Raw genomic sequence first — 269583 nt, 5'->3', positions numbered from 1 at the left:
CAGAAACAAAAAAGTCTTATGGAGATTAACACTATGAGCCAGCATGGGGACCAAACAAAAACTAGAAAAAAGCAATTATGCTGCTGCTGCTATACATTCCTGTATAATGTTCAAATTGCAAGGCTGTCAGTGCTTCCTGCCACATTTTGATTTTTGTAAGCCACTTTTGCCTTCAGCTAAAAGCATTAGAGTATTTTGCAGCTATTCCATATTCTGTACTCTTGTAATTCAAATATTTTTTAATAAAACAGGTATTTTAATAAACCTCTTGACCATTGAAAGTACTATACAATATGAAATCATTACAGACATTATTTCTATATCCAGCAAAATTTTATAGCTACATGGATATATCCTACTGTGGATAACTCATGGAGTCCACCAGACACTGGATGAATGTCAGCATCACCAAAGCTATTCCCTCCACAACTCCGTAAGATTGCTGAGAGAAATTGTGGAGGCTCCATTCCTGTCAGAGTTCAAGGCCAAGCTGGATGGGGCTCTGAGTAACCTGGTCTGGTGGAAGATGTCCTAGACCATGTCAGGGGCTTGGAACAAATGATCCTTAAGGTCTCTCCCAACCCAAACAGTTCTATAAATCTGTGATAACATAGGAAAGTCCTTAAGATTGGTGCAGTCTGGTCAGTAAGCAGTTCACCAGAGAACTTGCATGGCACAAATTGTTTGTGATTAAGGTGTTGGGAGGCAACTGAGTGACCCTGCTCTGTGAGCCCAGATGTCCATCCAGTATTGTCCAGAAGACCCAGGTAGTCAACAAGGCCATAGTGGCCATTAATTGTGTCTCTTATCAGGAAGCTAAAAAAAGAATAAGAAAAAGCTGGGAGATGAGGAAGGGTTGTCTAGCAGAGTGTGGCTGTCCATCGATATGGTTGGAACCAATACAGGAAGAAATTACAGATTTTTCTGGAACACTGGAATACTCTTTCAGATACCTGAAGGAAGTTCTCTGAGTCTGATAAAACACCCATTATTGGTGTTCTTCCTTTGACCACATCAGTGTAGAGGTCACAGCCACTCACTCATTTCTATTGAGAATCCAGTCTTTCTTTTCTTTTAGGAGCACACAAGGAATTTTGTGAAGAGCTGAAAGGAATGTTTACAGTCAGGTGAACTTTTGGTTTATTTAAGTGAGAAGAAAATAAAAAGTTTGATCCAAGTAAAGGTAATCTATTTTCACAGTCCAAATCCTGCATTTTTTCAGCTGAATTAGTTTCCCTTTCTTCTCTCTACAATGTCTTCAGGACTTCCCCTACACATCCACCATAGGGAAAACTAAATTGGCATAGTGGCAGAAAAGTAAGGATGGCAATCCTCTCTGTGCTACAGAGTGAGAGCATCCACAGCCTCCTCTGCAGCCAGTCTCTCCATTTTCACAGGCGGAGTTTCAGGGAAGGAATTGAGAGGAAAAGAGTTGCTCCTGCTGTGGCAATGAAAAGTCAAGCAAGTCTCCAGGAAAGAATAGTAGTTCCAAGAGGGGATTTTCCAACAGAGTAAATTGTTTGTGGGAGTCCCAAAGTTTCATTGTAATTGTCCCCAAGGCAGCAGTCTTCCTGGTGGATTGCTGTTGTGAGTCAGCCTAGCAGGAAAGCAAGCTTTGCAAGGAGGCAAGCAATCATTAAACTCCCTGACTCTCGCTCATAATTCAGAACTATTCTGATTTAACAAGACTTTCTTCTGTAGCTGTCTAAATTCTCACCTTTAAGAGTTTATTGAAAGAAAATGTTCCTCCCTCCTCCTCCTCCTCACTAAGATCATTTTAAAGTAACCAAATATCAGAGAAAAAAGCCTTTATTCTGCTGTCATATAGCTGGCTTGTGCAGTGTCAATACTGATATTGACTCAGAAAGCACATTATGCAGGTGTTGCTAAAATATTTGAAATTATATGGATTATGTACATTTTGTTAGTGAGAAATTCAGTGTAAATTTTGACTTTCTCTCTGTTTTTAACTTTCATGTCAGATGCCAAAGTGAAAGAAGAAAAGCAAATTAACTAATCTCTTACATGAAATTAATTTACTTTACCTCCTTGTTACATATAGTTATAGTTACATATCTATCCCTTATAACCATATTGTTTATCTATTGGTGAGTCTGTCTGTCTGTCTGTCTATCTATCTGTCATGTACTTATATACCTACCAGTGCACCACCTCACTGGTGGAGCTCTGCAAAAATCAGTGCTGTTTCAGCTTGCTGTCAACAGGCAGCCTGCCTGGCTTACTATGGAAAAACAAATCTGACAGTAATTACATGAAAGCAACAATATGCAACAACTCTCTCCTTATCCAGAGACTTTGGTTACAAAAACATATACAGCAGAAATATAAATAATGAGACATGACTGATGAATTAAATCACCAGAAAGTGAGCTGTCTTCCATTTGACTAGATGGAAACACCTGAAAATTGCACTGAACTGAAAGAAGAATTAGTAAAGATTCTAAAACTTCTGAGGACAGCAAAGGGAGAAAATGCCTGTGAAGTAAGAGTGCAAGCGACAATTTGAAATTGATATTGTTACATCAAACACGATATTTCTTGTAACAGATGGCTTGCCAACTGTATTTGATGTGAATGTAGGGTTAATTACAGTATTTGAAAAAGTATTTGGACACCCATTTTTTTAGTATTTCAATATGATGGGCATCAACAAACACCAAGGATGAAAATAATTGAGCAAAGCTTGAAGAAATGAGAAAATTGCAACAAAACCAGTAAACTTCAATATCTCATGTGCACTGAGCAATCACAATTTCCAAATATGTTGGAAATAATAAATTTATTCTGATTGGTGAAGCATAACAATACATAGCTGTTTAGCTACTGGTGGGCAGCTAGATTTGTCATCTATATTTCGGAGGAGAGTTTGCACATGGCCTCCAAAGACCAGAATAATTCACAACTGATTCATGACAAAGGCTTGTGACATAATGGTTTTGTTTATTTTGGTTTGCATTTGAAACACATTCTAAATTTCTTGAGGAAATATGAATTTCTGGGTACTTTCCTATACCAAACTGCATTTAAGAAGCATGGAGTATTTCCGTGATAACACGGACAGTGTTATCATTAAAGAAAAAAAATCAAACTATAGTAGATTCTTTAACTGAACTTTTGCAATATATTTAATTATTTTTGAAAGCAAATAATCTCTCTTACTGCAAATATAAACACAATTGATTAAAAACATTTCTGAGCTCCTTTCTACTGAACACCTACAAGATATAGGTGTTCAGTAGAAGCCAGGATGCTGCAGAGAGCAGACATGGGGAAGTCAATGCCAATTCACCTATACTATACAGCTGAGCACAGTAATTACAGACATGGTGTGCAGCATGCTTGTTTATTTGCTGCTTTATATCACACACTGTGTAATAGCCTGCAGGAATTCATTCTGCCCCTAATTCAGTCTTAATTAAGATTATGCCTTTATCTGGGTAAACAGCCAAAAAAGTTGAGAAGGGTGGGTGGAATAAATAAGTAACAGAGTACATTAAGCCATTGCCTCAACTAGTATCAAACTCCGTTGTGCATCTAAAAGTTTTGAATGGCAGTGAGCGAAAATTGAATTTAGTAGGAGTTTGCTCTGGCTATGGTGTTGAATCAGTCTGACTCTCAGCCTAATTAAGTAAAGCTCATGACAAGAGAGCATGGGTAGGTAAAGGTGTGAGTGCATGGACTTCCCCATGTCTTATGACCAAGTCTCACTCCAAGCAATTGGCTATTTCTTACATCTTAAGGATGTTACTACTAATCTTTCAGATCATACAGAAAATGGATTTACAGAAAAAAATCAGAAAGTGAAGAAGAATTCACAGACATTAAACATAGCTGCTGATCTCTTCCTGGTAGGTGGCAATGAATAAATCAAGTAAGGCAGCCCAGATTTGGACTGACAAGATGGAGCAATCTCAAATGTCCCATTCATTCATGGCACTGAAGTCAACCAAGGCTTTATCTTGGATGGTGTTTCTGTTCTTAAATGATAAAATATATTCAAATTATATGATTGCTTAGAAAGTAAAATAGGATACGTATTTTATAGCCCCACCTCTTCCACATTAGGGAAAAGAATACCTAGTACATGATCAGGAAAATATTTTTATATCATTGGTGGTGCAGCATAGGCTACTTTGCATCTGAGCAGTGCTTTGGTTTCCATGCAAGGAAATAGAGGAAGCCAACACTTGTTTAACTTGGTGGGCAATGACAAAAAGACAACGTGGAAAGACACTTGGCTAGATTTTTTTTTTTCTGGAAAAGTAAGTGAATATAAAGTCTTTTTTATCCTGAATCCCTACTTTATTTGGTCTGTAGTTACAGGTAGAAAAAAGTGTTGTATCATGGAAAGAGCATTGTGCCCTGCACTCTGCTCTGCAGCTCTTGGGACAATAGTGTAGTCCCAGTCATAGCTATGGGACAGTGCAGCTTTGCTGTGACTGGTGGCCATGTGTATACTTGGTTTTATGACTCCAGTTAATGCTGGGGACAGAGGCAGCACTGGCCAGCTAAATAATTCTTACAGTGGAAGCCTACATGAAGCAAGATATCTTTGAAAATCTCTATCTCCATGTACTTTGCTTTTCCAGTGGTCTTTATCTTATTTCCTGTCTGTGACTGTGTTTTTTCCATTAACAGTGGCACACAACCTGTGTTTATGTTTTGAGGTCATTAAAGCATTTTCAGCAGTACTAGGTAAATCTACCTATGATCAGTGACTTTAATGATTAGAAAAATGGTTTCTAGGGAAACGTCTGCTCAAAGGAGAGAAGAAAAACATGGAGCTTATTAGAAACGTTCACAGCATACCTGCAGAAGGTGAGGTGCATTTCCCTTACCAATTTCCTCCACCTGGGGGTAAGAAGAAGCCTTTCCAAAGGCTGAGCATAGTTTGAGAGTCTAACCCCCCACAGAGTCATGCTTCATGATGGATGTTTAAAGAGATGCCATCATGAACATAATCCTCAATACAGGCCTTTTCAACAATTATGAAATAGAGAGAAAAAACAGATAGCACGTGCACCCCATTTACAAAGGATTTGACAGTGGATTCAATAACTAACTCCAGACTTTTTTACTGGTTCCTATTTGGAAGGGTAAGCAACTTTTCAAAGCAATAGGACAACATTTTTCCCCTCCTGCTTCCTTCTCAGATTACTCACCACCCTTTTCCCCAGTCAAATAGCTTTCACTGTGTATCACTGTGTCACCAAGGGAAGGCAACAGGACTCTGTCCAAAACTCTGCTGGCTAAAAGTAAGCAGAGCATTTTCTTCCCTCTGCAATCAATTTTTTGTAGCAGTGATGTAGCCTGTATGTGGGGCAAATAAATGTACAGCCCCTGTAATATCTCCTCCTGTCCACATGGTACCAGCAGCCTTCCTCAGGAGCTTTTACTCCCTAGTGGAAACAATAGATGAGGATGGACTTTGTGGCTGAGAAAGTGATGTCTACCAAGAAGCAGAGGTCAGTCCCTAGTAATGCCACTGCTTTTCTGATTATTTTTCACAAGTTCTAGTTGAAGTGCTCAGCTGAGCAGTACAGGAATTGCAGCAAATGCTGGGCTTCAGCACAGGGCTCTCCCCAGACCTGCCTCATCAGCAATGGAAAGGCAGCAGCCTCCCCAAGCAGAAGCATGATCATAACACCTCCTGGCTTCTGGATTTGAAGATCAAGGAGATCTTCAGCCATGTGAGCAGTGATGCTCCAGGACAGCCCCAGGCCCAGCAGGCCTGGATAAGGGCAGAGCTTGAACCCACTGAAAGCCAGAAGGGCTGCAGGTTTGCCAGAAGGCGGCAGAAATCAATGACCACAAGTCAGTGACCCACAGCATGTACTCCCACCCCATCCCAGAATGCTGAAAGCCCCAGGACTCTTCAGCCAAGTTTAGATGGCTGAGTTAAGGATTGCTAAGCAATCCTCACTCTAGCTTGAGAGAGATTAAATTATGTTCCTCACTTTATTTGAATATATTTAATGTTTATTTCTATATGTGCATGAGTACTTAATTTGGCATAATTATTGAGATGAATTGCAGCTAACATTACAAGAAAATTGTAACTTGTCATAAAACAAGTGGGCCATATTATAACAGAGCTGCTACCACACAGAAATACTCGGCTAGAATAGCTTAATAACACAAATAAATCCACACTCCCCAACATCATACTTCTTTGGGGAGTTGATTAATTATTAGGAAGTAAAATGGCTAACAAAATAGCATATATAAAAATATCTTCTCACATCAATAAGATTGTAAATTTTAACTCTATTTCATGACAGCAAGTGTAAGCAAGAATTACACACAATGTAATGAGCTGAATGAATTAATATGCCTAGGGCTTTTGTTGCTAGAAATAGTTTGCTCTGTATTATAATCAGTCATTGTAACTGATCTCAGCTGCTATTTAGCTTTCTTCTCACAGTTTATAGGTGACAGACAAGTGTTTGTGCCAAAGAGGCCTTCCAACAATGTTCATCTTCGTAGCCTTTCCTACCCTGTGAGGCCTGACCTTCAGCATGCTGGTCTTTTCAATACATTAGAAAGATAGAGTTGCTGCTTTCACCTCTTGTCCTTTTCTGCCTGCTGCAACCCAGTCCTTGCTGTCCTTAGCCCCTCTGGTCCTCCACAGTTTAGCCACCCAGGTACATCTTCTCATAAAGTTAAGAAACCAAGAATGTTGAAGACAGAGGCAAAGAATGTCTTAAGTATCTCTGCCTTGTTCATGTGAGGTGATCATCCTCATCCTGTACTGCCATATTTATACTGCCTATTGCCATTAATATATTTGGAAAAAATCTTTTATTGTCCCTCACAGTTCTGTTCAGCTTCTACCCTAGTTGGGCTTTGGCCATATTAATTTTCTCCCTACAATGGCAAGCAGCATTTCTGTATTCTTTTCATGTCACCTGACCTTGCTTCTACTGGGCATACACCTTCCTTTCTTACCTTTTTCCAAGAGAAGATTCCTGTTCAGCCAAGCCAGCCATTTGTCTCACCTGCTTGACTTCTGACATTTGGGAATTGTCTGCTCCTGTGCCCTTAGGAGGTAATGTTTAAAGAAGTGACCAGCACTGATGGTACCCAGCTCCCCCAGGAGAACTTACTAATTCCCTGAGCAGCCTGAAATCAGCTCTCCTCATGTCCAGAGTTGAGGGTTTGCTGGCACTTTTCCTCTTATCAACAGAGATTTTAAACTTCATCTCTTCCTGACTCTGAATACAAGTTTTGTCATCAAATGTTCAAAAAATAATTCTCAGCCACCAAAACTAATGTACTTGGCTTAAAAGCCATAAATTTAGAAACAAAGTATCTTTTGAGCTCTTGTATTTTCTTTCTGCTTGAAAAATGTGTGTTTAATTTACTCACAGCTTCAATCTTTTCTATGAAGAAAGGAGGGCAAAGGTTTACTTTTTTGTTTAAATAAATGTTTTGCAGTGCAGTAACATTAGGCTATTGTGATACCACATGAAGCAATTTTCTGTTGCGGAGTAAACTCTGAAATCCTCACAAAGACAACATGCAAATTAATGGAACACACACAAGTCACGTATTATAACTTTGCTGTCACCACTACAACTGGAGGCATACTGCTACTTTTGATTTTTGTTCTTTTGTGGGCTCACTTTCACCATCACTGAGAGGGTCAAGCACACCAAAACTCTGCTTTTTTCCAGAACACTTACAAAGTTTCCCACACTTTTACCAGAAAAACGGTTGCATGATATAGAGCAGCCACCCAAATTTGCCACCCAAAGCTTTACTGCTGGGTGCAGCTCTCTGTCTACTCTCTGTTTACCATGGCTGTGCCTCTGAACTCTCTGCAGACAGGGCTGCCATGGAGTCATTAGACCTGGACATTTGTCCAAGCTGTGAAGGATGCCAGCGCTCTGCTTTGGCACTCTATTGCATGGGCATCTGGTCCTAGTGCTGCTAAGTGGCTGATTTCAACAAGCCAGTCATGTGTCTCCACATCACTCATTTATTCCAGCAGTGGAGAAGGATAAAAAAAGCATTTTATGACAGAAAAAATACTATTATGGGAAACACAATCTCCTCATTCAGATGCCCTTGTGTTAATGTATGAGAGCCAGCAATGCTATTAAAAAGTTATTTTAAATTAGCTACATTTTATTTCCTGCACCTCCAATGTCAGCTTTTTTGTCTCCATATATATAGCCAAAGTTGCTGGAAATCCCATTTCATGGATGCATTTCCACCTTCATTCTGTTACTGCTTGAAAAATACATTGAGATCTGAACTTAATGTCACCTTTATGTTGTGGATGCACATACAAGCATAATGCTGTGTGTATCAATCTTTCTCACAGGTTTAAGGAAATGGCTGCTTCAGCTGACTGTTACTCCCACAACTGTGCTTGCTGTCCCAGCTAGCCTGGGGACACAGAGATGCCCAGTAGAGCAGGACTTGCCCCAAAGTGTTTTCAGGTTTAATAGACAACGCAGGGGGGTAGTAACATGGTCCCTGTTTTCAATGTTAGGGCTGATTTCTATCAGGCAAAACTGGAGCTTAAACCACACCTCCTACTTCTAAGGCTGGATCCCTGATTTTGTGCTACCATACTAATGAGATCTCTAAAATTATCAGTCCATTGTTGACAGGAAGAAAAACACATAGTGTCATAAAAGATCAACTCCACCAACCCTAGTGGGGATTTGATGCTTCCAAGGCAAACCAAAAGAGACATGAAACAACCCAGCCTAGGCAAATACACATTGATAAGGATTTCTTCTATATTTTGCCTTTTGGAATCTGAGAATTACTTCATCATGCATTTTACCCTCATGTAATGAGAAAGAAAGGAATCACAGATGACATCAGGATGAATTTGACTTTTTCTGTATTTATTTTTTTAAATTTTATTTTATTTTTTATTTATTTGTTTTCTTTTGCTTATACATTTTGGGGCCCACTGGATATTCAGGTACTCACACTGAAACAAAATATTAGTATATTAAAAGTCTTGCATTGTAAAACAAAGCTTCACTGATGCTTGTTTTCAAAACAGGGCTGACCTTTTTGACAACAAGTAAACAGTGATAATTCAGCAAAATTGAAACCAGATGACCTCATGGAAAAACACAGTCCTTCATCAGTTAGGGTAGTTCCTCTAGAGTACACAGCACTATACTGGCTACAGCAACAGATCCCAAAATATAGAGAGCCCTCTGCCACATTTTCCCTACATGAGAAAAAAAATTAAGAAAAGGCACTTTAAAAATAGGTGATCCTCAAGGCAGACAACTCAGTGATGCTGCCAGCTTGGCTGGAGCAGTGAATCGATCCATATGAAATGTTCCCCTAACAAAAAGGACTGCCAGCACCCCTTTGCCAACATCCTAAGTGCCTCTGCATCCTGCTGTTCTGAAGAGCTCTGCCCAAGTTGAATTCAAGGTCATAGAGTTTCATCTTCAAGGCACTTCTTATCCTGAATGTCACTCCAAAGGTCAGGACTCTCTCTGGCAACTCTTGAGAGCCAAATAACAGTTCTTCTATAAGGCTGAAGTTTGCAGAACAGAGAGTGGGACAAACCTTTCTCGGTCTCAGGTGTAAAATCATGTAAGGACCTCCTAAGGACCAACACAAAATGTTGAATTGTAAAGTTGTTGAGTTAGGTTTAAAAAGAACAAGTAAAGGCATATAACAGTCAATTGTCACACTGAGGTTTCAAACTTCATAGAAATGTCCTTGAGTAAGGGGTTCTTACAAAGGGGATCTTTGTAAGAACATGCAAACCACAGACTTTGGGCACTTGCATGGGCTGAAGCATCATGAAATTCACTGATCATATGTCTCAGATAAGTCATGCTGAAAGAAATGGATTATACTTTCTGGGACATTTGTGGACTTGCAGAAACTTCAGATAGAATTTAGGCCTGGTAAAATATTGAGTACGGTACAAGCTGCTGTATACCATCAGTCATAAAAAAGAATGTAAGTTAAATCCAGGCAACTGTACTGTGAGAGCATCCAAAGAAAATATTTTGGTCATATTCTCTGAGCTAGAAGGATATCAAATCACCTTCTGCTAAAGCAGCAGCTTTGGTTATAATAAGGGACACGGAACTGTCTAAAGCTAAAAGAAAATCTGTGGTAATGTGATGTGATTTGAGGAGTCTATGTTTGAGGAGTTATGCAATTTGTGGTAATATGATGTGATTTGAGGAGAATATACCATACCTATAAAATAGGTAAGCTTTTGCCAGAAAGATCCTGGTAAAAATCAGCAACTTATTTCTAATGCAAGAACGCTGATGTATACACATAACTATAGCTGGTGAGGTGAGATGAGGTGAGGTAACTGTGAATGTCCACAGCTTTTCTGGTGCAAGGAGAGAAGTTTCATATGCCAGAATTCCCATCCAAGCAAACAGTTTTGGTAATACAAGAGTATTTTCAAGCCAGTCCTGAACTAATGATTTTGTTGGACAAAACCAAACCCCAAACCTTCAGCTGGCCTTTTGCCTCTGGCTCTCTACACTACTGTTTTCTCCCTGCCATTACCCTGAGCTGCCTTTCCCTTGTATCACTACCCTGCTATGCATCAAAAAGATAAGCTGATCACCCTTCACTGAGTTTTCATAGCTCCAGGTGTCTGTCAGACCTGCTCTGGCTGCAGCTGAGCAGGGTAAAGAGGCCTGAGCTTAAGAAAAAAAGCCCAGGAGTCCTTTGAAGCCCTCTGCTCTCAGAAGCTGTTCAACTGAAACAGGATGTCTGGTCTCAGAACATGCCAGCAGTACTGATTGCTGTCTGGTTTTCAAAGCTTACTCTAAAACTGTGCTGAGAGGCTGAGCCAAAGGCAGGAGAAGACTCTGTCCCCAGTAATGAAGAGCTAAATGGCAGAAAAGTGAGAGATGTGCTTTCCATGGTGAGGAGAGAAGGATGAAAGAAAATTCTACCCTGATTTTAAAAGCCCTTCTGACTCCAAATGATTTTTATTCATGCTAACTAATGCATGCCTGACCTACACTTTTTATTCCTTTTAGTTGACAATAGCTTACTCATGGGTGCAGAAATGCTTATGATAACTTTAGGGAAATCCAGCCTAGGTTCAACCAGACCCATCAGCTTGTGTCTGAAACTGCTATGCAAATGCCACGGTGCTACTGCTGAAGCCAGTAGTCACCTGCAGCTGTGTGGCATCAAGCCCAAGGTAAGAAGCTTTGGCAGTGCCTGAGCCTGGCAGGGCAGCTCAATGTAGCCTCAGCACCAGCTGGGCTGAAGCCATATGTCTGTCACCAATCTGTCACCACTCTTCATTCCTGCTTCTGAGAGTGGCCTTTAGCCTGGGGTCAGTGCAGGGGGTATGCACCTCAGCAGGTCCTGGACTGGTGCTCATGCTGTGCCTCTACCTGAGCCAAAAAGCATGAGCTGTGTAGCAAAGGATGAGGGCATCACTCAAGCTGCCACCCTTTCCCAGAGAGGTAGCAGTATCTATACCCAAGCAAGCTGACATGCTGCTCTCTGGGATGCTTAGACTGATCCTGATCAGCCCCAGTCCTCCTACCATTCTTTTTCCTCCTTCTGCTCATTGGTTGCTCAAATAACCGAGTCTTTGCTGAAGCCAGGTTTGAAAAGTTAGTGCCAACCTGGTTTTGCTTTGAGCATCAATGAACAAATGTATAATGTAATTACTTAAGACTGGCTGGGTGCCATTAGTCACACACAGCAGCATGATTCTCTGGCACCCTGCAGAACTGGCAATGGTGACTGGAAAAAATAATAAAGACATTTATATTTTTATTAAGGAAAGATCAGCTGAATAACATCCTGGTGACAAAACACAATGCCTTGACTGCCAGAGAAACTCAGAAAGGTCTAGACTCTAAGGAAAAAGAGTTAAAGCACATTTGCATTCAGCAACTACAATGATACTGAAGCAAGGAAACAGAAGCTGTCTAGACCTTTATGATATGTTTTTTTTCTCTCCCTCTCCTTTTTCAATATTTCTTCCTTGCTTGTCTCAGCAAGAGTGCAATATTCCTGGTTTTCCTTTGGTCACTTACAGTGCTGAATTCTTTGTCACATTCCAATATCTAATGCAGTATATGACACACAAAGCACAAAGCTAAGGACTGTTCTGAGCCATGGTAATCTAACTGAAAGTATTCAGAGCATTCTGGATCAGGTTTTTTAAAAAATTCTAATTTGAGGTAAAATCAATCCAAAAAGCCACTCCAAGGCTTGTTGAAGTGGAATGAAGTGTAGTCTCAGATGAGCTGCAACTACCCTCAGCAGAGTCAAGAGTCAGATTTATGAATCCCTCATCAGAAAGAGTCCCCTGGGTTTTCCAGGCTGAAGGGTTGGGACTTCAGCTGCTGCTTTCCCCAGACAGGGCACTGCTTGCATCTGAACCCATGTTAGCTGTTGGTTACCTCATCTCTCCCTTCCTAGGGAAGAGAGGGATGGTGACACTGGTGGGTTCCACTTTATGCCACTGAAACTTCATCTTTTCCCCAAAGTGTGTGTGGTTGTGTGTGTGGGTTTGAGCTTCTCTGGCACCTCTGCCCAAGGAGATGCATCCTGCTTTGCACTTTCTTCCTAAAGGCCCCAGTCTTGTTGTACACCTTAGATTCAGAGATTCTGTGATTTTGGCAGTGTGTGGACTGGGGCGTCACCTTCCTCAATCCATCATTCCTCTTGACAAGGTGGCTGTAAGGCATGTGGTGAGATAAAAGGTCAGGCTGAAGGAATGAAATGAAGGGAAAGCAGGGAATGGTAACCAACAAGCTTTGTGTTTTTGTTATGTTGCACAGCTGTTCTCTTTGTCTTCCTAATGCTGTTGATCTTTTTAAACTGTAAATTCTTTAATAAGCAGGACTTATTTTCATTCTCTGTGTGTAAAGGGGATTCATATAATATCTAAATAGCACGTATGATAGAGGAACATGAAGAGTCTTTAGGAGTGTACAGTCTTCCCTGCCTTGACATTATCCACATTTACGTAAAACAGGATGATCTCCATTCCTTGTCTTAAACTGTAGATTTTCCAACACATTTTGTTCCAGCATTCACCTTAGACATCCCTGCATTTGCACGTACAAGCTTTTTGCAGATTACAAAATGACAACTTCTGGCTTTTAAAATCTCTCATGGAAAATAAAAGTTCCCTATGCTACCTATCAGTGTACAAAGCCCTATGCCTTGGACCTCAAAAAAGAAAATCATTCTTGATATTTAAAATCTGAAAAGTGCACGAGGAAAATCTAAATCAGAACAGATAGGAAGAAAGGGTTAATTGACATGAAGACCAGCACAATCCTGGCCATATTGATTGCAGTAAGGTTTTCATTAGCAAACAATTAGCAACACCCACACTAAATAAAAGGAATTTCTAAACAACAGGTAGTAATAACAAAATACATTCCTTAGCTGAAAGTCATTAGAAGGTAGAGAAAGATTATCCATAAAGAGAGGATTAGTAAAAAGAGAAACCCCTGATGTAGCAAAGGGAGCCTCAGCAGGCCAGCTGCCTAGATTGAGGTAATAATCCCACCTTTTCTTCATAGAAATAATAAGAGTAAAAAGAAAGATCAGAACCAATAAAAGAACCCCTTTGCCTGATGCAGTGTGCTATGGATAAATGCATGTGCCTTTTAAACAATCATTTCTAACAGGGAAACAAAGAAGAATCAGCAGTAGGGTTCGGTAATATTTAAAGAGACCCAGGAACTGATAATGCCACTTTTATACCTGTGTAACTCCACTGGCTTCTTGTTTTATATCAATCTAAGTAGGAGGAGAATCTGGATGCACACAGTACAGTACAGTGTGCTTACAGGACAAATTGTTGCTCACTGTTGTTTTTCTGACTGCTGGGGGGCAAACAGAATGAACTAATTGGTCTCTTCAGGGGGTTTTGGTTGTTTTGGGGTTTTTGGGTTTTTTGTTTTTATTTTTATTTTTGTTTTGTTTCTTTAGGAATGTTTTAGATCCCGGTTATTTTCTTGCCTTAGTATTAATCATTGTTCCACCTGGTTAGTGCAGGGAAGAGCAGAGTGAAAGTTTGCCTAGTTTCAGCATCCCGGGAAGGTTTCCCATCCTTTCTGGGCGGCATTGCTATGGCAACAGGTAACGGAGAGGGGGGAGAAGCGGTTCAGGGGCCAGAGCATAGGTACACCTTCTATCGGTCCCACTGGGATGGTTCAGCCAGGACTCCAGCCTGATGAATTACGCTCCAGCGGTTCGCTCTCCTCTCAGCTTCACAGGGCCCGTTCCAGCAAAGCGCGGGGAGCTGCACCAGCACGCCGCACAGGCGTCCCGATCCGTGTGCCTTTCACCTGGGCACCTCGGATCCCAGGCTGCCCCGTGGAAATTCCAGTGAAGATTCGGGCCGGGTTCTCACCCCTAGGCTGACATTTGCCCTGTGCCGCTGGCGGGCCGTGGCCGGGCCCCCGCAGGCCGGTCCCGCCGGCCGGGCGCTGCGGCGGCGGGGACATGGCGGCTCCCGCGTCGCTCTCCGGCCGCCTCCGTCAGGTGGCGCCATTGCCGCGGCCCCGGCCCGGCCCGGGCGGCCTCCGCTGAGGGCGGGCGGGGGAGCCGCCGTCAGTCTGCCTCGTCTCGTCCCTGCTCCCGGGACGTTTTGTCCAGGTGAGTCTGAGGACGTAAGCGGTGAAGCATAAACCAGCGGCAGCAGCCAAGAAACGGATGAGGGCACCTTTATTTAGGTGTACCGGAGAGGAAGGGTTTATAGGCAAAAGTAGTTGAGAATTGTGCCACGTGGCCTTGACCTGGAAGAGCAGGTTTGCATCTGACACAGGTCACTGGAAAAGGTGTGAGGAGGATTATCTCCAGCTCTTTGATATCTTCTAGATAACCCCCAGCTCTATCTGCTACCGATGTCAGCTTTCCATAGCGTCCTCCATCCATCCCGTGGTGGTGTCCGAGGGAGGCAGCAGCAGCTCAGCTGTCCCTGCCTGCTTGTGGCTGCCCCGCTGCTGGAGCTGTCATCCCTCAGCCACTGCCACCCAGCCTGTGTGTGATTCTGCCCAGGGCACAGCCATCCCCTCGGCTCTGGTGACTCTCAGGAGCTGTAAGGAGCCGTAGCTACTGCAGCCTCATCTGTGGGGAAACAACTTCTGGGCCAAAGGTGGGAAATGAAGAGCCACCAACAAAGCCTCTCAAAGCGCTCACCTGCGTGCCAGTGCTGCGCTGCACCCTGCGGCTTCTGCTCATAGCGCTAACGCTGCACAAGCATGTCGTCGGATTTAGGGAAACATCTGCCAGATTCCTTCAGTTTCTACCACACTGAAATTGCAGGAGACTTTTGAGTTTTAAATGCTCTCACAGCTCTAGTTTACAGTGAGGGACTAAATTAACAAAACAAAAGGTGCTAGTCAGGAAAAGTCACCTAGATGCACTTAGTCAATCCGTGGCATGCAGAACTGGAAAACTATGCTCTAGGAATGGGCAGCCACTAACAATGAAGTCAAAACCGGTCCAGGTCCTACCACAGAGCTTTGACCATGGCTCAAAAGAATGTACTGCACAGCCATCAACCCCCATAGCCCCCCTAAAGAGGAACAGATATTGCTGTGGTAGTGATGCTGTGTTTCAGGACTGTCCTTTTTGCACACCCAATGAACCACAAACCACAAAAAGAACCCAGGTCCAGGCCAGCCTGAGATGCTCACCAAAATTTCCTCCAGGTGGCTTTTACATCTCCATTCAAATGCACGGGAGGAGAGGGCATGAGCAACTCCACCCTCGACCAAAGCTTATGCACAAGGCAAAATCTCCTGGAGATTTCCTCCCACTCTGCTCCCTCCTGTGGTTCCTCCTGGAGGAGGGGGCAATGAGGCCCATTATTTATTTAACACCAGATTTCTCAAAAAGAGGTTTGAGCTGACTGTATAAAGAAAAGTAGGTTTCATTACCTATAGTGCTTCACATTTCAGAGGAGCTTGTATTGTTACACAGTTTGAATTGTTTGACAACATAATTATTATTATTAGTCCATAATGTACACTAACAGGTCTGGCGGTGAAAGGCTGTATATTAATGCACAGTAACTATGTGTCTCTGGAGGGGGTTAAACAAAACTGTAACTAGGGTCAAAGCTATGCCTTTGCCTCCATCTGCTAGAAACTAGGCATAGTTGCTTAAATTTTAATTACAAATTAATAAAACAAAAAAAATGGTACATTTTTCACTGGAGGGCTAAATGCTAATTTTGCACCTAATCATGAAATATCTAATATTGGAAGGCTCTAATGTTAAAGGTTACTGTAGTTTGCCTTTGAAAATATACCTGATAAGAACCTTGAACTGGAACTAAACTAATAATAAAAAAAGAATGGCATAGCCCAGTGAACTAATTTTTACACCTTCTCTCTTTCCACGGGTTCAGATAATTTCCTGACAAGGGCTGTTAAACCAGTATTTTTTTTCTTAGTAAAGACTGACAAGTTTCTGGAGCTCTTCTATAGCCACACTAATTTCTGGGAAGAAGAGATAAGCCCTTTCCTATTTGCCAAACAATGATGGCAAACAAAGCAGCATTCTACAGGAAGCAAAAGGCTTTTTTAAAAAAATGTAGTTTATTGGCTTGGCTGAAGGGTGCCTGCTAGACTGAACAAGCAAATACATTCTATTCATATTTCTCTATAAGTCATGTTTCAGTACAAAGTACAGACATTAAGGTGCAGGTACAGGACTGGTTTCAGGGTGACTGGTCTGTTGTTTTCACAGTAAAACATTTGTGTGGTTAAGTGCTGGAGATACGGCATGCTAATAAGTGCCCTGAAGGTATTCTTCCTACCTGGCCTCCAGTCAGGGAAGCAGCTTACAAAATATTTAACTCTTGAGATGCTAAACAACTGGTGGCTGTGACTGCAATGCACCATCCCTTCTTCTGGGTCTCAAAACCATATAAGCATCACTATTCCTGGAAATAAGTTGTACTCTTCAAAAAAGTAGTGAAACTCAGTGAGGAATGTGCAGGAGGAGAAGATAGTGGCTAGAATATAGGAACTCAAGAGACAGTGAGTCAGATGGACACTTGAAGGATCTCTGTCAAAATACTTGTGAAACTTCACTTTTGGCAACACATGGTTGTTTAGGGCAATTCAGATCTTAATTCCTCTTAGTCTGTTCAACATCCTGCTACAAATAATCTTTTGCTTCATTTATCAGGTACACACACAGAGCCCAGTTCCTCTGCTCTGGCAGAGCTGGAACCCATGCTACTTCAGACTGTGCCAAACATCTTAGGCAGCCATGACATTCTTTGCCATGTGAGACTACCTTGTACCCTCACTGCTCAACAAGTTTTGCTGTAAAAAGGTAGCAGGTTTAGTAGTAGTAGAACCTTAGCTCTGCAAAGGCCAGAGGGAAAATGTATGCAGTACAGCACCTGAGTTACCTTGAAGAAATCATCTTCCTTTCTGACAGGCTGTCCCATGAGCACTGACAACCTCAAATCACAGTTTTGTGGATGCCAAGGCATTTTGAGGAGATACACGGCTTCTGCTACGGCTGTCACCACCTTGTCTTTGCTGGGATGTGAGAACACTTCTCACCAAGTCCTACCTTCCCAGTCCAGCTGTTACATTTCAGATGGTGGAAGGAGAATTGCTGCCAAGAACCCATGAGAGAAGGGAAAGGGGCACTGGGCTGATGTGTTACTGCAGGAAAGAAGGTGATCAGTGAAGAGAGGAAGGTAAAAACAGCCAGCCACCACTTCCTTCACATTCTGCCAAGGGAGAGAGTTAGTGTCCTGCCAGGTGTGCAAAGAAAGCAAGCCAATCTGGAATCAGACCAAAACTGCATAAGGAAAGAAGGGTAAGGCAGAGAGTCACTGCTCATGCAAACCTGTCCCTACGCTTGCATTCTCTATGTGGCTACAGGGAAGTGGTCTTTCTTTGTGTTCCTGCCTGTTTCCAAGCCAGGTAGCATTTTAGAATAAATACTTAATGGCAGCCAAGAGTTTGAGTTCCACAAAGGCAGTTAAGTGTTTATTCCTCAGCTTGGGTCCTTGCTTTCTTGGAGCAGAGTAGGTACAGAGCCTGTCCTGGAGATCAGCAAAGCCAGGCATTACCACCCTTTTTGTGGCATGCTTCCCCATGGAAAAATTTCAGGCTCTCATTGCTGTTTGCTGTGGCATGCGAACAAAGGACTCGTCTGCTGTCCTGAGGGTTTTAGTGGATTTGGAGACTGATTTGCCACTTTGTAACAGGAGCTTCCTGAAAGAAATCCAAGAAAGAAATCCAAGCACAGCGATCCATCTCTCCACGGTTCTGTCATTTAAGCTGGATATATGGGTTTTAACAGTGTTGCCAGTTGCCCTGAGGCCTTACTTTGTGAAGTTCTGTTTAAACATGTAGGAGGTTTGTCACCATCAGGCAAAGCTCTGTAATCTGAAATATGTAATAAACATACCATCCACCAAGGGTACATAACTGTTCTCTTCTGGTTTTTGCTTGTGTTTTAATCTCTCTCAAACTGTTTGGACTTCCAGTCCATTCCTCTCTGTACTAGATTCCACCAGTACCTGCTGCCTTATGAATTGCTCAGAAATACAATCAGTTTAAAGTGTGTGCATACAGGGTAGTGATTACTAGGGACAGCTGAGCATTATTAATGTTGCAAAAGGATAGGCAGGATCAAAAGGCTTCTCCTGTTCTGGCCAACCAGCCTTTGTTCCTACACGGGGCAACTTTAGGAGCATAACAGAGGTCATGACCTGTCCTGAACCTGCAAATCTTGCAGATTGCAGCCTGTCTTCTGGAGAAGGGGATGTGTTCTTTTTGAAAACTGGGTGACAGCTACTTAGCAGGAGCCACAAGACAGGAAGGAGGCTAGAACATGGAAAGGGAGTCCTAGGACTGAGATTTTGTCCCTCAGGAGTATGCAGAAGATTCTGTATGTTTGTGGGAAATATGGTCTCTCCCTTACCAATTCTTTTGAGCTCTACTTTTGGTAAGGGCAGGCAGAAGTGTGTGCAATTCACTTAATTACTACCCTGCTCTCCTTGGAAGCATGGAGCAAGCTTTATTTATAATGAGTTCACTCCTGCAACAACAACAGCAACAGAAAAAAAGGAGATCTATCTTAACAAATGACAGAAAGACCTTAAATATAGACTACTTTCCTAATTGTATGGTAGCATAAACCTAACTCTCTCTAATAGATATGCCCATAAGTCTTTGGAGTAATAGATTACTTTTATTAAACGTAGGGTCTGATCTGGAGAGTCTTTGTACTGATACAATGGAGAGGATAGTTCTAGTTATCAATACCAAAAAATAAAAGGAAAGAAGAGGGGGTATTCCTACATTAGACTCTATTTTTACATTCTTGACTTCCTTGAGCCACAGTGCAACACAACTGACTAGGAAAATGTTTTTTTACAACAGAACTTATTACAGGGAGTTCAGTTTTGGGCTTTGTAAGACCAGGTGGAGAATTCTACTGTGCACCATTGTTTTGGTCAAAGAATGCACACACAAGTTTTTCAATAAGATTCTGCCTGACAGTAAAGTCAGCAGCATGAAGAGCAGCTGTGTCTCAGGTTAAGTACCTAAGGCTCAAGACTGAAAGAAAGTCAGATGCAGCATGATAGACTCATCACATGATTCCCTTTGGGCCACATAGCCTCTCCTTGCTCCAAAAAGGAAATCACGGTGGTTTGGGAGCACAGATGTAATCAGGACATCTCTTTAAACTGTGATTCTTCCTAGATTTCCCACTTAGTGAGTATTGCATCTACATATTCCCCTGGAATCCAGCACCAGGTACTGATAAGTTACCATGTAGGCTTTTGCAAGGGTTTGAGCTTATTGCACTCATTGCTGTTAGTACCTTTTAAAACTTAATCCTAAAACACTGTCCGGATCACAAAGAACTTTGATGTGTTTATAAAATAACTTTTTGATTTCACTTTAAATAGATTTGAAGCAATCACTGGAAGCATCAACAGCCCTGTGAACTGGATTTAAGCTGCATTTAAATTAATTTGCATAGTAGACAATATTTTCCAAGTTTTCTGTAGTAGAATATAAATTCTCTTGACTTGTACAACTTTTAAATGCGAAGGATAAAATTCTCTAGCATGCTTCTGGGAGGCAGGCAGTCCTTCTCATGAAAGCTGTGAGGTTTTGAAACTATTCTAGGAAGACAATATTGAAAATCCTTTTATACTAGAGTTCATTCAGCATATTACAAGGAGTATGACACAGTTGATTATAAAACAGGGAACAGAACACCTACTTCCCGAACACTGCATTTCCGATGAAATACAATTATTTCTTGATAACTTCTCCCATCCATTGTGAGAAGGGTTATCTTCTCCTTTAGAAGATAAAGAACAAATAAAGCCCAGGAGGAAAAGTTAATTCAAATAAGCTAACTCCACTGGGGCAATGTCCAGCTCCATATTTGCAATTTGTGCTCCAGCCAGTGACAAAACATAGACAGATCCAACACAGGCAGTCCTGTCCACTAGCCACTGAGCATTGGCACAAGTCTCATTCTCTCCAGACATAAGGCACAAAGATGGTGGCAAATACTTTTTCAGGGGTGTGCCTCCAGATAGCTCTTCCTGAGGAAGGGTGTACTTGCTGAGCTGGAGACCTTGGCAACACTCCTTGTTGATGGGGAACCCCATCACACCACAGTCACACACTGCACCCTCAACCAGACACAGGATGCCTGGCAATGACCTTAGATATTTTGCATAAGTATGTGGGACTTCTGGAGGAGGAGGTTGTTTTGGCACACACAGCTGGAAAGGGAAAGAAGTAAAAGATGCCTGGACAGATTGCTACAGGTCCTTGGCTATTCAGTTTGGAAGTGAAGCCACATCTGGCTGAAGGTTTTATGATGCCCTCAGCAGGTGGTGGTGATGGCAGATTATAATTTCACAATAATGGATAATTCTGTCCAATCTATGAGACAAAAAGAGGAAAGTGTTAGTGATACTGGTTTCTTCTAGACCAATGCCAGCAGGCTGTGAGTGCACCTCGAGATATTAGACTATGTCCAGAAGAACTGGAGAAACAAGGCTGTTACCACAAGACTGGGCTACAAGGAGACGTAACTATCACTTTGTGTTCTGTGTAAATTAATTCATGAGCTTTTTGAAAAGTGGGGTGAGGGACAGAAGTCCTTAATATTAAGGATAGCCATCTTATTCTCAGATGCTAGAATTGAATGTGAGCCAAAAATAAAACAATTTTTTTAAGAGACTATCTCTCACACACAGAGGCATTTGTCAAGGCATAGCCCAGCTACCAGAAAATAAAGCACAGGCAAATGGGCAAGAGCAAATGCAAAACCTAAATCATCTGAGACCTGAGATAGTAGAGTGCCATGGCTGTCAGTAGGCTGTCCCCTTTTCTCCTGCTGGCAGGGGAGCTGGGGGTCCTGGACACCTTTTGTCTCAGTCACCCTTTCTGGGACAGGGCAGTGCAGCCTCTACTGTGAGTTTCTGGCTGGTGGTCACAGCAAGGCAGAATGTTCAGGACTAGGCTTGAATACTATTTAGCTATCCCAAGAGATGTTTTATTTTTTCTACCAGAGAGGAAAAGAGGCAAAAGCAGAAGGAGCTTATTCTCTGCTTCTGTGGTTTTTTCTCCCAGTTCTCCCCACCTTCAGATCCATGCTGCTTTGGCTCAGTTGCTGGCTTCTGTTTGCATTTTATCCAGTCCACTCTAGCATGTTGTCTTGGCTCCTTCTCCTTCTGTTGCAAAGATTTAGTACTATTAACAAGTCCTGGTAATAAGTTAATTCCACTTTCAGTTTAATAGCTGTGGAAAGAAGTAAGACACATAATTTGGCTGGAAGAACCCAGATGGCACAACACTGGCTCACAGCAAGGCAAATCCTGACACTTTTACCTCATAGTGCACTGTGCTTTGTCTTTACATCCTCTACCATTGTGGCTCCACACATGAATGATACACCTGTTTGTGATGTTATTTAATCAATGTGCAGTGCCATTAATAATAGTACATTACTGCTTGCAGACTTTACATATTTTTTCTGTGTGAACTCTCAGGTGAAAGAAAGGGGTAGATTACAGAATAGAGACACAGCTCCCTTCACCAGAAATTGAAACTATGTAGACAGCAAATAAATTCTTCCTTTCTCCTTTCAGTACTATATTTATATAGAAACAATATTTTCAGTACTAGAGTAGAGATGGGGTATTCACAGTCAAACCCATATGGCAAGTGACACCATATGTGATGCTGAAATACACTGTTTGCTGCTAAGAAATGTGTATAATCCAGGTTGAAGCTGCTGGGTGCACTAGCCAGATTCTGGGCATGCTATGCAAAAGAAGTCATTAAGCCTTTTATGGATTAAATGACTTAACACAATAGAGGCCAAAGTGTTTGCCATATGAAACATCAGTGCAAAAATTATCTTAGAGGGAAAAAGAGAAGGGTTTCTCAGGAATTTGAACACAGGTTTCATAGTGGTTTCATAGGCAGGAAGCAGTGAGGACACATGGCCTGAATACAAGTTAAAAGAAAGTGAACTCTGGATAAAGAAATAGATGGGATGTATGAAGAAGCACCATGCAGAATCAAAGAGTCTGGTTTTTCTTTTTCCTGTTTTATTGCAGAAAAGGGTGTTTAAGTGCATACTAAGTAAACTGCACTGAACCGAAGAAATACGTAGCCCACTATTTTCATTTTCTGCTTCTAAATGATACAAGCTGTATTTTCCTGTGCTTTCAACTCACATTTTGAACCATGCAGGTGATTTCTAAAGGAGATCCAGAAGTCCAGGAGAAAAACCCATTGAGTCAGGTTGTAATTGAGTTGAAGAAATTCTTGCATAAGGTGATAGCAATACTTGCAAAACTCAATACTGATTAATACTGACTCAATATATTGAGTCAGTACTGAAATACTGACTAATATATTTGAAATTGAAACTGAACTTTGCAAAGGCAATGAAAATAGTAGCAATAAAGCAATAAAGAATGACCTTTCATGTAAAAGAATAGCTTTGATGCAAAGACTTTGTTGGGTATGAGAAATCAGAGCAGATTTCTCTCCCAGCCTCTGATGCCAGAGTGAATTGGCAATTGGACAATTTTTTGAGGAATTTTATGCTAGGCAAACTTTGGTGAGCCTGGAATTTCTTAATGATGATGATTACAGATCACAGAATGGTGATCTTCAGCAAGATTTATGGAACTGACAAATAAGCATCAGAAAGAAATTAAAAGGATGACAAAGGAGAAAAAAATTGGGAAGTGAATAACTAGAGAATGTGGATTAAATGGGGCTTTGTCATATGTTCCTAGCCTTTTTTTAAACCACAGAAAGCAAGAGGAGAAAGGTCAGATAATCCTAGCTCACAGGATATATAAAACCCCATTTCCTCTGAAGGAAAAATCCAAAGCTCATTTCTCTGAAACAATAAGACTCATTTGTCCCATGTGAATGGCTGGGAATGCAGGGGAGAGCAGGGCATTTCCCATGTCCAACTGAAATGTTCCAGCCCTGCTGATGCTGCAGAATTTACCCAAGGAGGAATTAGCTACAACTGACACAGCCCCTTCACTGGCAGTTTGGAAGCAGCCATCCATCAGAGAGGGCTGAAATACAACTAAGAATTAATAAAAACACATGACAGACATTTCCAATAATCAATGAAGAATTTTAGGATGAATTAGCCAAGGGCATGTCTGTTCACCTGGACCTATGATTTTCAGATCAAGAAAAGTATGTCAAAGATCTTATCAATTTGGAATCTGAATTTTTTGCTACAGTATAGTAATGGAAAGAAAAACACGTGGGAGGAAGCCTGAAGCTGATGTTCATCTACCTTGTGAGTATAGCTGGCTGCCAAATAAGTGAATGGAAAGGGGGAGTGGACTCTAATCCTGCTTCATCTACTTTGTGAATGGCTGGAAACAAAATATTGTTTTGCAATATGAAACCATAAAATTAAATTTTCAGCAATGCAAGCTTTATCGGCAAACTTCTCCCCACCCTTTTGCAGGAATTTTAAGTGAATGCTGGGAGAGCATGGGGAGGGCTCTCTTATACAGCATTCAGGTGACTACTGCAAAAGAATAACCTGTGGCTTCATTTTCAGTTGGTAGTGTAAGATCACCCAAGACCTCAGCCTCACCCACAAGCCAGTTTGTTGCAACAATCACCATGTCTTAGGAAAGGTTTTGAGATGACTGGGTGGAAATCAAGGTAGCAGGAACATTTGTGCTTTTGTTGTTCTGTCAGATACCACCCACAACCCACTGTTGGAGCACAAACCTTCACTACCAAAACAGTCCTCTGTGCCAGCTTTTGAAAATATTCTGCAAATTGACCTTAGTCAGTTTGAAAAAACAGTAGTTTTTGTAGATAAGTTAAAGTATGTTTCTGGGTTTTGTTAACAGAATACATAATATTATTGGGTTCAAGTTAAGGCAATTCTCTGGCTCTACCTTTTTCTAGACATCTTTGAGAGGAGTGTTTTGTCCTGAACACCATTCATGGTAGCAATTGTGTGTACATTCATACAGCTGTTAAAAACTAACCCAGAAAGTATCAAAGCACCAGAAATAGTGATGGAAGATGCCAATGAGTTAATAGTCAGGGACACAGCCCCTGGACAAGCGTGACCACAAGTAAATCTTAGATTTGTTGTTTTATTCTATACCTTCTGCGATGGTGATTTGCCCTGCACAGCAGAACAGATCTTGGCCTTTCTTTTTCACTTACTAGAGGATTTGCAGAGCAGGAAAAGAAGATTACAATTCCTCTCAGCAGAAAGTAATCCTTTTAAGTTAGGTATGTCAGCATTCATTGAGAAGTGTGGGAAAGTGCATGCTACTTAAAATGCTTGACAGGTCTCAGAGAAGCTTCGTGGCAGGAAGATGGGAGTAAAGCCCCCAGTTGTGATTACAATGGCCCCCAAATTAGAGACTGTTAGAGGGAGCAGTCAAAGCAGAGTTCAGGAGCAAGGATTCATTTTGGTGTTCATCCAGCTTGGTTAATTCACAGCGGTAAAGTCCAAAATTATAAACAAGAGTGGTATTTTTAATTTGAAACTTGAAATTTGTTTCATGGGAAACAAATTTTCTGTTTACATGGCCACTTTAGAGAGGTGGTGGTGCTGTCCTGTAATTTTACAGTGCATCATGTTGTTACTGAGCATCCCATAAACTCATGGATCTGCTATACCTGATACATATTTTGAGTAGCTCGTAATTCCTTCAGGACACATTTCTTCTGTTTGGAAATTTTAGTCTGATTATAATAGTCATACTGAGCCCAAGAGAGAGCTCATTGTTATGAGTTTCATTGTATAGTTTTGAGTCCAAAGAGTTGTACTGAGACATTATCAGCAATGCTCTCATGAGATGATAAGCAAGATCAGAAAGTATTCTGGATCCAGTCATTGCAAAATAACCCAGGCTTAGTATGTAAGGGTGAAGTTGAAGAGTACCAGGAATTCGGCTAAACCTCATCTGAGCAGATGATGATGAGATCCTACTGACAAGGCAATAAAACAAAAACTGTTGTGGGTTAGAAAAAAGAACTTTGAAATAATATGACAAGAGGTAAAGAAAATGGACAGGAATTTAGTGATGGAAAATCCACACTGAGAACTATTTGAGCTACAGCCACAGAAAAATTAAACTAAAAAAAAATTTAAAAACCCCACACTTATAATGAGGCAACATAAAGAACAATAACTGACAAGAAAGGCTTGAAGTGCTGAGAAGGAGAATGATTATGAAAATACAAAATGAAGTGGAAAGTTAGGGGGAAAAAAAGAGAAACAAAGCCAAAGCAACAAATTGCATAAAATAGCTGAAGATATCAGACAGTTCAGAATGTATTTGTAACAGCATAATAGTCGCACATCTCTATTGTAAGAGAATTCAATTTTATTCAGTCTAATTTAGCACAGGACAGTCAACACAGCCATTTCAAATCTGTTGTTCGCATTCCAAGATAGCATCTTGACAGCTTTTAACAAACTGAAGTGCCTCATAACATAGATTGTTGGGGACAAGGGAAAGAACCCAGCCCAGGATCACATAATATACAAGCTTTTCAGGAATGTATTGCACAAGAGATCTTTATTCTTTTGTATTTTAAGAAGTCTGCATTGCAATTTTGCTGATATTATACATAATTCCCACATTTTGTCTTCTACTGAATTCCCTCCTCCCCACCTCATGCCCAAAGCTTATTTCTGCACCCTGAGTGACAACTGCAGGTGCCTCAATAGTGGATATTGCAATGCAAACCAGTGTTTAAATGGCCTGCTTTGGCTAAATGCTTCTTTGTTTGCATGTAACGACTTCCCTCACATTCTCTCTTAACAAATACCTTCCATATGGTTGGAATATAAAGGCTTGGAAGTACTTAAATGGGTAGTCTGCCATGTGTTACACTGAGGATCAGATGCAACTGTACATGGAGAGGCTCTTGCCCTCAGAGAGAGGGGAAGAACTTATCTGTCCTTCACTTTCCAAAAAAATGTAATTTTCCTCTAACTTTTATTGTAAGTCAATATTTACAGTAGAGTGTTTAAAATATCTAGTCAGACCTGGGAACTCATCAGAGTAGGCAGACTGCACTGGGCATTTTGAAGTGCACCCCTAAATGAAAAAATACATAATGCTTTTACATCTCTGTCATCCAGAAGGTACTGAAATAGTCAAAACAATCTGAATTTATTTTTAGCATGGCAATTCACAATTGTGTTTGAAGGTAAGCTACAGAGCAACACACTTGGTTCCTCTGATTTGCTTTTATCAATTCAAAAACTATAAAGGTAGTTATTATGGGTTTATTTCAGCCAGATTACATGAGCAAGTCAATTTCTTGCTGTTCTATTTCAGCTATCCAGACTAGAGGGCTTGTGGAAGACACCAGACAGAAACCTGGGTGTGAAACATACCCTGAGACCTTATACTGAGATCCCCCAGTTCAGACATAGTCATCAATTACTCTCCTGTTTTCTCAAATCCCATAAGGAGGATGGCAAAGGCACACTTTTATTTTACAGTGCTGCAAACACTGAGGTACTTCACTGCTGATCCCAAGAGAGCTCTTTCCCTCTGAGCCACCTGCAGAGTCCATCCTTTTGAGATGGATGATGAACAGCTGGCAATAGCCCCATCAGAGAACTTGAGGGTGCCATGCTGGCAACATAGGGAATGCTTCTAAGGGAGTCCTTCAAGGGAGAAATACTCAGATGCAAGGATGGGAAAAGGAAGAGAACTTTATAAAATGTGCCCTGATCAGGGGAGTTAACATAATTTCAACCAGATTGGAAAGTGTACCCTTCTATTATCAAAGCTGCATCAGGAAAACACCATCTCAACAGTTTTCTGCTGGACCAGCTTCACATTACATTGGGCAAGGCAATATTCACAGTGCCAGTGGGACAGGGGGAGGTTGAGTACAGACTTCCACCCCACCCAGATAACTTTGGGAGCACCTCTCTGTTCAAAGGGTAGCTTTTCCCACTGAATTATTGGGTAATCACAACACAAAGCACCTAATCTAGTAATAATCCCCTTGATCAAAAAGGGACACATAAAACATTGTTAAGTTCTTAATAAAAATTAAAGTTCTTAATTGAGGAATACAGGTTATTCAGAGGAAACTATAAAAAATATTTTGCCTGGTTTTGTGTTCGTCTTTCTTTCTACTAGCTGCACAGTGGAAAATATGATTAAATGGGAGCTTGTGTGGAGGAAAAGTGCTTTAAAATTTGATATATTCCCTTTTTTTCCAATTACATTTTTCTGATTAGATGTATTTTCCTGCATTTGTGATATTTTGAAATTTGAACTGTTGACTTGCTGTTTCAAGGAACCAGTTCAGCTTCCCGTCCCTTAACAGTGAAGTTAAAGGCTCTTGACTTGGGAAGCTGGGGAATGCATTTAAAGTCTACCTGTACTTGGCACTGGTGAGGTCACACCTCTAGTTCTGTTTTCAGTTTTGGGCTTCTCACTACAAGAAAGACATTGAGGTGCTGGAGAATGTCCAGAGAAGGGCAGTTGAGTTGGTGAAGGGTCTAGTGAAGGTCCTGGAGCACAAGTCTGATGAGGAGTGGCTGAGGGAGCTGGTGTTTATCCTGGAGAAAAGATGGCTCGGGGGACACCTTATTATTCTCTACAACTGCCTGAAAGAAGATAGGGGTCAGTCTCTTCTCCCAAGGAACAAGCGATAGGAAAGAGCAAATGGCCTGAGATTCTGCCTGGGAATCTTCAGTTCTTAAGTTACTTCACTTAAAGGGTGGTCAGGCACTGGAACAGGCTACCCAGAGAAGTGGTGGAATCACCATCCCTCAAAATGCTTAGAAATCATATGGATGTGGCACTTGGGAACTTGGCTTAGTGATGAACGTGCAGTGCTGAACTAATGATTGGACTTTACGATTTTGATTCGAAAGTGGCATCATTCCCCCTCCACCCCCCCATTTTTTTTTCCAGAGGATTCAAGAGGCTTACACTTCCCGCTTGTATTGCGTAAATAAACATTTTAAGTTACTTGGAGGATAAAAGCCTATTTTCTTCCAAAGCCTGCCCCTTTCAGACGAACATTTGCCGCCCAGCGAAGAGCGTGCAGGAAAGATCGGACGATGCTGGGTGCCCGGAGGATCCGCAGCAGCATCCGAAGAGCCCTGGTCCATCCGGGGGCAGGCCACGCGGGGTGCCCCGTCCCTGTACCCGCTTTCCCGCCGCAGCCGGGCGGCTCCACCCCGCCACCGCCCCGCGCCCCTCCTCCCTGCCCCTTCCTCCTCCTCCTCCTCATTCCGCGGCAGCGCGGGCGGCCATGGCGCGGCGCGGCCGGCGGCGGCGGCGGGGGGCAGCGGCGGCGGGGACCCGCGGCAAGGTGAGGCGGCCCGCGGGCTGGCGGAGCGGGGCCGGGCGGCGGGGGCAGGGAGCCGGCCCGCAGCTCTCCGCCTGCCCGGGGCAGCGGCGGCCTTTGTCCGCCGCCCGCGGCGCGAGGGGTCGGAGGAGCTGCCCGCCAGCGGCGGCGAGTGACCGCCAGCGGCGGGGCGGCTCCCCCGGCCGCCCGCACCGCCCCCGGCGCAGCGCGCTGTCCGGGACACCGGGCGGCCCGCGGTCCCGCCGGGAGCCATCCACGTGGCGCGGCGGCTCCGCGGCTGTAAAAGGCCGGGAATGGGGTGGAAGCCGCCCTGAGGGCGGCCCTGGGACACTCAGCAGCGGCGTGGGGCAACTGCAGCTGTGCTGGGACTTGTGGCGGCTCTATTAAAGGCTGGAGTGGATCATTGACAATTAATCAGTTGTGAGCCTGGGGATACCGCTTTAGAAATAGCTAATGCATTTATTTATTTATTTTTAACTCTGGCCTTTTTTTTTTTCTCCCCCCTTTTCTTTTTTTTTCTTTTGGAAGGCCGCGATGCCAAGGCTGGCACATATTTGAGTGGCCTGAGAGGCATGCTTCCGTCGGCTGTGGTCTGGTCCAAGCCTGGGGGCGCATGCTTGGGTGCGTCAGGCTGATTGGGTGGTTCGAATCTTCGGAGGTGGTATCGTGATAGAATCGTAGAATTCTTTGGATTGGAAGGGACCTCATCTAGTCAACCTCCTTGAAGGAGTGTTGCCATCTTAAACTAGATCAGATTGCTCAGAGCCCCATCCAACCTGACCTTGAATGTTTTCAGGGGTGGAGCATCTACCAGCTCTTTAGACAAGCTGTTCCAGTGTTTTACCATTTTCCTTACATGTAGTGTAAATTGACTCTCTTCAAGTCAATTGACTCTCTTCAAGCTCATGCTGAGCTTCCCAGGTGGTGGGAAGGAGCAAGGAGAAGTTCAGCATCTCATTCAACTCTTGCTGATGGAAAGTTAGAGCTTTATAGGGGTTTCAGTGGAACTGGAGTGTAATAGAGCCACTGGAATATTTATTAGAACCTCTGTCCTTGCAAAGACCTTCCACCTCCGTATGAGGTCCTCAGGCTCTCCATTTGGCAGTGTGAAGATAAGGGCGCTATAAAACAGTTTGGGATAACCCTGTTTGACTATAGACACAAATGGCACTCAATTCTCACCTCTGGTGTTGTAACACAAGACTCTTGCTGTCTTCTAGTTCCCTTTCTGGTACACAGCTAAACGCTGCACATCATGTTTCTTTCAAGGCTCAGCTGTCTGTTCTTGGTGCTTTCCTGTTTCTCACAGGGGTTTATTTTTGTCTGAGCACAACCTTCTGCTGGCTCTGCCTTGTCTTTGTGATACATTGGTGAGCAGTGAGTTCAGTCCTGGCTGGGCCAGAATGATGTGGTGGTGAAGGTTTCTTTGCCTCTGAAGTCACAGATCGTCACTGCTGACGGGCAGATAGGCTTGTGAGTACATGCCCCAATTTGAAAACAATTGCTGAAGACAGTCAGCAGTACAAAACTGTTTTGAATTGCAAGACCTGCAGTTCCATTTCCTGTCCCGGGGTCTGATTTACCAGGTCCTGGCACAGCAGTTTCAGTAGACAGAGCTTGTTAAAGGAGCCCTGGCTGTGACTGTTTGCACCCACAAGGCCTGAACTCAAGTTCTAGACTTGAGCAGTCCAGGCACAAAGTGAGCGTGCGTCACGGTATTGTAGAAAAGTATTTTCCTTGAAATACCCGCGCTTGGACAGTAATTAGGCATCACCATGGGATGCTCTTGAATTATGCAGAATAAATTCAGAAATAGTTGTTACAACTGTTAGGGTTGGTGAGAGATTAGATGGTACAAAGTAAGAAATAGTAGCAGTTGATAGTGTTTGGATTGTGTTCATATGCTGGCATGCTGATACTCACAGTATTATCAGCATTTTTGAAGAGTAGGAAATAGTTTCCAGGAAGGTACTGCCTATGGAAGGTGACATTTTAAATGATTTGCCATGTGATTGCAATATTTGGGCGTTCCTATTTTAGGATAAAGTAGCTTTATGGACATTTGCTTATTATCAGTCTAGATAAGGCAGTATAGAGACTGTATTTGGCTGGCTGTTCTGAAAACAGCAGAATTTACCAAAATTTCATGGAGCAGTAGGTTTACTGGTGTGAAAATTGCCAGAACCTTTTGAGGGGGCACCCTCAAAGTCCCAGGAGTTGTTGCTGTGACAGATTAAAGCTTCAGGCATAATACATCTTTACTTTAGAATCAAATTATTCTTGCAAAGATCATAAAAGTGGGTGATGACTGCTCGTTTTATCAGTTGTTCCTTCTTCTTTCAGAACACTCACTTGCCTTTCCATCTCCTGCTGTGTATGCCAGGAATACATTTCACTGTCCAGGGGATTTCAGCTTCTTGTGCTTTAATGATGTTGAGAAATTCTGGAGGTCATCTGCGATCTTCCTCGCCTTCCTAGATTTTGTTGATGCCCAACGAGTCTTGGGCTGATTGTGTGGTTGACAGTCTTTCTGACCATGCATCCAATCTGTGTAATTCTTTTGCACTGCAGTATGGGACTAGGTATGTCTATGCTTTCCATGTCTTTCACACATTTGTATGATGCTTAAAATTAAGCTTTCAGAGTGCTGTTCGCCTTTGTGACTCCAGTGGAAAAATCAGGATCTTGACTTGTGCATAGTTCTGGTTTATTGGTCTGGCACCTACTGACATTCCGGGTGGGCCCCTCTATTCTTGTAGCGCTGCCCACAATTGTCAGTCTTGGAGTGCTTTCCTGTTCGGTTGCTCCTTTGAGGTTGTTCCTTTGAGGTAGGAGCCAAGTGCAGTGCCCTTGGGAGGTGTGCCTTAGGTTGGCTTCTGGACTGAACCTGGGACAAGTCAAGAGGCTTTCCAGCATGTGCTGAAGGTGTGACTTTGCACAGGTTTGGTTTGGTGAGTATCTGCTTGGAATTAAACTTAGGTTATTTCAGTCTGACTGAGTTTGAATGTGACTGAACTTGTGTGTCCTCTGCTTTGAGTAGGAATGCCCATACATTGTGCTAAATTGAATTAAGGGAACACAGCCCAATTGATTTTTTTTCCCCATGGCAGGAGCAAAAATAGAGAACTACATCTAGCCCTGCTTTCTCAGGCTGTAGGTTCTCCTGATACATCACATTCGAAAAGAATGTGCTAGTGTGACAATTGGCAGGGAAAGTGATGTGTGCAAATAAGTCTTAAAAAAATTAAACATGGTAGTCAGTGCTGTAGAAATAACATGCTTCCCACCAAATACATTGGTTTGCTTGCAGGCAAGTGTTCTCTCCTCACAGCCTACAGGGCAAGTTGCATCTTTTCTGGCTTTGGTGTTTTCAATTGAAACATGAAAATTCTTCCTGTTGATGTGGATGGCAAAACAGCTCACCTCGGGCTTTTCTTTTTCTCGTTGCCTAACAAGGTGGAATTCATGGGGATAGTGCTTGGAAAAATGTTCTTGTGACTGCTGGGGACCTTGGGTTCTTTACTTTTCAATAGCTCATGTGACTGAAACAGTTTTGACAACCCTACCAGCCTCTGTCACCCTCTGCCTTTGGTGACAGACCTGCCAGCCTCCACAGGCACATACCAGCTCCTCGCCCCTGGTTCTGTGGGAATGGGATCTCCATGCAGCCCAACACTTCCCAGTATGCTCCTAGGTGTACTGGTGGTATTTTGTCTAATTTAGAGAAGGAAAACCTGAGAGATGGGGATGTCTTGAGCTTTGGACTACTTCTGCAGAAACATAGGATTTCTTATTCTGGCAGTTGTTGGATTGTGTGCCATCTGTAGTAGGGAAGGTTGTCTGATACTTTGAATAGTACCTTGTAGGGGTTTTAAACAACTAAGTGTGTTTTATGTGCAAAAATAAATGAGTTCAATAGATATAAAACTTCCTGCCAGAAATAAGACTGACTTTTTCAGCAGCTGTGAATTATTTCCAGCTTTCACTAGACTTTTGGTATTTAGCCTTTGTAACAGGTGTATTTAAAAGACAGTATTTCTCACACCTGCAGCATTTCAGCAGTCCATTGTGGTCTATTCATATTGAAATATTTTCCCTGAGCAAGCTTGCAATGTTCATCACATCTCTGCCTTCATGACTTTTTTAGGGGTTTAGTGGTGTAAAGATCCTCTCCTGGAGTGCCTGTGTTTTACAGATGTTTTAAATAGATTATTTTGACATTTCTGTTTAGACAAATATGTATTTTATTTCTTGGTGTGTAATAATTTGTTGACAAGAGTGGAAATCCTAGGCTCTGATGCTGATTTAAATCAGTTTCAGAATGTATTTTAATTGAAAGTTGAAGATGGAAATGTCTGTGGCTTCCAGGACTACACAATGAGTGACAGTGGAGGAGCCCATCACGACAGAGATGTTTGCTGCAAGCTTGTCTTTTATGTCAGTGGACTTTTCTTGGAAATAAATTTGGCTTGCAATTTCAGGTGCAGAAATAGATTCTAATAATTCTGCTAATCAAGATTCACCATGAGGCTTTCCTTTCTAAACTTCTGGAGTATGTTCACCTTGTCAGTTGTCTGTTATTAATGTAAGCCCTTCTGGTAAAACAGGGACTCATCAGTGACCAAATTGAGATTCTTCCTACCCAGGCTATGGAGAGCAAGACACAAACTAAAAATCCTTGGAGCTCTACAGTAAGTTACTTAAATCAGTACCAGTACCACAGAATTTGGGAATGCAAAAAATTAAGTTCCTACTGAGAAAGAATTTTTTTGTTGTTGTTCAAAATCAATAATTATAGCCTCATAAATGACTCCTCTGGTGCAGATGAAGAAGCAATACATGAAGAAGAAGAAATCAGGCATACAGTAATCACAGCAGTGGCTAACTCAGCTGTGGATTAGCACAAGAACTAATGCAGTGGCTCCTGGAAGCAATTTATTCATAGCAGGGAGACTCAGCTCCTCGTATGTTTTTCCATTAAAATGCATAATCCTTCATTTTAGCACTGCTCTGTACTAAGTAAATGCTTACTTTCACAGCAGCAGAAGTGTATTCTGGATGTTCACTGTAGGAGGTAGGAGTGAGGGAATATCCAAAGGGGTTTGGATATGGACAGCATGACTTCAGCAACTGTACTTTGGATCATGCCATTATAGGCCTGAGAGGGTCAGTTTTTCAGAGGTGAAATCTACTCTTGCTCCAGGAACAGTAAGTTGGTTTTGCATCATCCTACATCAGCTTTATAAGATCAGAACTGGAATAAAATTTTTCACCCTTTACTGTAGCTTATTTCAGAGAGTGATGCTTTGGTGGAGGTACTGCTTGCTATTTTAATAGAAGTGGAGCTTTTGCAGCTATATAACTTTTGGAGAATGAGCCTCCTTTGGGTCGCTTGCCTTGCCACAAGTAAACTTTGAAAAAAAAAAATCATCATTATATGCCTTGGTTTTCTGTGATAGTGGAAAAGGGCAGTCTGCTCTCGGTTCTGAACCTCATTTCTGAGATGTACTTGTGGGTATTCAGGGCTGGAAAACAGCACTTTGAGATGAGGAATTGGCCTCTGACCAGGCAGTCATTGATCTCATGTTCCTGAGAGTTAATGAGAGTGCAGCTTTAGCAAAGAGCAGAGAGGCTTGTTTCAGGTTGGAGTGGTTTGTGTGAGGTGTGTATGTGGTCCAGGGGATGTAGGGGATGAGTGTCTGGATGCTGGTGAGGAATGCAGATGCTTTTCTCCCAGAGCATTTGTGTGACTGACAGAATGGTTTCGCAGGTGATACCTGAATGTGTGAAAATGTGTTCTGAAACTTGGCAAAATGCCTTCTTCCTTGGTTTTTAAGGCTTGGTCTGTTCATCCCATCCTTACACACACCAGATCCTAAAGCAGCCCACATGGGAACTGTCTGAAGGCTTTCTTACTATCCTGGCACACGCAGAGCCTTTTCCAAAGTGTTTGCTGTGAAGTATATGGCCCAGTGGAATGGTTGGAGGTGGTGTTGCGAGTCTCCTAGGCTGGGACTGGACTTTTTGAATGCCGAAGCTGTGACCTTGGTCACCTCAGGAAGGCTGCTGCCTGCCCTTGGCTGTGCTTCCCCCTCTCCTGGTGGGCTTCTAGCAAAGGAGAAATGTTCTTGGTTAGCACATTTTCACTCTCTTAACCAGTATCACAGGAGAAGCTCTGTGGCAGTACTGACCAAGGAGAAGGAGTTGCATTGGTTTTGTTTTTGGAGTTAGCCGAGTGTCTGCTAAAATCCATAATGGTACTGTGGGATCTGAAGGTCAGGTTCCTTTGTACTTTAGCATTGTGTTATGTCTGAGGTTGTGTCCCTCACCTCTGAGCCATCATTGCTCTGGAAGAGCTGGAGGGGTGGTGGGTTTCCCCATGGGTAAGAGTGCCCTGAGCTCCTACTTGCAAAGATGAGGCACACATGTATTTTTATGTCTCTGAAGTACTTTCCTGTGGAGCTGAACACCCTGTGTATTGCATCATAATCCCAATCCCAGATCCTGAGTCTGTATTCAGGGATTAAAACAGTCTATACAGAATTTTCCTGGAGTTTAGCTAAATAAGGTACAATTTACACATAGCATATTTTGTGCTACAGACTTGTGTTTGCATAGGAATATAAACATAAGTTGTATGGTTGCAAATTTGAGTTTTCCTGTTAAGTTGGTGTGTGTGATTCGTGTTTTCTGTCTTGTGTTGAATCAGAAACAGGTACCCAAGGATGTGGCCAACATTTTTAATACCCCCAGTGACAGTGAAGATTTTCCAGGATTCCAAGATGATACTTCTCAACAGAGCTTCTTGTCAGAGAACAACTGTGCTAGTTTTGATTCCCAGGAGTCTGGAAAAGAGGTAGGAACAGGTTGCCATAGTCCAGTTATGCTCTTGGGATGCAGTAATACTCCGAGCCTGTGTCAAAACTGTGTGAATTATAACTCTCACCTTAACCTGTAATTTACAGTGCCCATATTAAACTTTAATATAAACAAACTTAGTATTTAGGGTTTAGTGGTTGCTTTTGAAAACTCCTTTATAATATAAAAAAGAAAATGTGTTTCGTTGGAAGATGAGTTAAAGTGAAATAGGTAAGTGTTGCAAACAGGAAAAAGGGAATTACCATCCTGGAAAGATGTTGCTGGTTATTAGATGGGCGTTTGTGAGTATGTAGACTTCAAAATAGTTCTTCCAGAAATATCTCTGTGCTGTCTCTGCATTAAAATTGTGTTTTAATAGTGGTAATCCAGAGAAAGCATCAGCTCCTGCTGCAGTAGTGCAGTCTGCTGGTTCTTTGCTCTCTTGATGAAGTGGCTTGGATTAGCACAATGATTTGATATTTTTTCTTCTCTGGTAGCTGGAGATACCAGCTGAATTCACAAGAAAAGAATAGAACTGGTGTGCTGCCTTGGGTGGCAAAAAATTTAGTTTTTAGTCTTTTGGAAACATATAATTACATGCTTGGTAGCCATGGGCTAATGTATTATAAGATACCTTTGTCATTTGTGCTCTTGCAGAGGTCCCTCTGTTTCATTACTGAGATAATTGAATTATTTTTCTTTTATTTTCCTAGTTCATCAGGTCAGAGCGTGGTTAAGAGGTGCTGATGACAAGGAAGATGATTAGTCTTGGCCAAAGAAAGAGACAGAATAAGCCTTGTTACAAATGTGTACTATTTCTCAGCCTTTATAGGCAATTTACCCCAGGAGAGTGCAGAAACCTTTTGGGAGTAGAGCCACAGTCTGTGCTATGGAGAAAGATAGTGTCTAAGATGTAATTAAATTTTTGGGCTCTAAATTGGTTTCTAATCTTGTTGCTAGACAGCAGTACTGGCAGCTTCAGCAAACCAGGAGGTAGCTTGCTCTTGCGTTTGTGTTTTTGTGGGGAGCATCAAGAAGGGTCAGTGGGGAGAGGTATTGGTGGTGGAGGGGAAACCTTGTGTGGGAGCTTCTGCCTACCTGGGGGCTGCAGACACCTGGCTGTACTTTTCCCTCCCTTGATCTCCCAACTTGTGAAATAGAGTTTATGATAATGATCTCTTCTGCAAAGCATTTTAAAATCCTCTGATGAAAAGTGCTGTGGAAGAGATAGATAGTTAGTTCCAGATGCATTGCTGAGAATCCCAGTGAGACTTGTTCCAGATTTACAGCTTGCATTTGCAACCTTCCTTATCATTTCTGTGTTTCCCTTGGGATGAGAATTATTTTAAATCTTGATCAGTATTGAATTTAATTTCTTTACCACTAAATGGTACAATAAAGATATCCTGAGTTCCATCCAACTGCAGCATAATGTGCAGTCCTTGCACATCAGGGCCCTGCATCAGGATGAGCATCATCCTGTGTTCATGATGCCAAACACCACAATTGCTGCAAAAGGCCATTGGTACTTGTGCAGGAAACAAAAGGGTTTTGGTGCAAAGGGCAAAATGATGGGAAGTTCAGAAAAATTCAGCAGTTCTTGAGAAAGGAGGCAAGGTAGCTGCCCTGCTGGGGTGGTAAATGGGCTATTAGTGCATCAGGTGTTCCCTTGGATGCTGAGGTGCAAATGAGTTAGCAAGTAGTGACCTCTGTGTGCCTGCTTTTCCTCAGGGCTTTCTGCAGTCCTGCTCTGATCATCTCTGCGCTTCTGCCGAGTTCCCACAATTTCTCCCACAATAGGTATCCCTGGTGTGTATTTTACCTGATGTAGACTGTTCTTCATAGATGAGCAGCATAGCTGTAGGTGTGTTATTTTTAGTTACTGTGGCTAACAAATAGTATATTTCCCCCATCAACCTTCATTGTGGAATTTCATAAAAACACAGAATACATAAAATCTTCAGTTTCCTCCCAGAAATACAATTTAACTTTAAAGTAACTTCCCTATTGTGTTCGTTCCTTTCTCAAGCAGCTGCACTGCAGCTATCAACAAAAGAATAAAGTAATTTTCCTCAGAGAAAACTCATTACAATTACCCATAATAATTTGTAGATGTTTAAGTGTAAAGAAACAGCATATGCAGTGGCTCCCCCCTCCCATTCCCTTCTAAGTTTTTCCACTCATCTATTGTATCTTTTTTTCACCAGATATTATCTTAAAATAAAGAAATGTGTAATTAAAGTCAGGGAGGGGAGGGAATTGAAAGGAAGAATAAAGATATTTAGCAAATGCATTGTATTAAAGGTAATTTTTGTTTCTTGTGTGGGAGGAAGAAGTAACAGAGGAAAATTGGGGAAATAAACTTATATGTTGCTGACTTTCAAGAGGCAGGTGTGATGTGAACATGGATTATATTCCTACCAGGAACAAGTCTCTCAAGAGATTAGCAGGAACAGGTTGATTAAATGGTTTTCTACTAGTTCTTGTTGTAAGTATGGAAATACACTCCTATTTAGTAAAAGCCTTGTGTTTAATTGGGATGTAATGTACATACCATGAAGAGTGTTTTAATGAGGTCTTTCTACTACTTCCTGGTCTATAGGCTGAAATTGAGGAGCTGTCTACCCTAGAACACATGGGAATGATAAACTGCACCAAAAAACCAGCAAGTTGAGAAGTTGAAAGGTGGAAGGATATTGGTCAGGCTGTTCAAAGCTCTGATTATTTGTGTTGGTATCAGTCAGTTCAGTGATGGTGTAACAGCACAAGGAGCAGACCCTATCTCTCATTTGTATTTTCTTCTTTTCAAGGCCTGTTGAAGAAAATACATAAAACAGAAGAATATACATAAAACAACGTGATAATTTACATACAAGAAAACTGATAGTTTATTTCTATTGGGTAGTAATGAAGAAGGGAAGAAGTGAAGGAGAAAGTTTCCCCTGCAAGAAGTAGCTCAGTTAAAGCCCTGTCCTCAAAATGAAGAAAAAAAATCTTGCAAAGTTAAAACAACTCAATATTGAAACTGAATGTTGTCTTCTTGTTGTTTTTCTTTTGACAGGCTTTGCCTGCAAAGTGCTTTCACGGTATGCTATTTAGTTGGCACTGCTTTGACCCTCAAAGCCTGTTTATTGTGGCTGTGTGAATACTCTGTATCTGACTGCCTCTCACAGCTCCTGAGTGGTGTTTTTGCAGGGGCTCCAGTTTCAGTCCAGATACCTCACCGAAGAGCTGCGGAGGATTTTCACTGAGGACACTGACTCTGAAACAGAAGCGTTTGAGGGCTTCGCTTCAAACGAGGTGAATGTGAACAAGAAAGAAGTTCTGGTAAAGGCAGTCACACCTACATGTGAATGTATATGTTGACTTTTTTTTTTTCTGTCTCTTCTGTGTAAAGTTCATGTTCTTGTAGGACTTTTCTGATACACTATGATGCTCTTTTTTCATGCTGAATTAAAAAGTGTTGTCCTTAAAGAGGGAAAGAATGCTTTATTTAATGTAGCATCACATATTAGAAATGGGAACTACTTCCACTGCTTGTAGATTGTACTGGACAAGATTGTTCCTCGGGAGACAGCCATGTCTGTATCCCAGACAGTGCTAATATGTAGATGTTTTGTTGATCTCTGCACAGGCAGATGTTGTATACTGTGAACTTGTAAAAAGATGTTAATTTAGGTGAATTTATGGTGGTGCCTTTGGGTGGAAAGACTGCTGTCTAGAACTAGTGATTTAAAAATTAACTCTCTTATGTCAGAGGCAATAATGTAATGTGGGATTTTTCTTACTTCCAGATGGTGGAGTCAGACTTGAGTGATGAAGAACGCGATAATTTGTTGGGTAATGAGAAAGAAGAGGAGGAAGAGATGAAGAAGAAGGTTTCCCCCAAGAGAAGAAGCTTTGGCCTTCGTGTTGCTTTACAGTTTCCCACCAGGAAGTCATCTGAGAAAAAAGTGCCTGAACAGGCTTTGTCTGATTTACCTCTTAAGGACAGTGAATCCCTCACACCTCTTTCAAAAGAAATAAGCCTCAAGCGGTCGGACAAAGTAGAGGGCTCTGCTTCAGAGTCTGAAGAAGACATTAAAGAAACACAGGAGGAAAGTTCCAGTGCACTGCTTAAGAGAGCCATAAATATTAAAGAAAATAAAGCCATGGTAAGACTTAAGAGCAGTGTTTTTTTCTCTGACATTTACATCCAATTACTTAGCTTTAGCATACTTGAATTTTAGGGTCCCTGCTGGTGCTGTGCTGGAACTTTGGGGAAATATTATGGTGAATTTTTCTACCTGGAAAAACCCTGGAGGACCCTCAGCACTCAGACATTTACTCCTAAAATAATCTTAAGTAGGGACTAGCCTGGTCAAGTTTAAAACCAGAGTAGAATTAAGAATTTTTAATGTGGATATTAACAAAGTTATAAATGACCAAGTTTTGCAGCCTTCAAAACATGTCAGAAAACCAGCTGTCCTTTCAGGTGGTTTATGGTGTCGTTTGCACAATAGTGTTTCAACTTTTTGTTTGTGTGTGACAGATCTGCTGCAGTTACTGATTGGAAAGCCAGCTAAGAGCTGCTGAGGATGATAAATGTAATTTCTCAGCTGTGTGGGATGTGATTTTTTACAGTATGGCTTTACTATATAACTGCTGAACGTGTGTGTATGTGTGTGTAGGTGTGTGGAAAAGAGCAACTGATCATTTACTAATGCTTTTTCCTTTATTATCCAACATGCTACCAGCTCTCTTTAATTATCATGCTGCTATGTAATCCAAACTGATGTTCAGTCTTTAGTAGCTCCTTCAGTTTTACTGTGTTTCAGGGAAAGTTGCAGCTTCCAAGCAATCTTGGGGCTCAAGCAATACCTCTTGGTGTGGGCCTGCGGCTCCTGTATAAAAACTTGCTTCAGCTTTGTACCTGCACCTCTAATCTCTCTTGTGTTCCCACTGCTGTTGTGTTGGTCTTGCTGCTCCTTGGTCCTTCTCACCTTCCACTCTTCCTTGCAGTTCAACCACTGTGAAATTCACTGGCATCCTAGGAGCAGTACTGTAATGGCATTAAATAGCTCTTAATAAATGCCACACTGAAGTATTTACTGAGAAATACTGTATTCAGCTTTTAATGTCTTGATGGCTGTGGCAATCTCAGAGAGCTAGCAGCTTGGCTCATCCCCACTACCAGTGGCTTTTCAGAAGTTAGCCTCATTCTGGAATTCCAGAACAGGTCAGTGCTTTTTTTGTACCTATCAGCCACTGCTTATGTGGAAATGTACTTCCAAGACATCTTGTGCACGGTGCAAGAAATCATCATCCTGCTGAAGTGCTTCTGATGCTGTACATGATCAGAACATGCATGCATTGGGGGAACTGCCAGTGGGGCTTAGTTGCTCTCTAACTTTGTAATGAGTGTGTACCCAGTGTCTGCACTGCTTAAGGAGATGCAGAGCTCTCTGACAAAGCGCACAGATGTGTCTGCAGTCAGTAAAAGCTCAGTGGGAACATCTTGCTGTCCTCTGGCACCCTGTCTTTTTTTTCTCCCTCCTATCATATGAACTTAATTTCTTGTTATCAATCATTGCCATGTTGTAATGTGCTCCTTTGGTGCTGTTTTGACAAGATACTACGTAAATCTGGCTAGTTCTAATTCCCAGTAAGAATTAGTGAGAGCTATAAAGTTAGTATTGTTTGCTCATGGCAGAGTAAATAACCCCCTTTTATGAATTCCAGTTTATTTAAATGCTTCCATAAAGGCTCCTTGCACATGTTTACCTGTAAATTGAAGTGCATGTGAGGAATGGATGGTAGGTGGTGTTGCTTGTTTTGTAAGTTGCTGTGAGTTTTCAATGTGCCGTTACTTGATTCCAGCTTGCCCAGCTGCTGGCAGAACTGAATTCCATACCGGACCTGTTCCCAGTGAAAACACCCTCCTCGACCCCTGCAGTAAGTTCCCAGTACTGGTTGGTGGTGACAGTAATTTTTGTTAGACTTAGGTGTTGGACTTAATGTGTTTCATTAGAAACTTTCAGCAAGTTTGTTCTGGTTTTCTTAGGGTTTGGTCACTTCATTGGTATAAATTTGCTATGGTTTGCAAAGTGACAGAGATTACATGAGGAAATGGAATTTTTAAAGATAATTTTTGAAGAAAGACAAAGACCAAGATGAGATGCTACTTCATCATTTTTGCTCCAGAAATACTATTGGAGATCTTAGAGAAATGTCTGAGTATGTGGGAATAAGGAAAAGTGGTTGCTTTGCTTTGGATTTAGATTCTGTTAATTTCCCTCTTGTAGACCTTTCTTCTAAAATCCACCCTTCCCAGCAGAACTATGCTCGTGAAGTTGAGCCATTCAACACAAAAATTATACAGTAGTTATTTCAATTTATTTTCTTAGCTTTAGGCAGCTGAGAAAGCTTAGCTTAGCAGCTTTCTCTGTAGAGTAGCATTTTTCCATGTATATTATAAACTGAAAAGATTTGAAGAAACCTTGAAGGGCCATGTCTTTGGTAGATGTCCATGCAGGACTTCTGTTGCATGAATTCAGTCACACAATAATTGGGAGGTGTGACGGTGTGAAGAGGGTATCTTGTACCTCCCAACAATCTCCAAAACTAGAAATCTTGAACTAAAGGAAGCAGCTTCTTAATACACTTTCAGTTAAAAAAGTTTAAAAGAAAATTAAAGAGAATTCAGCTTGTTCCTCAAACTGTGTATTCCTCAATGTTCCTTGATTGTGTATTCAGATTGTGGAAAAATCAGAATATTTAGCTACCAAAGAGCAGTGAGAACTGGCTTCCACCCTAATATGCCATGTGTTAAATTTTGGTCTAGTTCTATGATGTTAATTGGAACAGAATTTGACGTTAAGGGGTGATTTTTGAAAGTAGCAAAAAAAATAGTGTGTAGGGAGTATATTTGGTGGTGGGGTTTGGCTTAACAAATAAGGAGTAGGAGAACAGTAGATCAATTCATGATAGTACAAGTGTACACTAAGTACAGACATTTTCAGGTTGTTTCTAGTGTTTAACACTACAAGTATAACTGAAAAGACAGTTACTGGAATTTTCTTCTCTTTCTAGAAACAGAAGAAAACCCCAAGGAGGACATTCTCTGAAGGCCAGATAACACGCCGAATGAACCCAACCAGAACTGCTCGTCCACCAGAAAAATTTGCCTTGGAAAAATTTACTGTGTCAGCTGTCAAATTTGCAGAACACATCTGTAGCTACAGACAGCAAAACCTCCTGAAGAGACTCAGTGTGGTATTTGCCAGATTTTGATATCTCCAGTAGTGAGGAACTTGGAAACATTTAAATTGTTGGCCAGCACTTAGACCAGACATCACATCCTATGCAGAGTTATTGAAAATCTTTGGTTGGGATTAGCAACAGAAGAAGTTATTTCCAGGCCTTTCTGTCTCATCTTTCACCTGTTAAGTGGGCTCTATTTGTGACCAGTGTTTTTCAGGCATAACAAGGCAGTTAACTTCTGGTCTGTTATTAATTCTTCATCAGAAAATTACTAGAGCCCATAATGTACAAAACCTTGGAGTGGCAAGGCAGTGGGGTGGTGGAGGTGGCAAAGCAGATCTTCTCTGTTACCAGACTCAGGAAAAAAAGGTCAAAAATCCTTCTCTGGAAATAGCAGAAGGAAGATGGGAGTTAAATGGCTGAACTGAGAACGAATTAAGGGAATCTGCACCAGCAAACTGTTAATGTACAGGCTAGTAATTGAAAAGTTGCAGATTTTACTCTTTCCTATTCTTAAAAATACAGTTTTTTCCTCCTCTAGCCTATGGTGGTCCTTTGTCTTGCTTATATTTTCTTTATAGCCCTTATGAGGAAGACCCTTTAAGTTTGAATCCTTACAGGCTGGATCCCAGTTCTGCTTGTAGGAGCAAGTGCTGGGCATAGTTAAAGCATTATAGAGGGAACTTGGCTATTAGAAGAAGAAGAGTAGCACCAAATGAGAACCTGGCCTGGTAGATGACTGTTTTGGACAGAACAGAACTGATCTAGAGTGAAGGACAAATGAGGTTTTCAGAGACAGGTATGGGAAGGCTAAGAATCTGATGAGATTTGGGGTGATGAATAGGGGTCAAAGAGAATGATTATTTAGAGGGAAAAAACATCACTTAATGGTGAGTGGAGTACTCTCTTCCAAATAACAGGTTAATAAAAAAGGGCTGGGATTGTCAGGACTAACCGAAAACTTCAGTAGAGTTTTTTTTTTTGCAGGAGATTAGAGATTGTCATTGGAGAAAGCAACTAGAGAAGGAGATTGAAGGATGAAAGCCTGGGAAGGCAGATGATCACAGTTCTTGATTTTGAGAGGGAAGAAATGGAGTATGAAGAGTTACAGTGGAGGAGGAGAGGGAATGCAAAGAAAAGTTAGCAGTAAAACATGTCAAGGATTTGTGCAAATAGAAGTAGTAATAAAGGAAAGGAATTAAATAAAATTAATAAAAAGTGTAGTAGAGAAAAGATTATGGAGGGAGAGGGAGAGAAAGAGGCAGGGATGATTTGGAAACTATTTCCTGTTCTTCCAGTGGTGCAGAGCCTGTAGTTTGCCATCTGTGGACTGCATACTCATTGTAAATGAAGGAATTTGTCACCAAGTGTGGTGACAGATGCTTCATGACATCAGACAAAAGGTATTGAGATGAGTTTGTTTAGCAGGGGGATTGTGGAGTTCGCAAAAGAAGGAGATCAACCAAGTACTCGTCTCATCGCCCGGTAGAAGACATAACTGAGGAGGACTTGGACAACATTGCACTCACTGTTAGAGACAAAATCTATGACAAAGTTCTTGTAAGTGGTTGCTGTATTCTTCAGTGTGTCTGTCACTTGAAAGTCTCTCACTATTTCACTGGTGTTTGCTAAAAGGTGTCCTTTCCTGAGACTCTGGGGCGTTCAGCTCATCATTATTATGTCACACAAGTACAGCTTTGAAAGCTTTGCCAGACTTCTCTGGGCTTGGCTGTGGTGGTTGATACTCCCCACTGGCTTTTTGCCCCTGAAAAGTGTTTTTGTGCCACAGAGCTATTAAGTCAAGTTTGCCATAGCTATTGCTTGCCACTGGTAAGAGTTGGCATCCTTTTTGTCCCTCTCACTAATAAAAATGTTGTGTTAAATAATAGTGATCCCTGCTGTTCTTCGTACCTCTGGAAATGACATTTCTGTACAGATTATGTAGTGTCCAGTATTCTTAATGGAAGTCCTCCTTCCTTGCTTTCACTGGACTTGGCTATTGATTATCATAAAGATCATCTTACCATGTATGTCAGGCTTCATGGTATTGGCAGGGATGAGTCACAAGATCATTTTCTCAATAGTTTTAGGTTTTTCCTAGAGAGAAGAAAGGACCAGAACTAAGATTATGAGGTTCATGTAATTTGAGACTTCTAATGCAACTGAAACTTGGCACTGACTCTGTAAAATTCCTAGCATCGTTATATGATTTATCATAGTAACAGGACTTCCTCTTCATTGTTTAATTTGACTTTGGTTTGAAGTTTGTGCTTATTATTATCAGGAAAGCTCATCAATGGGCATTTAAGATGTCCTTCATACAAATGTTTTTCTCTTCCATTCCACCTTTAGGGTAGTACTTGCCACCAGTGTCGACAGAAGACAACCGATACAAAGACAATCTGTCGCAAGCAGGGCTGTGGAGGGGTCAGGGGCCAGTTCTGTGGACCCTGTCTTCGAAATCGATATGGGGAAGATGTGAAATCAGCTCTGCTTGATCCAGTAAGTGTCATTCTTGAACCTGGAATGAAAGTGTAATGAATACAGCTTTGTTACTAATCTGTGATGTTAAGAATATGCTTATGGTAACGGGGTTCAAACCTTTTTGCCAAGAGCAGATCTGTAGTGCTAACTAATGGCCATGATGTGCTAGCCCAGTGTGGCAGTGGCTGCTCTATTAGCACCTGTGCTTTTATGTGCAGCTGCTGGGCAGCTGGGGGTGCCTGACTTTATGTGCCAGCTGGTTAATTCAGTCCCAGGAATTGTCCTGTACCAGCAGGCAGAGAGAGGCAAAGGAACTTGTCTCAGTGGGTGCCCATCTCTTTGTAGGGAGTTGACTACAGACATCCTAGCATGGAATGAGTGTTAGGCATTACAGATGACTTCAGTCTGTTTGAAAATTAATACTGAGCACATCAGAGAACCTGAGGCTTCAGAGTAAGAAGTATTCAAGCACTTAATAATTTCTTTAATCCTGCAGAATTTGGGAAATGTTAATAAGGTTGGCTGGCTGATAGAGGTTTGTAAAACGTTGTCCTGAACAATGACATGGTGGGGAAGCCATACTCACATTTCTCTGAGCGAGTATACTGAGGAAGTCCAGTATAACATTTTTCATAGCTTGCTTTTCCCCCCCTCCCATGCTCATGCCCCTGCAGTCCTGGATCTGTCCTCCTTGTCGCGGGGTGTGCAACTGCAGCTACTGCCGCCGGCGGGACGGGCGCTGTGCCACCGGCATGCTCATCCACCTGGCCAAGTTCTATGGCTACAACAATGTCAAGGAGTACCTGGAAAGGTGAGAGCTCTGCCCTCTGGTCATTCTTTTTTAAACTGTTACAGCCCTTTAAATAACATTTGACTTCTTGTGCCCTGGGGCAAATCCTGCACCTGTGCAAAAGAAGTTTCTTGGATTTCAGATTTTTAACTTGGCTGAAATCAGCTTATTTAAAATGATGTATATTGTCTGTGTAAACAACTAATTTGATTAAAAAATTGAAAGACTTCTGCCTATTTTGAAATCTCTGTTGGTTGGCTGAAGTGTATAGAAGTTTTTAACTTCCAACTGTTTTGGAAGTTATCATCTTCAGCAATGGAAATTTATTAGTTTCCTAAAAAGCACTAACACTGTTTTCTCATATCTTCTAGTTTACAAAAACAACTGGCAGATGACAATTGAGAGCGCTGAACTCAAGCCGTGCCTGAAACTGGTTAATATGTTAACAGTTTGACTTCAGAAGTTTATTACTATGTTTTACATAAAATAGAATTGTAGTACATAGCATATTCATTTCTTTATTGGAAACTTGTTGATTGATATGGTCTTATGCAAAAGATCTCTCAGGAAAATATTTTGGTAGAGAAATCTACATGCACAGACCTATATGTTAAGTGAAATGGCGCTCTTGAACCTTAAGTGGTTAATTTTTAGTAGAGCTACACAACCACAGGATGGAGAGCTTGGTCAAAATGAGCAATATTTTTATTTATATAATTGTGCAAGTTTGCAGAAAGGGTGTTTAAAACTACTTTCAAAGCATCCTGTCTTCAAAGAAACAAAACACCCTTGTCTACCAGCTTGATCATAAAGATCGATTTTTCCAGCTCTGCTTTCTGAACCTGTTTCACCACCTATAGTTTATAGAACTTGTCCTTGCAAAGAAGGAAAAGATACTTTCAGCTGAATGTCATTGTATTCCAGCCAAAGGTGATGCACTCGACCAATGCGAGGATGGTTTTTGAAAGTTTTATTCCAAAGTGCAATTATTCACCAAAACATGAAAGTAGAAGAGTGTTTTAAAAGAACTTAAAATATCCCAGTAAAAAAATCCAACAAAACTTCTCACCAGCAGTTTTTGCAGTGTAATGCACCTGCTGCCTGAAGCATCTACCCACCTGTTGTAACTGGTCTATATCAGAGTTCAGGATTAAATTTTTTTACTTACAGTTCATACTTAGATATTTTTCATTTGTACAACCAGGCTTTCAAACAACTTCATTTAAATGCAAGATATTTGTATTGCATGTTAAGTATGTTAAAATCTTGTAATATACACATTTCTTTTTATGTAGAGAGAATAAAGACTGATCTAAAGAAGAGTATTTTCTGATTCAAGCTACACCCTGATGCTGATGTTTCCCATTTACTTTCCCATAGCAAGTGTAATGGTACTTGGAGATCAATAATCGTTATGTGGAGAAACACATGAACACAACATTGATGAGTGAGGAAATAACAACATAGACCATGTAAGTGTTACATTAAGGATTGTGTTTTTGTGAGACAAAAAACACAATCCTTAATGTGACACTTTTGCTTTAGCTGACTGTGAAAAATCTCTCTTTTTACTATCAGGCAGACTGAGGAAGCAGCATGTTTTATTGTAAGCTTAGTATGAAACTGACAGGAGTGAAGCTATTCCTGCCAGAATCCATTTACTTGACTTCTTGATTTTCAGCTTGAAAGTCAAAACACAAGTTGTCCTCCTGCTTTTGCTTTTATAATCTGGACATTCATAAATATTCTTGTTTTCCCTTTGATCCACTGGAATAGCCTTTAAAAAATGTCTGGCATTGCTGAAGTCAGCTCCTGAACCATGTTTCTGCTCCTGGCCCCACTGTCCTGTTTGGTGCCTGGCTACTTCATGCCTTTACATGCTGTTCTGTAGTGCAAGACCAGAATAATTTGTGCTTAAACAGTTGCTAAATAGTTAAGGCTACATTTGAACATACAGATGTAGTGTGGACTTTAGATGTGGTTGATTTAGATTGAGATTTTGTTGGCCTGCTATGCATCCTCTCTTTGTTCGAATTCAGAGATGAGTCCATAGCATCTGTCTGGACTGTACTTGTGGATCCATTAACATGCCCTTTTACTGAAAGCAGAGACTGTAGTGATAGGAAATTTTATATAAGTAAACACCAACACAAGCCCAAACTGCACACAAAAGGTTCCTTGATGCTTTCCTCATCTCCAGAGGAGGAATGAACTGTACTGCCCTTGGACTGACAGATGTCTAAAAGAAAAAACACCTCTGAAAAGTTGATGCCCCCCATTCCAAAAAGCAACATTCAAATGGTATCCTTGCTATTGCTTCATTCCCCTACCCTAACTTTCCTCTTGGAGTTTGCCTGCTGTAGTAGCAACTCTCCAAAAGAGTGACTTTCTTTCAGGTCTGGTGAAGAGTATGAGTAACGATGGTGTTTCTCTAATTGCCACTGGGAGTCACTCACCTTTCTCTAATGAGCTGTAGCTTTGTTGACAGCTTTTCTCAGTTAAAACTACAGTCTCATGTTGACAGCAGGTCTGAACTTAATGCTTCAGTCTCAGGAAGATACAGATTCAAAAGAACAAAATATGGTGTTTATCATGTGAAGGTTGTTAAAAGAGGAGTTGCAGCTCAAAAAGTGAACATGGTTTCCATTCAGGGACAGCCTACAACCCTACAATACAGCTACTGCAATAACTGATTGCTTAAAAGTCCAGGTGAAAAAAAATCTTAATTCTTACACTTTGCCCACCTAATTATACCTCATGCTAATCACAGAATCACTGAGTATTCTGAATTGGAAGGGACCCACACTACAGGCGTTCTCAAGTACTTCCCTTTGTTCTTGGTATGTCTCCCTAAAAGCTTTATAAGCATTATGACCCAGCAAATAAAACATTCATAATTCTTTATATCTGTTTATTTAGAGTTGACAACTTTCAGTCGAGGTAGGAGAAAAAAAAACAGGATAGAGACGATTTTTGTGGGCTTTTATGTTTGTTGGTTTGTGGGTTTGGGGATTTTGTTGGTGGGTTGGTTGATGTTTTTTTTGTGGGGGTTAGGTTGTGTTTTTCTTTTTTAATTGCCGTTGTGTAGATTACTTGATCCAGGTTGCTAGCATGTGCTAACTACTAACCCTATTCTGCACCTCTGAGAGCTGCAAAAAATGTCTAGAAGTTCATTTTTGTGAAATTTATAGTTTCTGGAATAGTCTTTAAGCTCTGAACCTCAGTTGGATTAGAGCTGCTGCTTTACTACAATGCAGACCTTGTTCAGACATAACTTAAGTTATTTAAGTGCAGGAAGTAGATTTAATGATTAGAACACCAAGCTGGTATGAAATTTAAAGCCACAGTGACAAATGCCAGCAATCTAGCACCATGCCTAAGCTTCTTGGTGCTGTTCATAGGGTCACAATGCTTTAGTGCAACTCTTGAGGCAACTTCACTGCCTAATAGAGTGCCTGAAGTAGGAGATCAAGCAATTTAAGTTCATTTCTTACCTTGCATTGAAGGCATACAGATACAGGCTCCTTCCCTTGCTGGGTGGTCATACTCCTCCTTGGTCTTTTTGGTTACATCTGCAATTGAGCATACCTTATCCAAAGGCCAGTTGTTCTTGCTCTGGATTACAGCTTAGGAAAAAAAAAAAAAGTGCTTTCAGTAATTCTATATCCAGACAGTAATTTTAATTCAGAACTTTCAACCTCTTGGGCCATCATACTCAAGCCTGAGACTGTGTGAGGTCTGCCCTTCTCCAGAGAATTGTAGCAGCCCAGCCAGTGTCCTGTGAGGAGCTCCTGGCTACCTTTCTGCTAGCCAAGTGAGCATTTAGCTCAGTGCCATTGGTGACCATGCAGAATTTGAGTTACACTGTTACCAATCAGTCCTGTGGTGTTCAGAATAAATGCAAACATACATTCACAGATTCACAGAATATTCTGAGGGAAGGGACCAATGAGAATCATGGAGTCCAATTCCTAAATGAATAATCCATATGGAGATTGAACCCACAAACCTTGGTGCTACTAGCACCATGCTCTAAACAACTCAATTAATGTTTTGTGATTGTGACAAGAAATGAGATTACTGCTTTATTCACTACACTGGTGAAAGTTTTCCATCCCCTCCTCTGGCAACAACTACACAAAGAGGATTGGGACACTTGATTTATTTTTCTCCTTAGCCTCATAACTCTTTTATAGAAGAAAATAGAATAGTACCATGATATGTGCACTGAATTAGTTAAATAAGAATGGTAGAAAAACTTGCATTCTTAAACCTCTTTTAAGTTTACAGTCAAGCTCTTATTTCCTTAGCTGCTTTGTCCTCATACTTCTGAGTAGCCTGAAGACAAGTTTGGATTGTTCCCCTTGCTTTCAGGAAAGGATTATTCCAATGTTAAGGTGATTTTAATCTTTTTATTTAAGCTGTGATTAACTCTCCAAACAGCATCACAAACACAGCTAACACCAGTAGTTAAAGAGAAATGTCTGACATTGAAACCATATGCTTGGTGCCCTACACCCATCACTGCTGACCTGTCAGAAAGCACAGAGATGGAACAAGCCAGAAAGCCTCACCACTGCTGGCAGCACAAGGTCCTGTCTCCAGATGTCAGGTTCTTGGCACCTCATGAGAAAATCAGCAATGCTGAAAGAGAAGCATCCATAGCTCCTGCCTTAACTCTGTCTAAACTGCTTTTTTAGACAAAATAAATTACAGATTTCAAGTGTAGAGTCCTTTTGTCTATAGAGAAAGTACATTGCTGAAGTCACCAGAAAGTATAAGCTTATGTAAGTCTAAGGTGATTGTTTCAGTGGAATTTGTGGTTTCCCCCATGTAAGTATGTCTGGAATCAGTTGTAGAAGATGATGAGCATGGGATGGGTTGCTGGCAGCAGAGAATGTGAGTATGCTCAGTCCTGTTAAATCTGCTGTCTTGGGGAGAAACCTGAACATCACCATAAGAAGCTGCCAGAATTTGCTAACAGCTGATGCCTTCTTAAATTCAAACTGTCTGATACCATTTTCAATGGTATTTAAACTTCATATTTAAACTTCAATAAGCCAGAGCAAAGTGCAAAAATCAGGAACATAAGGGATTCTCACAGAGGTTCTGAATAATGGCATAATGCAGCATACATTGCCATGAGGTATCAGAAGAATTTCCAGAAACAATGCCTGTTTCATCCATGTCTAACCACTGCTGGTGGCAGGCTAACAGAAGGGAATCCCACAGGATGCTGAACATGCTTGGTACTTGGGACAAAGGGAGGTGACAGAGCCTTTGCTTTAGCAAAGTGTTTGGTGTTCCTACAAAACCCACTCAAGGGAAAGTGACTTTCATTAGGACAAAATTTGGAAGAAATAAGAATGGAACAAGGCTGCTGGGCTTAAATCACTGGAATAGCTCTGCATAGTAGCTAAACCCTGTCACTGTGGGGTACTTAGCAGTGGACAAAACTGTGTGTGGATGGATATGCTGGTTTAGTCCATCTGTCTGGCACAATATCACAGAAGAGTGTATAATGTGTATATTGTGGCACTTCCATGTGAGCAGAAAACATCAGGTCCTCTTTGGAGAAAAATAAAAGACAAACATAAAGAATAACTATACTTTCATTTCCAAAAGAGGCACAAAAAGCCCTGAAATAAGTAATTTGTCTACAGACCAAGGTCCAGCTGTTTAAAAGACCCGTGATTCTCTGAAAGGAAAAGGTTCATCACCTTACTCTTTGAGGCAAACAAGAGCATAGGGTCTCCAGGCAACAGTCTTCCTGCATGATTTCTGCTATGTTAAGCTTCTCAGGATGCATTTCCAGAATGCATCTCCAGGACATTCTTAACCTCTTCAGGACAATACAACAGATGCAATAGAAATCCCAGCAAATCAACTCTTTCTGACTCTTCTACTTTCAAGTGTCTGATTTCTTCAGAAGAGCACAAATATCTCATTTTCTTAGATAAAAAACAGAGATGCTCCCTCCATCACCTTTGCTGTCTTCTTGGCAACAGTATTGAGAGTAATGACTGCAAACCAATTAACACTTAGCAGCTTCTATTTAGCTTTACATTTTCAGGTAACACTGACCCTTGAAGCCTACTAATGGGTTGTCCTGAACTTGGGATGACTGCTGTTACTAGGATACACCCTGGAATTGTCTTGATTTTCAGTCAAGTGTGACTGGATTTTTCAGTCAGTAGTTTGTATTTCTTTAGTACCTAATAGCTTCCATCACCCCCTCCACCACCCACAGTCCTTGCTGTCTCAGGCATTGGGCAAAACACAGCATAGGCACAGGCATGCCTCACCCCCAAAAAGAGCCTCTCTCCCTGCAGGCTTGCTCTGGAACTGAAACAAAACATAAATGAAGAACAATTCATAACAGTGCTAATGAGCAGGAATTGAAATCACAGCATTAATGCAGCTCAGCCTCTGTTTCAGCCCTAGCTTTGGCAGACTTAATGATGAATGCCATATGTTATGGTCCAGACTCCCTAAAGTGGATGGGGACTGAGCATGAAAAGCACAAGCTCCCCCCAGGAGATGAAGCAATGTTTGGCTACTTGCATGCAGAGCTGTCACATTTCCTCCTGCAAAGCCTCCATGATCTGATAGTGATAAGAAAAAAAATAGAAAGATTTTTAAAAAAGAGTGCTCAGAGGAAAGGGAAGAAATAAAGAAAGGGATGGAGAAACCAGAGTGGCAGTCATAGGGGACTTCAATTAACTCTGGTAAGGAGAAGGAACTGAAGGCTCAGTGTCACATCATGTGCCAGGCTTTGGGGCATCTGGACATAGTTTCTTGGACCTACACTCAGGAGGATGCAGAAGATGGCAAAATCTTCTGAAAACAGAACTAGCTGAGATTTGTGATTACATTTTACTTCCCTGCTCCTTTATTAATTTAATCTCTTAAGCACCAGTGATGTTCCATGCTTAAAACCCATCCTTTTAAATTTTTTCTGGAAGGAGTTTGGCTATACTAATGTATCTGTGTGTCTGATATATCTTGACTATGAACAGAACTTCCATGTCCCAGCCAACTCCATATTAAGTGACAAAGCTTATCCTGGTATTAGGGTTGGTGCATTTAACACCAACCAGCATCTGATAGTTTATCAGTATTAATGTATATTGTTCTGCTAGACTTCAGGTTCTGTGGTGAGGTGCTGAGGCTAAGAGATGGTCAGACACCCTCTTTGGCCATGATTCACCTCTTCAGACTACCCAAAAACTAAAACTCCCTGAAAACCTCCTCTTCCTTTACTGCTTGCAAGGGAAGTCTTGGAGCAGACACAAGGCTCCTGCTCAGAACAAGTTTGCAGGAAGGGAAGCAGGGGGAGAGCCTGTGCTTGGGCTGCTCTTCCTGGCATGGAAAGCCTGCAAACCACTGCTAGGCTGTGCTGTGAATGCAGCAGAAAAAGTCAGGACTGCAGGCTAGGAGGGACTTCCTATGCTTGGCACAAGTGGGAAGGCATAGGAAAGCTACCCTGAGCAGTTTTATCATGCAGGAGATGGGAACAAAAGACAGAGGTCAAGACTTGACCCACCAATTCAACCAACCATGTCTTTTGTCTAGTGTTATTCTTACTGTACTTGTTTATAAAAAGTATACAAAACAAAACAAAAAAGGTGAGATAGATCCATACCTTGTTTCCCACCCTAAATAAATTCAATGTGAAAAAGAAAATGGTCCAAATGTCTTCCTAGTGCATTACCTCTTGGCCAGGCTGGTGCATTATCACAACCATTAATGCTCATATGATCTTTTCTAATTTGATGTCTTCCCTCCACCCCCAGACCCCAAAATCAAGTCTGTTGCTGAAATAGCACAGTAAAATATGTATTCCACCTGTCATTGAAAGCACTGACAATACACTGGATGAAGAACTTTACCTCTTCACTGCAGACTGGCCTGATCCCTCTCCCATGGACATATGGCTTGCTTTTCCAAAGGAGTTTTGAAGAGATTATCTGATGTTGACAAGAATCCCATCTCAGCATAGGGGTGCAGTCCATATAGTACAGGGCTTTCAGATGGAAGCATTTCATCTATGTATTTCTGGTATCCATCATAATCCAGATTTGGAGAGGCCAAGAAACATGGTGCCAAATTCCCTTTCAAGCTGTAGGAAAAGAATCAATAATGTTATTGGTAATGCTGACACCAGGAAATATTCTCCTGTAGCTACAAAATTTCAGAAATTTATTTGAAGCTTGTAGACATGATAGCTGCATGTTCTGATACAAGGGAACAGGGTTACCAAAGAAGTCCCAGCATAGTTACTATTTGCATAATTTCTGGACACTTCCATTTTCTGTGGGGTTGCTTCTTACTTCATGAGGATGCTTTGCACTTATTTTAATGTCACCACTCAGGCAAGTGTATTTTAAGTACTGCAAGTCTGCATCACCTCAGCAGCCAAGCAAGGATTCTTATGCCATTTTGCTACTCCACTCTATCTCTCCAAGTGCAGGAGTGTTGCTTGGGGTTTTGTACTGCTGCTTTGGCCTCAGTGAGATAGACAGTGGTGATAATTTTAACAGGATTAAAAATTAAGATCTTAATCAGCTCAGTATTGAGCCAAGTACTAATAACTGCACTGTTCCTATAGAGCAGGAAGACCCTAACTCTGTCAGGATATTTAAGATAAGACTTGTGGCTTTGGAGCAGATTAAGATTTATGTAGACAGGACTTGGGTGAAATATACTTTCAGTGGGCTAAATGAAATAAAAAGTAATAAATAAATTAAGAATAAAAGCTGTAGCTGTCAAATTTGTTTTTCTAGACTTCCCCATCTCCTGTGCTGTAAAAACTTCACTGAATTCAAATAATTTCTCTGAACTTATTGTCATAGAGCTGCCTGCAATTTAAAAGAGGCTTGAAGTTGTTTTTGCTGAAAAATATTTCTAGCTCTAAGTGGTACTTTTCACAAAAGCTATTTCTTCCTAATGCAGGGTCCACTTCACAAAATCACAATAACATTTAACAGCTTCTGGCATTTAGAACAGTCTACAACAAGCTACTGCTCAAAATAACACCAGTAAGCACTTATTTCTGAAGTCATTTTGGTTCTGCAACCAGCCATTTACCTGTGCCTGAACTTGCACCACTAACCTCACCCACAATAAGCTGTATCTTAAGATGCCACTTTGAAGTAGTGCTGAGGTTTTGAAAAAAGCCCTGTTATTTACCTCGAGTGGAAGATCAATTCTGTCAGACAATCTGCACTTACCAGTCTCTCTCTGCTGGCACTTAAATCAGGTTTTACTTCATCTGTGGGAGTCATGTGCACAGAGGGAGGCTGTGGGTTACTGGGGTATGAAGCAGGAGCTTGCTGCCCTTCTGTCTTTATGGCTGCTCCCAGGTGAGGTCTATCAAAGCTGATACACAGTGGGTTATTCTAATGGACCCTGTGGAATGAATTTGTAGCGAAAAGAACTCATCATAAAGCAAGAAGTTAAAAAGAGAAGGTAATCTCCTCAGTGGATACAAAGCCCCACTGCTGGTGAAGGACCATCCATTCATTTGGCTGCTAGTCACTGAATGATTTTCTGGTTTTGCTGGTAATTCTGGGCTTTAACTTCTTCCAATTACAGCAAGAAACTAAGAAAGAATCCTCACTGTTTAAAATACCAGTGGATCCACACTAAGGGTTGGGTCCCTAAACTTTCCAAAGGGCATACAAATAGCAGTGATTCTGTTCAGGTTTCACCACCTATACTTATTTTGCAATTATTTGAATGAAAGTTCAGGCTTTTGAAGGTTAATGGACTACCTAAAGTAGTAAAGCAGTAATTCTTTACTTATCCATAGGCTAGAGGCAGAGCTGGAGCCGGCAGGATGAGCTTCCCACCATGCCCCCACGACCTCAGCTGTCATGTGGAGAAATCAGCCTCTTTGGAGGTCAGGAGTACAGTAGTGTTTAGCCTTTCCATCTCCATGGCAACTTACTCTTGGGCATCTTCTTCTGAGCAGTTACTTCCAATTGCCTTCATCTGAGTGTGGCTCTTTGACATATGAAATTCTGCTTCTTCGGGACCAAGGAGACACCAGCCTGCTCCTCTTGCTCACAGCCAAAAGGCAGGCTTCAACCCACTGCCAGGGGTGAAAGGGGCACTTTGCCCAGCTCAGCCTGGCTCCACAAATGGCCTGTTCATACCTAACATGATAATTTTTATTTTTTTTTTCCCCTCATAAATGAGCTTTTTTACCTTTGGACAATGAAAAATAACAAGTCTGGAAAGGGCGCTTGAAAAATCTCTTGGCTGTTTTCAGCAAATTGTGTACAATCAGTTCTCCAAAGTGGCTTCCTCAGCAGCTGAGGAGAAGCAGGCAGGGTTTTTAAATATTTATATACATATTAAAAAGTACATACTATATAATACATATAGTATATATCTATATTATATATGTATGTACATATATACACACACCCCTGTATAAATATCCACATTTGTTATTTGTGTATATGAAAACAGATTAAGGCAGTTTCCATGCAAAACTTCTTAGAACTAAACTTAAAGCAACATTTTCTTTTTGTAGCCTCAAAAATTTCAGCATTTTCTGCTGATTAGAAGCAACTTTGGCAACGTGGCCCGTTGGAGTCATGGATGTTCCACATACACTGCTGTCCAGGATGAAAACTCAATAATGAAATTTGAATAATTCAGCTGGTGATAACCTGACAAAGCTACAGACACAGATGTGTGAGAGGGTAGTGGAAAATTAGAAACAGTCTTACAAGCTCTTTTTCGTATTTTAGAAAGAGTGAGATGCAAGGAAATGTACAACATTTCCATTATTTTTTTGAGGAAGAAAATGTGCAAAGAATAAATTCTGAGGATAGTGCCATTCTGGACTGCTGAAACTGGTGAGTTTATCAGTTACATTGGTTAAAGTGCAGTTCCATAAGAGATACTTTCCCATGCCTACCCAAAACTTTCTAAATGGAAGCACCTTAAAATAGTTTTCCTAGGAAAATGGAGACCTAAGTGTATCCAATGTCATTAAGCTCACTGTACAAGCAGTGTTAAAAAGTACTGAATTCAAGTTCCTAATTAATTGTACTTAGAAAAGTAGACAAGCAGTAGGACATCTCACAGACCCTTTCAGCCAAAATCTGCTCAGGATAAATCATCAACAAAATTGATTCCCTCACAGCCAGACAAGACCTTGCTGCAGGATGGATGAGAAAGTGTGTGGTCTTCTCTTTCCCTTAGGTTAAACAACATACTGTGTTTTCAGAGCTTTAGGTTACATATAAAGGTTCTCAGCAGGACTGGGCTGAGGAATTCTTGCAGACACATCCAGCAGAGCCTGCAGTCCCAGGCACCTGTGATGTGGCCACCTTACATGATCTCACCAAGGAGTTTTCCTGTGGAACCCACCTGAGGAGCAGAATGCATCACTGAATAAAACAAGTCAGCTGCTTAAAGGACAAACCAAAGCTGTTCTTAGGAGACATAAAAGAAGCCCAGCTACTTCCTTTCAGAAAGCTTCATGGTTATACATTTGCATTGCTGGGTTTAGGTTTTTCAGCAAATAATACTAAAACTAGATTTCTTTTATTTCAATCCAATGAGAGGTATCTGAGCAAAATAGAAAATTTGTGACTAAAACTCAGTAATGGTGTAAAATGCATTATCCAAGCTTTGTTTCCCACCTTAGCCCTTATATAAAAACTTTAGAGAAAACCACATTTTCAAAACACCACATTATATGAGAGAACATAACTTCATGAACAAATGCATGTATTTTCCCATACAGATCTTTAAAAACATAATCCTCATGAGTGACAGGAAGGTAACCTACTGTGCCTTTCTTGGAGGAGAAATAAAAACTTGTATCTGATTGCAGTCTTTTATATCTCCTCGCTAGGGAACGTTTAGTTACTGAAATTCTACATTATTTGAAATTGGGAAGTATTCAAGAACTTTGGTAAAAATTGAATTAATAATAATCCCATTACTGCACCATCATATAAGCATTAAGTTTACTGTAGAATTCTAGTCATAATGCCACAGAGAAAGCATGTGGTTAAGGGTAGTAAAACATTTAATTCAAGGAACCACTGTCTTTCTCTTTTATTTGGCTTCACAGCATTTGAAGCTTCTTTTTGCTCCCCTTTGGTTTGCAAAATATGCCAGTTTGTGATGAAACCTTTGCAGACAGGAACCTTTACGCCCTTGGGGGCAGTATTTGCCTCCCAACAGTTCGAGTAAAAACTTAATTATAGGCTTTAAATATTACATGATGTGACAGAACAGAACAAGTAAAATAGCTGCAGCTATTCGAGCCTGCTTGCTACATAAACTTGTATGCAGCAATTTGAGTATGTGAAATGCTAATCCATCTTTATTTTAAACTGGTTCAAAGAACAAATGAAAAAAAAAATTAAAAAAAAAGCCGCTAGAATATAATATGCAGTGCTGCATGCTTGTGATGAGAAGGCTGAACAGAGAATCCCTGTGAAAAATGCCAGCAACTTGGGTTTAGAACGGAACGTTCTTGCAGCCAGAATAAACCTGCTTTTCTCTTTGTCGGCAACAAAAACTCATTTAATGTTTTTCTAATTTCATATATATTTATCTCAAGAAATTGCTTTTTCCTTTGTCTTTTGGAAGAGTATATCAATATTCTAATGCAGTACAAGCTCATTCAGCTGCACACTTCTGGGACATTGATTATACTGGGATAATCAAAGCTGGTGATATAAAAGGGACATTTTTGTGAGTGTGAGAAAGCTGCGGAGTTTGCATTAGAAATATTTTGGGCTGTCAGGTTCACATAATTGCCATTGTACTCTATACAAAACTGGTCTGTTGTACCCAAAAAAACCCCAGAGCCATTGCTGGGTGGGTGGATAATGGGGAGGACAGAATCCACTTCCCCCCACAACAACATCCAGTGACAAGTCCTTGAACACATGTGGGGATCAGAAGGTGGAGGGCATGAGTGGGACAATGAGGCAGGACAAGGCATTCTGTATTTCACATGAAGAGACCTTATCTATTGCAGATTGTTGTGCTGGAGTTTGTCTTAGAAGCAGGAAAAACTGAGAAACAAGACTAAATATTTTCAGGAAAACACTATAAACTGGTGGAAGTTATAACAGAGTCATGGCAATTTCCACTGGCTGATGAGGTAGCTTGAGTTGCCCAGTTTATGCTTTCTGGTCAGTGCTTAATTGCCTTCAGGAAGTTCTTCCCAAAGGACAATAAATTATATACATATTTTATATATATATATATATATATATATATATATGCACAAGGTCATAGACATGCATATATACATAGGAACTGACATTTTAAAAAACCTGTTGTCTTATTTCTCACTCCAATATCCATATAAAAAAAAATCCTTATGAAACCACAGGGTAATGAATCACTAAGCAGTACAATGAGAAAGGCCAATAAGCAATATTACCAAGAGGAGAGAAATAATTCTTGCTCTTACAGACCTTTCTGGTATTCCCTGCCATCAGAATACTCCCTCTCATTAATTAGCAAAATGAATTATCCAGCTTATGAATTGTGGTTTGAAAAGAACAGCTTAAAGCAGCAAGATTTATTAGCAAAGAAAACTAAGGGTTGGAATAAGCTGATTTCATGGACTTGTTTTCTAAATGGGAAACATTATTAAACCATCATAATAAAATTAAGAAATTATTTCACTATGACACCAAGTACCACAAAAAGGAAAAACAGCTTGATGTCCTACTAACTAAATAAAGGCTAGTAGGGGTATGAAGACAAAAACAAAATTAATTTCTCAGAGTAAATACAAGCTGGGAGATATGGAGAAAACCATATCATCAAGGGGAGACATTTCTGTCTCCTTTATTTCTTTATAAATATCTCTGAAATGTATTTAAATTACTCAAATAGGAGGATCTATTCAATAATATTCTATATCATTCAGTAACAAATAATTACTGCCTTTTATTTAGACATTTCACATTTTCACATACAGAACTTACACAAATGACCTCAACTCGGTATTTAAACTATGCAAGTCTGAAATATTCTGTAGCTCAGAAAAAAAAACCACTCTCGTATCCTTAACTTTGACTCAAGGGGAACATTACAGAGAAAGTCACAACAAGGTGGCATCCTTAATACATAATAATGACACATTCAGGAAATGCACCATTATTTATACATGTGACGTGCTGTAAATTGCTTCCATCATCAGAACTAATTGTAGTGATTATTAATGCAGTGTTATGAACTGTCAGAATTGCTGTTTGTAATTACATTTGTGCAAATGCTTCATTACCTGCCTAATGAATTTGGCATATATGCACATGTAAACCCCTGTTTTTGTTAACATAATGAAGGGCATTTTTTTCCCCTTAGCTACTGATGTGGAACTGGTTTTACCTATATTACAAAGTTCAAGCATCCACTGCCAGAAAAAAAACCCACAACCCCCCTTTGATATGGTTTGTTTTCATACTCACCAACAGCATCACATAATGCCAGCTACTTAAATAACAGCTTCAGGGAAAGAACTGCATGCCCCTTATTCAGTATAAATATGTGATTGAGTGGAAATTACCTTGAAATGTGGTTACCTGACCACTTCCTACCTTCTTGTGGGCCTCTGAGCAGTTGCTGAGGACGCAATGCAGACGGAGCTCTTGGGTGCTGATCTGGAGCCTTCCATCCCAGCCCTGAGGGCCAAACCTCAGTCTCCCAGGAACAGAAGTGTGAAAATTGCACAGAGGAAAACAGATGCTTTTAAACTCCCCTTCTCTGGGATGCAGTTCAAGGGTCCCCTGTCAGAGACAAAGGGAGTAACTTCTGCACTGGCAACAGGGAGCGTTGCTGAGAGCTGTGCCAGCCTCGCCTGCCCAAAGGGAGCACTCACAAGGCTGGAGCTGGAAGCAGAGTGAGAAACAGGTTTCTAAAGAATCAGAGGCTATTAGACAGTATTTTTTTCAGTAATTCCCAGATGCAAAAGTTTTGATAATGACATTTTAGTTCCCAAATGTCCCTTAGGAAAGGAGAACTGTTTGGTTTGCTACTGAAACCAACAAAAACAGAGTCTTTACCTAGAAGTCTATAAATGTTACTCAGATAACCACTATAGCTTCTTAGCTAAGTCATCCACAGACTTTATCCCAAGCAGAAAATTTACTAGTTTAACATTTATCAAAAAGCCTTACAACTCCTTGAAATTTTACACCATTTATCAAAGAGTCATGTTTGAAGTTGAAGTTTAATATTTTTCATTTTGCCTCCATATTTATAGTGTTAATAGAGAATTTCAGCAAGATGATATTCAGCACAGGGATTCATCTGGTTTTTAAGTTATTTGGCATTTGCTGTTAAAACTGGCAGAAATTAATCCTTATGTCTCTGACATTTTTCTATATTTTATCCTTTAGTTTAAGAAGTAATGAACATAAAATTAATTTTGTTACCCTTGAAAATAACGATGTGTGGAGGGTACATCAGAGGGATCAACTCTTGTCTTTCAAAAGGAAATAGATCATCCTGAGCTGAACAACATGTAGCAGAATCTGGGCAAAGGTGAAGGATTTTATGTCTGACAAAAAAATCTCCTTAAATCAGAATGCTGAGTTCAACCATGAAAAAATACAACACAAGTTTCTACCCCGAATAAAACCACAAACCCATGAAATATATTCCATCTGGATTAGGCATTCTTTGATTTTTTATTGTAATTAAAAACAAAAAACACCTTAACCAGAAATATAGTAAAGACAGTGTCTGGACAGGAATTTATGGTAAGCCACAAACACCTATGGCTCAGAATAGTGGGTGAGAAAAGAAAGTTCTCTAAAGTATAAAGCTTAGAAATTGGTTAATTCAAATATATACATATATATTCTTTCACTAAACACAGACTGAAACAAGACAACAATGTATATGAACCACCTTTATTTAAAACTTAGTCTAAATTTTTCAGTTTTCCATTAAAAGTATTATAACAGTAAGTTATAAAAAAATTGAAAAAAGAACAAAATGCTCTATTAATAGTCAACTGCTCAGCCACAAAATAGCAGTTATCCTTCCTTTCTCACAAATATCTTTCCAAATCATCCCACACCATCAAAATCAATCCATTTGTAGCTCTGACCCAACTTTTTTTTTTTCTCTTTTTTTTTTCTGTTATTTTTCCCTGGCATTGGTTAGTATTCCTCTCTAAAGGAGCTCTTACCCTTTTCACATCCCAGCTCTGCCCTCATGTGTGCTGTGCTCCAGCAGCTCCATGAGAATACCCTGCTGGAAGGCAAAAGTGTGCAGTTAGGGCTGCCTTCATCATGGTCTGCTCTGCTGATGAGAACAAGCTGACTGCTCCAGCACTGCCACTGCTGCAGGGAAGCTGACTCACACTGGGCTTGAGGATCTTTCTGCAAGTTCCTGGGGTAGCACACAGGGATAACCAGGGATCTGGAGGGAAGGAGACTGCACACTACCTGTGACGTGCCTGTTCTCCACATTCTCATGTCCTCTTTCTCCTCCTTCTTCTTTCCACCCATCAAGCAGAACTTTACACTGGGAAGGAGCAAAAGACAAAACAAACAGCACATAACCCTTACTCTTTAATTCCTTTCTTTATGCCTGATTGCAGGAACCCATACAGAGGGCACTGAGCCATTTCCTGAACACCCAGGTTTGTAAATCCACTCTGTGGGAGAATGGTCATGACCATGCATTTAGGCAAATTTAGAGCAGAGCAAAATATGTGAGTACCATTGAATGAAAGAGCTCTGGCTTTAGAGCATGCATGGTTTTTTTGGTTTTTTGGGGTTTTTTTTGTGGTTTTTTTTTGGTTTTTTTTTTTTTTTTCCATAAGTGCACCACTGGCTAAAGCTGGTGCAATAAATGCTTTTTCTGTCTTTGCATGCATACCTGTGCATATCTATATTGAACAGTACAAATGTTTGTGTTATTGCCACACCTTTCCTCCTGCCCAACTCTTATGGGAAACACAGAGGTGGTGCAGGGCACAGAGGGATGGCACCCTGCAGCTGTTGGGTTGGTTTGGAATCACTGCAGTCCCAAGTCCTGGCCTCCCACAGAATGGTCATCAATGCTACCACTTGACCCCACAGGGGAAGGAGTAATTAAAGCAAACAAAAGGGAAAAATTTAGTTGACTTTTACCTGGTCAAAACCATAGAGAGCAGCATGGAAATTAGCCAGCATCCTTGTAGGGGGTAATTTTAATTGAATTTCTCGTATTCCTTGGGGAATTACGTGCTCTTCTGTGGTTGGAGCTGGCTTAGCGCTGATAAAGACACAGAAATCAGGATGACATAATGTATTGCTCAAGGAGTTTGTCCAAGGTTTTGAACCACTCAGCTACTTAGATGAATATTCCATTGAAAAACAGCCAATATGGTTATTTTACAAAACCAAATAAATTTGTTTTCCTTAAGGCATTGTCATTGTGACTTCTTAATGGGGTAACAGTTAAGTCATTGTCATTTCTTGGTATGTATCGAGGTTTCACCATTAGCTTCTAAAATTTGATTCTGAAGCTAATGAAAATATTATAAACTCAGGGTTAAGTGATCTGTGGTTGTGGGTGTTATCACATACAAAGAAAAGCATGGCTCAGAAGACATCTGGACTCTCATTAATTCTCTGTCGAACTGGGGCCTAGGACAAAACATTTTCAAGACATACCAGGAGCAAGACAGTAGTGCTAGACAGAAAAATGGTTCCAGCTATCCTGCTGCTTAGGAAATATGTCTTAGACTACTTCAGAGTGTAGCTGTCTTTAAAGTTCTAAATATATGAAGACAGTGGAAAGACACTGATAGGTCAGAGAAGAGCGTTATAATGGAAAAGTATCTGCCTCCAAAGCACCTCCTGGTGAAAAACAGGAATATCGGGAAAAGTTTAAAATGTGGCTGGGCTAAAGATGTTTTAAACACACTGTCAGCCCACACTGCACATTTCTTTGTTACAGTACTAACATTTCAACTCAAATTGCAGCTCATCCACGAGCTTTTCTTTGGCCCTTCACTGATGTGCCAGAACCTCCTGATTGTGCTGGCAATCTCCATGCAGTGCAGGAGGAATTACACCCAAAGAATACAACATGTCACTCACACCCTAACTGCTGCATCACTTTATTATGAGGTCTGCTGGGGGAATATTCCCAAACTGTCCCTCACCACATGGAAAAAGGAAGAGAGGAATGGAAAGAGAGGGAGACTTACATATCACATGACATGATTGCATTCTGGCAGCGCCTGAATTGTCATATAGGCTGCATCCATTGAATGCAAAGTGGAAGTGATTAAAGCCTTAATATAATAAAATAAACATTCAATGTATCAGATATCTGAATTTGAGATATTAACTATGAGTGACAGAATAGTGCAATCTGACACAAAAACCTGAAGTCAGTCTTTCTTCTGCCAGTTTGCCAACCACTGTGCCTACTGCCTTTGCAAGATCTGAAGCCAAAGTAATTTTTAAAGTATTTCCCAGGTCAGTCAGAATCACAGGTGTACGTTGGTTTGTCTTTTTCTTTTTAATATTTAATTATGTACTCTCTAGCCTCCAATAAAATCCATAGTAAAATACTTCATCTTTTTGCTCCAAAATTTTTTTGAAATATAAGCTTACAGGGTTTTTGGGCCCAAATGCAGAAGACTAAATCTTGAGAAACACTGAGTGTGTCCAAGTCCCAATAGTTCTAGCTAGCTTAGAGCCATCTGGGATTTGGCCCAACATCTTCATGAAGTTTCCTTTCAGACTTCCCAAAATCCTTCACTATCAAAAACCTTTACAACAAAATTGTTGCCTCTCTCCTCCCTCAAGAGCCAGGCATAACAGCCTGGAAAATGGAGCAGGTCTGTAACACCAGAAGCTCCTCAGAAGTTCCCCATCCTTCCCTGAAGCTTCAGGCACAACACTGCCCCCAGAGCAGCTGTGAACCCTGACATTCCCTGAAAACCAACTTGACTCTTCCCTTCACAACATTTCTATGCAGGGTTGTTTTCAGGCTGGCATGATTAGCTCACTTACATGAAATACGGTTAAGCACGCTTCCAATTTCATTTCTGACGAAGGGGGCAGTTTGTGCATGCTCCCACAGTGCCTAGCACACCAGGGCCCCTCATTAAACCCATGGTGGTTTTGTTTCATCTGGCAGAAAACACTGACTTTAACCCATCTCTTCATTTGTTGCAGGCAACCTGGCTGGCAGACAAAGCAGGCTGCTGAGGTTAAACCAGGAGAGGAGAGAGCCATCCCATTCCCATAACCACCTTAATGTCAAGGCCTGGAACATGCACTTTCATTTGGCTTCAGGGCTGACAGTTTGTCACATACAAACATTGGCTATTGAGCACAAAACACTGGGGAGGGAGCATCTTTTTTCAGTGGCATTTATGGTTGCTGTGCTCCTGTTCACTCTGTTACTGTGCTGGGAAACCACGGCTTGCCAGGGCATCCCACGGATCTCTTTATCTCTTTGTCCACGGCAGAGCGGGTTCTTGGTCCATACAAAGCTGGCCAAAGCCGTGGCTGCTATCTCAGAAAAGCAGCACTCCAGGACTAATTATACAGCTTCCCCAGGGACAGCCAGACCCATTTCATTAAAGTCTCCATTATGGCTGGCTAAATGGAATAGGAGCTCTTAATTAGGTGGGGGAAGGGTGTGCCTGAGGGCAGGCCTACCCACCCACCAGGGCCTTCTGTGTTATCTCTCCTGCTCCTCCTGGGAGAGTGCACTGTTCAGCAAAGAGTGACATAAACCCTGTTAATACGATGTTTATCCTGTTACAACCAAAAGCAAAAGCAAACAGAACAAGATTATTTGCTTAGAACTATTAATGTTTAGAACTTTTGATGTAATCCACCGTGTATTTTGTGTTCTGGGAACATCTCCCCATTTGAGGAGGTATTCCCCATGAGAAAGGCAGTTTGACACTCACTTGGAAAAGAACCCAATGGCCATGTGGGGCAGCTTTCTTGAATGCCTCCTTTGCAACCATGTCCTGCTTTTGTCCTAGAGACATGTTATGAAATCTTCCAAATCTTCTATAGTGAACCCAAGCTTCTTGCCTGCAATAGAAATAATTGGGGAAGGGTGAGTGATAGAGGGGGAGGAGATGGGAAAATTAGCAGAGCAGAAAGGAAAAAGAATGATAATGCCCCCATTAATTTCACTATCACTTGTGCAATGCATATTACTTCCTCTGAAGCACTTCACTAAACCCTTACAATTTCAACAAGCAAAATTGCAAGCTCTCAACAGTGGCCTTATTGCTGGTATTAGAAAAAGCCTGCAGAAATCTGTTCCCTTGGTTTTAAGATAATGAACCTTTTGACATTTTGATAGATGCTCAGCATTGTTACTGAGCTTTAGAAACTCTTATGGGGGGTACAGAGCAATTCCCTCATGAAAAAGGGAGCAACATGTGGTAGATATCACATCAGTTTTTTAACTGATTGGTTCAGTGGGTAAATGCACAAGCCTCTCACCTTGTGGGGCCTGAGCTTAAATTGAGCACAGTGAGGTCACAGCTGTATTAACCTGGTATTCTCACTATTGTCTGTGGGGAATAGTAATCCTACGTATAAAGCCACAGAGCCCTATACAATTGAATATAGTTTGTATAATGACCATTATTTAGTCACAGGGGGCACAAGATTACATGAGCATGGAGAAAATTGCCCTCTGGCCCTCATCTAGTCAAAAGGTAGAAAACAGTACAAAGGAAACCTGCATTATGCCAAGCAGAGGAATGCTCTAAAAATTTCTTCATACCGTAGTGCTTATGGCCTTACACTTTTCATCCTCCCCATTCCCATGAATATGGTGGGGGTGGAAAAAACTTTGGAACTTGAATCTTCTGCTGAAAACAAACTGTGCCCAATTTCCCTACAGTAATGCATATCCCATCCCAGTGACAGATGAATCCACAAGGCTTTGTTCTGTTCAGTAAAGAAAATATAACTACACATACATTCTATAAGCACATACACACAAGCATATAACCATACACCAGTTTATACACATTTATAGCCCTGCATGCCCCCATTTCACTTTCGAGCTCAATTGTTCTTTCTTTAATGGGAGACAGTTAAGTGGTCCTTGAACCAGAAGCAAATAAGAGGCTTATGTAGGGTCTCATGATCTTCAAGTGGGCTTAGCCCTGATGACAGGATGAAAAACACAGGAGTGGCTGGACTGCTCTCTTCTTAGCATTTTGCTAATTCCGTCATTGTGCTTTTCGTGTACCTTGAAACAAGATTTTTCTCCACACAATTCCTATACGTGACAAAACATCTGCTAACACAAAAGGTGTGCCTTGATAAGTACTTCAGGTCTGCACCATTCTCAGACTTGAGTGTATCTGAGACTGATGGTCATTTCATCAGAGAAATCATCAGGAGAGAGAACTGAAGACAAGAAAGGAAGCAGGTGGGGAAGCAAGAGAGAAGATGATTTTTCCCATTTCCCTGCAGGATAGTGACCATATGACAAAAGAGAGAAACTTCTGAATAAAAAGGACCTCATTACATGCAAGCAATACTGTCACATAAACTGGGGCAGGTGGGCAAAATAAATACCTAAGACTAAGCTTGCCTTCTCAGAAGTCATGTAAAAATGGTGACTGTGGGATGTGGAGCAACAGGCCCATAGGACCATCACTTGGGACTGAAAGACAAAACCAGCACAACTGGAAAACAAATGTGTCAGTATTCACAGCTGAAGACATACAGAGTCCTTCTTGGTATCATACAACTTTCAAAAGGGAGACCCTGAAAAATTGTCATCCTGTGGGGTTATCTACCTGCTGTAATACCATAATGAGAACTAACACTGAAAAATACAATTATAGTTGTTAAGAGGATAGCTTACTGTATGTCTGTTTATCAATGACTGTTCTCCTCAGGCATCTATATTCAATCTAAAAGAAATCAGAATCACAGCTCTCCAAATATGCTGTGACTCGTGTTTTACCACACTACCTTTTCATAAACTTTTCATCAGGAGAACAGGCTGTGAAGGAACACAGTAATGGATCTCAAATTCTGGTTGACCACCCAGTTCTAGAAGTTATTTACTTGCTTCTCAAGATCTGAATTTGTCATGCAAGGCATTACTCTCACACACACTTGCCCTGAAAAATGAACCCTCAGATTTCCTACCTCAGAGCAATACAACATTCTGTCCTGGACAGTATAACTAGTTTCTGAAAAGAGCTTTTTTTCTCCTTTTCTGGATATGTGGAGTCCACTCACTTCTTCCATTTCTTGGTGGATCTTTAAATATCTTTATCTACCCCTCTGAACACATCCATCACTGCCATAGCCTGGAAGCATGCCAAATACAGATGTTGTACCTTTTGCATGATGACTGAAACAGGATCACACTGATAATTTTTGAGTATGTAAAAACCCCTAGTGCAACCAAGGAACTCAGGACTTGCCTTAAAATACTAAATTACATAAATAATACACAATTACATAAATAAAACACTAAATATATATGCACAACCACGCATACATAAAAATAGTATTGGTAAGAGCTTACTTTGGTTGGTATTGCCATTGTCTGCTTACTGTTAAACATCTAGATATGACAAACTGGAAACCCTCTATGGGACATTTACTAAAGTAAGGAGTGGCAGGGAGTTAAAATTCTAGTTTTAGGGGAGTGGACAAATCATGGTAGAACAGAATTTCCTCACAAGATACAGTATATGATGTTTAAGGGAAAAGGCACTCAAATAGTGAAGAAAACTCCACTTTGAAAACACCACTATTGCTACTAAAAAAATTATGAGAGAATGCATGACTTTATCTGAAAGTGTTTAGGTGAGGCACGTGTCCAGAAATAATAACAGAAAAGATATAGAACTCAAAAGCAATTTTCCCAAACTACTCTAATGATACACCATGGCTGTGTAGTTAAAATGTCAACAGGATTCTTTTGTGTTCAACTCTGAACTGAAAAAGGAAATGCAGTTCAAGGAGTCCTATCTCTTTACTACTTAGAAGAACCATGACAGCACACAAAATTGAAAAAGGTCATCAGAGTTGCTTCAGAGACACCTCTGACTCCCAGTCCAGTACACCTGAGCCCTGACTTTTTCTAGGGCATACAGTTACTAAAATAAAAAGGAAAAGCAATGGCTTGAATGTTATTTGGATATGTATTATTTACTTCTTACTTATATAGCAGATCAATTTCAACCCTAATTATCAAAATGCAAGCAGCTAAGTCATGCTATTTATCCTGAACCTAGCTTTATGAAGATATTGCAGCATTTAAATGAAAATAATTACATTATAGCATCTCTGGAACTTCTGCAATTTTTGTTGATACTGAAGTAGCAGTCACTCTGTATAAGAAACTACACAACCACAGGGTTTGGGCACAGTCATGAGCTTCCAGAGGAGAAACAGTAAATCCAGTTAATGTCATCATCACCAATATGAAAATTTCTCCTCACCTGAAAAGCCATTTGGGCCAGGAAAATGAGCTTATAATTTTCAAAAATCCTTGGCTTGTGAAAAGAAAGGTCCAATATGTGACAGCTTCTTTTAGGTTAGAGATACAACACTGAATATCTCCTGATTTTTCAACTTGTTTTATTGCTTTGTGGAAGATGCATTGAAGGCCTGAGAGTTAGTATGATTATTTTTATCTATTTGAATTTTGCTTTTTTTGCTTTACTACCCATAAGATAATTGGTTTCCTACTGTAGGCTCCTATAAAGAGCTGACCCAAGCAGTGTAAAATGCAAGAGGCTGAAAAGAGGCTTTTAAAGGAAATTTTCAGCAAACCAGGGGTGAGGGCTGCAAACAGCAATACTCTCCTGCTTCCTTATTTATCTCAGCATGGAGACTCTCTCACTTGAACAAGCTGGTAATTTTAGAGTGGGTGATCTCCCTTACTCACTGCATTTGATCACTTGGTAGGTTTACAACGGGGAATTGTTTACACAGAATTCCTCCAAAGTCTTCCTTCCTGGCCCTGTGGGATGGCTTAACAGAAGGAAGGTAAACTTTTGCAAGCACAGTCAGAAAGCACTGTCAGAATGGAGGCAGCCAACAAAGAGACCCATGGGGACTCACTGTGGTACAGACCAGCAGGAGATCACATCGTGTTCTCTTCCCTCCGACACGCAGCCCTGCCAATGTAAACATCTGGTACAAGCAATAACTAATGTATCAGGCATCACTGCTGGAGGCAGAATTCTGTTTCTTGCACTTTGAAAAAAAAAGAAGTTGAGAGACATTTTTGCCTTCAGTGGGAGCTGGTAGATGGGGTTGACGCTGCCCAGGCTGACACTCCCGGAGTAAGGGGCGGATGCTCTTCCAGCTGTCAGTCTGTAATGCTCTCTTGTCCTGTCACCCTGAGCTTTATTTTCTTTGGCTTCAGCTACCTGAATGGTGACAGCTGTCCTGTTTATTTTTAATGTCTCATAATTATCCTGCACAATTACCAAAATATTCCTATCCATATGGAAAAGAATATGGATATACTCTAGAAAACTGACTTTATTTCAGGCAGTAGCAAATATTTGAAGTAGGTAAAGTTCTTATCTTAGAGAAGCATTAGGGAATAACTGTCCTCTGCAGAAATATGCCTGTTTACCTGGGAAAACATGGCAATCATATATTAATACATTTGTTGAAATTTCATGTTGGTATTTATTAATTTTGTGAGTACTAATTCAAATACCTAAAAAATAAAAGTCAAACATGTGACAACTACATATTATAGATATGAAAATATGAATATGGGGAGGACAGCCCTTTCTGGAAAAGCAGCAATTTGACTATTCCTATTCTAGCTCATAGAAATGCTACACTTAAAATAATATTAATAGAATAATAAGAAGAGACATTTTACAGGTGACTTTAAGTTGTTAGAAACAGTTCAATTGTTACTGCCTTGTGTTGTATTTCTGCTGCAGTTGACTTTGCTGATTTGATTTTCTTTATAAGTTCACTGTGGTCTAGGAGACTGCCCTGGGCAGCTGACAGGCTGAGCAGCATGTCATCCTCCAGCTCCCTAAGCTCAGTCATGAAACCCTTCTGGCTTCTTGGTGAGGACTGACTAGCAGAGCAAACAAAAACACTGTGTTTAAACAACCACAGCAAGAAATAATGTTCTATAGAGTTGTGAGTTATATTTTCTGTTTAATTACATCAGTTGATTTGATTTAATTTCTGAAAGGCCAGTTTGCTTTCTGTCCCAGTGTACTAGATCTGAAGTTCTGCACACCCAAAGTGAGAATGTTTAGGTCGTCATGCACCAGAACTTTATCCCTCTCCTAGTGCCCTTCCTCCTGACGCTACACAAAAGGACTGTGATCTTGCCAGGGAGGGCAACTTGTGATCTATGTGGCAGCTAAGAAAACCAGAGAATAGCACAAGGCTGAAGAACCTCACTTTGGCAGCAGAGTGGGAAAATATTGTCATAGTCTGCTCTGCTGGACTGACCTTCTGACTGTGCAAGAGCTTGACTAGTCTTGTGGGGAGCTCTCAGCCAGACTCTGACTCACACCAAAACCCTGGGTGACACAGGCCTTGTAAGCATGCAGTCCCAGGTGGAACAATGTGCAGATGCAGAGGTAAATGGACAGCTGTTTTCAGATCTCATTCCCAAGTATATGGCTTTCATTCTTCAAAGGGTGATTAAACTCCCTGACCCAGTTTGCCCTTGCATGAAGCAGGAGTACCTCAAACAGGTGGAGCAAATCTTTGTGGACAAAGTTAGTTACTTACATGAGATAACTGGAAAGACACACTAGAGAAGTAGGAGGTATTCTTGCTATTAATTTCACACCCCTAAGTACTTTCTTTTCATGTTTTATCTCATAGATTACATCCTGTCCAAAGTCCTTCCTCTAGCCACATAAAAGCATTTCTCCTCATGCTATATATTGGTATGACTGCAGCAGCCACTGAACTGCATCCCTGCAGGAATAAATTGTGATTTATTAACCAAATGCCCTAGCTCCTAACAGTGCCATTATATCCTTGTACAGACTGGCATGGAATTTTATTTACACTTATTGGCTCAAGATCACTGAAGCACAAAGCACTGCAGAGGGCTTTAAACCTCCTCTGTAAATTAAATGCAATGCACAGAGCAAACCAAGCAGTAGAGAGAAGTGTGGGAATAATATCACAATGAATTTAATTTCTAGCAGAGCTTTAGGTCAAGACAAGCCCTTTGGGAGCGCAGATTTGAACGAATCAGTGAAAGAACCTTCTACACTTTCCAGACTCCTAAAATCTTTCTAATATGGGCTTCTAACATTTACAGTACAGTGGATTCAAACAGACATATTAATTCTCGACTTAAAATTTCAGAGCAGGCAAGAGACAAATCAAAATATAGTCCTTACCTTATGTTTTTTGTGAGTCTTGCATTAACAACCTCCGCCAACAGCTGGTCTTCCAGCCTGTCCCTGCTGGCAGTGAAATTAATGAACGTGGTCTGAGCCCACAGTTGTGGCTTGTAAGTGAGGGTTAGCCAGTTTAGTGTGAAGGATGAGATGAAAATTCTTTTTGAATTCACATTTTTTGTCTTCAATCTTGGTGCGTCTGGGAAAGAATAAAAGGCACAAGAATGGGGATCTCACTAAATTAAAACCTCATAGGTATCTCAGATTGCAAACAGTGTGTACTGTATGATCTTAGCAGCATAACAAATGCACACAAGCCAAACTGTATGTGCCTGCAACTTAAGAAACAAAATGAGGATGATTGAACAGACCAAAAGTATAAGACAAATACACAGAGTATTTCTTAATTTTTGTAGTTTCATTTGTATATACAGCAGACACAGGGAGATTATTCACTGCTGTACTGAAGAGTCTGTGGCTTAGGCATAAATGTCTATCATCATAGCTTACCAGAAACTTAGGAAAATTTTCAAACAATTGCCAATGAAATAGTTGTCAGTTTTACTATAATTTCCTTAAATATACAGCCTAAAACACTAAGCAGGGACGTGTATTTATTACAAATGGATAGCCTAGAGTAGAGAGAATGGCTGGCAACTGAAACAACAAAAATAAAGATTTTTAAGGTAATTTATTAAATGTTTCATTCCAAATTAATTATTTGTTGGATGAAAGAATGAGTTATCCTAGGTTCACCTTTTATTTACTGAAATTCATTACTGAAGAGCTGTCATTTCCTGATCCCTTATCTTCAGTGATAAGGGATCACTGTCCTATACTCTGTGCCATTTTGAGGCCCAGCAGGGAGGCAACATGAAGTTCACCTTTCTATTTCTGTGGCATAGCACAAAAAAAAATTGAAAATAACTTGTAGACTACAGTGTGTGCCATGTGTCTAGTCTGGTGTGACCCAGTGACACAACTGTTTGTCATTGACTTGCCCAGTGAACAGTGTGTCAATTTTCAGGATTTGCTTGCCACACAAGCCTAAAACCAGTATTTTCTGTACAGCAATGGTTTTGAATGTTCTCTGCCAAGAAAGGAGATTCAAATATTAGTAATAAAACTCTGTTTAAAAAAGGACCAATGGAACATTTATAACATGGAACATTTATAACATGAACTCTTCATAAAATTCAAATTGGCATTTGCTAACTCAATTTTCAAAGTGATTGCATTAACATAGACACTAAACACTTAAAATGCGATTTATGAAAGTCACATCAGGACATGAATAAAGCAAGTACTTTCTGTAGAAATTTTAACATTGCTTTGTTTCTAGGCTATCACAGGGCATTTCCAGAGCCAGGAACACAGATTTCAGCTCTTAAGACCCTTCCTTGCCTGCTTCTGACATGCCCTTAGCTACAAAACATAGCTAAACATAATGGTGTGCTGAGACCTTTCTGCATTTCACCAGGGAGAAGGAAGAAAAGAGAGCTGCTTATGATATATTTTAAGCAAATTCCTTAAGGAAACTACTATGTCTAGTGCTGGGAAACCCATGATTCTACAAAACTCAACATCAGACACGTATATTGTACAATACTGCCATGCAAACTGCTAGAGATGGGTTTTCCAGGCTTGTGCTCATATAATACTGCAATAATTCAGCCATATGACCTTCAGATTATACAGCCTCTCTCAGGTGGACATGTATTCACTGTCCAGTTCTGCAACACAGTCTCTCCACAGCCTTCAAAACTGACTGCAGCTGGAGGGAACAAAACTGTAGAGATTGATATGGAGAACACAATATTGCTTTGCTTTCAAGACACACACACACACTGATGAAACAAGAGATCTGACAAAAGACACATTCTTCAGTTTGCTTTATCAGAATAAAAACCTTTGCTAAGGGAGTCACGCTCTGTTTCAGAACATCTATGAGGATATATAACAAGTTTTAGAGTTCTGGATTAAAACATTTCCTTTAGGAGTTCTCACTTCACAGAAGCAATAAATAACCAATTTCAGTGATTATCACCTATGAAAGGCAAAACCTACATAATGACTTGGTGGGTTTTATTACTGCAGCTGTTGTAGGTTTTCTGTTAATTACAGATTTGGGAAAAAGAAATGTTTTGTTATTGCTCTTGCACTGTTCAAGAGTATAAGCAACAACGATAAACAGAGAGGTGGGGAACCCAGTAGGATGACTTAATTTTTTTTCAGTAAAATGTTTAGAGTTTAATTTTGGATTATGAAGAAATGCAGAAAAATAGGCATGAATAATGGAAGTCCATGATAGAAGGAATATAAAAAAAATAGTCACCAAAGAAATTTCTAAAGACAAGTTCTATTTTTGGCAATGTTTTCTTCATAATGTCCTATTCCCTCACCTGCAGCAGATAGAACAGATGGAACTAAAGCACCACTCTACCCAGAAACAGACACAGCATCTTTCATGCAAGTCCCAGCTCCCTGATATTTAAGAACAAAGTAAATTAAAATGAGATTGTTCCCCACTAGGGTTTTTTTTTTTTCCTGTCGAAATCCTCATAGATTTTGAAATAAAGGAGATTAAGGGATTCAAAAAGGATTTAAAAAGCTTTAAAAAACCTGTATATGCCTTGACTGTAAACTATATTTAGCCAAAGCAAATACAAAACCAAATAAATTCCAGGAGGTAATGTAAGCACTCAGCTATGAGAAGACTGGGATGTGTGTAACATCTTGTCTGATCTGTCAATCTGTCTGATTGACACAAAGATCTGCTATTCCCTTGTGTATGTTCTGCCTTAGGTAACAATGCCTAGGTCTTTCAAAGAGAGGAACTCATGAAGGTGAGAAATTTTGAATATAGGAACATGACTTCATATAATGAAATGGCTTGAGAGTTTATGCAACATCTTTTCTTATGGGACACTTTAATGCAACACAAAATTAAAGCATTTTTTTTGCCCTTTCAGGGCAGATGTTCTCCAAAACAGACCATAACTCTACATGGCATAATGGTGGGATAGCTTCCTGTAGCGAGATGTTTTGGATCAGCTCAGCAAAAATGAAATAAGTGATAAATTTTTGGACAGGAAAGTACAGGGAAACAATATTTTTCAGTGGGAAGAAAAAGGGATAAACACATTTTCCAGAGAAGCTTTCATTCAGCTCCTGCTGCTTAAAATTAAAAGCTTCTGGAACTGACTTGCAAACCCCAACAAGTAATGCAGAGAACGAAGCTGAATAAATCAGGTGAAAACAAGTGCAGAACAGAGCTGTTACCAGGCAATCTCAGTAGGCAAACTGTGCAAGTTGGCCAAACTAGTTCAGTGGGAAAAGCACTGCCTTGAAGCTGCACAGCTGACAAGATTGTTCAAGGCAAGGAAAGCTTCTCCCTGTGGAGAAACGGAGCGAATTTTCTTGCTGTTTCATGAATAATAGTCATGCCTCATAAGAATGGAAACTTGTTCATACAAGCTATATTTGCACATAAATCAAACTTCAAGACAGCTTAAAAAAACTCTTAATAACCTAATCTTGCAGCTGAAGAGACATGACTACCTCTTTGTGACTGTGCAAAGGAGTTCAGCAAGGGTAACACCTCGTGCAAATGCAAAGAGGAGCCTTATGAACAATGAATTTATTCCTCTGTCTTCTCTCCTATGAGCCAAAATAACATTGATCTGCTATAGGTAATGCTCCTAGACAGTGATTTCCAAAAGAGACATGCTGGGGAAGCAGGATAGGACACACACAGGTAAAAATTCAAATATTAATGGCCATCCATACCAAACCTATTCAATGCACAGTTTCTTTTATAGCAGGTGAAGGCCAAAACCCAACACCACATAGAGTTGGTACCTGTTTACTTTTATGCCTTGGTTTATCTGCTCCAAAAAAATCTAAGTATTTGCATCTTGAATAATTTTTGCATACATTGCTAATTTGTTGCACCCAAATTTTACTTATTTTTTGTCTTGTGGCTGTCCTGCTTACATAAAGCTATGTACTACAACTGGTATTTTCTTAAATTGTTTTATTATTTTTTTCCTTTTCTCCTCCTTCTCAAAGCAAATATCTTGAAATATTTTAACAAAAATCCGAGCTTTTTGAAGCAATTTTGAACATACAGGCAAAGTCTAAAGCTCATTAGAAACAACTGAGCAGTTTTGCAGTTCCAAAATTGAAAATAAAGATGTATCCAAATATGAACACCCAAAATTTGTTAGGCTTCTAAATACGTACTAAGGCACTTAAGCATGAAGTCTGCTTTTCAGAGATAACAAGTACCTTTAGTTCACCCTATTGTGATCTGGTTTTGAGGAAAATATAAATTTATTCATTTGAAGTTCTCCAAGGCTGAGAATTTCTTTTGCAGGCTTCATTCAGAAACCAAGAGCTGCTGTTGCAGAATATCCAGGAGTGCAAAATGAGAACCTTCTTGCAAAGAAGGAAGAGGAGAGGTACTCTTCTGATGTGGTTCACAGATCAGCAAGTTCTCTAATAAACAGGCTAGTAAATTTGCTTTGCAAGGAATACAAGTTGATAAATCTCCTTAGCTATGCTTTCTGTCGATTGATATGATAAGATATATTTTACTTAAAATTAGGATTGTCTGAAGCTCAGTGGATTTAATTATTTGTAATTATCCAGTTGTTGTCAGTATGTGGCCATTTTATGACAGTGGTATCTACTCTGTGGGTCAGGTTCAACTGTACATCTTTTCAAACACAGAATTAATGTACTATTGATGAAACCATTACTAGAACCAAATTAAAGTCTGGGCTGATGTATTGGTCCATGGGGTGCTGTCAGACATGAAAGGAGTAATTAGTATTCATTACTTCATACTCTGCAACATTCCAATTATTAATGAACTTCAACTGCTGGACTGCACCATATCTATCACAAATACCTTTCTAGTCTTTCTTTATTAGGAAGAAAAAATTCAAAGTACCTGACAGAATACTAAAATGAAAAAAATAACAGAAATTAATCAAGAATGAGGCAAAATCTGCTTATTTGGAAATAAATGGGGTATATATTGTGTGGGTACATATATATATAGTGGTATATATATATATATACATATATATATATGTATCTATATTTATACACACACAGGCACATGTACCCCTCCCAGGTGACTTGTGCATCTTCAATCAGGCACAGAATACCACGTAAATATTCAGCAGAATAATCTATTTTTTGATAGTTTCATATGTTTGCTTTTGTGTCCACACACACAGCTTCATTGTGCTATGCGGAAACCTTTGCTAAATAAATGCAAAGCTATGTTGCTGTGACCCTTGTCCTTTTCAATCCAGCTTCTTTCTGTTGTTTCACATCCCTTCACATCCTCCCATTCCTTAAAAGTCTGTTACCTTGTGCAGATTCTGATCTCTCTTTTGGAGCAGTATAACACTAATTTTCAGTAAAGATCCTTCACTATGGATTCTGGAAAGCAAACTGTATGCTCTAACTCTGAAGCACTTCAAATACAGCTGCAGAGAAATGCAACAAAGGGGGATCATTTCAAGGTCTCACAGTGTAGGGCAAGAGTGCATCTTCCAGGAGCTCCATGTATACAAGGAGATTTGAGCTGGTTTTTACTGCTTGGATTTACTGTGCAGGAACCAATGCCTGAAATATAGGGTGAAAAGGAAGGAGAAAAATCTAGAGTAATCTGTGCAAAATAAGATAACTTCTTTATTTATATTTTTTTTTTATATTTTCACTTTCAACAATGTGAAGCTGTGCAAGCACTCTAACCACTCTTTGACTAACATGTGAGATCCATCCAGAAATGCCCCAGGAGTATGTCTGGCTTTGTATCAGAATAAACATCACATTCTACAACATGAAAAATCTACCTTGTTGATGTGTTGCTTGCAAACAAAAATATAAGAGAGGAACACTTTCAGACTTAAATTCATATTTGAGCAGAAACATGGCATTTCAGTTCATCAGATGAAATATTCAATGAGGTTTAATAAGTTTACTCTCCAGCAACCACAAATCAACATTATTCTTTAGGCTGTCATCTGCATTAAGGACTCAACAATTTAATCCAAAGTTTTTGTGAGAAGAGAGTTTTTGTTACGGAAGACATTAGAGACTGAAATTCTCTTGCACCTAGTACAATCTCCTTTATTTTCCTTATTATCACCCTGAAAATGTGTATCTAAAAGGTACCTAATTAAGATCTTAAGAAGTATTTTAATGGTATTTTTTAAGTTTAGGGGGAAAACTGAGCAGGCATTAACACCTCTGTGACACATGAATTTGTAACCAGGATCAGCTGCACTGGTTTGATGCGTGGGAGGTTGGCAGCAATAATAACAGAAACAGTCCCCACCTCTGGCTTCTTTATTTCTACCCTGTGTCCTACCACATCAGTTCTTCCTCATTTGTCTTACTTTCCAGGGTTCTTGTTTGTTTGTTTGGGGTTTTTTTGTTTGGTTTTTTTTTGGGTTTTTTGTTTGTTTGTTTGTTTTTGTTTTTTGTTTTTCTTTCTTTTCTTTTTTTTTTAAACTGCTTCATGAGATGGTCAAAAAACCAATTATGGCACAGTTTTCTTAGGCTGATATTGCATCTGGAAAACCCTTTACTGTTAAATCCAAATCTACCCCTTAATTTCCAATGCCTTCTCCCTCGCTGTAGATGCCTAACATGGAAAGGAAATACTTTCCTTTCTTTTAAGCTGAATTATAATATATGCTACTCCTTGTTTTACTAAGTTTTTTGAAGTAATAAAGTAAAGAATTCCACTCAAGTTTGAGAGACGCACATCTATATAGTATTTTGAGTCCAGTTTGGAAACTGAGAACATAATTTTGCTATCTAATCAGATGCAGATACTAACATTTTAATATCCACTCATCTTCAGATTTTAGCCATTGCTATTTAAAAATAAATAATTTGTTACATGAGGAGTTGAAGCACTAAGCAAAATGTGGCAATTAAGGCAATATAGATCCAGTTGTCATGGAAAAATTCTGATTACTCAAGCATACATACCTTCCCTTTTTAATTGTATGTCTTCCAAGCAGAGGATCAAGTATGGGATCAATAGAGTCACACATGTTTTCAATTTTTACAGTCTTATCAAAAGCCAAAGCTCTTTCAATGGTCTTCAGAAAACTTTACCTGAAAAATATAATTTCCCCCCCTCCAATATTAGATAAATGCTGGTTGTAGAAAGATTTCCTTTATATAATATAAATGGTGAAGTTTTTCTAAAAGCATGTGGTTAAACTGTTTACAAAGAATTTCCCAGTGTTTAAGAGTTTGACAGTTTTGAGTTCAACATCTTTCTACCTATGCTCTTGCTATTCCTCATATTAAAAATTATATATATATGTATTTTTATATATATATATATATATATATATATATATAGCGTGGTTTTTCTTATAAGCAAATATGGAAGTATGGAATTGACATAGAAATGTTGGGGGAGCATATATCTATATCTATATTTTTATCTGTATCAATCTATATCTATATATTCATACATATTATTGTGTTACAGTTTTTGGTATAAACTGATTTAAATTATAAACAATTCCTTGAAGGACTTCAAGCACAATTAGCATCTGAATGACTTGGGAGAAATCTATTTCAACGGGCATGGAAAAAGGAGTAAATAAAAGTGGCAAGATAAGTAATCAGACAATATAACTTGACAGAGCAGGGTACCCCTGAGTGTGAATGAAAAATCATGATTATTTGTAAGAGTTGGAAAAAAGAATGAAAAACAAACCAGGACAGATAATGGAAAAGAGCTGAATCAAATGAGCAGACAGGCTAGATGATTAAGACTTATTTTAAAACTCGGGCATTACTATGACTATTTTGTGTGTTGTGCAATTGTGTGTTATATCTGGAATTTAGTAGAAAATACTCTGAACACCCTTTGAAATGGAGCATTATCACCCTAAATCTAAGTGAAGATAAGAAAACACATGAGGAGATCAGTTACTTGCCAGTGCTATCAGTTAACATATAATTCAGTCATAAGTATAAGAACTAAAAATATGTTTGTTTACCAGGAAATGACCCAATATTGGCTTTTGCCTTGAGTGCTGCACATGCATGTGAGGTGCACATGCTGTGATCTGCTGACCAAACTGTAGAGTATAAGTAAGGTTTTACCATCAGGCTTTTCACCCTACCTGTTGAAAAAGTAGTTTGACCCACACAAGAAGTACACATCAACCTTCACTTAATTTCTTTCTCATGACTTGAAAACAGCATAAGAAGGGCACCTTTTCAAGCACAATTTTAAGAGGAAAATGATGCTATGAATAGATGAGCAGAATTGTTGTAATATTTCAATTCTTTAAGTAAGTGCATTTCAACAAAAATCTCTGATGAAAATTAGGGTAACTTGAAGGCAGTAAATGCAAAAGCCAATTCTTCAGCATGCACATATCCTTTCTGTCCTAGACATACGACTTTAAGGTCAGCTCCATATTTATTCTTTACCCATTTAATTCCCTGTTGCTGGGGATCTATCATCAGAGGTCAGCACTCACAGTTTGTTAGAACAGTGGTGTTTTCTGTTGACATCCTATCACCCCTTTTACTCCATGCCACAGCTGTAGCATCAACCCTCAACGTGGCAGTTGGGTCCAGGCCTTCTGTCTCAGGAAAAGGAGCCTTAGAATCAGAGTGGAATATTATCATCCAACAAGGTTACCAAGCAGCAAGACATGACTCAGTGCAATGCACAAGACAACTGGGGGGATATAAATTAAAGTAAGGCAGAAAAGTAAGGAGGATCCCTGTGGAGTTTCAGATGAAAGAAAAGTGACAAGAAGCAGTTTATCATATTTATAACAGACTTTACAAAAGTGTTTTCTCTCAAGACATTTACTTCATAAAAATATTTATAGTTCAATAAAGTTAAAAATGCATCATATATTATAAAAGTCATTGTATTCTGATATTGCAAATTCAATGCTTCTGTATGCTCTGAGCACCTATTTCTGGAACATAAATCAGTATTCATCCACAAAAAAAAAATTATTAAAGCAGGATTCCCATGGCATCTTATTAATATAGTTCAGCTACCCTCAAAAGGCAGAGAATGGGGCCATCTCCAGGGGCAGAGGCAGCCACAGAGCTCCCTGTGGGGCAGCAGCTGCAGCAAAGCTCTCGTGTGAGCGCCCCTTCACTAAGTGGGGTCTGTCACAGAGCAGCCATCTCACAGCCACACCTCCTGGGTACCAGCCCCTCACAGGCACTTGCCAGGAGATGGAATAAAATAGAAATGGAAAGCCTGAAATCACTGCTTACCAAACAGGTTTGGGTGGGAAGAGAAATGCCTAATGCAGCACAACAGAATGAGAGTGAATAAATAAGTTGTTTGGAACAAACAAGAGGGGCTGGTGGAAGTGTGATAGAGGAGCTATACCAGATGCTTGGAATTATTTTTTTTCCTTACTGAAGTAAAGGGCAAACCCCCACCAAGTCCTTCATGGTGTTATTGCAGGCTTCCTTATTAGTGATTTTTGGATTGAATTCAAAAGCCATAAATAAAGGAAAGCACTGCATCATCAGTATTAAACCTGAACTACCTCCTGCCCCCATTCAGCAGTATCTTAAAAAGTCTTCCATCAAAATTTCCTTTCTCTCTGGACATGTCTAGTCCTCACTGCTGGCTTTTAGACTGAAGCTTCTTTTAAAAGTACACACTGAAACAAAAAACAACCCCCATGTATATCTGACAGTTATTCATAATGAAAAAGATTACATATATTTAAGGTGAGCTAAATTTGCACAATTATTAGTAATAAGAGTAGCACCGTACCTCTAGTGCAGTTTCTGTGGCACAGTGTCATAGTTACCATAGTATTACAGAACACATGCCACCTTAAATTGTCTAACTCTTGGTTCTAATCTCTGACCCCAAAATAAACCTAACTTTTGATGAATGTGCTGAAAATACAAGCACAGAGGTCCCAGCAGGCATACACTCCCTTCTGCAAGCATGCAATATATTTATCTCCCATGTGTAACACGTTCATCTAAATACATCAAAAGACTGAATACATGATTTGCTTTATCTCTGGACTGTAAGACAACCAATACAATAATATCCACAAGCTGAAATACTTCCTTGTGAAAAACAATAGCACTGGGGTATTGTCAGAGTTCCTAATATTAATTTTCACACAATGCATGAAAAATATCTGAATATATAGGTACATCTATTGTCACCATCTCTGCACAAAGCTGATACTTAATGACATAAAACTACTTGCTGTTCCTTCTGTAGAGAACTATTAATAAACATCTATTTTAACATAACTAGGGTATTTGTTTTTTCAAGGGTATTTGTCTCTTATTTTTTCAAGGGTATTTGTCTCTTATTTTCCATTCTTCCTCACTTGCAGGCAATCAAAACTGAAATGTGGTATTTTATCTCACTGCTGTTCAGTGAAAGCATCTTTAGAAGTAAAACGTCACAGTATGGTTTACTTTTATTCATAAAAATGTTCAACCCATTTCAGAAGAGTCTTAAAAGATTTAAGAATGACATTTATTTCCAGAGTCCTACTATTGAAAATATACAGGGCAGTTTTTTCTACCTAGGTTGCAAGATAGAAAGAGGTTTCTGAGAAAGGTTTTTATCTGCAAGCAAATTTTTGCTGGAGAAGGACAGGGAGAGGTTCCAGGTAAAGCAAAGCTCTAGACAAATTAGCAACTGTTAAACTCTAGCACAAAGAAAATGTCTACAAAGAGATGTCTGTTCCGAGTGCTGACCTTGGAAACTTGAATTTGGCTTTAACTCTATTTTCAGAGGGTCCTCATAACTCAGCTCACCTGCTGTGTCATAGATCTGTGATTGAAAATGAGGTGAGTGCTGCCCATTTCACACATTTCTGAGAATAAACGACATTCATCATGATATAATGAACATAAGAAATAGGAAACAAGTATGAAAAGGGGGAGGAGAATTTGCACTAAGAAAGAAAAGAATGGTCCAAAGCTTAAAAAGTAAGGAGAGAGAAAGCTTTGCAGAGACAAAGGATTGGAACTTTTATGTATTTACAGAGTACTATCGTGATTTCCTCCATGTGCAGAAAAATGGGGATTATCATAACTACATGCTCTTCCTGGAGCTGAGAAGCTGAACAGAATAGGTCTTTCTGTATCATTTTTACAGCATTTGCTGTTACAAAGGTGTCACAAAGAGCAGACTTTGGCATTGAGAATTGAAAAGGGAAGGGATATTCTTCTGCCAGAGAATCTCTCTCTTTCATTTTCCTTAAAAGATACCTGTAATCTGAGGAAAGTATGCCTCTGTGCACACACACTACATATATATATACATATATATATAAAAATATACTATATATATAATATATATATGTATATATGCGTGTATATATATATATATACATGTAAGTGTACAATATGGACATATCCTGGAAAACAAACACCTTCAATTAGGCCCTTGCATATACAGATCTGTACTTCAAATTTTACTTTTTGTACCTTTAGAGGAGGAATCCAGAAATGTCCCTTTGGGTCCTGGTGATGTTTTATGAAGGTTCCAAAGTGAGACACAGATCTTGCCGTCAATAAGATGTCACCCCATGAAAGTTTTCTTCTGTGCTTTGAGGTTTTCAATGGACTGGCTCCAATGCGTTTTTTGGACTGCAAAGCAAAATTAGAAGATGTTATCTCCTGAGCACCATGGAAGGGACAGAATGTTTAATCTCCATATTATTAACCAGAAGCACACAAAAGTACAACAGGAGAAGTACTCCATCAGCAAGATACACTTCCAAAGACTGCAAAGGCTGGAAACAATCCAGAATTTCTGGTGGTGACTTGAAACCTTTGAGGCTGAAAACAATGGTATAGAACTCTTTGTCAAACGTTCTCTCTACTGATTTTTTCAGTAACTGGTGCTTTTGTCTAGATGAGATAAAACATGGTAGACACATTTCAATATTGGCAGCACCTGCTGCCAGTGCAGGCAGTTCCAGCAACATGCAGAAAAGGTTAGGAAACCAGAATATTAGAAGACAGAAAAGAGGAAGAAAAAGCTGTTTCAACCTGAATAAAGATGTCACTTCTACTTTTTTTTTTTTTTTCACTTTTTTTCCAAGGGGAGGAGAAAGGCAGCAGAGTAGGTATCCCTGCCCATGGCACTGGGGGATTTAGAACTTAGATGGTCTTTAAGGTCCTTTCAAACCCCACATGTTCTATGATTCTGTGAAGACCTGCAGGGATTTATTTATCTTTCTTCTTTTACCCACTAACTACAAACATCTTACTCAGCTAAGGCTGCAATAATTTGGAATTTTGACAGGAGAAAATGTGAGGGTGGCCAAACACACAGGCTTGCCCAGAGAGGTTGTGGAATTTCCATGGTCCTGGACAATCTGGTCTAATCAATCCTGTTTGATCAATGAGGATGGATTGGAATATCTCAGAAGGTTCCTTCCAGCTGCAATGATTCTGTAAAAGTTTAACTCTAGAATAATTTTCTTAACTTTTTTTTTTTTTTTTTTTTTTTTTTTGCTACAGAGAGCCCTGGTTTCCCTTGATCTTTTGCAGAGTTCATTTAAACCATGTTAACCCTGGGATATTTAGGATGAGTAGTCAGGAATGGTCTCAGATCTTGATGTTTATTATAAGCAGCTATGTGGAAATCTGTTATTTTATTCCAGTTGTGTGATAAAGACAGCCCACCATCTATTTGAAATTTAAGATGGTTACTAAAGAATTTCAGAAAATGGAAGTATCTTCTTTAAGCAAATTGACATTTAAGATATGGATCCTCTCTTTTTCAATCAGGATTTGTGACAAGGCATAAATCCCAAACTAGCAGTTTTGGCACATTATGCTTTGATTGTTCTCTGTGTACAATTCCCAGCAAAGGAATGAACCTATGCATGAATGCATGCTCAAATAACTTTGACATGGAGAGGAAAGTAAAAGTTGACTGCCCATTAGAGTAATCTTCAAATGGATAAAATTCTTGGTGTAAAATAGGAATAAACTGTCATAACCTTTCTTCTTTGTTTGTACTGTTTGAAATGCTGCAGATAAAATTGTCTCATAGTTTGTTCACTTGCTTTAGGGAAGCCTCAGGAAATCATTCTCCAGTGACTGAAGCAGAGAAAGGGCCAGGATGAAAGAAGGAAAGGACCCAGGAACTACTTTTAGGATGGCCATTTCTGCTCTGCCCATACAGACGTTTGCTTTTCCAGAGCAATAATAGTAATCAAGTAATATTTTTCCAGGATGTAATCTAAATCAATGAAAATCTCTGAATGGAAAATATCCTCTATACTTCATGTAATTTGATACTAAATGCTTGTTTTTTGCTGGTGTCATCTGCTTCAGGGCTTAAAAGAAAACTTTTACACATGCTCATTTCTGAAAGCTGTACAGATTATAAAATCAATCTCAAATAATAACTCATTCTCATCTAAAACACAATTTTCTACATGTACAAAATGAAAGTAATAAAATAATTGTTAAATTTTATATTCATGAAGTATTTTCCACTTATGTTTTTCAGAAAAATCAGAAATACTTACTGAAATGGTTAAACATTCGGTGTTGGGAAGACAGACAGAATTCAATGATAACAGAGGACTCAAAGTCTTTTGTTATAAAAGAGGAATATAGAAGGTCCTATAAGAAGATAGAAGAAAATAGAAGTGTCTTTAATCTCATCTTTAGTACTAAGAAAATAGAAGTATCTTTAATCAAAGTATGCTGCTTTAAAGAGCTAACATGTATGTGCTTCACAGTGTAAACACAGGAATTTGGTGTGTCAAGGCCTCCTAAACCCCAGTTCCATCTATAAGAGATGCCCAATGGGTGGCAAGTAAAGACCATTCCTGATAAAGGTTCTAACAGCAATCTTTGCAATGTAGCAGTTTTGCTTTGAGGTATTTTAGACATGCATTTTTGCCTACAGAAGTCATTGGATTTTTCTTTAAATCATTAACTGAGGGCAACAAGACAATAAATCCATTAATTTACAAGAGGGCTTTTTGATTTATCCGTTCTTTATTCTTGTTGTCACTGATGGGTAAGTCATAAACAATAAAGAATACCCACCTCATTCTCCAAAATAGCTTTGAAATTTGAAGATTTGCTAAACATAGAATGATTGTCTATTTAAATCTTCAGTAATTTTACCATACCAGCCAAGCACCATAAATCACTAGTGACATTGGCTAACAAGGGTTTAAGAGTTGGAACATGCAGTGTAATAAATTTCCAGACAGTTAAAAATCACTATAATTTTATTCTAATGCATTATAGATTGCCTGTAATGTCATCCTGGCCGGGGTGACCCATTTCTAATTTTGAACAGCTGTTCAGCTCGGGAGTTAGTTAATGATTAAATATAAATTGCCTGATTTATTAGTCTGAATGGCTGAGCTTCCAGGTCAATGCTATATAGACAAAATCATCAGTCTTGATGCTTTTCAGAAGTTAACTGTCTCCTGTTCTAGTCAAAAAGAATTTATTCTCAGAGGAAAAGGCTTGACATTCTCAATTAATCCTTTCCAATATTTTCCACGTTAACTTACACAATAAGATCCCTCAAATTTTGGAGATAAACTTCTTTTAATTATGTGTAAATCTTCAAGACCTGGAGCCTAACCATGGGCTAAGGCCTTTGACTTGCACAGAGCTTCCAAAGGCTTTGGAGGGCTGCAAGGCCAGGCCAATAGGGACTATCTCAGGTGTCTTGGGACAAACAAAATTTTCATATGCAGATAGTAACATCAACTTCACAGTGTTTCTACCAAAGAAAAGATTATTTACATATTTTACATTTCTAGCATAGTAACTACAGAATCAGAAAAAAACCCATATATTCTATTTTAATTGTGCTGGGGTATTTTGATTAGTTTTATGCTCTTACAATAACTTTTTTCCAAACTGATTTAATAGTGATTGCTAGCCTCTGCTATATTTGCAGAAACAAAAGTATCCACACTGTGATCTTCGAAAGTGAGGTCACAGGGATTTTAAGAAATCCAACTGAAAATATTTATTCAGATTGCCTTGGGAAGTCCTGTCATAAATATTCCTTGTACCTTCTATTTCCTGTCATAAACATGTATTTGTCAAAAAAAGGAATTGTTAAAATTCTAGATGATGAATGGAGACAGAACAATTTCAGTAAAGATCAAGGAGAGATTGCTCAGCAATGCTGTGGCTGACTCCAGTGGTTCTGTTAAATAGGCATGCAGTAGCTTTAATGATGTTTGTCTGCAAATAAAGCTAATAATCACACTGAAATACATATAATTTTAACATAAATACATTTCATTCTTATTTAAAAATTATTAGTTTCTGTAAAAACCCAAAAGCAAATAGCAAATATCTGATGGGTGCCTTCTATTTATTTGCAATCTAAAGTGCAACAAGGGCAGATGCAGGGCGGCTCCATCCTGACCTAGAGGATTATTCAGTCTTTCTGCTCATTAACCAGAGGCTGCCCAGGCTGTCACAATGTGTTCACAGTTGTGTATAAATGTGGTGACTTCGTTATTGAGATTTCTCTCTAGCAATCATGCCAATATTAGTTTCTCAGCAATATTTGATTTTTAGGAAATAAAATTGTGGTGGAGCACATTTTACTTCATGCAATTTTATTGAGTTTATTTGTGGTTTGAGGTTGTTTGGTTGGGTCCTTTTTTTAGTTTAAAGGATTTTTAATAACTGTTATCTTGTCACCTTAGTCTTCCCCTGCACTTCCCCCACCTATTTTCCCCACACAATCTTCAAAAATGTCGGCTTAGCCTCCTGATCAACAAAAAATTTCAACTATTTAAAAACTCACACTAAGATGAATATTCAGGCAAAATCTTCTTCCCTCAGGTCACTTAACCAACCAGTTGGCTAGCCCAGTAATATTGTTTATTCTGTTAATCATCTTGACATAGGACTGTTTCTTCAGTTGCTTTCTCAAGTGAAGACATGAGCTTGTACAGAAAAGGCATGGGTAAATAGTGTAGCTGAGGTTTGCTATTTGGGGGCTTTGTTTTTTTAAAAGTATTATTACTTTTATTTCAAATAATATATTTTAATGGCAATAATTTTAGGCAGTACCTTTAACTTTGAGGGACACAAAACTTCAGAGGAAATGTTTTGCTAAATTCTGTGGTTTTTTTTCTTGCAGCTCCTGGACCACCAAAAGTACATTAATGAACAACAGTTTAAATCAAAAAATGCGAGACACAATTTTAATTTTGCATATGAGCCTGGAGACACAAAACCATTCAGTAATTTGCTCATGGGCAGCTTTGCATGCTGATCTGCACCTTTAACCACAATTCTCTGCACTCTGCTCAGAAGACAGCAACATCCCTGGCTTTGCTTTCAGGGGTTTCATACTGCACGTGCCTCAAAACAAGCTACCTCAAACCAATTTGTTTCTCTAGAGTAACATACAGAGCTAACAACTGTGAGTTCCACTTGAGGGCAAAATTTTCCTCTGTGGGGTTTAATGAAAAAACAGCAGCAGGAACACATTGTGCATACCTCCACAAAAGCTGTTTTTACCATTATTGCAGGATCAGAGATTTGGCTCTCTTCTGTCAGGTTTGATGCTTGAATTGGTGGTGTGCAACCAGGAAATTTAGAAATTATTTATAAATTTAAAATAAGAAGTTTATTGGCAAAGGGGGAAAGATGCATCTTATAGATTAATAAAGAACATTGACTTTATTTCTTTAGGGATAATGAGGCAGCCAATACACTTTTTATGGTGATGAATCTTAAATTGAGAGACTACTGAGACTACTACACTCAATGAGGACTCACCCTCAGTAAGGGCATCTAACAGAAATAAGTAAAACTTCATCAATCTAGCATTCAAGGCACAAGAAGAAGGAGCACAGTAACAATTCTCTACTCTTTTTTAGGTGAGACTTATTTCTAGACACCTCAAGTTTGCCTGCATGATAACACAGAGCTGGCTATAGCTCAAGTACATTCATCCATCAAAGGCTCAGGTAGTAAAGATGAGAGAGTGAGACAAACAGTAAGCAATGCCTCAATATCTGTGGGATTTGATTTTTTTTGATACATAATAGTCTCCTTTATCACAGCAGTTCTTATCCTATGATTTCTGAATAGGAAAGTTGTCACTACAAAACACACCATTCCCTTTTGTCATCTTTTCATAGCATGCAACATAAATAAAGCCTAGTATCAGCAGAAATACATATTGCATTTTATACCCCAGCACCCTAAATTCAACACCCTATGGGATAAACCATGTATTTTAAATACACTTGTTTTCAAGGAAGCTAGTGACAGGAAACTCTGCTCCACAAATCACAGCAGAGAACAATTACTCTCCATAGCAAGCCTGCTGGACTGTGCCCTTGGATAATCCTTGTCAGGCACAGAGTATATTTTAAGTGCTCTCATATATTAATAACAGTGATTGTAATGATAAATAATACAAATTGTACCACTTCTGCAAAAAGGATCAGCTTGGCCCAACTTTTTAGCCTTAGCACAACTAAACTTTACTTCTTTTTTTTTCTTTTCTTGCATAGTATAGGCATACTTATTGTGAAATATATATGAATGTAAAAATCCTAATTTTCACAAATATTTTTAGCAGATAACTAGTCTCATGAATGATTGAAATCTGATTTATTTCCACTCAAAATACTTATAAAATAATTTTGCTTGTGAAGAAACGATCCTTTTTGATATTTCCTAACTACCTTTTCATTCAATTTACTGTAATCAATTTACTATATAGAAATTGTTGGACTTGATGGGATATTAAAAATTTAACATCCAAGAAAGGATTCATAGGCATCATCCTCCCCAGAATATTTTTTAATCATCTTCAGAACATTTAAAATATTTGAATTACACAGTGTATTTCTATTATTAGTACCAGCCTGTGTATATTCACCATCAAAAAAGATTACTGTAACAATATTTCTAACAATGTTGCCCATAGATCATAAAATAATTTTGATCAGCAATTACCTTTAAGATCATTGACTCCAACTGTTAACCCAGCTCTGCCTTCCAAGCCCACCACTAAACCATGTCCCCAAATGCCACAACTGCAAATCTTTGAAGTACCTTCAAGGATGGTGACTCTACCAGGCAACCATTCTGGTGAAGAAGTTTTTCCTAATATGCAATATAATAATTCTGTGACACAACCTGGGGCTATTTTCTCTTGTCCTTGGTGCCTGGGAGGAGAGCCTGTCAAGCTGGCTCTGCAGAGCCTCCCTACCCTCCAGCAGATCAACACTCCTGCCCAACTTGGTGTTGTCTGTGAACTGACTGTGGGGGCAGCCCATCCCTTCATCATTTCTCATTTAAAGATGTATTCTGGAGCCCATGGAAAGTGACAGGAGGTCAGTAACTGTGCTGCCTAGACTGAAGGTGTGTTATTGATTACTAACAGCTGCACTGGTTATCATTGCTGAGAATTGCTGGCCACAAAAACTTCCATATGAAAAATACATACAACTCTCCCTGCGCCTCTCTCTCTGCCAACAGAAAGAAGCTGAATTATGAGTCAGGGAGCACAGAATATCCATGAGTGCAGAAGCAGAGATCACTAGCATCTGATGCTCTGCCTTCAAGTTTATTCTTCAGAAAATTGATAGAGGAAGATGGAAAAGAGACAGGCAAATAAATGACTGAAAGGGAAAAGGGCAAGAAATGAACTGAAGAATAGGGGGCAATCCTGCTGACTGGATACAGCTGACTGATAGCCCAGAGAGACAGGCACAGAAAAATGTCCATATATAGAGAGTGATCTTCCTTTAATATCAGAAAAATTCTTGTTTTTATGGGCACAACTCTGAGTTGTTTACTCAACTCAGTCAAGCACTAAGAGCTTTTTACAGGCTGATGGGCTACACAGGTTTATCAGCTGCTAAGGTAAATAAAATCTAAGTACCTGTTGCTAAGAAGTGCCTGCATGGTTCATTTTTTCTTCTCCCAGAAAAAAAATATAAATTTGCCTTCCCTTTATACTAATTTCACAGACTTCCTTCCACAGTGAATCTTACCTTTAAAAAGCCTGACATGAACCAGCTGGAACAGGTTGCATAGGCCAGGGATCCACATTGCATAATACTGGATGAAGAATGAAATCAAGCAAATCAAGTACCATGGCTGGAAAAATGGAACTGTTGAAACTTTGCTATAGGTAAAACTCTCTAGAGAAGACAAAGAAAACTGCCTGATATATCTACAGCATTTTATTCGAACTCTAAAGATGGATGACAGTAAAATGTCAATGTTTCATGCTGAATTTGCATCTTTTCATCAGGTAATTCTGGTTAATGTTACTGCTGTACGTTACAGTCATCCCCATGAACAGCACCTTGCACACCATGTCCTTTAGCATATTTAATGCAAGTTTCCAGCTGAGGAAGCCAAGCTGATTTTAAATGTAACATTGAACAGTGCAGTTCAGGATCATTGAATAAAGATGAAACTCTACAGAAATTTATTCACTGTTGACCACATTGTACATGTTTACGTGGAGAAAAAGGATGAGCCCAGAGAGCAAGGTGCAAAGACAAGAAGGGATTGTACTCACCAGTCTGCAGACTTCATTCCATCTGCTGAATTTTTCTAATGAACTCAGTCTCTCATCATCCTCTAACACTTCACAGGCAGGAAACCAGGCACTAACCATCAGAAGAAATACATCTCTCAATCATATAATTTTCTATAGGTGAAACTTTTTGAATTAACATTCTATAAAGTGGGTGTCACAATCCCAACTTGTCATAATTCTGGAAAAAATTTCCTTCTAAGCTTCATTGATTGTTTGAAGTTCTGGTGTATGTTAACTTACATTTTTTTTTCCTTCTACTTTTCCTTCTAGTTTCCTCAGGAAGCTATCAATATCATTTATCTGTGTTTTAATGTTATACACTGCTTACAGACATTGTGATAACTTCCAGTCTGCCACACAACTATTAGATAAAATTAGACATGTAATTAAAACTAGGTTACTTCAATCACTTTCAATTTTCTTTAAATAACATTTTAACATTTTCTCTCCATTAATGAGAAATTATGTGGCTTGAGTACAATAGATAGAGAAATCATTGCTAGTGCAATTGTATGGAAGCTGTTTGCCATATACAGTTAAGCAGTTTGTAGAATTCAGTAACTTCAATCACCTCACAAGTGGAAAAAAGGATGATACATTAGATGAGACTCCTACTCCTATCTGGAATTTGCAAGACATTTGAATGCACAATATTTTGCACTGGCCTGTGCAAAGGATAGCGCTGTAATGGAGCTTTTGAAGTGAAGGGATTGGAGGCTGTATAGGAGAGCACCTGAAAACAGTGACTGGACATTCTTCCTGAGATAAATGCAACATGTGGACCACAAGAAGCAAATACAGAAATGCCCAAGAAGAATAATTTGCCTTAGAAAAAAGAAAAAAAATTGCAAATAATCCGCAGTACAGAAGTGGTAGATTAAGACATGAATTATGTAAGGGTACATTTTTTAAGGTTTTTCATAAAACTGAATTTCTTCTTGGCATCTTCAAATTTCTGGAGTAATTACAAGTCAGTTATGAGAAACAAGTCAAAACCAAGTTTTCCTGAGTGATGTGTGCAGGAATTTTTACTATATAATACTTACTTAAATGTTAGAAATATATCTTAGCATATATAGGAGACACATTGGCTAGACAGGTATTTCGTATTCATTCTTCTGCTGAATTTAATCTTATAAAATATTACTGGATGAACTAAATTTCAATTTTATTTTGGAATCATAAAATGATAAAGTTTAGAAGGATCTTTGGGGGTAACCTACTCCTACTCTGAACTCAATACAGGAATAACTTCAAAGTTGTCTTTGAATTCTTCATTATCAGCTCCCATGTCTTCTTTCCTAAATTATGAATCAATGAACAGCAATCAAGAAGTACTCATAAAAAGTTCAAATATGTTATTTTGCATTTGTTAACAATGAATTTGTCCAACTGTAGAGTTATCCATTCAACAACCCCATGAGCTCTGGAACTTATTATCATTATGAGTAATACCTGCTAGAAAATTAAAAATTAAAGCTACAATTCCTCAGAAAAGTTCATCAGGTGGATCAGCAAGGGTATGAATCAGTTATAAAAATAAGAGCTTTAATAGGATCCTCCCACCATGTAAAGGGAATCCTGGTTGAATATGCAGTATGGATTTTAAGAAGTGGTTAGTAAAAATATTCACAGTAAATGACAGTATGACAAGTGTTGACCTAACACAGGAAACAGACAAATGCAAAGGAATTGCAACTTCCCCTGTAGTGCAGAATTCTCCCTATTAGGAACTAAGCACAGCTGAGAGAAATACTGCTGCTAACAACCCCCAGAAAAATGCATGAGGTGAGGAAAGGGGAAGTAAATAAACGTAAAAAAAGGTAAAGTAAACAAATGTAAAAAAAATTGGGAAGTAAAAAAATGCAAAAAAAGGGATGATTTTGATTTGGAGGCTGATTGAATGCAAGGTCACCTAAGCCAGGAAAAGGTTATTTGAGATACTGTCAGGCAAGGAAAAAGAGATGCATTAGTGGTTTTTTCAGAGGAACACATTAAAAAAATAAAAGATTCTATGAGTTTCAGGGGGGACTGCTGTGTATTTAAAAAAAAGCAAAAAATATAAAATCTCCCAAAAACAACACTAGACGGCTATTTTTGTCCAAAAGTGTTTGTGCTTTATGGACATACATCAGTATAGGTGTGTGAAATAAAAAACATGATGCTTCCATAAAGCTGTCTTTTAGTGCAGATAGAGGCTTCATTAGGGTAGATTTTGATCTAAATGGGCAACTCCGAGGTCATAAGGCTAAGGCTTTTTCACATGGAAGAAAAATACCTGCTGTAACAGCTGATGGGATTTTTGGGGTGGGGGTCAGAGGGATCAGAAGATAAAGTCAGACAGTATAATCTGTTTTGTTTAGCCATTAAAACTGTATCTCCTTCACAACAAGAAAAAAAAAAAGGATATTAAAATAGCAGGAAGAAAACCAGGAAATTCCTGAAATAAAGAATTAAATTCTAAAATACCATAACTCACAGGCTTGCAAGAGTCTCCATAAAAGTGAATGTTTGTCATTCTTTTAAAATGCCAGTTCAAGAGAAAGCAATGAGAATAAATGCCACATTACAGATTTGTTCAGCCTTTATTGCTTGATATCTTAAATTGTGAGGTTACAGATCTAAATATTACCAACAAAAAGATCTGAGGCAAAGTCAAGGTCTTTTAAACCTAATTAATGTCAGAGCTTTCAAAGCATTTGAAGATTTCTTTGCTTAGTAAGGTTGATTAGCTTGCAGCAGAAACTCCTTCCACCCACCATCTCCCAAGATACCATGAGATGTCTTTGTATCAAGAGTGCTTTGTGCTGCAGTTACTCCATTAAATGCGTGCTTACACAACAAATAATCCCTCTCAAAAGTTCAATAGATACTTGATGACAAGTGTGGTCCTCAATTACATCATTAACCCACAAGACACTTGTCAGTAAAAGATTAAACAAAGTTTCCTCTTCTATGTGCATGTGAGCACACACATGTACCCATGTTTGTGGGTCTCAGAAAATCAGAGGATTTGATGCTGCTTTTATCGGATGTTTAATGACAAATGTTAACACAAATGAGCATCAGCATCTAAAGCCCTTTCTGGATGTTATTGCTATACTGCAGTAGGTCATTACTGGTATAAAAACTTGGCATATATTCCTTGGAAAACTCACAGCCAGTTACTTCTATCAACCACCATTCCAAATATTAGCCTATTGTTATAATGTGCCTAGATGGCTTTGAGGAAATTCAGTCATTTTGGGTAAATGCTTCATGGGCTGCCACCCAAACTGCAAAATGTTTTTCAGTACACTTGTGGGGAAAATAGTGATAATCCCTAATGAGAGCATGCCTTTAATGTTTGAACTAGGTAGTAATAAAATCAATAAAAATAAAACACATTAAAATAAATAAATAAATAAATAAATAAATAAAAGTTAAGGAAATTAAGGGGGCTCAAGGTGTTTGAGAATGAAATTTATTAATCAAGCCATACTTACAAGAAGCTTTTCCCTGATGACTTCTAGTTTTTCTGTAGCTGCTGCTAATTCAGTGTTAGCCTGAGCCAGTTCACAATATTTTGGTTCTTTCTCACAATACACCTAGAAAAAAAGACATATTGCATTAGTACATTAGAGAAGAAATTGATCTCACTTTATCACAAAAATTATGAACTACTGCTGATGAAAGACTTTAAGATAATCTCAGTAGTCTTTAATTACATATCTTTGCTTTAGGCCCATTTTTCTACACAACAGTGAGTCAGGCAAAGATTTCTTTCATTACTGACTACAGCAGATTTTATGATAATCTTATAGAAGGACATTTGTGGCAAACTAAATGCAACCTTAGTGGGTCTACTCTCCAACTAGAATTAATTTATAAGCATCACTTTCATGATTTTAGAATACAGGTGGAAATGAGACAGGCATTACACTAGAGTAGATTTCATCTACAATTGATAAGTTTTTTACTGTTCAGTAATTAAATGAGCATGCTCTAATGCTAGGATGAATGGAGAAATCCTGCTGCCAGGTGCTCCAGGGAATCACAAGTGATAAGCCCTGTCTCATACTCCAGACAGCCAGAGCCGGGATGGATGTTTCAAATGAAACATGCACATCTGGAGAATATTTCCCAACTGTTGCATTGTAATGACAGCTGAAAAGTCCTGGACAGCTACACCTTTTTTACCACTTCCTAATAAAAGGAAATACATGCATACATACTGCCAAGTATAGAACGCTTCCCACTTGGTCTCTGGTGGTTGTTACATGCTCCCCAGAACACTAAGATGAACCTAATAAAATAATAAAAAAATCATTAACCAAAATTCCCCCATCAGGGCTAGTTCAAGAGCTGATATATACATACTGATTTTTACTGTATTGATGGCCCAGGAACAGAGACCAGCTGCTGCAAAGGATTCTGTATGAACATAATTTGGGTTGAAGTCTGGATCCTTCAAGTAATGTTCCTTGGCGACCTTCAGACAATGCTGAGAAATATGCTCCTTATCATAGTTGATTAAATCTTGCAAAGAGTCATCAACCTATGAGAAGTTCCAGTGTATATAATGTGCAATTTTTTTGAGAAGCAGAAGCTAAATCCTACTTTCACTTCAAAGGTAAAACTGGAACCCTGCACTAGCTAATTGATTTAGATACAAGGCAAAAATACAGAAGTATTCACTGTCACAAATACAATCTGTGATTTATGTCTTGCTTGGGAAACTAGAGGAAAATTGGATAAATATAACGAAATGTTCTCCCTTTCATTTTCTCCTGGTTTGGCATTCAGTAAATCCCAGTGGTGCTCAGGCTGGCTTGAGTTTGGTCACCAAAGGTGCACAGAAAAGAGCGATGCAGGGTCAAATCTTCTCCCCCTAAATTCAAGCTGCAAGAAAATGAAGATGTGATTTATTTTCTTTTTCTCTGACTCTCTTTTTTTTAACTGTTAGTTTCTTCTTTCATCTCAGATATTATCTGATGTCCATTTGATATTTACCTTTCCCATAAAGAGTTTTGTGGCTTTCCACCTTCTCTGCTTAGGCCCTTTCCCTCAATGTGACAGGACGTTGGTTTTGGCTGGGGTAGAGTTAATTTTCTTCAGAGTGGCTGGTTTGGAGATGTGTTTTGGATTTGTGCTGAACACAGGGTTGATAATGCAGACATGTTTTTGTTATTGCTAAGCAGGGCTTACACAGAGCCAAGGCCTTTTCTGCTTTTTGTACTGCCACGCTGGTGAGGCTGGATGTGCATGGGAGGCTGGGAGGAGACACAGAAGAGTTTCAAATCTTAATCAGTGACACAGACAGTGGGATCAAGCTCACCCTCAGCAAATTTGCAGGTGATACCAGAGTGGTGTGACTGCCATGCCTGAGGGATAGGGTGTTACCTAGTGATGCAGGGCAGGAGAGCAGGTATCTGTACAAAAAAGCTGGGGGATATTAGGGCAGTGTGTTACTCCTGAGGAGTTACTGAACACAGGGGGGAACTCAGTAGCCCATGCCATTGCAGTAGGAAGCTGCAAGCCTTTCATTATCTAGGTTCAAATGCAAAGTCTGGAGCTAAGCAAGAGAGTGAAGACTTTTTGCTAAGATTTTGAGACACATGAACTTTTTTCCCTTACTGCCCTTTCTTCCCCTTCAAAGGGTTTTCTTTCAGGTAATTAGAGGATATACCAAAAAGGCAATGACTGGTCCAGTGTTGCACTGGAGCTTTCCCTAAATAGCAAAATATTCACTCCAGTTTTGAGGTATAGGAAAACATTAAAAATTTGTCAAATCAGCCTACAGCTTTTGCCAAATTTGCCTTCTTTTTATTCCTCGAGTCTGAAACCATAGGTCACAACTAGGGAGGGAATGGGAGAAATGGAAATATCCTATATGGAAACGCTGTACTTAATTTCAGGTTTGGAAATTGAATAATCATCAGTTCAAGCAGCTTTGTCAAGACACTTATTTTGGCTTAACAGTGGCTTAGATCAGTGACTTTACATCAGTTAGCATCAGTCTTACATGAAATCTGAGTGCCTCCACCACTTTCTGCAACAATTTAATTACCTGTTTAAAAGCAGATTATGATTTCTTTGGTGCAAATTTATGTGGGAGAGTAAACCTGGGGGGCATTCTGTATCATCAGCAATTGTGTATTTGGAAGATTACCATACACACTTCTAAAGATACATTGCCTGAGGCTGAAGTCAGTTATACTTGGTTCATCCTTATCCTTGTACCTCATGCTCATCTCACAGACTCATTTCCTGTCAGGTCTTGCTTAAACCTAGTTTAATTACAGAGAAAGAAGATATTACAGTGATCAAGATGTTAATACTTGGATCAAGAACTCTGCATTGGCAGTAACAAGCCTCTGTAAGAATTTAATACCCTTACAAAACCTGTTTCTGCAATTGTTGGGGACATTTTCCATGTACACATTTATTAGATAGGACACACACAACTACTGTCTGTGGGAATAACAAATATTAAAAATCAATTTGCATTACATTATAAATGACATGTTACTAATCAAGTTAAATATGTCTCTCATCTTCTGTGATGCAGCTTTTATGATTTGTTCCTAATTCTCAGCTAGTGTCACTGAGACACATATACCTACACCATGATCTGCATGTTTTTTGACTATAAAAGAGTAGGTCCTATTTTAAAAGGCAATGGCATAAGCACCTTCCCGTGTAAGCTGCTCTGGCTGACAACATTCAGAGCACAGTAATGGCCACCAAAATGACAGCAGTGTTACTGCCCACTATTTTAAAACCTTGCCAGTGTCATTTTCATGGTAAAACCCTTGTTTATTACTATACAGGTGTGCAGCCCTGCCACAGTTATGTGGAATGCAGACTGACCTCAATTTCCTAATAAGTTGGATCTAAAGTGATTTCCATTCTTCACCTACTCTTTCTTAAGTAATACTTCACTCCAAGTCAATACCTCCAAGGTATTTATTTGCTTAAGGTTGTAAAACTCAAAAAGCTCTTGTAAACTCCAATTTAAAATCTATAGAACAGGAGAGCAAAAATAATTTTTTAAAGGGTGACATATTTTAATCAATTAGGAAGAGTCTTCACAAATTACTTAGCTAGAGATGTATTCTCATTTGCTGGGCTTTTTTTTGGTAACAAAAAATGAGAGAAGATTAGTGTTTAGAAACTATCGTTAGCCTTATGAAACAGTTTTAGATTAATGTAGCACAAAATGACACTTTCATTTCCAATGAAAACATTTCAGAAATGCAATAAAGCAATGAACAGTGGAGTACAGTAATCATTAGTGTCAGGCGCTGAACTTCATCCCTGAAACAAAGTGGCCCAAAGATGTGATTATCTCACAATAATCACTCTATGTGTTTCACCTAGCTGCTTAATGAAGTAATTAAAATTGTGTTAAGGGTGTATTTTGAACATCCAAATTTATCAGAAGCATATGGAACCAATAAAGAAAAAGCATCACATGAAAAGTGTTTGGTAGGATGTTGAGCTGTTGGATCCCGTTTGTACAAGTTTAATTAATTGCACCATTTGGACTTGAAACTTCATGGCCATTTTTAAGTTCTGTGTGAGATATGGATCAGCAAAAGGCTGAAGTTAGCATAATCCAGAGAAATATAAAGGTCCTGATCATGTCTTCATTTATCTCAGTATCAAAAATTAGGATGAGACACAAAGTTTTTGGAAAGGTATTAAATATCATCTGGTGGTAAGTATTTAAAGAACAGAATAGAAGAAAATGAGAGGCCGTTTTGAATGTTTAGACAGGACAGTCTTCCCTGCTAGTGAATATCAGGAAATTCAAAATCTTTGGAAACTTGAAGTTTCCATATCTCAAAATTAGGCTATTAACAGCTATTACAAGTCAATTAAGAACTCCTTTCTGCACTATTGGTCAATGACACAACGTACATGAGATTTTGTAGCAAAGTGCCGACTTGAATGAGCCTTCCAGACTCTAAAGGCAGAGGAACTTCACTTTACAGCACTCCATACTACTGGTGCTTTATTTCAAAAGCCATGCTGGCAACTGTAGATGGAAATTTCAGACTCCTGATGAAACTATGCATTTCTATTCATTCTGTGGTGAGCAGTAAAGCATGTGAGCCTCTGTGTTTCCAACACAGATGTTGATAACTTAGTGCTAAAAGGCTGAACTGAGAGCAAAAAGAAGGACAGTCAACGCTGAAGACATATATTGTCAGGAATGCTATTATAATCTTAAGATTCAAGGTTTATACCTTGTAAAATGGTGGAATGAACTGTATCAATTGAGTTGTTCAATTTACCTAGAGCCTCAAAGCCTTTAGAAACCTGAAGTGTTAAGATATGACTCTTTGACCTTTACTGTATTACAAATAGGTCTGATTCCCAAGATCCACATCCATTAAATGCTTGAATGAGTTCAGTATTTATTGTTCTTTCATCTCATTAAAACAGCTAAAAGGTTAGCAAAAGGCATAATGTAAAGAAAGGTCAAGTGGTAATCATGGTGTGAAATGCTGTTACACATGTAAGTGTAATAATTCTGTAGACTATAGGCTCCCTGGAGAGGAAGTTGTTCAAAACTGTTCACCTAAAAAAGGTTTATTTTGTGTTAAATATAGCTCAACATCAGTAAATAGGAGAAATAGACTGACCTTTAGCTCCTCTGCATCTGCAATGGCCTTTTCTTGGCTCAGTTTCTCAGTCTGAAACCCTACCTTAGCAATCCAAACTTCAGTACCTTGATTTTTTCAGTTGCAGTTCTGCCTCTTAAGTAGCAAGTTTGGATTTTAGATCTTCTACCTGCAGGGAAAAAGGTAATGCATTATTCAGAACATTAGGCATGGTTCTGAGATCCAAAAGCTGAACTGAAAACAAAACTCATGTTTCTAACAAGCAGCATTGTCTTTTCATTTTTTTATCTTTTTTTCGGTTTATACCTGACAGAATTTTGTGGACATAAATAATTTAATAATGGCAGCCTAAGTGCACCCACCACAGACCCCAGAGCTCACCTGAGATGCTCAGATGTCTGTCCTGCTGCTGAGGCTTTTGCAGAGGTGCAAAAGAGGCGCAGCTGCTGCACGCGGCCAAGGCGCCAACGCAAGGGCAGAAGGATGCCCTGAGAAGTGCTTGGTATTCACTCTGAGCAGATAACTCCAGCAGAGCCTTGCTGAACGGTTCAGAGACTGCCAAACAAAAACTACCTGGTATTGTGCTGAAATAGCAATTCATTGCCTGCCAGTTGAGAAACTCATATAAAAATATCCAGCAACAATATCTCCTCACATATAAAGAAATTTTTTCAAATAACTGTGTGTTTGGCATGGTTTGGGGTTTTTTTTTGTTTTTCTGCTACCCTACCAATAATTTTGTCTGGCAGCTAACCAAGATATATTTTAACCAGAGGGGTCTTGGTAATCTGATCTGGATAGGGTTGATAAAACAAAGTGGAAGACAAATGTTAGGGTTTAAACTATAATCATACAGAAGGTGTTGAGGACTCTCCTGATTTGGTGGGCTCCTGAAATCTTACAAAATGAACTGAATTTACCTTTTCAAAATTTGACCATTTGATTTGACAGAGCTGTAATACTGAGTTTTACCAGATGACTGTAGAGATCCCAAATCTCCCCGCTCATTTATTTTTCAATTTGTTTGAGCTGAGTTTATGTCTTTTTCTTTAAGAAAAATACTAAACAGTACTTCATTTGATATTCTTCTGTAAAGCTACAGAGTGCAGGGTAAAAATGGCTCAATGTTCAAGTGCCTGGCTAGAGATAGTGCCTGGAGCTGTGGGTCTGTCAGCCAGCACAGCATGCAGCACATGAAATTGTCCAATTACCATTTGGTCCTCATCAAATTAGAAATCAGAGAAAAAAAGAGCATGTTAATAATTTACTACCAGGGGTTACTTTATTAAAAACAGCCTTTAAAAACTCAGCCACTCTTTTCTGTTGACCATTTTTTGGAAGACCTTCAGCTGACAAAGTGGGAATAAACCAGCCAGTTCCCATTATTAACCTCATGCAGCAGCATCAAGATGCAATGTTATGCAAAGCCTGCAGCTGAGCATTTCATTTGCATAAAAGCCCACAGAATTTTAGTTTTTAATAAAGAAATCACTAGATTATGGTTTGTCTTCAGAATTTGCAAAGGGGATTACAGAACATGTGTGTGGGTGGGATGAGTTAAAGGTTTCTAAGCAGTTTCCCCTCCTCTCTGTCTTTGTGGGCTGGTCAACCAGCAGTGAACTGTAAGCCAAGCACTGACTGGGGCTAAGTGGCAGTAGCCTCACAAGCAGGTGACAGCACCTCATGGAAAGGTTTCACACATGTTCCTCCTGCTTTCATTACCCCTCAAAATTCACATGTATGGAGCTGCTTCTTCTCTTTCCCTGGATTTAGCTTTTACTGAGGCACTTGTTTCCCTCCCACCATTTTACAGTAGCCCCACACACTCCCCCTCCCTCCAGACTTTGTCCTTGCTTAAATGGATTGTCTCCTCTCTCCAAAGGCAGCTAAAGAGCTCAAAGAGCTTCTATTAAAAAAAAAAAAATATCTATATATATATAAACCCCAGCTTCAAAAATCAGGTAGTGTCAACGAAACACAAAAATGCCACTCCACAACCAATCAGTCCAATGAAAAGGTGATGATGATTTGCAATAAAACAAAGATTATAAAATAAAGATTATTTACAAAGGATGAAAGGAAAGGAAATGAAAGTTTTCACAGTTTACCTGGAAGGCTGCTGGCTTCCTTCTTTCTGAAGAAAGCTTCTGCATGCCATTTACCATTTCCATGTGCCATGTTTGTTGACAACAACAGCCTCTTGTTTTGTTTTTTTGTCCAGGAGGACATTATAAAGCATGATTTACTCCAGAAAACTATTTGGAGCGGTGTAGTTGTACTGCCTATTGTACTTGGCACTCAGGACATTCACACTGGTGTGGGCAGAAGCCATAAAATCCCCATACACCGTGGAGTTCTGGGTGAGTGGCTGTACATACCCAAGGAAAAAGAACAAATGGAAACACAGGAACAAAGAAATGTTTCCAAAATTAAGTATATCTATATAAGTTAAGTATGTCCATGTATGTTTCTAAGGATGGCTCATTGACAAAACTCTCCTTCAATCTACCCTAAATATAATGCTGTCAGCACGTAAAAAACATTAAAGCAAAATGAGCCTTCCCCAGCTGTTTTGCATATAAATTAATTAATTTTGCACTGGCATTCATCAAATCATCGCCACAGAAGCTCAGTGCTTCAACATACTTTATTATTTTTTTACTAAACACTCCTAAAAACTAGGAACAGAGATTAAACCAGTTCACTATACTGCTACATGCAGAGTTAATACTCTATGGATTTTCTACTTCACCTCTGGAACTCCTGTCGAAGAGAAATCCTCTGTAGGTTAAAGAAATACAGTAGAGTGGTTGCTCTTATCACACTGGTCCTCATACACTTCATATATCATGAAATTCCTGTTTGGAGTGAAGTGCATTTTTGCCATCCACTTCAGTTTGAACAGAACTGGACACCACAATTTATATTTCCAAAGTTGTGCCACCCCTGCTTATCTGTGCTTCTGAAAGACAGACGAACAAATTCCAATGAGGGCGGGATTTAGACCACTGTGGAGTTCTCCCCCTAAAGCTGAGCCTAGAGACACCATAAAATGTCAGAAAATCAGCAACATTTCTGTGCTAAAATTACCTTGTATCAGCTTCAAGGGGTATTAAGAAGAAAAGTTGCTATCTCTCATGGAGTTCAGATTCACTCCCAGCTGTGACAGTGGAGGGTCTTCCCTGTGTGCCAGCCAAGGCATCAAACCACCAACCAAAACTCCAGCTGCAAGCAAATCTCAGCACACTGAAGAAGGGAGCCCAGAGCTCGGGGGTGTCCCTGTGGTGGGTCCCACACAGAACCACATGGGGTTTCTCTCTCATCACAGAGACCAAAATGCATCTGGAGGCCAGAAATTTCTCTTCACATACTATGTAAAAATCAAAACAGGCCAGGCACATTTAAAACAACTCCAGATGGCCATTAAGTCATGTGTTTCTGAGGAAAATGAAGAGATAAAATGCCTGTCTTTATTCACCTCTGACAACAAGAGGAGTTCAGGATCAAAGTTCAAAGGTCCATTTCCTAAATTTGTTGAAAACTGAACAAGAAAATACAAGATATCACTCCAGTCCTTTGAATTAGAGTATACTTTCCCAGGATAAACAATATATAGAAAATCTCCAGATTTAATTTTTGTTTGTTTCAGAGGACCCTATCCACATATACTAATAGTATAAATTCACATACATGTCTAAACAAGAGTACTGAATGCAAAATTAAAAGGGAAATACTAAGAAAACCCATTTAACTTCATCACTGTAACTAACTTTCATTTTGTCCTCTATGACTTCTAGCACACTTAAACTTTATCATTTGTGGAGTCACATCTCCCTCATTTTAATGATTATTTATTGCATTCTCTACAAGACGAACCCAGTTCAATTAATCAAGGGAAGCCTAAAAATCAATTAATATGAATTAAATGAGCTACACCAACTCTTAGGAAAGTCACACATAATTTACCAAAGCATTGTCAATAATGCTTAGGGAACTTTGGGAAAATTGCTCATGAGTGGCTGTTGATGCAGTCAAATGTTTTAAGCCTACATCATTAATATTACAATCAGGTTGATGCAGAAAGGCTTGCCATTTTTCTCAGTAAGAAAACTCATTATTTCCTTGTGCCTTTTCAGAGCTAGTTTAGAAGAATACTTATTTCACCTGTGATCAGAAAAACAGAAATTAAAGCAAGAACTAAATAAAGAATAATTTGCATTTTGGGAGAGCAGAGGCAAATTGCTCTACAAATAGGAAAAAACCAGAACATCATTAGTGGAAGCAATGTAGTACAAATTCATCTTTTAAAAAATCGTTTGTAGAAGCAAGGGTAGTCAGCAGGAATAGGCATTTTATGCAGATTTGAGCAGCATTTAGCTTCCAACTGAAATGCATTTCAGCCCTTTTCTCCTTTTTTCATTGTTTGCGACACACACGCACCCTGCAGTACAGCTCTTCCCAATGAAAGACAACCTCCTCACACATGATCCTTATGAGGGGTCTCTACTCAGCAGCCCTGAAAAGCCCTCTAACAACAGTTTCATTTGTAAATCAGTGAGGGACGGAGTGGGTTCCGGTAGAGCTGGAAGTGGCCCGAGACAACTCGTCTCAATGGGGCAAAATAACTATTGTTATGGAGCTTAACAAAATGGCACAGCATGGGAGCCACGCCGAGCCAGAGAGCAGCTGGTTGTAATTCACACTGGTTTTCAGAAAACACTAATCGTTCCCGAACAGACCTCTTTGAGGATTGGTCTTCCCTGCATTTTCAATTTGTCACTTTCTCTTATGATAAGGTCAGCGGTGACAGCACTTCCTGACATTAACAGCTGTGGCTTTTAAAAGGGTCATTGTGGAACTACTAATTGCAGTAATTTCATTAGCATAAATTATTTATTCTGCCATTCATTTATCTCCAGGATTTTTTTTTTATAATACTACATTGTACTTTTCAATATATGCCCATTCAGGGTTGTAGGCAAAGGAAATTATTATTGCTAATTTAGCCTTCTTTACAGGGGGGGAAAAAAAGCAAACAAAAAAGAGTTGATACAGTAACAAAATCTGATTTAACAGCAGTTCACTAGAAAACATAAAGTAGCTTGAAGCCAAAAATGAAGATTAGGCTGGTACAAATCAAAACCATTCATTAGTGCTAAAGACAACTGAGCATTAAACCTATATACATTTTGAAAGAAAATATGAGGGTGAAGTAGGCTCATTCTTCTACAATCTCTCTACTCTAGGCCTTGGCTGATTGACTTTAAACATAAAAAAAACCTCAAGGCAAGTTACAAATAGTTTATACAGGAATTTTGCCTGCCTCCTCCCTCCACCTTTTCTCAGGATGTAAAATAGTCATTACTATCAAATATATATATCTTAACTCTTTGCAGTTAGGTTGAGCTAGCTGAAACATGCCAAGTGAAGAACAAAAAAGACCAAAATCACTGAAAATGAACACATGTTGCAGGCAATTATCAAAACTGAGGAAAAAAAGCCAAGTCAATGTTTGCTAGAAGGAAAAGGTAACTGGGAAGTGTGAGTGGGTGGACAGGGAGGAGTTTCAGAGGCAAAGAGAGGAAACTAAATTTTACTCCAGGTGGCCTCTTTGCCACACTGAACGTTGTAAAATACCTTGGAGTATGATGAGCTAAGAGCATAAGGAATTTATCCTTGGTATGTTTAATGGTGGGTGCTAAGCAGCAGAAAAGCAGCATAAAAGACAGCAACAATAAAATACTCAAAGATCATAGAGATGTACACGGCTGTTATTTTCAAAGAGGTGAATTAAAGAATCCTGATCCTTTTATTCTGCACTGAGTGATATGTGACACCGGATGAAAGTAAGAAAGGGAGGGTGCCTGTCATGATGAATTTGGACACAGATTATTTTAAAGTACTGTAGACCATATCTTATATCAAATGAGGTATAAAAGCACCTTTGTAATCTCATGAAACTCAGTACATGGATTTCAGAACTGCTACACCCTGTTCTTTTCTTGTGCTCTTTTAAAATGAAGCTTAGCAATTCCAGTGCTGAAACAGAAGAGGGCTCTTTTCCTCTCCTCTCCCCCAAGAAATCAAAGACATCAGAATTGATTAAATTTCTGATACTTTCCATTTCCCTTCAAATACCTCTGAACTCACTGTTTCTTGTCCTTGGCCCACACATTGACCCCTATCCTTCCAGGTGAAAAGGGTCTTGCAATGCCTGCTTTCAACAGGCACCACGATTAGGGGGGATCACTGCTGCTTCTGTTCAGACACTTTCACCCAGGGTAAAAAGGATGTTCACAGCAGCATGTTCAAGCATGTTCTTCATAGAACATACTGACCATGCTGCTCACCATCTCCCTGCTGAGCTCAACCTAAACCACTTTCCCTGGATAAACTGTATCTTCCAGAAGGGCAATTGTTTTTTGGAAATAAAGAGCTAGAGGAAAAGAAAAACCCAAACTGAACCCCCCAAAACTTCCTTCTCATAATCACTGGGAGTTTTTTATGGTTTTCCTTCACCATTTGAACTCAGAAATTGTCCATGTTTTATTAAACCAATATAAACATGATGCCATATTTGTATTGAACTTTTAAGAGAAGAAAATACATTAGCTTAATTTCAAGCGACCCTAAATAAAATTAATCTGTAATATTGTTATATAGCATTAAACAAAAAATCCTTTATCAACTACTATTGCTCAATTTTTTTGGAAGTGTGAAAAAGACAATTAGAAGCTAAGTGTCAATTATGCCAAAATAATCACTCGGTAGCAGACCTCACATTGCTGATCAATGATAAGGAACAGCACCATCCAGGCGCAGGTGAGCACTAGCTAACAAGAGTTCTGTGCTGAGAACGAACAAAGGACTTTCCTGAAGTATCTAAAATGGAGCAAGCAAAATGAAACATGAACACAGCAGCACTAGAGAGAAGGAGGGGACACCACCTCCTATAAATCTTTGATGGAGAGGGAATAGCACACTCTTAAGATTCCCTCTTCTTCAGGGTGGTCTTTTCCACCCAGCCCCTCTCATTCTTTTGATACCCTAATGCATCTCTGCAATTGTCCTGTTGCCCCTCCCTTTACTAACTTGGTCACTCTCCCTTGACTTTCCTTTTGCTCCTCCTCAGACCCTTTGCTTTACACCTCTCCTACCATTCTAGTTTGGTTTTGCTTTTTCTTCCTGTCTCCCCTTCTCTCTCCACCCATAACAATGACACACCTTCTCTGTTATCTCAAAGGGTTCTGAGGACCCTTTCCCCATCACTTTAAAACCTTTGCCCTGCCTCATCCTATTATTTTTTGCATTCTGCTCTTTGGTTTTTGGTCTTCCCATCGGCTGCACATGACTCATGCACCCAGTACTGCTTTACGTACATTGATGACACAAACCCCTTAATTCCCTGTCAATAAAGCATCATGTTACTCTGTTAGTTGACATTTATTTCTCTTGCTGGGAACGAAACAAGGCAGATACTTACCAGGAGCAGTTAATACCAATAGGAAAGAATAAACTCGCTAACAGTTGCTAAGATCAGAGAAATCTTTATAAATTGTCTAAAAAGAAAAGAAGTGTTGAGGAACATAATGCTTAAATTAAAAAAAAAACCAAACAACCAAAAACCTCTTTTCTCCATGCAATCATATCTGTTTCTTTCAAATAAGAAGTTGGTATCACATCAAAAATAAATGCACTTGGATATCCCCCCCGAGCTCACCAGACAACAAATAACTATCCCGATGACACTAGAAGTCTGTTAAAATAAAGCAGGCGCAGCTGATGGAACATACAAGCGCCAGGTTTATTTGCAAGCATCTCTCGCAGTCCTACAGGCGGCATCCGTGTGCCGCGGGAGCGCCGCAGGAGCGCAGCCCGGGAGCCTGGAGCGGGCGGGCCCCGCATCCCCGCTCCCCGCACGGCCCCGGGCAGCGGCAGCGCCCGCCCGCTCCCTGCAAGCAGCACCAGACATCCCTTCCCTCCCCTTCACCTTCGCTTCACGACTCTTGCTGCATTTTGTATGGGTCTGAAAGCAGGGTGAACACTGCAAATGCAGCTGGCTGGTGCAGCACTCAACAGGCCCTTCCTTGGGAATTCCTGAAATCCTCAGTCTTACCTGATTAAAACCCCCCAATAAAAATAAATGGTCTCAAATATAAGAGCACTCCAGAATGAAACTTCTGCAATGGCAGTCTCTGAAGGAGAGAAAGCATTTTCCAGGTCTATGTGAATAACTCCAGCAGTCTCACTGCCAGCATGGAGGTTGCTACAGGTTTTCCCGTGCTGGGAAGGACATCAGAGGCAGCTTGCTAAAACTCATAGAAGAATCTGAGAATATTCCTTTCCCCTGAAGAGAAACTCATTAATGCATGTGGTTTGTTTGGGGTTTTTTTCTGAAAACAAACATGTCACACTCTGCATCAATCAGTGGCAAGAACAGAATAATTGCCCAGATATTAAAGTGCTAAATGCATTTGCCATGTGGTGCCATGGATTGCCCTTCCAGGGGAAACTTCTACCTGTCTAATTGCTGAATAGATGGAGAAGTCTTTGGTTCACCTGGACTGTGCAGAGCAACATTTCAGCCTTAATTGCTACAGCTCTAGTGAGTATATTTAACTGCATTGGAAAGGGTTAAATGAACTCTGTGTCTGTAAGATCTTATAGATTCCTTCCAATCCTTCTTGAATGGAACGATTCTGCAAAGACAGTGTTATGAATTATGTGCTTCTCTTTTCCTCACTTCTCTGCCTGTGCTAGACAGCTCCCTGAAATCTGAAGGAATCAGGCAGTAACATACCATTGAAATTCAACTTTTAGCAGGGATGAAGTTGAACAACACCAAAGGCAATAAGTATGCAGCAAGGAGTAAAAAGAGTGTTGTTTTTTCCCAGCTTATTCAGTTATCGATCTTTCAGTGATCTCCACTGCTTTCTTAGGAAACTGATGAGATTGAAACTGTAACTCGACCCCCTCAGCTTCCTCAATGAACCTCCTGCTGCTTCCCATGGCTACTCAGGAAGGGCTTCCCATGGCTACTCAGGAAGCCAGTCAATAGCAGGGCACTTAACTAGGGCTGGGAAGTTCCCAGCTCATGCTCGCAGCATGGCAGTGCCAGGACAGGAACACGGGACAATCTGCAGAGAGGAGGGAGGGAACAGGGAGAGAAAAGAATCACAGGGCAAGTTGAGGCCATCAGAGAGAGGCGTGCAATGAACTGTGGTTCAGCACCAGCCAGTACACAGCTGAGGCTCCAAGCCAAATTTGGCAGCTAATAAACTTTGTCAGCAACCTTGGGCAAATAGGTTTTGCTCCTTTTCTCTTATACAAACATGGCACTTTTGCAGCTTCCTTTTGCTGTCTCCACGTTGGTATCAGTTTCTCAGTTTGGTAGGTATAGATGATAAGGCGGGCACAGGGACTGGCTGGCATGCAGACAGACAGAAGGTGCACATTCAGCTGGTCATGGTGACAGAAACCCCGTTAATGAGTAATTGAGTACCTAAATCTATTCAAGCCTCTTTTTGTGCTGTGCGACCCCTCTAAAAGAGCAGGAAGAAAAGGAGATTTGGATCTTAGCTTGCATGGGAATTTTAAGGGATCATTCTTAATAAAAGTGGAAAGAGATGTACGAAAAGGGTAGGCCAAAATATTCAAGGGAAAATAAAACTGTGACTGGGTCTTGATATCACCAGGTCTACACAAAGCAGCTCACATTTGAGAAGGAAGATTTATTCTAGTCCTCAGCAGATCCTGTGAACCTGCTTATTGCAGTTAGCACATGCTTTGGCCATTGTACATGCTCTTGGTTAATTGGTAAAATGACAGACATCAGGTTATTAAGACAGGAATGGAATCTCTCCTCTATGCTTCTTACAAAAGGAACTATTTTTATTGTGCAGGGTCTCTCAAACCATATGTCACTGATGTTGTTGATTCCAATAGAAAACATCCAAAAGGTTTCATAAGAGTTTATAACTTGTCCAACAGCCACAAGAGCCAGGAGAGCCATCAGGCATGACAGGGAAGTGAGAAGCTTATTTTACCTTTAGGCTAATTGGGAACTGACATTCCTATAAGAGAAAACTGGACAAAAAAAGGAAGAAGAGCAGAGAATTGAAAGAAAAGAAGTAAAAAAAAAGAAGCAATGAAAGTAAGAGGTTGACCTGGCTCAATAATTCACTGAGTTTTAAAGCATTCAGAAGACATAAAGTGATGCAAAGATACCAACAATGGAAAATGGTTCAGTGGTATCTGGAAAGAAGATAAAATAGCAAATGGAAAAGAATTGCCACTGTCTCATAGTTTCTAAAAATACATATCTGCACTAGAAAACATAAGACAGGAATTTATGCAAATAACCTAGATAGTAGAACCAAGTCAAACAAAAAATACCCAGGTTGTCCAGGAATGTTAAAAATTCTTAAGGTACTTAAGGTACAGAAGAAATCATCTATTTTGACTGTTTGAAGAGGCAAGTGGCAGAAATGCCCATGTAGAATTCTAGTCAAGTGGTGAAAATTATGCTGAAACTGTACAAAGGCACAGAAAGATCTTGGGATTTACTGTTGATGATAAAGATGGGCACACACAGAAGAAAAAAAATCAAAAAGATATGAGAATAAATGGTCTCTACCACAAATCTCTGAATCAGAGAAGAAGAGAAAATGTAGGGGAAGAATCTGCTAGATCTTTTTCACGACTCTTGAACATTGTTGAGTTTTCTGAATTTGGTTCTTGGTTACACTATGTATCCTTCAGTTAGATGTTTCTCCCCCATGACACCTCATTTTCTGAAAAAATTCTATGCTCAGTTGTAATACCAAGACTCAAGGTGAGCGGTGTTGAAGCCCAGGGAATCCAATTTTCTCTTCTTCATTGCCCTAGTGGCCACCTTCTCAGGCCTGCACACCATCCCTGCTATGGCAGCAGCAGCAGCAGTGGAGAGCTTGGAGAGATCTGTCCCTGCTTTGATGTGCTGGTCCAAGTGCCCTTGCTGTAGTAGTGGTGCCAAACTGAATCTATCACACTTCCAAAGCTGCAAACCATACACAGACTTGCTTGAAGTTTCATCTGCTATACCCTCCTACGCTCCTCACACTGCTCATATTTGGACTTAACTCTCTAAGTACTGGACTGCAAGAAGAGTTCAAATCAAAGCCTTGGGCCATTTGCCAAAAAAAAATAAAAATCAGAATTTAGTATTTTCTTTAGTCTTATATCCTAAGTAATATTCTAATCTCCCTGACTATTGAAAAATTGTTTATATGGAATGATTACATCAATCTTACACTGAACTTTAGGGGAGAAGATGCTTTCCCTATCCACTGTAATTTGTTAGAAGTGATTTAGAAGAATTACTTCTACATATAAGGAGCTGCATTAGTTTATATGAACTGCAGACCCCTGAAAAGGCAATACAGGGCTTTTAGGATTGTTTACGTTAAACCTTACTCTAGCATCTAAATTCTAGATATACTAAGTGATACCCAGAACTCCTCTGTTCTCTGCTTGCCCTTGGCAGATGTGTTCAGATGTGTAAATACAATCTTACAAGTACAGGTTTACAAAGTAGTAGGTAATAATTGCATTAAACTGTTACAAAGGCTAAGAGAAGAGAAGGTAAATGAATTCTGCAAAACTGGATTCTAGGAACCTTACAGCGAATGAAGAGAAATTATCAAATCAAATAAAAATGTAGTAAGAGGTAAAATGAATTACTTACACAAAAACTTTGTAGTTTATTGTGACAGAATGAAGTGTAGAACAATTTCTCAATCATTTAATAAATTACTTCTTGGAATATCTGGCCCTAGAGCTCAAACTGTGACATACTATTCAAAATTTCCATTATTTTTCTTTAAAACACATAGCTAAGAGATTTTTACTATACTGTATTGTTAGGCAGGAAATTCCAGCACAGCCCTGGATATAATATAATACCCTGATTAGATAACTATTTGTTAATTGCTTTTTTGTGAACAAAAATATAGGATACAGCATATACTTGAAAAGGTAGTCATAAAAAGCATGTAACTAGATCCTGACCACATCATAACCCTTCTTTCTCCTTTAGCTTTAGTGAAGTTTGGTAAATTCACACCAGGCATAGATTTGATATGGCATGTTTTCAGGGTTCATTTGCATTCTCCCCAGTGAATTCCCTATACTACAAAGGACCTTGTGCACTGCTTGCTTTGCACGCAGAATAATGAAGATGCCATGTGATCTGCTAGCAAGAGAGCTGTGAGGAAAATTGAGTAATTATTACTGACTACATTTTGTACAATCTTTGAATAAGCAAGAAGGTCTTATTTTGAAAACATTTATCTTTTGTCCAAGCCATACATTACAGTTTAATTTGACAGAGGGAAAAAACCCCAGAGAAAAGGAAATTCTCCATGTAAAAACTGGAGAATGTCTTGCAAGACAACCAGGATATAAATATCACAATGAAGGTATTTCATCTAGAAATAGAAAGATGTAGTACGTTTTCAAATATAGATACATCCTTTTCTTTGAGGATTTTTGAGATTTAAACACACAATGAAGTAATGAAGATGATCATTGAGGAAAAAAGCACCATTATCTTGTGAAATCAGCATCAACTTCCATGTAGAATTCACTGCTCCTAAGAACACCATCCCCCTGTTTTCTCAAGTGTCCATTTGAGCCTCACACAGGTCACTCTCACTACAGATTTGCATCTTACACTTCATTTTTTTGGCTCAGCCTCCTCCTGCTCATCTCAAATATGCAGACCCTCTAGGTTCACTAAGTGCTTCGAACAGACCAATACAGAAAACTAAACAGCACCTTGGCACATACTTGGCCACTGGTCTGATGGGGCTCATCCTATTTAACTGTTAGTGCATTCTCATGGCTTTCCCATATGAAACTAAGCAGTGCTGGGGCAGGAATCAGGAGCTGCACAGATCAGCAATTAGTCCTGACCAGCTCTATACCACCACCATCATTTTATGAGCAGAGCATGGGAGAACCTAAGCCATATGGATACCAGCCTTTTCATGCTACTAGTCCTCAGGACCACAAAATGCCCTTCATAATTTTACTAATACAGATGTATCCTTAAAAGTCAGTTCTCTGAGTGCTCAAGAAGAGATGGCTGACATCCAAATCAGAAAAGCCTGGAGCTATTCATACAGAAACAGGAACTCTGTAAGAGCCTGCCAACAGAAGAAACAGATGTTTTCTGTGCTACAGAACTTAGAAATCCTTGATAGCTACTCCCTACTAAATCAAACAAAACAAACAACAAAAAATAAACCCAAACCAAAATCCAAAACAAATCTGGGGTCAGTATTAGTTTAACATAGAACCATAAACCCTAAAGACATAGTTCTCCTTGGCTGAGATTTAAGCACTCGAGCAGAGAGATGTGTATTTATGCCCTTGAAGGAAAAACCATGACAGCTGGCCAAAACTGAGCTCTGATGGGGCTTCACAAGTTCCTCTCAGATTCACAGATAAAAATAGATGTTCTGTCAGTAGCAAGACAAGCCACAAGGAAAAGGCTAATGCGTCCTAATGAAAGAGGATTTGGAAATGAAAGACAATACTTTAAAAGAAAAGTAATCATAAAAATATGGACAAGATTGCCTGTGGCAACGCCCACTCTGCCTATGTTTGACTTTAATTCTGGTTGAAGCATGAAATTACTGTACTACTAAATGCCATAGAAAATGGGGAGCCAGCTAAATCCTGACAGGACTATAGAAGGAGGAGACATAATAAGGATGTGATGACTAAAGTAGTGATGCCAAACTGGAAGGAAATTGGAGAAATGACATTTCTCTAAAACTAGAAAATTTAGTTCTTAATGCTGGGACTTCACAACAACCACTGAGGGACTGTAAACATTACATGAGGAAAATACACTATGAAGAAACTTGCTCAAGGATGGAGGAGCAAGGACTGGAAGTACCCATCAGCAGCTCATGAAGAAAACTGGCTGCACATGGACTGAATAACAGAGATTCAATTCAAAAGAAAAATGATTTAACATGTCTGATTTTGGAATCTATAGTAATGTTTAAGAGCACTGAGGAGACTGAAGTGAGAACCTGGGAAACATGCAAAGATGAAATGCTGCAAAGAGTGTACTTACTGGAAAGAGTTCATTAAAGTATGTTTGTGTAGGGCATGACAGCTGTGAGGCATTCAGGCATGGTGTTCACATCTTTGGGGAAAAGCTGAAGGGTTACCATGACCAATAAAGTAGTGTAAAGAAAAGTACAATCAGATGCAGCTCCAGAGACAGCAAGACTGACTGATCTCATCATATTCATGCTTTTAAAAATAATTGCTTCTTCTGGCCTTTACTTTTCCAAGAAATTTTGGCGATGTGCAGAGTATTTAAGACTGATTACTGCACAGAGATTTGGGATATTAAAAAAATCTATAACTCAAGTAAATCACTGAGCTTCAGAAATGCCTCATCTTGTGTGTGCCTTAGACTCATCAGCACATTACCTTTACTTTTTTTGCTTGAGCATCATTCTTCCTTTATAATTTATTTCATCAATTGCTATGAAAGTTTTTGAATTTCTTAGGTGCTTATCAGTCCTCAGATACACTTCAGTTGTGGACCCATATTTTATAATGGTGCAACCCATTGTCTTCACCTGCCATACTTTCAACTCAAATTTGCACCTACAAGATGTGTTCTCAGCACATGGACAGCAGAACTGATTGCAATGTCCAGTTTGAATACAAGCAAAACAAAACCAACACAAAACCAAGGAGATTCAAAGAACAGCACTGTGTAGTTTTGATTCTTGAGCTACAGATTCTTCAGGATGTAAGATTATAAGTGAGATCAAGGGAAAATGTGGCTCAATGTAGGATGTTGATTTTTCTAAAATGAAATGGAAAAATCAGACTATATCACTTCACTGAGCTCTAACATTAGGAAACTGTCTGAATTCACCCTTTTGTTCTCTTTCTCATTATATTAGTCTTTTATTCTTCAAATCTAGGGAAATAAGGAGGTGATAGGTCACCCTGCACTAACTAAAATTTCATATGGATATCTAGCAGTGTGTTAACTCATGAAATTTATGTCTCCTTCACTACTATAATGTCACTACTTTGCTCCCCTGCAACATGAATAGGTATCTCTTGTTCTTGCCTCCAGAAGTGCTAATTTGCACAGTAGGGTACTGATGAAATTGTTGCAAGGTAAAAGGAGTTTGAAAGCTGGCTTTCAAAAAGCCCTTAAAAAGAAAAGGAAACAAAAGGACAGAAAAGAAAATAAAATAAGAAATTACTGTGGGAATAAGGAAAACATAAAGGGTAAAATTGTGAAAGAAAATGAAGAGAGATATTAGGAATAATTTTTCCCCGTCCTTTCTTAAAAAAATATACAAACTCAAGAGTAAATGAAACAGAGACAAATAGCACTGTCAGAAAGAAAAATGCAGAAGGTAAGCACCACTACTGAACATGTCACTGAAGTCTGTAAAATAGAAAATGATACAGAATATGTCACACTAGATTGTATGGAAGTCTCCATTGGCCTTTAAGTTGCAAAATAAATTTGTGTAATGAAGAAGTAATGGTAACAAAATTAGAGTTAGGAGGGAACCTTGAACAGGATTGGAAAAGGAGAAGAGGAAGGGGGAAAAAAAGAGAAAGTGGTATGTTATAAAGTATAAGAACTTGGTAAAAACTCATAGTCAAATCAGAATGCTCTTTAGAACAGTGGTGGTTAAACAGCTCAGAAAATTGAGAAACAGATCCTGCATAGAAGTTCATTGTGGAATAATCTGCTAGGGGAAGGCTCTTCTAATCCCCAGTCAAGGAGATCATTTAAATACAAAAGGTATGAGGCAGATATCCCTTCCAAAGCATTCTCATTCTTAAGGGTTAATGGTTTTCAGACTTCTCACTTTCTTATCAGCTACACAGGTATTTCAGATGATGAGGGAATTGAAGCCTACACAACCTGAAAGTTCCTAAAGATGCCACTGCAAAACCAGTTTTCCCAGCTACTGCTCTCCAGCTCTCAGGAGAGAGCTACATTTCCCTCCAAAACAATGTCTCTAAAAGAGAGTTTAGGTGAGACACTTGTTGCAATTATGATATCATGTCGTGTATTGCTAAAAAGTTTTACAGATGTACTTTAATTTTTCCAGTTTTATACGACATTGGAAAAGTAGAAAGAATTAACATTTTCCATGAAATTCCAATCATTTGTGCAAAAGTTTGAGAGTTGAGTACATGTACAGAATTACTATGTGCAAAAGTAGAAAGAGTATTTACAATTGCATTACAGCACTACAAACTCCTCATGAGCACCTTCTCTCTCATTATGTCCAAGACTGAAACTGAGACACAGAGCAGCTGTGTGACTTTCCTATGAACAGGAAGGAAGTCAACAGCAGATCTAGGAGCAAGATTGGTGTACACCAACCTCCACACAGGCAGGTTATTACAGGGGTGACAGAGGAGACACAAATTTGGTGCCACACGTCAGTAAGTAAGCTTTCAAGAGAAGTATGCCAACATATGCTGGGTTATGAGATAACTGAAATATGTTGCTATTTTGATCAGCTCATCACTGTTTCTTGCCCCTGAAATATGCCTTACTTTTTGCTGCAGCCACAGCCTCAAAATCACCTCCACGAGTGTTTGCTGATGTACATCAGGCCCAAGGCTCAGACTTCTTTTCTAACTGCCGCAGTTGTGACCTTCATGTCTTCATCACAGAACAGATCTGGAGCCTCTCCTGTGAAAAGACAAAAGACAAAGGGGTAGGTAACATGTGACAAATAATTTTCTACATGGTATTTAGCCCAATGTGGTTTAAGCACATAGCAGTATGATGCTACATATATCTAGTAAAAAACCAGTCTTCTCCTTCTCCTTATGTCTTTTTGCTAAAAGGATTTTTTAAATTTTTTTTTTTTTTTTAAGGAATAGAAAACAACTTTGTTTTGAATTTTCCCTGATAGGGAGTTCACTTCTAAATTATGTTCCCCTCAGAATGGTGGTTGTTTTTGTCACAGGCTGTTTAAATTGTTTACTAGTCTGGTTGCAAAAGTAAATATAACTTTACAAAAAATCTTTCAAGATGCACTCCAGCTGTCCAGAGGTGTGGTTTTTTCTTCCATTTTATCCCCACACTCAGAGTCCAGATTCTCTAATTTTCCAAACATGGGTGAAGCTTCATTGCTACATGCTACACTTGTACAGTCATGGCAGCATTGCTTGAAGTTAGTGAAATCACACCAAAGCAAAAATGACATCAAGTCAAAGGAACATTCTCATTTTCCCCTAGATCAATACACTTTTGCATGGTAAGCCTAAGCAATTTGTCTCCTCAACAGGTCATGCTTTCTTAACCAAGTTTGACTCAATGCTCAGGTTGGATGGCTTGACATGGCCTCCCTAAAATCTCCCCCTACAAATATCTGAAAGAGAAATAATCTCTTTAAAGTTCAATGAAAACACAGATCATTTGTCATTGGAAAAGATCTTTCAAGAAATTTGTTGGTTTAATCACCTGATGCCAACAAGTCATTAATCAGCACAAGAAAGCATTCATCTGGAACTTGGGCATCTGTCAGCAAAAACACTGTGGGCATGTTCTTGGCACCTGTCTTGGCAAGATCTACCTGTAAGGAAAGGAGGCAATCACTCATATTCTGTTAAAATGTTGATACAGAAAAAGTGTGAAATACATGTTTGTGGGGGCAACACATTGCTGACTTCTCTTTACTTTTTTTTTTGTTTATTTACATGTCACTAATTTGCTGTATAACCTCCAAATGCAGTTTGCCATTTTTTGCCCTGTATCAGTCACTGAAGTTTTGACATTATCTAGTGGTAAAGACTGAAGAACTCTCCCCACGAATGCACTAAAAAGGGATATTGCAGCCATGAGAGCTCCCATCAAGAATAGCCATTACCATACCAAAAAATGTGTGGGAATGGCATTGAAGAATCGGGTCCATTTTAAATTCTATTTTTTTCTGAAAGACCTTTTTTTTAAGTGAATTTATTTAGGAAAACTTTCTTATCTGCAAAAAAACCCAACAAAACCCACTGCTGCCCTGAGGGAAACATGGTGTGGGACCATGTGGTATAAACATGGAATGCTTTTTTGGTTTGGGTTTCCAGAAAGAAACCAACTCACATCAGTTGCATTCAAGAGTGACCACATTTGAAATACAGAATAAGGTCAGTGCTGGCTGTTATGACCAAGCTGTCACAAAACCTAGCAAAGCAAATCTTCAGGCTCGTTAACAGAGGCTTAGAAATTTTCCTGCTTGGAAACAGCAGGGAGGAAATGACCACTTAAGTCCACATCTTACACTGCACCTCATTTGACCAGGGAAGGAGGGCACAAGAAGTTGGACACCATGAACACACTGAAGAGCACACTGCCTTTTTCAAAGCAGAACAGCATCTACTTTCCTCTGAAAACCAGAGGCTGAGAAAGCCTTGAGCTACATACTCAGTGGTAGTTTGGCCCTGGACCAAGGAAACAGAAGGGCTTTTTGGGGACTGGCATCCACCAAATTTGGCCACAATCAGATCCTCCTTCAGCCACATCTGAGATTCAGAAATGTTGCTTGTCCACACAGAAAAAAAACCAAAAATGTTCCCTCCTTTTCTGTTTGCTCACACAGGGCTCAGCCTTGCATGGTCTGTAAACCTAATAAGAGCATCTCAATCAATTACATTCCTAATCATTGCATATGGACTGTTTATGTGACTAAGGGAATCACATGCAACAAGGACAACATTTTTTCCTATGTTCACCCACTTTAACTTTACACCCCTAAACCAATACATGTTCAATGGCACACAAAAATTTATACTAAATCACTAACTATAAACACCAAAACTTCAACCACATCTTTGTAAAATGTGAAGCAGCTGCCTTGGAAAAAGTGGAGAAACTACTAAAATTCTGTGAAGCATATAAGGGGAGAGACACTAAAATATATTTTGACCATCCAGTTTTCAAAAATAAAGAAAAGAGGTACAGCTGGAAACCACAGGAACCATAGGAGTTGTTAGTGTAAATTCCACTGTTTTGCCTGTGATTTTATCGAGCTTGTGCAACAACAAAACACATTCTTGAAGTGGTGAACTCAACAGACTAAAATAATATCTATTAGTTTACCCTGAGGCCCTGCTTTCTTCTGCATAATTTGGAAAACCTCCAGGGAACAGATGTATCCTGCCAGTCCAGACAAGCTCTGTTTACCACCTACTCCAATCAGAAGTTCATAACCCCTAGAAGCTTATAGGATAGGATTGATTCAGTGCCTGATGACAAAACATCAATAAAGTAAAAGTAACATAAAGTAACTTCAATAACTTTCTCAGCGAAGTTCCTAAATTCCTTTTAATTGTACCAAGCCTTCTACCCCTCCCCTCTTTCCTTTTTTTTTGTCTGTTTTTGAGATAATCTCCTGACACCTAAAGGTACATTATCTTCACCTCAGTATTCTCTATTGCTTGCAATATTTGAGGAAGTGGAAAGAAACATTCTTTTCCTTTATCAAATATTGAAAGTCTGCCAAGGAGCAGAGCTGTCTGGTTACACATTCTTTACATTGAGTTGCTCCAAAGCATCCCACCAGGAATCTGATGGGCCCTGACTGAACACAGAAGAGAGACCCAGTGAACTTGAAGGGAGGTTGACTGGGCTGTAGGAGCACATGAGAATTTCACATCTGGCAGTTTGCACCACAAAGGCCAAAGGACAATAAACCACTTAACAACAAATTTGCATCAAACTTTATTAATTCTTGGAATATCTCTCCCAGACTAATTAAAGCATGCTGTTATTTGCTGATCATAGAACACCATAGGAGGAATGAGGCCAGATGAAGACTTGGCCCAAAATTAGATGAGATCCAATTGCTAAAATTTTGAAATGTGTCTGTTGAGGTTATTCCTTCCACAGAAAACTATGTTTGAGACATTGAAAGAAATCTCTTGCACTTTATATTCTAATAATTTATATAAGCATCTAAAATTATTTCCACAATTTATTTTTTTTTTTAACATCAGATACAGATTCTAAGGGAAGAAAGACCAGAGATTAAAGACAGTAGGTTGGACCTTTTTGCTTAATTTTTGCTACATGCGTCATTGAGATATCCCCTTCATTGTCTTTATGTCCCACGTCACTGAAAAAAATTATTGAAAAAAGCCTTGAAAAAAACATTGATGAGAACCTTCTCAAATAAAGAGATAATGTGTCTAATCTGGTTGCATCTAATAAAGACCTAAAAACCTGTCCAACCAAATCATTACTGGAAGCAAATTCTCTTTGACTTCACTGTAGAACTTTGTCAGCCTTATTCATCATTTCACAATGGATCCATCAAAAGACCCCATAAAAACTTACAGGATTTAATTTCACAATCACTTTTCCAGGACTGCCAAACTGTAAGCCTAAGACGCCCTGCCACTTTGTTTGCCAAACTGAGATACCACTCTCAGTCACCAGACTTTAGAGAGAAGATAATAGCTTACCAACATTTTCAAACAAAGCTAGTGATACCTGAGAAGGCTTCTTTCTGCAGGTCTGATGATTATCACATCAACCTCCAAATCAGGCTAAGAAAAAAAAATCTATAATCCCTATAAAAGGTCCCCATGATTATCTTTGAAATTCAAGCATTTCTTTAATCCTCTTGGAGGGAAGCTCCTACAATAGATTGCTTTGTCAAGGGTGCCTTCTCTTATATACCTCCTGTCTGATAATGTGCAAAGTGAAAGCCAATGACACTGAAATCCTAGTACAGCTCACTGAGAAGAAAAGTTTGTGTGTTAAACCATTTGACACTGCAAATAGTACAAACTGCTTCAACAAAGCTAATCTCTGCCAGCAGGGGCTCTGTCTCTTTCTGGAAATCACTGATATTACACATGACCACAGTGATGGTATCTGTTGAAGAAAGATTACAAATAATGACAAGGAACAACAATGAAGTCTGTCCCTCACTTACTCAGCAAAATCCTCATCTTCTGAAAACTGGCTGGTTTTCTTCTGGGCAGGAAAACAAAGCAAATGTAGTAAATCAGATTTTAGAAACAGAAGCTGAGATTTGGAGCCATGATGGGTACTAATATATTACTAAGATATACACAAAAAACACAAATTACATTGAACTGAGGTAAGGTAAGCATATGTATGAAAAAAAGTTATGGGTAAATAAAATAAATCTATGATGACACTTAGAAGTCCTGGTTTGTTTAGATTTAAAAGGTACAGCAGCTGGGCAGCAAAGCAACTCCAGGTCTGCTATGTAGTGGCGTTATTTATTGTATGCTTAAGGTACTGTCCTTGCTTTGAACTAATCTAATTTTAAAAACATTTTCCCTTTCTTGGAAACAAAAGACAAATATTGCTTTTCTTATAAAGGCCTGCTACATCATTAACTCATTAAAAGATAAGGCAAACTATCTACAGCATTATAGATTATCTTTCCAGCCTCAGAAAATAAGTGGTGTTAATTTCTGTGGAGTGCAAAAAAACCCAGTGAATCTCTGATCAAACAAAAAAAATTGAGGTTGTTTTTAACACTGAGCCACAGTCTGCTCTTCCATAAGGGCACCAACAAAGTCCATTTATCAGCTCTGTTGCTGCATGGTGCCCTGCATAAACCTTCCATCAAGAGTGTTACGAGTGTGCACTGCAACAAGCCCTGAACAGCAGAAAGCAATGACTTCATGCAAGCACAGCATCATGATGGATTACGTGTTCCCTTTGTAGATATTCCAGTTACACCCACTGCATGGCAGCCTCAGACAAGGCTGGGCTCACAGAAGCAGGCATGTCAATGTAGCTCCCTAGGAACTCCTCAAGTAGCTCCCCACAGCTATGTAGAGCTCCAAGAAACAAGACCTGTCACCACTCAGTTTTTAACTTGCTGGCACAAGGCAAAATACTTTCCAGCTACCAACATACTTCAAAATACTTGTCTATAGTGTCCATCACCATTTTATAACAGAAATGACAGTCTTTGCTTTCCACTAGTTTATCCCCATAGACATGTGCTGACTCATATCCAGAGATAATGAATATCATTTGGTTGCTGTAAGCACTTGGGTGAAGCAAACAAAATACCCTAAAGATAAAAAAAATATTTGCTTTTGCAATGTTGTCATCCGGCATCAAAATAGGATGTCTTAAGGAAGACTAACTGATATATTCTGCAAAGACATTAGTTATCCTTAGTAAATATCCAGTAGACATTGTGCTTGAATCTATATATTCTTGAACATGAACCAGGATGTCTCTAAAATTAGCAAGTTCTCCAGCCAGTTGAACATGAAAATATAGTTAAAACAAATGTCTGCTCTCCACTGACTGGCACACTTAAGTGGGCCATTATGGCTTGAGGCTCCAGGGCAGTACAGGACACACGGAAACATCAGCACTGCCAGGACCTTCCATGGTCACTAGTCCTGTTTTTCAATACTGCTCTAGAAAACAGGACAGAGATCATCATGAAAATTAGCACTTTCTCAGTTGTCACCTCAAACTTCCTTCTTTCCCAACTTCCATGACAGTAGGGATGCAAACATAGGTGATGAGATAGTGCAACCCCACCAAAACAAGGTATGTGGTGTACAAGAGGACCTGACAAGCCCTTGCCTCCTTGCCTTCACAGTGATCCATGGGGTGAGCAGACAAAAAAGATATTCTGTAAAAGAACAGAGCTGCACTCCAAGGAACAGGAAAGCAGATAAAAACAAACCAGGATCAGACTCACCTGTTTTTACAAGCAAGGGCAGGATTTGCTGACCCTATTATGTCCTTCCCTCTGTCTTGAATCTCTGCTCTGGTGTTCAGCTACCCTTTGAAAACCCTAATTCATGGAAAGGGTTGTCAAGCACCAGAACAGAATAACCAAGGATGTGGTTGACTCACCATCCCTGGAGGTATTTAAAAGATGTGTAGATGTGGCACTTAGGTACGTGGTTTAAGGGTGGACATGGCAGTGCTAGACTAATGGCTGGTCCTGTTAATCTTAGAAGTCTTTTGCTACTTAAATGATTGGTGATTTTATGATTATTGTTTCAGAGCTTCTTCAATCTCTGTTTTGTTCTACCTAGTCTTCCAAAAGTTGTTTGACCCTTGAAATGTTGACCTTTTCTTGTCAAAAAACAACCAACTGAAAAAGTAAGCACAGCAAACTTTGCAAATCATTGGTCTATTTAAACTAAATACATTTTCTGTCTCAGCTTCCTACCCACCTGATCTTTAGGTCACTTTAGGAAAGGGACTGTCTTCTATTTTGAACACAAAGCGTCTGTTCTTCACTAATCCACAATCCAATGTCCATCATTAGATTGTAAAGATCAGCAATAATAGAGTGTTGTCAGGTACATTAGCCCATGATATAGACCTGAAAGCCATTGGAGAGGTCTCTCGTATTTAGGATGCATTGGAACCTCATATCAGTTGCTGGGAAGTTTTGAATCCTTGCCTGGTGAAGATATGTGTCTGCTTGTACTGTGGCTCAAATATTCTTGATTATTGGTGGAACAAAAGCTTGTTGCTGGAAGTGGAAGCCAGCTATCTTTCTGTAGATGGTAATCAGGGAACCTGAAGAAAGGAAGTTGGAGGCAAATACTGCACGACATCTCTGAAAATAAAAAGGGAAAAAGAGATGAAGACTCTCAGCAGATAAGAGTCAATGAAGTGTTAAATGGTGAGACAGCCTGGTGAGCTTACATCTACTTGTGTGTCACAGAAAATACTTCATTTCTAGCCTCATCCATGATGCAGTCCCACAGCAGTTGCACGTCTGGTTATGAGCCCCAAGGGCACATCTGACAGGTGGATGACCACATGAGCCTGCAATTCAGGGAACTCTCAATGTCATAATAAATCTAGTGTGTCTCTTTCCATTTAGCTATAAGAACAGCAAGATTTTCAACCTGCACTAAATTTCAAACACTATATTTTCTCCTATTCCCTTTCATCTGCTACCTATTGTAGTGGAAAGCTAAATAGTAATTATTTCATGTATTAAATACAGGATTGCTATAATATGACACTTCAAACCCTAGATGGAGCTTAGGCTTAATAATGAAGCTGCCAGCAGCTGGATTCATAAAGGCAACATACTAAAAATTATGAATTTCTTTAATAGTTACCTTCTGCCTATCATAACTGAGAAAGAAAATATAACTTCATTAATATTAATGACAAAACACTGAAGCACTGTGCATTTCCCGGCTTAACCTCAGTTGAATAATCAACAGTTCTGTCCTACAGGAAATCTGGAATGCAAACGTCCACGGAAGTATCGAATTGGGATTGACATTTTAAAATTAAAAATAATCACACATTTTCTATCACATAATATTTTGTTCAGAATTTCTGTTGCAATTAAGATACCACATTTTTACAAAGTTTCTGATGATAAAGGGTTTTTGGTAATGAACCTGGCTCCAAACGCACTTGGAGCAAAGCATGGTCAAAATAAGTACAAATCATTTTGAGAATGCACAAAACCATCACTCATCACAGATTAGAGGAAAATTAGCTGATCTCAATAAGAAAAATACCAGCAAATACCATCATGGAGTATGAGGGGGCATGCTCCTCTCTTTACTGTGTTATCCAATACTTTTTCTGTCTCTCCAGAAGACACAGGTCCAGGTGAATTAAAAGGAGGCCACCTAAAAAGTGGATAGAGATTAAAATAAAATAAAATAAAATAAAATAATTAAAAATAGAATTAAAACCAAATAAAAATAAAATAAAAATATAAAATAAAATAAATAAAAATAAAACAATAAATAAAAAATTAAAATAAAAATAAATCAAATCAAATCAAATATAAATTTTAAAAGGGCTCTGAGTTGCTGGAAATTTGCATTCTTTTTGTCCAAATAGGAAGAGAATCTTGTTTCTTTAGATGTTAGTGGACATGTCAACTACGACAAGCAGGTCTTTAAAAGAAATACTGTAAAAGAAAATTCATTAATAATGCAGTTATTCCCTCCTCAAATCAACAAATCCTTCCTTCCCAGAACTTCATAAAATAATGCATTCTCCTTCTTTCCTTGTGTTTGCAATGAATTTTACTCTATTTTAGAATTCTTAAGTAGTTATATTAAATTCCTGAAATTCATGGTCAGCACTTTTTTTGATTTTATCTGTTTTATAAAAATGGAAATTTAAAATTTTTGGCTAGATTTTGTTTTAAAAGAATTCAAAACCATTCAAAATAAAGAAGAAACAGCCCTTTTAAGCACTATGGATTTTGAGATCTTAACTCTGAAATCTTTGTGAAAGAATAAAAGGTTTCCTACCTCAAAAAGAATATAGTTCTGGGAAGTAAACAGGAGAGTATTGAGACGTTAGCTTTGCATGTCACCAAGTTAGACCTGACCAATTTTTCCAAGCCAGAGATGTTTCAGATTTGAGTAGTCACTTCCTTTTTTTATATCTTTACAGCTTGTTCCTTAACAAGATATTTAGTTGATGCCTGGTGCATTCCTTCATGGGATGAAGTCTGACCTAGTGAAAAAATTTATACAATTCATCTGCATTAAAAGATGCAAGAACAGTACAGATAATTCAAAATGTTTTCTTTGTAAGTCACATATTTTCTTCGTGTGAGATGACATGAAGACATGACATCTGAACAAGAATCTAATATGTATTTATGATAACAGTGAAGTATTTACACAGAATATTGGTCTTCCTGTAACAAAATTAAAAACACTAAAACACTTATCTGTTGATTTTGGACTGGAAACTTTATAGTTACACAGGTTCTGGTGAAGGAATACAATATATTTTAATTGCCAAAAAAATTAAATTGTCATTTGGAAAGTAAGAAGGTTGTCACCTACTCTAGGTGGCACTGCCTTGATGTCTTGGACTAGATGATCTCCAGAGGTCCCTTCCAACCCCAACAGTTCTGAGATTCTGAGATTCTGTAATTACCTTAATCTCCCAAATCAATTGAATTATTTTCAGTGGCCATCTTCTATGCTTTTATTCTCGTGGTAGAAAAAGACTGTTCATTTGAAGCAGCATCATAAAGTTTCTATGGATTTTGTCTGATATCTTTACTGGCGAAGAAATTGTTGTTTTTACAGGTGAAGAAAACATAGAGGGTTAGAGGCTAAGCACCTGCAATTTAGGGTTTCAGTTTCTGTGTCTCAGCCATCTCTAAAGTCAATCAGTGGGGCCAACATCCAGCATCTCCATCAAAAGCAGCTGAAGGATTTTCCTTCCAAAACTCCATAGCCCCTTCACTTTCTGCTTCTCTCTTCTAAAACAGTTTATAACTTCCCAGGAACATATGCTTTCCTCTTTAATCAATTAATTTTTAAGCTTTCTGTTTTTTTCTGTGGTTTATGGTTGCCATCATGGACTACAGCACAACAATTATAATATTAGGTAAGAAGCAAATGCTCACCAGTGTCCATAATCAATATGCTGCTGAATCAATGCATGAGGCTGAACAATTCCATATCTATCCACTTCAGGCATATTCAAATCATTAATAAAATAGAAGAGTTTGTTATTCTTTTACTGGAACATAGGTATGACCATGTTCTTCTGTTTTTTCCAAATATCCCTGAAATGTAACACAAAGGCATAAAAATTACTACCAAATGAAGCAACACTGAAATTTAACAAAATCAAGAATTCAAAATCACGGTGGCTAAAATTTCTGAAACATTTCACCATGTACAAGGTTGGGGTTTTTTTAACTATTGAAGTCTGTAGCATTGAGTGAAACTCACAGATAGTCTTTGAGAATATATCATCTTGGGATTCTGAATTCCAGAAAAGTCTTGCTGATTTACTTGATTGACTACTTCACAGCTTCTGAAAATTTCACAGCACATCCAATCTGCATCCTTTGAAACTGAAATGCTTTGAATGTGAAATCCCCAGGTATCTGACACTCAGAAAATTAATCAGTGAGTAGATTATTTTCTCCTTCTCTTGGGAAGGATTAAAGAAGATCTCTACGCAAATATGTAAAGTGCAAAAATATGAAGGATAGATCTCATTTAATCAGGACATTTAATCACAAATCTAATGCAATATCATCTCCCAGAAAAAGGAATACTAAAGTGATTGTGCTAAATTTCAGCCTATTCCCCAAAATGAGGTGCTTACACGATGGTCAGTGGAGACCATCGGGTTACAAATTTACTGCAGCAGTGAACAAATTAACTCAAAGACCCTTACGTATTCATCAGAACTGCAAAATATTGAGACATAAACTTTGTGTTTATATCATTTTTATCCAACTGCACTGCTTTCCTTAGATGTGTAAGGGAAAAAATAGCTACAGAAAACTGCTAAGTCATGTTGAAAACACAGAATAAAACAACTTTTATTGAGCATTATTATAATGCTGAACTCTGGTACGATGTGATCCTCAATTTTGCCACTTAGTGAAGTATTTCACAGATACATATGACCGGATTCATCATCCACAGAAGTTTGATTTCTAATTGCACTCTTTCAATTTTGTGCATGGAAATAAAAACCTGCAGAAATCACTAGGAATTTATTAAACCAGGACTGGAAAACAAATAATCTTCCATCCTAGGTCATATATTTTTGTTTTTCAAATTCTCACAGAGAGTATTCTGCACAAAATGAACCACAGTAACAGGTGGATTTCAAGGAAAACTTCATTATTGTCACAGTGACTGAGGCTCTCATCTTCAACAAGCAGCCTAAATTCTCTGTCTCAGAGCTGGAATTTGAACCAAAGGGTTCAAAAACATTTGAAACATTTAGGGAATACAGTGGTGAAAATCCTTACAGCACAGCAGAGAATTTGCTGCAAACTCAATACTGTTCAGCAAGAGGAAAAAGATTTCTCAAAAGTTTTGTTCATCTAACCCAGATTTTTTTTGTCCAGTCAATAATGTAATGCATTTGGGATACACCTGCTATTGATTTTGAGATGATGAAAGCCAGAATTTAATAAGACTTGAATATTTGTCAATAAGAAATGCCTATATGTATTTAAAAAAAAAGAAAAAATAATTATGAGTTCCATGTATAATAAGTAGAAGAGGAAAAAGTGTAAACTGCAGATTTAATTTTTTTTCCAATTGCACAGTGTATTAAAATACTTTGGGTTGGGCAAAATAGAAGAATGAAACGTAAGTATATGGTTTTGAACTTGTCTTGCTTATTTAAAAACTGAGCAACATGTTCACGAGAGCCTGTAGGAAATGGAAAGTGCACTTGCACAGGGACAGCTGGAGGTGGGACATCACAGCACTGCCACAGTCCTGACTCACAGCAGACTTATGAGTGCCTTGGGCAAAGCAGAATAAGCAAATACGAAATGGCAAGCAGTTTCCAGTAGGACTGTGGAAGTATTGTCATAGATTTTTCAGTGAAATGAATCATCTGCAAACCTCAGCGGTGATTTTGACTGGTGAGCTCAACAAAGGTAACAAATGCTTCCAAGGCATTTTGTTCTTTTAGCTCAATGTGTACCCCTAATTTTAAATCCAGGTTTTCTTGATCTAAATTTTAAATAATGCCCACAAGTATAAACACTTGCACATTTTTGTTCTTTGTGGCAATGTTCCAGACTTAAATACTATTGAGGACCCCAAAATTATGGTACCAATATTAGTTTGCATCAGAACGTGCCTCCATCAAGCAACATTTTCAAATTTTCTGCTGTTCTAGAGGCAGAGTGGGTGAGTCATATGCCTTGGGGAATGCTAAATAAAACCCTACACTACATGCTAATCTCACCCACTCTAGCAGATACCTCAAAAAATGTTATGTGGCTACAGATAAGATGAGAACTGACAGAAAATACTGCAGATTAAAAGCAATATGATCTGTAAGAAAAATATCTTAACCTCTGAACTATGGAAAGAACTTAGCAATGAACAGTAGTGAATCACTGCACTTTAACAAGTTCATCTCTTAAGCTCTTTTTTATGAACTAAGACTTAATTTAAATTGCTCATTTGTGCAGTTTGCTGTGAATGATTCTTTCCATTATGAAAACAATCCACAATTTGACTGTTCCAGATAATTGCTTGGAGTGATGGCTTAAGACACATGAAGGCACTTCAGTGTAGCACTTGAATGCATTTACCAGGAAGAAATATTGGTACACAAAAATCATGTAAGAAGCTATCATTTTGATCTACACATGACAGTACAAAATCATTCCATCACAGCTCACTGAGACAATGCTGTAAATGCAATAGAAAGGGAACACAATTTACTTTTTCTGGGTTGTCATGCAGTTCACCTGCTGGGATTACCTAGTGGAGGGACTTGGTAGAAGAGCATTTAACAAGAGGAACTTGGCTGAAGAGCAGTGGAGAGACAGAAGAGGTATAGACAATGAGTCCACTGCCTTGTACGTGCCTTAATTTTTCTTAGAAGGAGCAGTGAATGGTTTACAACGCTGACTTAAAATGTGAAGAATTCTACCAAAATTTCACAGCAAATCCTTAAAGGTTCAAAAACTCTCAAATTTTATGCCACAAGACTGTTGGGGGTGTAACATGCTTGGAGAACAAGATCCTGTGATGTTGACTTCACATCCTTGGTTTATTTAACAAGTTTCCTGTGAGAAGAATACACAGCCTTTGCTGCCCAGGAGCTCCTTTCATCAGCTTCCCTTTGCAATGGGAAGTGTTATGCTTTTGTAATCTAGAACCACGGCTGTGGTTGCTATTGGAATGACAGTCATTAGCTGAAAAATCCCTCCTTGATCAGAGGAATTTCTGAAAGCCTTTTAAGGCTGATTCCCCATTAAAGGAGCTATGACAGTTTACAACAGCTCATGAGCTCACTCTGACGCACAGCAAATTTCTTTTCTCCTAAACTTTCCATTCATTTTGATGGGCAAAAAGGAGATTAAGTTCTGTTAATGCAAGATTCTATGTTAACATGAATTTGGAAACACTTCAAAAAATGAACTAAGGTATAAAGAAGACAAAATGGTCTTTGCTTCTCTGATGTGAATATAGAAGAAATTAACACAAGACATGAAAGAGAAAACAGGGTAAAAGCTTATTCAATTAAGATTCATGGATTTATGCCTACTTTTTTAAACCTGGTGAAAATGTAATCCATTAGCAGCAATGTAGATTGGCTGGAAAATGAGACAACTGATTGCAAAAGCAGTTAAATTACACATCAAACACTTAAATGCTTCTAAAGATTTTATCTCAATACTTCTAAAATCATAGAAAGTTTTTAAAACTGAAAAATCTTTTTTGCTATCTTCTTCCAGACATGTAAAAGGACAAGCCAGTGTATTACCTTATAGTGCTTTTCACGGCATGAAAAAAGAAGGCACAGTTTTTTCTGTAGAGTTGTTTCCTGTTCAAATTACAGGAAGGATAAAAAAAAGGAATGGCAAAGAGGGCATATCCACTGACAGCTAGACTCTCCCTTGATCTTGTTCTTCACGAAGAGCAAAACAGACAGTTTATACGAGCCTATTTTGCATTGACTGCCTGACTCCTCTTGTAGCAAAATCTAACACCAGTATAACAGTTTTGGCCAACATACAGCCCGCTCCATTTGAGTGTTATATTAACATTTCCTTTGATCTGCATCCATCTCACCTACAGAGACTCCAAACTCCACCAGACAGGGACTGACCCTCCTTGGATGTTTTGTGGTACCTAGCAAAAGTAAACTCAACTTCTGACGTCCATTTCAGTACACCTACAGGCACCATGCTGAGACACCCAGGCTAGGACAAAGTGGGCTCAAGGCTTCTTGTGAACAGAGGTAAAGCCAAATTTTATCATCTGCAATCAGACAGCAACTTGTGGGAGCGCAGTGTCAGTTCCAGTTTGCACCAAGCAGTTTCACCCTCCTCCTTTCCCCTTGCCTGCCACAACTTTTAAAATTTTCCAGTTTGCAAAGGAATGAACTTTGCCAAGGCCCAGACAAGCTGTAGCCAATGGTTGTGATAACACTGTAATAACTGTGGAATTGATTTTATCACTGCTGTTGAGGGAAGATAAGTTTCTCACATCTGTATGGAACTTATTCTGGAGCACTGCTGATGTTGCAGTGGTAGTTGAATGAATTGTTGGTCTGGAGCTTGTCTTCAGAGACAGCACCAAGCCTATTACCTATAAACACTGCTTTTCCTACTCCAGCATGTCCAACAAGCAAGACTACTTTGCCTTTTATTATGAGTAAATCAATGTAGTACTGGAGATATACAGTCTAAAATGTGTGAACAAAGACTGACTAAAATTGAAAAGAAAAAACCCCATCAAACACTTGCACATCACAGTCTACTTTTAAAAGCAAATTGTAATTTCTGTTTTTCTCTCTGGCTAGGACTAAATTCTAAAAAGCGATGAAGCAGGATACACCATACTTTTATTCTCAAAGAATTGCTAAAATAAATTGTTTTACTTTTTACACAGTATTTCTACATGAAAATTTTTATTCAACTTCTTCTAATAGGAAGCTTTTGAAATCTGGTTGTATCTGAAGTGCATTCATTCCACCTCAGGCATCACAGAACCAGTCTCCCTATAACTGTTAGAGAAGCAAAGACTGGTGAAAGATGAAGGTGGTTTAATTTATCAATTATTTCAATTAATTTTTGACCTGGCTTTCAACTTACCTAAAACCATTTGGACAAAGAGTTGGCAATAAACAGCTTTACTTACTGTGAGCACCTAAAAGCTTCCTTGCCTGATAAATCTTTCTTTTCTGAGCTCTTCAATTGCCTGATAAATATTTATTTTCCAAGCTCTGCATTTTCCTATCAAATATTAACCCTCAAAGACAACAACAGAGTTGATAATGGATTATATCTTTTGATCATCAAATCCATGTTTCTATGTCCATAGTCTTCTAATCTCCCCAGGAAAATTCCTACTCATCTAAGTATTAAAAAGTTGTACAATACAAGTTAATGCAATCAAAACACCATGAATCACTTGAGAATATCCTATGCAGAACACACTGAAAAAAGTGAAAAAAAACCTACCTTCAAACTGAGGCAATTACAACTAACAGCTCATGCTTTCCATCCTTCACTGACAGGTATATATCATACTATCACACCTTCTACAAGTTGTCTTCCAAAAATACAACTCTGACTTTATAAATTGTTCAAAAGCCTAGTGGAAAGGTGATGAAGTGATTTGCTTCCTCTAGATCTCATACACTTTGTGTGAAGCTAATTTAACTGGCAAAAAAAATTATCTGTGCATAAGTGTGGCCATAAGAAAATGTTAAGTCTTCAATTTGGTGCACAGTTGCCGTAAGCATTATTTTCAATTCTTTAAATGGACTTGGAGCCCGAATTTCTCTTACTAGGGATAAAAGGTATCCCACAGAGAAGTTGGTAGATGGCCCAGAAAGGCTGGAATCCTGTGCTGGAAGCCTGTGCTAGGGCAGGTTTCTGGGAGGACCTGTGAACCTGCATAGAGAGGAGCCCATGCTGGAGCAGGCTTGCTGGCACAGCTTGTAGCCCCATGGGGGACCCACACTGGAGCAGTTTGTGAAGAACTGCAGCCTGAGGAAAGGACTCAAGCTGGAGAAGTTCATGGAGGCCTGTCTGCCATGGGAAAGACCCTGTGATGGAGCAGGGGCAGAGTGTGAGGAGTACCTCCCCCGAGAGGGAAGGAGGAGCAGAGACAATGATGAGCTGACTGCAACCACATTTTCTATGCCCCTGTGCTAATGGGGTGAAGAGGGAGAGAAAATTGGGAGTGAAGTTGAATTGGGAAGAAGGGAGGAGTGGAAGGAAGGTATTTTTAAGATTTTGGGGGTTTTTTTGATACTACCCTACTCTGATCTGATTGGTAATAAATAAAACTAATTTCCCCAAGTTGAGTCTGTTGTGCCTATGACAGTGTGCTGAGTATTTGATTCCCCTGTCTTTATCTTGGCCCAAGAATTGGATTTTTTTTCTCCACTGTCCAGCTGATGAAGGAGAGTAATAGTGGCTTGGTGGGCTTCTGGCATATAACCAGGGTCAGCCCTCCACACTACTGCTCTGATTAAGCAGTACACATAAGAGAGATAAAAAACGCCACTTAACTGATGACAAAATTCTCTGAAATGCCTATTTGAGGATATATGTGGCCACCAAATGAATAATAAATTAACAGAATAAAAATTAGAAGGAAGATTTAAATAAATAATGGAGTTTGATCCAATTAATCTTCAAACTGGATGTTAAAAATGCCAACTAATACCATCAGATACTCAGACGTTCTACTCCAGGTGCTGGGGTTTCAGGTGATGAATACTAGCTCTGGATATTGTAGCTGGGGCAGCAGCTCTTAAACTTGTACCTCAAACAGCAGCCACATTTACAAGCAATGAATGTGTGCCTATGACTCTGTCAGGATCACAACCTAGAAATCATCAGTAAAATTTTCAGGGAAAGAAAGTTAAGATATGTTATTTAACAAGAACATGATCAAGGCAATTAAGTTTATTACAGTCCCACAGAGAATTATCTGCAACACAATGCATACACTATTCCTTGAACAAGCTAAACAAACTCTGATTGAACATACCTTAGAGTTTTTTTACCAGAATCACAGAGGGTGATAAATTCAAAATGCTTAACTTGACTTTGTATGAGTTTATTAGAGTTTAATTCATTTAAAAGGTGATTAGTCTACTTTGCCAATGTGAGTTCTCCTGAAAGCAGACAAATGCAGAGGAGGGGAAAATCTCTCTCAAGGTCAATGGAAATAATCACAAGATGATTCAGAGCAGGAGTCTAAATTTAGGTGCTCCAAAATATTTCTTGAAAAAGCCACTTCCTGTTTCTCAGATAAAGCTAGATTATATGGCTCACCCCACCAGGCACCTTGCTGAGTAACCTGAGGATTACTACGGTTTAAGTTTCTAAGACAGGAAAGCATAAAATTCCAATCACTTTCCAAGATTACATTCAGATCTTAGATTTGGATTTCATTACATTCCAGCATTTCAGAGAGCCCACAAAATTGGTTTGGCTGTATAATTAATAAGAAGGAAAGAAGTCTTATCTTACTGTGCTTAGACTGACTGATTTAGATTTCCTACACTAATCTTCCATCAATGCCTTGAGATGGCTGACCTAGAACAGAGACCAGATAGAGTTAAAGAATAAAGTAGGTATTTATTAAAAGGCCTCAATGGACACATCTTGGGCAGTACAAGAGTCCAGCCAGGGCTACGCCCAAGATGGACTCAAAATGGTCACAAAATGGACAACTGGTCACGGGTTGTCACACTTCTATAGGTTTTGGTCCATTAGCATATTGGAAATAATTGTTCAGTTATAACTTTAGGTTATGAAGTCCCATCCTTCTTGTTTTACTCTCTTCATTCCACCATTGTTTATGCTCTTGGTCCTGAAATTTGTATTGATTGTCCTTGGTCCCAAGCTAGAAAAGGAATTGTTTTGTCTAGCTACTCTGTGAAGAAAGCTTACCATCACTTAATATGAAGATCAGAACCACACACTAAAGCAGCACTGAATCTGAAAAATATAAAAGCTAAAACTTAAGGCATCACCATAGTACAGTGATGCAAGGACTTTAATAATGGAATCTTAAGGTTATTTTACTGAGAGACTTCCCAAATACCAGTTTCAATAATCCCATCATTGATATCCTGAGTTACATCAGCTCACATCTAGGAGGCACAATCAGCATTACAGTATTCATAGGCTAATTTAAGGCTCTTTTCTGTGCCAAATAGGCAAGACAAAGTGTAAATTAGGTATTAAATATTACTTAGCAATAGTGAAAACCAAAGAAATTATAAGAATAAAAGAAAAAGGAATTTACACTGCAAAACTGTCTCCAGAAAAATAGAGGAAGAAGAAAATGGGAAAACTGGTAAAGGGAAAGCCACTGTAATTGTGTCTCAATGGCTCACCTTGTTAGCATCCATAATGATGGTGAGGCACTCAGTCTACATAAGATCTATGTAGATCTATGTAAAACAAAGCTTTTTTATCCCTCATGGGTAATATTGGCTTTTCCTCTCAGAGAAGATGACAGGAGAGCTGCAAATTATATTTCAATAGAATCTTATCACTTAAGTGCTTAAACAACAACATTGTACTGCAATTAAAACTTCAGAAGATAACACATCACTGAAACAAGAAGCTTTTGTAACATCAAACCCATGTTTTCTTCCTTTGCTTTTTTATTAGGTAGTTGTTTAAAATAACAAAAAATTCAGTGAACACTCAATCCAGCAAAATGACTGCATTTTATGTAATAATGATCTGTTTTGATTACAGGAGAGTTGGTCATTAGTCTTCATGATATGGGAGATATAAAGGAGGTGCTGTGAGTCAGGAGAGAAAATAACAGGCCCTTCAAGGCAGCTGGACTAAAACTGTGCAGGGTAATACTTTCTGTCTACCAGCATCCTGCCCTGCCCTCCAGCCTTTCCATAACCACCAGTGCTCGGAACCCACGTCTCGCTACATCAAAACCTCAGAAAAATGGAAGAATTCTATCTCTTACATATTCTCTGAATTCTGGTATTGTCCATTTTGGATGGAGAATGACATTCTAGCAAGAACACCTGTTCCTTGCCATCTTTCCACTCTCAGGTTTCCTGGTGTATAAAACCACACAGTTCATCAGCTGTCAGAACTTCTGCATTAAAAGTTAATTCCAAATGGGCATTTGTATTCACATACATGTGATGAAGAACTTTCAGAACCTGAAGGGAAGGAGCAGGGTGAATGTTAGTAACACCATTTTCATATGATAGGAATTTTTCACTTTTTCCTGAACTGGATCTTGGACTGAATCCCTGTACTCAGCCAACAGTTTACATTAATTTATTCTTGTCTCTGAGCTAGTTTAGCCCCAAATTTCCATTAAGCCTAAGGATAGGAAAGGAGACTCCCAGTCTGAAATAGCCATATTCTGCACTCAATTCTAATAGAAAGTGTTAAATGGAGAAGAAAATCTATGCAGCTGCCAACATTTAGTAGCATAAATAAGCAAGCATTATGTATTAGAATTATTTGTCTAGTGTTTTGGCAGGACATCCCATGATGTCTCTCTAGAAGTCTAATTAAAACATCCTGCTTCTCCTTCCAGAACAAAGTATTACTTAGTCTATCTGTCAAATTAATGTTCATTACTTCATGCCATGATTAACTGTCCTTTGGGACATGCAAACAGCACATAAAATGTAGAATTTGCTTGCAACATTTGCGCTTTCTATTGCTCATCATGCGGCTGACCGAGTGGCCTCAGCAGTGCGTTATTACCCTGCAGCCTCAGGCAAAGGCAGCATGAAGAATTTGTTATGCAAGAGCCGTGGCAGTTTCTTTACAATGTGAGATGGAAAACATGCTGCATAGGCAGGAGGGTACCTTACCCTTCCCATTCCCTGCAATTCCACCAACAAACACAGAGTGACACACTGCTGGCTGCTCCTCCAGCTGAACATCCTTCCACACAGAAAGGACACACAGGGAGCACCTCTCCTCTCCTGTTGTAGTTCTTATCACAGAGACACAATTATTCACAAGATTTTTTCCCCCCTCCACATCCTTATTCCCTTTAATAGGAAAAAGTAAGCTTGCTCTTTCTTGGCAGATTTGCCTCAGCAAAGCTAATGTTGCATCAAGCAATACAGTCCCTTAGAAAATGGTAAGAGTTAGTGCAAAGAAATTAAAGCAGTTACCTCAGCGAGTGAGAACAAATCCTATTCTGACAGACAGCCATACAGTCCAGCAGGACCGTGAAAACCCAAGGATACAGAACAGTTATCAGAATTTTGCCGCTCCTTTGGCAGAGTGGATTCTGCAATCAGTTGTACAGCTGGAATTCAGAAAAATACAAAGTCAGTCTCCTAAAGTAATACATTGCTTCCAAAGAAATAGTTTTATGAGTCAGAGAATAGAAATAGCTTGGCTGCTTGTGGATTTCTGTTTTAGTGAAGAGTATTCATTCTGATTTTCCTAAGTCTAACAGGAACAAGTTCATGATCCTCAGTGCTTGTCTTCTGATTTACCCAGTTAGCAGGAAACAAACTACTCTGTAGAAGGCTGATTGTGAAGCTCATAATACCTCAAGGCATACCTTGCTGTTTTTCACCCTTCTGTCAGGATAATGGAACAAGAGAGAAGAGCACAAAATCCTTTATAAATCTTCTGATCAGTCACATTCAACCAGCTTTGTTATTTCCAATATACTCCAATAAAGGTAAGGATGTGCTGCCTTACATACAGCAGATGTGGATGTTCCTTGAAGAAAGGAGGGAATAAATACACTTTTCATTTGGTCTGTGTACTAACCAGCGTTTCTATGTTTCAATTTTTCACACTGTCTGGAATTAAAATAAATTAGTGATTAAATTTAGCTTATGGGCAACCAATTGTTGTGAGTATACATGCATGCATACATGTACCTGCATGCATTTAATGTGTATAGCACAACTTGCACTATACTATACATAAAAGCCAGAGCACACAAAAGTCACATGTAGCCATGCACATTCCAAATCCACACCTTCTTATTTATGTGCTTTTGTTCCCTTACTCTTCTTACCTTACTATAAATATCTGACCAACAATGAATTTGCTACCAAATGCAAATTCTTCTTACTGTGCACAAACAAACGCTTTTGTCACTCTAGATTGTCACTGTGCACACCTTTTCCAAACAGGACACACATTTCCTTATGGACATATTTATCATACTGAGGAACATTACTGCCATGATGAAATGCCTTTGAACTACTGAGTCATTGAGAGCACTTTATCAATGCTTTAACATATTCAAAAATAATCTTCCTGTCTGATACAAACAATCCATTGGCAATTATCTTGATAAAAAAAATCTTAAGGGGAGTGATTAAAGACAATGCATTTGTTTACTTTGAGAATGAAGTTCTCTTCTGTCTGCAAGTACAGCTCCAGGGTAGATTGTTTAACCATCTGCTCAGACTGTAGGTTCCCCATCCTCAGAACATCCAGAGATGGAAACAGGTCACTGATCACGCCTGTGAAAATTGGGATATCATCTGTCACTATTTTATGCAAATTGAAGTCTCTTAAGACACACATAAGCACATGGAAAAAGAGGGTAAACAATGCATCACAAGAACATTAAATAATTTTTTTAGGAGTCTGTTTTTATTCAAAGGAAAAACACCAGAAACATGTTTTACCCAGTCCTCAGGGATGTTCTTATCTCCTTGTTTCAGAAATTACCAAAACTGACTTGATAGCATGAAGTCCCCAGTCATAACAGCCCTACAAAGACATTTTAACTGATCATGTTAGCATATGAAATAAAACTAAGTGGTAATGTTCATTAAGAAAACAATCGTTTTACACACAGAGTAAAAAAAGACATTTTTATTCACTTGTAGTCTTTCAGTGGCTTTTGGTCAGCATTAGACGTTGACTAAAAAATATAAAAGGCTGAAATATATATATCTGTATATCTATTTAATTTTCAGTATTTCACCATTTGATTCCCTATTCTTAACTGGCTACCAGCTGAGTAAAGTTTGAAAACATATTCTGCAGCCACACCTGGGAATTCAATATAAATACAGCCTATTGGTAGTAACAATTCCCTCCTCCCCCCCAAAAAAAACCACCAACCCCAAAATAAGCAACAAAACTGGAAGCAAATTCACAACTTAAAAATACACCATTTTAAGTTGACAGATGTTATGCATCTATCCTCTTCCATGACAGTGGTAACTCTAAGTGCGAATCAAATACAGCACAAAAAATAATTTTGGAAAAAAGTAATTTTCAAACTCAGGACAGGTCATGATCAGTAAGAAAAAATTTCTGAAGTAAATTATTATTTATCTATTATCTGCATTGAAAAGGAATCTCCACATTTTAGAAATTGTACATCTGGGCAAATAAGTTAAAACAGAATTGATAATGAAACCAGGAAATTTAGGAATAGACTGCACTTAATAAGATTTTTTTTAGATTTAGGCAAGGATTTTTTTGTGTGTTTTGGTGGGGTTTTTTTTGTTTTGTTTTTTTGTTTTGTTTTTTGGGTTTTTTTATCTCTTTGTTTGCAGGATATGCATCTTAAAAGCAGTGGTTTGTCCAGTGTACAAAGTCTTCATTTGCCATGGTGTCACAGGACCAGAAGTCCCTTCACAACCTAAGCCCTGAAAGCCCTGACTGATAACCCTTTTCTGCAGCAGGCTGAGGATCCCTTCCATAGGCTAGGATCCTAGTACCCCAAAGGTACATTTAAAGTTCTAAAAGTCCCAACACTGGAGCAATACTCTTAGAACTCTCTGAACTGCTGTATATTTTACGCAGAAGCCCAGAATTTTTTCTCAGAGTTATTTGATTTCTCCCATTTCTTTACAATGTGAGATGGAAAACATGCTGCATAGGCAGGAAGGTACCTTACCCTTCCCATTCCCTGCAATTCCACCAACAAACACAGAGTGAAAAGTAAACCAAATGAGACTTAAAAAGTAAATAAAGAACATTCTAGATTTTGCTTCATACATTATTGTTAATATTATTATTGTAACTATGATTAATACTGAAGCAGCAAACAATGGTGTAAATTACTTTGCTCAATTCAGAACGTGCCTCCAGGGCAAAGTAATCATTAGACTCAAGGAATCCTTGTTCTAGTGAAGCAAACAATATTAATTATCTTTAGATATGCACAGTTTAATTTCATTATCTCTAGAAAATTGCAAGAAGTCTCTCAAGAAATCTTCAGGATATTTAGACATAATTTTGAAATTATGCAGGCATGAAAATAAAGTTGTTTTTTATTTCATAAAGGCCCTGCCTGCTATTTGAGTTTATGGCTTAAGTTTGAAGGGTTCTTCAAGTTCTAATTCCATTGAGAAAAATGAATATTAGAAATATCTTGCAAAAAAATATACAGCTGGAGATTATTAAAACAGCATCCATACAAGAAAGAGATCATACATTTTCTAGGGTTTGAATTTTTAAGATAATATTTCTGAATACAGATTCTTTCCAGTATAATAATTAAATTATTTAGAAATGCTTTTCCAGCCCCCTTTTTTCAAACAGCTTTTTTTCCACTGCTTTTACTGGGGAAAGTTTAAAGACATGTTCATTCAATTACAATATGCTATGTGTTTTTCAAAATAATTTATACTCTGTTACTCTCTTCTCCAAAAGATAGTTGTTTACATGGGTGTTACACAGCAGCACAATGTAGTCAGTCATCCCAGGTATGAAGATATACAATTGGTGATATACAATTGTTTAATGCAAAATGAGCACATTACTAACATCCAAAGGTAAGAAGAAAGGACAATTTTTTCCAAATTCATGTCTGACAATTTATTAAGGATGGAAATGTGATTTAGAGTGTCTTTAAAATACAAGATAAAACAACATGCATAAATCCCTCCTATTATGCAATATTCAGCTGCACTGGTATGGAGTGTGTGCTAATACATATGTGTTAAATCCAGAAGCCCAAAGAATCCTCACCTGTTCAGGGAGCAGCTCCCTGCAGAGAGGTTGGAAGGTGATGAACTTCCTGGCAAACAGACAGGCATCAATAAACCCTACAGCAGCCAACATCATTTCAGAGACCAGTTCAATGTCAGGGACAACCATGGCACAGGTTCTAGGGAAGGAAAAAACCCATAATCCAAATGCACAGATTAGTATTTAAACATGGTGAGAATAAGTCAGCTAAATCAAATATCTGATGTGTGCAAACATTTTTAGAAACAGAGCTCAAGAGAGTCACAATTAAGAGTGTCAATCAAAGCTGACAAGGACCCCAGTTCAAAGCAAAATGAGTTAATTAGGCACTGGTGATTGTTAATATTCCATAACATTGCTGCACAAAAGAGGCATCTGAGAAACACAGACAGGTACTGCCCAAACTCAGAGCAGGCACAGGCTGCAGTGGTGGCACTTGCCACTGATCAAGGGGGCACAGTCAGCAGCTGTGCAGGGTCTGGAGGCCAAGTGCAGCACAACCATTGCTAAAAATGCCAGCCTTCTTTAAAGTTTTTTTTTTTTTTGAGAGCTTTAGTGCTTTTATATGAAGGCTTGGTTCCCTTTAGAGGTTTTGCTGTTCCTTTATAACTGCTCAAACTTTTAGAACTAACACCCAGAAATTTTAATGACATGAATGAAAAATATCTCATTAAATCTCATTTTTAAATGAACATGAAGTAATAATGTTATTGCTAAACAATTTTGCAATTTTCTCATTAAAAATCATTACTTAATTTACATATGAGCAAAAAGGAGATCTTGAATTTCGTGTTCAAGCCAGCTACAAACCAGCATATTTGTACCTCAGAACTCTTTCTTATTACCGAAAAAAGCCCAAATATTTCTTCTTTTTCCCCATCCAGAAATATACTGCTGAACTAAATGAGACCAGTTTTAATTTTGTCATATTTGAGTGGGGAACTTCTCATGTAGTTTTGTCTGACCTGTATATCCAGGGATCATAGTAATAAATATTCCAACTCTGGATTTCAGTGTCATGTTTTCACCAAGAAATACAAATCTGTTAAAAAAAATAACACAAAGAAGCGTTAAAAGAAAGATAGTACTTACAAAAGAAGAAAACTCACTAGACCTCAGCAAGCAGAGGTATTTTAGCTTTTAGTAATCTGTCTGGCATTGAATTCAGAAGGAAAGCACTGGACTATTAGAGCCACAGAGAGAGCATGTGGATGAAGCATGTCTATAGGAAGAATCACCTTTGGAAACACAGAATAAAGGAGACTAGTAGGGATGCAGAGGCTTCGAAAAGGCCAGGAGACAATATTGAGTGAAAAAACCCAAAATGGAGAACATAGGATAGTGGAAAAACAAGGTATGTCTCAAAAGCACTGGAAAGTCCTGGAATCACTGAGACTTCTTGCAAAGTTGAATCCCTCCAAACTTCTCACCCACAGGATTGCCATGATCTCACATGGTAGGACTTGAACTGGTTTCAATAACAAAATTTCAATTGTAATCTGGTAGGACCAGAATTCACTCACATTTATTCCTACAGTTTGAAGAGAAAGTTATTTTTGGGTAGTACATAACACAGATGATTTTGTGTTACCATCTAGTCTTTCATTTACAAATACTTTCAGAGGAACTTTGGAGGAAGATATTACTGGTTCAGTATTTATAGCCTGCAAAGGACAAGGAAACACTCCTAGCACACTCACTTCTTTTTCTTCCCAATTTTATTGTGGATAGGCTTTAATTGTTCTGCCAGTACTGACTAGACTTCCACCAACAGATGACTGAATTTCTCAAAGCTCCTGTATGGACCAAACCTTTATAGATATTCCCTACAGAGTAAAATTAAAATATTTAACTTCTTTTTCTTGAAAGCAGCAGTTTCCAGTATAATTCACATGAAAAAGAAGCTAAACAACAATCTCCATACTGCTTAACAGAACATCTCACCTCATCATCCATGTATGCTGAATAGTCGAAAATTTTCACCATCATACCAAGGGTACAGCCTAAATCTTCCATGGTCTCTGTCTTCTCTGTGCCAGCTGCTCCTGCAGGGGCACCACTCACTGCTAGGTGGAGAGCCTGGGTTGGAGTAATAGAACACCTTAACATATGAAAAAAGATCTTTTGGGTTGCAATGAACTTCCACAATATTGGAAACTTTTTTATAACTCTTATGTTTCATGGATGATTTATTCCAAGTCCACTTTCTCATTACAATGTAATGTCCTAAACCACCAATGTATTTTTTCCATATTCATGTAAAATCATGGTGTGGTACTACTTGGAAAGTGCTTATTTTAGAAAAGAAAACTAACTACATCAACATTTTTTATCAAGAAGGGAGATCCTATCAGTGATCACAGAGGACGGGAAATAGGAGGCTGTAGTTGCTGCTTTGCTTATTTCAAAGACTTGAATTTGACCTCCCAGCTGAGGGTTGAAAGCATTAAGCTAGCCAAGATGCTTGAGTGCATCTTTTTTGATCACTTATTTTAACAAGAAATTGGAGCCAAAACATGCCCAGAAGAAAAAGTTTCACTGTACGTGGTATAAAAAAAATAGTAGCTTGGACTTTCACAAATGAAAAAAAAAATTGCTGAAAAATCCTGATTAACCTTGGCAAAGATCTGCTCATATTCCCCTTGAGACTAGACAATGAATATGTTAGCTTAAGTTGTGCAAAAAATATTTCAGTTTTTATAAATGTAGTGGCCATTAAAATCATACCATTTCTTAAGTATGTGCACCTACATGCACATAGATTCTGAAATATATTGTGTCTTGATAACCTCATAATATACCTATGAGGTAGGAAAGAACTCTAAACTTCTAAGAAACATTTAACTTTTAATTCCTGAAACAGATAAAGCAGGCACTGTTATTTATAGCAGTCATTACCTGTCAGTCAAAGGTGTAATAACTTGCCAAGGGGTATTTCCCAAGTACTCATAAAAGTACTGAAACTGAACATCACAAATGTTGGCAAAACTGTTTCTGGACATCATCCCATCTGTGGCATACCTGTGACAGCAAGCAAAAGCTCTGGAACTGGAGACCTAAGAGCCATCAAAGAGCCATGATGCCACGTAGGAGCTATTCAGGTGGTACAAATGCCACCCATCACAAAGCTGCAGCTGTAATCAGCAGGTCTCACAACTCATTCCTAGCCACTTATGACTCATAACTACCTCAATCTATTATAAAGGATTAGATGCACCTCGAGGCATTTGTGCTTTTATACAGATGCAAGTTTAATAGAAGATAATTTTAATAGAGCTATTACAGCAGAACACAAGGGCTCTCCATACAAACAATGCAGTCTTTGCAAGGGAGCTATATTACTTTGACCACAATGAGTTTCATTTTACTCCTCAAGCCTTGTTTCCTCTTATCTGAATACCACTTTAAAAGCCAATTTTATTTCTGAGGCTTAGGGGGAAAATAAGAATTCTTTCCTATTTCAATTCCAATCCAGTGAACCATTTTGGACATTCAAACCAACAGCATTAGTTTTACCTGATTTAAAGTTGTACGTAGAGTAAGCACTTTGGTTTAAATAAACATGCAATATTTCAGTTGTCTGCACATACAAAAAGTCACCACAGGAAGAGGAGATGCTGTGGAAGTGCACATGCCTCTGAAAGGAGAGCAAAACCCTGTGAGTTGCTGAAGGCAGAACAAACTGTGAATGCAAAATACAGCTGATTCAAACATGCATCCTCTGGGCTTGAAGGCTTGCTGATACCTCTCTGCCATGAACATCTTTGGTACAAATGGCCATGATTTCTTCATGATCACCCGAGGAAAATTCTCCAAGCAGCATGGTAATAAAGAGCATTTAGCTCAGTGACCTGAAAAGATTTAGGCAACCCTCTAAAACCAGATGGCTTCCAGTACTGCTACCATTATTATTACTAGAAATTAGTTCTGCCTACATTATGAACTAATTCACCATAAAAACTGGCTTGTACATACGTATTTTCTGATATTCAACATGAGATGCCAGAAGAAATTCTGGTTTAAACAGAAATTTGAACCATCTCCAAAACAACAACAATCCAGGTGAGCACAAATGCTGCAGATGGCCAGCTAGGCAGGGTGGGAGGAATGGATGGATAAGAAGTTGTACATGAAATGGAATTGAAAATTCTGTGGTTATAATCTCCATAGAGATATGTACCAGACTTTATGAAATTGTACTAATTGTACAAGAACATTTATTGGCAAACCAAAAATAGTCCTTAGGAAAGATCAGAGACATTTTAAAAATAGACAAAGCAATAAGGGGATGAATACAAAATACGATATAAATGACTATACAGAGTTATGTAATACAAAGTGACTATGGAGTTATTCAGGTTTCATATTAAAAGGGGAAGAAACCGCAACGTCAGCTAATGCATGTAATTCAAAGGAGGTAAATGTAAAAATACATGGAAATATCAATAGAAAGATGTAATGCATTTTCTATTACAGGGAAAATTTAGACAGTTCTGTCAGATATTCACCTTTAAAGTCTCTTTCCTATTTTGTATTTCCCTTCAGCAGATATTCTAAGTCAGAAAACAAAACCAAAACTACTGAAAGTTTTCACAAAGAGAAAGAGTACTCACACCAGGAGAAAAACACTTAGGAGAAATTTGAGGTAAAAACGGGTAAAGCAAAAAATCAAATGGCACAAGGTATCCATCAGAAATGGGACTAAAACCAAACATAGATGTAAACTGCTTGGTTAGACATAAACAAACTCTATAGTTTTGGCTTCTTTACATTAATATATGGGTATATATGTATTGAATTGTACATATACATACTGAATGTGTACTCTGTTCTTAGCACACCATTGTGGCACTATGTTCACTTTTAGCTTTTGTCTCAGTTCAGAATAATCCTACAAAACCCCAGTAATTAAGATGTGATGCCCTTGAGGTAGCAGAAATTGAAGAAAAAGCCATGTTTCTTTTTTCAGTAGATGCTGTATTGTTTAATATGTTATAGTAATATGTTCATATGTTTAACATTTAATATGTAAACTATACTAATATGACTATTTTCATGCTATATTTACTTTCTGTGAATTAAACAAAAAGGAGATGTCCAAACCTGCTTCTTGTGGCAGCCCTTCAGGGCTGTTGCCAAGCTCTCCTTCAGCCTACCAGATGCCATTTCTACATCTAAAACCCATCAGGTTTGTGAAGTACTAAGCTCAGCCTGGGCTGGGTGGTCAAAAACTCACTGTTCTCTCTGCCTCTTTTCATGGGCCAGTGTGGCCTCCATGGAGCAGAGATGTACTGCACTGTATACAGTTTCCTCAAGGTGTAGCTACCAAGACTCCACCTTTTGAAGCAAAAACACCCCCAAGCATGCATAAATGTATGCACATAACATTAAGGGTATATTTTGTACTAAAAATAAAGGAAGTTCATCTCCTTAATCTTCACAAAGGATTTTTGTTACACCAGTAATTTTTACAAACTTGAAATGAGAGTGGATTTTCCCTCCATTTTCTCTGTCACTGTACCTTCAGGAGGATTTAGATGAGACACCAGATACTGGGGGTTTTTTTACATATCCACTTGATTTGAACACAGACATACTGTCTTAAAGCTCCAAACAAGAAAGTCTTGAGTTTTTGTGTTCACAGCCCCAGAGTAGGCACAGACAATACAGCATTTTCTGTCTCCATGTGCTCAAACATAGTTTTTCCAAGATACAGCTATCTCCCAGAAGCAAGCTGCATATACTTGTCCATTCAGTCTGGGGCCTCCCTGCTGCAACAATCAATCATTAGAAGGACAGGCAACATTGATTTTATGCAATGTGAATGCTTATGCATTCAGCACTGTTCTGAGAACAATAAGTTATTGTCTCAGAAGTTGCTGATCTGCTCTCCCTGACCTACCACTACCCAGTTAGCACACATGCTAGTGGGCCAGTTGGCAAATATGAGGCTCAGAACCAGCAGAAAGGTTCAGCTGATAGGAGATGTGTGAGACCACTGGAGGTTTGGAGAGGTATGTGCTAAAAGATAAGACAGGAGGGGATCTGAAACTATAACAGAAGATGAAGTAAAAAGAGCAGCAGGAGAGAGAAAGTATGAGAAATGCAATATTCAACCTTGATCAGTTCTGTGACTTTTAGTACTCATATTTTCATTTTCATTACTTCCAAACAGTAAACTGTCTACACTTCTTTTAAAAACATTTTATGCACAAGAGAAAGATAGACAATTTATTAAATTATAGTAAATGACACAGTGTTGGGTAGCGAAATGTTCTGGGTTTATTATTATTTATTATTTTTTCCAAATTTATATAACTCAAAGTAACAGTTCATGCAATTGAAAGTGTCTATTTAATCTACATCCCAAAGAGGACAAAATTCATGAAGGAGATTTCACATAACTCAACATATCTGATCATTAGATCTACATTTGTCATGGAACAGAACATGCTCCTTTTCTGGTCTGTATTTCCCAAGGGCAATATTTATATATATCCCTGTATTCTCTTGAAATTTAAGATCAGCAGCATTGTCAAAAAGTTTGGTAAGATGATGGGCTATTTGCATCCAAAAATACCAGATATATAAGGAAACCATTTACATTAGATTTGTGTCAATCACACTAATGCATGCCTCTGTTAAAATGGATGACTCTCTGACTGCTGCATGATTACTACACACAAGGTTTTTATGGGGAAAAGCTGGGCCAAAATGACAAATCAGTGACTGGAGTTAATTACACTTCTGTCAGTTGTCAGAAGAGTCTGAAGGACAGAGCTCAATATAAAACTGAGAAGTCTTGAAATTGTTATTATTTATGGCTAATGCTTATACTACAAATTGCCTTTAAGGTCTAAATGCCTTTTGTAGCTACACATCTCTCCAAAGACCGTGGAATTTGAAAATCACTGTCTACACACCAGCATGCTCTAGGCCTGACACCTAAGACAGAAGACTTGTTTGCTGGCCTTATGTGTGGATGAAACAAATCACTGAGATTTAGTTATGTGGAGAATCTATGAGGGCCTACCATCATGTTTGAAAAGGCTCCACGTTCAAGCCTTCATCACCTCTGAAAGCATCAGTTCTTCTGAGTTACAACTCACAGCCCTTCAAAAAAAAGGTTTTGCCTGAGACACACTCAAAGCTGTAGCACTCAGAAAATTGATGGCTGTGGCTGGATAGTAACCAGGCCAGGAGGCCAGGAGTATCATCTGGCATGTAGATAACATAGTATGCTTCTGCATACTATGCATAGAAGCTTCTGAAATACATCAAAGTGCCTGTGCCTTCATACAGCTGGGTGTCACAAAACCTAGGAGATCATTGTTCAATTGAGGAACACAGAAGGATGGCTACAAAACATTCCTCGTGCAAGGGGCAGCAGCTCAGTCAGTAACTGCCTACCACACACCAGAGATCTTCCAGTCTTACTTATCATCACTATGCATTGCTTGCCTGAAATTTGATCAATCCATGCTAGAACAACAGATTTGATGATCTCATTGACCTATAACCCAAAAACCCAAAATAAATGCATCTTCCATTTCCAGCAAAAACAGATCAGGATTTGTATCATGTCTCTCATCTCTTGCTGAACACCTCGTACTCGTCTTAGCTGGGAGGAAAAAAAAATGTTTCCTACCTTCCTTAGGCAAAATATTCCTGTTTTCAAAGTAAATCAGAAAGTTGCTCAGAACAAAGGTGCAATTCAATGATATTATCAGCTCACAAGGTTAGCTGGAAAACTTCCCTTTCTGTAGAGAAAATGAAGTATATTAATACACAAAGAGGCTCAGCTGTTTTGGCTGCGTTCCTCTTTAAAGGATGTCTAGCAAGTCTGCTGAAAAACCAAAATAGAAGAAAGGAAAAAGGGAGAACTTATGTGCTTGCTTTCTAAGTATACAGCCAAAGCTTCTTCACAAAAAGAGAGTCTTAAAAAGAGACAGAGATTTTAATGATCACCTTAAAGCCAGGAATTCCCTCCCAGTTAAGGTAAAAGTCAGAGCAAGCATTAGAACAGAACGATATAATCCACTATTGATTTAAAATAATAACAATGAACACAGCTGTAAGGAACAGAGAAGGTGGCAAGCCTTTTATGTTTCCTTTCCAGAAAATGAAAGGGCACATAATTTAATTCAGACTAAGGAAATCAGGGGAATGGAACTGTGCCAGAAAAGTCTCCCCAAAAGGTAAGTCTAGGCAGGGGAAACTCCTCTTCAACCTTCCAAAGAGTCCAGCCTTAGCAAGTAAAGGATTAGGAAAAAAATTTCTAACTCAACAGGGCAGTAATGTGCAGATAAATTTTAAAAAAAGAAACCATCAAAACAACAAGTAACAAAGTAGATAAGAATCAGTTGAGTGGAGGAGGAAAGAAACCACTTTTTAAAAAGATACATGTATTATTTTTGATGTACAAAGAGTTAAAAACATGAAAACACATGTTGGTATTGACACAAGAGCAATTAAGGATCAAAATATTAAATTATTTATATTTGACTGATTCACTCCAGCTTTTAGCTTGGTATCTCTCAGAACAAAAGTGACGTCTCAAGAAACAGGTTTGTGTTGTTTTTGTTGGTTTTTTTTTAACTTCCTATTGCAACATTTTCCTGCAAGAAGAAAGACTGTGACTCTAAACATGGCTGCCTCTAAAGCCAGGAAGAGTGAATGCAGGTGGGAAGTTCAAGGCATTCCCGGGTGGAAAGAGGACTTTGGCTGCACAAATCCACCACATCCTGTTGCAGGTGTGAAAGAAGGACTTCCAGAGTATGGATAGGGACAAAGTGAATTTGATATACTTCGAAGACATTTGACAATTTTGACATCATGCCATCCCTAAATAATGAGCCAGTGTCTCAAGTAGAGCTGGTCATGGAAAAAGCAGTAGAAACCCAGTATGTCAGATAGGAAAAATGACAAAAAAATCATCGGAACATCTCACACCTGCACAAAAAGGAAACAATCTGACAGCTCTCATTTCCTGCTTGTTGCAGAACTACACTTTGGAACAGTTTGTAATCATACTGGAAATTTTACCTCTGCTGCAGAGCTTCAGAACTTTCAAACACCTTTGGCTCTTTCTTGTAGCTTCCATCACATTTTCATTATTTGTTATGTCAATCATCAACTGCTGTACAGAAAGAAAGGGAGCTATTTCAACTCTCAAATTTATTTTTTCTACTTCATATAGTTTACTAAACTGAGACAATAAAAACATGGGGAAAAGAGCTGTAAGAATACACCTCATCAGCTTGTTTTAAGTTCTATTTCTTAGATGGAAAAAGAAAAATTATTAAAGCCATAAACACCTATTTTGACAGTGTTTAGACTGAATATGAGGGAAAAGTAAAATGAACAGAGAGAACTGCAAATACCACTGATGATAACTTAAAACTCTTCAACAAGATAAAAATTACAGGTTTTAGCAGAATTATTAACATAGAATATTTCTGTTCATGCAAGCTTAATGCCTTTTTCAATATGCACCATGAAGAAACTTATGCATGTTAAACACCACAAATCATTTCATTGCTCTTAACAGGGTTCTCAACTTGTACAAAAAATACTTTTTTAGCATATAGTGAAACATCTGCTGTCAATGTTTCTAAATTGCAGATTTAAACAATTAGAAATACATTTGAAATTTCAAGCACAGAAGCTCACTATGGAATATTATCCTATACCAGATTTTCAGAATTGTACATGATGAGGACTTGCCCTAGATCTGTGGATTGAATTACAGGTTTATTGGCAACACAAAATTATCATCTTTACTATGCAAGGACTCAGTGACTTTTTTCGGTCAGAATGAAGAATTAATATAATGCCTTGTGTCAGTTCATGTGTTTATGTTGATTGTTGTGGTTACATTTAGTCATTGATAAATAACAGACCTTAAACTTGTATTTCTACCATCACTTTCCTAACTAATAGGGACTTTGCAGAAAAGATTTCTGCACCTCTGCAGTATCATATCTCTTCACTTTCCTAACTAATAGGGACTTTGCAGAAAAGATTTCTGCACCTCTGCAGTATCATATCTCTATGTGCCTCCAGGAGGTTAAAAAGCTAACAAAGAGTAAGTAAAAGAAGATATTAAAGACATGTGAAGGAATGATCTGCAGATCTTTGTCTCAAATTGTGACACCAGCAGCTTCCAGTCCATGTGAAAGGAAAACAAGGCAGATAATGACTCTGATGAAGATACCACATGTGCTGAAATTCTATCCAAATGGAAATGACAGAATCTGCCATGTTTAATTTACTTTGCCAGCCTTTCATTTATTCAATGAAATATACCACATATTTACTTTTCAGAATCCCTGGCATCTGAAACTAAAAAAGCAAACAAACAAAACAAAACCAAAAAAACCCCAGAAAAAACGGCACTAATCAAAATTATTTATCAAACAGAGGAACTAAAGCTGACAGGAACTTAACAAATTCTCCTGTAATTGTTATTATTGTATATCATAAGATAAGACATCTTTAAACACTGAAAATGGACAGCATATTATTAAAGGATTTTTAAAAAATTGAAGTAATTACAAGCTTAGAAAGTTGTTATTTTTTTTAGAGTCCTACATGGAGACAGGAATATTTTTAGAATATGTATAGTTACACAGCACACATGTAAATTCTCAGTACTAACATCTGGAGAAAATATAAATGTGCAATAAAGATTCAGGAAGAAAAAGTTTTACTTGCCGAGTATACCAAGGGAGTTAATACTATTGATACAATAATAATATTTCTAATGATTAAATTCTTATTTGATTATTACCTATAGTTTCAAGCAGGTGTTCACTGGACTTCAGTAAAGGATTGTCTATTGTTTTATGCTTTTGGTAAGAAAATTCCATAGCAGTCCACATTTGGCTGATTTCTTCCAAAGTCTGGGAATAATAAGAGCAGTAATAACATCTGTCTATATATATGTCACATTTCATATTGGGAATTGAGGAATTTAATTAAATTATATGTAATTCACAGTGATGGTAAACAATACCATAGACAAGAAGTTCATTTTGTTAGGCTGTGAATTTTGATACCTAGAGAAGTCACATGAAAATATTCAGTTCTATGATTAATTTCTTGAAATAAGGCCTAAACAAACAAATAGTTTGTTACATACTATTTTGCAAAAACAGAAGAGAAAAAAAAGTACATCTCTCACCTTTTCAGTACTCAACTCTTGCACAGCATTGACAACTACAGTTTGGACTTCATCTTCTACTTTTATGAAAACTGGAGTCCCAGAAGGTCTGAGAAGGTCTTCTGCTACTGAAAGCCTGACCTGTAAAGAAAAGAGACAGCAGGGAGCAAATCGAGTCAATGAAAAGTCCAACATAAGCATATAACAAAGTGTTCAAACAGAATCTAACTCAAAAACACAATTAAATAAGTTAAATGCCTCTAGATACCAGTTACATGTTCAGATTTGCCACCAAAGTGTAGACTTAATCAGCTTAGCAGAAATATTTCTTGATGTTGTTACATACAGGTTTAGGGTTCTTTTGCTTTGTTTTGTCTTGTACTCTGGTGTTCTGTACTTCATAACACTAAAGGTAAGTTTATTTGCACAGCTGCCATTGAAGCTGATGCAAGATACAGACTCAGTATCTGAAACTGGAAACCCTGGGGAGTGATGGAGATATTTGCAGTATTTTATTGCTACCTGGTAGGATTCATGAAATTAAATTTAAAAAACCTTAAAATTTTTATCAATTATTTGAAAAGATAACAGTCAATTATTTTTTCATTTTCTTTTTGTTAAAATAAATCACAATTTTGTGCTAATACTGTTAGGAGCTTCCTGCATTAAAAATAGGTTTAAATGTGCTTTTATTAAAACTGTATGTGATTAATCATTGGTATACTGAAGAAAAACAGAAAAATTCTGTTACACTCTCTGCTACACTTTCAGATTCACAGTTTTTTAACCTTAAAAATGAAAAAAAAAAGGAAATTGGTCTTCAATTTTTTTTTTCAAAATGGTTCAAAAGAATTTTATTAAAATTTTGAAAACCAACAATTTCTCCATGTTATAGCCTATGAACCAAAACCACTGGGATTTTTTTGATTTAAAAAAAAAAGTATCAGAACTGGGTAGGTGGAGTTCACACTTTTGAAGCAATTTAGGAGAAGACATCTAGGATGAAATTTGATTTTTCTCTTAAAAGACTAATAAATAGGCATGCAATAGAGATAATTTCTTTCTGAATGAAACAAATACAAAACAAAAAGAAACTTATACCTGTAAGGTTCAATACTTTGTATTCAACCACTGTGCTGTCTGTGAGGCACAGCTGTAGCGTCCTGCAAATGGTCTGGGGAGTCTTTGTTGTTATTTTCACTTTGCACTTCTCTTGTCCCTTTGGAATTTTCTTCTGCAGGGCTACTGTCAACAAAACATTGAAATACTTCAAGCAAAAGAAGTGTCCTCCCTTTAAAAATGAGCACCTTTCCTGCAGCTCCCAAGCCTCTGGAGCTAAGCCTATGAGCAGAGCAGATGAACCTCTGCAAATTCCTCCTGTAAAAGTGATTGCTGTCTGGAGGGGTCTACCATAAACCCCCATCCTCTTTTCTTATTTCCCATACTGCCTCAACTCAGAGAAGGGACAGCATGATTTTACATACAACTTCACAGGGGCTGCAAACCCATTCAGAAAAATAGTTTTATAGGAAAGCCCCCAAAGCAAAGCATGTTCCAGAACATTCAGCTTGGACATGAGTAATAAACTCACTGAAACATCCAAGTGGGTGGGAAGAGTGAGGAAGGGGTGGCACTGAGACAGACAAATTGCAGAAATAGATGGCTGTGGAACCTGCCTTGGCAAACCTTCTGAGCTGCACATCCATCTGTTTCACATTAATCTCTCTTCACTGGGTTTCAGTCCAATCATCAATGCTGCTCTGAAACAGAAAGTACAGATAAAAGCATCAACAACATTTGGTGAAGACAAGCTTCTGCCACAAACCAGATAAATGGATGCAGGGGCAAGCCCATCCTACAGCAAGAGTTCATGGGCCTAAATTTTTTCCTATACCACCATTACTTTTCAAACACACAAAATAATCCATCTTCTCTAAATTCAACTCAAAGACCAAGCATTTTAACAGCTTAATGTTTCAGTATCTGATAAAAACATACCTGCACAACTTTCTTGTGCTATTAGACACACATCCATACACACAGGCAACATACAAGTCCACCTGGGAGATTTTGGGAAGATGCCCTGCAACTCCTCCTGGGGGTGCTACCAACAAAATTACAGAAAGAAGATCTAGTACATGTATTTTTAACCTTGCCTATGAAAAGCAGGATCTTGAGGGAAACAGAACTTTGCAAGCCTGATTCCCCATACAGATCTGTACACTGACTTTTCTGGACTCTTGCTTCTGGATTTGTAGAGCTTTCTAATGTACAGTTCTGAGTTCTGAATTGGATTTTATGGATTTCTGAATTTTTACTCAGTTACTTAAACTAATCAAGCAAGTTCTGGGTATTAAGAAAGCCCTAAAGGAAACTACAAAGTTTGTTTTGCTTTGGGATTATCTTGAAATTGGTTGACTTGGAAACAGAGATATTTTCACTCTGGGTATCCTAAAACATAGTAACTATTATTTAAAAAACAAAAGGAGTACTAAAATCTTCAGTATTTAACTTTTTAAAATCAAAACTATAACACTTCTATAATCAAATTAAAAAGATAACATTCAAATATAGTCTAAATTTATAAGTAATTTGTAAGTAATTTTAAGAAAAAACTTACATTAATATAAACATGAGTATCCCACACTTTCTTGAGCAATTGCACTTTTCAACATTGTTTCATGTGCTTGTAGCCTGGAATAGATACTTAAAATAGCTCTGTAGATAGATTCCCACATTAGAAACATTTCTTTTTCCAGCATCTCAAGCTCTTGATTTGCTGGAAGAGGAAAGGAGCACTCAAAGTACAGTTGTAGGGTATATTGAGCATACTTAACCTGACAGTGAAATCTATGGATCCTGCATATATGATTCAAGGTAAGAAAAGCTGAGAGAATTATGACAAAGAGGCTACAAAGCTGCATTTGCATTGCCTCTAAAAGCACCCAAAAGCCTACAAATGACTCTGCATTGATACCACAAAAGAAAAGCTGCATATAAAGAAGTTAATTTATATTCTTGCATTCTTTAACTTATTAAACCACTTCTTCTTAAAGTTGTATAAATGTTAACAAAGTGCCCTCATGAGGTTTTAAAAAAGAGACACTTGATGGCCTACTTTAGGCTATTTTACTGAAGAGCACATTAAGCTGTGTAAAGGAACATGAGAAAGTATTCAGAATTTTAATTTTTTTTTTGGTAAGCATATGCAACACTGGAAGAGAAACAAGAAACCTGAATTTGGTGGCACTAGAATTATAACAGCATCTTGAAAAAAAAATCCCCAAACCAACCAATAAAATTCCCCAAAACAACAGTAAAACAAAAAACTCTTCAAAACAATCCCTCAAAAAACCCAAAAGCAAACAAAAAGAGCCCAGCAAAAACCCAAAAGTTCCAACTCACAACTATTTTAATGTGTACATTGAAATATCATTAACTTTTGTACTGAAATATTACAATCAAATATGTTTTTCTGAGAATCTCAGACCTCATAACCTTATTGAGATGAACATATGGATTTTCTACAGCAAATGGAAAGGGTGCATCCATTTTAAATCTTTCTCTGAATCCCATCTGCTTACCCATGAAGAACAGGTAGTGACATTTGTCACTGATTATGCTCGTTCTTATTAAGAAAAACAGAGACAAAAAGGGCTGATCCCAGAATTCAATATATGTCAAGTAAAGTGCATTTTCTTCTGATTAACTGCAATGTCACATGCCTGAAGAGGAATTAGTTTGTGCTAAACTGACAAAGCTGTATTCTTAACAGCATTCTATTCTTTGGGCAATTCCTATTTAACAGAGTAACATTTTTTTTAAACAAACAAAAAAAATCACACATGGTAGAAATGCACCAGTAAGATCTGTATATTAACAGTGAGAATATTCCTGCATCTACTCATAAATAAGAAATTAGAGTGGATGAATTATTTAACCAAAACTATACTCTATGTCATAGCTTTTACTAGATTTTTTTAGAATTCATTTCATGGATCACTGGTAATTATAAACTATTTGAACTTAATACACTCAGTTATTTTAGGTATAATCACATAAGACTTCATTTTAATTATGTTAGGAATCTTCCACACAGTATAACAGAGTTCTACTCCTGCTGCTATACCCACTTTCAAATATGTAAAGATGATCTGGAAGTAGTTTTCTCATTCCACAAATCTCCCCACAAAAAAAAAAATTCAGTAAACCATGTCAAAAAAAAATCCACCAGGATAAAAAATATACCTTGACATGTGGTTTTTGTCTGTATCAAAAGTACAAGAAAGGGAAGCTCAAATCTGAATCACTTCAGAGTAACTAGAAAATCAGCTAAAGGTACACATCAAAAATCCTACCAAAAATATTAGACCAGATGTGCACAGAAATAGAAATTTCACCATGGACTGGCGGTGCATATCCCAAAACAGATAAAATAAAGGTTTCTAATTTCTCATATGCAGATGCTGCTCTTAAAACAATGGTTTAATAAGTTCTTCTTCTAGTGTCAGTAGGAAACACAACACTACAGCTGTAGTGTTTTCCCATCTATTCCTCTCACCAGATTTTTTTTCATTCAGAAAAATTACACTTGCCACTCACAAAAATTATAACTGGTAGGGGTGTGGGGCAGAATATATAGAGAAAAAGACTGCTGAGGGTGTCTGTAAGACAGCACCACCTGACAGCCATCAAATTCTACCTTTTGAAAACATATTTGAACAGTCCCAAACTACTGCTGCCTGTGATGTGAAAGGCAAGAGAGGTTTAGATTGGGTATTAGGAAAACATTTATTCACTGAAAGGGCTGTCAAGCATCAGAACAGGCTGTCCAGGGAAGCGGTAGAGTCACCATCCCTGGAATATTTAAAAGGCACATAGATGTGGCAGTTAGGGACATGGTTTAGTGGTGGACCTGGAAGTGCTGGGTTTAAGGTTGTGTTTGATGTTGGGGGACCTTTTCCAAGCTGAATGACTGCGTGATTCAATAAAAATATGTGAGGTTTAAGATTCTAAAACTCTTTCATACCCTAGAAGATTACTGTCATTTTTTGACTGTGAAATCAAAGACAAACATCAGTTACATATTTAGTTACAGTTCTAAGTACACACCTTAGGATCAAAATTCATCATCAGGAGTTGGTTTTGAGGATTATGCCTAATTTGGTTTACATTAAACTGACAAATTTAATCCCCATGAACATTCCACTTACTGTAGGTCTGATCTTCATACTGCTCAACAGATTTCAACTTCTCCACATATTTCTAAGAAATAAAGGTATTTTCTGGACTTTCTAAGTGGACTTTCTGCAAGGTAAAAACCCACACCTAATCAGTTTTTTTTCCTTTTACTGATGAACAAATGCTGGTGGAAAGTTTTAGTTTCCCCCTCTTTGCATGCTATTAGCTATGTCAGTTTTCAATATTGGACTTGGTACTACACAGTAATTTAATTCATGTGTGTCTAAAGCTCTCACAGGATCTTCCATCCTCTGTGCTCCCACCTGAAAACATGTTTCCTTAGGTTCAGGACAAGAGGAAGGGACAGAGCACAATTTTCAAATAACTTGGATATCTAGGTCCCCCATAAGTATCTTTGAAAGTCTTGTCCCCATAAAACAATAAAACTCTTTATGGACTCCAAGGAAAAGTAGAACCAAAATGTCTGTACTTGTTCCTTCAGTTCTTTAGAACATTTCAACTTTCCCAAAGTAACCAGCATATTTTTGTTAATGATTTAATTATAACCTCCTCCTCCTTCCCCCTACTTATTAGAATATAAATTAAGGTATTATGAACCAGCAGGAAAATGCACTTTTATTTTTTGCATTGTTCAATACCTTTTTAATGTGTTCATCGTGTTCATTTGCAGTTATCTAGTCCGTCACTAAACAATTGCAATGAAATATTGCAATTTGGGCTAATTATCTTCTCAGACAGGGTTTTTTTTAGAAAGCTTCCAAGATGGTTGAAGGCTTGAAATGAAAATAAAAAGAGAAAAAACCCAAACAGCAGAGAAGGCAGTAGAGTTCTCTTTCTGTAATAATCTCAACATGAAATCTCATCCAAAATATTTCTGTAGTACAGAGACTGGCACTGAACCAAGCTGTACTGTTGGTATGTGTCATGTGCTTACCAACAAACAACATATTTCTAAATATACTCCTAAATTGTCCCCAACAGATGAATTCTAGAATGCTAAAGAATTACAGATTAGCTCAGATCCTTAAAAGTATGGAACTAGGCTTTCCAGATCTAGACATATACTCCACACTCTTGATACTTTCTAAATCACAGAATGACAGAATATTCTGAGTTGGAAGGACACAAGGATTGAGTCCACCTTCTAAGTGAAATTCTATCCTGTACTTTTCTCACTTGTTTGTTTTCCCCCCTTTTTTCCCTCTCTCATAAGTCACTGGGCTCTTCCTCCTGAGTCTCATAAAAATTCCTTACTTGGAATTAGTAAGCTAATGTTTTCTAGAGAAGAAAAAAGTGCCTAGTCCTGTAAAAGCTTACCAAACAAGTGGCAAGCAGAAGTGATTTCTTTAAGTTGCCTTCCACTCTCATTGGTATGTGTAAAGTGAAGACAAGTTATCAGCCTCTTGAAAGGGTAGATGTAATAATGTATGTATTGTCTGAAATCAGTGAGAAAACAAGTTTGGAAAGAAACAGAGTAAACATTAAATGCAAGACACTCATTTAATTGCTAACAATGCCAGAAGTGTCTACCTAAGGAAAATTCATTTATTCAAAACTAGTAGCTAAATATTTATTATTATTGCCTTATACCCACAACTAATTTGCAATACTCTGCCACAGTTTGAGTGTAATACAGTGCCACAGCAATGTACGTCTAAAAGTGATTTCCATGTTCCTGCTCCAAGAAGAGGTTTGCTATACCTATGCAATTTGCAAAAAGGTTTTTCTAGCTCTCCCTGGAAGATTTTTCAGTAATGAAGAGCCTGTCACCTCCTCTGGCAATCTGTTCTAGCAATTCATTATGCTTGGCATAAAGTGGTGTTCTCAGTCATCATATGTCGTAGACATCTTTTTGTGAAAATCCTTTCTTAGGGTTTTTTCCCTTCTGAGAAGCTGAAGCCTCAGAAACAAAATGTAAACAATGGTTATCTGCTGCTGTGGAATGCAACAGGTGCATCTGTGATTGGCTCATCTTAGATGTTTACAATTAATAGCTAACTACAGCCCAGTTAGCTTCGACTCTCTGTCCAAGACACAAACTTTTTTTATTCATTCTTTTCTATTCTTAGCTTAGCTAGCCTTCTGAAATGAAACTTTTTCCTTCTATTCTTTTTAGTATAGTTTTAATGTAATATATATCATAAAATAATAAATCAAACGTTCTGAAATATAGATCAGCTCTACGTCTCTTCCCTCATCTTGAAAACCCCTGTGAACACTGTCACAATCATACTTGAACCTTATAAACTTTAAATTAAGTACAGTATGTTCTGGGTGTAGAGAACAGACTACTTCCTTCCTGTATGCAGAAATCTCTATTGTATTTAAAGATTTATGCCTGTTCTCTCTCTTCTTCTTCAGCCTCAATGACTATCAACAGATCCTTTTTCCTGAAGTGCAATGCCTGGGCACAATACTCCACTAGAGGCTTTGTCAAGGCTGATTGAAATGTGAGATTTCACATCCTTGTGCCTTTCAGGACAACCACTCATTTGAACACTTACATACTTACCTCTTTAAACATAAAGTGGTAACATGATAACATGTTACCTCTTAATAACATGACTTCACTTTCTCATGTTCAACATATGACAATACCTAAATCATATTAAAGAACTGTTTCTAGTAAGTTCCTTCCTATCTTAAGTTTTCATTATTCCTGTGTAAGAATAACACATGCTCCAACTACCCAGGTTACCTATGTGCTACACTGGATGGAGAGCCTGGACATGCCTGCCATCCATGGATTCTCTGTGCCTCATGCAGACAAATGCAAAATACAGTATGTTAGTGAGCTGAAAATCTCCCTGTTTCTTTGAATTGCATTTTAGATCTGGCTTTAGCTACAGGTTAACTTCTGGAAGGAACCTGCAGTCAGAACATCACTAAAGCAAGAACAGAACCATAGAACATGGTTTGATTTCCACCTGCAATATAGATGTCAGTATTTTAAGGCATTCAAATCACAAATAGCTTAACTAAAGGTGCAATTTAAGCAATGCACAAAACTATCTTCCTAATTATAAATCAACAGTTTCATGTATATGGGTACTAGCTTTGAACACAGATTTTAAACTAGAACAGTCATGAAATCCTACAGAAAACTGAGGCAACACATCTGTCAAGATCCAGTGTTTTGGCTTTAAAATCGGTATAATAGTCTTCAAACTCATGTAATGTTAAAAAAAGGAGAAGAAAAAAGTATAAAATGCATGTTTTTCCAATGGCAGAAAAATCTGATGGATGGCATATGGTAGTGTTAAACACATAGCTCACCTCTGCCACTGAACACGCTTCTGAGATTTTTCAGTGCTGTTTTAACCAACAAGCAATGATTGATACCATTAACACTGATAGTTGTTTTGGGGTTTTTTTAAACAGAAACCGAGTTAGCAGCTGAAGCATTTTCTGAGAAATACAGATTGATTTTGAATAACAGTTTAAGATATAATGCAAGTGTACCACTGCAAAATCAATGCATGGGTGTACTAGGGACACCTTTCTTTAAGAAGCATAGTAGGAGGGATAGCCATCTATATTGGCCCTTACTTTGATACTGTTTCATCCTTTTAACCCTCCTGTTAAATAAAGATCTTCTCAACAGGTTTTTACAAGACCAAATTATGCCTATCTAGTATCATTAAGAAGGTTATTATGCACATCAGACTTCAGCTACTCAAATACTTGAAGTCAACTCACTAAGTAAACAGTATCTTTTGACTCTGAATCATTGTTACATTTAATTAGGAAATCTTATTCCATGGCTACCATGTATCAGGCAACAGAACAAGTCGTTTTCTACAGCACAGATGTACTCTATTAATACTCAAGGTAATTAACCATGTTCACAGATGAGGACTTTTGGAAAAATAATAGCAGGGCAGAAAATAGAGGTGCATACTAATGCAAGCTCATGTTGGCTCTAAAGGGAGAGCTCCAGCATCTTCTCCTTTTTTCCATTAGCAACATAAACAACAACATGTACACGTAAAGCTACACTTATTACTTTACTAAATATATTAAACATTAATCACCTCTGAGAATTTTTTTTCTTTGCAGCTTGTCTGCATCTCTTTTTGGTTGCAAGCCACTTGAAAAATAAATAAACAAACAAATAAAAGTATTAGTAACCACAGTGGACATTTAAATAAAACCCCAGCATCTCTGAATAGGCATATCAAATTAACTTGTTTATTTAAGAATCTTCTTCCTTTCTAACTCCACCCATCCCTCAACTAACATCGATTTTGTTTGAGGTTTTTTTAAATACACAGCACAAGCCTACTCATATACACAAAACAACATGACAGGATGAACTACTGCACTTCTCCAAGGCAAATAAAGGAATTTAGGTATAGTTCTGCAGCTAAATTAGAATATATTCTCTTTTAGGGGTGCACATATTTAACTCATCAAGAACCCATTTAAGACAGTAAGTCTGAGAAGACCACATTTATATCCTGAAACCTAAGCATCCTTTGATCCTCTTTGGGATCAGACTCCCCCAGTCACACCACAAACCAGATCATTGCTCTGTTCAGGTTTTCAGGCAATTCCACTCACATTTTAGCCAAACACATTCCTGCCTGTCCAGAAGCATGCAAGGCTTGTTCTGGAAATATGCGGACCCTATTCATATATCATGCACTTAACAGCATGAACCTTCAAGCTTCTGACAAATAAATTAACTGTAAGATGACAGCTATTGTCTGAAAAAGATCTGGATTAGGATTGTAAAACCCAAAGGCAAATAGTTTCTGAAGAACCTGGAAAATAAATATTTTAGTGGTGACATGAAAACAGTGCAGTAATTGGTGCTTGGTATTTCACCTGTACCTCTTCTGTCAACACTAAGACTGCATGCATGAGGAAGAATGGCTCAAACTTGAAAACTAATATTCATTGACTGGGCTTTACCTGGCACTAATCTGGAAAGTCAGCAAATTTACAATGTAGAATGCTCATTCAGAACTGTGCTAAAGGGCTGCTTTTGTCCTGAGTCACTAAGGAAGCACTTATCACCTCAAAAACTGATCAATTCAAACCCTCTTACAGTCTACATCTGGCTAAATTGCTGTACCCTACAGAGCAGCTTAAAACTGATTTTCAGGCATGTCACCAAACTTGTGTTTATATACTGAGCATGCAGGGAATCCTCAGGAGGTAAAGGAAAGACCGGGTAAGCTGCACACAGACCTCAGGAGGGGTGTCTTAAATCCACATCTGCCACAGACAAGGCTGGTTCAGAGACTCCTGGTGCTTCAGAAGGGAGAAAAAAAGGCAGCAGTAGGTCACTGCTGCCATTCACTTCTCCTTTCTGAGGCAGCTTTTTGTGGGGATCAGCAGGCATTTACTGTGAATCATAAGGGATTTTATCAGGAGCAATGAAATTCAGAAGTACAGTAGAGTGAGTCCTGGCCCTGAGACATGGAAAGCCCTGCCATGGATTAGAAAGAAGTACCAGGATTTTAGTCCAAAGACATTAACAACTTTACAAGGCTTCTGCATGAACTAAGCATATGCCATTCATTTAGTTTAGATCTCATTTATAACCATTTCTCTGGGTTTTTAATAACCTAGATTAAGATATATACTTGCAAAAAAGATCAGTGTATGCACACAGAGAATATACTTCCTACCCAATCTAATGGAACACTAAATCTATATTCTGCTAATCCTTTTCTTATAAGTATCACTATTATATGTTTTATCAAATTATTTTTATTTGTTATTTATCATTTTAACAACTTTAATATTTGTGTCTGCTCCCAAATTTTGCCTGTTTAAATAATACCTTACCAAAAAAAAGCATTCCTCACACATGCAGCAATCTCTCTCCTTAGCACACTGCCAAAATTGCCACAGAGCAGATCCAAGCTCCTGGAGACCAGCAGAGCTCACAGCCCACCTTCTAATGGTCTGCATCTGGGCAAACCCAGCAGCCTTGTGGGTACACAGGTGCCAGGAGCACAGGGAAATGGCAGGGACACAGCTAGGAGAATCCCCTTCTGGATCAGGGTAGTGAGGAAGGGAGTCATCCCAGGGCACCCATTACATCTGCACCTGGAGCTGGACACACCTGGGCTTCACCAGCCCCCCCTCTTCAAGGGGAATTTAATCAATATCTCCCTGCTCCACAAAGCTGCAGGGTAAAAATGAAGGAGACAGAATTTGGCTGCCCTTCTGCCAGCTAAGTGCTCTAGACAGCAGACAGTAAAGCCAACTACATATTATGATAGAGTACTTCTTTGTTTGAATTTATGTTAGAAGAGGATTAAATCCTTCCAAAAACCCAATTTTACAAGTTCACAGGTATTTATACAATGAACTAACACTAAAATTTTGAAGATTACAATAAAAGGTGTCTAAAAAAGTACAGTAATAAATATTCTGTTTTATTTTAAAGATATACTATGACTACTGCTGAGTATAGTGTTAGGAATTATTTTAGCTTTTATTCAAGACTCTTCTATAAACCAATATTTTAAAAACATTCTCTATCTTTTGAGTAGAATCAACTGATTTTGTATCTTCACCAGAACTGCATGTAAATTGCATCCTAACACTCAAAAAAAAAAAAGCTTACAGAATTGACAGTTCTGAATATTATATGTGAAAAATTGACCTTTTTTTTTTTTTTAGATTTTGGGCAATGTTGCACTTTATCCAAATTTATTTTATTCACTAAAGTTTCATTTATCCACTAAAAATCTTTGGCGAAAGCCATCTGAATGCGTCTCTACATGTGACACTTCTAAATAATTTACCTGATCAGGAAAATGCATCCAGAAATCTAACCTTAAGAAAATTAATTTCTGTTTTAAAGAACAAATGCTAGACACTGTACCCAGCTGTGATGGAAGCCTACCTCATGCCTCTCTAGTTCAATTCAGCACTATAACATTCCCAGAGTCACAACTCCAAGTTTACAGATGCTTTTGAATTAACAAGGAAATAATAATACCCTGTGTACAGGCTACAAGGTTAACATATTACTGTAACCTAAAGGATTGTATATTCTCTTTCTGAAGAGCTTTCCAGAAACTATTCAGTAATTCTGTTCACTTTAACTATGCCCCTTGAGTCCACCAAAAACCAGTTTTTTCAGCTTTTGAAATTGCAACATAGTGATGGAAATTTCCCCGATCAAATTAATAAAAATTAATTAACCTCTACAAAAAAGTCAATAACAAGCCTATGCTTGAGATAGTCTTTGCAATTTGATCTTTACCCTTCTGGTTTGGCAGAATGAGCAGTTAAGCCTGTGCAATCCCAAATAATTTCTATGAAGGAAAAGGTGAAGGAGCAACAGATATTTCCAGCAAGGCTTCATCCTGGTTGATTCACTTCCAGGATTAAAACACAAGTGGAAATGAATTGTCCCATGGAGCATACACATTTAACTCCATTTCAGCTTCAGCAGATTGAGTTAAAAAAGACCTAGATGAAAAAGAGCAAGCACTCCTGAACACGTATTTTCAAGCATAAACACATGGTTTATTATAGTAACAGAAAATGTTGCTATGAAAATTAAACTTAAATCTTTCCCAGAGGAATAAAATTGAACACACTTTAGCCTCTTTAGTAACATGTGCCAAATTAATTTCTATGGTCTCTGATTTCACTCAAATGAAGTAATTGTTTTATGCCCCAAAGGGATGAAAATAATTTTTCCCCTGTATGTTTAGAAATCAGAACAGCTCTTCTCCCTAGGAGCAAACCAGTCATGAGTTCCCCAAGCACCCCTGGTCACTGCAGACACCTTGTCTCACCACTGTCATCTACAGACCTCCCTCAGCCCTGGCACAGGGCCGGGCTCTCTGTGGCTCCCCTGACTGTGGAGAACCAGCAAGAGCTCCTTCACGTGCAATGGCTGTGCACGATGTCTCTGATGGGCACAAGCTGCCACCTTTGTAAAGCTGCTGGCACAGGATGCCCTTCCCAAGTATCTACAGCTCCCCCCACCAAAAGAACCCCAACCTGTTCTCATGACAGTCAGCCAAGATCCAACACATTCACCCCAAAGCCCTTTTGCAGATCGTGCTGGTGGGCACTGTCAGGCACTGTAAGATTGGGTTTCTTGCTCTCAGATAATAATTTAAGGGGTGGGATGGAGCAGCACACTGTCTCAATAATTGCAGAGCTGAAGTACATAATTTTCTAACTCAGATTCCAAAAGTGAGCCTCACATTTTCTGGAAAGGCATGGGTCCAGAGGAGGGCCACAAAGATGTTTAGAGGGATGGAGCACCTCTCCTCTGAGAAGAGGCTGTGAGAATTGGGATTGTTCAGGCTGGAGAAGACAAGACTCTGAGGACACATTATCAGAGCCTTTCAGTACTTAATAGGGACTTAAAGACATGGACTAACTTTTTAGCAGGGCTTGTTGCTACAGTACAAAGGATAATAGTTTTACACTAAAAGAGAGTAGACTTAGACTGAGTATTAGGAAGAAGGTTTGCTTAGTATAAGGGTGGTGAGACACTAGAACAGATTGCCCAAAGAAGGTGGGGATGCCCTATCCCTGGAAATGCTCAAGACCAGGTTGCATGGGGCTCTGAGCAACCTGATCTAGTTGAAGATTTCCCTGCTCATCACAGGAGAATTGGACTAAGTGACCTTCAAAATTCCATTCAAACTCAAATATTCTATGATTCTGTAATTTTAATCAGCTGCCAGTCCTGTCTCCTACTACAGCTGCTTCCAGTTTCAGTAAAGAACAATAAAAAAGCCCCAGGAGCAGGAACCAAAAACTATGGCTGCTCCCATCCTACACAGCTGACTAACCACAATAATAGATAAATATTCTGCACTTCTTTCCTGACCTCAGATTTTTTATTTTCCCTTGCTTAAAAGCAGACATTTAAAAAGAGAAATGAAGGGAGTTCTGTCTCATCCAAGGACTAGCCTAAAACACTACATTTTTTATAGCTATAAATAGATGAGTCCTTAGTCCTTAGAGGCAGGTGCCATGCTCAGGAGAAAGTTCAAGCCATGGGCTGCGTGTGGAGACCAGTACTGTACTAAGGCAGCTTCCAACACCCTAAGAAGCAGTGGATTTAGGAATCACCTTTGCAATTCCCCATAATGCTATTACTAGTCTGCTTCTTGCACAGCATGTAACATTCTCTTCCTGTTCAACACTCTTAACTCTCCTCAGTGCACTGTGATTGTTGTGTTCTGGATATTAGAAACCTGACCCTTGCTGTCTGCATGGCTGAGAATAGCCCGTATTTCTCAGATACTGTATTCATCCAACAGCAGAGATAATAAGCAATACCTCAGTCTTCAGTGAGCTTTTAGAGAACATATCAAATCTGGAAAACAACATCTCAGATGTGAAATCCCATGGTTTAAATTCCTTGGCACAGGTGACGTAACTCTCCAACATGTTTCTGTGATTAAAGAATAAATCCTTAAAGCTTTTTAAGGTAGTCTTAGCTGTTTTCACATGCTCTAATGCTTCCTCAGTTTCTTCTTGAAAAGATCTAATCTAGATTGTATCTTGAAAAGATACAATCTAGACTAGAATGTAAATAAATGAACCACAAAAAAAAATTTTAAGTTACTTTTCAAAATGTAGTCATGGCATCAGTCATAAAGTTACTTTTAAATTTATATATAAACACAAATCCCAACATGTATTATATTTCAAAATTTTTATGTCCAATGTTTCTAGTTTTCATAATTATCTCATAATGTAATGCTCACTTTTGAAGTGCTCTCAGAGCATCCTCAACCTGCCCAGCTAGACTGACTCTTAGGTATCACCTTCTGTATGTACAGTGAACATTCAGAAAATAACACAGTAAAGACAGTTCCTTCCTCTCAGTAAAAGTGATATTGGAAATTGATTCACCTGTTTGACATAACACTGCCATGGATACTAATATCCACAGCTTTTGGATACTAATTCTCCTGTGGCATATATTGCGCCAACAAATACAGAAATGGCAAATGAGTCCTCTTAGATTTTATCATTTAGTAAACTTGCAGAAGAGGGCTTCCCCAACCCAGAATCAAATGTAGCACACATGCATATATAATGTGTAATTCTCCTACTTCCTGACCAACAAAATACTCTAGAACAGTGAACCCTACATGATGTCTTTTCTTGCCAGCATCTAAAAGTGCTCACGCCCCCAGCAGTCCACTTGGTTTCAGTGGAAGCATGGGGAAAGCTTATTGACCACAAAACATGCCTCAAGGCAGGTCATTCACAGCTTGTTTGCAAAGCCCATATTTTCTTGGCTTGTGCAGCTCTTACCAGCACTTTGAAATTCACAAACAGAAATACCTATTAAGATATCTGATAAGAAAAGAGGCAGCAAACTTATACCAACAAAGCAAAGTAAGGAGCAGCAACCTATCCTGGAAAGGTTATATGGCTTCTAGAGAATTTGTTTCTATACAAGAAGCATATTTTTTATTTAACTGCACAGTGCCTGTATGTCTGATGGCTATCTGACAACTAATTATTCATCTTATCTTCGATTTAATAATCTAAAACTGGTTGGAAGTATCTGTAATGTAATTTTAGTGTTTATTAAGCAGGTAAAAGACAGACTACATCCATGTCTTTTTTAATAGCATCCTGTGTACCAAGTAACATTTATTTATTAGGTAATTAGGTGATTTACAGCCTTTACTTGAAGCTACATGAGCAACAAGTAGGTTGTGATTTACAACACACATAAACACAAAGTATACGTCTCACTCACTCAACCCCTACCATCTTCTATTTCCTTGAGAACATCCTGAAAAGCTGGGTAACAGCTGCTTTCTTTGGCTTTTAAGATATTAACAATTTTTTTTAAATCCAGACAACACTGAAACTATAATTTTACAAATGATAAAGAAAACATTTGAAGATCATGGCTGCCTGTCAAAAATATACAGCTTAGAAGTACACTCAGAGAATTGATGAATAAATATGTCCCAAGCCTACTACCAAATAAAGACTGATAAATGCTGGCTGAAATCCTTAGAAAGGTTTAAAAAGTGGGGAATGAACTGGATTCTTCACAATTCTCACTCACCTGACATCATGGCATCAAAACACTGAATAACAAGCATGGAAAAAGAAGAGGATTAAACACAGCTCCCAACAATTTGGAAAGTAAGTAACCTTGCTTATTATTTTAAATTAAAAAGAGCTATTTTGCTTGTAACAAGCTATGATTGTTATCATTAATTAACATTGTCTGATTCATGCCAAATTTGGCAATAATTTCCTGAATATAAACTTCGTTCTCAAACTCATTTTCTCCAGAGTGTGAGAAAAGTCATGGGAAGAAATTTAGAAGAGATGGACAAGAACAACAGAACCCCTTACAGCTGTTTACCCCTTAACATTAACTTCCTCTTATATTTAACTCAGTCCTTCTTTTGTAATTTATGCAAGTCCTGCTTACTTTGGGAAACCACTATAAACTATCCGCAAAAACAAAACAACATAAAGTTGTTTTGGTGCCTCATTTTGCAAAGTGCATGGCGAAAGGCAGTACAAAAGAAATCTCTCCTTGATGTTTGCAGAAATATCTGAAATCTCTTACTTGTTTATTTTTAAATAAAATGTTGTCTTTTCTTGCTTCCCAGAAGTTCAGCTCAGTTTGGAGGTCCGTATGAAGGCCATGCAGCAGAAGAAGAGCAGAATCCTTTCTCACAGTGTCAGGAATCTGCTGTGACCACCAGTGATTCAACGGCATGCAGCAGTGTCCTGGAATTAGAACCTTGTCTGCAAAATACAAAAACAGCCCCTGAATTTCAAAGTGAATACTAACTCATGACAGCACAGAGCCCTTCATCCCCATTCCTATATGCACTTTAAGGATGAACACCCCTGAAATTCAGAATTTCTTTCTGACTAGAATAAGATTTAAAAAAAATCCTGAAGACAGAGCTAAATGACTGTTTATAAAGACACAGATCATATTTCAGCTGTATTTATTAATCAACACCATGACCAAACACCCTCTCAAAAATCATTGACTGAAGATCCTTTGAGTGGTTCCTTGCAGTTATTCCAGAAGTGAAAAAATCTGCATTTTACTATTTAATTTCTTAATGTTATGTGGTAATTTGTTTTTCTGAATAAACATGAGAGTTAGCATAAACATAAAATACTAAATTGATCTTATTTACTATATTTTATTACACTTTGGCAGTGTTTACAAATCGAGAAATTAATAATACACAGCAAAGCATTTTAATAAAATATTTATGGAGCATTAAAGTTTACATTCTGTTCCACACATTATTTTTTTCCCTTTCACTTAAGCCAATTCATCAGTTCTGCCTCAGTTTTAGCTGAGTTTTTAGTACTTACACTACTCTGCCTGGCACATCTGCTTCACTGCCATGACACAGAGCAGGGAGCTGACCCTGGCCAGAGCCTTCAGATCATTTTTTATTGTGACAGGATTATAAACCTCAGTTATCCAACAACTGATTATCAATCATCTCTGTACACAGTCACTCCCAAACTGAAATCAAATCTTAGGTTTGCTTAAGCTGTGAGCACTCTGGAACACAGCCCATATTAGGTAGGAAAGAAAGTAAGGTAAGAAAGTCACAGGTAAGAAAGTCACATCTGAATAATTAGTGTCACTCTTCTTTTTGATGCCATCCTTTGATATTGGTGTCAGACTCATCAAAAACAATAAGATGCCTTTTATGATATGAGCTTAGTTCACATTAAATGCTCAAGGCAACACAGAAGGGCAATCTATTGAAAATACATTTAAATGATAATTCAAGAGAAAAACCCTATTTTGTACCCTGGAAGCATAGCTTCAACTGATTTCAAATTCTGATGACTCTAAAGAATGCTTAAGTCTTACCTTTGAAATTAATAATGAAAATTCATATTTCAATATGACAAAATAATTACACTTTAAAAAACACTTATTGTACCAAAACCATTTAAAACATTTTTCAGTGTCAAACATCAAAATTGATAAGTAACCTTTGAGTTACAGAATTCAGGGAGATGAACCCTTGCTATGAGCTCAGTTTTAGAGTACTGTGCAGCTAAAGATGTGCTGCTACATCCATAATGTGTCTCTCTGATTCCTTTGTGTGCAAGTGACTTACAAAGAAAAAACTGGAAAATAACACAAAAGGAAGCAAGAAGGAAAATAGTGGTGCAAGTCTGCTTTTGCATTAGTTACAAACTCATGGTGCAATTTAGCTTGTTTTGACAGTGAAGACATGAACAGCACAAGAACAATCTCAGCATAAATGAGTAAAAATTGCAAAGCAACAGGTAAGAAAGTGGGCAAAAAAAATACAACTGGAGAAGCTAGGATGAAAACCACAGCACTTCTATTTGTCTGTTTTACCCATCATCCTTCTCCCAAAATCTAATTTATTAGGGCCTGTTAGAGCAACAAACAGCTTCTCCAGCACCTTGAAGCTTAGTTTCCGTCCTAGCCTGTCCCTGAGCACCAGCAGCTGCTCCAGGGCAGCAGAAGTCTGCTCTCCCAGAGCCCATCCTCCCCTCCTAAAAGCCTCCTGACATCTGTCATGCTGGTCAGTTCCCATCTCATCCATGAGGAGGGCATGCCTTACCCTGCTTGTGTGCTCCCTGGAGACTCATAAGGCAGACATTAATTTAACGAGTTCATTTGTGGCTTTATGAAGTAATTTATGCTTCCTTAACACAATAAACTCCTTAACCTTCACGGCCTTCATAAATCTGATAGGGTTTGGATTTGCTCCAGTATGGAAAAAAGGAGAAAAAATGTCATTGGAAGGGGTTATTTTTCTGGTTTTGAACACTAAAGCCATGTTATGACATGGAACTACTGGATTTAAATACCAAAATGAATTATTATATATATATAATGAAATGAAATGAATTATTATATATATATTATAATACCAGTTATGAATTAAACACCTTTTGTATATACTGAGCGACCAGTAAATTCATGTCAAAACCTTTTATTTCTCTTTCAGTTTCTCCTTTGCAAAAGGTTGTAAAATATTTTAAAATAAATTTTTAAGCACTTTGAGATTACAAATATTTTGCTTTGGCTTGTCTTTTAAAATAACACAAACATATCGAAATTGAAAGTTATAAGATACAAACTTTAGTGGGTTATCTGGGAAATTCTGTCTTCCATTTGCAGAATATGCTAGTTAAGTAAACAGCCACAATAGTGCTACAGATACCACTTGTGACACCCAAATCTTATATATTCGTGTCCCTAACATCAAACCAAGGAAAAAAGTAATCCCATTCTCATTTGAAGAGAAACACCTAAGCCAGCTGAATGCCTGTATCAGTTGTCACAAAAATCATCTTCCTTAATAAGTACAGATTTAGCAATGAACTGTGAACTTAGTCGTCAACTTCCTCTTCTCTTTATGCTTGTCATGATTTGCTCTGGGTCTTTTTCTTTTTCCTACTAATCTTTGGAAAAAACCTTGACCTTTCCAAGCTGCCCAACAGTGGATTTCAGATGCATTCAGGTTGCTGTGCTTGGAATCTTTCTGCTTTGATGTTGATGGGAGTTTTGTCATGGGCTTCAATCAGGAGGAGATTTTGTCTCGGCGGGGGAGTTGTGGTTCTATCCCTGCCCCTATTCATAACCGCTGCCTCTCAGGATCAAACTGAAAAGATAATGACCAGCCTGAAATCTGAACACTGCTAACAAAGTGCCAGCAGACAAAAAGACTACTTTTCATCTTCCTGTCATTGCCATTGGTACTTATACAAAATATCTGTAATACTGCAGCATAAATGGCACACATTTATTCCCTCTTTGAAACTTCATTTTCTTCCATAAAAATGCAGGAGTGATAATTAAAAAACTCTGTGAAAACTGTTTGGCTTCCCTGGTCTAAATTTGTGTTTCCCCAAGTCTGAGGTATGGACATGAATCACTACATTCTTCTCCCTCCAGCCAAAATTTGGACCTTCATCTGTACATCAGAAAATTTTCCACAGAACTGCAGTCTTTATATTTAAAAACATGTTATTTTGATGAGTCAAAACTCCTCAAAATTTTGGAAAAGAGACCCAAAAAGTCAAGATCAGGATCGGAGGCATGACTCGGGGGCAAGAAAGAACAGTACAAAACCTTTAATCCATGATGTTGCCTTTTTGTACCGAGTGTAAATCCACTGTTGCTATAATGCAGAGTTTCCAAAGCCATTTTAAGGGAAATTTTTTTGCAAAGGTAGGAGTCTGGTCTGGTTTGCAGTCTCTCTCCCCTTATTCTTCAAAGTGTTCATATAGACTCAGTTGAAAAGTTGAAAACTAAATACTTCATGTTAGTCCCAGAACATTTACAACACAAAAAATACCATGAACATTTTGTACCTAGTCCTAATTCTAAGTGTCTTCTACATATTGTTAATAAACCAAGAGATTTCTAAAGAGCTTTATGACATGTACACTAAAAGAAGGTGCTTTTCTTTAAGAAAATCTTATACAAGAAATTGTTTTTATAGTTTAATCCTAATAACTCTTACATGACACATTGTGAAATCTTGTACACAAATCTCTTCCAATTTACACTTCAGAAGCAGCACAATTCTAGGCAGACTCATGCAAAATTAAATATTCCTTCTCTTATTACCTTCTTATGAGCTTTCCTCCTTTATAGGCTGTAAAAGTCTTTCATCTTGCAGCTTAATAAACTGCTTTTACATCATGTCGTCATCAGAGAGCTGATTGGAGGTGATGATTCCTCGTGTGGCCAGCTCTGGTGTGGCAGCTCCACAGGCAGGAGAGGCAGTTTTGTCATCACTGCCCACAGGGGAAGTGACTCATGCCTCATCTCTCACCATGACGTGCACTGGACAAGAAGTACCTCACCTTGCACTCTGGTGGGGATGGCTCTGGAGACTTGAGCACAAAGAAGAATGTATCTTTCACACAGTAAGCAATTCAGATGATGGCAGTCACATCCATTATACAAAAGGCAACAGAAAGAAAGGAAGAGTGACATGCTAGACAGAACTAAGCCTTCAGCAACAAGTCACTTCTGATGATTATATTAGAAATGGGATAGCTACTTTTTTTAAAAGAGGCACTTTCATAAGAGCTATTTTGCATCAGTTGTCTCTGATACCAGTTAAAATATAATTCTCTTTTTATTTTCTTTTTTTTTCTGCTTTATCATAAGTATTCAGATATAAAAACCTCTTCTAAGAAAGCCGCTGTGTGCTGGGAATTGTTTGAGCCAGCTCCCCAAACTGAAGGTCTTTTCTGCTGTTCCCCAGCCCAAGGCACTCTGTGGTGTTCCTCATAGCACAGACAGCTTTCAGCATCACCTCATGTGGCACCCAAATCAAGTGAGATGCAGGTTATTGGTTTGACAATACCACTGCTGCATTTCTGTTTAGACAGACAAAAGATGAAGAGGGTTCAGCTGCCCATCAGAGCTCTCCAACAACGGATGCATAATAGAAGCCAGAACCTCAGCATGTGTTTTTTGAACAGAGTGAGGAAAACATGATATGTAAATAGGGAAGTTTCAAATCCAGAAAATTTTTCTAGAACACCTATACTACACAAACATACATATTCCTTGTTCTTCCTCTTAAACTTGCTTTTCCAGCTTTCCTATGGATATTCACTGACTTTTCCCAAGCCTCTGGGCTTGGAAATATGATCATACACACCATCTTTTGAAAACAATCCCTGGATATGCCATAACACCTTTCATCAGTGCCATATTTTAATATACATAATTGCATTTAGTCATCTCTGCTCTGCCAAAAATCCATGTAGTTTTATCTTCCAGAGAGCCTTATTGGTAGGTAACAGATACAGAATCAGGGTCCTCCTTCCAGACACCAGCAAGCTGCATTTAGGAGATGAGACAAGATTCTCACAGACCTAACTCTGTTCAACTGTATATACTTGATTCCTTAAGTTAGTGGGAAGTAGAAAAATATTTGGCAGCATAATTTTTATCACAAATTGTGTCTTCATGACCAAAAATAAACTAACTCTTCAGAATCTTTGCCAGGGCTCTGTATTTCATGGCTTGGCAGCTCTGCAAGTTACTGAGAATTTCTCTGCTTGCTCAGAAATACAGAACTGAAATTTTCATTGAATCAAAATGCTTTTAACCTACCTGAAAGAGTTAACAGACTTTACTGAGTACAGGCTAAACTGAGTGCTGTCTGGGGTGATACCAACAAGAAATTGGTTGATTCTGTGACACCAACAAGCATATAAAGCACTAAGTGACTCCTAAAATGAGGTGGTAGCCCACTGAATGGTATAGGGCAGAGGGCTGAGAGGGACAGAGACAGCTCTCCAGCAGAGGAGTAATCCCTTAGAGAAGGTCAGCCTGCTTGTGGCAAAGGTCAGCAACGGGAGGTAAGAAATAGCAGCAATTGCTGCCATTAGCATAAGCATGACTCCATCAGTAGAAGGATGGGAGGGAGAAGGGGAGCTGTGCTTTGCACAACTGAAGTGTTCACAGACTTTCCTGTTGGACACTACAGTCATGAAAACAACTCATTTGCTACAAATATTTTAACTGGGAAAGTTTTATACAATTCTTGTAGTTTTAGTTCTCAACACAGATGTCACAGAGGCAGTACAGCAGAGAAATCAGTGACCTTTGTCAAAGTAAATGACAAGAAGATCTTCAAAACCATTCACAGTCAAGGGAGAAGAGGTCAGGAAAAAGACTGACACTATTCTTAAACTATTAAGACTTTATTAACTATTAACTTAACTATTCTTAAAATGCATCCAACTTACTGGATAAAAGATACACTTGGAGCCTCACGGTGATGCAAAGAAAAGATGCACCAAGAATTAATTTTTGAACCTGTTCTGTTGGTCAAACCAAGGCTATGGAATCAGTCTGAGGTTTTGTCCAACTCTTGTTCCCTCAAAAAAACCAATCAGACAACTTTTTTGTTTCAGACTGACACTATATTCCATCGAGAGACGACACTCTCACTGCCTTGGTTGCTGGTCGCTCTTCAGGTTTCAAAATAACAAACCCTTCGGAACTGAAAAGAAGAAGCACAAACCCGCTGCATTTCCCCACTACCCACCCCAGGAGAGCGGGGAAGAACACCCTGAAATTCCCTGCGAAAAGCCCCGATGGGCCGGCAGGAGGCACCCGCGGCGGCCGCCGGCGCTGCCCGGCCGCTGCCTCCCGCAGGACCGCGGCGCAGGGACAGAGGGCTCGGCTGGGGGAAGGGGGCTCGGCCGGGGAAAGGGGACTCGGATGGGGAAAGGGGGCTCGGCCAGGAAAAGGGAGCTAGGCCAGGGAAAGGGGGCTCGGCTGGGGAAAGGGGGATCGGCCGGGAAAAGGGGGATCGGCCGGGAAAAGGGAGCTCGGCCAGGGAAAGGGGGCTCGGCTGCGGAAAGGGAGCTCGGCCAGGGAAAGGGGGCTCGGCCAGGGAAAGGAGGCCCAGCCGGGACAGGGGGCTCGGGGCCGGCCCCGCTCACCTGCCGCTTCCGGGGCCGCCTCGGGAGCCAGGCTGGGGCCCGGGACGCGGCTCCGCTGCCGCTGGCTCGAGCATTTATTGCCCCACGCACACACCCCTCGCCGCCCCGTCCCGTCTCTCCGCTCACCGCGTTCCCGTCTCCCTGGGGGTGGCTTCCCGGGCCCTTCCCTCAGCCGCAGCCGGGGCACGGCGCTGCTCGCTCGGCCGGCGGAGCGGAGCGGAGCGGAGGCGGCCCGGTGTCTCCGCCTGGACGGAGCCCGTGCGGGAGGGGCCGGGGCGCAGGGCACGGCAGCGCGGCCGGGTTTGAGGGAATTCGGGACCGTTCGCAGCGCCGAGTCCCTACGGAGCAGCGCTGGTGCATCCTCCCCCGCGCCGCCGGGAACGTGTGAAATACGAATCCCCGTTTCAGCATCTCTCTCTCCGCAAATGTGTAGAAAAGTGCCAAAAATTAACTGTTTGTTGCCTGCCCGTACCTGCTCCCCGGCGCGCCCTGAGGACGACAGGACAGCGCGTCCGGTGGGAGTTGTTAGACACAAACCAGACCACAAATGACCGGCTCCCACTCCAGAACAACCACTGGGACAGGTCCCACTGGATCCCGCTCCCGCTGCTGCGGGGACACAAGGACAAGGGGCTCAGGAGGAAGCAATGCGCCGACAGCGGTTTTATTCGGGCAGCTCTTAGTTAAACTTCAGGCCATGAGAGCAGCAACCGCCTCTTCCACGGAGGTGGGAGGACAGCTGCTTTCTGAAGTTACGCTCATGTGCAACAAACATTTCCTACCGGGATTTAAAACTGCTCCTCAGCTTGCTTTTTGCAGAAAAAAATCCTCCAGGTCACTAGTGTTTGCCTTCACAGCTGCTAAAGCTGCCTAACTGTATCTGACTAAGCACAAACAAAACACAGATATTTTCATAATACATGTTTTCAACCCAGTGAAAGCAAAATATCTGTGGTTGTCTGAGAAAAACACGCATTACGCCAGCTGCAAAGAAAGTCAGCTTCACTTGGTGTGTGACAGGTTTCCCTCTGAGGTTTTTTCAGTTTGGCACTTAGAGGCTGCTCATGTCTCTACTAGCTCATGCTGGTCTGCCAAGCTGTAGAGCATCTCTATAGACAGCCACTCATCCCAGAAAAAGTTGATTTCTGTCATATGACTAATGCAAAAGCGCCCTTTTAAAATATGTGCCTGCTCTTCGCGTGGGCATCTGGATACCTCTGTGATCATGGCATTATTTTCAAGAAAATATCTAGAATGGAATTGTGAGTTGAGTCTACTACCAATGTACCTTAGAGACCAGTACCTCTGAGTGCACAGAGCCCTGTGCTGCTGCATGGGAGCTCTCTCAGGAGCTGAGCACTAATAGTGAGGCAATGCCCAGCAACCCACCTTGTGCGAGGCTGCTGCCCCACAGACCTCTGGAGCTGGCTTGCTTCCTTTGTGCAGAAAACTGTAGTGCTGTTTGACGAATTTTACTCTCCTTATTTTGCAGCACACAGGACATTACATTTCTTCCCCTGGTTTCTTTTCTATGAGCACCTTTGTTCTTATGTTCTAAGAGAAGGCGATTACTTTCCCCTCTGCAGGGGTCAGCCAGAATTCAGCAGTGTTGCTAGGGCTTGGAGCTTGGCTTTCTCACCAGTGCCATCCATTTGCTTTTCATGCTTCACTTGGTCAACATTCAGCATGTAACCAACTTTCAGAGCACTTTTCACCTTTCTCAAGGAAACAGAAACTTTTTTTTTTTACTTCTCTTGCTCTTTGGAGACATCGATCTGTGTGATACAGCTCCTCACAGCTAAGCTTGAGCTACATCTCTTTTCTGGAATCACAGAGTGGCAGAGAAAACACCTGTCTTGGTGTAAGTGCAGGGGTTTTTCCAGGCTTCTCCAGACAAACCTGCCTCTTGGGTCAGAGGAGTCTACAAACTTAAATGGGCACTGATGAAAAAAAATAATCTATGTATGTATGTATGTATGTATGTATGTATGCATCTCTCTCTCTCTCTCTACCTATCAACCTACCTACCTACTGAAGGCATGTAATTTCCCCATTTCCTGTGGTGAAATAAAAGAAAACATGCTTTAAAGAAAACTTAAAATATCTATAATTAAAAAAAGGATGAAAAATCTTTAAAGTTGACCCAAAGTCTCTTTCTGACTTCTGTAACCTCAGTGACTGTCCTCATAATTTGTCCTCAAGATTTACTTGCCTTATTCTTTTCTGATAATCCTTTTGTTTCTTTAAATCTTATCTCAAATATTCAGCAGAAAATCTTCTAGGAGTGCACTTCAGCAAGAGTATGGGTAAAAGCTTTGATGCAAATTTTCTAGCCAGCTACTGCAGTTGTAGCACAATGAATACATATATTCAACCCAATATATAGAGTAGATATTTGAATTTCTTAGTTGGCCAGTCAGATGGACAATTAACAGATTGTTAACGGACAAATTCAACAGTAACTTGAGATCATAATAATACATTTTGAGGGATATAAGGTGACAGTTGACTAGATCTAAGTGAAAAAGATATTGATCTCTAAGATCTCAGTGAAGTAGTATAATAGATGCTTTTGTTCTCTGAAATTAAAAAAGGTTGGCACCTTCAAAAAGTAATTTTCTGATCCTTATTAAAAAACTGCTTGTAGAATTTTCATGGAAAGCTTTGTTTAGTTCAGCTGAGGGATCACATGGTACATTCTGTCAAGTCATTCAAATGAAGGGGTACACACAGATTATTGTGGTACATGTATTTTTATTTCTTCAATATGACAAAAAGGTAATCTCCAAATTCTTTTTCTGAACCTGTTTGAAATCTGTTATTATCTTCCACGATAACTTTCACTTTTGATTTTCCTCCATGTATCATTGCTGTCCAACTGGTAGGGGTTTGTTGCAATAAGTATTTGTCTCAGTCAGCTTCTTTTCACTGCATGTGTTCCTGTGTGTTTGCTAGATTGCTACTCAAGACCACAGACGATGATTTCTTTTTGGTTGGTTTTTTTTTTTTTTTTTTCTGCAGGGCACAAGCAGAACTTGAAAGAATGGAAGAGATCAAATAGAGACAGGATTAAATTTAGCATTTTTGTGGGTAATGCCTCTTTACGTATTGGCTTGTTACATACTCCATTGTTCTCTAACTCTACTCTTCACATGCATATTAACATGTCAGATACCACAATTAATTAGATAACAATCTAATATAGACTAGAGTTCTTAAGAGTGAGAAATTTTATTCTAACAGTGTGGTAACAGACTACTCTGCTAAAACAAGCAGAACATAGAGGCTATTGAACAGTTACAACTAAAGGAGGAACAAGGGTGCAATCACTAATTATTGCTGGCTAAATAGCAATAATAAGTAGCAAGGTGATTTTCAATGCCAAGCTAATTTTGAAATCTACAAGTTTAAAAATAGAAGACTACCCAAAGGTTTCAATCTTAGTTTCAGAAAAAGTCTTCAGGCACTTATTTCAACAGAAGTGAAACTTAGATAGGCGAATGTAGAAGTGTGGATTGTGTTTAATGTAAAAGTCACATTTACTACAATACATTTGAATTACACCACTTGAATGTTTTCAGTAACTTGACATTGGATGCCAGTGAAACCAGTTCCGCTCATATTTAAGAGCAGGAGCTTAAATGTATGATTATTTCACATCTTAAGCTCTTACCACTTAAACCAGAGTATTTTTATTCCATCAAGGCTACAAACTTTATTTCTGTGTAGTTTCATGCTGTTATAAAAGAGGAAGAGAAAAAAAAGCTGAGGGAAATTGAATTTTTTCTGGGTACATAGAAATATCTCTCTGGTTTATGACAATCTGTAAAAATTGATTGCTTCTCTTAATGTAAACAGATGGTAACATCCAGGATGATTGACATTTACTGTGTCCATGCACGGCTCCCAGGGGAATCTACTTGTAACCATATTCTACTCTGTCTGCAAGTCCAGCAGTTAGAAAAATAAACACTATCAAGAATTTCCACTTTCAAAGACCTTTCAATAGTGACTCTACTGAGTACACTGTGACTTCTGCTCAAGATAGAAAGAAGCTGCCAGCACCATGTGCAAGACCAGTGTTGTGCCAAAAGTCAAAAGCATTAAAAAAATGTATATTTGCAAAGGGAATATCCTACCTATTCTCCACCTTCTTCTATGGCTCCATATGGTAACTACTAATGGTAACCACTGCTTTTCATGTTTGTGTACTATCATTTTAGACTCCATTCAGATTTCTTTTAGTACTTCAGTCTCCTATTTTGTAATGTACTCTTTTTTTTTCCCTACTTAAGTATTTTATGACCCTTCTCAGCCCACTCTCAGGTAATTCTTGGCTGCCTCAATGATCTTGACTTCTTTTCCCTTTATGAGCGGCAGTAAACTTTAGTGACTGCTGTCAATAAAAATGGAACTTTAGGGGAAAAAGGTAAACCAACCAGCATCCTGTTTAGCTACCTCTTTTTCTCCTTTAAGTAAACACTTCTTCCACATCTAGTTATGGAAGTGTCCAGCTAGAAATTGACATAAAATGATGAAAAAACTGGCATGCCTAAGCAAAAATTGCAACAGTACAAAAGTAAAATGTGTGACTGGAAAAAATTGGTTCACTTGGTTTGGCTTTCACTTTCTTGGCTGTTTTCCACTTACCTGTTTAATTTTGCATATTAATCCCTTGGATTTTTAAAACTGTAAACAGAGAATCTGTATCTGCAAGACTGAAGTAGAACTGACAAAAATGATATAGCAAGTGGATAGTGTTTTATATACTTGTTGATGTACAAACTCAAGAACCTTTAAGTCCTGAAAGATGTACATGTCCACTCAGCAGACACACATATCAGCATCAGTTTAAGTTAGGAAACTGAGCTGTGAAAGTAAATCAATACCTTGTTAATTCACTTACTTAAAAAAAAAATCTGGATGTGTCTGGGTCTATGCAGAGAATGCTTCTCTTGCTACTTGCTTTCAGTAGTTTTAAGAATCTTTCAGAACTTTGACAAATGTGTCAACACCAAAAGGTCAGCCAGCTTTAAGATTGGGTTCTTCCTTGAATTTGGTCCAAGACTTTCCTTTAAAATACATACAAGTGACACAAACCTATGCATTCAACTAAAAACAACATAAAAATAAAGGCTTAACAGAATTTTAGATCAGCAGCACAAACATTTTTTGATAAACGTTCCCTGCCCTGCAAACTTTTATTTTAAACTGTAGCTTGGACTAAACTTCCATAATATGTGGGGATAGAACAGAGATCTCATTCAACTGAAATACTTTCCAAAGGAGTTTGCCAATATAAATATTTAGGAAAGAGTACTTCTTTTGTCTGTCTATATGTTTCTGCAATGTGTTTAGTAAGAAGCAAAAGGTTATTCAAATAAAAAGCTATAGCATTTGAAAAGGCAGTGAGAGAGGTCTTAATGGCAACCTAGGCTAGGATACAGCACAGATGCATGAGGGAACAGATGCAAGAGAGAAAGTGAAAAATTCCAGAAATGGTGTAAATTATGTACCTGATAAAGAAATCTCTGAATATTTATGGTCTCCAATGCACTTCAGTTAAGAACAGTTTCTCATTCCCAGGACAAATTATAAAGGTTTAAACATTTTTTTATTTTTACAGGTTGTGCTAAAATATTGTTGTAAGAAATTATTAAATGCTCAAGGCTAGGCATTTTCCATACACAGAAGTAGAAATTTTTGATAGAAGTTTGAATTTGTATATTATGAATCTTATATTGCACACTGCTGCTCATGTAAGTCAAAGAAATGCCTATGTTCCTTGACCTGGAAATTTCGAAGTTGGCAATTTTGGGTACTTGCTATGGAAACCATCCAACAAACCATACTAAACTGAATAGAACAATGCCCATCACTATATCAACAGTAGTTGGGCACAGCACCAATCCACCTGCTTGTGATAGCTTCTGGTCATTTTTAGTGAGGCTGTTCTAGAAAAGGAATCTCGCTGCCTCTCTCCATGGAAGGTATTCTAGCAAGCAAAGATAGCACATGCTAGCTCTAGGTCCCCACAGCACTTCCATTTTCATTGTCAAATCTCAGGATATCAGGAATGATGCAAGTAGCTTTGGGAAAAGGAAAAGGAATGGGAAGCAGGGACACAGAAACCATTAGGAAGTTCAATATGAATTAATCCTGATATTTGCTACCTAGCTGTACAGAAAATAAAGCTAATGGAAAAAATATAAAATGTGACTTTAGATAATTTTAGCAATGGTAGGGAATTTACAGTTGTGGACAGAAATACTCAGTTTGGTGTCACACCTCATGATTCCCAGAGTAGAACGATCACATTTGAAGGACTAAAAGGGTAAAATGTAACATGCACATTCATCCTTATGTCCTTATGTAAGAGTTTGTTATTTTCTGATACTGTATATTTGAAATGGTGTAAGCAGAGGACTACTCTCACCAGTAATGGAGAATTTGCTTCAAAACATACCACTGCCACAATACTAAAAAATTGGTCAATAAAGACATATTAGTTGGTCAGATGTCCATTTACTTTGAATTACAACATAGATTGACTTCAGAAGTTTGACATTCCAATAGAAGTCACTGAGACTTTAACAGATATTTAATCAAACATATAATAAAGATAATATATTTTATATCTCAGGAAAGATTATTCTGTTTTGCAGTACAAGGTTAGAAGTCTCAAATTATAAATTCATCTTTTGGAAAATGGAAGGAAGTGGCCCTCTTTTGTGTATATGTAGTGGTCAGGGACATGTTTTAGTGGTGGGATTTGCAGTGTTAGCTTTTCATTTGAGCTCAGTGATGTTAAAGGTCTTTTCCAACCTAAATGATCCCGTGATTCTCTATGTATTTCTTCCTTTGTGAAACAACATTACTTATTTACTGCAAAAGTACAGTAAAGTACATTAAAATTTTTAGCATTAAAAAAAATAAGTATAACATTATCATTAGCAATTTGGCATACCATGAAAGTTATTTTAGTATAACACAATGCAGGAGCCTGTCGACATTTCACTAAGAAAAGTTCAATATATTTTCTATGAGTTGAAGTCTGTACTTTCAGGTTTCCACCTATTTGTTATATTCATTCCCTGTGTGCAACACAGCGACACTTTGATTATTTATCTCTATCAAACTGAATTATCTTCCATTTTCTAAATTTGTATTTTAGCTCTGTGTGTGTGTGTATGCACATATTCCTTACCTTAGGAAATTTTTCCCTGTGGTTATTCCTTTGGTGTGTTCAGGAACAACCGTAGCTTCCATTCGCAAGAGCTGAACAAACCCCACAGAATTCATGCTGAGCTAGAATCTGCTGGTTTAATTCCCTGCTGGGAGTCTGCCAGTTGGGAAACGCTGACCAGCAAGTACAGGTCTTAATTACACAAATCCAGAAGCTGCTGCCAACCTTTCCCCATTGAGAAGCATTTGTTTTCTAGTGTTCTTCTTGATGAACAGATTATCATACAAACATTATTTATTGCTGCTTTATATTGTAAGCAATTAAATGAAGAAACCTTTTAAACTCAAGGGAATTTTAATAGGTTACTTGCAAAATGTTATTGCAGGCAACAACTTGTACATGATTTTAGTTCCAAACCCACCAAAAAATTATACAAATCAGTATTGTAAAAGTGTCAGATTAATGCCTTACAGGCTTTGCTGGCAGAATTAATTTCTAAATTCTAGATGTGGGGAAACATTACTCTCATTTTTTTCCTTTTCCATTTTTTTTAGAAAAATTTACAAGTGAAATATTACTACAAAACTTTTTTTTATAAGGAATTTTTGCAAAACATTTACATTTTTACCATCAACTATTTTTCTGTTTCAAAATCATTATGTAGATTTAATACCCTATGCTGCACATCAATTCTTGCGGGATGACAATTCAGTGACATGCATAAAAAAACACCACAAGGCATTAAAATGAAGACTTAAATACAAATATTGTTGCAATAAAACAGTTATAAAATTGAAAAATAGGACCTAAACATCATGCTTACTTAACTTTGACAAATTAACTTTTTCTCCTAGATTACACACTTTTATTACTGCTCTCGTGAAAGAATGTGATAAATAATGACTTAACACCAATTGCTAATGTAATCGGCAACACATACACAAACCTAACCAAAGAAAGTATATTGTAAGAAAAAAACTATTCTAACACTGGAGTTCTACCATGGTAAATACACTTTGCACTGATAATTACAATAAAGCAAAATTTTTAATGGTGGCAAAGGGAATGAACAGTGAAATGCCATTAAACAAGATACTACTGCACATCTGTGCCCTATTACTTACAACAGCTATATCCCACTGAGTCAAATAAAGGACATTGAAATTTACGATCCTTTTAAGACAGAAAAGTGGATTCAGAATGGTATGCAGAACAGACTGGCAGAATGTTTCTAATTCCAGCGGTAAAATGTGCACCTGCTAACACAAGTTAATGTACTTGAGATGCTATGAAGCCAACCAGATTTAGATTTGGATACATCTATAACAGGGATTCATTGCAGATTAAAAATTACTTCAGTTTCCTATCTGCATACATAAGTATGCATGAAAAAATTACATATGAAATGGTTGTGCAGAATGCTTGTAACTTCAGTTTACAAAACTGTTAACTTTAGGAAATATGATATTAACATTAGGAAAGTTCTTCTTTGCATAAAGTAATGTAGAGCACTGATTGTGAAGCATAATGATAAAATAGATCTTTGACGTTTCATTTCCTTTATAATAAAATTAACAGTTAATACTACCTAATGTTCATCTGTATTAAATGTAACACCTAATTGCTTCTGATGTTTTAAATCCAGATACATCAGTTAAGAGTACTTTAAATAAAATATACAAAATAATGTACAAAACCCAACTAAAATTTAAAGACTCTGTTACAAGTCTAAAAAAGCTTTAAGAAACTTGAAATTTATAACCACAGTGTAAAATTGTTTTTCTTTAATCTCAAAGCTTTTTATGTAAACTGAAAGTATAAAATACCCTCAGCTTAGTATTTTGCTACAAAGGGCTGGCCTAAAGTGTACACAGTGTAAACAATGGCATTTCTTTTGCTTCAAAAATACAGAAAACACCACAAGATTGATAAATTGTTCAGATGAGAAGTATATGATCTTTAGGGAATGCACAGGGTACCTGTTACGTCTTACAAACCAACAGCTACCACATACATTCTTCCTTTCATAATTTGTTGGGGAAAGAAAAACATCTTATTCGTCTTGCACTGTACTTCCTTCAGTTACATTAAAATATTTTGGTGTATAAATCTTCTTAAAAACTGGTCATGAGAATTTATTAACAAGTGACTGTAGATGTAAAAGGTTGTATTTATGCCTAGGGGAAGTAATTAAAAATCCTGAGTATGAAATATTTGGCCATCTTTCCTCCTTGTACCTACTACTAATTTTCACATAGAAAATGCAATTTTTGTTGTTGTTTTTTCTTTTACTTTTTAATATTTCCTCTATATTCACTGTCACATCTGAAAATTTAACCAAACCTTTGAAACCAAAAGTCATATCCCAAAAAGATGATAATATTTCTCTTTTCCCAGTTTGTTTTTTGGTTGGAGGATCAATATAAGACTTCACAGGTAACAGATATTTATTACCAGCCTACATACTATCCTTGAAAAGTGGTGGTAATATTTGAAGGGAAAGAGAAAATGTTTACTTACTTCTTTCCTTATTAAAATGTGATAATTAATTTTTTTTCTTTGGCTATTAAGTCAAAGCACAAAGAACTCAGCACATTAACCACAACATAATAAACTAGTATTTACAGAGAGGAGATACTGGACAACACTCAGTTGTCAGATTGATTTCCATGAATTCTAACAAAATTAAAACAATCAAACACCTAAGCTCGAGTTTTTAAGATTCAAGTTATCTATGAGTTAGAAATGGGCCACAGATGTTTTAAAATACAGAATCATAGAACCACAGAATGGTTTGGGTTGGAACGGACCTTAAAGATCATGTAGGTCCAACCTCCTTGTCATGGGCACACGGGCAGGGAAATATAAAATGAAACTAATTACCAAAAATTGACACAATTTTTTTTTGTTCTACATAAAGGTACCATTACTTTTGTAAATCATATGTTAATATTTTTCTATGGTTTTATCCTTCCTACTGTTTACACTAATTCTACATAGCCTAGCTCTCCACATGAAGAGAGGAATTAGAACTCACTGATTGTCATTTATACACACTACTATAATGTAGTAGCCAAAATTAATCTGAGGCCCACCTCAGAATCACTTTGCAGCATGCATAATTCAGCTGCAATTTGAGTAATTCCAACATTTGAGAAAAGATGGCCAAAATTAACCGATGTGTTGTATGGACTGAGCAAAACCCCAAAATATATCCACTGTTCATCCTGTGTTCTGTTTTGCGGCGGGAAAAGGATGCTCTCATTAAAATTCTACAAATTTATGTTAAAAACAAAGTGCCTTCATCAAATGGTATTAATCCTAGTCAAGGTCCACCCAGTTTTACATTGATACTATCAGATTTTATAAACACATTAACATACAGTGGTAAAATAGGGGGTAAAGTTCACTTAAAATCATTACAGAATATACAGATATATAACTAAAAAAGTACAGTATGGAAATATTATTCCTCTATCTGTTTATCCAGTCATCAATTTGCGCTGTTTGTATTTTTGAAATTTTTGTCTTGTTGCACCGGTGTACACTTCCCTTGCTGACCCTCCAACCTGGAACACTTACAGAAGTCATGACTGAAAAAAAGATTTCCTGCTCTGTAATCCACTTTACCAGCCCACTTCCATATCCTGAAAGGTATGTAAACTTAAGTGCAGCACTAGGTGTCCATATAAATGATCCTTTCAGAATTCTTCCATGTTTGTTGAAACATTAGGGGTTGCTGGGTTTGAATCTTGAGAAATGGCAGCAACAGTGACAATTCTTGGAGAACCAAGAACCTCAGTAACTGAAGAGTCCAGTTCTCCTGAGGTAACAATAGCAAGGGCTGTTCCACCACCCTTCTTGTTTTGATGAGTTTTGACATGTTTCGAGAGATGGTCACTTCGCATAAACCTTTTAGAACATTCTGGGCATTCAAATCTCTTTTCACCTTTTTAAAAAGAAAAAGAAAACCAACATGTTACTGAAAGAGAGCACTGAACACTGCTTATCATCTGAATCTCACCCTATTCTATTCAACACTCAAAGTGTCTTTATAAGGACACCTTTTCCATCTGTCTCATTTCTAGGTGTGTTCTGTTCAGTCACAGGCTTTTGGCCACCTACTCCCCACTACTGAAATGTTCTCAACAAGTATTTGCTACACTGTGATCATTTGATGAGAAGTTTGAATTTCAGGACACCAGAGAATTTTCATAAACTTCCATAAACCTACCAGAGCAAGGGAGGTAAAAGCACTCAAAGAACAACTTTTTAAGAAGGCTTTTTAAATTTAGATTACACCAGTGGGAAACAAATTCAGAAACACGAATTCCAATGTTCCACAAAGATGTATGAAATCTACACCAAGAGAGACAAATTCAATTTACCAAAAGGTCCTGTTACTGTTCAAATGTAATTAGTGCTTAGACATCAGGTGCTCTAAGTTAAGGGAGAAGGGACAGGGAGGAGGAGATACTCTCCTGGGGATAAAAACATGAAGGCTGATAAAATTTTTCAGCTTTTAAAACACCAGCTCTTCCATTCTGAACTGTTAAGAGACTTTGCTTAGTCAGTTCCCACTTGAAACCAGGAAATTTCCCAAGAAGACAAAATCTAGTGTATGGACTAGGTTAATAAATTTCTTGAGGACTGAGCTAATTCAAGTGAGGAAACAATAACCCTGGTCCATGGCCAAATCTATGTGCCTGACCTAAATTTGTTACATTTAGACCAGGCACTAGCTAATGTACATGAGCTATCTATGATGAAATGGTCATCTCTTTCTAGCCTATATACAAAAGAACAGTTGGAATAGATCCCTTTATATTTATATGATTTCACAGTCAGCCTAAATTAATGAAAACTGGAATCTACCACTTCCTTATTTTAAAATTACTTTTTTCACATTTAAGGGTAATTTTCAGCTAACTTAGTAAGTGAGAACCTTGACACCATTGTTTAACTATGGCCACTATAAATCAGACTTGCTTTACTATGGCTACAGAGAGGGATGACCAACCTGTGTGGGTTCTTCTATGCCTTTGTAACTCATCACTCCTTGTGAATCGCTTGCCACAAAAGATCCAGTTGCACACAAATGGTCTTTCACCGGTGTGCCAGCGCAGATGTGCCCGAAGATGAGATGTCTTGCCATAAACTTTTCCACAACCTTCAATATGGCAGATATGCTGTTTCTTTTTTCCTGGCTCATTGCTGCCTCTAAAAAAAATCATATTTAAACAGCTAAGTAGTTATATTCTAAAACATTACCAGCTATTAGGAGAAACATTTCATGCTAATAGAGGCAATTTTAATCCCCGTCTAAAAAAGCCCACACAAATGTACTTTCTAATAGAAAGCATTCAAGATCTAGGCAATATAGGACAATCTCATTCTCGAATGAGGCAAGCTGTGATAAGATGCTTAAATATATACTGATAAAAGTTACATTTACCTTCCTTCTCCCTCTCTGCAATTAGGACATGAGCAGGCAACTCTTCTCAGTCTCTTGCCAGGCTGCACTTCCTGGTCAGAAGCTTGTTGAGCTTGTTGAAGCTGCACTTGTGTTATCTGATCGGGACTAACAGCACCAATTGCTGCATTAGCAATGCCACCTACTGCTACGGTTACAGGAGCTATTGTGGCTTGCTGTACTTTTACTCCATCCTGTCCTTGCTGTTGACCTGTAAAACAAAAATTGTTTGTACCTTTTATTAGTCATTTCAATAAGTGAAATGCACAAATAAACTTTACACATTTACATTAGGTGGACAAAAATCCACCTAATGTTAAGGGAAGCCACAAACAAAATATTAAAACCAGTAATTTTTCTGAAGTTCACCTACCTGCTAGTTTAATGTAATTTGTTATTTAAACAGCACAAGACTCCAAATTACTGACTGATACTAAGAAAAATTAACTAGTTTAACAAATGTATTCTTTTTCTTAAAAGCTGAGATAGGCAAAATCTTACACAGAAATATAGTTTAGTCAATTGCCAATTAATGTCTCCCTAAGAACATTTGAACTGTATCTGCATTCAGAAAACTACAATTAGTTAATTAAGAAGTTGTTTTATGGCACTTACAGAATTTTCACTTCTCTTACAATCTGACTTGAATCAACATTGAGCCAGAAAGGAACTTTTGAATGAAAAAGAAACTTAGGACTAGACTTGAACAAACTAACATACCAAAGCTTTTTTGAGACTGTTGTTTTGCAGGACTCTCTACGCAGGATGGTGTAATCCTGGTTAGATGTATAAATGGGGGGACAAGAAGCAAGAGCAGCCTTGGGGAAAGAGATCTGGTGTTTGGGTTGATGGCAGGCTGAAGATAAGTCAACAGTGTGCCCTGGCAGCCGAAAGGGCCAGCTGTACCCTGGGGTGCATCCAGCAGAGCACAGTGAGCCAGGTGAGGGAAGTGACTGGGAAGTGACTGCTCTGCTCTGCTCTGCACTGGCGCAGCCTCACCTCGAGCACTCTGAGCTGGTTTGGGTGCCTTAGTGGAAGAAGCACATTGAACTGTTAGAGTGAGTCCAGAGGAGGGGACCAAGATGGTGAAAGGTCTCAAGGGCAAGATGTACAAGAACAGCTGAGGTCACTTGGTTTGCTCAGCTGGGAGAAGAGAAGGGGTGACCTCCACAAAGTCTACACCTTCCTCAAGGGAGGCAGTGGAGGGAGAGGTGCTGATCTCCTCTCTCCTCTTTCTGGTGACTGCTAATAGGACATGAGGGAATGGCATGAATCTGCACCAGGGAAAGTTCAGGTAGGACATTAAGAAAAGACTCTTCACTGAGAGGGTAGTTGATCACCAGAACAGCCTCCCTAGGGAAGGGATCAAACATAATTCCAAGACTGAATCAATGAACAAAGAATTCAGCTTGATAGCATAAGTCCATTATCTCATTGGCTTTCTTGATCTAAGGAAATCTGGATTATTGGCTTGATATTAAAGCAAAAGAAACTATTCCAATATAGGTAAGAAGTGTAGTTTCTTGAACAACAAAGCAATACTATGTTTGTTTTAAAAATTAGTAGTATCCAGACTTAGAAAATACATATAATAAATAAACTGAACCTGACACAGAGATGATTTCCAGCCACAATATGACAATATGACTGAATGCCAGCCCTCTTAGTAACAGGAATGGGACAAAATATAATTAGATGCTGCCATTTTCAAAAATTCACTGTCTTCATACAACTGTGAAATTAAAGGAAATACCCTTTTTTTTCACCTTATTTAGAGAGTGTAACAGTCAACCAGAATTCTTTAGAGCAGAATACAATATTTAAGATTGTATAAATACTAGTCCTCAGTATTGAAGCATTCATTTAAAATTTAGAAATGCCTCAGGGATAACATGGTTCAGAGATGTTTGAATGGGTTTTAATGATTTCTGTAGCATCCATAACATAACAGGCACCACCAATGGGGATAGGAAGAACACTCTCTCTGAAGCCTCAAGTACCCAGCCACTGAGTGAGTTGTCACACAGCCCAGCATGGGACAATGACTGCTTGGTTCACATGACTACTGAGGGGCAAGAGATGCTTGCACAGACTATCTTGTGTAACAGCCAGAGGTGAAATCTAACACACACCACCTAACACCACCACATACATGCACATAGGTTAGTACTGAAGAACATGATATACAGAGAACCTCCCAAAGTGACTTGATTTGTCATCTAAAGGCTACTGCTGGTTACAGGAAATAGAATAAATCTGGTTTCTGCCTAGGTCAGTACCAGGTTATTTTCACCTGAAGCACTGATCAAATTTACACAGTTATTTCCCTTAGTTTATGACTGGAAGTTGCATCTGACCTGCCTAGATATGAATAAACATGAACTCCTTAGCTTCTTAAGAAGGCCACAAATACTGACAGACACTGAATGCTTTCAGTTCTCTGAAAAGAACAAGGACAAGCCCCTAAGAGATAGCATTTGAACCCCACTTGCTATTGGACATATAGTTCAAACAAACAAACAAACAAAAAATCTAAAAGGATTCTGGTATCAGCAGCAAAGGAAAAATAATTACAGGCTTAACCTTGAGTGCAGTCCCCATATGTTTAGGATAGAACCAAGTCTTTATTTTCAGAATAGCAATGTAGTGGAAATATATTTATTTCCCATACTTTAATTGGAAAGAAAAGCACTCATGATAATCCTTGAGGGAGAATATGATAGGGTATGAAGAACATCATGATATAAATGCAAATAGTAATATCAAGTAATTTGGTCTAACAGTGGCTGAAGAGGATACTAGATCTTCCAAAGAAAGTGCTAGTCCTGGGGCAACTCCTTGTCAGGATGTTAAGCTGTTGGAACACTGAGTGCTATAAACAGCCAGAGTCAAAAAAAGGCTATTTTTTTAATATCTAATGCTTATCCTAATATGATAATGTGACTGCTTGTGATAAAAACCAGGCAAACTTTCTGGTGAGCCAAAGGTAAATGAAAAGGAAGAACTTGGTCAATGTGCAGTCTTCTACAGAGCACAATCCATTCCCCATCTGTTAAATATACCCAAGGTGCAAGCTCCTTTAATCCACAGAGCAGCACTAAAAATGAAGCATCTGTGAATGGTCACTACAAAAGTTAAAGATATAACAGATATTGTGACCTATTGCAGCCTCCTATTCTATTTTCATTATCAGTCACATTTTTGAGTACATTGTTAAAAATTCTACTTTTTTATTACAGTCTGTTAGAAGGATTACTCCATTTATGCCACAAAGTCCTATTGGAGCAAAGAAGTCCTGAGACCTAATCAGTCTGTGGTCAGAACTCAGTTGAAGAGGATATTTGTCTCTTTCTCTCTGATTTTCTTGAATTGGTATTAAAGTTTTGATGCAACCTTTCCCCGGGCTGTCCTGAGGTGATTTTATGATGCGGTATCCTCATAGTCTGTATTTTTGCTCAGAAATGGGCCCTGTAGCTCTAAACTAGGCCCAGAGAGACAGAGAGAGCAAAGGGTAGAGGGAAAAGATGCACCCATTTATCTGCAGAAACTTCATTCTTACTCCCCTGAAATTCCTTTTCTCACTGACTGCGCTGCCTAGCACGGACAGCAAGAGAAAGGTAAAGCTCTCAAAGGGCTCTCGGAGTTTGCAGCAGTGTAGCCAGGAAGAGAGCACGGAGAGTCTTTCTTTACTTTTAAATGATAGCTTCCAGTTCATTAGCTGGGACAAAAGGTTTTTCTCTAGACTGTGGCTTCTTCAGAGGAACTCTTCAACTCTGCTGCTCCTGTCCAGAAGACCAACACTGCCACATCATGTCCCCCTTGGACGCTGCCTTGGCAGCTCCTAACCCGAAAAAAGCCATGCCTACAAAACAAACTGTAGACTCTGAATCTGAATCTACCATCTTTTCAGAGCAAAGAGAGGTTTTATCGCTTAATGTTATTCATTCTTTTCATGTTTGTGAGTACTTTGCTCATTAAATAATGGTTTCTTCCACTTCTCTCAGAGAAAATTTACCTCCTGAACCAGCTGGGGAAAGGATCACTTAAATCTGCTTTCTAAAGAGACCCCTTCAAAAAATTCCTTCCTAAATTTACCCTAAACCAAGACAGCTGTCAAACCAAGGCTTTTCAAGTAAGATGTGAATTGCGACACTTGAACCCTGAGAAGGATGACTCCTTTTCTCATCCCATGATTACTGGTTAATATTCAGGATATAATTCTAGGATATGACAAATAGACATTTACAGAGAGGCCTGTTCAGTATTTCTAAAAATCCAATATATTTTGCTGATTCCATACGAACCAACTTTCACTGTCCAAGTAATGAGACGACCAACTCCACAAGGGTCTTCTGATACTTCTTCAGAATATTAAATACCACTGCTGACACACACTTTACCTTTCTGAACTTTCCTTCACCCACGTAAGGACAGGGCATATCTTGGAATACTACTGAGCTACAACAATTAATCTATTTATTAAACAAAATACAGTGACACATTTGAGTAGAAATGATTCACAATAACCAGAAAAATAAAAATACAAAGGGGACAATGCCAAGTAAGATTACTGAGGCAGACAATTACACTCCCCACATGGTTTCAGTTAAACAGTAATAAGTTACCTGCTCTTTAGCTAGCATGAATTAGTTATAACATTTTTTATTATGCATACTGATTTTTCTTCTTTAAATTAATCTCATGGAGTCACTATTTTAAACTCCCTTCCCTTGAATTCCACTTACTAAATTCAGAACAGAAGGTTCTGAAGCTCTCAAAATATCATGCAAATTGCCTTATTTGAAAAACCAAGCCACAACATTCAATAAGCAAATCTAGTTTTTTGAGATAAAAACTATGAAGAAAGCACACATAGATGATTAATATTCTTTGTCAGAGCTTTACACAGCTATGAAAAAACACTGGGAAGTTCAGTAATGTAATTACTGGACTTAATTTTTGTTTTGAACTCCTGAGAGAGCACCCCAACAAGCTAGCACACTAGTAATGCACAGGGTAGAAATGCATCTATTCTCATTTTAAAGCTGTTAAACATAAAAGTCTTTGTTCTTTGAGAATAACAGGAGTGTATTTTAGACCAGTTGAAATATCTTTTCTCCTGAAGAAAAATCAGAATTTTTTCACAAAACAAAAAATCAGAATTTTTTCACAACACTGACAGAACATGCTCAAAATCTCAAAGTGAGTCTGCTATAGTCTTGAGTTGTATGGGATTTTTTTGTAAACTATATACTAGAATCCTATGGATCACTAGGAGCTTTAACTTTTACATCGCTTGCACTTATTAAAGAGGAAGAAAAACAAAGGGAATATGAAGAGAAGATAAGAGAATTTAATTATTTCTTAAATCATCTCTGCCAAAGAAAAGAAACTGAGAAAACAATGTTGATATGTGTTTGTCAGCAGCCTACTAAATTAAATGAAGACAACGTCTAGAAGTTTAAAACAGAGAGGATTTTTCAGTTGAGAGGATCTAGGTCTAAACTGGCTTTTTATATGGAGCAAATTAAAAAACCAAACCCAACAAACAAACCTGCTTACTCTAAAAACAGGTGGTTGACATAATGTTATCCACACAGGAAGAGAATGATCTCTTGACACTATCTAGATGGAGAAAAAAAGGCTTATTAAAAATATTCCTTTCAAAGTCTTACTAGAGGCATTAAATGCTATTTAAAGCCTTCCAGAAATGCTGTTGCAATCAGGAGATCACTTGAAATTGCTTCTTCCTGATATACTCCAAACCACAAGACCTGATATCACTACACTTCACCATTCATAATCAAACCCTTCAGTAACAACAGCTCTCATGTTTCAGCATGCATTTCAGAAAGAGGCCTAAAACAAGTCACTATGTGAAGGAACAGTCACACTTCAGTTCATGTATGTTATTCTGTATGAGCTGTGAAAGCAGTCACTGCACACTGACACCTGCTTTTGGAATAGAGAAAGTTTTCTCAAGTTCCCATGATTTCTTTAATAATGATTCCTGAAATTGTGAAATATCTTGATAAAAAAAATTATCGCTGAACTTGCATATATCTGAGCTTTATTGTACAAACTGTCAGGATATAAAGGTAACTTACAACCAAATGTTACAAAATAACATTGATACAAAATAACATTGATACTAAATTGCCTTTCGTTTCTTCTCATGCCTAAGTTCTCTCTTGCTCTTGAATAGTAACTATTTATTTGACCATAGGACAAAATGAATACAGTAAGGAAATCTGTTATAGTATTTAATTACAAATCAAGTGCAACAGAAGTCTCACTTATTGTAATATTACAAATATGATTATGACTGAATAGAAATTTTTTAAGCTTCTCAAATAAAAAAGCCTGCATGATCTTTTATCATGGGGTTTAGTCACTAATCTTTCCCATTTAAGCCATTAAGTAACTGCATTACTTATTAACATGAGATACAGGATTATCAAGATAAATGCTTGCACATCCTTTATTCTTCAGCATCACTTGCTCAACTTTCCAATTCTGTAGTAAAATTGCACCTTAGCAGGTAAAACTCACATACACTTTCCCACATATACTTATGTACTCAAGTTTCATGAGTTTTAACACATTCATGCAAGAAAATTTAACAACTTTAAGTAATTACTATGAAACCAAATAATACATACACACACACCCCAATCACATTTTCAGTTAAAAATTAATTTGTAAAACCATAACAGCACTTCAATGATTTAAGAAAGCTAATGCATGGTACCTAAATCACTTCTACAGAGTGACTGATCACTGGTCATTAGGCTTGGCCATCCATTATAAGTCAAACCAAGCTTCCTTTTACCACACACACACCTGCTTTCCTACACTTGTTTACCTCAGGTAGCACACACAAACTCAGATTACTCTCTGAGGCTAATAGAGCAGAAGGGAGAGAAAAGGACTTAACTTTATTGATCTACAGAAATCATGAGAGTAAAGCACTAGAGAATTGGATCTTGGAAAGAAGAGAAATTTAAGACTAAGAAAAAGATACTTCTAAAGTTCTGGTACATAGTTCCTCAGAAAAAAAAGTATATATTTCCTGTTGCTATTGTGCAACCAACGTTTAGCAGTCAAAAGATGTGAGCAGCAATGACAAAGTTACCTTAGTAGGTGCACCTTACTGCAAAATCTGAGAAACACTTGGCAAAATGTACCTAGAGCTACAGTGGCTAATGCTGCAAAGAAGAAAATTTGTTCAACTATGTATTCTAAAAAGCAAAGAAAAGGCTGCAGTTAGAATCTATAATTCAATGCATATTACTACAAGACAGCCTGCAGAGTTCCAAAGCTCTACAGGCATCAGAGCTGATGCAGCAACTCATCCATTAACAACTCACTAATAGAAAGCAATGGGAAAAAATTCTCATCTTCTCTTGCCCTGCATACACCAGATACTCTAAGCTTGAAAACATCCTTTAATATTCTTTTTCCACAAAGACATAAATGTAATTTACACTAAGATAATATCTATATACTTTATATATTTATTGATAATACAATATACTTATAATAACATGTCTATATTATATAATAGAATATAATGCTTTGATTAAGGTATAGTCAAGTTTTAAATATTGCTTAAAAGCATGTGTCAATATAGTTAGAAATCCTCTTTTTTTTTTAAACTACTATGAAGGAGGTTAATGCTGAAAAAAGAAGCACAAATCACATTTCAAAATGACATATATGTAAAGACAACACTGAATTTAAATATTTACAGAGAAGATGATACAGTATGCTGACAATTCTGCTCTCTTTTCTAAGCAGTGGTTAATAAAGATTTATGAAGAAACGATATGCCACAAAAGAAGAATTCCCCAGAACTGAAACTGCAAGCACTGATACAAGGGACCCACACATTCTGTAGAGATCAGTTTGGAATAAGGAGAGAAACTGGATTCACCCAGCTACTACAAGGGTCATCACAAATCACAGCTTTGTGTCCAGATGCTACTACAAGCAGAAAGTTTCCAGTGCAAATTGCAGCATCAAATAGACATCTGTCTTTTCAACCTCCTACAGGGGCACTGCAGCAAGTTTCTATCTTTTGTCCATGAGTAACTTTGTCAAGATTTGTAAGAACTTGCTATACTCTTCTCCAAGAGATTTTTTAATCTCGTTGTATTAAAAAATTACTGAACTGCATAATAACTATGCTTTCTGTTGAAATTACCGCTTCAAGAGTGAAGGCGGCAATAAAGTTAGAGGGGTTTAAGTATCTTTAAAAAGATGAAGTTTTTTTCCTTTAGTGCAAGAATCATATTGGTAACCAAAACAAAATCAAACCAAGGTCCCAAAAGTTTCACCAAGTTACTTTAATGATTTTTCAAAAATGTAAGGATTTACTCAAGTGCTTTAGGGACAACCTGAGGGCACTTTATTACTTTGAGCCAGAAAATAAGTTTTCCCAGCTGGTAAGACCTTTCATTAAACTGAAAGCAAGTTTACTTTTTATTACTTTATTAAACATAGGAAAGAGCTACTACAAATACAACACAGAAAGACCCATACAAAACCAATATAAAAATCAAACACAGAGCTGCAATTTCACAAAATTTAGTCTTGAACAATCAACTGGTGATTTCAGTCAAAGCAAGGCAATGTCTCTGGTTGTTTTGGATACTGTGACTTGAAATGAAAAGAAAATATGGTCAATTTATTAAGTATTCTAAAGAAGGAGATAGAATCAGAAAAGTAACTTGTTATACTAATGAAAAGAGACTCTTCCAAAATAACCTTGATTTTCATCATTATTGAATAAATAGTCAAAAAGTATATTTAGAGTGAGTGTCCAAGAACACTTCTCTGCAGATGAACACAAGTAGTTTCCTGCATGCTGAAACTTAGAGCAACAGCTGAAGACCCAAGTACCAGCTGTGCTGCAAAGTACCAGACACATTGCACAGAAAGTAGTAGCAGATGTAAGAAACTGAGGTTCTTAGACTTATTTTTATGGAACATCTCCCTCTCCCCCATCCCCTTGCCCCAACTCTCAGATTATTCTACACCTTATAGCCACAACAGAATGTGGCCCAGTTCTTTCCTTCAACTCTTCCCCCTAACTCTTAAACAGGGGTAGGACTAGGAAGAAGCCTGTGGACTGTCTGTCTCCACAGTTTGACTAGAGGAGGTCAGTAACTAACAAACTGAAAAAAACCCAAAAATCCCAAAACAAAAATCAAATGCTATCTAACACACTTCTGCCATATGGTAACAAAAACACACACTCAGAAAGTGTCATTTTCTGCACCTCCATTCAAGTTATGGGTATTGCCATGAAGTAGTAATAACTGAATCTTGAAAGGACAGAAGTAGGCTAACATGAAAAAATATAAGCCAAGGTTCCAGTACTCTATTTGGAGTTTGGGAGGTAGCTGGGAGCTTTTCTGGGTGGGTATTATGGGATTTTGTCTATGCTTTGGCTGGCCTAAATATTTTACACTTGACTAGAAGGTTCATGAATTTCCTTGAGGTAATTATTTTGGCTGTATGAAATATTATGTTGATCAAGATAAAAGTAAATATAAAAAAAAAGGTGAAAGGTAAAGAGATTAAAAGCAATTTAAAGGAAAAAAAAACAAGATTCATAAAACATTTTTAAAGATCTTATACAGCAAGACTAAACATGAGCATCAAGCTTTGTTTTTATTAACAATCTATGGATGAATAGGCTGACCAATATTAAAACTAACTTGTTCATTAAGGATGTAAAACCTGAAACTCTGTTATAGCCTTTATCAGGCAAGGACCAACAAAACCACATATTATAGAATTACAAAAGAAGGGCCACATCAATCTGTAAGATCCAAACCATAAAAGTTCTGACATTTTCTCTAACACTGTTAAACCTACAAAACTGTTTACCTAGTCTTGTTTACCCTACAAAACTGTTCACCTAGTCTTGTTTTTTGGATCAGAACAAACTGAAAACTTCATGCTTTTGTCAGTTACTTCCCGATGATCAAAGAAATAAGAAAATCAAGGCCCATTTTTCTTAAACTTCAGTATTTTTCTCCAGGGAAAAGCGGTCACATCATGACTTGAAACTATAATTAAGGAAACTCAGGCTTGTACTTAACGTGCATCCCAAGGGTTTTTTCAGCAGGAAGATATTAACTGATAATTCTCTCTTTACAACAAAATAATACTAGACTTCCAATCTGTGAAGATTAAGTGTGCATTAAATATGCATGTTGGAGTGATACAGTTTTTCCAAGGACCAACTGATCAAGGTGTATGACTGTTATCAACTTCAGCAGCATTGGAGAATGCCCTGCTAGGAACAGATGCATACAGAAATCAATATAACTGCAGCCCTACCCCAAAATAAACTAAGCATGTGCTCTGATGCTACATTTCTCAAGAGACTACAGATGTCCAGAGCTACTGTTTTGGTATATGTCATAACCAGAGTAAAATATTAATTAAAAAAATTATACTTCATTATGCACTCCTGACTACTTCTAAAGCTACAGCATATAAATCAAGCTACTTTTATTAACTAAATTATCCATTAAAATCATTGACCACTAAAAAAAGACTTGTTTTTCAACAATCATAGAACATCCTGAGTTGGGCAGGACCCACAAGCATCATCAAGTCCAACTCCTGGCTCTCCACGGGACAACCCCCAATAATAACACTGTTTCACTTGAAATTAATACTCCTCTTGGAACATAGCATAGTTAGCTTTTTTCAATAGTCATCACTGCTATTAAAATGTTTTTAATATATTAAAATAGTAAGAAATTATTTATTTCATCTACCAGCTCCAAAATCATACGAGACTTAGAATTCCAAAATTTAAGTTACAGTGAGGAAGCTGTTGAAATGAAATTTTGAATATGCTTCTTGTCTTTCCCTCACACCAGGTGGCAATGGAAGAACAAGAAGTTTGGCTTAATGCAGATCTAAGTATGCTTTAACAAAGAAAAAAATACTAACAAGCTGTTGAAGATGTGCCATATCACTCAATTCACTTCCTTGGCATTTTATGAACAAGAAAGTTCAGCCAATTCTTTTCCTGTTCTACATGCTCCAATTTCTGACAACAGGGATTGAGAGAGGGGATAGCAAAATTCTCAAGACAGGGCTTACATTTAAGGCTTACATTTTGTTCTTGAAGTTTATAGCATAAAAATAGCTCATTATAAACTTATTTTACCTTGCAATTATGAGCAAAGTTGGTACTTGAAATGCTTCCCCTTCCCACTTTATTTTAGAAGTAATGATGAAGTCATGCCTTGCTACTCACAGGTCAGGCAGAAAAGACTAGTTTTACTGAGGCATACTGGCAATTTATCTGAACAGGCAGATTGCACATTTCTTAGGCATCAAGTTCAGAAGCACTATATTGACACTTATTTTTAAGCTAATATCACCATGGCTAATGTTTGTTTTCAACTGCAGTTTGTTGTCAAACTGTTTCTGCCACTGTATTGAATTTCAGTTTAAGAAAATCTCATAACCAAAGCAATTTTTTCATTAGGAGACTAAATGCTTCTCCTGTAATTACTTTGAAATATTTGAAAAGGATGCCAGCACTATAATATTTAGAACAGTGTGGTTCTGCAACAATTCTCAGCTCAAGGCAGCCTGAGAACAGTTGTGACCTTTCATGACTTGGAAAAAGTATGCTACATTTCTATACTCCTCCCATCTACACTCTCAGAATGCCAAGTCACATAGTATGAAGTAAAAAACCAAGACAGATTTCTTTTTTTGCTTGTTTTTTTTTTAATACAGCTCAGTACTTTATACTTATCTTTTTACTACAGATTCCACAGCTTGCAGCTTGTTTCTTTCAAGATATTTGCTGCATCTTGCTTGTCAATGAACATCCAGGAAAACAACTACATGTTATTTAAAAAAAAATAAATCATGCAACCCCTATCCTTCAGCTCCTTTGACTTCCACCTTTGGTGTTTATACTTGCCAGTTTTCTTGTATGTAATGTGGCTATTTTAAACCCTTTTCAACTTAGCCACTACAGGAATCCCTTCTTGCTTAGCTATACCACTCACCAAGTTCTGTTTCTAGACACTATTACATTAACACGAGAGGAGCCCCACAGGATATGCCGTCACAAAAATGCATTTTCATTCATTAAACAATGCAAGTGTAATATTCTAGAACTTCAGACTAAACACCTTCCCCTCCCTCAAAATCTAGCATACATAATAGAGAGTAATAGAAGACTGCGAATGGCATGAAGATGAATCAGGTATTTTAATTTTTCATAATTGAGGAACTTAAGAACTTTAAATAAAAACATGTCTTATGCAACAATTAAAACACAATATATTGCAGACAAATATTGAATGCATAAAAAAATAGGCAGACTCAGAAAAGACAAATTCAGAGAAAAAAAATCCATCAATAACTATTAAACTTGTTTTTAAAAAAATCCCACTTTTGGCTCAGGAATACGCAGGTGACTGAATGAGGGAAGAGAATCTGAGCACTGCTCTTTGTATGTATCACCTGCAGTCAGCATGAGAGAGGGTCAGAAACACTTCTGAATTTTATATTCATAGAATCATACAGTGTTTTGGGTCACAAGGCACCTTTAAAGATCATGTAGCTCTGATCCCCCTGCGATGGGCAGGGACATCTTCAGCTAGATCACGTTGCTCAAAGACCTACCCAAACTCACCTTGAACAATTCCAGGGATGGGGCATCTACAACCTCTCTGGAAAACCTGTTCCAGTGTCTCACCACACTCAGAGTAAGGCATTTCTTCCTCATGTCCCATATAAACCTACCCTTTTTCAGCTTAAAACTGCTGTCCCTTGTACTGTTACTGTCGACAGGTCTTGGTAAAATGTCTGTCTTTCTGACAAGATCCTGTTGTATATCAGGAAGGCTCCCAGAGCTTTCTCTTCACCAGTTTGAATAACCCCAACTCTTGCAGCCCATCTTCATACAAGATGTCTTTCAGTTCTCTAATCATTTTCATGGCTCTCTTCTGGACCAGCTGTATCAGATCCAGGTCTGTCTTCTAGTGGGGATTCCAGCACACTCCTATGGATGAGGTCTCACAGCAGTGGCAAAGAGAGAGAGAATCACATCCCTTGAGCTGCTGGCCTTGTTTGTTTTTATGTAGCCCAGGATACCATAGGCTTCCTGGGCTGCAAGTGTACATTGCCAGCACATATCCCATTTTTCATCTACTAATATCCCCAAGTCTTTCTCCACAGAACTGCTCTTAATCCATTACTTTATCACACAATCTATACTGAGATTACTCCATCATAACAGGTTACTTTATCACACAATCTATACTGAGATTACTCCATCATCACAGATGGGGGACCTTTATTTGGCCTTGCTGAAGTACAATCAGGTTCACATTGCCCACTTCTCAAGCCTGCCAAGACCCCTCTGGATGACATCCTTTCCCTCAAGCATATCAACTGCACTGCTCATCTTGGTACCATCTGCGAATTTGCCAAGGGTGCAGAATCCCACAACATCCTTAGTAAAGATACTGACAGTACTGGTCCCAGTATAGGGACATCATTGATTAGTGATCTACATTTGGAGATTGAATCATTGACGGCAACTCTGAATGCGGCCATCCAGCCACCTTCCTATTATCCATAAAATCCGCATCTCTCCAAGGCTACTGCGAGGGACTATGTCAAAAACCCTCACAAAAAGCCACAGCAGATGAAGTAGATTGTCAGCAGCTCTTCCTTTACCTACCCATACAGTCACTCCAGCACAGAAGGCCACTGGATTAGTCAGGCACAATTTGCCCTCTGTGAAGCCATGTTTGGCATACATTTGGGATGACATGTTGGCTGTCTCTAACCACCTCTGTACCCACATGCCTGGACATAGCTGGCAGAAGGTGTGTTCCATGATTGTACCAGACACAGAGATTAGGTTGACTGCTTATTAGTTCTCAGGAGCCTAATTATTACCTTTTTAAAAATTGGTGTGATGTTTACCTTTTTCCAGTCACTGAGTGACATACAGTTAATCTAATCCTTTTCTTTTTTTTTCCTGTTTAAATAATTGGATAGAATGCTTCAAAGTCCTCATCAAACTTTGACCCAGACAGTCATGTCTAAACAATATATTGAGTCTTTGAACTGCAAGTCCTAAAACTAGTGCCTGTCACACAAGAAGGCTTAATAAAGAGGGAAAGGGAAGAAAAAGCCTTGAAGAAAGGCTGAAGCTGGATGCAGACAAGTGGGAAAATGCACAAAAAGTCAGGGGACCTCAAGGTACTGACAAATTGCATAACTACTAGTCACAGTGATGTGAAAGTATCTGGCCAAAGAGAGAAATGTCTCAGTAGCTCACATTACTACAGAGTATGAAACAGAATGGCAAGGCTCATTATATATTTTTAAGTATCTCAATAAGAACACTTGGCATTGGATTTCATTGTCATTAAGAACTATTTTGGAGCCCATCGCACACCCCTACAAAAGACTTAAAACTCTCCAGCTTTACTATTGCCAGGCAACAGCCTGTTCCACTGAACAGAAGTCATTGCCCCAGGTTATTTTGGGTGGATGAACTCCAAATTCCCCATAATTCAGATCATGTCACCACTCATGTTCAAGAAAAAGGCTTGAACTTGTGTTGCAAGGTGATGGAATCTGATGACTTTTGCTTAAAAAAAGTGATTTTGGAACAAGTATACATAAAATATAAATAATATTTTTCATTATTTTAAACCAAAATCATTTACTTCTGTATGGGGCAAAAACCTCCGCCATCATGCAACAAAAGTACTCTAAGAAGTATCATTAAGGTAGATATAAGTTTGGTCTATTAATTTTTTTCTCATAAAGAGGGAATTTTTCTGAAGGACAAAAAAAACCCCAAAAAACCCAACCAGAAAACCCCACAAAAAGCCCACCAAAAAACCCTCCAAGAATAAGAGAAAAACACCAAAATGAACCAACCAAACAAAACAACTCCACCTACCAAAAGGAAACTATTTTACAAATTGTATCTTTTTCTTAGAATCAACTAGTACTAAAAGCAGTTCCTTTCACATAGTCTCTTACAGCGTCAATCAACTCATCTACACAAATCAACTTTAATTTAAAAAGGGGCGGGGGACAGGAATCCTTTGAACTTGCATCTGCAACTCTCACAGCAGAAGCCTTGAAAAAGGGCAAGGGTATTCCACAGTATCTACTTTTCCCCAAGACCATAGGGGCAAAATTCAGGAAGTTGCAATCTATAACATTCCAGGCTATTCCCCTCCACAGGGAACCATGTGCAAAACAACAACTGACAGCAGAAAAGAAATACTTACTGCAGAAGTAGCTTGGTAAAAGGCTAAGACAGCAAGATCTCACAGCAAGGCAGGTATTAGTAGATCCCTGAATTCAAGCAACCACAGTGGTTTCTATGTAGCCTGTTGTTTGTCTTCCTCTTAATTAAACAATTGATTAAAGATCTGGTTTTAATGCTCAGAAACTTAACTGGATGAGAATAAAACTTTCTTCTGTACATTTAATTACGCCTTTGACTGACACTCTGTACACCTTAATAAAATTTTATAGAATCACAGATTGGCGTAGACTTTGAGGGACCTCTGGAGAGCATCTGGTCCCATCACCCTGCTCAGGTAGGGCTACCTACAGAAAGCTGTCCAGGACCATGTCCAGACAGTTTCTGAATATCTCTGAAGATGGAGAGTCTGCAACCTTAACAACCTCTGTCAGCACTCAGTAGCTCTCACAGTAAAAAAATAATTTTCATCACTGACATTGAAGTTTTCTCTCAGGCCAGAAAGTGAAAGATTGTGAGAATGTCTCTGCTTTGCCCTGAGTTTTTGACCACATGCAACATATAACCCTAAGTATGGTACTTACCAGGATCAGTTTTTGAACTTTTAACTGAAGAAAACACAAGAAACCCCAAACACACTTGTACATCTTGCTAGGTTTACAGTAGACTTTCAGCAACAAAAGTTATGAAAGGTAGACCAAAATATAGTATTTACCAGAAGATCTTAAGGTTTTTCTTCCCAATGTGAAATTTTTCTCTTTTGGAATTTAGAATCTATTTGACAAAACAATAAAAAAAAACCAAAAAAAACCCAAAAAAACCCCAAAAAAACCCCCAAAAAACCACAACTCCCCCCATTTCTCAAAATTTTCTATAAATCAACAATTCTGCTGTAATTTTAAATTAAGTATTTTCCTGTTTTACTGTTTCATTTACTACTGAAAAGCTAAAGAAAAAATTGTGCTTAAATATCTCACTGTGGAAATAACTAGGAAAACCACTGTTCATTGAACAGAAATATGACACAAATACAAAAGAAGTTATTTATTGTGATTTTTTATTGTGGTTTTAAAAGTTTTTTTCCTAGAAACTCAACTGGCTTGATTGAAGGGGTTTGATTGAAGGACAACGTAACTTCTTTTCCCTAACAAAGAGCACCTGAATCAATGCATGGGATGAGTTCTTTACTCAGCCTTCTCCTTAAAATTTTCTGGGCATCCTCCACACAGCTCATTTCTAACACCTACTTCTACTGCTCATTTGTGGCAAATGAACTACTTGTAGAGAGTTCAGCTTATTTTCAAGACACTTCACACTGGCAAGCTCAGGTACTGCAGAAAAGAAATACCAGTCTGCAGATATTGAGGTAGCTGAGCTGTTTGTTTTTCAAAAGGTTTCCTGTAATGATGCCTGGGAATAATAAAAAAAAAAAAACAACAACATTTCAAATAAAAACCAGCAAACCCAAGGAAGTTAACAGCCCTGATCAAGTCAGCTTATTCTATTTAGGTGGCAAGCAAAGTTTAGATCTTAGCATGTTTGCAATTTTCTATTTCATAACCATTCTTTCCTTGGAATCTTAATACATTAGCATTAAGGACTGCACATCATGTTCTTCCCTTTTCTTTACATTCTACCATGTCTCCCATTCCCAGAGCGTAGAGTCAGAAGTTTCATAGGACATAAGCAGAGATAACTAAGAGAAGGAAATTACAACTAATCTCTTGCATTCAAAAAGCTTGTTCTTTCTCCCTAACATCAAGTCCTGGGGGAGAAATAGTACCTTACTGACAAAGGAAAGGAAAAAATGTCAGAATACTTATAGGGGTGCAGCACCTCCTCTATGAGGAAAGGCTGACAGAAATAGGGTTTTTCAGTCTGAAGAAAAGAAGGCTCTGGGGAGACCTTATAGCTCCTTCCAATACCTAAAGGGCATAAAAGAGACTTGAAGAGGAACTTTCTACAAGGGCATGTGGTGTTAGGACAATAGGGAATGGCCTTAATATGAAAGAGGGTAGGTGTAGATTAGACATAAGAAAGAGGGTTTTTACAATGAGGGTGGCAAAATACTGGAACAGATTGCCCAGAGAGGTGGTGGATGCTCCATTCCTGGAAACATTCAAACCCAGGTTGGATGGGGCTCTGAGCAACCTAATCTAGTTGAAGATGTCCATAGCAGAGGGGCTGAACTACATGACCTTTAAAGTCCCTTTCAATCCAACTATTCTACGTTTCTATGATTCACTGCTGCCAAAAAATTATGGAAACAGCTGTAAGGCCTACTGGGAGCAGGGCATGAGAGAGTGGGCACATTGAAGAGGAATTCAATGGTCACAAAATGTAGACTAGTTAGCATACAAACACTGTATGACTACGGCTTGGCTTGCCCAGGACCATACTTGTGATTCATTGCCCTTTTTTCACCCTCAAGTTACCAATCTCAATCCCTTTATTTTCCAAAAGACATCATATGCAAGCACAGGTAGGGTCAATATAACCAACAAAGATGATATTCAGAATCTCTTGCTCTAATACCTGCTAGTGTGTACTGAACAGTAGTACATCATTAGTAAGCAGAGAAAAAACCTACATGGAGAAAGGTTTTTCCAGCACCCCCAAGTCTAGGCTGCTCCCAAAGCAGGCTTGCTATGGAGTCCCCTACCAAAGTAGACTTCTGTCTAAGAAAACCATCAACCAGCACCTTCCTATCAAGAAAAAAAGTGTTCCAAGGTAAATAGGACTGCAGCTTCTCAGCTACAGCTAACCAAACTTCTCTTTGAACCATTAGAGCTAAACACAAGGTCAAGATTTTAATTCTAATTACCCACATTAATGCTTGTGTGACACTCCTTAAACAAGCCATGTTCAGTGCCATCTAACTCAGCTCTTTAGTATTTCAACATGCCATTCCATGCTGAGAAGTACCACAGCAAAGTTCTCCCAATAGCAAATTTCTTACTACTAAACTATGTTAGTAGTTATGTCTCCTCAAAACCATTTCAATCAAAAAGAACAATTTTTTGGTTTTTATAATCATATGCTAAGATGAAAAATGAAACATTTTTCATCTTAGCATATGATTATAAAAACCAAAAACCAAACCATTTAAGAGTCTATATGATACTAATGTTTGCTTATGCAGACTTGACAGCAGTTAAATGTTATGTGTTTTTTCTAACAATTTTATAGCAAAAAGCTGTGCCTATAGTCAGGCTGTTGTTGGGAAGAGTTTATTGTAACTACTACAATAGAAGACTTTTATGACATAAACCCAACTTTAGGTAAGTAGTTACCAAGCTGAGAAAGATAACTCCTGCCTAAATCAAGTTTTATCTAAAACATTAAAAGTCAGCAAATTTTACATAAAGAGGTGTCCTTATGGGACACTGCAGAGACCTTGCACAGAGTTTACTTTAAAACTAAGTTCAGTTATCCAGCCTAGAACCTTTTAATAGCTCCCTTCCCAACTACTAGACCAGCATAACCAAACAGACATTTCGTAGTACATATCAAAAGTTCAGCAGCAAGTACTGAAGTACAGTCACCAGTTGGCTTTATCTTTTTATTTTAAAGCAAGCCACAGAAACCATGTGCAAGCACACATTATTCCACTCAATCTCTTTGCAGAACTCAAACTTTTAAGGGAACAACTTTATGAGCTAGTGCAGAATGCAATGAGTAGTTCCATATGAATGCATGCCAGGACACAAGGTATCCCAGCTCGCTTATTGTCACTTCTCATTCTACGTCCCCAAAAGAAGATTAGGAATACTGCCTGGTTGGAAAAAGCTTTTTTGTGCTGGCTTTTAAACATATCAAAGCTCTATCAGTAAAGTCCCATGTTCACTTCTGGAGCCTGCAAGTCTTTAGTAAGACAGAGGACAGAAATATTTAAGTAAAGTTTATCAAATACAAACAGTTCCATTTCAACTGATACCACTGGTAATATTAATTCAATGTTTAGCAAAAACGTCAGCTATTTTAAAATCTGAATTTTATGAAGAAAGAATGCTAATCTAAAATCATCTGGTATTCTTGTAATAGTAAAAAAAACACAAACCAAAGCCACAACCACCACAAACAAAACACAAAACAATCATACAAACAAGCAAAACTCCAAAACTTTGTCAGAGCACTCACCCGCAACGCTGGTAATGGTAACAGGAACTCCTTGAACTTGAACACCTGCAGCACTCAGGTTGGCAACACTTACTGTTTGAAGATTAGGTACTGAAGCAAGCTGGGCAGCGTTCAGAGTGATGGGGGTACCAGCAACAGCCACGGGAGCAATCTGGGCAATGGTTGTGCCACCACTTGAAGACACAGGAGTGATGGTTAGCTGTTGGGGTAACCCAGCATTTTGAACTTGCAGATTTGAAAGGCTTTGCAGATTCTGAACCTGCACAGTTTGCCAGCTGATCTGTCCTGATGGTGTTAAAGTTGGAGCCCTGATGAGCACCTGAGTTGGGCTCACTGCCTGCAGCTGAACATTCTGCAAAGGCTGCTGCTGGATGGTCTGTATAGTCTGCCCTGACTGGAGCTGAAATGACTGTGGAGGAATGGCCTGAATAATCTGCTGTTGAGGCTGCTGGATCTGTATCTGCTGCAGAATAGGCTGACCTACGATCTGGACCTGTTGAAGGGAACCTGACTGATCCTGGACGTTCTGTAGTCCATTGGACTGAAGCTGACTGGAGCTCTGGGCTTCGGAGTCTGTAGCAGTTGTTTGAGGTTCTTCAGTCGCCTGCTCTGAACTGCTGCCTGCTGTGCTTGTGTATTGGCCTGTTTCTGCAGAGCTGACCAGTGTGTCACTGCTAGTCAGAGATGTTGAGGCAGTGGTTGTAGCAGTGGAAGATGAGGAAGGAGACTCTGGCATGGTACTACCAGAGGCAGAAGTGACAGGTGTAGACGCCAGCTGATTTCCATTGGAAACTCCACTCTCGGTAGACTGGCCAACTTGCCCTGAACTTCCTCCAGTGGCAACGTTGTTGATCACAGGCAAAGCCAGGGTTACCCCACCAATGTTTATAGGTAGCGTTGTTACAACTTGCGCCTGAGTACCAGGAATAGTTTGCAGTTGCAGTGGTATGGAAACACCGGGCCTAATTTGGACTGGAACTGTTTGATTTGCTAGATTTTGAGCAATAACATTTCCTGAAGCTGTCCTGTTTGCAGTTGTGAGGATAGCTTGATTATTCCCTGCAGGAATAAGCTGAATTTGACCCTGTATGTCTTGTAGACCAGTAGCGTTGGATGGATTGATTTGACCTTCCGTTGTCTGAATCTGTGGAATCACTTGGTACTGGACACTACCGCTTGGATTCTGTACTTGAATGACTTGGAATTGTCCAGGGGTCGTTGTAGAAGAATTGCCTGATTTGGTTTTTGAAGGAGATGTACTTCCATTGTTACTGCTGGAGGGACTTGCTGCACTTGAGGCAACAGAAGATCCTTGCTGAGCAACATTATTTTCTTTTGAAGCAGAAGGAGCAGCGGCAACGAGCTGCCAAGCGTTTCCAGCTAGCTGAGTTGTTACCAATTCCAACTGCTGTGGCTGATTCTGAAGCTGCACCAAACCTTGATTTGGGTCTATAATAATCTGCTGCTGTCCAGTTCCTTGATTCTCACCAGGAGTTCCTATTTTGCTGCAAGTGGCTGCTAGCAAAGCGAGAGGTGAAGGCTGAGAATCCTATCCATAAAAAGAGAAAACAGAAAGGATTCAGGACAAGAGTGCAAGTACGAAGCATCAAAAGTGAGCATTAAGGTTTGCACAGGAAGCCAAAGAAAAACCCAACAAGGTGCTTCTGCACAAAGACCAATGATACAGCTCTGAATAAGGAAGTATGAATTGCTGTAAATAATCTTTAAACATAGTGCTCTTAAAAGTCTTTAATTATCAATGATTATCTGACAGCCAAGACCTCAACTGCATCATCAATTCAGTCTTTTTTTCCCCTCAAAATAAAGAAAAAAAAATAAAAATGCTTCTATTACATGGAAAGCATCTGATCACTGCAAAATGCAACCAAACAAACATGTCCAGGCAGTAAAAACACTGCACCCAACCAACTGTGCTTCATCCAACCCAAAGAAAGATGCCCTGAGCAGGAAATGCTGTTAGCTGAACATTTCATTTTAAATGCTAATAGTTTGGGCACTTCCCTATTCGGGTGTGTGTTCTTTACCTGTGAGCCTCCAGTTTTCCCTTTTTTATTATTATTGTTGTTATTCTCTGCCTCGGGAGATTTCTCTCCCTCTGTGGGCATAGTTTCCTCCTTCTTTTGATCTGCAAAAATATCAAGTGTAACAGGTTAATTATTCACCGTCATTTATACAATAACAAAACCTACGAGCATATCCTTTTCGGTTCCCAGCTCGTCGCTTTCGCCTCTTTATAAAAACAACAGTACAAATCATTATTACAAAAGAACGAGTCCTAAGAAACGTGGTTTGAAACCCAACCCATGGGGGCTGGAGAGTTAACACCCAGAAAGGGGAGGTTTGGTTTCCTCTCCCAGAGACAGCAGGAAAAAACCACCCACAACCCTCCTCCTCCTCCTGCCCCCTAAAGCATCGGCGGCCACTGAGTGGCCGCCGATGCTTTAGGGGGCAGGAGGAGGGTTGTGCATGGGAGGGAAAGAGGGAGGAAAAGAGGAATGAAGGAGGGAAGGATGTGCTCAGGAGGGAGGGTTAGCGAAGAAAGGGGGAATGGAGGAGGGAGGTACGGAGGAGGCAAGCCGGAGGGGCAGGCAGGAGAGGAGGAGAAGAAAGGGGGCATAAGAGGAAGCAGCACGGATGGGCGGAGGGGCAGCGAGAGAAGATCGGGGTAAGAAGGGGGAGAACAGAGGGAAGAAAAGGGGGAACCCGGGAGGGCGGGATAGAGGGGGGATGAAGGGTGGAGGGAGGAGCAGAGGGAGGGAGGGGTGTGCACAGGAGGGAGAGAGGGAGGGGGTTACATACCGCTCATCCCGCATTAATGCCCCGCTGAGGCGCCGCTCTAGGGGGGAGGAGAAGGAGGAGGAGGAGGCGGAGGGTGGGGTGGGGGTAGCGGGGAGAAGGCCGGTCGCAGCCGGAGCTGGGAGGAGCGGGACGGCCTATTTTTCCACGAATGGCCGCCGCTGGGCTGTGGCGTAGCTGCCTCTCTCTCCGCCCGCCGCTGCCGCCGGCCTCAGCCCGCCGCCTTGAGTGACAGCTGGGGCCCGGGGTGGGAGGCGCGGGGGCGGGGCCCGCCGGGGCCCCAACGACGCCCACTGAGCAGGAAACCGAGCCCAGCCGCCGGCCCCTCGGTCGCCCCGCTCCGCCTCAGCCCGGCTCCCCACGCCGCAGGCACAGGGGGCGGGCCGGGGGCGGGCCGCGGCCCAGAGCCCTCGGCCTCCTCCTCCTCCTCCTCCCGGCCCTCTGCCCGTCCGCGCCGCGCGGGAGGGGGCGTGGCCGCCGAGGCGCGCGCGCTCCGCGGGGGCGTGCGGGAGGCCCGGGCTTCCGCGCTCGCGCCGCTCGCTTGACAGCGCCGGGCGGAGGGGCGGGCGGGAGGCGGAGCCTCGGGCGGGGCGGGGCGGGGCCCGGCCGAGCCCTCAGCCCCGGGTCCCGCCGTGGCTGGGCCCGATGATGGACGGCGCGCGCGCCCCGGTCGCCAGCGAATCCGGCGAGGGGGCGGGCGGGGCCGCGCGCGGCCGCCGGCCAACCCGGTGGCGCCTGCCCGCCTCGCGCGCTCGTAACTGACAGCGCGCGGGAAGCCCCCGAGCCGCCGCCTGTCCTGAGGCGCGGCCCCCGCGCCCGCTTCCCCGGCCGCGCAGGGAGCGGGGAGGAGACGCCCCTGCGGCTTCCACACGGCAGCCAGGGCCCGTTCGCTCGGCCGCCTCTGTGCTCCTTTGTAACAGCCTCCCGCGCCAGCCCTCTGCCTGCGGGGGGGGGAAGGGTGGCTCGGGGATTGCATCCACACCTGCTGTGTGGAGGCGGGTGCTGCTTTCTCCTTCGCCATTGGCTCGGCTGCAGTGCTGGGCGCACGCGGCACGCCGGGATATGTAGTTCTGGGCTGGCGGTGGCGGCGAGCGCGCATGCCTGGTGGCGGTGCCCGGCAGGTGCCTTCGGGGCGGGTCCGCCCTGAGGCGCCGGGGCTCAGCCTCGCTGCGGATTCACAAAGCGGGAGGCGCTCCCCGGCGCGCTGTGCCGGACTAGGCGCGTTGTTGCTGGATTAAAACCACATGAATTACCGTGGTGCTGTTGTTTCCTCCCGATGCTTGTGCCGCTGTTCCCTGCGGCTTCGGCCCCGCTCAGCCTGGCTGGTTTGGAGCGATAGCTGGGCAAGCCGAAGCTGGTCGCGGCAGCTATGGTGGATCTACAATAACCACCTCCATGGCAAAGCCTGTTAGTGTTACTCAGATTTGGGAAAAAAAAATGGTGCACCGGTGCAAATTTTGTCCGTTAAAATTTTCTATGCCATATGTCCAAGTTATTTGTCAAGTGCAAAATCACCAGCCTCCATAATGATTAATGGCACAGAACACCTCTCCTACAAGGGAAAGCTGAGAAATTTGGGATTTTTCAGTAGTGAAAAGAGGAGGCTTAAGGGTTAACCTTTTTTGCAGCCTTCCAATACCTAAAGGGAGCCTACAAGTAAGATGGAGAGAGACTATTTGCAAGAATATTAGGAGAATGGGGGGTATGGCTTCAGTCTCAGAGTAGGTTTAGATTAGATACTAGAAAAAAATTCTTTACTGTGGAGGGCTGGGACATTGGAACAGGTTGCCCAGAGGAGTTGTGGATGTTCCATCCCTGGAAGTGTTCAAGGCTAGGCTGGATGCAGTTCTAAGCAACCTGGCCTAGTGGAATGAGTCTCACCTGGCAGAAGGTTTGGAACTAGATGATATTTAAATTCCCTCCCTATGCAGGCCATTCTATGATTCTAGGATAAGTCAAAGATGAAAGTACCAAAGCAGGTACCAGCTGTTCAACAGTTTCATCCTTCAAAGGGCCATCTTCCCCTCAATCCCAACTCCAGGCCTCTCTCCAACCCTTTGGAAGAAAGGAAATGTAGAAATCCCATTGTAGAATAAGAAAGTGATAGACATAAACATGATACAGGCTGTTTCCAGACATTGTACAGACAGAAAACACAGGTCACAAGTACAAAACCACAGGACAGAATAGTCTAGGTTGGAGGGACCACAAGGATCATCGAATCCAACTCAAGTGTTACATTGTCCTAGCAGTGAATGAATGATGTTTGTCCCTACTATGAACATAACATAGCCATGCTCTGAATCTCTGCTCTTTTATGTTGTATTGTAGTGGTGAGACACCAGAACAGACCAACTCTTGGGCCAAAGGAACTTCCTTCACAGGAAGTTTTTGAGAAGTTAGGATGTGCATGTACCAGGCTGCTCTGGGAGTATTTGATTCCACCTCAGTGCAGGGTTGGACAGAGTAATTTTCTGAACTCCATCACAATTCTGTAGTTCCAAAGGTTTCTATTTTCTAAAGAGACAATTTTCTTGTGTGTCAGTCAGCGTGGTGTGGTTTTATCCCCAGAGCATAGCTGCATACTTTTGAAAGGCTTACCCACTGTAGTAGTGAAAATTAAAAACTGCATTCCTGAAATTGACCCATTTCTTAACAACGTACCAAAGAAAAGTACACAAAAAAGTTATCACACGTAACCAGTTAAGATTGCTTCTTCTATGTTTTTGAAAGTGAAAATGAATATTCACTTCTTGCTCCCCCAAACTGTCCTGCCCAGTTATTGTGAACTGAGATTCTAAGGACATCCCACTATTGTACTTTTAAAGAATGTAATTAAAGCTCCCTTCTTTCATCTATATATTCCCCAAAACTGCTTGAATTCCTGCTATATCTTCATGGCAATTTTTCTTTTTGTTTCACAGCAACAACAGTTGGGAAGGGATCATGACCCCACAAATGCTGAATTATTTGTGTTCAGACAAGCAAGCGGTAGTAGCTCACAGTTTACAGCTCAGCCAAATCCCAGTGCCTCCTAGTTAGTGCCAGGGAGCAGCAAGACTAGGGCTTCCTCCTTAGAGAGTCCACTGCCAAGGCAGGGCAGTGCCCTCCTGGTCAGGGCACCACCCTTCACATCCAAGCATCTTTGAGGTAGTGACAGGACCTGCTGGTGATCCAGTGGTTATCAGAAGAGCAGGAGACTGGGCCACCTCCAGCACAGGGTCAGGGCTGAGCTCCATGCGAGCTCCAGCCGCTGGACAGTGTGTGGGAGTGTATGGTCAGGCTGTTCAGAGCATCAGAGCTTTGCCGTGCACTCAGCTCTGGGAAGCAGAGTATGGGGCACCTCCTGAAGGAAGGGATATATGAAGAACAGGCAAATGTGCTATTGAGGTCACGCTCCTTTTTTTTTTTTTTTTTTTTGAGAGATGGAAGTTTTAAGTCCTATGCAATCTTTTTAAACTTTTACTGGATTTCCATCTGAGGCTGTAGGTTTTTGAAAAATTGCCTCTAGGGTGCAAAGAGTAAAATCTGTCTCAACTCAGCAAGTGATTGAAGTGACAGATAAAAGATGGTGGTGGTGGTGTAGGTGGTTTCAGTAGGGGCACCATGATTTTCATTTTTTATTTTTACCATCCATAGTTACTCCTATACCACCTACTCTTTCCCAAATTCCAAATGTCAGTCTTGCTCAAATTCTTTCTGCCAGCTTAAGCTTTCTGAGTCTGCCCCTTTCAGCATTGTTCCCACATGAACCAGTACCTTCCCTTTGCACCCTGACATGGTTGTTCTCTGTGGGCTTTGATTGAAGTCAGCAGCAGTCACCTGTTGGGTTACATGAAAGAAAGATCAGGTCTGAGGATGTATTTCTGTTGGCACAGGGGTTCCGACTGCTAGTGGGGATCTATGAAAGTAAAACATCAGAAACAGGAAAAAAATAAGCAAACGGCTTTCATTACCACTTTCTTTCAGGCTCAGAACTTTAGAAGTGTGTTGTCACCCAGGAAAAGAGCACAACATGGAAGTGTGTGGGTGAGCAAAGACCCACTGAAATATGAGGTTCCTGGCAAGATGTAGCTCAGGCATAGTATCACATGAGGGTGGCTAGTTTGCACAACAGCCCAAACTAAGAAAATCCACTTAATGCTGAGTCTCTATTGCTTTGTGTCTCTCACAGTGTGTATATATTTTAACTACAAAGAGCTTAGCTCCTTGTTTTTGATACTTTAATTATCCTTTCTCTCTATCCATATGTGCAGTTTTCTGTCTCTCTTGTGTGTCAGTTCTTCTATGTTTTGTTCCTGTTTTTCTTATATTTTAATTTTCTTTATTTTCTCCGACTTTTTCCTGTGTGAATTTAATTCCCTGTGTCTTGCTTTTCCCATTATTTTTTGCTACTTTCTTTCCTTGTTCTAATAGCCACCCATTTCTCCACCTCAAAAATATTCTCTCACCCTAAATCCCCACCTGTATGTTGCATTCTTTTTTTTTCTTTTTTTTTTCTTTTTTTCTCCCCCTTTTTAAGTTCCCAAACTCTTTTCTTTATCACTTCTGGCTTGCTCTTTAAGCTGTCTTTAGCATTCATTGATTTTTCACCTAACTCACTGACTGATATTTTTGAGCCTATTAGGCATGACTCTATAAGAGCACGGTGGGGCTTGTAATGCTGAACAGAACAACATCAAATATCTTTACAAAGGGAAAAAAAAAGAGGGGGCGTGAAGGGGGAGGGAAAGACAGCTGTCTGCATGCTCCAGTTTCATTGGTTCCCTTCTCTACTCTCTGCCAGCCCTTGCATAGGTTGCATTTGGACAGAGAGAGACGAGAGGCTGGCAGCTGCAAACAGTAGAGACAGTAATGACATGGTGGCTTCACAAAACTGTAAGTCCAGTTGTAGAGGAGCTTGTATTAGATTAAAAATGCTGCAGCCCTTAGACACATGGTGCTGAACTACTATAAGACCAGACTGTTTGACTGAAGCTGGGGGTGTGGTGAGAATATTTATATAAACATAAGAAGGAATAATTTTTGTCTGCCAGGATTGCATAAGATCAAGTATCAGATAACCATATTTCTGAATGGAGCTTATTTGCCAGCCCAGAGGCTCTTTTGCCAGTTCTTTCATGCTCCCTTTGTGCTCTTGGTGCTGCTTTGCCATGGAACTCAAATTTTCCCCAAGAAATATATGCAGGTTTGGGTGCATATTTACTCTTATGCTTCTGGTGGGTTTGTTGTAAACTGTTTCAACTCCATCAACAGCAACTTTGAAGAATTTGGTGATGGCGTAGCATTACTGATCAGACGGAGCCTGGACCAGAGCCACAGTGGAAATCCTGTACTTGGCAAGCAAGCCCCTTCGGCATTGTTCCACATGATCCCAAGTGAACCAAGCAAGAGGTATTTGACCTGTTTGGAATCTGTGTAAAATATCTATTGACAACACCATGGGAACTCGAGCAATGATTTCTTTTGTAGCATCCTCTCTTTGCAAATGCATCAGCCCAGGGAATCTCAGACAGCACAGGACTGGATTAAGAATCCTGCCTTCAGGAAGACAAGCAGCAAAAATGAATGCTTCAGTTCTGAATGCCATGGCCCTAACTTCTCCAAGCCTGAAACACAAAGCTTCCCTTTGTACTGCATTCAATTGTTCATTCTCACTCACCTGATGTTCTCCTAGGATTTTCTCATGTCATTACTGTGTTGCAGTTACCATGAGAAAGCAGGTATGTCTCAGGCACTGAATCAAACACTTATTCTGAACAGGGTTTATGTGGCTCTAGACAGGGCCCATGCACTCTGCACCCTGCTACTGTATCAGCTCTGACTATTGGATGACATTGTATCAGACATTGTGAAAGCAAGCTCTTAGTTTAGGAAGGGAAGTGAAATCTACCTGACATTAACTCAAGACATCAGATTTTGTTTCTTGTCACAGTAACAGGTGACAGTTGCAATCCAGGACTTCAGCATATCCAAGGACACAGTGTGGAAATTGACTTCAGGACATTCACTGAGAACCTTCCCCTACCAGGTCAAAAATGTGTTTTTCCAACACCCAGGACCATGTCATCCAGCACAGAGATAATCTGCATACCTTAAGGGAGTGATAATTGTCTTCTGTATTCTTTTCTATGCCCAATCTATCACAAGTCTAAAAACTAAAATCAAGTCTTTCCTGAAGTACGTTTGAACTCAGGGAGTTACTTGATTCTATTTGTCACTGCTATGAAGTATTTTTGGCTTCTCTCCTCCTGTCCCAAGCTTCTGTCAAGTGTAAGTCTCTGCAGACATCTTGCCTTCTCCTTTCTCCCAAGCCAGAGAGCCCCTGTTGACTAGGTGTGTGACCATCATCAATCCTACATTAAGTAGGGAAGGAAAAACCTTGAGATGTAGTTCCTTCTGATGAGGAGATAGATACTCTTAAATATGTAAAAAAAATGTGGGAAAGCCATGTGTAGAATAAAGTCTGACAGAAAATCAAGGACTTTTCTTTGAGGTAGACAAGTATACATAGCCAGTGACCACTTGAAAGTAATTAAATCAGTAAGTGAAAAGGCCTTAGTGAAGATTGCCAATGGATGAGCTCATGAGCTTGACTGCCAGGGTGCAGGTGCAGTCCCCGGAGGCCCTGATGGGTCAGTCTGTTGATCTCAGTGTGCTGGGAGCTTGAGGGATCATAGTCTTCTTGTGTCAGTGTGGCCAGGAGAGAGCAGCGGGATGCACAGGTACCACACACCTCCATGTATCACCCAACCACAGCGTTGTCTTCCATGGTTGTTACAAAAGCTTGCAACACAGTGACTCCTTCCTTTTGATCTAGAGCCTGGAGATCTGAACTGGTGGATGTGGTGGTTTAACCCCAGCCAGCAAGTAAGTAACATTCAGCTCACTGAGGCTCCCTGCCTCCTGGCTCCAGTGGGATTGGGAGGAGAAACATCTGGGTTTACATAAGAACAGTTTAATAATTAAAATAAAACATAAAACACTAAACACCAAACATAAATTAATAATAATAATAACAACAACAACAATGAAAATGTCGGCAACAAAGAGAGAGAGAAATAAAAATAAAACCCAAGAAAGACAAATGATGCACAATACAATTGTTCATCACCTGTTGACCAACATTCAGTCCAAGCCTGAGCAGCAATTTTCTCCTCCTGTCAACTCCACCCATTTATGTACTGGGCATGGTACATTCTGTGGTATGGAAATCCCTGTGTCTAGTTTGGGTCAGCGGTCCTGGCTATGATCCTTTCTGGCTGCTTGTGCACCTGTTTACCAGCAAAGCTTGGGAAACTGGAAAGTCCTTGATTTAGAGCAATTATTTCTCAGCAGCACCTAAAACATCAATGTGTTGTCAACATTATTCTTATACTAAATGCCAACCCCACAGTATTGTACCAACTACTAGGAAAAAGAAAAATTATCTCAGCAGCCAGGATAGCAGAGAGAACGTTTTCCCCATCAGTGACCCCATCAGATGCAGTTGAGGGTGTATCCAAGTCTACTACCACTTCCTATCAAAGTGGTTGTTTTAACTTCCTAAATAACCTCACCTGCTATTGATTTTCCAGTCCCAAAATGCTGCCAGGGCACTGAGATAGGGGAACTCTTTGGATCTCTGCAGGACTAGTTATTTCCTTTTCTTGCTCAACAACATGCCTACACACTAGTCTTCTCACAAAAAAAGGGCTGAACTTGTTATCATTAATATTGTACTTCTCATTCTAGAAATCTCTTTTTGCTGCTTAGCTGCCCCACCTGCATTTGCAGAACTCTTCTCATAGAGCCAGATGTGATGCTCAAAAGGATCCTGTCTTTGTCATCTTTGACAATATATGACAACAGAGAAAGTTGTGTCTGATGTAACCAACTTTGCAGTCTCATTTTATGTGGCCCATTGTGTGCAGGAAACTCTTCTGGCTCAGGAAGTCTGCCTGCATCTGTGCTGCCACCGAAAGCACTGCTGCTCTGCCCACATACATGTTTTTTGCTCAGTTCATCTTCCAAAAATGGAGACACTGTGATGGCAGGTGTGGTGATAGGTCCAGGGCATGTTATATTAGTTGTTTAAAGTTGTTCAACTTAAACAGTTCAAAGACAGAATCACAGAATATGCTGAGTTAGAGGGCACCCATCAGGATAATTGAGTCCAACTCATGGACTCATGTACCTATTCCTTGCAGTGAAACCAGGCTGGCAGTTTATAAAGTACCAGAGGATGGGGAAGTGGGGTGATGTTCAACCAGGATACTAGTTAACATGCCTGTAATAAATGTAGGCATAAACAGGATACCCTATGTTCTGTGTTATTTGCAGTTTGTATTCCAAATTTTTTATGTGGTACCAGTGACCCAGTTCTGCACAGGTCTTGTATCAATAAATGTACATGAAAGCTGCTTGAGGGACATGTGTCAGTTCTTGTTTGAGAAAATCAATGAATGTACCTGGAATTTCAAGTCTGCAGGTACAGCGGATGGAGGGGGGAATGGGAGGTAGATTTTTTCCTCTCTGAACTCTAATCAAAAAGAAAACAGATGAAACAAGCACATTCCATAGTCTCAAATATATTTTCTAACCTTGACTCTTCAATAGGATACAGTTTTACTTTCATGAAATTTCTGAGGAGAGGGAACCAAGAACATGAGCCATAGACTCATTTTTTACCTAGCTCCAATTCTCAGTGCATTTTATTGTAGAAGAATAACCCTTGCAAAAGAATTGCACTGACAAGGGTCCAGATAGGAGTAAACTTGTATTAATAGATAATTTCAAGTACCCAGGATTAATGGCTCAAATACTACTGAAGGATATAGCTAAGAGTAGCAAATTCTTGTAACCACAAAGGAGTGCTTTAAGCAGTAGGTGGCTTTGCTGGTGTGCAAGAGATTTAGTCCTAAGTAACAAATGAGATCTGATTTAAGAAGTAATTATAGCTGACTCTCTCTGTCACAGTAGCTGCAAGATAGTGAAGATTAGTGTAGTAATCTTAACTGTAGAATGGGTGTCCACAGGCATAAAACCATGAAATCAAAGGCAAAGTACTTTAGAAAATAAAATCCTTAAAATCAACCTGGTAAATATTTAACTGCACTATAGCATAATGATTGAAAGAACTGACATACTACATTAGATAGTTTGTTTGAGTAATAAATAAGCCTATGAAGAGTTAAAAGCAGCCCCCATGATGTCAGGGGGAAGCATCAAGAACAGTGTCATCTGAATTCTGTAGCTGATGAATGTGTCAGAGAGGTTCTGTGAGGAAATGTAAGATTCAAGTGGTCAGAAATAAATCTGAAAGAAGATAAATATTTGGAATCAAAGACCTGCAGGCATCAAGAGATGCATTAAGCTGTCTTGAGAGAATGGATCAAAGTCAGCAAGAGATCTAACCTCTGAGATGTTGCTATTTAAAACTAGTAGACCACCAGGGCATGAATTTCTGAAAGGCAAGTCACTGTCAGAAACTGTCATAAAAATATTTAGTACTAAAAAAATAGCTAATTTAAGTTACAACTTTCTGCTTCTTTGAGACTGTAATAAAAGTAGCAAGAATGAAAATCCAGCAGGATCCACTTGTTTGCCTCTTCCTCAAAGGAATGGAGAAACTCTGAGGAGTATTTTCCTAACCTCTTCTTAGAAAGTTGAATGGTGGAGATGGAGATTATACCTCAGTTTTTTTGGTGACCTATTTCTGTCTGTAGCTATCCATAGAGTCAGAGGGTTTTCCTGTTTTATCCTAAACCTTTCCAGCTGTGATTAAAGCCAGTAAGGTTCTGCCATGCCTTCAGTGTCATGAAGCACAATCATGAAGAGGAATCCCTGCTTTTCAGAATTTTCTACGCATTGGAAGGTTGAGATATCACCTCCACACCTTCCATCAGCCTCTATTTTTTAGAGCAAATACTACCTCTCCCTTTTTCAATAATTTTCCATATTTTAAACCATTTTAAAGTACTCTTCTTTATGTACTGTTGTGTTAGACTACTCCAAACAGAGGCTTCTGAAAGGTGAGTTAAGAAAAACAGTTAGTAATTCTGCCTTACATATGACATATCTATTAGAATGTCCCAGGATGAGTTTTTCTGTTTCTCCATCAGTGTGGTATCACTGATTCTATTTAATATGTGGTTTAATGTAACAGCCAGGTCTCTTTCTAGAGAGCTGTTAGTATTCTCAATTTTGTATTTATGCATTTGATTTTCTTCTAGCTTCAGTATAGTTCTTGGTCCTTGTATTTATTGAGTTTCGTCTTATTGATTACAGACCACTTCTCTGATTTATCAAAGTCATTTTGAATTCTAATCTTTCAGCTTCCTTGCACCCCTTTTCTTTGGCATTTTTTGAGTGTGTTATCCATTCCATCAACCAAGTCTTAAATGAAAATGTTGTGTTGGATCAGATTTTGGCCAGATCTTATCAGAATTATAATCAGACATATTATATATCCTTTCTATTTGAAAACAAAATATGAATAAGTCTAGGAGTATTTTCTGCAAGCAATTATGCACATATTGTGCGCAGCAAGTTAACCCAGAACAAAATGTTTCTGTGCCCTGTTAATGAGAAGGTCAAGTAAGGTAGTGCCCAAAGATTCCCATAAGTCAATACACATCTCTGCTACTGCCTTTTTTGCTATGAGGCAGATAATCTGTTAAAGGAAGAAAACACAGCAGTTTATCAAACTTTTTTTTGCAACAAATCTTTCCTGCCTGTTTGTTTTTCACTGACCCTCCAGGTGCTTTAAAAGTGTCAATTTAATAATTTATTGGATTATTGTTCTTGATGTTGAAATGATGTTGACTGCTGATTTTTCCTTTCTGAAGATGGTATTTTATTCTTCCCTATTCAGACTACCCGTTGTTCAAGAATTCTTGAAAACAGTGATGGCAATGCAGTGTTATAAACGTTTTAATTCTAGGACCACTTCACAGAAAATATCTGAGGTAAATATTTAGATACTGTGTGAACATAAAAATTGTGTCTCTGTTCTTGATATTAATATTTGACACTTGCTTCAAAAGGAGAAAATTATGTAAACACTTTAAAAGACAAAATTTGCAAGACATAAAATAAAATAACTTTTCAGAAGAAAAGTTGTATAATTACTTTATTACTTTTCTTTGTAGCTTTAAGAGACTTTTCCTTCTAAATATTGCTGAAGCTTATTAGAAGAAGCTAGTTAGATACTTACTAATTTTCTCTATCCAAACTACATTATAATAAATTACTGGTTGCCAAATTGCTTCTTTGAAATAAGTCACTGGCGAAAAGAATTAAAACATGAACAAAAGAAGAATAGAGGTAGTAAGACATAGAAATATTGAAATATACTGTATTTACACACAGCTGGCCATGTTTATCCCCTTACCCCTCAATTTTCCCACTCTTGCTCCTCCCCAAATCACCTAAACATCTCCCTTTTCCTGCCTCTGGATCCTTCCCTAAACATTATCCTGCACAACTTGAGAATGCTTTTCTCCTGCATTGAATGATGTATCCCAGCCCTAGGCAGCACCTTTGCTTGGTCTGAAAGGGGATCTAGACAGCTGTTTGCTTGCAGCACTTTGTCATGATGGCTTTTTCAGGCGGACACTGGGTCCCTGCTGGGACCAGTCCAGGGAGGGGCCTGAATAAAGTGTTTGTTTCTTGGTGGTCCTTGGTTCAGGTTGTGCTGTGGCCAGCAGGACCAAGGCAGTGATTGTCCCCTTGTACTCGTCATCAGTGAGGCCACACCTTGAACCCTGTGTTCAGTTTTGGGCTCCTCACTACAAGAAAGACACTGAGGTGCTGGAGAGTGTCCAGAGAAGGGCAACAGAGCTGGGGAAGGGTCTGGAGTACATGTCCTGTGTGGGAGCTGGGGTTGTTTATCCTGGAGAAAAGGAGACTCGGGAAGAACCTTACTGCTCTCTACAGCTGCCTGAGAGGAGGTTTTAGCCAGATGGAGTTCTGCCTCTTTTCCCAGCTAATCTGGGATAGGACATGATGAAAAGGCCTCAAGTTGCACCAGGGAAGGTTTACATTGAATATGAGGAAGAATTTCTTTGTTGAAAAGGTTGCCAGGACTTTAAACAGGCTGCCCAAGGAAGTAGTGGATCACCATCTGTGGAGGTATTTAAAAGATGTGTAGATGTGACACTTAAGGACATGGTTTAGTGGTGGACTTGTCAGTGCTGGATTAACAATTGAACTCAATGATTTTACAGGTCTTTTCCAGTGTAAATGATTCTTTGATTGTATGAGTCTAGGTTCCTGCCTGCTACTCTGCCTTCCCTGTACTCCTCGGGACTTGTGGAAAATGGTCCTCAGTGGTCTGATGGCTTCTGTGATGGTCTGAGGGCAGCCCAACAGGGTAGAATTTGTGTTCCCCATCATTCCACTGTCTCTCTGAGCATCCTTGTGGGTGTGCAGGTGAGCTTTGTCACACAACTGAATAGTTCTTCTGACACAAATAGCGCTCGAGATAATGATAAGAAGGAAAAACCCACAAAAAACCCAAACCACCCTTCTTCCACCAAATAGTTGTAACCTTTCAATTGTAACTTGTCGCAGACATCTTTTTATGAAAATCCTTTCTTAGGATTTTTTCCCTTCTGAGAAGCTAAGAGGCCTCAGGGACAAAATGTGAACAATGGTTATCTGCTGCTGTGGAATGCAACAGGTGGATCCGTGATTGGTCTCGTGTGGATGTTTGGAATTAGTGACCACTTACGGCAGAGCTGGCTCTCTCTCTGTCCGAGTCACAGACCTTTGTTTTCATTCTTTTCTATTCTATTCTTAGCTTAGCTAGCCTTCTGAGAGGAAACTTTTCCTTCTATTCTTTTTAGTATAGTTATAATGTAATATATATATCATAAAATAATAAATCAAGCCTTCTGAACATGGAGTCAACATTCTCATCTCTTCCATCATCCAAAGACCCCTGTGACCACTGTCACAGTGACTGATTTTTGTTGGTGAAATTTAAACCCCTCTGGAGGAAATCACCCATTTGCTATTTGTCTTGTAAGTACATGTATTTGATGCTATGAGTTGTGGGAGGTGATTACTGGAATCTGTTCCTTCTTCATTAATAAGGAAAAAAAATCAGAAAAACAGTGAAGAAAATGTGCCATTTTACATTGGTCATACTTTTATGGTTTCTTTAGTGTTTTCTTTTTACCTTGTTTTTGATGATGATGGAAATAAAATAAGTTATTTCTTTTTTGTGAAGAGCTTCATGTAGATTGCCAAGACGCACTTCCAAAGAGCTGAAAGTCACATTTTAAATCATAACAAAATTCTTCCCTTTTCATCAAGCTTCAGTTATTATGTGAGTTTTAAAAAGAGAGTTGCTTTTGGATACTCCTTGGAATTACGTGGTGCTCAAAGAAGCTGTTGCTAAGAAATTCAGAGTTCAAGTTTTTCTTCTTAGCAGAAGAATATGGCCATGAACAGCTCTCCATGTGCTTTAGAAGAATACCTTCATTTATAGCTATATATTTAAATTTATATTTTAGAACACAGACAAAGTTGCCTGGCATGAAAGACAGCTTTCCTAGGCAGCAAATTTACTGTACATTGAAATAAGCAGCTCACAGAAGTGGACAGAACCAATCTGACATCATGCAGCCTGTTCATGTTAGTGTTCTCATGAAGAGCTACTAAAGAGTTGTAATGTCAGAGTTATGTCTCTTGTAACAGTGGATAACAACTCTGCACTAGCTAGATGTCTTCTGCTGCTCTCTAAGCTGAACAGGAAATCTAATTCATCTCATGTGGTTTCCTGATGAAATATATACTGGCAATGACAAACGTATGAGTGCTGCTAAATTCAGTTGCTAGATAGTGAAAGATATCTTCTGTTTTTTTTGTTTTTGGTTTGTTTTTTTTCCTACAATGAAACATTAAACTTGCGAAACAAATGACTAAAGGTCAATATAAAATATAATATGGAAATGGCTTCTCTCTTTACTTACCTGAAAAATAATAACTAAAACATAATTAAGAGAGAGAGAAAGAGAGAGATTTCTGATTTAATGTGTATATTTTACATATTAAAAAATGGAAGACATTTTCAATTGAGTAATATCTGTCCTGAAGCTTCACAAGGGCACCTCACAGCTCTTGGGTAAGCTCTCCATTGGTGCTTATGTGAAATGACTAAAGAGCATGAATGAAGTGCCAAACTCCTTGGGTACCATGAACTCTCCCTCTTTGGGAAGGTATGCATTCAATCACTAGGGAGGGAAAACAGCCAGACAGTGAAAACAGCCAGACAGTGGCTGCTGAAACCACACAGCGGTGCAAGTGAAATATTTGGCTATGAACAGCTAAACTATTTTGTCAGTTTGGCAATAAATTTTATTCTAAGTAGAATTCCCTGGTCCACATCCAAGCGCTAACACTAGCTGTTTTTCCTGGTTCAAACAGAGAGTGAGAAGGGAAACAACTGGGATAACCAAAGTCAAACCTTCTGTTTCATGTGATCAGTAAATACTTTGTGCAAAGTTCCTGCAGTCTCTGTGTAAAGCTGAGATAGCTGGCACAGCAAAGCAGGTAACAGCTCTGGAAGCAAAAAAACTGGCATGCTGGAACTTATGCTAGTTTGATCCCTTCTGCTGTATTAGAGGACATATTGTAGATTCTTTATTTTCTACTTTTATTTAAAAATTATTTTTCTTTTGACAGAGTTTGTAATTTCCCATTTTTAGTTACAGAAACATTTAACACCTGTCCTTTTTCTCAGTTTGCTTGTTCTTGACAATGCTTGTCTCAGAAAAGCCATGATATTTCAAATCATGGGATCTATACTGATCTCACTGGTCATTGCAGCACTAGCCATTAGCAAACACAATTCTACACTAGCTAATTAAAGTCTTCTGGGTTTGGCATTTAGTTTTGTGTGCTGATTCACAGCAATGTACTTACTTGTGCTGGGTTCATATGCAGCTGTGTGTCTTCACAACTGCCTTTAGCCAGCTTGAGAAGGTGCTCTTCCAAAAAGAATGATTCTTCTTCTTCTTCTTCTTGCCCAGGTGTGCATTACCATTCATTTCCTTGTGGTTGTACTGGTGTGGCCATGCAGCAGCTCACAGAAACTCAACTCAACTGGAAAAAACACTCACACAAAAGATATTTTCTCAGCTAAGCTGTTTCAGCTGACTGGTAATGAAGCAGCACACCCCCAACACAAGGGGAAGGTGAGAAGATGTGGCCAGGCACAAACTAGAATTGCACCCTTTCAGCAGAAGTGAAGATCAGCTGCAAGAGGTGTGACTCCTTTTCTTCACTGTGGGGTTAGCAGAACCCTCTACACCTATTCTCTTTGCTTTCATGAGGTCCCTTCTTCTTTCTCTCCTTTGTAAGAGGCTCAGCAATGCTGCGAGGCTGTGCTTGTGTCATAGCTGGAAAGAGAGGCATGCTGTTTGGACTCCTGAGCTGCCTTTGCTGGCAGCATGGCCCACATGAACACCTTATAGCTGTTACTTAGCTCAGGTTTCAAGGCCAGACTCACAATTACCCACACTGCTTTTCAGCTTCAACCTGTGTACAGGGACAAGTTGACTGATGTACTAGGAGGGAAAACCTAAGCAGGAAATGCAAGCAAGAGAAATTAGTCTGACCTTAGGACACATGGGGAAGAGTTACCTTAAGTTATAAGTGACTTCACTTATAATAAGTGAACAAATAAGCCCAGAATGAGGAATGTCTCACAAGGACTCAGCATGAGATATGGTATATGAGCAGCATCAAGACATATGGTGGCCTTGCAGCGATTTTAAAGCATATAATAAAGTTTCATAGAATATGTGGATGAGCCTAAAAATAAGCAGGAAGGATGAAACAGTTACCATTCTCAAAGCACTTGTGAAAGTTGATCTGCTGTCTATCATGTTGCTGATGTAGATATTTACAAAGAGAGGCTAATGCTGCTTTAACTGGTACAATATATTAACACTCTCTGGAGAGCTACTATGGCATGTGACACAGGTTGCACTAGTATCCTCTTTGGCCTTGCTCCTAGACATTTCTCTTAAGCCAAAAGCTGAACTGAGTGATCAGGCACTACCGCTTCACTGGGTTTACAAGTCTCACAGTACTCTATAATCTGGAGAAGCTTCTCGGTTGCACATTTTATATTCTTAAAGAATTTCAGGTCTAAACTATGTCAGCCTTTTTTTTTAAATTATTCTTTATTGTAGGCATTTTTAAACTTTTTTTTTTTTTTAAAAAAAGATTCTTGACCAGCCCTGTATCTCCCAGTCACAAGTTAATGACCGTTGTTGACAATTCTGCTATTTGGCTTCTGGGGAGAGGTTACTTATGCCAAAAGCTGTGTAGCTGTGCCATAGTTTGGGAAGAACCTGTTGGTGTTAGCCCAAGTGTCTGATCTTCTAATTTCAGCAGAAGACCCAAACATCTGAAGAATGTACCCGGGTTATGACTCTTCAGCAGACGCCAAATGCAATCCAGAAAAGAAGCACTGAAAGTATCACTTTAGTACGAACAAATCTGCTCTACCTACTTGAACTTTTTAGCCTATATGTGAAAGAATGCAAGAGTCAGTAGTGACTGTAAATGATCTCAGTGGCCAAGAAAGCTTTGCTCCCCATGTCCTTGTTCCCTTCCTTCCTGATCCATGTGTTCTTGTCCCAAGCACCCATCCTTCCTTGTTCAGGTTATAACAGGCTTTGTTGTGAATTGACATGACCCACTGCTGACTGAAAGTGGTTCCCAAAAAGACATCATTAGCTGTGGAGCTGGCATAGCGCAAGCACCAGGAGTGAGTGGTCAGTGCTGGGGCAGAAAGGAAGGGTGGGAAGGGCAGGTAGCAGTGTGTGCATCAGCTATGGAAGGACTTTGAGTTGGCTTCCTAAAGCTGTGGAACCCCTTGAAGATGAACAGTCTGTCTTGCAACCAGTGACAGTGAAAATGCTAACTAATAAGGTTCTATAAACTCTGGTTAACAATATTGCTAAAATTACTAATGAAGGCAAAAACTGGAAGGTAATGTTCTTCAAGCCTGTCTTTGCTGCAGATGTACCACTGATAATGGAGTAACATGCAGCTGAAACTTAATTGGAACACTAAGGAAAGCTTGAGCTATTTATGGTATTTAATAATTTAATAGTACAAAGTGCACTGATTGTAGTAGTATTCATTTTTCTATTTAATTTAATTATTACTTCTATTTCTTAATTAATAATGCAAGAGTGTATTTTTGTGTAGCACTTTTTTCTGAGCAGTTCCCATTTTGCACCAGTATTTAATCAAGATCTTCCTGCTGTTTGTAAAAAATTAGTACATTCCAGTATACACACATTCTGAAAAATTGCTTGAGTCTGTAATCTCTGAGATCCCTGCAAGACTCATAAAGAGGATCTACCACTAAATGTTTATTCCAGGATGTGTAAAAGCCCTCTAATTTTTACATTCTTATGTTTACAACTCTCAGGTAAAAACAGGGAGTTTTATTTCTCCCACTACAACTGGGATTTCAAAGCAGGGAGATGTTAAAGTCTGTACTCAACAAGGTTATTTAAGATCATGGATCCCGCTAGATGACTTGCCTAGAGTGCAAAGAAAAGCTTTTGTGGAACAAGCACTGAACTTACATCTGCCAATTCCAAGAGGATCTTCCTTACTACTGGACTTTACTGTCTCACTAAGATTGCAATAAAGAGTTCTTTAAAGCTGGGTTTAGAGTACTTTGTTGAGTGGGAAGAAAGATTTTCTTCTAAGGGAAGTTTTGAATGAAGGTCACAGGAGGGCAGAAAGGATACAAAATAGCTGCTGATGCACATGATGGCTATTATGGGCAAGGAAAATGAAAGCTGTAATGTTTTGGGGAAAAAACCCAACTTTATCCATGACATGAAAACCAAGCCTAAATTGAGGAATACTGGGTTATACTGAAGCCCTAAGGGATTGAGGTCTGTAGAGAATAGTCATCCCACTGGAAAAATAAAGGAGATACTCCATGGATTAACTCTAGAACTTTGCATTGCTCTAGAACAAGATGTTGTTACTGAGAAAGCCACTGTGCTGACAGCCTGTGTACCTACTCAGAATGTAGGTACACAGAATGAAAAAAAAATATAAAATAATCAATTTTAAGTGTATGTCTTAAATGTGAAGAAATAAGGTGCTGCATTTGTGTAATGGGGTTGCTTTGGTGTATTGATGGTAAATTACTTCTCAGTGTTAAAGATAATTTATGAGTATAATCATGTGTCTAAATTTTGTACCTCTATTTTATATGAAGTCATTTTTGTTGAGATATTATTAGTGGACCTGCATGCAATTTTTATGGCTTAGAAAGCAAATTTTAAATTGAAGTGCATAAAATAAGGAACAAACATTTTCCAAAGGAACTTGCCCTGATGTGAAAGAAATTCTTGTTGGGACCTCTAATTTCCTATGCTTGATATAGGAGACCAGCCTAAAGGAAGAAAAGAAGGTGAATTCTCAACAGGTGGCATAGACAGGATATACTTTATTATGACCTGCCTTGTTCTGGGAGTTTTAAGTATCATTGGTAACAGAACTGGACTTTAGGTCTGTGCATGACCTAGTCAGACTAGTCTTACTTTCCAGAATATAGTTTCACTCAACAAACTTTTTATATTTTCATACTGTAGTATTTGAATTTTAATTTTGTTTTAATTTTAAAGCATTTTATTAATAAAACTGATTTTATACAGTTGTATATAGAAAAATGAGTATTCAAGTGTTGTCATTTTACCAGTTCCATGAGTAATGTATTTTCTGTTCACAATATTTTCTTCTATAGTCTATATAAATGTGCTATTTATATGTTTTGTAATAATAAATTATTCTCTTCAGGATGTTCAGAGTATTTGATTTCATGACTGAAAACTAGTTTTAAATGCTAGAATTAAAGACAGATATTATTAGATAATCTTGAAACAACAAAATTTTGAATACATGAAAATTGCAAGAAAGCAGCAATATATTTTACAAAAGGAAAACTGTATTGGAATTATGCAATGAGTTTTTTATTCTTATATTGTCCTGATTAATACTGTTCCAGTGATTTTATAAATAGCTATCTTTTTCCACTGCATTTCATCTTTCTTACTTTCCCTGAGCAGTATTCCTGATAAGACTCACGCAAGTAAACACTGACACATTTGAGAAAGAAACAGAGGGTAAAATTTTCTGGGATGTATTTCCACAATCCCTTTTTCTAAAATTTCACTGCCCCTTGAGAAGGGGAGGTTTTGCTCCTCCTATGCTCACAGGGCCTCATTGCAAGCACTGTTGGCTCCTACAGAGTTTTTCCCTTTTCCGTGGTGAGGAGTGGTTTCATCAGCTCACCCTGCTTAATGTAACTTCAAATTCATTAAGTGAAAAAGGAAAGGGTTTTTCTGCTAGGTCAATTATTGTGAAGACAGATAGGGAAACCCCTAGAGGGACTGTAGCTTCTGAGTGACTCCTGGGGGAATAACGACCATGGCATTGGTTGTTAATAACGAAGGCATTGTGTTGATATGGCATTTAATATGGTACTGAATTACCCAATAAGAAATTTCAGAAATTGTTTGATCAGCTTTATTCTAAAATTATTTAGCTGAAGTTACTTTTTTTTTTTAAAAAGGCTGTCCCACATTTCCTAACAGAAGTGATTTTTAGCTCTCTGAGATTCTGTTAATGTACACACTAACAACATCAGCTTTTCACAGCAGCCTAACAAAGTTTTGAAGATTAAGCAAGTCTTCTCCCAGCAGTCTCACTACCTATTCAAAGGGTAGTGTTCAAAGCACAGTGAGCACCTACCAGGTTGTATTCCTAGTCCCTGGATAATACTGAGCTAATTACATAGCTGGTGCTCAGAGCAACTGGGAAATTGAAATTGTAAGAAAGCAGAGATATTTTTCAGTGTCTTTAGCTTCCATTCCACATAGAATGACATGGCTTGCTCCTTCCAACCCATGTGCTAGAAACAGCAGCTCCTTCATCTTCTCCCAAACTAGCCTCTCATCTCTGCTCAGAATGATAAGGTGTTTGTAACTTCAGGCAGTGATAAATGTTAGGTATACATCAGTGAAGGCATGAAAACAAGCTAAAGCAGAGACAAAGTTCTGCTTCATTCAGCCTGGAAAAGGCGTTTCACAGTGGCCTAATTACAGCCTCCTAGGACCTGAAGGGAACAGACAAGAGAGATGGAGAGGGATTATTTACAAAAACATATGGTGACAGGACAAGGGGGAATGGAATCAAACTGAAAGGGAGTAGGTTTAGATTAGAGATGAGAGAAAAAATTTTCCCGTGAGAGTGATGAGATACAGGAACATGCTGCCCAGAATAGTTAAGGAGGCCCTATCTTTGGAAGTGTTTAAGGCCAGGTTGGATGGACCTCTGAGCAATCTGGTCTGGTGAAAGGTGTCCCTGCCCATGGAAGAGTGTTTGGAATTACATGATGTTTTAGGTCCCTTCCAACACAGACTATTTCTATTTCTATTTCTATTTCTATTTCTATTTCTATTTCTATTTCTATTTCTATTTCTATTTCTATTTCTATTTCTGTTATTTCTATTTCTATTTCTGTTATTTCTATTTCTATTACTATTTCTATTCTATTGCCTCCTGGGGAAGTGGTAGATCATGGTGGATCGCCCATCCCTGTCAGTGTTTATGAGGCATTTAAACAATGCCATTAATGATATTCTCTCAGTTTTGGTCAGCCTGACGTGGTCAGGCCATTGGACAGGATGATCTTTGTAGGTCCTTTCCAACTGAAGTAGAAAATAAATGAAACAAAGCACCAGTTTGGAACAGCTGATCATCTGAGTCTCATCTGTGTGTCTGGGCCCTTGTACAATGGGCTGTGGAAAGGTGACCTGCTCTGCCCCTTCCAGCTAGCTTCCCTGCCAATTGCACAGAAGGCACAAAAAGGGGCTAGGTTTACAAATAGATATCTCATCCAGATAAAAAAAATTGTTTTGCATTAATGCAGTACTGTTGAAAAATGAGAACTTTTCTCTTTTAAATGATAGTAACAAGTAACAGTTATTTGAAAGGATATTAAGGACAAGAAGTGCATGTTTCAAGACACTATAAGCAATATCAGTTGTGGCTGTCAGAAGCCTTAAATATCTGTGATGAGGCTTGAACAGGAGGAATGACAAGTGTGGCTTTTTAAAAGAAAAAAGTCTGTGGTTTTTCTTTTCAGCACTGAAAAGATAGGATCCAGTACTTTGGCGTTGAACAAGAGCTATTTTTCTGTGTGCCTGGTTGAAAGGAAGAGTGAATGAAGAGAGAATGACAAGTTCAAACCCCAGATCCTTCTGTTAGCTTACTCAGGTGGAAAGAAGAGCAATTATTATGAAGAAGAGGAAAGTTACAAGTATATCAGGTTGCAAATAACACAAAAGATCATCCTCTAATGACAGATTTCAAAGCCAACTTACCAGTGTTTTCTGGAAACATTATGTTTTAATTTTATGTGGCAGATGCTTCCAGAGAATATCAAAACCACTTTCAGTTATAGCCACTTCTTCAATGGCTATAAAAACAACATCTAATCATAGAGAGATTGAGATAACCATGTTAAAAAACCACAATCTTGAGCTGTGTTTAGTTTCAGATTGTACTCTTTGCATAAGGCAAATATGAAGACTTTTTATGTGGAATAATTCTTAGTTTTGTTAGTGCTTCCCTGCTTTATTCAAGCTGTGATATACTCTCCAAAGTAGCCTAGGCTTAAACTAGTTCTGATCACAGCCTGGATGCTGGGATAGGCTCTGGTTTGCTGCATAAGTAAAACCTGTTCAGAGTCAGTAGGTATGTACAGCTTTCTTGTAGCTTCCTTTAGTAATCTGTCTCAGGCCAAATGCAAAGGAGCATCAGAAGTCATAGTCATTTGTTGTAATTGTAGTCTTGAGTGAGGAGATGGAGGTGGCAGAAGCTGAAAGACGAGGAAGTGGTCAGGAGAGAATGAGGCATGTAGTGATGTGGCCCTACAAAACTCCCATTGATGCAAATGCATCACAGGACTCTTAGTAACCACAGTGTGCCCTTGGGCTCTCCAGCTTTCCCCCAGCAAGGTCCAGCCTTTCCTTAGCCACAGCTCTGTATCTGTTGCCACTGTAAGGACAGCAGTGTGCCCTTGTGGCCCAGAAACCCAAAGGAATCCTGGGGGGCATCAGGAAGAAGATTTCCAGCAGGTTGAGAGAGATGATCCTGCCCTTCTTAGCCCTGGTGAGGCTGCATCTGTGATAATATATGCAGGTCTGGGCTTCTCAGCACAAGGGACACATGGAGCTCCTGGAGCAGGTCCAGCAGAGGGCTACAAAGATCATTAAGGGACTGGAGCATCTCTCTCACGAGGAAAGGCTGTGGGAGCTTGACCTCTTCAGCCTCTGGAAGAGATGACTGAGAGGGCACCTCACCAATGTCTGTCAGTGTCTGAAGGGAGGGTGCAGAGAGGATGGAGCCAGGCTGTTCTCAGGGGTGCTGAGCAATAGGACAAGAGGTGATGGACAGAAACTGCTGCACAGGAAATCCCACCTGAACACGAGGAAGAACTTCTTTACTGTGCAGTGACTAAGCACTGAAACAGATTGCCCAAAGCTGTTGTGGAATCTCTCTCACTGGAGATATTCAAGAGCTGTCTGGATGCAATTCTGTGCAGTGTGCTCTAGGATGACCCTTCCAACCTTTCCCATTATGTGATTCTGTGTTTCTGTGAAAGAAAACCTAAATCTACATCTAAGGATGTGCCTTAGCATTCCCATCTATTTCAGAGAACTAAAACAGGTGTCTTCTGCAGTATACTCCAGGGAGAGGAGGAAAATATATTGAAGACAGGTGAAAAATACATTATTCTTCTTTAACCATTTAGTAGCATAGAATATCAGAAACTCTTTGGAATTTCCATGGTCACAGGCACCATGAGGCCACAGATGAAAACATCTTTTTCCCAATCAAATTTTGCAACAAATTGTCTCAGCTGAAAGAGGAACTAAAGAGCTCATGGCAAAACACAAAATATTTGGTCTTCATAAAGGTATATTTTAACATGGGTGCAACCTGGAAAACTGTATGTCACAAACAGCTGATGTATACATGAAAGATGATTGCTAATATTACTACAACTATTTGTTGCTTCTGCAGAAGCAATCTTGCCATTTTCTGTATTTTTCACATGTGTTAGCAGCATAAGCATTGCAAGAATTTTATTCTAAATTGATTAGAATTATTAAATATCTCAGTTTGCAGGCTGTGTTATACCTGACAGTCTGCCACAGACACTTCTGCGTACATTTCACTAGGTTTTATCTCAATTTTTACCCTTCAAAATGCAAAAAAAAAAAAAAAGGAAAAAACATTTATTCAAGTTAGAGAAATAATGATCTTTCTTTTATCAATTTTTTTTAACAGTTACCATTATTTTCTTCCTAACAGAGCAAACTTGGCTAAAATTAATTATAAAGATGATGGTTTTATAAGCCTCATATCTATGCTAACCTTAGCACAGCACAACTATATATAAAGCTAGAACGTTGAATATAGTATTTATGATCAGGATAAGAAAGTGAAACTGATATAGTATTTATGATCAGGATAAGATATATAAAACTGAAAGGTTACTTGGGCCTTTTTTTGCTAGTATTTACTATGTGATAAATATTTATCCTAAACATTTCATTTGACTAATGTGAAAACATAGATGTACAAGAAGGTACACAAGCTACTCAAATGTGCTTTAAAAATTTAGTAGCAATGGGGTTAATTTCTATAGGAAGCTTGTAAGGAAATGAAAGATTATTTGTTTTAAAATTGCTGCATAAATGCTATCTGTTATTTGACATCAAATCTCTGAGATACTTTATAAATTACTAATGTCATCTTCAAAGAGTTACTATCTTCTAGTAGCCTAGATCAAAGAGTCTACATTTGACTGTAAAACTGAGAAAATACAAACTATTGGTTTCCTCATTGAATCCCAAACTCATTGGTTTTTCTGCAACCTTGCAGTCACTGAATCAAGGTCTGAAGGCAGAAGAATGAGCTGGCTTGCTTCAGGCTGTAGCAGAGAGAATGGCAGCTCTTTCCAACAACTGTCCCACAGTCTGAGAGGGCATATCACTCATTAACCACCCACATGTATTACTTTCAGTTTAGTCATCTAATTTTTTTCTGTCTTCAGCATGCCTCTTTAACTTGACTCTTACTGCTTAATTTGTTATTAAGGCATTTGACTCCAATATTGAAGTAAATATCATCTTGCTGAGAAGATAGCTCACTGATGTCAAGGTGGGACAGCAAAAAAGGGGTAGGAGCGTGAAGTAAGTCTGGGAAAACCATAGAAAGTCTTTCAAAGGCGAAGAAGATATGAAAGGGATATGATAAAAATCTATTGCCTTTTTCTTTTCTAGAAAATTCACAGAGTGGATGGGAAACAGGACCGGGATAGTGATAGACATGTCTGAGCACCAGCACTTTCCTTATCAGCCTGTGCAGTGAATTCTCTGAAGAAGCAGGAGAAGTTGGTGAGTGCTGCCCATTTTACCTGATCTGTCATTTCTACAGGGAAAGGACCATCAGGGGAGAAGATGAGCTTTACTGAGGGTACGTGTGACCTCTGCTTTACAAAAACCAAGTTACAGCAGCAAAGTCGTAGAGATTCCTGGAAGATCTATGTCTCCACCTATGGATAGACAGGTGATAAGTAACAATGTTTACTGTACAGCTCTCTGGTCTTTAGTACTTGATGTTTCTGTATGCACTGGGGAAGGTGCAGCTCTAGACTTGTACAGACTCATTTAACACCTCTAGAAGGTGATCATTTTACTCCAGGAGTTTTACACTAGGAACATGCTGATCCATTTCAGGACACTCTTAAGCACAGATCAGGAGCTGAGCATCAGACTCCTTTTAGAAACTGAGACTACTGTGGCCTTTTTGCTTGGTTCTTTGTTTAGAACCTACTTTTTAAAGGTAATTAAGGTATTTTCCTACCTTAGATTATGTGGGATCTAATTCAAAACCCTACAGAGTTTATAGTAAAATTCAGCAATTTTTGTTTTGCTCTCTCCAAATCCTACCCCAGGATGGTGATGAACACCACCAGTTCCCATTAAATCTGACCCAACCACAGCGGCAGCCGAGATCTCTCAGCTGAGAATTGTCCCTCTTAAAGCAGATGAATGGTAAAATCATGAATGGTAACATAATGTAACCATAAAATCTGTAGTATTTAGCAAAATGGCAAATATGACTTTTTGAAACAATGTCTTCTTTCCTGAAGTGGCTTTAGTGCTTGGAGCACTATCTGACAGTCTAGTTGTAAGAAGTCTTATTAATTTGCCTGTAAAAAAAAAGGTATACAGTAAGAGTTTTAATGCATTTTGACCCAGGAAAATTTACTGCCTGTGTACCTTCATGGGTTACATATGTTGAATATAGTATTTTTGAAGAGGATAAGAAACAAGATATATTAATAAGTAACTGGAAATTACTTACGCTGTCTTTTTGCAATTAATCTCTGGCATAAATCTTGAACGAGATCTGTGAAAATTTAAACATGAAAACCTGAAATATAAGATTAATAATCTGAAATTGAGTACTGTTCTTGAATAGTAAGTAGAAATTTTGCACCTTTAAATTTAATTAATTCCATTCAAATTCTGCTTGCATATGTGATGAATGTGCCGCAGGACAGCATTAGGAAAAAATAAATGGATTAACACATGCTGCAGTTCTTGCCACACAATGTTAGATTTGCTGTAAAAACTTTAGGTATGGGGGGATTATAACTAAGGGCTAAAGTTTAGATTTCCCTTCAAAAAGCAATAATCACAATATACTTTTACTTAATTTTAAATTATTTTTAAAATTTGAAATAAATAAAGTTTTAAAAACAGTGCAATATTTGAAATAAAGTAAAATATAATATTAATAATTGTTGTAATCAAAAAAGAAGACAACAAAAAGAGAGACAGGAATAAAACTCAAGGAAGATAAATAATGCATCATGCAATTGCTCACCACTGCAGCTGACTGCTGCCCAACCCAGGCCTAAGCATTCATTAGACCCTCCAGCCCAGCTCCTGCCCAGTTTATATCCCAGGCTTGGTGTGGAATATCCCTTCAGCCAAGTTGGTCCAGCTGTCCTGGCTATGTTCCCTCCCAGCTTCTTTTGCACCTCCTCTCAGGCAGAGCACTGGAAACTGCAAAGTCCTTGAAGAAGTATGAGCACTGCTGAGAAACAGCTAAACATCAGTGTGTTATCAACATTATTCTCGTGCTAAATCCAGAAACAGCCAAACATCTGTGTTATCAACATTATTCTAATGCTAAATCAAAACTACAGCACTGTACCAGATATTAGGAAAAAAATCAAACTTATTCCTGTGGAAAGCAGGACATCTGAACCCATCAGAGATTAAACCAATATTCAGGAATCAAGGAAAAGAATAAAAATATCACAGATTCATTCTGATTTTCAAGGGTTTAGTCCTATGTTTTTCTTGGGGCTAAAATCACAGAATCACAAAAAATGGCTGTATTGAGTTCCATGCAGTGTTATATTAATTTATTTTTCCTTCAAGTCAGCACCCATATCATCTGCCTCTTTTGTTATGTCATTATTATTGTTCTCTTGGACAGTTGACTCAAAAAGAATGTTATTTGGGGTAAGCCTATATAACATAAAAGGTTCTGCCATCACTTGCCCAGAATGCTGTATGACAATATGCACCTAAGTAAAGATGAGTCAACAGTTTAGAAAAAGAAATATTATTCATGAATATACATATTAAATAAAGTGTTTATAGGAGGGGGAAAAAGTGAAATTCTTTGTGCTCTCTCTTCTATATAGATTGCCTTTGCGAGGTGAAAAAAATATGCCTTTTCTTTGAACTCAGTAAATGCCCTCTGGGTCAGTTATCAAAAGGGAAGGGGACTTCTGTACAGTCATCCTACCAAAGGAATTACAGAGCCCTTCAAGGAGATGACATGCTTCTGGGGACCGTAACGCCCACATCAATAATATTAAATAGCATTTGCTATTAAAGGGAATCCTGTTACAAATGAATCTCTGGTCTAAAACTCAGATTCCATCTAATCTTTTAGTTGGCTTCATTCCTTTGAGACAGTCTTGAATAGAAGCATTAGGTTTGCTCAAGCTGTATAGCATGTCTTTAATGCCATCAACCACAAAGAGGTTTTTGCTCAAGGTTTTAGAAAAGGATCTGGAATTTCAGATATTCTTTTGGAACTTTTTCAAATCTGTTGTTTTCTAGTACTATGAAGCATTCTCTTTTTTCTCTACAAAAATAAAAAATCTTTTTTGCAGCTGTTCTCAGAGCCCCATTTTACACCTACTCTTTCAAATCACTAATAACCTGTAACTAAATGCCTGTCATGTCCTATCCTTCATCCACAAGAGAGTTTTATGCATGGATGTGTGCACTCTCACAGACAGAGTCACCAAAAAAGAATGTTGGAACTGATGTAAAGTGATCATCTGATCCTCCACCCACATGCTTACTGATATGTATAATATGTGTGTTTTCATGTGCACTGTATTGATGTATGTTATCCCTGTGCAAGAATAAGGAGTCAGCCATTTGGCACCTAATTAGTAAACAAATATTCTGCTCAAAGTTCTTTTTGTTCAGGAATCTTACCTGCTGGAATATAAATTTTCTGACAGATATGAAATAAAAAGCCAGCCAAGTATTCAAGAAACCTGTCAGTTAAATAAGAGAAAACATCAGCTCTTGAATATTTCCTCCTTACCTTGTGTTTCTCTTTATAACTGAAATTGCTTTTATGAGAATGCCTAAAGCAATTTCTGTGCTTTGTGTTGGTGAAGAATAACACCTCTCGTAGGGAATAGTGTGGGTTTGTTTTCTGGTTAAGAAATAAAAGGAATCCCATTGTGCATTCTTTTCTCTGCATAGTTTATTCTCCTAAGACATTAAAAAGCAGGAGACACTTCAGTTCTCCCAGCTGATCATCACAATGAAACTGTGAGATGAAAAGTGATCTGAATTATACTTTTCAATTTAAAAACTGAGCACATATTTCCAAACATGTATGCTAACATCCACTCAGTCACCTATTTTTAGGATTCTATCAAGTCATTCCAACGATGAGATTTTTAGTAAAATCCCTATCAGGAAAATCATTCAGGGAAAGAAACTCCAAAACCAGAATAGGGTCTAGAGTACATCTTCAGAGACAATTAAACTCTACTGCAACTTCAAAGTTTTCATTCACCCAGTTATCTGCAGAGTGTTGCAAACAATCCTCGGAGAGGAGCATTCTCCAGTGTAGCTGCCAGGTAAAAACACATTGTACCTTCTGTAAAACTCTGCCCATGTGTGCAGCTGTTATTGTTGTCACAAGAAAGTTGTGTGACTGTGGTTGAGGGATGTAAACAATGCAAGCAAAGGTAAGTGACAGGTAAAGTGTCTCTATGCAGTCCTCAGAGGGAGGAAGGAAGGACTCAGAAACATTTCTATGCTATCAAAAGATTTAAAAGTCCTATTTCAACATACAAAAAAAAAAAAAAAAAGGACTGTATAGTGAACAAAGAAAACATTCCCTGAGGGAAGTTTCTCACATAAATCACCAGCACACATATCTGCCTTGTCTCCCGCTTAACAGGATGGATAGCTGAAACCATACACTTTTCCCCTCCTCTGAAATGACGTGTTTTCTTGCAATCTTTTCCCCCAAGGCCCGGGAGCAGCGGCCGGTCCCGCGGGGCCGGGGGTGGCGCTCTCCAGGGTCCTGGACTGGAGGCTCGGCAGCGATGCTGCCTGGCTGGGTCAGGGTCATGGAACCAGACCGTCGCTCTGACTTCTACAAAGACGACAGCAGAAGGTAAGAGGCTTTCACCCAGAGTCCTCAACACTGTTTCTGATTTTCTCTTTAGTAAGCAGAATTAGTAATTTAGAGGAGCATATGGCTCATTTCTAATCAGCTGTACATTAGCACTTGGGACTGGGTTCTCTCGCCACAAAAAAAAAAATTTATGAGATATGAATTGCACATAAGGAAAACTAGCTAAAGAAACAGAAACAAATGAGAACAGACAAAGCAGTGGATCTGCTCTGCAAATGTGTGAAATGAGAGTTCAAAATACAATTGGACAATTTAACAAATAAAAGAAGGTCACCCTCTTTCTGAATGAGGAAGTCAGCAGAGATTTGGATGTAATGTACTAATGTTCACCACTGCACATCATAGGGGAGACTTTCACTTCAACATATTTCTTCTTTATTCGACAAAATAATATAACTAGAAGAACTAATACCTGGCATATCCCAAGGCAGATGAACTCTTTCTCATGTGACTGGTGGCTGTGGGTGTAAAATTGAGTTGCAGAGAAATCATTGGCTTCTGCTCTGAAAATGACCTAACGCCTGCGAAAAAAGAGTTGGACATATTTAAAAAAATAACTACCAAAATGATGCCAGGAAAGAAAGTGAGTGGATGAGATGCTCTCTTTCTATTACAAATACCTTTCCTCATTTTCTGAATAAAATTCTGTGTCCAGTATAATGTGCCCCATCTCCCCTTCTGCTGATCTCTGCTGCCATCAACTTTGCTTAAGTTGATATTTTTTTTCATGGTAAGGAATGTTCTTAAAGTATGAAATTTATAGGCTGATGATGGAAAGTAGAAGGTGAAGCTGAGTTTTGGGATGAATATTTATGTATAAAACTCTACCCTTTTAGACCTTACTACCTTCTTTACAAGGTGAATTCTCCAGCTTCTTCTAGGCTTGTGTTTGTGACAAGAAAGACAAATTTAAATGTCTGAAAGCCGTTTCTAGCATTGGAAATAAAAATAAAATGCTATTCCAAGGAATTTAGAACTTGGAATCTAGAATCTAGTTTGCCTAAAAACTAGATTAAAAACATTATCCTCTCTTCACTCCCATCAGTGGTTCTTTGAGGAATATGAGTTCCCAGTGTGCCAAGGTGGCCAAGAAGGCCAATGCCAGTTGGGTCTGTATCAGCAATAGTGTGGCCAGAAGGACCAGGGTGGTGTACATCTCCCTGCACTCAGCACTGGTGAGACCACACCTCAAATCCTGTGTTCAGTGTTGGGCCCCTCGCTTCAAGAAAGGCATTGAGGTGCTGGAATGAGCCCAGAGAAGGGCAACAGAGACTGGGGAAGGGTCTGGAGCAAAAGTCCTATGAGGAGAGACTGAGGGAACTGGGAGTTTTTAGCCTGGAGCAAGGGACACTTAGGGGACACCTTTTTTGTCTCTTCAGCTGCGTGGGAGGAGGCTGTGGCCAGGTGGGGGTCTGTGCGTTCTCCCATGTAACAAGAGACCAGATAAGAGGAGTTGCACCAGGGGAGGTTTGAACTGGATATTAGGAAAAATTTCTTCACTGAAAGGGTGCCAAACAGTGGAATGGACTGCCCAGGGAATTGGTGAAGTGACTGTCCCTGAAGGTACTTAAAAAATGTGTATATGAGGTGCTTAGGTATATAACTTAGTGTCAGGCTTGGCAGTGCTTGATTAATGGCTGAACTTAAAGTTTTTATGGGTCTTTTCCAACAAGCATATGATTCCATGATTTCCTCCTCAGCATTTGTGCAATATTTGGAGATAGAAGTCGAGAAAATACAACTAACCCTCTGTTTGTCCAGTGAGTGGTTCCTGGACTTTGTCTCTGGTTATCTGACAACATTTGCTTGGAGCTAACAACTGACAGCCTCTTCAGTGCACCTGAGTCTGAGAGGCCCAAATTTCCTAAGAACTGCACCCCCTTCACTGAGTAGATGACTCAGATGCCTGTTATTAAACATTATGAAAGACTCATTTGCAACTTCGGTTAGTGTCAAGTAGTTTTTAACTAGACAAAATGTGGGGCAATATTTTTAAAGTTACCTAAACTGTCATTAATTATGAATGTGTTGGATAAAGCTTTTTTTTTTTTTTGTGCTTAATTAATGGCATTAATTGCTCAGGAAATAAAAATCAAGCAATTAGTTCATCTAAAAAGAATATGTACACATAAATGCAAGACTTTGAACACAGTTGGAAAGCTGGAGAGTATGAAATAACTTTGGTCTGTGCATTCTTTGTATAGACCATGCTGTGCCACTGGCCAGCTGCAGAATACCAAAACACAGATGATCACTTCCAATGTGGTGTGTAAGTCATAAGGGAATAAAGAGACAAAGGTCTGTTTTCATTCCAGTTGAATTCAAAAATCATCACTAACAGTTCAGATCCATTACTGGGGAACTGTTGTCAAATGGTATAATAAATCTATGTGTTAGAAGCACTCAGTGCTCTGCATACACATCACACTTGCACATTTTAGAAATGCTTTTTTGTACACTGTAAAATTTGTAGACAAATACAGAAGTGCCTCTTCATGCAGTTAATTTTCTGGTAGCTGCCTTGGTCCTAGTCTTTTATCACAAAAATCTCTCAGCTTTTAGCCCTCGTTCTTATGGTCTCCTTTTAACACAATATGTAGGTTGCCTAACATAAATTATATTCCATGCCCTGCATTAGGAAGTTTGGAGTGAATTTCTCTCTGGCAATACAGTGCCTGGCAATGGGACTGCAGAACATTTGCTGTAGACATGGGGGAATCCAGAATGCTTTCCAAATGCACAGCTGAATGGGGCCACTCCACACCAGCCGTGAGGAAAACCTGGATGGAGGAACCATGTCTTGATCAGGCAATGCTGACTCTGCACTTTTTCACTATGATTCTTACAAATGAGGCAAACCCTACATAAATAAATTGTTCTTTCTGCAGATAATGTGCTGATTACTCTCTGCACAGGCCATATTCTTGAACAGTTGACTTAAATCTTCCATGGGTGTACGTCAGGGAAAAAGTTGGATCAAACCAGTCCTTCTGTGACACACAAGCACTTCCTCCAAAGGCCAGCAGTACACAGCAGGGGTAAAGATGTCACTCTCCTGGTTGTGGGTGCTGCAGTGTTTCAGTTCAGCTCTATTGTGCCCACCTGGAAAGGCAACTTCTTTTTTTTGCATTCAGTCAGCACCTGCTCCACTTTGTGTACTGCCAGTGGGTACTGTGTGCTTGAAATTGGTGTAGGGAGGAGGATGTGGGAGGGGACTGCAGGTCACATGTGGATAAATGAACCTCTGTGCTTAAGAAATGGCATAAGTGAGGCAGTCTAGCAGGGAAACCCAAAATTAAACATGAACTTCCTGTGTGTTTAAGTATAACCACATAATGATTTCCTCTGGTCTCCCAAGCCCTCATGACCACGAACAAAATGAGGTTCTAGGTGGAGACTGAAAAGACCCTTTCAGCTCACCAGAGACTTAATTATGAGTAAGTATGTTGGGCAAGATTTAACCCTGCTGACCTGAGTAAACTGCTCATCTCACCTAGCAGCATGGACAGCAGTTCAAATGCCTAGTTACTGTCATAATTTGCTTACAAGTTCAAATGGCTCCCCAAGCAAATAAAACTGCAAATGGCAAGGAGAGAAAATCATTTACCTTTACTCTCTCTCTCATCCTCTTTTTTTTTTCTTTTTTTTTTCTTTTTTCTTTTTTTTTCTTTTTTCTTTCTTTTTCTCTTTTTTTCTTTATTTTTTCTTTTTTCTCTCTACTATTAATTTATTTTAGGAACATCAAAATCTGATGGTTTTTATTTCATCACTTCTGATATACTAGGTAAGGTTTCTATACCATCTGATGAAAGATTCTATAGAGGATTTCTTTTCAAAGTGAATCTTCTCTTCAGTCCTAAGAACATCATAAGGTTGACATTCAGAAAATGTTAGAAATGAAAATGAGGAGTGTGTCTGCAGCTCAGGCTGGGACTCTGCATTTTTACTTTTATCCTTATAGAGGATATGGAGTGCAGAATGGAAACATTGGGAAATACCTACACTTAATCATCCTTCTAACATCATAGATTCTGTTATGATCAGACTGGTAGAAGAAAGAATATCACAAGGAGAACCTCACAGTTGGGGTTTTTTTGTTTGGTTGGTTTTTTTTGCTTACTCTTTAGGACATTAGCTTAAATATTACTTCCTATGAAATGTGAGTTAACTCGTAATGATATTCTGTCTGGGGTTAAGAACATTTTCTTCCAGATTTTGTTGATCTGGAACTCACTCATGATTTTGCCATTCCTATGAACTGAAGCTGCTTATGTGTATGTATAAGTACGCAAAATTTCCCTTAAAATAAAATTAAAATATCTGTTAAAATACCCTTCAGCATAATTAAGTTTTTTGCCAAGATAAACATACCCTTCAGTGCACAGGTGTGACAGTGGTGACACTACAGGTCAGAGTATGTAAAGTAATGCTCATTATTCTGAAATTTTTCCCCAAGGACTATGACCTTCAGTGAAAATAAACAACATTTTGAAAGCAAAGGTAATGCAATTATTCATAGACTGTTTTGGATTAGCTGGCAGAAAAGCAAATATTTCAGTTTCAGCTTGAAAATCAAGCCATTATTTAACTTTCATTGTGCAGTTCCCATAGTAAATTCATTTTTAATGGGATGGTGTACCTGGTTTGTACTTGGTAATTCAGCTATAAGAAATCTGAGCTGTGTCCCATAAATCAATCTGAATGGTATGCCATAAGACTGCAATAAATTTATGAGCTGCCTTAAAAAAATTTAAAAAAAAGAACAGATCACATATTAAGTATTTTATGTCTTGTACAGATTGCAATTCAAATCTTTGACTCTAGAAAGGAAGCTGTGGGAGATTTTAAAATTGTAAAACCTTGTTTGGGTCCCCTGGAATTCTTTGTATTTTGTCTTTCCCTGGCCTGAAACTGATCTTTGGGATCCCTTTCAGATTTACTAGAAGATCACTTCCAGGTAGTATTGCAGAAGTAGCTGTCAGATAATGTACATTTGTGCTCCTGGAAAGTCTTTACTGATGGGGAATTGTAGCTATGGATGTGACATTTACATTGCTATGTGTGTGACAGCTCTGTTTGTCTCTCAGGTCATTCATTCCATAGTTGACAGCAGGGGCCCAGAGTTTTATGACAACAGCCCCTCTCAGAGGCCTTGGGTGAGCCCAGGGACCTGCACCTCTGCTGAGACACCCAGCTGGCTTTGCACAGCCACAGTGCTTCTCCCAGGGAAACAGAGGGAATTTTGTACTGGATTGGTTTAATTTCAGAAAAGCTGAAAATCTGACAGAGCAAGCAGGAATAATGTCATTGTCCTCTTTCTACCTACAGATAGCTAAAAAAAGAGAATGTACTAATATTGAAATCCTGAAGGACACACTTCTCAATTACATGATGCTTGATTTGGTAAATCAGAGAGCAATATATGCTGTACTGAATGCTTTCTCCTCTTCTCCTGCATATGCATATCTTCACTCAACAATTTCAGGTTCTGGTTTGGGTCATTTTAAAATGAAACCTAACTTTCATTCAAGCACAGTTGGTTCAAGACATATTAAAATTATGTCATCCCTTACTATGTAAAGAGATAAAAATATTAAAATCTGGCATAAGAATTACCATGTTAGGTATATGACAATTTTAATAAATGTTAATGAACATACAGTATCTGATATCACTGTCAACCAAAAGTGATTCTGTAAGGGAAAGGAAAAAAAGTTTAAAATTTGTCGACTTTTCATAGAATCATAGAATTTTTAGGATTGAACAAGACCTCTAAGGCCATGGAGTCCAGCTGTTGAGCCAGCACTGACAAGTCCACTATTGAACCATGGCCCTAAGAGTCACATCTACCTGTCCCTTAAATACCTCTGGTGATGATGATCCCACCACTTCCCTGGACAGCCTGTTCCAGTGCTTAGCAACCCTCTCAGAGAATAAATTCTTCCTAATATCCAGTCTAAACCTTCCCTGGCATGACTTGAGGCCATTTCCTCTTGTACTGTTGCTTGCTACCTGGGAGAAGAGACCAACCTGGCTACACCTTCCTTTCAGGTGGAGAACAAGAGGGTTCCTCCTGAGCCTCCTTTTCTTCACTTAAACAGCCCCAGCTCCCTCTGCCACTCTCCATAAGTCACTCTGCATGTGATTCAGACCCTTCCCCAGCTCCATTGCCCTTCTCTGGGCACACTCCAGCACCTCAATTTCTTTCTTGCAGTGATGGGCCCAGAACTGAACACAAGATTTGAGGTGTGGTCTCATCAGTGCTGAGCACAGCAGAACAATCACTGCCCTGGTCCTGCTGGCCACACTGTCCTTGATCCAAGCCATTAAGGCTTGGATTGTGTCCACTGGCCTTCTTGGACACCTTGGCTCCCTCCTGGCTCATGTTCAGCTGCTGTTGACCAGCGCCCCCAGGTTCTTCCACCAGGCAGGTTTCCAGCCACTCTGCCCCCAGCCTGTAGGCTTGTTGTGACCCATCACTTGGCCTTCTTGAACCTCATACAACTGACCTCATGCCATCAATCCAGTATCTCCAGACCCCTTTGTAAACTCTTCTTACCCTCCAGCAGATCAACATTCCTGCCCAATGCAGTGCTGTTTGCAATCTGAGATAAGGGACACTTGTTCCGCTCATCCACATCACTGATAAAAATCTGAAACAGGACTGGTCCCAGTACTGAGCCCTGCTGAACAGCACTCGTGGCTGGCCACCAGCTGGATGTAAGTCCAGTCACCACCACCCTGAACCTGGCCATTCAGCCATATTTTTTACCCACGAAGCATATTTTACCTGTCCAAGCCATGAGCAGTAGCTTTTCCAGTAGAGTAACATGGGAAATAGTGGCAAAGGTGTTACTGAAGTCCAGGTAAGCACCTTCCCCTCATCCATCAAATGGATTCCCTTGTCACAGAAGGAGAGGAGTTGGTCAAGCAAGAGTTTTTCATGTTCTTGACAGCAAGTATCATGAGCAATATTGGTGGTGTACATGACTTTTATATGAATCAGTTTATTGAAATATGTGGTCTAAACTTAAAGGGAGAAAAGTATGAACTGAAGAGGTTGATGCTTGACAGTTAAAGACTCAGACCCCTTTATTTGTATTTCCAATAAGTGGTTAATGTGTTAATGTTTCCATTTTCAAGATGCAAAAGGATGTATCTTTTTTTTTCAGCATCTGGATGGCAAATTTTGCTCTGTGTCAGGTTTTGTCATGATTGGTTCACATGTTTTGCTTCCTGCATATTTCTCACATCCAGATACTTTGTATCTATTTCTCACATCCAGATACTTTGAATTTCTCTCCAGAAAGCAAGAATTTAGAAGACATAAGATTCCATCATGCTTAACCTTTCATATGAACTGAACGTGTTTAAAATGTTTCCATGTCTTAAATAATGGAAAAAATGTTGACAGGAATTGAAGGAAATTTCCTTATCAAGAACTGCATTTCATTGGTTCTACTGTACACCTGAATTTTCATCATCAGTTTCTGGAAATGCAATGTTTTTCATGGTTTTATACATTTGAAGTGTTAACAATGATTCTGAAGAAGATCCCCATCTTAGAAATGAGTGATCTAAATGTTCTGGGTAATCAACAGGGAAGGGAAGGGAAGGGAAGGGAAGAGAAGAGAAGAGAATTAGAATAGAAGGTTTCAATTGGAAGGGACCTTCAATGATCATCTAATCCAGCTGCCACTCTCAACCTTCAGATAACCTTTCAATAATGAGACTGACTATGGGATTTCATTCACATCATGCAGAGTGTGAATATAACATCCTTCAGTTTTATCCCTGTGTAGAGCAGAGCAACAGGCTGTATTCATTTTGATTTGACACTACTTCACCACAGCCATCTGATTTTGGGTCAGTTTAGAGAGTGATCAGTGAGAATTTGTGTCTTGCATTTGATAAAATTTTGATACAGCCTCACTGATATTTTGAAGTTCAGCATGACCTAGTTCCAAGAATATATTTTTAATCCTGTGAAAAAATATCAAAGACAAATGAGAGTTGCTATAAGCAGACTATATATTCCAGTTGAAAAACCAAGCCCTGCATGTTTCTTCTTAACCCTGCAATGCAGACAGGCCTTAAGCAAAATGAATTAAAATAACTTAGAAAATTAAAAATCTATTCAAATATTGACTGAGACTTACTTTCTCAGCAGTGAGATACAGAAGGCAGCCATCTGAAGGAGTATAAACCCTATACACAGCCTATGAGGAAAGAGAGAGTTTGGCTGATAATTACCAGCCTTTACTTGTATTCCTCCTTCCCCTGCCCTCTCCTCCACCAGTATTTCCTTACGTGCATGCAAAGAAGAGAAATTCTGAAAGATCTGAGTAAGAGACTTTGATTTATGTATCAAAGGGATCACAGTCATGTCTGTAACACACATCTTTTCAGCCTCTACATCTTCCTGATAAAACTGGCAGAACCCTTTTATATGTCCTCCTAAAACTTTTGCCACCTTTGAAATGTAGGTAATGATCTAAACCTCCTGAAGTTCTTCATGGTGGTGAAACTTGTAATTAATGTTAAAAAAATAATTTGACAGAAGATATAATTATTTCCTTTTCATTTCTTCACATCTTTAGAACAGAATTCTGGCATTATCTACAGATTTCCTGTCCTATTCCTCTTGCTCCCAAATGGTTTCTGTAGCTGTGGAAATATTTTTGTTGAAATAAATCACTTGAAAAAATCACTTCACTTTCCTCAGATGTTTTTAAAATTAGCCAAATAAATACCTCTAAATAAAATAGCTTTTAACATATTTCCAACTTTGCTTTCCTCAGTAACTTAATTTTACTGGCCACATACCTCCAATTCTGAGAAAACACCCTTGAAAACAGATTGGATGTGGTCAAGAGACTGTTTTTCATGCAGTGAAAAGTCTTAATATAGTAATATAGATGTGGTCTGGCAGAAATACCATCAGAAAACATTTTTCAGGCTATGAAAATCTTCTAAAAGCCACAGTAGAGCAGTTCCCAAGTCGCTTGGCTGCTATCTCCTAATTAATAAGCTTAGACTTCTTTTAAACTGAACTATCAAGAACTGAATTTGGTGATTTTTTGTAAGACTGAAAATTTCTGCTTTTGGAGGTAACGGCAACCTGTTAGCAGCTTCATGCTTCCTCACAAATATTTCTTGTCAATCCCACTTCTAGTTTCGTATACTTTTAATGTTCAGTGTATTTTTAAAATTTCAGGAATTCTCTAGGTGTTTATGAGTGCCCAAAAGTGATGTTAATACTGCAGTTCTGCAGTTTTACCAAAAAAATGCACCTCAAGTACATAATCTGGGTAGCACTATCGTGATGCCCCTTGAAAAACAGAAAAGGAAAGAGCATGCAGTGCACGGCAGAACATGTGCTACTGCAGCGACAAGTGTTTTGATGGAGGTACCTAATTCCTCTGTTAAGTCAGACCTGTTATTTTTAATGGAAAAGATGAAAAAATCAGTTCTTGAGGTAATATAATTGTAGATGTTTTAGTCTGGTTCTTCTTTTATCACAATATACACAGACAGGAGATGTTATCACATACAGCTGACAGAAGTGTTTCAAATGGAGAACAATAACTATGTGCAAGATAAATTAAATTATTTTTCTTTGTGTAACTGTCATAGATGCATCACATGATCTTTTTTTCTGTGTGTGAGGACTGATTGCTGGTGAATTTCACAAATGGAAATGATCTTAATTGCAAAATATTCCATCCCTTTCTTTATTTTCAAAGAAAACATGAATATAATTTTTTTTTACAACGTTATGATTTCCAGGTACAATAAAAATGAAAGAGAGAGGACAAAAAGCCTCTCCTGTATTTTGCTGACATTAGCTAGGTTCTTAAAGCACTTTGCAAGGCTGAGTGAAATAAAACTCATCAGACCAATGTGTTAAGCTCATAATATTTTTATTCCTGTATTACAGCTAGGGAAACTATGGAAAAAAACTACCAAGTAGAACACATGAAACCCAGAAGGACTGACATCTGTTTCAACTTAATTGTGTATTTTACCAACTGTCCTGTGTTTTTCAGGCAGTTTCCTCAGTTGTGCAGAGAATACACAAATTTTCCTTGCGAAACTGGAAAATAGAGAGGGAAATGTTCAGGTTGCCACTCTCAGACATTTTATAAGTTGTATTGTCCCTTCGCAAAAATGCCAAACATCTTTGCCCCCCTTATTCTGACATAATACAGCATTCCATTTGAAACCTTTAAGAGCAGGCACAAGAGAGAAGGGCATGGTTTAGACAATGGCATAAAATTAACTGGAGAGTCAGCAAGAGGTCATCATCAGAGGGGATTAAAGATGGACATTTTTTATGTAAAACTGTTCTCTGTAATATGTGAGATATATTTGCAACATTTCATGTGGTGCACAAGAAATACCCACATCAAAAATTGTATTAACTCTAACTTCTGCATGATACCCTCTCTTTGAAGGGGGGAGTAAACTGCCTTACACCTCAAGGCTCCCATTTCAGCACCCTTGAGGGAAGGAGTTACTGCTGAGCCACGTAGTGACCACCACCAACACCTGCCTGCAGGGAAGGGCTGTCTAGAACTTGCAGGACTGATCCTTTCATGGGTAATTACATGATAACATTGCCTGCTCACTCTAAAAATGGTCAGAGCTCTTTCCTGTATGAAATAAGGACCTTTCTAAGAGGCAGGAGGAGAGGGAAGGGATTAGACCAGAGGAAAGGATATCTCTAAGCAGGTGCACTGCTGAGTTCCTGAAGATAACATATTATCTAGATTCACTGGATTTACATGAAAGACATTACCAGGAAGGATCTTTACTTTTTTGCCTTTCATTGCTTTGAGGGTGATTAACAATGCCTGTACTTTCACTGCTGCACCTGCAGGTAGTGAAGAGATGTATTCACAACAGCAAGCAATTTCACAGCATGAGCACTCAGAAACATTATTTATTACTACCGTTCCAGCTAAAAAGTCTGAGACTGCAAAATAGTAACACATACAAGATCTCATCACTCATCTGTAATTTGCATTTTTCATGGATGCAAACCTGGATGGCTAATTGGGAAGTCATTTGACTTGAGACTTAATATACTTTTACATTATGATGAGAATATACAGCATGAAGAGAATATATTGTGTTTTCGTTACTTAGAGCCAGGAGCAATATTCAACTGTGTGTTTTCCAGTTTCAAACAAGAGAAAAGATTTATCTGTGAGAATAACAGATTGGCCCATCTAATTCAGCATACTTCCAGCAGTTGCTACCAATGCAGTAGCTGTAGTTGCTGAGAGTGTGCCCTTTTCTGACGATTTTATCAAAGAATGCACAATTACACAAAAACATGCAGAGGTAGAAGAACAGGGGAAATTCTTCTTTGTTCAAAGAGTGCAGGGGATGAGAATCGCAATGAAGGAAACCAAACTTCCCTCCACTTTTTGTGTTTTCTGTGGTCAAGGTGAACGAAAGAGGATGAAAATTTGAATGTGGAAAGGTGATTAATTTCTAAAACATGCCACAGACAATCCACAACTACTGAGGGAGCCTGTGCATCACTGTGTACCAATACTCAGTATGGGCCTGAGAAAGGCCCAGCTAAAGGGACCAAGCTTGCTTGTGGTTTGTTAATGATGATGTGCAGAGAAAAGCCTTCCAGATGGAGATGGACTGTCACAAGTCTAAAAGACTGGGAAACATCAGCATCCCTCCCTTCACTGTGACGCAGCTATCAAGGAAAATCACCCTGTGCTTCTAAAAAAGAGTGATGCATGGGCACAAAAAGGACTGTCCTATGCTTTTCCTGGTCAGATTTCTTCTTCGAAAGCTTCCTTGTAGATCTACTTAGAAGATTAGTCTTGCTTAGTCTAAAGCTCTATATGGTATAGGGTACTGAGAAAAACAAGGTAGCCTTCTTTGTCTAATTTATAAAATACCTGTAAACTTTTGTTAATGCTCCTCAATTATTGTGTACAGCAGAAAATATTATTTTTTCCAATAGAAACGACATACTGAAAAAAATTCTATGTTCATGCTGGTGTGTTTCACATTTAAAATAACTAATGGAGTAGATTATTTCAGGGTCAGGTACAATTTACAACTATCTGCTGGCTCTAAAATATGTTGCATTCAAGTCACAGCCTGATAGAAAACCAGATTTCATGGAGGTGTGTTTACACCCACACCCTGTTCCTTTGGTGTGGTCCAAAGTACCAGTACCTCCTCAGGTACTACAGGAGCTCTGCATCCACTTCTGATGTGACTCAGAAGAGTGAGTTCTGCTTCTCTTTAGTGATGCCCAAGAGTTCAATCTGTCCGTGAAACAAATCTCTTCAGTGATGGTTTGGGTGCATCCCATACACTCAACAGAGTAAAACAGTTTGGAGCGCTTGGGCAGCGCAAATGCAGCAGGGAGACACAACTTGACCGAGTGGTTGTAGAACTGTAGTGACACATCAAGGATTTTTGGCTCCATCATTTCATCACCTCCTTATATAAAGCGGTGAAATGTACGATCTTTGAAACGGGATGAAAAAAGGGGAATAAAGGAGAAAGACGGCTCCTTGTAGGACGGCAGATCCCGGAACCCCGGAGCGGCTGGAGCGCGTCACAAACAAAAGCAGAGCGCCCTCGTGTGGCCCCTGGGACGGGCGGGAAACGCTCGGGGCCAGGATTTGGTGTTGTCATGGGAATATCCTGCATTGGGGTCCTCTTCCTGCACGGGAAGAGACTTCCATTTATTAATTCCGTCATTTTTAAGGGAATTTATAAAAGCTGTTCGCATAAGCCCAAGAAAATTTATTTTAAATGCACACACTCCAAAGCGTTTTACTGCCTTCCAGTTTGGCAGTACTACATCATATTATTTTTCATGGCTGTGAGAACTTCCTTTAAAAAAATGCAAGGACTATTAGTCTAGTTACTCTTTCTTTTTTAAATTTTTTTTTCTCTATTCATGTTACTAAATTTTATTTTATAAATTTAGTTAACTATATGGCAAATTTTCCAAAACACTCTGTGTTCCTTTTGACATTTACATTTACTTTCTTTTTATTTTTCTCCTCTCCACAAAAATGTATTTGCTATGTTTCATTGCACAACTGAATTTAATCTGTGGACATGGAAAAATGAAGATCTTATGCAAAAATTATAATGATGAATGTACTTAAAAAATTATATTGTCATATTCCCAACTTAATAAAACCTTGATTTCATAAATATATGGTTTATTTATAGGATTAGGGAAAAAATCAAATTTGCAGAAAAATACAGTGCAAGAAAGAGCCAATATCTGTGAAGACCTGTGTTTCTGTATGTTTCCTTTTTAATTTCCAGACATCTGGTTTAAGTCTGTATGGTTGACATTAGGCAGTAAGTGTTAATTTACTCTATTTACTAGTGATTTAATGGAATTCAACAGGTGAATTGTCCATGTGTTTTTATAGTTGCCAGCATATTTTTGAATACACAGACATTCAGCATTAGGATCCACTTCTTCAACAGCTGGAACCAAAATCCTTATACAGTTAAGAGAAAGCAAACTACACAACTATTTTTTTTTCTACACATTCAAATGGACACAAACAAAATAATGGAAATTGGTCTTCCTTTGTTACAAAATATCACTGAACAGTCACTTCCAAAAGTGAATCATCATCTGTACAACACAGGAAAAATGGAACTATTTCATTAACTGGTTAGATTAAATACAGATTAATATTTATCTCAATGCTCATCATGAAGTGTGAGTCGTTTATCAACACTTAAATAAAGTATATCGGATGTTATTTTATGTGTTGTTTTGGAAAATATTTTAATGCAAGTCAATCACTGTCAGTGTTAACATCCTCAATCAATTCTATGTGAAATAGTCTTACATATAACAATGCCTTCACTCGGCCAACAGATGAGAAAGGAAAAATAATGGAAAAAAACCCAGAACTATTCTCATCCTCCTATGAATTCCTGTTCAGAAATTGCAATAAAATTTACTGTTTTATCAAGGCTTGCTGGAACTTATTTTTGAAGTCACCAGCAAGCCAAGCCATCAATTTTTCTGTGTCATATGGAGACAACATGGGAGCTGAAATCTGCACTCAGCTGTTTTGCTTTTTGGGAGAATATGGTGGGATTAAGCAATCACCATCTACCACACATTTTCTGTTGCTCACTCTGTCATGGAGTATCTGTGTCTGCTCTGAGTTTTTACAAAGTCTATTTTTTTTCATTGTATGGATAGAAGTGTGCATGTTCAGGATAGTGGGCACCAATGAACAGACATGTGCATACCTGTGCATAAGCAGGGAAGGAAATTTCTCCCAGCTGGCGTTGCCGGGTATGTATCTTTCCAGTCATCGCTATTATGTGTAAATATTTAGTAATGCAGTCAATTGTAGTTTTGGGGTTTTTTTATACTTCTGCATTCTAATAGCAGTCTTTGAGGGGATACATTCACTTTTGCAAAATTGGGGTGTTTTTTTAAGTGAAACATAAGAAAAGATGAAAATGTAACCTTTTCTGTATGAAATATTTAACATGTTAAAGGAATACGTTTTGGTCAACAGAGGGCACTCTACGGTTTTCAAAGGAGCCGAACAGAAGCTTAAAAAGGTTCAGTAGGAGATGACTGAGTGTGGTTTTCAAAGAGCCTTTAGTACTGGTCAATCTATAATTTATTGGAAATGCTACTGATTTCCACAATAACATAGAGTACAGGAATGAAAGAGAACCCCATCATTTGATAAAGTCAGATACTAGGATTAAGGCTGTGATGTACGCAGTCAGCTCTTAGTTACATCTTCAAAATCGGAAATTATGTGAAAAGTTGTAACGTACTCTGAGTTAAAAGTGTACTTAGCCAGTAATGATGCGTTTTACCCTTGCTGTTTGCTTAAAAAATGATGACTTTGAATATCATAAGTGTTGACAGGTCAGTCCCCACTGCTGTTCATACAGGTTATTTCTTCCAGTTCATAAATAGGTTACTTTCCTGACACTAGCCTACCTTGTGCTGTTGACTTTAGTGACCACTTTTAGTTCTGTTGTTCACTTATTTTCAAATAAAATAATTGAATTTAGGATTAGAACCTGAAGGGGAATTTTAGAGCAAGCTAGGTATTTTTAGCCTGTCTGTCTAGAATGCATGGAAATAAAGCAATAAAGATATAGAACAAAATGAGTCATTGATACTATGTAAAACTTCAGAAATTACTTTAACTTAGATTTTTATACAGAAGCCAAGCTATGAGAACTGGGCGGGAGTACTGCATGCAGAGCTATCATACATTAAGGTAGCATGCATGTATTTCTATAAAGTAGACTACTTCTGCACAAAACCCTAAAACTAAAATTGAGAAAGCAATGCTAGAAGCCTGCCCTGGAGAGCACAGGAGTTAAGCACTGACACAGCTTTAAGTAGGTGCATGTTTCTCATTAACAAACCTCCAAGCATTGATCTATGTGTAAAGGTGGGGCAGTACAGGCATCTCCAGCTAGAAGGAAGATGCTAAAAGTTAAAGCAGAGAGAAGTGCAGTAAGTCCTCATGTTATCCATTCCTCCTATAGTAACCCTCCTCCTGAGAGCTGCTTTACTGTGTTTTACCGTGTAACATGTGCTTGTAGTTACACACAATAGGAGAGCCAGTGAAGAACTAGCCAAAGTTTAGAGGGCAAATCCTTATCTCTTTTCTGTGCCTATGTGTGTGGGATGAATTGAGGGAAGCAGCTGGAAGTGTGTGTCAATCAGAGCCCAGCTCTCACAAGGAGCGAGGATTCCTTTACTGCAAACCTGACGCGAGGAAGTTAAAAGCTGTTTTCCTTGCTTTCACACTTACATTTGCCAACAGCTGTTTCAACATTTATAAACACAATTCCCACTGGCTGCCAAATTACCATAAATTCATTTCTGCGTATTTTTGAGTACTAGGCATAAAAATAATTACATCTGATTAAATCCATTTATGCTTTCACACCTTTCAAATGTATAGTAGATATGAATTGTTGCAATATATTCTATCTAAACAAAAATTTCATGATGACTTCCAGGCCGGTTATCTTCAGAAGGTTATGAAGCAATAATTTATTTGGTATGGTATTTCACAGTTTCATTCCAGCTAGAGTACACAGTGTCTGCTAAGTGACAGCACAACTTGGGGCAGCAGCACGCTCTAAAAGATTCAGGTGTTCTCCTGTGTTCAGCTTCATTTAAGTGAACTCTTTTAGTGTTATAGATACCTAGAAAAATTCTTTCTATAGGAGAAGACCTTCAGAGTGCTGCTACAAAATGCTGCTTCTCTACTGGGTGTGTTTTCTCCCTCTGGGAATTTAAACCATGCCTAGAATTGCTGAACACTTGATTCTGCAGGAAGATGTGCATTTGACTTGGTCAAATATGAAGTGTGTGTGATGCTGGCAGGCACTGTGCTTGGGAGTGTGGAGCTGCAGAGACCGAGTTTGCTTCTTCCCGCTGAGCACGTAATGCCTTTCATCACATAATGTTTAACCTGACGCGTTGTTCTGCCGCAGTCCTGGCTAACACTTCATTTTAAGTGTGCCAGCATTATTAATTCATTTGGTATTCACTGTAATAACACTGATCATAATTAACTCATTCTGTAGCCTTGTGAGGGTTTTAAGTGCTCATATGGAATTCCACTGTAATTCAGCATTAATTAAGGTACCACCTAATTTTTGCAGAGAAACAAGAGCGTGTGATCTGTCTCCGGATGGAACTCCTTTAGCATCTCAGATGGAGTGTATGGATCTCGTGAACATGTTGGGTATATTCCCTCTCTGAGGAAAATTGTATACACCACGTAGATAAAGTATGAAAGAATAATATTATCTAACATGCAGTACACACATGCCTATTCTGTATGTCACTATGTAGAGTATATTGCACTGCATTTAGTACTCATAAACACATTTCCACTTTATAAAATACGAAAAGAGCCAGGCTGCTTTTCAAGAACTTAAAAGAAAAGCTATAAAAGGAATATCTTTAAATTTTAAAAAATGCCCTCCTTTTAATTTTACAAAACTATAGCTCATTTATCCACATTGATATACAGCAGCTGAAGCAATCATATAGTATCAAATGCCATATATTAATTTAACCAACCTTGTTGCTGCAAAAATATTTTGAACTAAATAATCTCCTTTAATTGAAAATAAGCATAAAATTGTTATGCTTTTTTTAAGTACATTGTAAATTGGAAAATCTGAACACTGAAAAAATACAAGCTCCATTTCATAGCAACTTACTACAGATACAGCTACATGATTTCAATACATCCTTTAAACTAATATTTTCAGGGATGATTAACTTGGTTGGAGAAAATTATTCTAGGCAAAAACTGGGCGAGTAATGGCTCAGCTTTCAAGCTGATTTTCCCTGCTACAATTTCCTGAAAATTCCTTCAAAATTACTCACTTTTGCTCATTTTCAAATGATGAGAGGGCAGATTTATGTAAAGTATATCTGTACACCATGTGCTCACACAAAACCCGATCATTATCAACAAAGTATTTGGGATGTGTGTTTTATCTTGTTTGATATTCCTTGACTTGTGTATCAATTTTTCATTTTGCTATGTTAAACTCCACCTTGATAATAAAAGGGAGGTTTGAAAACTAAAAGAAATTTCATATGATTTAGGCAGTTGCCACCAGTTTGTGGACTGATAGCTTAACCATATTCATTAATCTATCAGTCCACAAAGTTCTCTGAATGAATTTCTCTTGGCCTACATAAAGGAATCAAGGGAACTAAAAAGAAACAGAATTCAGCCAGTAAATGTCTCAAAATAGTATTGATTTCTTTTACAGTCCAAACATGTATTGTGGAACACTTTCACAATTGGAAATCAATGGCAAAATCTGAATTGACTTCCCCAGAGCCAGCATATCATCTATGAAATTTAAGATTGAGGCTGTGCTTTATTTTTTAACCCACTGCATGGCAAACTGCAGCTAGAATAGTGGTCTACTGTTCTTCAATGAGTAACTATGATTCTCATAGTAAAATGTGTTATATACTAAGTAAAAGAAGAATCCCAATATTCTGTACTATATTAATAGTGAGGCAACAAGTATATGATATTTGGACAGAGCATACTGAGGTTCAAGATTACTGATTAGAACTCACAGTATCTTTTAAATTTCAGAATGAAAGACATTTTATTTTTGAATGCAGAAAGGCTGAGGAAATATGATCTTTAGAACAAATCCACAGTATTTGATTTACAACTTCTTGAGTAGTAGATCTGTCACACTGGCTACTTTGTAGGGTGACGCCCTGCTTCAGAGAGTGCAGCCAAAGGTGTTTAGGTGCCCATTAGGGAGTTTTTCAGGAAGGTTTAAGGGCAAGCAAGCCCTGAATGCAGTTCCCTAATGTGAACAAGCCTTTCACTCTGTCTTTTCTATTTCTAGAGTTTGGGGGGGGTCTTCATTTTCTAGAAGCACTACAATTCATGCATCCTAATCTTGCTGGATTATGTTGTCTGGATTTATTAAGGCAATAACCTCCTCAGAAGAAAATTAGTTTTAAGTGCCTTGCTGTTGCAATAGACATGTTTTTACGATGTCTAATGATTGTCACCTCTTAAGTATTCCCAGAGCAAGAGCTTTGAAAACTCATTTGATTGAGACACTATTACAGTTATTTCATTTAGTCTTGAATTTCTGTCATATCTTATGTGGAAGGAGAGTTGGATCCTGAGTCATGCATCTCAGCTCTTAGTTTGACTTTCGACTTGTAGCTACACCACATGGAACTTAATCTAGTCACTGCCTTGCAAATGCTTCAGGTGCAATTTCCATTTTTTGGGGTGTTGTCTTATTATTTTGGTGAGAGCAAATTCATTTCCTTTCTCTCAAAGTTCTCTAACATGAAAAAATGTGAAGTATTTTGTCAGTATCAAAAAGATTCAAAGAACACGGCAGTGATCCTGATGCTCCTCCTCCATGTGTTTTCCATGGTTATGCAGTGACATAGCAAAAAGGAGCAGAGGGTATTAGGTATTCCTCTTTTGCTCCTTGCTTACGAAAAGTAAGATGCAATTCTTTGCTAACAAGAATTAGTTAGACTACGTATTTTGAAAAACATGGCAGAGCTACTGATGCCAGCAAAAAACCCCATGTGTAGTTGAGAGAGAATTAGACAATGCAATCCAAAAATGATATTTTCTCTTAATACTCTGTAATAGATAAATATGTGAAAGCATTCAATAACTGATATGAAAAGGATAAACAGAGTTAGAAGGAGTACCACAGAACTGATTAACTCTGCAAAAACCTCCTACTAAGGTAGTGTTTACTATAGTGGGTTAGTCTCATGTTAATGAAACATTTAATTATGTTGGTTGTAAACCTCAGTATCAGCACAAAAGGGGCATTCTTTCAAATTAAATGGAAGGAACATGAATACAATATTGTCACATGTTTTTGCTTAATTTCTGACTTATTTAGTTTCTCTTCGTTAGTTGAAAGGACTCATTTTTCTTCCAAGTAGGTACAGTTTTTTTATTGTAATAATAATTAAAATACTGATAATAATAATTATAATTAAAAAAAGATGATTCAGTCTAGAATTCAAACTTATCCAGAGCATGAGCTACACATCATGTAAATGGTAACTCAGAAGTTTTTTAGATCATTGAGAAATTGCATCAATTAGACTGTACTAATTGTTGGTAACATACGGGATGTAATAAATATTAATAAGTCATAGTAGATTTAAATCAGATTATGAAGTAATAAAATGTAGACCAAAAAAATTCCTTTTGTAATTCCTTTTGTAAACCCTTCTTCCATGCACAATTTAAAAAGATTGCTCTCTAAACCAAAAGGAAAATACTACATAAAATAGATATAATCTTTGAAGAAATCAAGGTATTACCTGAATGTACACGATAGTCTCTGTCCATGGATATCCTTTAGCAGTCATACAGGTTTCTCGCTTCCTTTTGATTTAACCACATGACATCTGAGTTCAGAATGGTGACCAATAGAGCAAAACCTCTATTTCTCCTGCCTGCTTTAGCATCTGATCTCCTCCATGTCAGTTGAAGCAGGTCTGAGATCTCAGATCTTGACAGATTAGGAAGGATGTCTTGGCCCTGCAGCATTTAAGTGTGTTCATAAGCACACATATTTCCTATAGGGCAGTGAATCCGGGCTCCATGAGGACCCACTGGAAGACAAATTCTTTGTGTGTGTGTGACTTTCAGGAGCCTAAGGCTATAACCTCAGCATATCACTGAGAAGTGTTGCATGGTATTTTTAACTCTAAAAAACACCAAATAAAGTATTGTTAGATCTTTATCACATTTTCTTTCAAAGCTATAAAGCTGGTGAGTGAAACAGAAAAATGGTGGAACTGCGAGAGAATCATGAAGTAGTCGATGTTGGAAGAGGTCTTTGAAGATCATCTGTGCCAAGATCACCAACATTTAAGGTTACATACATCCACTTCAGAAGAGACTTCAGACGTGTAATGCCAATGTTTAAGTGTCAGCTCCCAAGGAATGCAAGAAAACAAAGAAAAAATCCTGTTGTTTCAAATGCCACTCACTAAAAAAGTTCTCAGAATTGTGGTGATAAGCATGAGGACTTTCCAAGGCTGTGCAGTTGAGGTGTGTTACATCAACACTTCAGCTGGGGTTTGTGCTTCTATAGCAGATTTCCTTGCTGTCTTCATTAGGTGAGACTTTACTTGCTAGTCTCTCCACAGCAAATGCCTTTGGAGAGAGCATGCAGACCACAGGATCAGACTAGAGCATGTCAGAGATGGGAAAACCCCTGAACTATAAATAATGAGATCTTCATATATTCTGCACCAACTAATTCACTCCAAATAGCCACTCTTGTCCCCACACTTGTCATTGTGGGTACAGCTCACAGGCACTATCTCCATTAATACTGTTTCCAAGAAGGAATGAGTATAGGTGATTTATGTTACAATAAGTTCTTACATCTCCTCTTTGAGCTGCTGCAAAGAACCAGAACAGGAATTAAGTCAAAGTTCTTGAAGGTAGTCTTTCTACTTTTCCCACCACTTCAGCTATCATCCCAGTGGATGAGAAAGCTTAGGAATAGCACAGTGCTCGAGATGACATTTATTCTGAGGATTTGTTTTTGAAAAATGCTTAGTATCTATTTAATCCTTGTGCTTTTAGGAGACCAAGAGGGAAATGTGTGGTTTTTTTTTCCTCTAATAATTAATATGCAATTAAAAAGGGGGGAAGGGAAATGGATGGTAAACTGTCCCATCACTCAGCATTCCCCCTGTCTTCCACCCCTCTCCTCCCCTCAAAAAAAAAAACCAAAACAAAACAACCCACAACTATAGGACAAGTTTGAAAGAAGTTTTGAAAACAAATTAATCATTTTGGGGTTGGGCTGTAGCAGTGCTTATGTACACTAAGAAATAAATGTGATTAACAAGAGCTGGTTCTTCCTGTGTGTTGCCACTGGTGATTACATTATATTTAAATGCTTCAAAGATAGTCAGAGATCAGCCTTTCACAGAATCCAAACATGAAATTCAGCCAAACTCAATGACTAACTGACCCCTGTTAGTCATATGTCCTCTCTTCAGCAAATTACTAATAAATGCTTGTAGGAGGAATGTCAGACAAGATTACACATCAGTACCATTAGTAACTCTGGATCGTCTTTCTTACTCCATGGTTGGATAAGAAATGCTTTGTCATTTTCAGGAGTCATGCAGAAGGGAATTTCATATTCATTTACACCTCTTAGCAGAGGTAACATCACAAGTAGCAAATGGATCATCCTTTCAGCTGTGAGCTCCTGAGGGCTCATTTATAATAATTCTGGCAGTCAAGCATGCAGTCAGATAAAACACCTCCTATTCCTATTCTGGTTTCATACGAACTCAAATACTGCCCCAACTTCAGGTCTGTATATGTGTGGGCATAGATATTCATATATGTACACAAGTATGAATTCTTCATCTTTATTGTATTCCTTACTTTGCTTTCTATGTCATTTCAAACTCTCCATTATTAATTCAGCCCTTTGGTATCTCCCAGCAAAGGGTGAGAAGGGGCTTGAGAATTCTCTGTTGCCATTTAGCAGGACTCCATCATAGCTGTCTGAATGTCTTTAGATGTTTAAAGATGCTATTAGGTACCCATTGGGATCTACAGACATGACTCAGTGTCACCAAAATGTAAGGAAATCACATGCTTAATCTACTTCAGATTTTTTTTAAAGCCACATGCAACATATATCTCTGTTTAACCATCAAAGCAGCTTTATGTACAGTTACACATTGCTCCCAAGTGTCTAGCACTGGCTATGCCTTCTGCTTACTGCCCTTTCAATATCATTTTGAAAAATATGACATGAAAAATCAAGTTGTCTTTCTGTTAGTAATATTAAGGTTCATGAGACTTCAATTTTTATATTCTGTAATTTTAAAATCTGAGCGTATATTGCAATGTGCTTTCTTGTCTTGTTCTTCAAAAGATGAAACTTACATTACTACTATTACAATTGACTGCCTCCTTTATAGATGTAAAGAATGGGTTGAAACAGCCATCAATAAGAAAATAGTTTAAAAATCTAGTTAAGTACAATGCAGCAATAACAATAACTAGCAGATGCAGTAGTCAAGAATTTCACCAAATTGGTTTAGGGTGCTTCAGAAAAGCAAGCATTTAAATCAGTTACACAGAGACAGAAAATAGGTTTATGTTTCTGAGGCAGCAGTGGAAAAAATAAATAGGTTTAATAGAAGAATAATTCAGAATGATTAATGACATGCTGATCTGAAAATAAACTAAAGTAAGATGTTCTCCCCTCATAGGAAGGTTATGTGGGGGCTACAGAGCAACAAGGCTGTGGTGATCCTTCAGAGGGGGAAGTGGCCATGCAGAGAGTCTGCAAATAAGTCATTCCTAGCAAGTGGAGAAACCATGGCTAGAGAATAGGCTGCAGCACTTGGCAGTAATTATCAGGCTATAGCCCTGGGATCAGGGGGCATTATTCCTAGTCCTCTCATTGCTAAAAGGGACCCTTCACCTGGGACCAGTTTTCTTATTTAAACCAAATAAGGAAAACTGACCTACTAAAAAGGTAATTTGTTTCAACTTCCTGATCTAAGCAGCAGGGACTGAGTTATGTTACATTTTCAAGAGAGAATCTGAAAAGAAGCTGGTTTTGGTCAATCAACATGAATTTCAGTCCTGAGTTTGTCTTTCAATCACGCTGAGCCCAATTTTACATGTGACTTGAGCGAGTGCTGAAGCATAAGCTCATTATTCCATCTAGGAGGTCACAGAGGGATGGCACTTCCAAGCAGATGCAAGATTTCTTTGGAGGGATCCTTTTCCTGAGTGTCTGCAAGGCAGGTGCCTCTCCTGTATCAGACTCATGTTGCTCGTGGTTCTCAACTCATGCAGCCAGTCAGCAAGGGAGAGCTGGGGCTTGAGCTGCTCATACTATTTGTGGAATGATGACACTAAGAGTTCCTACCTTTTTCTATCTCTGGTACTGATTTACCAAATAGGCCATAGAAGGGTTTGGGATGTTCTGCATGGGTTAATGCTCACTAATGTTTTCTGTTGCATTTATTCCTGTAGGGTCTACTTCAGCAAATCTAGTGGGCATAATATTTTTCATTCAATTGAGATGAATATGCCTGGTAAACTTCTGAAATGTCCCTTTGCAAGGTAAAATAAAAGAATCTTTGTAGCCATCATTAAATGCCTTCACCACAATATTTATACTGCAATCAGAACAAAGCAAATGGGTGCTTTTGGCAGGTAAAAAACAGTCTTAAAAAGACACGGGCTATTGTTATTTTCTTGCAAAGTATAAAATTCCTCAAAAATTACATGGTGTCACAGAACCTGCCATAGCTTATAAAAAAAATGATGCACTGCCTTTAGTTTTATTTGGAAAATTACACTGTGTTAACTCTTTGTGTCTTTGAGGGCACGTCTGTGCATTGCACAGTAAAGCTTCTTCCAGACAGGTGTGTGCCATGCACAGGGCTCAGAGTAACACTGTGTGGAGATAGTCACTCTGGAAAAGTTGGCTCAGATCATTGCATCGGCACAGGCAAAACCTGCAGCCAGGGGCTGGGAGCCAGACTGTTCCTGGCCTGGGAAGAGGAGAGCTCTGAATAATGGGAACTTTGCTGCTGCTGCTGCTGGAGGAACGAAGGCATAGCAGGAGTGAGGGGGGCTGCAAGGATCAAGCACATCTTTGATGCCTTTTCAGAACTATCGGCCAGATTGGGTTTTTTTTGTCTCTGGCATTAGCAGAATAGGCAACAGAGTAATTCTCAAGGCAGCAACAAACTGCTTGACTTATCTGTGCTCAATCATTTGATTTACTAAAACTTGCCTGCAACAGAGCCCACTGACTCCAAGCACAGGTCTACACCAGCAGCCTTCTAGATTGAGATAGCCTGGCCAGTGCATTCATGGGGAACTGTGCACCACATAACCTTGCCTAGGGCTGACCTTCCCCCATACCCCATAACCATGAATTTTTTAATAAAAGCCCAAAAACTCCCTCTCTGTGAGCTTGGTGTTCAAAATAGGAAGGCTGAGGCCAGCTCCTAAGAAATATTTTAAAAACTCATCTTCTGAAAATATTGGACCTTGATATCCTTAACACAATTAAAGACTCTTATGAGGCAAAATTATGAGACAGCAAAGTAGACTCTAACTCTTAGAGATTTCATTGCATTAGTGAGTACCTTCCTATAGACATTTGCTAGTCTTTTGAATAGCTAAAGCATAAGGTCAAATGTTTTGTGACTACACTGTCACAAAAAAATGATTTCCAATCTTTTTCACAAAGCAGTTTAACTTTTTCAGGACAATCTCCCCTGTAGCCAGTATTTAGCTGGACAAGTATTCTTTCCCATATAAAATACATGGGTGATCAATGCCTGTTTGAATTCCCATGTTAAAGATGCCAAAAAAGTATAGGTGAGAAACCTGTGGTGCTAATTTATTATCATGTTTGTGACAAAGGAGGAAGGAAAGCACAAATGAGGTGTCTCTGCTTAGAGCAAACATGATTGCAAGAATCAGTCCTACTTTGCACACAAAGGACAGAACTTAAAAAAAAATAAAAGACCACGTAGAAAACAACATTGGTTTGAAGATGCAAAGGAAATATTTGTAAAGGGAGGCATGATGTCTGCATCAAATATTTTCTTCGAAGATTTGTCTTGTTGGGAATGCTGGTAGATTCAAGTAGCATTAGCTGAAGTCTAATATCCACGTCAAAGGAGTTTGGAGCAATAAACTCCTGTTCAGGGTGACTGAAGGTAGTATGAAGTGGATGTATTCAGCATGCATATAGCCATCTATTGTAAATAAAGTACAGAGTGATGGGAAAGATCCTCAGGACCATCTCCTTGGTCCTCAGTGTAGCCTTGGGCAGTGGGATCCAAAGAGAAATAACAAGAACAAAATGTAAAATAACTGAGTGTCCCTGGTAAGACTACCAGAAACAAACTACGTTATGGCAATGTTGTTCTTCAGTCTGTCAGGTTCACCAAGACCTTTTCCATCTAGAAAAACTAAATAAAAATATTTTTAGAAATGCAGAACTTGATCAAAATATGAAGAGTCATAGAGTCAAGGATTTCATGTCTGTCCTAACCAGCATATTGCAACATTTTTCAGTTTCTCACTGATTTAATAAATCCAGTGCTCCCTGAAGCTCAGTAACAAAAAACTTTAATACTAACCAAAACTAAATATCTTTGGTTCAAGAGGCTTGTGAGGCAGTTGTGGTCCCAAAATTTTTATATATGAAGAGCCAGAAAAAAAGTAATGTTGTATTTTAACATCATTCAATACATTTAATTCAATTAATTTTACATATTGAGTAACTGTATGCTAAAGGAAGAATTGAAAAAATCTGATCAAAACTGCATCTCTTTGTTAAATCTCTTTGTTAGGGACATGCAGATAGGAACTCACCTGCTGGCAGCAGGAACTTAGTCACTGAATATGAAAGAAAATTAGTGCAGCAAATGCAAACAAATGTCTCATCTAAGTCATTAGCTAAAGAGGTCATTTTAGAAAAAAAATCTTTATGTGTGCTATCAAAAAATCACTAATTTAAAATGAGCAAATATACCGGAAAATATCCAGTGAAAGGCAGAGTAATTCTCCTACCTGTGAGAGACTTGTGGCTGTTCATACCAACCTTCATTCTAGACCTCTCTTTTAATATATTTTCAAAGAAATTCTTCATAAGAGCCCCCCAAGGCTCATGAATATGACTGAAGTGTGATAGACTGATTTGTGGTTTGCGTCCAACTTTTCATCATTCAGCAGGTTCCCAGGAATCTTTAAGGACTGGACTGGGGATTTATTTTTCTCTCTTTGGCATCTCTAAAGCTGGGCATCTAAGTCTGCCCTTGTCACCCTTAGCTCTTTCTACAGTTAAGCAGGAGTAAAAGGTGATTCCAATGGGGATTTTTCTCCACCTTAATGAAAATGTTTAAGTTGTGCAAAATAAATCCCTTCTGTGGGCACTGCTCATTTTTATCTTCTCTAGCTTTAGAGAAAACCAGGAACAATTGATGTAGACTTCAGCATCTGTCTCTGGGTCATCTGCAGCCAGATGAGATGAATCTTAGCTTGCAAGAGAAATATTTGTCACAGAGCCAGGTGAGGTTACTACACAATGTACTGCTTTGGGGACATGGTGGTGTCTGGAAAAAATAACTAGGAATCAGAACAAAACCCCTGGCTCCTAATATTTGTATTGTAATATTTGTATTTGTATTTGAATCATTGTGTACTTTGATGCAGACCATCTGCCCAGCAGAGATAGCTGGGAAAGGGATTGTGCACAGAGCAGCTACATCAGCCTCTGTTTGTTTTCTCTGCATCAGCCCTTGTGGCAACCAGAAAATGTGGTAAGGGATGAGTCCAGATGCAAAACATAAACAGAAATAACAAAGCTGTTTAAAAAGGGGAACCCTAGTCAAAATCTGAGCTAAACTGATTTTATTTATGTTTCTGCAGATCATGGCCAGGACAGAGATGATGGGATGAATGCCCCCACAAGCACATGCAGTTGAACATACAGACAGCTTTGCAAAATGGAAGAAGGTGATGCCTACATCTGTGTCCTGAATTCTCTCCTGCTTCAAGTTCTTGCAGCTTAGGAATGTTTGTTATCAGTTACATAACCAAAATAAGCACTGTAATTACTTCTTTGTATTAATAACAATGAAGACATCTCTATTACTAAAAGCAGAATTGCCAGTACTCCCTGTTGGCATGATGTCTGACATCAAGTGGGACAATAACAACACAGAAACAGAGGAAATAAAAAGCACTTTTTTCATCTAAAAGACGACGTACTAGAGTTGGGAAGATATAAATGAAATAAATACATTTCAATCCAAGCAGAACTGCTACACTACAAGCACATTTTTTTTGCTGTTGCAGCCTATTAATGATTTGGCATGCCAGTTTCAAGAGAAAAGGGGGATGTCTATGGGAGAGCAGGGCATAAGAGTGAGGTACGTGCTGGGTGCTCCAGACATTAACTGCTTCTTTTAATGTGGGAAGAGCAAAATTCATGCAATGTGTGTGAATTAGAAACAACAATGGATTGCCAGTGTAGCAGGACCTTTTCTACCTTTTGTGTAACAGAAAGAAATTACCTCAGAAGAGACTTAACCTGCAATCCATGCTCAAGGAATCTTCACTCCAAAATTTGAACAGGTGGAGGCATCTGAAAAGAGGAGGGACAAAGCTGTGATTTTGGGCAAACATGGCTTTCAATTCAGGGTTTTATTAAGGATTTTGGGCCATTCCCTCTAGTCTTTTTCTGAACAATTGTTTGAGTGGATTATTTTAGATTTACATCTGTTCTATATTTTTATAAAAAATAAATCCTTTACAATGGTGGTGGTGTTTTTTTTTTTTTTTTTTTTTTTATGAAAGGATATGGTTAATATTAATGGTAACTGTTAATAAATTCAGTCAACTCCTGTGCAATGGACATAATGCTCTTGGCATCCCTGCAAGAAACAAAGCAGAACAATTATGAGTCATCAAATGTATTTGTCAGAGGATTTTGTATGGTAAAAAAAAGCCTGTTCATGTTAGCATAGTGCTGAAAGACAAGGAGTGAATTATAGCTTGGAAAGTGATGGGATAGATATAAAATCCAAGGGTCCAGAGGCCAACTGACTATATAGACTCAGCTGGAGACAGAAAATACATGTTATGTATTTTTTCAATGGATTCTTCCATTTATCCTGTTAAGAAGTAGTGACTCCCCAAATCAAATGTGAGTTAGGCTAGAATTTTAATCGCACTAGAAATGTTGCCACTGCAATTGGTGTTTGAAGCTCTCCTAACTGATAGTTATGCTATTTGTTCTACTGTGAATGCAGAGAACCAGCGACTCAGAAACTGGAGCTGTGGATAGCAGGACAGGCACAGTGGCATGAAGGCAACTCTGTGAGAAGTTCCTGATGAAGTGGTACATATGTGTGCTCTTTTTGTGGATGCTGGTGTCAAGGGGAATCCTGGACCTGTTCTGATAACCCAGAGTTTACAAGCAGCATTCTCATAAACCTTAAATTTCCTTTTTTCATTGCCCTAAGAGGTCTCTCTAGGGGTACAGGCATATAAGAATATGTCTGTTGGTATTCTCATATTAGCTACTAGGAGTAATTTAGGAAAATTACATAATTCTTTATGGTATAGCAGAAGAACTTTAATACTCTCTTTTATATTTTTCTAGGAAAATAAATGTGGCTGCAATTGGACATTTTTTTTTATAATGAAGACATGAAATAAGCAAAAAGCAGCTTTGTATGTACGTTCAGGGTTGGAATTTAAGATAACTAATGAAGAATTTGAAAACTCCTGGATTGAGGAGTTCAAACATGCAAATGTACAATGAATTGAACATGCTGCTATGATATAAATTGAATAATATTATCAGTTTTTAAAAAAATGTACGGTTGTTAGTACTTTTTCTAATCCATTGAATCTGACTTGCCATTCCCAAGCCTTTTACAGCACCCCCAGTTGTGCAGGAGCCAAAGTGTTGGATGTAAGAACATCATCAAACTTGAATTCTCTCACTGTGATGGACATTGTATACAACTGTACACTTCCAGTAAATGGCTGAAGTGACAATAAACTGGGAACTGCCACATCTCACTGAGGGAACCTGAAGCCCTTTCAAAAGAGGGCTGGATGAAAAGCTCATTAAACAAGTCCTAAATCATTTGTCTTCAGCTCTATGTATAATAAACTGACAGGAATTTCACCTTCTCCTTTGTAAACCTGCGTGGACTCTGGAGCTCTTTCATAGCCTTTCACTTCAGTGGTTGGATGGATGAGAGGTGTGGTGATGGCATCAGCCAAAACTCCCCAGAGTTGGGTTAACACTGTACTTTCACAGGCAGATTTAACTTCAATGGGAGCACATGCCATGCAGTCACATTCTGGTTTTGCTTCTGACACTGTAAATTACCAGACATGAAGGTACTCCTTGCTAAAAATAGTGTCTGTCAAGAATATGATTCTACTTGCATAAATTAAAATTTGAATAAAGACCAAAGCATGTTGTTTATAATCTTCTCAAAGATAAAGAAAACTCCAGCATGTCTAAATATATGCAGAGCAGCAATTTGAAATACCTTATAAGTAGTAAGGTGTTCAATAACAATT

The 269583-nt window shown here is 38.9% G+C and overlaps 4 protein-coding genes across 23 annotated transcripts; 2 read left to right on the top strand and 2 right to left on the bottom strand.

Annotated features, from left to right (window-relative positions):
• Positions 1-28721: 28721 nt before the first annotated feature.
• Positions 28722-64810, top strand: CDCA7L (cell division cycle associated 7 like). 5 transcript variants are annotated; one of them, XM_077175929.1, is made up of 10 exons: positions 28722-28865; positions 35572-35718; positions 38916-39047; positions 39515-39874; positions 41580-41654; positions 42792-42974; positions 44388-44522; positions 45315-45464; positions 46121-46257; positions 46608-47578. In XM_077175929.1, exons 1-10 carry the CDS (start codon positions 28806-28808, stop codon positions 46636-46638), a joined length of 1410 nt encoding a protein of 469 aa, XP_077032044.1. In that variant the 5' UTR covers positions 28722-28805; the 3' UTR covers positions 46639-47578. The 5 variants fall into 5 exon arrangements, with proteins under 5 accessions (XP_077032044.1, XP_077032037.1, XP_077032047.1 ...); XM_077175922.1 differs by lacking the exons at positions 28722-28865; positions 46608-47578 and adding an exon at positions 62843-64810 and having other exon boundaries at positions 35500-35718; XM_077175932.1 differs by lacking the exon at positions 28722-28865 and having other exon boundaries at positions 35500-35718; positions 38916-39020.
• On the bottom strand, positions 61129-176004 carry LOC129117810 (uncharacterized). Of its 4 annotated transcripts, XM_077175949.1 has the most exons (34): positions 173256-176004; positions 169221-169402; positions 154141-154224; positions 153566-153706; positions 152486-152605; positions 150346-150439; positions 148949-149060; positions 143245-143379; positions 141301-141439; positions 138999-139083; positions 137511-138830; positions 136331-136532; positions 135732-135861; positions 127270-127431; positions 126152-126359; positions 125412-125515; positions 124082-124473; positions 118359-118470; positions 117443-117581; positions 101213-103793; positions 96422-101000; positions 95705-95806; positions 92199-92289; positions 91663-91729; positions 86176-86272; positions 84116-84277; positions 79628-79756; positions 72608-72806; positions 70485-70633; positions 66167-66288; positions 63378-63501; positions 62603-62766; positions 62429-62490; positions 61129-61766 (listed from the first exon to the last, which is right to left on the bottom strand). In XM_077175949.1, exons 30-34 carry the CDS (start codon positions 66187-66189, stop codon positions 61633-61635), a joined length of 507 nt encoding a protein of 168 aa, XP_077032064.1. In that variant the 5' UTR covers positions 66190-66288; positions 70485-70633; positions 72608-72806; positions 79628-79756; positions 84116-84277; positions 86176-86272; positions 91663-91729; positions 92199-92289; positions 95705-95806; positions 96422-101000; positions 101213-103793; positions 117443-117581; positions 118359-118470; positions 124082-124473; positions 125412-125515; positions 126152-126359; positions 127270-127431; positions 135732-135861; positions 136331-136532; positions 137511-138830; positions 138999-139083; positions 141301-141439; positions 143245-143379; positions 148949-149060; positions 150346-150439; positions 152486-152605; positions 153566-153706; positions 154141-154224; positions 169221-169402; positions 173256-176004; the 3' UTR covers positions 61129-61632. The 4 variants fall into 4 exon arrangements, with proteins under 4 accessions (XP_077032064.1, XP_077032048.1, XP_077032054.1 ...); XM_077175933.1 differs by lacking the exons at positions 91663-91729; positions 92199-92289; positions 95705-95806; ... (19 more) ...; positions 169221-169402; positions 173256-176004 and adding an exon at positions 89147-89252 and having other exon boundaries at positions 62429-62759; XM_077175939.1 differs by lacking the exons at positions 79628-79756; positions 84116-84277; positions 86176-86272; ... (22 more) ...; positions 169221-169402; positions 173256-176004 and adding an exon at positions 77992-78107 and having other exon boundaries at positions 62429-62759.
• Positions 176005-182610: 6606 nt separating this feature from the next.
• On the bottom strand, positions 182611-211552 carry SP4 (Sp4 transcription factor). Its single transcript, XM_054635768.2, has 6 exons — positions 211016-211552; positions 210241-210341; positions 208196-209744; positions 188743-188971; positions 188308-188507; positions 182611-187236 (listed from the first exon to the last, which is right to left on the bottom strand). The coding sequence occupies exons 1-6, from the start codon at positions 211020-211022 to the stop codon at positions 186989-186991; spliced, it is 2334 nt and encodes a 777-aa protein (XP_054491743.1). The 5' UTR covers positions 211023-211552; the 3' UTR covers positions 182611-186988.
• On the top strand, positions 210675-248591 carry LOC143693607 (uncharacterized). Of its 13 annotated transcripts, none has more exons than XR_013181487.1 (7): positions 210675-210881; positions 216269-216406; positions 221868-221961; positions 226033-226267; positions 235556-235687; positions 239715-239860; positions 247167-248591. XR_013181487.1 is itself a non-coding variant. In XM_077175854.1 (5 exons), exons 1-5 carry the CDS (start codon positions 210712-210714, stop codon positions 227564-227566), a joined length of 729 nt encoding a protein of 242 aa, XP_077031969.1. In that variant the 5' UTR covers positions 210675-210711; the 3' UTR covers positions 227567-229845. The 13 variants fall into 13 exon arrangements, 8 of the variants coding, with proteins under 8 accessions (XP_077031969.1, XP_077031967.1, XP_077031987.1 ...); XR_013181485.1 differs by lacking the exon at positions 235556-235687 and adding an exon at positions 235402-235515; XR_013181494.1 differs by lacking the exons at positions 226033-226267; positions 235556-235687 and adding an exon at positions 235402-235515.
• Positions 248592-269583: the final 20992 nt, after the last annotated feature.

Source organism: Agelaius phoeniceus, chromosome 1 (assembly GCF_051311805.1).
Source record: "Agelaius phoeniceus isolate bAgePho1 chromosome 1, bAgePho1.hap1, whole genome shotgun sequence".
Taxonomy (NCBI): Eukaryota; Metazoa; Chordata; class Aves; order Passeriformes; family Icteridae; genus Agelaius; species Agelaius phoeniceus.
Note: the sequence above shows the minus strand (reverse complement) of the source record. Positions and strands in the feature narration are given on the sequence as shown.

Excerpts from the sequence above, each read along its gene's own strand:
- CDCA7L (XM_077175905.1), top strand. The coding sequence starts at position 35,500 with ATGGTTGCAAATTTGAGTTTTCCTGTTAAGTTGGTGTGTGTGATTCGT. Across the intron at positions 39,875-41,579 it reads TTAAAGAAAATAAAGCCATG|CTTGCCCAGCTGCTGGCAGA; the intron begins GTAAGACTTAAG and ends ACTTGATTCCAG. Across the intron at positions 45,465-46,120 it reads AATCAGCTCTGCTTGATCCA|TCCTGGATCTGTCCTCCTTG; the intron begins GTAAGTGTCATT and ends ATGCCCCTGCAG.
- LOC129117810 (XM_077175933.1), bottom strand. The coding sequence starts at position 66,189 with ATGGCCATTGGGTTCTTTTCCAA. Across the intron at positions 63,502-66,166 it reads GCCATTGGGTTCTTTTCCAA|CGCTAAGCCAGCTCCAACCA; the intron begins GTGAGTGTCAAA and ends TGTCTTTATCAG. Across the intron at positions 61,767-62,428 it reads AGAGCTGGGATGTGAAAAGG|ATTCTGCTACATGTTGTTCA; the intron begins GTAAGAGCTCCT and ends ACCTTTGCCCAG.
- LOC143693607 (XM_077175852.1), top strand. The coding sequence starts at position 210,712 with ATGAAGGAGGGAAGGATGTGCTCAGGAGGGAGGGTTAGCGAAGAAAGG. Across the intron at positions 210,882-216,268 it reads GGCAGCGAGAGAAGATCGGG|CAACTTTGAAGAATTTGGTG; the intron begins GTAAGAAGGGGG and ends CTCCATCAACAG. Across the intron at positions 216,407-221,867 it reads CCAAGTGAACCAAGCAAGAG|ACTACCCGTTGTTCAAGAAT; the intron begins GTATTTGACCTG and ends TTCCCTATTCAG.
- SP4 (XM_054635768.2), bottom strand. Across the intron at positions 209,745-210,240 it reads GGAAAACTGGAGGCTCACAG|GATTCTCAGCCTTCACCTCT; the intron begins GTAAAGAACACA and ends TTTTATGGATAG. Across the intron at positions 188,508-188,742 it reads TGCAGAGAGGGAGAAGGAAG|AGGCAGCAATGAGCCAGGAA; the intron begins GTAAATGTAACT and ends GATTTTTTTTAG.